The sequence below is a fragment of the Pseudorca crassidens genome, chromosome 1 (assembly GCF_039906515.1).
Source record: "Pseudorca crassidens isolate mPseCra1 chromosome 1, mPseCra1.hap1, whole genome shotgun sequence".
NCBI lineage: Eukaryota > Metazoa > Chordata > Mammalia > Artiodactyla > Delphinidae > Pseudorca > Pseudorca crassidens.
The window spans coordinates 178407769-178655633 of NC_090296.1; the positions used below are offsets into that span (position 1 = coordinate 178407769).

The window sequence follows — 247865 nt, forward strand, 5'->3', positions numbered from 1 at the left end:
TAAACTAAAACAACTCTGTTAATGGCAAAGAGCATTCATAACAATAATGATTACTATTTTTTTATTTTTATTTTTTTTGCGGTACGCGGGCCTCTCACTGTTGTGGCCTCTCCCGTTGCGGAGCACAGGCTACGGACGCGCAGGCTCAGCGGCCATGGCTCACGGGCCTAGCTGCTCCGCGGCATGTGGGATCCTCCCGGACAGGGGCACGAACCCGTGTCCCCTGCATCAGCAGGCGGACTCTCAACCACTGCACCACCAGGGAAGCCCTTAACAATAATGATTTTTAAAATTATTTTCAAACGCTTCTTTCAACTAACCTTTATAATCACTGCCTCCAAGTAGGAAAATAACCTTCTTCATTTTCACCTCCGTCTTCTGTCTCTTTAACCACATTAAGGAGGGAAATTGACAACAGATGCAGGGGAGGAAGGACAAACGTTGGGGGTGACTTACAAATGCATCAAATCAACCCAGATAACCAAAAATATAGAATCCAACTTTAAGTAACACATTGTTCATTTAATGAGCATCTATTGAGCACCTGCTATATGCGTACTTGCAAGATACTGAGGGAAATAGAAGGAAAAAAGTTTCCAGCCGACCTGAAACTGGAAATCTAGTTGAGAAGGAAGACGTATAAAGCAGTTTCATAACCTAACCCTAAGATTACTTCACCTAATTTCTCCTTCGTACATTGACTTAGTCATTCATCTCTTTGGTTATCAATGTTTATTAATGATTCAACAAATATTTAGCGATACCTTCACTTTAGACCAGACAGAAGTGAGCATCAGAGAGGGGAAGGGGAAGGTGACTGGGATACATTCTCGTTTTCCTTGCCCTTCCAGAAACCCCTTAGGAGATCACATTATAGTTTCTCATTTCGTGGAGGGACAAACCGGAAAAGTGATGGACTTGACTTCATGGAGATGGAAGCAAGTCAGAGCCAAGACTTCAGTCTTGTGTTTCACGTTAATGATGTTTATGGGACATTCCGCTGTTGTGTTTGCCAGCTGGTGCTTTGCCAGCTTGGTGCTTTAAAAGTTATTTTTCTACTAATACCTGGTATGTTTGGTCGAAATAGAAGATCATCGTAGAGAACCAGTGGAGCCCCTCCATCCTCCCTGAAGGGCCTGTTTTGGTCACTTTTCTGTGGTATCTTCATGAACTGAGATCTAAACAGCAAAGGGCCACAGGGGAGCTGAGATTCTCCCCCGGACAAAGGCCAGATCTTCTGGAAGCTTCCACCCCACGGATGCCTCCAACTCACTGAAAAAAGACGCATACAGGACCTCACCCCGATGTAGTAAAATAGGACCTGAAAGTACACTGACTTCTCTAATACTTTTTCGAAGAAAATCACATTGCCCTGGATAAATCTGAACACCGTGAACTTGTGTGAGATTTCAGTTTGCAAGTGTAATCAGCAGGCAGATGGGAACAGAATGAGCTAGGTATTTCCCCGTTCAGTTTATGCACGAGAACAGGTGATGGTAGAAAGGAAGAAATATCTGGATTGTCTCCGCATCTAAGTTCTGTAGCAGATTTGTCACAGACCACAAGTGCCGCATGACGGTTAGTTATTTACAAATCAGAAATGGGGCAAATGGAAAATGAGAAGAAACACCTGGTCAGGGAAGAGCGAACGTCACCTCCCTCGGGCAGATGTGGGGGGCTTTCGCTGGAAGCCCGTCCTGGTCTCTTCTTTCGTCCCATTCAAGTTTGAAGGTGGAAACCCTGGTCCAGGAAGAGTCTTCCCTCCTCCTCACACCCACCACTGATGTGACAAAGGGACAGGGCCACTTGCTTTGGGAACGAGTGTAGAACCCTCCGTGATGCTGTTCAGTGAGGCTGGGGCAGAGTTAAATTTATGTCCCATTTTGGAGTAGGCAGGACCAAAACAAGTACTGAATTTAGGAGGCAAAATAGGAGGACTAATCATTCTTGACAATCAAGGGATTGGTTACCCAGCTGGTGTATTAGCTAGGTTCCCTCTGTCTTCCCTGAATTGCTCTCTAACTTTATTTAAAATATTTTTTAATTATAAAAGTAATAGAGGGCTTCCCTGGTGGTGCAGTGGTTGAGAGTCCGCCTGCCAATGCAGGGGACATGGGTTTGTGCCCCGGTCCGGGAAGATCCCACATGCCGCGGAGCGGCTGGGCCCGTGAGCCATGGCCGCTGAGCCTGCGCATCCGGAGCCTGTGTTCCGTAACGGGAGAGGCCACAGCAGTGAGAGGCCCGCGTACCGCAAAAAAAAAAAAAAAAAAAAAAAAAAAAAAAGTAATAGATACTTCTTATAGAAAATTTGGAAAATCTAGAAGAACAAAAGGAAGAAAAATAAATTACTGATACTACACCCATGATATACCACCCAGAGAGAACTGTAATTAATATTTTGCTGTGTTTCTTTTTCATCCTTTCCCATGTGTACCCATTTGTTTGAATGATCATACATGGGTGTGATTATACAGTATAATTGTATAATATCATCATAGCATTGAATGCTTACTATGTGCCAGGTGATACTTTGAGAACTTTAGACATGTTAATTTACATAATCTTCCTGTTCTGTAAGGTTGTTACTATAATTATACCCATTTTACAGATGTGAAGACTGAGGGATAGGAAGAAAGTAAGTGATAGCTGGAGTGTCAGTACCCAGCAGCCTCACTGCAGACCACCATGCTGATATTTCTCTCAGAAAATTTCATTGTAATGAGAATGTAGCATTCCATTGCATTGGAATATATTTTAGTTTATATAGCCATTTACTTATTTTTGTATATTTATATGATTTATAGCTTTTACTATTATAAAATAATGATTTGGTGAACATCTTGGTCCAGACAGCTTTTTGCCCTACTTCAGATTATCTCTTAGAATTCCTAGATCGAGGGTAGGATATTTTTAATGTTGGTGATCTACTGGATTGCCTAAGTATTTCCCACCAGCTTGTGTGGAATCTCAGCCCTTCCTAGAGGACAGGCAGGAGACAGACTGCGCCACCCAAGTCACAGCCAACTGACTCTTCCTACCTTCAGCCGATCAGGTGACGGATGACACTCAGAGCTGAAACAGTCTTTTCTGTCTCTGCAGTCAGACCTTACATGCTGTTGTGCAGCCTGCTTGCTACTGTGTCCCCTGAGAGGCAGTGCTGCCCCTCACCCTCCCCATCCTCACGTAGGTGCACGAACCCCCTGTACCCGCCAGCAGTTTGGGGTGCTGGTACATGTATGTGCATTCCTCTGGAGGAGGGCCATTAGCATTTACCAGATTCTCAAAAGGCGAACCCCCAATTCCTGATATCAGGAATATGACATCATATCCCTAAATATATAATTGGTCATTTTATAATAAAGCTGACAAGTACCAAATGTTCACGAACACAAAAGGTAAGTTCCTCAGGCAAAACCCTGGAATCCGTGAAGGTCGTTTTCCTTGGAGCGGCTGCGTGGGAAGCAAGGCCAGGTCCCCGCCTCCCCTCCCTCCTGCTGGGGTCGAAGGGCAAACATTTATACACTGAAGTCACCATAGTAACACAATCTGTTTACAGTGTCATGGAAAAAATGGAGAAATTAGCCAAGTTACTTCATAAGCTGCAAAACTAAGTTAAAGTTCTGGAGATTTTGGGGGGAAGGGGTCTCACCTGAGCCAGTTTCCAGCTACCCTCTCTGTGCCAATGCATTTTAGAATTTTGCTTATTTTATTTTATTTATGTATTTATTTATTTTCCGGTATGCCGGCCTCTCACTGTTGTGGCCTCTCCCGTTGCGGAGCACAGGCTCCGGACGCGCAGGCTCAGCGGCCATGGCTCACGGGCCCAGCCGCTCCGCGGCATGTGGGATCCTCCCGGACCGGGGCACGAACCCGTGTCCCCTGCATCGGCAGGCGGACTCTCAACCACTGCGCCACCAGGGAAGCCCTGGGATTTTGTTTATTTTGATGACAGCAGGGTGTTCCCCACCATCTTAATAGAATTGAGAGAGTATCATGGTGGTAATTGGAGAATTACTAAGGAAATTACTTCCCAGGCCCTTTCCTACCTGTTTCAGACTTTTAACACAAGAGCTCCACGCAGGCACCTTTGGGACAGAACTGCTTGTTCCCCAGAGGTCAAAGTCAGCCCTCTTCTGCAGCGGGGTTGCTAGGGGAGCAGTTGAGGGGATAGCATCCTCACAGAAATCATGCTTAGGGACAGACCAGGGGCCTGGAGTCAGACAGAGGTGGCTCAGACCCCATAGCCCCCCTCGCAGATCTGGCGGCCTTAGGGGGTTACTTCCCCCGTGAGCCTTGGTGTCCTGGTTCCTTCCTCCTGGATCTCAGGAAGACCAAATCACACAGTCTGGCTCACCGTCGATATTTAATGAAAGTTATTCTCTTTGTGACTTCCCCTACCCTTTTTGTCATAGAATCTGATACACTGATAGCATATGAAAAGGGCTCTGAAAACAGTAAAGTCACATAAAATCCTGTTACTGTCGCACCTCACTCTTGGATGGAAGCGAAGCACGTGTGTTTGCTCTTCAGGTCATGATGCTGATCCAGACCCACCCGGTCCCCATCATCGCATGGTGAACGGCCTGGCCACTGCCGCCGGGTGTCAGCTGGTTGCCAGCTGTGACATTGCTGTGGCGAGTGACAAGTCCTCCTTTGCCATGCCGGGCGTGAACATCGGGCTCTTCTGCTCCACCCCCGAGGTGGCCTTGGGGAGAGCGGTGCCGAGAAAGGTAACTGAACTCCCTGCACCTCCTTGCTAACTGTGATCCTCCAGTGCCTGTGAGGGTGAGTTCCAGAACTTTCTTGTTGAAAGTACCGTTTGATTCAGGACATTCTGCCCAAAGCAGAGCTGGCTGAATGTACTAATGTCTCGTGTTGGGAGGTTATCCCAGTGGCTGTCAGTTTGTAAATCACTGCTTTTCATTCTTGCCTACCCCTCAATACAGCTGGTTAGGTTTTTAGATATGCTTTGTTTTCATAGAGGTGAACATTTTTTGCACTTATTTGAAATGCAATTTAGACACAGTTTTGTTGCATGGAAAGGTTGCCCATGAGCTATAATAGCATGGTGACATATGCCAGTATAAGAGGCTAGGACATTCTGTCGCTGGCTTCCTGTTTGCCAGCAATCTGTCTCATTCCAGAACGGACTGAAAATAGCTGATACACTGAGTGTGTCAGGTTTGCAGTGGTTGCAGGAATGTCCTGTACATGGTGTGTCGAATCTGCCCCAGAAGGAGCTGCATTGCCAGAGTTGTTCTGTTGTTGCTAGCCCGAGTGAAGTCCACTTTCTTCACAAACTTTCCTCCTTCCTATAACGTCATAAAGAATGTTTACTGAACAGCTCTTAAGTGGAAACCGGTGGTTTCCTTGTTTTCCTTGTAAGGAAAAATACATCCTTATTCTCAACTGGAAATCTGTTTTTAAAGGGGGTGCCAGAGTCGTAGCAAGTAGGGAATCTAAATTGCTTTCTAGAATATATTAACCATTTTAGCATCAACTAGGAAAATTAGCAGTTGCTCATATGCCGGAGGCACAAAAGCAATGAGCCCCAAGGGAAATCAAGCCACAGGACCAAGAGGTTCAGGGGAGCACACCTGCCTTTCATGAACCTCATTAGCTTTTACAGAAATGTGTGTTTCTGAGAAAATTCTGGTGACAGATACCTACAAACACATACACTTATGAAAACCAGCTGGACATGGGCTCCACGTTGGAAAAGGTGACCCTCAGAACACAACAGCTTGCTCCAGGGTCCTCAGACCCAGGGGGGTGTCTGGATCCCACCAGGATACACATTTACCTTAAATGTTACGTATTAATTCAACAAATACTTCTTCAGTCCCTGCTCGGTGCCAGCACATTAAATTAAAATGCATCACAAAGTTATCGTCAGAGCTCATGAACGAAGTATCTTGTAATTGTGCAAATCAAATCTCCAGGCCTTTTGCACATTAAAGGTGGTTGCTTGGCCAACCTGCTGCTGTTCAGCTTTGACACCTAACATTCTGGAAGGTTCCATGTTAAAGCATTTGAAAACTTTAAATCAGCCCTACTTTCCAGATAAGAATCTATTCTTTCTCAAAACAAACTTTAGGACTTCCCTGATGGCGCAGTGGTTAAGAATCTGCCTGCCAATGCAGGGGAGTGCGTTCAAGCCCTGGTCAGGGAAGATCCCACATGCCGCGGAGCAACTAAGCCCGTGTGCCATAACTACTGAGCCTGCGCTCTAGAGCCCGTGCTCCGCAGCAAGAGAAGCCTCCATAAAGAGAAGCCCGAGCACCACAACGAAGAGCAGTCCCCGCTCGCCGCAACTAGAGAAAGCCCACACACAGCAACGAAGACCCAACACAGACAAAAATTAAAAATAAATTCTCATTTAAAAAAAATATTAAAAACAAACTTTAAAAATCAAGGCTTATACTTGAGTCCCAGAAACTTACAAATTGATCATATGTGTCAAATTTTAAATTCGTTTTCGAGAAGAAAGAAGGAAAAAAATTTTTGTCAAAGACAGGCCTTAAATTCCCAGGAAGCCCAGTTCTCAGAACCATGTTGCATAAATCTCACCTGCGTGGCCCGCCCCAGGAGGAAAACTAGGGATTCACAAAAATCTAAAGCCGACCAAAACACACCTGCCTATCGTCAGTGCTTGGCTGCACCCACAGGGACGCATCCATACACGGGCCGCCACCTGCGTGGGTGACATGCCAGCGTTCCCGTGCACATCCGCCAGGAAGCAAAACTAGCAGGTGCCTTTGCAAAGTGGCCCAGTCGGGAAGCTCCGCCCCTTTCAACACGGCTGAGGCGGCAGGTGTGGGTCGCCAGTGCCCTCTGCTGGTCACCCTAGGGAACTGCCCAGCGTGCGGAGGACGCTGCCTTTTGTCCTGCAGAAACCGTGGCGAGGAGCTCTCGGGTTCCAGCCAGACTGAGCCTGGGCGTGAATCATTTATCACGTGTGCAAAGTGTCCCCCTCCCCCAGCTTGAGTTAAATATGCATCTTCGTTGCACGTATAGACGACCTGCCTGGTGCAGCTGCTCCCTCCCGCAGTCAGAGCTGGTCTCACCCATCCCCTAAAGCAGTGGGTACCACGGGCAGGGGGAGCACGTGAAAGACCAGAGCCCCGGCTTCCCAAACCAGTCAGGTCTCTGCGGGAACACTTGCTTCCTCCAGTTTACCCACAGTAACTCAGTGCATCTGCGGGATCTGAATTCCTAATTGATTAGATCAGAGTAGAACTTGCAAGATGGAGAGGATGTTAAGTGAAAGCCTTGCTACCCAGCCCGCGCGCGGATCACCAGAGAGCCTGGGAACCGGGGGTCTCAGGCTCCCCCCGACCCACCGCGTCAGAATCTGCATGTTAACGGTGACGCTGTGGCCACCACAGGCGTATGTTCAACAGCCCACCTCACGGAAGGGCTGGGGCCTCAGTGACTCACCGGAGGTCTCCCGGCTGCTGAAGTTAACCCATGATCCCCTGTCAGGTCCTTCCCTTCCGGTCCTGCCGAATCGCTGCCCTAATGCTGACGCACTACCAGCTAGTTCTTCTCCTACACGTGCCTTGAGGAACCCGAGACCCCTCTGCTTTAAATCATCAGGGGCCTTGATACCTAAAGCCAACACTGGAGATTCATACAAATTTACAGGAGGAAGCAGCCTGTTAATAACAGGCACTGCATTTACTAGGGGCCTCCTGGGTGCCCCGCACTGTAGTGTAAGTTTTACACAGCTTTCTCCAATCTTCACAATTCTGCAGGAGAATGGAAATCTTTACTCCCATTTTTTCAGATGAGGAAACAGACTCAGAGGGTTAAACTGCCCCCTTAAGTTTGTGTGGTTGGTAAGTGGGATTGGAACTTGGGGACATCAGACACCAGGGGTCAGCCTTGAAGGTCAGCCTTGGCTTCAAGTGCTTTTTGTTGCTTTTAATACAGATACTCTGGGAAGAGGAAGTATAAAATCACCACCTTGTTAGGGGGACCCTAACAAGGGTTGATAACAGAAAAGGGTGAGAGGAGGTATTTTCTTCTCTCATCTGAAGTTTCAGGGGAAACAGTAAGTAAAGATTGTGCTAATTCGCCATAAAATAGGCTTTCTTTTTCTCAGGGAATGCCACTCTATTATCTGATCCATGTGGGTACAACCCCTATAAATCAATGTGGTGCTAAATAGCATTACCCCACCAGGCCGGTAAGGACACTGATGCCAGAGAGGGCCATGAACTAGGCAGGACCAGGTAAGAAGCTGAAGGCAGGCCAGGAGCATGAGTGCCCGGGACAGGGGGTACGTGAGTGCCCGGGACAGGGGGGGACTCTCGTGTTCTCTTGCTCCTTCCCCAGATCGGACCCCCTGGCCTCTGCCCTTCACTGGGACTCGCTGGGAGTCTTCAGGGGTGTCTTACTTAGCAGCCCTGGATCAGCAGCACCGGTTTTTAGCTCCACATTCACACAGGCACTTCAGACACACTTTGCAGTGACAATGCTGTTCCTCTTCAACTATGAAATAGTCTCTGTAGCTCCTGCTGCCTCCAGCATGTCATCATGAAGTTTCCCAAATTGGACAACATTGGGATTTAGTCCTCTCCCCTAACTGCAGAGGAGAAAATGGGGCCAACATCGCCTTGTCCCTGGTGGCTAGTCCAGTCCACTGTGTGCTCCATCTGCACCTATGATGGCATCTGTACCCATCTTCTGGCCTCTCCTCTTCCACCAAAGCCCAATCCCCCAGTAATACGATCTAGTCTCATGATTCAAAAAACCACCTTAATCAGTGGTTCTAATCTGGGAGCAGTACTGGCGCCAGGGGCCGTTTGGCAGTGCATTGATTGTCACAAGTTGGGACAGGGGTACTGCTGCCCGGTTGATAGAGGCCAGGGATGCCACAAACATCCTACAATGCCCAAGACAGCCCCACACAACAAAAAAATTATCTGGTCCAAAACATACAATAGCCCTGAGGTTGAAAAACCATGACCTAAGTGCTGATGATACCGCAAGCTAGTCCAATGATCTATAACAAACCACCCTCAACTCAGTGGCTGCAAACAATAGTAATTTGTTTAGCTCGTGAATCTGCAACTTGGACAGGGTTCAGAGAGGAAGGCTTATCTCTGCACCACAGTGTCCGTGGCCTCAGCTGGGAAGGTTTGGAAGGGGAGCATGACAGCTGGGAGCGGTGGTCTGAGGGCCCGCCCGCTCCCACATCTGGCTGTTGAGGCTGCCTCTCAGCTGAGACCTCGGCTGGGCTGGTCAGGGGCACACACAGCACAGCCTCAGAGTGGCTCGGGCTTCCTCACGGCGTGGCAGCTGGGCTCCAAGCTGAACAGCCAGAGAGAAAGAACCAGTGGAAGCCGTGTCACCTTCTGGCCCGGCCTCTGCAGGACTGTGGCATCACCTCTCCTGTACTGTGTTTGCCTCCATCCATCCACTCCTTAAATCACTCACCAGTAAATATCCTGGAGGCTGCCTACTATGTGCAAGGTACTCTTCTCGTGCTGGCGATACAGAAATAAACAGAAGAGTAAAAAAAAAAGTCTCTGACCCTAGTGAAGCTTATGTGCCAACAAAGGAGATAATACAATAAACAAAATGAATGTGTAAGCTATATAGTAAATGGTGAAAGTGCAAAGGAAGACAATGCAGCCCGAAGGGGGGATGGTGCTGGGGTGTGAGCTGTGATTTCAATAGAGTGGTGACACGTGACCTGAAGGAGATGAGGAGGGTCCCCCCCTCTCCTGGGTGCTCATGGATCCCGTCCCTGGCAGGAGTCTGGGGATGGAAGACCTCAGAGTTGATGGGGACATGGTGTTTGAGGAGCAGGTAACTGGCCCGAGCGTCACGGTACAAAGTCTCTGCAGAGTGAAGCAGGGCAGGTGGGGCCTGGGCGGCGCTGGGTCGCAGGATGGCCGGTGCCTAAATAACGGCCCCTGTCCCCTCCCACAGGTGGCCTTGGAGGTGCTCTTCACCGGGGAGCCCGCTTCTGCGCGGGAGGCCCTGCTCCACGGGCTGCTGAGCAGGGTGGTGCCGGAGGACGAGACCACGCGGATGGCGAGGAAGGTGGCCTCGCGGGGCCGGCCCGTGCTGTCGCTGGGCAAAGCCGCCCTCCACGGGCAGCTGGCTCGGAACCTCAGGACCGCCTGCCACCCCACCTCCCAGACCATGGTGGACAACCTGGGCCTGCCGGATGCCCAGGAGGGGGTCAAGGCCTCCCTCCAGAAGAGGAAGCCCGTCTGGTCACACTGAGTGGCCTCATCAGAGGAACCGGGGGCCGTGAGCCCAGTGGGCAGCGCTCAGGGTTCCCCCCCATCGACCCCACCCGTGACCTTCCGACCCCCAGACACCACCGCTGCCTCGTGACTGTAGCAGAGCCAGCCTGCTTTTCCAGCATCAGTCACGTCTCAGTGCACGGGGTCTGGGTTACGAGTCAGCGCTCCCTGGGGAAGGGGTGACCTGGAGAGTCGGGTGCTAACGTGAGCGGAAGGGCTGTGAGCACACAAGAAAGCCCATGTGTGACGCTCCTTCCCAGGACCTTAGATGAGGGGATGCCCCCCCCTAGGGGAGAAGGTGAAGATAAAACTGAGGCGAGAAGGAAGGATTTCAGCCCGACTCTGTGACCGGAAAGGGCCCCCAAGGTGGAGGTGGTGCCGGTTGCCCACGACAGAAACACTGCAGATCTTCACGAGATGCTCTCCCCTCTGAAAATCTTCCTGATTCTACTGAGAAATAATCATGCCTCTGGCTTTGGGATAATCTTATGGGGTCTTTTAAAGATTACCTATTTAGAGAGACTGGTAATTTTAACTCCCCAACCAGACTGTAAGCTGGTTGAGAGAAGAAAATCAATGAACTCTCTTTGATGCCTGTGCTGATGGACGTCTGGTAGGTGCCGGGTGCTTCTGTAACGAAGGTCCCTGCCACCAGGATACTGGGAACCTGGACCCTGGGCTAAACCTGAGGATAAAAGCATCAGGGAGAGAAAGGAGGGACGCAGAACACACATTGTCCCCTCGAAGGATCACTTCCTCTGGAAGCATTTCCAAACTCTGCTCAGCTTCTGGTGAAGAATCCCGACTAGCCTCGAGCACTTGAGTTCCCCAAAGGTGGTTCAGGACCTAAACGTCTTACCTTCTGGCTTCTGGTCCACTTAGGCCCCGGAAATGGCCCAAACCTCGCCTCCGCCAGCTCACACCTGGGGCTGATCTTGTTTGTTAAGGCCAATTTTTTTTTACCTATGATTAGAGTGGCCGTAAATGTAATTCGTACCAAAGACAGAGACCCGTGAGGCTCTACCCGGTGGTTCTCATTCTGATCACGGGGGCAAGCAGCCCCTGGAAGGGAGGTCCCCTAGTGGGTTTCTATTGAGATTGGCCTTTTTTTTTTCTTTGCCAGAGTTTAGAAAGGTGAAAAAGAGTGTTTTCTTGGAGGGCTTCCCTGGTGGTGCAGTGGTTAAGAATCCACCTACCAGTGCAGGGGACACAGGTTTGAGCTCTGGTCGGGGAAGATCCTACATGCTGCGGAGCAACTAAGCCTGTGCACCACAACTGCTGAGCCTTCGCTCTAGAGCCTGTGAGCCACAACTACTAAAGCCCGCGTGCCACAACTACTGAAGCCCGCGCGCCTAGAGCCCGTGCTCCGCAAGAGAAGCCACTGCAATGAGAAGCCCGCGCACCGCAACGAAGAGCAGCCCCTGCTCGCCGCAACTAGAAAAAGCCTGCACGCAGCAACGAAGACCCAACGCAGACAAAAATAAATAAAATAAATGTAAAAAAGAATGTTTTCTTGGAAAGGAGGAGCTTGTTACTGAGAATGTTCCTCAGAAGAAGAAAGATCATCAGAGCCACCAGTCTCTGGAGCCCAATACACACCAGCACCCCCTGTACATCCTCATTCAGTCACCACCAGAATCCAGCAGAGCGGGGCCACCATCACCTCCAGCTTACAGATGGGTGGTGGAGACCGGGGAGAGGGAGGGTCCCAGATTCTGTCTGCTGATAAAGCCGTGGGTGCCCTCCATCCCCCCACCGCCGGCTGCCCACCTTGTCGGGGAGCCTGGGCTGGAGGGAGGCTGGCCTGAAGACCTGACCCCTGCCCCTCAGCTTTCCAGAACCCAGGGCTGGACTAAGCGCGCCCCCTGGAGGACTTTGCCGGTGCACTGGGGACGTGGGATTTGACTATTGGCAAATCACCAGTGGAGTTTTACTACGAATCTGATAAACAACTGTCTGAAATTTCATCCCAGGCTGTGAAGGACTGGCCATCATGAGCTGCTCAAAAATAATCCGCCGGTGGGGCCCCTGCGGGTTGCCCCCCGTGGGAGTTGCTGTGTGGCTGCTGATAGATCCCACAGTGAGGAGAGGGTGTTATAAACTCCGGGCTTCGGAGAAAGTTAGCGAAGCCTTCTCACACGTCCCAAGGAAAACCAAGTTGCCTTTCCAGTTTCTGGATGAGCGGCACCATAGCCTCCAACCAGGAAATCCTCTGGCCTCTAGGCTGGCTTCCCAACCTGTGAGCTGAGGTGCCTCAAGGACTCGCTATAAATCTTAATAATCGCCGGAGCAGAAAATAATCTAGAAGGAAAATCTGCTACCCAAACACCAGTGTCACATAATTCACCCCCACGGCAAATACAAATTGGGGGTGAATTTGCATCTCTGCTTCCTTCCACTGGGATATTGAATGAAAACGTTCTGATCACCACCACAGACGACTGCTTTTGGAAAGCCTCGTGTGTTCATCTTTCCCTCTGTACCATTTACTGCTCAGGGAGCTTTGCTGAGCTCAGCCCAGAAGATCCCACACCAGCAGATTCAGGGGCTAGAAAGTCAGCGAAAGGGGCCTTTGATTCTGCATGGCCTGGGGGAGACAGCATTCCCAAGGCCGGCCTCAGCCCCCCAAAAGAACAAACATGGCGCAAATAAATGACTAATTTTACACCAACAAATGGGGGGGCCTGCCAGGAGATTTATTGAGCCGAAACTCTTGCCAGGCAGCCCTCGGAAGGAGCTCTCTCTGCTCCCCGGTATGTGCATTGGCCACAGTTGAGCCAGCATCTATATGACTCTGAATCCCGTGCCTCTGACACCACACCGCAGTCCTCCCAATGTACCGAAAAGATCACAGTTCCAGCCTGGAGAGACGGACGACCAATGCACTCAAAGGAAACCAATCAGAAATGGCAGAGCCAAGGCAACGCAGCTTTGCTTACCGAGGGGATGCAGGAGAAGCACAGATTCAACCTCGAAGAACACCGAGTTCAAGTCCGAGGACTGCCACCATCTAGCTGTGTGACGGTGCAGGTGACGGAGCCTCTTTCAGCGCCCAGGTCCCCTTCTGGGACCCTCGTGTCCTCCCGGTTCTGACACTGCAGATTCTACAGCAATGGAAACTTGCTGTGAAACCTGAAACAGGTAGCTTTGCTCAGAGAAAATGCTCTTTTACAAAAGGAGAAGATGGGCCTCTTTCCCTAGAAGCGGTGAACAGTGAAAACACCTGATTACATTGGAGAGCGAGAAATCATTATGGAGCCTCGGAGCCTGGGGGCCACACCTGAACCTTTTAAAAACGTCCGGCTGGGAAGCACCTACAGAGTGAAATCGGCAATCATCCTAATTTTGTCTAGGGGCCCCCTTTCCTCTCTCCATCCTCTGAAAACCCACTGCACTAAGCTTTTAAATTGTTTTAAAATATTTGACTAATGAATGATTATTCTTTCCTGGCAGTCATCAAGAGGCCAGAGTTCAAATCAGCCTTATTGAAGCTCACCTGTTACCGTTAATAAACTTAATGAAATTTCAGTCTTGCAAGGGTTTTTCTTTCATGTTCTGGAGCCCAGAATGTATTTTTCAGGTCCCAAACAGAGGCCCGCCCCCCACCCACCCTGGAGAAGCTGGCAGGCCGTCGTGGGCCTGCAGGATGGGAGGGCCTGGCCCCCTCTGGCTCCCTGGGGGAGGGGAGGCCGCTGTCCCACAGGAAAGGGGGAGGGAAGGCTGGGGGCCGGGTGAGTCCAGTGTTGTGGGGTTTATGCTCCTCTGACGTCCTCGCTGATTTTCATAACGATGTTTCCTTCCAAGCTGCCTTTCCTGCCCGGGAATGTCTCAGCTCTGACCCAATTTGCAAGTATTTGTTCACAGATTTAAGAAATCTTTCCCTTTTCTGTTGTATGTTTTCAATATTTACCTTACCTAACTCTGTATTGAGATGGTACTGGCCACGTTTAGAAATTTCTAGGAATCTAGAAACAGGAAAAAATGTTGATCAAAGTGGAGTGTGATTTAAAGCTTATCAATGCTGCGACTGATGTCGTGGTTGCTCTGTGCCGGGCACTGTTTAAGCATTTTCTGGATGTTAATACATGAAGCCTCATAAAGTCTCTATGCACTAGGCTTCATGAACCCCATTCTACAGAGAAGAAACTAAAACACAAAGATACTGTGACTTGCCTGTCATCACACAGCCGGTAGGGGGCAGGGCTAGGTCTGAAATCCAGGGGGTCGGGTTCTGAGCACGGACTCTACCCCAGGCCACCCTGCTGCCCCTCTTACTGGCTTTGAGGTGACAGCGACATTCCATCACTTTGTAGACACTTCTGTTGTGCAGGAAGCACACTGAATTATTCTTTTTTTTTTTTTGCGGTACGCGGGCCTCTCACTGCTGTGGCCTCTCCCGTCGCCGAGCACAGGCTCCGGACGCGCAGGCCTAGCGGCCATGGCTCACGGGCCCAGCCGCTCCGCGGCATGTGGCATCTTCCCGGACCGGGGCACAAACCCGTGTCCCCTGCATCGGCAGGCAGACTCTCAACCACTGCGCCACCAGGGAAGCCCTGAATTATTCTTTTTAATCACACTCTAGTGTATCATGCTCCCTGCCCCCAAACAAGAGTGTGCGTTCCTACAGGGCCACATCAGTCCTCTGTTGTTTATTTCTCAGCTCCTGGACACTGCCCGGCACAGCATAGATCTCCCATGAGACTTTCCGGGTCCAGTTGAATGCAGCCAGGGTGCAGTTTCCCCACACGCCCTCACCCCGTCCTGGCTTGTGACACAGACATGAGAAATTTCTTAAAATTCTCAGACCACATTTTCTAAATCAGTTTTGCAACGTTGAATAGCTCAGCAAAACGTGAATTAAATCCATGTTTTCTCTGTAGGTCCATGGAAGTTGATGGTGTCTCTGTGTAGGTCGGTATTCAGGAGTTACTTTGGATGAAATCAGATCCAGGGTTCCAAAAAGCCCATTTTCTTTCTTTAAAGCACAGCTGAAGCATGTTTTGGCCTCCAAATGCTTACACTTCTGGTGATAGAACAGAGAGAAAATATATGGTTGGTTGGCAAGGTGAGAAGACAGCTAATAGATTTGCTCTTGACAGACTCTACTGAAATGGTTCATATGCCTATTTAAACCAAAATCGGCTCATTTGTTACTGCTGTCAAAGTTATTATTCTGATCCTTTGATAATTATCCCTTAAGTTACCCAGTCAGTCTGTCCAGTTTTCACACATGAAGTTTCTTCAAGGCCCTAGTCCCATATCAGCAACCCCACCCAGTCCCTAAAGGATGATGGAGAGTTGCCAGGGTCACTCACTGTGCCCCTCACCCCACCCAGCCCACCCACCCCAGGGACCCCTCACACCTGTCCTCCTGCCAGTCTAGTGGTGAACCACACACACACAAGTTACCATGTTCCTGTAAAAGCAGATTTAATTTCCTTTATTTCAGTTGCATGGATTTTTTTCCCCCAGGTCTATTTCCAAAGGAAACAGTTGAAAGGATTTTAAAACATCACTGCATGTATTTATTGAGTCTAAACTGCAGAGCGCTGTGCGAGGCATCATGCGATGGTTTTTTTAAGGCAATTCCGACTCTCCAGGAACTTAGTCTAGTAGATAAGTCATGACCACGTTAAAACTCAAATACAAAATAGCTGTCACGCACGGGAGGCAGGTAGTTGGGCTGCCTCTGTGCCCACGCCCTGTGACTTGCTGTGTGACGTGGGGGGCTAGTTGTCTAACCTCTTTGAGCCTCAGGTTCCTCATGGTTAGAAGGGGGATGATAGTGATACCTGGCTCCTAAGTGGTTCGAGGATTAACGGAGATGAGACTTGATGACCGCCCCCCCCATGTCCCCGTGACCCACCTCCATATCACGTGCAGCTGTGGTGGGCACTTTCCACAGATAACAGCTTCCCCCGTTATGAAATGAGCTGTGTTCCCTCAAAGTTCATATGTTGAACTACCCTTGTCCCCCAATGGGACTGTATCTGGAACTAGGGCCTATAAGGAGGTAGTAAGGTTAAATAAGGTCATAAGGATGGATCCCTAATCTAGAAGGATTAGTGTCCTTATAAGCAGAAGGAGAGACACAAGGGATATTTATGCACAGAGGAAAGGCTGTCCACAAGCCAAGGAAAGAGGCCTCGGGAGAAACCAAACCTGCCCACACCTTGACCTTGGACTTCCAGCCTCCAGAACTGGGAGAAAATACATTTGATTGTTTTGTTTTGTTTTTGGTTTTTTTGCGGTACGCGGGCCTCTCACTGCTGTGGCCTCTCCCGTTACAGACGGAGCACAGGCTCTGGACACGCAGGCTCAGCGACCATGGCTCACGGGCCCAGCCACTCCGCGGCATGTGGGATCCTCCCGGACCGGGGCACGAACCCGTGTCCCCTGCATCGGCAGGCGGACTCTCAACCACTGCGCCACCAGGGAAGCCCAATACATTTATTTTTAAGTCCTCCAGTCCTCCAGGTGTTCTGTTACAGCGAGCAGACTAAGACCCGCCCCCAAGCACTTTGTCTCTGCCTCTGTGGTGGTGCTGGCCCTCCAGTAACGGGCTCAGCCTTCAACACAAACCCCAAAGTGGCGGGGAGGTAAGGCCTCCAGGGACACCCCTCAACACAGCAGGTGGGGGGTGTGGATAACCGCCCCGGACCCTGGCCGTCGGAGGAAGAAGCTCTCAGGTGCGGGGCTGTGTCTTCTCAGGCGGGACCGGCAGGGCTGAGCTCACCATAGCGCTGACCTGCTCATTAACGCAAACTTCATCAGCTTTTCTCCTTCCTGCCTCACTTGGTCCCACGCCCTCACCTGTGCTTCCTAGGATGACCTTCCAAATAAACCGCCTTCACACGGGCCCTTGATTCGGGGTCCGCCTTTGGGGAACCCAAACTAAGTCAAGGGATAGATTCACATCAGTCACTCAGGGAACACCCCCCATCCCTCACAAAAAAGTGGAAACAAGATTTAGCCACGGAAGGCGCGTTACAGTGGGGCCATCCGACCGGTTGCTAAATGAAATAAGTATTGCAGGAACCAAGCGGAAGGGATCTCAGCGCCCAGTTACCTTACCAACTGTGACGTCACACAGACAAGGTCTAGCTGACTAAAAAGATAACAGACCTAGCCAGCCCTGGTACTCAACGCAGGATGTTCTGACCAGAAGCTGGGGTGCCCTTCCTGGTGACATCCCCTCGAGACTGTCAGGGTGAGCAGCCCCATAAACAATCCAAGCTTTCCGGAAGTTTCCTTAGCAACGTTCAGGAAAAAGGCTGAGCAAGTGCGTGGTCCCCTAACTCCCCTCCAGTGGCCCCTGGAGAAGGAATTTATGAGCTGCTGCATCTCTAGTCCCTTCCTTGGCATTTATTGGCTTTTTGATGAAGGTTAGAGCAATTTTTCTGTCAACAGCTTCTCATTAGGGGCCTGGTGATGTTCTCTGTGACCATTATTTTACTCGGCATCATGCCTGGTCACTGTGAGAAGAGGTTCCACTTAGAAAGCATCCGTCTTTGCAGCAGCAAAGAGCTCAGGTAATCCCACTGAAATATTCCTCCGGGTCGACAGCGCCCCGAGGCTTGTGTACTGAACTCAGACAACAAGCCATCCTTTCGTGAACCACTCAGCTTCTGGCGTGGTGCCTCCCCATCTCTTTTTAAAGACATATTTCAGGTTTAATTCTCTGTTTCTTTTAAAAATGAATTATGGAGAACTTGTTGGTGAAATAATCACTAGGACTTACTTCTCAGAGACCACAGGTTCTCACCACGAATGACAAGTCTGCCTTGGAAAAGCCTGGAACCAGCAGGTGTTGGAGGAAGGTGTCCAGTTCCCCTGATGGACTGTTTATCTCGCCCCTGAAATGCACTGTCTGCACACAGTGATGCTTTAGGAAAGCATCTGGAGACGTCTGAGGTTCCTGTCATTCATCCATACACCCTCCTCCGCCTTCCCTACCACCGTGAATCTAGCCTGGAATGGCTATTTTTCCAAAAAAGGGTTTTTTATTATGAACAATTTCAAACACAGGGAAAAGATGAGAGAATGTGGTAATAAACTACAATGTACTCGTGGCCCAGCTTCCACAGTCCTCAGTGTATAGTTTATCAATCTTGTGTCACCTGTCCCATCCCCACTCCACTCCGGTCCCCACCCAGACTCTTCTGAAGTGGATCCCAGAGTCATCTCCTCAGAACAGAAAGACACTGCTCTCACCCAGGAAATTCCAAGGGATTTGGGAGCTCTGTGTATGGAACCACGGTCAAGGAGCAAATATTAGGATAAAAGATGCTCCTGGTGCACTCATCACTCAGGAAGTGACAAGGGTCTCAGGAGCCCTGCGCCAGGACCTGGGGACAGAGACCAGCATATACATGTTCTCTTATCTCACAAGAACCCCTTGGATGTCTTTCCCTCCTGTTCCCAGGGATCATTTTCCAAAATAACTGCCTCCATGCAGACCTGGGGCTCAGGCTCTGCTTTCCAGGGGAAACCCAGGCTGAGATGCCAACCAGGGGAGGGGCCAAGGGAGTTCCAAGAATGCCAGCAAAGGGAGTCCCAGGGTGACCACCAGGCACCAGACCCTTGTTTAATTAGAATCTCTGGTTCTCAGCGCTTGAAGTTGCAGTTCCAAACTTCTCCAGCAGAGGGAAGTGGTAGCTTAGCTCTAGAGGGACATCTCCAAGGCCTAACTGTTGCCAGGTTACCTGGACTGGAAAATCACATTTGCTTTTTAGTCCTGAGAATAAAAGAAACATATTTAGCAGAGTCAATACTAGTAAAGTTAGTTAGATGTCAGTTCATCTGAGGCAGTGGAGAGGAAGAAGCTCATAAATATAATTGTTTGCTTTTCTTTTTTTTTTTAAATAATAGAGTCAGCTGACCTCAGAGTGTGCTATGAAGATTGCTCCCTGCTTTTTTATTCCTGGGCAGAACCATGTTTTCAAGCCTGCCTTGGGCTGTTAATATCAAAGGGCAGCGTTTACTGAGAGCTTTTTGGGCCCTGGGCTAAGAGCTTCTGTTCTAGACCCAGGCCCACCTTGGAGCAGAACTCAGCACCCTCCACTCTCCCCAAATAGATTCAACTCTCAGAAAGCATTAAAGGAAAATGGGGATATTCCTGAAGATGACCTGAGGAGACAAAGACAAGCCTCTTCCTAAGACTCTTCCTTTGACGTTTCTGTCCTTGACCCCAAAATTCCTCTGCCAGGTCTGGTGGGTAGAGAGGAAAATTCTTCTGTCTTCAGCTCCAGCTCACCCTGCACCCCTCACAAAACTATTACTCCTCCAGCACACCCCATCCCAAGACTCTTATCAAAGTACCCCCCACATCAAAGAAGTTTCTTGCTAACATGGAAGATTTTTCTCCATATTTTTACACCTTCATTCACCTCATTTTTATAGATGAGGATGCCGAGGGATTGTCCCCAAAATCATACAGCCAAAAAGTGATGTAAGCAGGACTTGGACTCCAGACAGAGAAGGAACATCTGTCAGGGCACATGATACTTTCACGGGCTTGGAAAAGTGTTTTCGTGTTCATTTCTTTTAAAATCAGAAGAATGTCATCATAAAATATAATTTAAAATTTTTTCATGGAGGAAGGAGCGCATCAAGGCAAAAGTGCCTGGGGTCCCGTAAAGTTATCCTGCACCCTGACATTGTGCTCCATTTTTGGTGAGGGTGTAGCTGACACACACCTGCTTGATACAGAGCCAGTCTTGGTCCAACATAAGACTGACTTCAATACTGGGGGAAAAATGTAAAAGTACAGGTCTTAGCTATTATGGGGTCAGTGGTATCATTTTCATGGATTCATTTATTCACTCAACAAACATTTCAAATGGCCTGCTACAAATGAAAAAGTTAAAATTTTAAATATTATTAAACTTTTGCTTTAAACACTATTCAATACATTAGTTCTAAGTTATGAAAAACAGAGATTTTTTTTTTATTTGACACTAAATCCTGAGGGACCGTGATCTCATTGGATATTTTTCCAACACTAGACTTGGGGATGGAGTGGGGAGTCATGATCCTTCACTCATTTCACTGCACCATCTCTGTGCCAACCAGAGGTGGGGTAATGTCTTAGTTTGCTTGGGCAGCCATGGACTGGGCAACTTAAACAACATAAATTAATTTTCTTACAGTTCTGGAGGCTGGAAGTCCAAGACCATGCCAGTCAAGGTGCCGGCATGGTCCCGTCCTGGTGAGGGCTCTTCTTCCTGACTTGCAGATGGCTGCCTTATCAGTGGGTCCTCACATGGCAGAGAGAGATCTCTGGTATCTCTTCCTCTTCTTATAAAGGCACCAGTCCCATCGGATCAGGGCTCCATCCTTATGACCTCGTTTAACCTCAATCACCACCTTGAAGGCCCCCATCTCCAATTCAGTCACATGAGGGGGTTGGGACTTCAACATATGAATTTGGGGGTGACAGTCCAGTCCACAGCTGGTGAGTTGGTCAAGCAATTTATAGCTGGTATATTTTTAGTATTTAATTGCAAGGCTGCTGTAAACAATCAAGGAGGAAGGGTGTAGTCCTTTGAGCATTCTTCCCCAAAACCTCACCTCTTCTCTGCTCCTTTGCTCCAATTAAAGCGGAATATAATGACATCATACCCTGATGGCAATCTCTTCTTTCATGGCTGGAGCTGGTGGGTAATAGGGGTTATTTCTGTTTGGGATGAGGTGGGATGTTTTGGGTTAGGTTTGGGTTTCTTCTTCTTTTCTACTCTGAGAATAAGAAAAGGCAGGATTCCTGCCTAGGCAGGGTGGCAAATTACTGTGGAAAGAAATTCTATCAGAATTGACCATTGCATTCGGCAGCTGACATTTTCCAGTAGTCTCTTTTTTCTGCTGAGCTCCACTTCCCCACAGTTGACTCTGGCTCTGAAGAGTCCATTTTAATGGATATACGAAAAAGAGAAATAAGATTTTCTGAAAATGTATTTAGTGGGGGCACAAAATTATACCATTAATTGCGTTTTGTTTGGTCTGATCTTACATTCCCTGAGCACATGGTCCTGCTTGGCTGAATGCCCCTCTTTCTACTTGCATAATAATTTCTTGACATTCAGATGATTCTCAGATGTTTAATCTTCCCTAACCACCCAATCTAGAGTCCTCTGGTCACGTCATCCACCACCTCCCTTTAATTCCCTTCTCAGCGCCTACAACTCTGATTTTCTTTCTTTTCTCTCTTTTCTTTTCCCTCCCTCTCTTGTTTTTTGCACGAGAATATAAGCTGCATGAGGGCAGGGACCCTGACTGTCTTCTTCATCTCTGTACCTCTCATTTCAAGGACATGCCTGGCATAAAGTAGGCACTCAACCATTATTTGTGGAATGCACAAATGAGGGAGTGAATGAATGAATAAGATCTCAGCAAGGAGGAGAAGGCTTTTTATCTTGGTTCAGCAGTTTCTAGCTTTGCTTGGAGAGCTCTTTACAACCACTGAGAGGATTGCAAAAGGAATCAAGGCCAAGGAGAAAGAATTCTTAACAGTGAAAGAGAGAGAATATAGAAGCAAAGAAGCAAGGATGAAGCATGGGAACTCAAGAATTCCCCTCAAAGGTGAAAAACCTGTACCATGAAAACCATAAGACACTGGTAAAAGAAACTGAAGATGGTACAAATAAATGGAAGGATATTCCATGCTCATGGATTAGAAGAACTAATATTGTTAATATGGCCATACTACCCAAAGCCACCTTGAGATTCAGTGCAATCCCTATCAAAATTCCAATGGCATTTTTCACAGAAATAGAACAAATAATCCTAAAATCTGTGTGGAACCACAAAAGACCCCGAATAGCCAAAGTAATCTTGAGAAAGAAGAACAAAGCTGGGGGCATCATGCTTCTTGATTTCAAACTATACTACAAGCTACAGCAATCAAAACAGGATGGTACTGGCATAAAAACAGACACTTAGATCAATGGAACAGAATAGAGAGCCCAGAAATAAATCCATGCATATATGGTCCATTTACAACAGAGGAGCCAACAATATACGATGGGGAGAAGACCGTCTCTTCAATAAATGGTGTTGGGAAAACTAGACTGCTATATGCAAAAGGTATTGGATTACAATATGTTTAAAGCTGGCATTATATAACATAATGCTGTATAACAAAGATAATGTTTTTTTATTAGAGAACTACTATGCAGTCACCCAAAAAAATTCTGTAGAAAGAGGCACTGCAGGAAATAAAAAGAAGTATACACAAGGGTCCTACTTGTTCGAGCTTCCAAGAGTGGACTTAAAGCTATCTTCACTTCGGTAGCTCAGATGCAATTGTCAATGATTGTCCTAATTTCCTCCTAGGGCCATGCATGTTAGAACCACCTGGAATGTTTCATGCCAGACCTGTTGAAGCAGAATCTCTGGGTTTGGAAGAATGCAGGTATTTGCAATTTTAACAAGTTCCTCTATTGATCCTTATACATTATATCAAGAGGAAGAGAGAAAGACCAAGTAGAAAATTTTCCGGTACAGAACACACAAGTTCACATTTAATAACCCTCCTCCACTCCTGTGTTTGTTTTGTCTAGTCCTAAAGTTGCTTTTATTAAGGGAGTTGAGATACTCGCCCATGAAGCTTATTTGTTTTTTAAATGCTGCTTTGATTTCTCAGTCGGGCTGGGTTTACATTGCCCTTGGCATCCTCCCAGAGAATTTTTGTGCCATTGAGAAAATGAGTCTGCTGCCCCCTTTACTTATCCCTTCCACTTTTTGAGCACGATGTCGTAGGAGGTCCCCAACTTTAGACATCTGAAACTCAGAGTCGCGTATAGAGGCACGAGTGTGGACCCTGGCTAGACTTCAAGAGCAACAGAAAAAAAGCAAAAGGAAAACTCCAGGGAGAGTGGACCTTCCCCAAGGGCACTGAGGATGCTGGCAGGCTGCCAAAGTCAATTTTATTAACAGTGGCAAACTAGCTGCAGTTCTTTCCAGATGATGTGTTGTATTAATGGCCATTACCTCCCTGCTTAAACTCCTGAACAGGCAGGGATTTGAAATGAGGATCTTGCAAGAAATGGACATACCTTGAAGATGAGGTCTATTCTTATAAGTAGTATAGAGCACCCCAAGTAAGATACGTGTATAAAGCCTCATTAATAACAACAGTAGGGACTTCCCTGGTGGCGCAGTGGTTAAGAATCCGCCTGACGATGCAGGAGACACGGGTTTGATCCCTGGTCCCACATGCCTCGGAGCAACTAAGCCAGTGCACCACAACTACTGAGCCCACACACTGCAACTACTGAGCCCATGCTCCACAAGAGAAGCCACCGCAATGAGAAGTCCGCGCACTGCAATGAAGAGTAGCCCCACGCACCACAACTAGAGAAAGCCCGCACGCAGCAACGAAGACCCAATACAGCCTAAAATAAATAAATTTATTTTAAAAAATTAAATAAAAAGTAATAAATAAATAAAGGTCATAGCGTTAAAAAAGAAAACAACAACAGTAGTTTAAGTTCTACTCAGTTCCAATGAGTTTTTGGTGTGTGTCAGAAGTTGTCAACCAATCAAGTACACAAGTTCCCACCTTCCCCCTAGAGAGAAAGTCAATAACAAGAGACACGCTGAGGGCCCACCTCCAGCTCTGCCAGCGCCTTCTGACTACTCAGCACTGCCCAGCAGGTCCCAAAGCACCAAAGAAGCTCCACTCTCACCTGCTTGACACTGGGCTTCTGCACATGATTTCAACTAATAAAACCATCCTGCTCCTTTAAATTTTCTAGTGAATGTTTGAAAACGATTGTGTATCACTCCCTAATGTAAAGAACTTGAGGTCGAAAAAGAGGAATTACCCACCCAAGAGTCAAGTAGCTGCATTAACGGCAGGTGTAGGACGTATTCATTTCTTCTCGCTGCTGTAACAAGCGACCACAAACTTAGAGGCTTAAAGCAACTCAAATATATGACCTCACTGTTCTGCAGGTCAGAAGTCCAAAATGGCTTTCACTGGACTAAGACCAGGGTGTCAGCAGGATAGTGTTGCTCCTGGAAGCTCTGGACAGAACCAGTCTCCTTGTCTTTCCCAACTTCTCCAGGCTGCCCACGTTCTCTGTCTCGTGACTCCCACCAGCAGTCACATCACCCCAACCCCTACTCCTGGCATTACATCTTCTCAGGCTCTGACCCACCCGCCTCCCTGTTATAAAGAGGTTTGTGATTACATTGGACCCACCTGATAGCCCAGGAATCTCTACCCACCTCACAATCCTGAACTTCATCACATATGCAGAGTCCCTTTTGCCACGTAAGGTAACATATTCACTGGTTTAGGACATGGACATTTGGGGGACCATTACTCTGCCTGCTACAGAGGACCAGAACCCAGGTTCCTTGACTCCCATGGCTCTCAGGCCCTCACTACCCCTTGGGCTCCTCAGAGTTCAAGGTCATCTCTGAGGTTCAGAGACAGAAGCTGGGTTGCACAGCAGCAGAGGATTTCCTCTTAAAGTGGCGGTTTACCATTGTGCACACCCCGTATACCCCTGCTACCCCATAACCACCCCCACATTACATCACGCCTCAGAAGGATGGGGCTGGCCCCTTAGGTTCAGGAAGCATCTTGGTGGCTCACTGAAAAGGGCTGGAGGTATAAAGATAGTGTTGCTGACTATCCTGGGGGTACCTCTCAGGAACCTGAGTGTGGTAGGATGAAGCACTCTGATATCTGCAAGGCCCTGGGAGCAACCCGAGGGCTGGTACAAATGCCCACCAGCCATGCTGATGAGAAGCTAGCAAAGAAGGGAATCAGGATGAGGAGAGTAGGGAAGAGAGAAGCAGGCTGAGCTGTGGTGTCAGTAGGTCTGGGTGAGGCCAGGACAAAGGAGCCTGTGCCCAGGGAACAACGAAGCGCTGGCCACCCAGCACTGCCAGCTGAGTCACCTCCACCGACCACTCAGAACGGTTGGCTGGAGAAGAAACAGAAGAGGACTCCGCCCGGAAAACATGCACCAGCAGTCCTGCCAGCCTCGTTGCCATGGAAACGATAAAATTCCAAAGGTGTTCCCACTTTTCTACCACCGCAGGCAGAGTCTGGGAAGGCTGGGGGCCTCAGAGAGGAGGAGCCGGGTGGGAGGAGAGTGACAGAGGGGTGTCAGCTATGACCAGGGAACCAAGCCCCATCCGCATCCCCAGTGCTGAGCAGACTAACAGGAACATCTGGAGCCAGAGGCGGGTTTTCCTTTCTCTCGGGAAAGCCAGCTGAGAATGCATCCATGGTAACTAGGGATGAGGGATGGAGAGTCTGCAAGTGAAGACAAAGCATCAGCTGCTCATCTAGAGAGGGATAATAATTAACCAGGAGGGTCCCCTTCGGTCCAATGACCCCAGGAGACAAGTGGCAGGGTCAGACGGTTGGCCTCACGTGTGTGTGACCTGGGCAGCCCCCCAGGGCCCCCACCCAGAAGGATCTCACGGTTGGGTTCAAGCTTGGCTGTCACCATCTTAAACTTATTCATCATTTTGAAACCGAACGGGACCCTGCGAGACTTTCCCCGGGGCAGACCCCTGTGTCCTCCACCTCTTGTTTGTAGAAAAGTTTTAGCCTCCTAGGCCTTCCCCAAGTTCCAGAGAGCAAATTTAATCAGAGAAGTGAGAAAATGCAGAAACAAGGGAAAGCAGTCGAGCAAGACAAAATAAAAATAGTTTAGCCATAAAACAAAGTCAAGGGCCCTTAGTTCCTCCTCAGGGGCTGCAGATAATATCCTGAGTCGTGTCCTTGAGTTGTTTTGCAGATACTGAAACCTCCACCAGGTGGAAACTGCTGACCAGGTAGACCCCAGACCGGTTGGAACCAGAAGGTTGATGATGTTAACTCCTGAAATACCACCCTGTTACGTCACCACCAACCAATCAGAAGGACGTACACAAGCTGGTCATGCACCTGGGGACCCTCTCCCTCACATTGCCCTTAAAATCCCTTCCCCTAAAGCCATCAGGGAGTTCGGGCCTTTTGAGCATGAGCTGCCTGGACTCCCTGCTTGGAGCCTGCAATAAACGCTGCGCTCTCCTTCCCCACAGCCCGGTGTCAGTGGGTTGGCTTTGCTGCGCGTCAGGCAAGCGGATCCAAGTTTAGTTCAGCAACAAGTTTTGAACAAGAGACCCCCTCATTTTCATCTTTCACTGGCCCCCTCAAACCATGTAGCTGGTCTCCGGGTGTACCACGCAGGATACGTTGTGTCTGTGTAGGACGAAGGGTGAAGAAGGAATAAAATGCTCAGCGTCTCATTTAAGAGGTAGATCTCTTATCTGTTCATTCAGTCAGACAAAATTCAGCAGAAAATTCTCTCCCACCCTCCTCCCAACCCCCGCACGAAGGTACACACATGTACAATCCCAGGCTTACCCCTCACACAACTGACCACACCAAACTGCAGTCCCCTGATGTCCAGGTGGGATCAGGCCAGCGTTTAGGGATGCTGAAGGGTATTTCATTGCTTTTCAGGGAACTAATCTAATGCTCTGATGATAGGCTCACACATTTCTGCCTGGGCTCAGAGGATCCAAGAGAAGAGCTGAACGTCAAAACGAGTTTGGACATTTGGAATTAAAGTTTTTTCACAGATTCAACCACCACCATCAGAATAAGATTTTAAAAACAAAGACGAAAGGAAGGTAAATTTTTTTTTAAAGGTGAAGAATAATTTCCTTATAAGATGGTTGTGAAATTTCATTAAACTGCACCTAGGATACTGCCTGTGTATGTAGAGGCTAAGTAAACAAATGTTAATTCCCTTATTCCCTTCAAAGCCCTTCTTTGTACACTCTTTCTTCTTTTCTTCCAATCTTGCTGAGTAAGTTACAGCCTTAAGCTGCCCCTGCCCGTGCCTCTCGGTTACCTAACGTGATGGGCTGCATCATAACAAAACTCCTATGCTGAAGACCTACCCTCAGTACCTCGGAATGTGACTGTATTTGGCGTTGAGCCTTTAAAGAGGTGGTTATGATAAAGTGAGGCTGTATAGGTGGGCCTTAATCCAACAGGACTGGCATCCTGACATAAGAGGAGATTAGGACACAGACAGGTACAGAGGGACGACCACGTGAGGGCACAGGGAGAAGACGGCCATCTACAAGCCAAGGAGAGAGGCCTCAGGAGAAGCCAACCCTGCCCACACCTTGATCTGGGACACTGAGTCTACAAATGTGAGAAGATAAAAGTCCATTGTTTAAGCCACCCAGCCTGTGGTACTTTGTTGTGGCAGCCTGAGCTGACTAATACACCTAACATCACCCGAGTTATGGTTCTTGGAGAGGAGCAAGCCTACACTGCCAAGAACGATGAAAACGCTCTTATCAGGCAACACCCTGAAGAAGGGAGCACTGCTCTTCAGGAATCTAGCTGGGTGCTTTCCACCAGGTATTCTCTGGGTGTCTTTTCTCCTGGGAGTTCATTGCCTCCTTGTAAATAGAAGCCACTGTCCCCTGAGGAGGGAAGTGGGGGGTGTATTTGGGGTCATCAGTCACTCATGCCAGCCCAACCTACCCAAATGTTCACATACTCCTGGGCCCTGTTCCAACCTCAAGAGAAGCCCTTTCTTGGTCTTACAAGCCCTGAGCAGCAACGCACACATGGAGCCAGTCTTCTGCCCAAGGACCAGGCTGAATGAGCCCCCAAATTCTGACTAAACTTCTGGTCTAATGGGCTTTACTTGTGTTCCCCAAGGAAGTTACAGACCAAGAGTTGGAAATGGAGGAGGTGTCTTAACATGTGGGTCTTTATCATTCCTGGCAAAATTATTTGGAGCCATGAAATCTGGATCAAGGCAGGAAAGTCCAGAAGACCTTATCACACCATTCCTAAAAACAAACACTTCCACTGAGTTTTCTCATTACCAACACTGTGTTAAGCACTTCACATACACTTTTTTCTCCCAAGCAAGATTTCAACACAAAGGAGCCAGCCTGCATTTAGAAAAGTACCAAGAGTAAGGCCTGTGTATTTAGGGTGTCAGGGAAAGAGCTTTTCCAGGGGAGCAAATGCTTTGTCTGTTACCATGTCCATTGCTTCTCCCTGGATTTGCTCCCATGTACCTGGATTCTCAGGTATTTAATGGCTCCTTTCTCCTGAGCTCTCTCCCAACATATCTTATTTAATAATAATATTAGTTCTTAATGTGTTTACTTATACCCTGTCTTGTTCTGAAAAGCACTTAAGGCAACGCATAGACAGATATACTGCATATGGCGACTAGCATTCATCGATTCAACATAAACAGAGCACTTCCTATATTCCAGGCACTGTGCTGGGTCCTGGAGAAACAGCATTCACGTTCCACCGGGCTCTCCTGGGTCTCTCCTGCACATGTGCATAGTTTCCCAGCCAGCAGGGATGTGTGGAGAGCCCATCTCAACCCTTTGGCTCTCCCATTCCAAGATTTTCTGTTAAATACGTAGCTGGTTCACCACTTACCCCAATCAGGAGCACATTCTCGAACTTGCAGAGATGTGAGTTTTCCCCATCTGTTTCCTGCCAAGTTCTCTGTTGCTGTCAGTGCTGTAGGTTTTCACCCTCTGCTCAAAATTTATTTGACCGCATTGGCAGTAAACTTGGTATTTTTTTCTGGTCAGCCCCTTGCTGATAAAACAGTGGACAAAACTGGGAAGAGGGCTGGGATGGAAACAGACCAGACAAAAAGGCTGCAGACCCGTTCTTGCCTGAAGCTCTATCCATTTTTCATGAGTAAATGCTTCTCAGTTTGTTATCTGCCTTTGGCCAATTTCCAAAGCACAGAAATGGTTGGTTCTGACAATATTGTCCAGTTTCATACTGTCTGGGGAGGAGAGGATTTACTGACCTTTTCATGTCAGGATAGCTGGAAGTTTGGCCTCTGAAGTTTGTTTTCTTTTTAATTTTTAATTTTGATGGGGCACTAATTTCCCAGTTTTCTGCTGTTTCCACTGTCCCTATGGCCCTACACTTGTTCTGCTTCATTACCTGCCTCACCCTTGAAGGCACTGAGCTTAGGAATTATGATCCACAGTGGTGACACCTAGACAATGTCCTTAAAGTGCAATGGAATGTACAAATAGTGCTCGGGCCTGTGTGCTAGATTCTCTGGAATATAAAAGCATTTGAGAGAAGGTCCTTGTCTTCAAAGCCCCGAAAATCCCGGGGGAGATGGGGAGCATGGATACAAAGAGATAACTAACAATGCAATGGCGGGAGTCCACGATAGGCACAGGGATGGACTTCCCTGGGAGTCCAGTGGTTAAGATTTTGTGCTTCCACTGCAGGGGGTGGGGGTTCCATCCCTGGTCGGGGAACTAAGATTCTGCATGCCGCATGGTGTGGCCAAAAAAAAGCACAGGGATGTCCTCTGTAGGCTGGGAAGGACAAGAAATGATTTCTCAGGTTTATGACATACAGACCCTTTATATGATTTGTCAGGTTTCTTGTCAATTACTAAATATTACTTTGGTACTTGGAATGAAATTGTTTTCATTGGAAGGAATAAACTAGTGTACCTTAATAAAGAGAGAAGAGTTTGGGAAGTGGAATACTAGGGAGTGCTAGATGTCACCTTGCTGCTGGTGGAACGTGGATAGTAAACAGAATACCACATCCCAGCTCTGCCACTCCCGTGCTGTGAGATTTGAGAAATTCATTTCTGCATCTGTGCAGTGAAGGAGGGGTGGGGAAGTGGTAACCATTTTTGGTTCAAATGCCCTGTGGTTCTAAGAGAGGAGAGAACCTTTTTCCTACAGTCTCTAGAGATATGATTATGTTTGTTCCCATGTATCACAAGGATTAGTCACTAGATTTGCCCAAAGCAATGATCCCCAGAATGGTTAAGCAGGGTTTCTGAATGTTTTAAAATTTATTTTAGTAAGAATATTTTGAAAACCTGATGAAGTTATGACATCTTTTCTAGGCGAAATAAACCACATCTTCCTAAATATACAAAACGTTGCCTAGAATCACAGGGAACTGACACCCTCAGGTTAAGGACTCTTGAGAGCAAACAACGAAAAAGAGCCCATGATGAGCTTCGAAGCCCTGGATTCAGCTCTGGCTGTTGTAGGCTTCTCATTGTTTTTAAAATAGTCAAAGAAAAACCAAAGTGAAGGTCTGAATTAAAAACTAACCTAGAGGGGGCTTCCCTGGTGGCACAGTGGTTGACAGTCCGCCTGCCGATGCAGGGGACACGCGTTCGTGCCCCGGTCCGGGAAGATCCCACATGCCGTGGAGCGGCTGGGCCCGTGAGCCAGGGCCGCCACAACAGTGAGAGGCCCGCATGCCGCAAAAAAAAAAAAAAAAAAAACTAACCTAGGAAGATCTGTTGTAGAAAATGAAAATTGTTCATCGCTGAGAAAGGCAGCCTAAAGAACAAGAAAATCTCCCTCTTCACAGAATCCCAGGCTGAAGGGAGGAATGAAAAATTAAAGGCATTAATATTTATCACAGTCAGAGAAGGAAAAACCGCAGGAAACAATGAGCAAGGCTGCAGCGGCAATTATAACCAAAGACAGGAAACTAAAACAGGAGGCTTATCTCATTAGTTAATTTCAATGCAACACTACAGAGGGGTATTTTGGCCGGATGCCTCAAAAGAACCCTTAATCCTTCCGCAGGAGTATTCAGAGATCATCCGGAGAGTTATTAATGCTCTCTCAACCTCTTCTCTTTGCCCTCTCCCTTTGGGAAAGTAGAGAAGGAATCTAGCTAGGTTAAGCGAGCATTTTTTTTTTTTGGCCACGCTGCGCCGCATGTGGGATCTTAGTTCCCCGACTAGGGATCAAACTCATGCCCTCCGCGGTGGAACCTTAGAGTCCTAACCACTGGACTGCCAGGGAAGTCCCTAAGTGAGCATTTTTAATTTCAACTCCTAGAACATTATATTGTGTTCATTTTGAAATCATCTTACAGAGAATCAGCCCACGGGCTAAGGTATAGATGTGTCTGACAGAAGAGAAGAAGCAGAGTCCAGGGGTCCAGCAGGGCTGTGGGTTTCAGACTCACTGCTGCTTCTGCTGCCCAGGGCTGCCTCCCAGGTCAGAGGTCAGAGGTTAGAGGTTATCAAACACCCAGGGCAGGGACTCCCACGTTCTGCAAAGTCACAGGCACCACTGTCATCATCTGCTTCCAGTACTCCGGCTGTATTTACAGGCTCCCTAGTCACTCAGGGAGAACGGCATCCTGCAGAAGGACAGAACCCACAGTGCAGAAGGACTCTGGGGGCAAAAATAAAATGCAATAACTTGTGCATTGTTCTCTTTCAGGTCAGTGCTTTTTTGCTATTTAGAAGTCTGCTGAGAGACACCCCTGGCAGTCCAGTGGTTAGGAGTCCCGGCTTCCACTCCAGGGGGTGCAGGTTCCATCCCTGGTCGGGGAACTAGTATCCCACAAGCTGCTCTGCACAGCCAAAAAAAAAAAAAAAAAAAGAAATAGAAGTCTGCTGAAGGGAGCAACATCAAAGCACCCCATGTCCTTAGTCTCTACAGACTGTTCTCCGCACCCAACAGCGATTTTTTGAATACTGAGTCAGATCCTAATATGCCTTCAAAATCCTCCAGACAGACCCCACCTCTCTCTGAAGGTAATCAGAGTCCCTGACATTGTATATGAGGCTGTGCTCCTGGCTGTCTTTCTGACACCCGCTACCCCAGTCCCTGCACTCCAGTCCACTGGCCTCCATGCTATGTCCAGAGCGCTCCAAGCCCACTCATACCTCAGGACCTCTGCACACACTGTTCCCATGTCTGGAGAGCTCCTTCTGAATCCCTCAGTATCTGCAAAGCTCACCCTCACTTCTTTCAGGTCTCTGCTCATATGTCACCTCATCAGAGAGGCCTTGCCAGCCATGCTGCCTAAAATAACAGCCCTTGTTCATCCTTCCCTTAACCTTCTTTACTTTTTCCATAGCACACATCATTACCTGGCATTCCTATAGATCCTCTGTGTTTTTAAATTGTATCCTTTTGAACGGGGATTTTTTTCTTGTTCCCCAACTATATCCCTAAGACCCAGAATGTGTCTGACAAATAACAGACATTCAATAAATATTTTTGAATGAATGCTATTGGTTAGTCTGCCTAGATGGGTGTATAATGGTATTAACTATTTTCTTTTTAATAGTGAAATATCATAATACAACAGTGCCTACAATGCGTATGTACTCTTTAAAGAATAAGTGCGCACCCATGTATTACCACAAAGTGTACCAATGATATATTCTGAGGTACCAAAATAGATCTTCGATCAAGTCCAAGTACTAAATTATTTCCCGTTATCAGTCAATTAGAACTCTCTTTGATGTAGACAGCAGAAAAGCTGACTCAAAGTGGCTTACACAATAAGGAAATTTATCATATAAAGTCTCATTTTAAAAATCCATAGGCAGATACATGCCCCCCCATGTTCATAGCAGCACTACTCACAATAGACAAGACATGGATCAACCTAAATGCCCATCGACAGATGAATGGATAAAGAAGATGTGGTACATATATACAATGGAATACTACTCAGACATAAAAAGGAACGAAATAATGCCATTTGCAGCAACGTGGATGGACCTAGAGATTATCATACTAAGTGAAGTAAGTCAGAAAGAGAAAGACAAATACCACATGATATCACTTATATGTGGAATCTAAAATAGACACAAATGAAGCTATCTACAAAGCAGAAACAAACAGACATAGAAAACAGACTTGTGGTTGCCAAAGGGGAGTGAGGTGGGGAGGGATAGACTGGGAGTTTGGGGTTAATAGATGCAAACTATTACATATAGAATGAATGGACAAAAAGGTTCTACTGCATAGAGCACAAGGAACTATATTCAATGTCCTGAGATAAACCATAATGGAAAAGAATATAAAAAAGAATGTATATATGTAACTGAGTCACTTTGCTGTACAGCAGAAATTAACACAACACTGTAAATCAACTATACTTCAATAAAATAAGTTTAAAAAAAAAGAAGTCAGGGACGATTGGAAAGGTGTAATGCAAGCTGGGATGGCATTCACAAATGTCCACTGTACCTTTTTTCACCAAAGAGTAGTTCAGAGCCGATTTTATCCAGCTATAGACATATTCTAGCAAGCTTCATATCTGCTCTCCCAGCCCACAGCAAGTGGACAGCACTCGAAGCAGATAGATTGACAAAAACAGGCAATGGCACCAAGTAGACACAAGATTCCTAAAAACATGATCATTCAGCCACAGGGCAAAAAGCCACAGCAGCTCAGTGATGACACCCTCATTACACCTCAGTGTGACAGGAATGGTATGATGACCCTGAGGAATAAAACCTTTAAGCTGTATCCAGTGGACAATGTTTAGGAAGATAAAAGGATGTTTAATGGATTTTGAAGAGATTCTATCAAAACGTTAACTATTACAATGAAGACACTCAAAGAAATGTTTCAGTTCTCCCAAATGATGCCAACTAAATGAATGGCTGTTAGCTATAATTATCAAAATTATAGTGAGATGAGAAGCCATACTTTCCACAATTTGGGGAAATTTCTACCTATTACAGACCTATTATTAAAAAGAAAATTATAACAATTTAATGAGCAAAATGAATGGGGTTTTTTTCATAAAAAGCAATAAGTAGTTCCCTCCAACCTCAAAAGTTAAAAAGGGGAACTTAAGTCTCAGGTCACTGTATTTCCCACTTCTAGTAAGTATGCTGGAGCTGCCAATTTAACAAATACTTACTGGGAACCTGAATATTTATTTCAACTTGAATGTTCCTGATGGTTTTTTGAGCAAGGAGGCAATGGCTAGCACAACCCACAGTTTTGCACATGGAAAATCAAGACTCTAAGTACTGAAATAACTCACTTTTGGGGGAGCATTGAGTCCACTCAACAGGAAAACTTCCAATATTGTCCCTGTGTTGGGCCATTGATTGTTTTAAGGTACTAAAGACAAAAACGAGGGGAATCAAGATCTGAGATTGAGTAAGACACAGGGCTCCGTCTGGGGACGCCACACTGAAGATTCTGCTCAATTTTTCAACTCAGTTTTGCATCCCATGGTCCATAATTTTTTTCTTTTCAATCTTTTCCTCTTTAACCAGGGAAGCCTTAAGAGCAGAAATGGTCAGCAGTCCCCAAAGTGATATAATCTGAGGGCTACCTAGGAAAGGCCTTTACTCCAAATGTTTTCTCCACCACTATTGTGAAATTCCACCAACGGAGAGCACTGGGGGAGGGACAGGTATTCTGCCAACTTCAGGGGTCCCCTAATATATTGCATATATTCCTGGGAGATATAACAAGACCCTGGCGGTCAAGGCCCTGACCAATGAGAAACAAGTTGGGCGGCTGGGCAAGGGGCAGGTGAGCGTGTGAGCTGAAGCTGGGAGCAGAGGTTAGATGAGCTGATTGCTATTGTCTTAACCCAGGCTGACCTACAACTGTCTGTACTTCACCCCCTGAGGCTTCCGCCCTAACCTAGAATAGTCCACTTTAGCTCTTGTCATTTCAGAGCAGTCCCTCAGGCTCCAGGCTGTGCCTCCCTCTCCTGGGCCTTGTGCCCCGCTCCCCTATAACAGTTATGCCTCAACACACCTTTAGCGGTCTGCTCAGGAGGTCTGCCCTGAGACAGTAGCACAGCCTGGGGGCTTCAACAGCAGACATTTATTGTCTTATTGTCCTGGAGGCTGAAGGCTGAGATCAAGGGGTGGGCAGGGTTGGTTTCTGCTGAGGCCTCTCTTGGCTTGTGGACGGCTGTCTTCTCCCCACATCTTCATGGGGTCTTCCCTCTGTGTCTGTGTTCGAATTTCCTCTTCTTATAAGGACAGCAGTCCTATTGGATTAGGGCCTACCTTAGTGACCTCATTTTAACTTACCCCTTTAGAGGGCTTATCTCCAAATACTGTCACATTCTGAGGTGTTGGGGGTTAAGATTTCAACATGTGAATTTGGGAGGTCGTAACTCAGCCCACAACAATACCTGACTTTTTTTTTTTTTTTTTTTAACAATACCTGACTTTGAAGAGTCCCCTCAAAGGCCCTTGACTCCCATCCTGAAACACTGCCCCTATATCCATTTCAAATTTATCAGAGCAGGTTTCCTAGATCCAGGATTTTCTAGTCTGAAGTTCTCCTGGAGAACATTAGGCAGGACACAGTGCCTTTAAATTGGGAGACCAACCCTGCAGGCAATTCACGGGTTTCTTTATTTGGTCAGAATTAGAAGTGGGTTCTGCAGGGGTATCTTGAATTTTACCCGCAAGATGACTTCTAGTCTGGATTGGGCATCTTTGGTGATGGACATCCTGTGACTTTCTGAGAAGCGGTAGACCCAGGTGAAGACTATCAATTAAAGCATTTCAGAATTAAAAGGAGAAATTGCACCACCATGGAAATAAAATCAAAAGTCCTTGTTCCCTCTGTTGGTTGAATCCTAGGGATTACGGAAATCCGACGCTGGCAGCATTAGCCCAGATCTTTGATGGGGGCCACCCCTCCGGCTCTATTTCACGTTTCGTTACCTGGGTTGCATACCTTTCAAAGAATGGCCTTTAGTCAGGGTTTGCAGCTCTTTGCCCCCCAGGCTGTAGGAATGGCATCACTCTGAGGCCCCTCATGAAAAGCAACTCCAGGTCTTTCAGCCCTTCCTTTCTGGGCTGTGTGACTCCACCGGATTCTGGGAAAGAGCCTCGCATCCGCCATCCTGACCCCACGCCTCATCCCACCACCCTCGCTGCTGGGCTGGTCTCAGAGTCCAGAGAGCAGGAGGTAAGTTCTATACGTAGTGACATCACTCAACAAATGGCAGTGTCCCCTCCACTTCCCAACTTCCGGAGCACCCAGGACCAGACAGCAGCCTGACACACCCTCCTTGAATCAGGACCTCACAAAATACTATCCAGGCAGCCTCGAGACGTTCACCGACACGGCCTCAATTAACCCAGGAAAGAAAGCTTCCCATGCTCTTTCCATTCTCCGCGAAAAAGGGAACGAGATCCCCTCGCCTGGGAATCCTTAAAAATAGGTGAGAGGTTCATCTGTTGTAGCTGGAGGATGCGTGAGGCCAAGTGGAATGTCTCCTGGAGCCTGGGGGATCCTCTGATCCAGAACCCAGCCGTGTGGTTTAAACAGCCCTGGTCACCTCCACAGGGAACCCCTGGGATGGACCATGAACCATCTCCTCTGTCGTGATTGCCCTGGACGCTGTGATCTTTCCCCTCCTCAGCACCGGCACTCTTACCGTTCAGCTATTCCAAGAACACTGACCATGCATTTTGTTTGTTATAGTGCACTCCCTGAAGACATGATGCTCTGAGAGGCTAGCGCTCTGGCCGTTCCCCAAGCTCCTGTGAGCCCTCATGAGGAGCAACACGCATCAGTGACACAGGGCTTAGCCCGTCTCTCTCTGCAACCTTCCACTGCATCCTCTCCTCACACTGGTTCCATCACACTTGCTGACGAGTGGCACTCAACCCTGCTGCCCTCTGAGCAGTCATCTTATTGCTCCCTTCCTTTGGCCGCCAACCTTCTGCCTCCGCCTCTTGACCCCTTGTCTCTTCCTTAACCCCCTTCAATTCGGTTTCCATCTACTCCAAATAAGCGTAATTTTCAAAATGGTGTGTTCCATGCGCCAGGGGCTCAGGGGGAAGAAGGCATGGGCCTGGCTCCTAAGAGATCAAAGATCTTCCGACCCACTGGTGGGTGCTCAGTTAGATGGGGGTAGAGACAACCACGCCGCCAGGCAGAATGTTTCAAGTGCTATAGAAAGAGAAAGAAAGATCGAGCTTCCTTAAACATACTAAAAATAGAGCTACCATATGATCCAGCAATCCCACTCCTGGACAAATATCTGGAAAAGATGGAGATTCTAATTAGAAAAGATACACACACCCCAGTGTTCACAGTAGCATTATGTACAATAGCCAAAACATGGAAACAACCTGTGTCCACTGACAGGTGAATGGATAAAGAAGATGTGATATATATACACAATGGAATATTACTCAGCCATAAAAAAGGATGAAATAATGCATTTGCAGCAACATGGATGGACCCAGAGATTATCATACTAAGTGAAGTAAGTCAGACAGAGAAAGACAAATATCATATGATATGACTTACATATGGAATCTAAAATATGATACAAATGAACTTATTTACAACACAGAAACAGACTCACAGACATAGAAAATAAACTGATGGTTACCAAAGAGGAAAGGGGGGCGAGGGATAAATTAGGAGGTTGGGATTAACATACACACACTACTATATATAAAATAGGTAAACAAGGACCTATTGTGTAGCATAGGGAACTGTGTTCAGTATCTTGTAATAACCTATAATGTAAAAGAATCTGAAAAAGAATATGTATACGCATACACACATATATATATATAACTGAATCAGTTTGCTGTACACCAGAAACTAACACAATATTGTAAATCAACTATACTTTGATTTAAAAAAAAAGAAATATAGGCGTGGCCGCGACTGTCTGTCGGGGCCCTGACCATTTGTCTGCTGCTGGGAGGGACAGAGTTTGCAGCCTTGGGGCCTCCACGTGTGCGCTCCCCAGGGCCTGTGCACCCAGGTGGACCCTCGGAGTTAGCAACCCGTGTTTTCAAAGGTAACCAACTGCCCACACACACAAAAATATTCCAAGCAAAAGCACCAACCTGTTTGCTGTGGTCCAAGAAGGGAGTTCTCTAATTTTCCTGCTTCACCCTTTCTGTATTGTCTACTTGTCTGTAGGGAGCATGGATGGCTGTTGTCATATCATGTAAGGCATTTTTAGAAAGTCAAGGAAACTTGGGGGAGTTCCCTGGCGGTCCAGTGGTTAGGATGCTGTGCTTCCACTGCAGGGGGCGCAGGTTCAGTCCCTGGGACTAAGATCATGCATGCATGAATGCATAACATAAATAAATAAACTCTTCCCCTTTAAAAATAAATAAATAAATAAATAAATAAAAGAAATATATATTTATGGCAAAAAAAAAAGAGAGAGAGAGAGAAAGGAGTAGGTGGAGATTTTGGGGGGACGTGCAAGCCACACTCAAGCTGAGCTTCAAAAGGACCAGCAAGATCTTTAAAGGTACAGAACGAGAGCAACTCTGGCAGATTAGGGTGCAGGTTCAGGAAGCATTCAGGCCACAGAGGCAGCAAGGGTCTGAGTGAGGAGGGAATCTGGGGGCCAAACAGAGGAATGCAGCGCTGAGGAGTCGGCTGAGCTTGGCGTGTGTGAGCAGGCCTCTGCTTGAGGGGCCTTTAGCGGGCAGCATTCACACATCACAAACTGGGGCTTCGCTCCAACTTGTCCACTTATTAGCAACAAAGGAATTGAGTCATTATTACAATAGATCCCCAGGTTCTGTTATGCCACGCCCCATGGTCCTGTCCCACTTGTGAAAAAACAAAAGGAGAGAGTTCAGTGGCCTCGTAGTGAGTAACTGACTTCAGCTTCTTAACAAGGGCAGGGTCAGAAGCCTCCATTCTGAGAGTGGGATTGACATCTATACACTAGTATGTATAAAATGGATAACTAATAAGAACCTGCTGTATAAAAAAATAAATAAAATTAAAAAAAAAAAAAAGAAGTCTCCATTCTGATCTCCCATGAAAGATGTATGGGCTTGTGCCCGAGTGAGCAAAGCCTGGGGAGAGGGGCGGGTCTCTGAAGTTCAGGGGCTGCTCCAGCAGGATTGGAGGAGCCCCGTGCCTTCCTACCTCCACCTGACATCCACGGTTTCCTCCCAGTCTGTCTCCTAAGAGAACTGGGTCATCACTTCACAATCTGGAATTGGCTACCAAGAAGGCTCTGTCCCCAGAGGACGGTATTCACTGGTGAAATGGAAGAGGCCTTCAGAGAGCAGACAGTGCCCAGGAGATAGTGATCAGACCCCAGGGCGGTGGTCAGCCCACACCTGGCACTGACATGCCACACAGACTTGGCTCCCGCGGGTGCTACAGTTCCAGTTACTAGATACTTTTTCACTTATTTAAAGATGTTCGGCCAATGCCACCCTACAGGTATGTCTTCGCTGGGCTAGAGGACAAAGGCTATCTATTTTAAAAATATATTTAAATAGCTTTTTATTTCCCTAATCCAATGTTTATGGCTTTCTTCAATTGTCTGAAAACTATTTTGCCAAAAATTACAGTGTGTTATTCTATTACCACCTTATTGTAATAATACCCTCCTTTTATAACCACTCCACCTGTTGGGCAGTGTCCCTGAATTTGCAAAGGCCTTTTACTGAAGAAAGCCACAGATGGGGGAGCAAGAACCATGTCCTTCTGCAGGTTCTCTTGGAGCCTCAGTTTCTCCTCCTGAAAATGGGATATATAATGTCATCTAGTTAACGAATTAGTATCCGAAAAATATTCTGAGATTGAGTGTGAGAACTGCTATAGGATCAGAGCTATGGATATAGCTTTTAAGCCACAGAAGTGGTCTTGTGTGTAATCTGAATATTCTTAACACACAAAAGGAGCTTACAATTTAAAGGCATCTTTTAGTAAATGCATTTATGAAATGAAAAATTATGTGGCCCTCTTAGAAATGTCTCAAACATTTGGAATTTCTTAACACAACATTTTAACGCAATGTTAAGTCAGAATGGCTTGTTATTTGTTCTGCCCTCTGTTGATTAGATCAGATGAATTTAGCTCTAGAGTCAGACCTCAATGGCTTCAACTATTCAATTTATGAATCTAAGCAGGCCTGTTCCTCTTCAGTGCTCATAAGCACTTCTTCCCAGGAGAGGAAGGGGAAGGGAAAGCCAATGAAAATTAATTAATTTTGCTATTTTTAGTGAATGTGGGAAATGGGCTGATGGGAGACAAAACTCAAAACCTATTATGGAGCTGCTTGGATATCAATTACCCCTGCTCCCCTCAAATGGCTGCTGGAAAATGGGCATATTCAGATACTCTGTTGGGCATAATTATTCTCCCACCATAATACAGGTTTTGCAGGGATGGGCCATCTGTCCTGCCTGGGAGAGTCAGCGTGAAGCAGACTGCATCCCTTCCCCAGCCAGCTCTGCCCCTCACCTGCAGGGTCTTGCATCTATTTTTGTCACCTCTGTCAGCCTGGCTAAGGGGTTCCAAATAAAACCGAAGGAAGACATGAAGGTGGCCAAAAAAATGAAGTCTGCGCAGCACGAGCCTGTAGCCTTACCTTTTTGTAGCTTCTGTGGTCTTGCCTGAATGAAGGGCTTTACTCTGTGTTGGAGGAGGTGATGCTTTAGGTAGGTTAGTCTTACCCGTGGAATTATTGTTTGGATTTCTTTGGTACATGGAAGCACAGAATCTTTTCACAAGTTAAAAGTACTAACTTTGCATTTGGCATTCAGTAATTCTTTATGGAACACTTTGGGGAAATGTTGTGGCACGTTCCATCGAAATAATGGATTTTTATGTAGTTCTCAACCTTTAGCTGAGACACAGCTTCTATTTTGTTGTCATCCCTGTAGCCCTCCCTCTCAGTAACTCCTCAGCTCACTCCACTCAGATGAACACTTTATAAGACAAGATTTCCACATTTCTCATGTTTATGACTATTCCTAAAACTCTCATAAAGTTTGTACTTTCCCCCAATACTAATTTAATAACCTTGAAAATAGTCAACAGTATGAGCACAAATTCCTTAATTGGCTTTACAGAGAGAAAATGCATGAAATAGTACTGCTACACCCGGTCAACACAGACTCAGGAACGGCAGCTCTGGTCAAAAGCAGAGAGCAGTGGATTAGAACAACCACTTTGTCACTTACTACACAAGTGAGATTGAGCAAAGTCACTGAACACGTCTGAACGTCAGTTTCATCTGTAAAATGGGAATAATCACCGTCAAGAGGATTAAATGTGTGTGAATATGTTTTGTCAACCATGAAATGGTATAAAGATGTAACGGTTGTTATTATTTATGCCCCTGAAATGTGAACAACAGGGGCTCCAGGCCTCTTTTTTTTTTTTTTTGGCCGTGCCATGCAGCTCGCGGGATCTTAGTTCCCGGGCCCCTGGCAGTGGAAGCGCAGAGTCCTAACCACTGGAAATTCCCTCCAGGCCTTGAAAAGAGCTTAAGAAAGAAGGTCGGGATCTGAGAGAGAAGATTATGAGCCCGAAAGGTGAGGGCCAAACACTTAGCATGAAAAACACATGTCACCGGTCCCATAAGGATGTTAACATGTATGAAGAACAGGCACCTGGTGCCCCAGGTCAAGTCTTGTTCGTGAAGATTCTATAATCCAGGCAACTCCCTGGCCTCCAACTTCCTGAGGTCACTGTTTCACTTAATATCAAAATGAAATGCAGTCATTAACAGCTGAATCTAGAATACTCTCATCTATTTCTCTAACATATCCAAGAACACATGGGTTTGCCTTCTCATCCACACTGTCACCGATTTCCCTGCTTTCCTCTGACTCCAAACCATTACTCCCAGCCCCGCTTTAACCGTCCTTGCTTTCCTGAAATCATGGGATATGACCCTTTCCGCTCCCCCAAAGCACTGCCGGCATTACATGGTTTGGGAGCAGCAGGGAGAATTACCACACGGTGTGCAAACACTTCAAATCCAACGTCAGACATCACTGCGCTCTCCAAGTCCCATCGCTTTTGACATAAAGAATGTTTTATATCCACATCTCTCCACAGGCCCTGGTTTTCTTCCATGTTTCTAGCTAGCCCTCCCCACCCCCATTCCTCTAGACTCTTCCATTTCCTTCTTCAGGATCCCGACCCCCTTCTTGAGATACCAGTGGATTACTCCTGTTTCTGTATCATGCAGAATGATTTAACATTTTTGTGTGTGTGTCTATACTTCTCCCAACTCAAGCATCCTAAGCAGACAGCCTCACTTTTCACAACCCAACAGGGATGATGGATGGATGAATGAATTTAAATTTAATGAGATGCCCAGCAGACAATTTAAAACCAGGTTCCTGACCACAGTGAGGGGAGGCACTCAGCTTGTTAAATGAAATGAATAATGCCCAGAGGTGAAGATTGTTCAGGTCATGGTCATAGAAGTCATATTTGAGAGCAGGGTGATGAATGTCTTTGCCCAAGGAGAGCAGAGTGAACTCTGCTATAAGACTCAACTTTGGGAATTAAATACTTCTATTTAATGGACAGTCCAAGCTCCTAGATGCCTGTAAGCTGGGACGAGAACTCAGAGAAGACAGCTTCAGAACAGTCGTGGGAATAGAACCCGGACAGCCAGGGTTTAGGAAGTGAATGGAGGTGGAATGAAGAAGGCAGTAAATGTATTTAGGCTGCTGCACTCTTGTTTTTTTTTTTTTTTTTTTTTTTTTTGCGGTACGCGGGCCTCTCACTGTTGTGGCCTCTCCCGTTGCTGAGCACAGGCCCCGGACACGCAGGCTCAGCAGCCATGGCCCATGGGCCCAGCCGCTCCGCGGCACGTGGGATCTTCCCGGACCGGGGCACGAACCCATGTCCCCTGCATTGGCAGGCGGACTCCAACCACTGCGCCACCAGGGAAGCCCTAGGCTGCTGCACTCTTACGTGGATCATTTACAAAGCTAGTAAGCATTTTAAGAAAAAGAACTCTATTCCTGTAACTGGTTTACAGAGGATTCTCACCTTGCTGGGGATGTAAGCACGGGATGGTTTCATTGCTGTCAGCAGCTGCTCTCTGCTGAATCCCCATTTCCCACCAGCGATCAGACTGGCCAGATTTAATAATCTGCCTAAGATTTTGGGTTATTAGACCAGTCTCACTTTTGTATTTAAGATTCAATTCTAATCATTCAACGACGACGACAAAGAAAATAGCAAGTGTTGATGAAGATGTGGAGAAATTGGAACCCGCATACAGGCGTTGCAGGTGGGTGCAGCCACTGTGGAAAACAGTATGGTGGGTCCTCAAAAAGGTAAACATGGAATCACCATACGATTCAGCAATTCTACCTCTGGGTATGCACCCAAAATCACTGAAAGCAGGGACTTGAACAGATTTTTGTGCACCCACATTCACTGCAGCATTATTCACAATAGCCAAAACATGGAAACAACATAAGGGTCCACCACAGAAGAATGGAATTAGAAAGCATGGTCTATACATAAAAAGGATTATTAGTGAACTATAAAAACGATGGAAATTCTAATACATATTATGACATGGATGAACCTGAAAACATACTAAGTGAAAGACGTCGTCGCAAAAGGACAGATGTTGTGTGATTCCATTTATATGAGGTCCACAGAGTCGTCGAAATCATAGAGACAGAAAGTAGAACGGTGGTGCCAGGGGTGTGGGCTGGGGAATGGGAGTGAGGATTTAATGGGGACAGAGGTTCAGTTTGGGATAATGGAAAAGTACTGCAGATGGATAATGCTGATGGTTGTACAACACTGTGAGTGCACTTAATAGCACTGAACCGTACACTTAAAAATGGTTAAAATGGTAAATTTTATGCTATGTATATTTTACCACAATTAAAAAAAAATTTTTTTAAAGGTTCAGTCCTAGGCATTCCATCTCAAACTCAGTCGCCTGGCCCATCGGCCCCCCAGCAGCTTGCTTGTTCTGCCCTTGGGGTAATGTATGTTCCCGCACATAGAGCCCCAAGAACTGGAGGGTCCCCTTCCACACGCTTGGACGGACTTGGAGAGTGGGGTGGGTGGAGCTGCCCCATCTTCCCGCAAGGCTCACTGAGCTTGCAGCCCTTCTAGCCCAAGGGAAGGGACTGCTCTGAAATCTCCAGCCTGGCAGGTCACAAGCCTTTCAAGTCTGTCCCCAAACCTCAATGGGAAGGACACACTGTGCCATGCTCCTCGGCTCCCAGAATGCTCACTGTGCCCTTCTTACCCCGCTCAGCTCCTCGTGGCCTGGGGGTAACTACGAGGTCACCCTAGCAAGAGTCTAATTCCCCGTTTTGCTGAACCCCAATCTTTATGAGTGATTGTCTTAGGACTCTCGCCCTGACTTGGCTGTGGGGATTAAAGGAACCCCTTCCCCTCTGTGGCAGGCAGAATTCTAAGCTGGCCCCCAAGATTCCAGCCCCCTAAGCGTGAGTGGAGCCTGCAGATAGGATGGGATGTCACCTCTGTGATTATGTCACATTATGTGGCAAAAGGGATTCTGTGGATGTAAAGTCCCTCATCAGGGACTTCCCCGGTGGTCCAGCGGTTAAGATTCCACACTCCCAGTGCAGGGGGCCCGGGTTTCAATCCCTGGTCAGGGAACTAGATCTCGCATGCCACAAGGAAGATCCCGCATGCCGCAACTAAGACACGCTGCAGCCTAAATAAATAAATAAATATTTTAAAACAATAAAATTAAGTCCCTAATCAGTTGACTTGGAGATGGTTAGAAAGGAGATTGTCCTGGGTGGATAGAAAGGGAACACAGCCCCGCTCCAGTCTCCTGTTACAGCCTCCCACCATGAATACTAACTGCATCTCCACAAAGCTTAGGACCTGCAAGCCTCTTCTTAGTTTGGAAATGGGACTGGGGGTGTAGCTGGCAGTACAGCCAGCTCAGAAGTGTTGACCATCAGGAAGTCCTGAGAAGCTGGTTAGTTCCCGGTGACTTCCTGAATGGGGAATGTAAGAGGTCCTCAGGGCAATTTTAGTACAAGAGGGAAAAAATATCCCACATTTTATTACTCCCAGTGAACGGAAGCATTCGGTGTGATTTCTTTTCCTATTGTGATTCTCTGTAGGAAGAGGTTTTTTTTTTTAATCCTATTTAACAATTTAGAAATTGAAATAAAACATTTTAAGCTTATCAAAGGATTGCCAGTTTCATTTTCCCCATCCTTTCCTCCACCAGTACTGCAACTTGGAAATACAGTTGAGACCCACTGTCTGAGCACCTGGTGGCATCCAGGTGGCACTGACGGGAACAGAGTTATTGAATCTGTAAGCTGGGGACAGACCTGGACTCCACGGTCCCACTAAGTGGTTAACGACCCTGCTCAGTGATTCCTCCGTCTCTCTGACTGTAACACTACGTACATTTTGCTCCCTCAAAATCAGGGAATTAACATCCTTAAGTTCAGGGTCACATCAAAGAAGAAGTTATGTCTTGGGTCACAACAGAACTGTATAAAAAAGAAAGTCAGCCCTCAAATGTAGAAATCTGGCATAATGAAATCTTTTACCTGAAATGGGTTTAGAAGAATTCAACTTAGCAGAAGGTAACACAAACTACAAATGTTAAGTATTCCAACGCACTGTACTCATCTCTCCTTCCAAATGTCTGTGACACAAACAGGACTGGGTCTCATTGGGTCCCAGCTCTTACCTAAGACCCACCTGAGGCCAGTTTCAGCCCATATTCAAATCTCCTGAGAATAAGGTTCACTCCAAAAGCACTCGTGAGGAGTGGAGGCCTTAGTGAAATTTGTGGGAAGACGGACAGGGTTAAAAGACACTTGCACAGAAAACTTCCCAAGGCTCTCCTGTCCCCGGCTCCCCAGACACCACAGGTTCCTGGAGCCATTTCCAAGACCCTGTCGGCTTTGCATCCTCCATCTGTAAACCGAAAGCTAGCCAGAGAACAGCGGAAGCGAAGCAAGTTATCCTCAGACAAATTTCAACCACCCCTGAGTCCTCAGGCTTATCTCTGGGGGGATACGGTTCACCTCACCATTGTTTTATTTACAGAATCACTTCTATTTCATCTAGGGATTAATAGATGGTTGGTGACTAACCAGTTTATCATTTGAGTCTTGTCTGCATCCCACCAAGCCCTCCTGGACCATAAATTCCCTGTAGATAGGGAACCTATCCATACTGTTCACTGTTGCATCTCCTGGACTTTACCCCTAGTAACACCTGGCACAGAAGAAACCACAAGCAATCTCTGGATGAAAAATGAATGGGCTCCATACATTCTCTCTTCCTGTTTGGACGTCAGTCACTTGGCAGGTCCTAAAGCGTGAATGAACAGCACTTCTTCCTCAGGGATCTTTTTAGAACCTAGCTTCTCTTTCAGACTCTTATCATTGAGTTCAGATAAAATTATTTACCATTTTCTTCCACGTTTGTTTCTTCTAACATGTAGTTCTCCTTCAGAATATCGACCTGGAATACAGACAAGGTAGCATGTTATCTACTTGCTTTCAGGAAGTATGGAACCACTTTATTATCATCTTTTAAAGTTTTCCTTGAAATTTGTCACCAAAAAACCTCCAGGCTGTAATTTCCTCATTTGTAGAATAATTATTTCCTTTTTTAAATCAAGAAATTTCACTAGCAAGTCATCCTTGAAATGCATCAATCTCCTTCTCTTCCCTCCTTCTATTATCTACCAAATATTTATGGAATGTTTGATATAAGCCAGACTCTATGCTATGCACATTGGCATTTATTGTATCAAAAATTTGTATTAGTCTGTATTGATTTATAACAGTAAATATAGAACCACAACAGAAAATTTGGGACATATACAATACTATAAATAAGAATCACATAATCACAGCCAGAAAGAGTAACTGTCATCCTTTTGATATATTTCCTTCTAGTTTTTGAATATATACATGCATTTTTCCATAGTTGAAGCAATAGTTTACACACAATTCTGTAATGTTCTTTTTTCCCCTTTAACAATATATTTAGGTATTTTCTTGTGTTCATGAAAAATACCTGATTTTTAATAGCTGCATAATAGTTCACTTAAACTTCCCCCTAATTTTGGATTTTTTGGTTGTTTCTAATTTTCTGACATTACGAAAAAGGAGACAGTGCACAAATATTTTCCCCTTTTCTGATTATTTCTGTTGAATCCCTAGATATGGAATTGTAGGCCAAAGTATATAAACATTTTTAAGGGTCTTGAAATATTTCACAAAATCACTTTCCAGTAAAGTTATATCAACTTACGCTCCCACTATAATATATAAAATTGCCCATTTCACTGCACTCCTGCCAGTACTGAATGTTAGAATTTTAAAATGTTTTTCTAATTTAATAGATGAAAATATTGCTTACTATTTTAATTTTTAATTTTTTCAATTACTGGGTAATCCAAACACTTTAAAATATAATTACATATACACACTAATCGTTTTTATTTTTTCTTTGAGGAAATTTTCTCATTGAGTTATTAGAGTTTTCTTATCAATGTGTGTGTACTCTTGTATTGAGGATAAAATGAACTGTCAGGGCTTCCCTGTTGGCGCAGTGGTTAAGAATCTGCCTGCCAATGCAGGGGACATGGGTTCGAGCCCTGGTCCGGGAAGATCCCACATGCCACAGAGCAACTAAGCCCGTGCACCACAACTACTGAGCCTGTGCTCTAGAGCCCGCGAACCACAACTACTGAGTCCACGTGCCACAACTACTGAAGCCTGCGTGCCTAGAGCCCGTGCTCCGCAACAAGAGAAGCCACCGCAATGAAGCCTGCGCACCGCAACGAAGAGTAGTCCCCACTCGCCGCAACTAGAGAAAGCCCGCACACAGCAACGAAGACCCAGTGCAGCCAAAAATAAATTAACAAATAAATTTTTTTTAAAAAATGAACTGTCAGATTTGTTCTGTTTTCTATTTTGTTCACAATATTTTTAGTTGTCACAATTTGTAAATTCTTATATAATCTAGTCTACTGGTCATTTCCTTTATGATTTTTTGATTTCTTTTCTTCCCCCATCTTGAGGCTACATAAATATTTGCCTAAATTTTCTCCTAGTTTTAAAGTTCTTTAATGTAGCTGAAATTTCTTTTAACACATAATGAAATGTATGAGCTCAACTTGATTTTTTTTTCCAAATTACTAGCTTTCTCAAGTCCATTTTATTGAGAATCTGTCCCTTTTTCATTTATTTTAGATGACTCCATCACATATTAAAATCTACAGTATATCAACACTGTCTTTTTCTGGGTTATCCTATTTTATTATCTATATCATTCAATATCTACTAATATTCTATTTTGATACTTTAAATTATTATTTTATACTGTTTAACTAACAAACAGGGAAATTTCCCATCTGTTTCTTCATTTTCATAATCTTCTTAACCCTTCTTATCTGCTACTTGTTCAAGTAAACTTTAAAATAATTTTGTTTTAGGCTCCCAAGGTAGGTGTTAATAGCTTCATTGTACAGTTGAGGAACTGAGTCTCAAAAAGAATAAATAGCTCAAGATTACACATATTCTAAGTGGAAGAGGCATAAAGCAAAATCATGTCTTTTGACATCTCCTCTTTCAGCTCTAAAATGCTGTAATTTTTAGTAAACTCAGGAAGCTTACTCGCTAACCACTTTCTCCTTTCCTGTCTACCTCCCTCTAGTGGTCATTATAAATATTGCAGTTTCTCAAGCCAATTTTACACAGTAATTATTTTTATACAACAAAAATTATGTTTAGCTTAAATTTTTAAAGTTTACTTTAAAATTTTTAACTTACACAGAGTTAATAAGAATAATTGTCTAATATTTTGAGCCATGTATCACCGGCATTTTCTTAGCAAAGAACAACCTCAGAAGAATTTAGTAAAAATTCGAGTGAAAAGAAAGTAAAATTTTGTCAATTTCATGGATTTTTAAAGTAGTAACAACAGCAGGTCCAAAGACCCTCCAGATGTTTCTTCGTTCTTTTCTCCATTGACGTTATCTAAGTACTTTTAGGAATAACAATCTTTAAATTCCCCCTCTAAGCCATTTCTTGTTTTCTTACCTCACTTTATGTCCTTTCTCACCTTCTAGTGCCTTTGAGTAGGTTCAGTTGGCACAGAGGTGCCTGGGCAGGGGTGCAGGGGGTACTGGAAGGCACCCTGAGCTCAGGTACTCACGCTGCGCTCTGGCCAGGTCTGCACCGGCCCCGCGGAAGGGCCACCTGTTCGCAATTCCCACAAAGATCAGGTACGAGCTAGCAGGGCTGGCCTCCTCCCCCTACCGCCTTGGTTGAAACCTCAGTCTCATTTTCTTCCCTGTTCATTTCCTGTCCGCCACACCCTCCCACCCTTTTTTTCTTTTTGTGCCTTTTTCTTTTCCCTTTCTTCCTTCCTAATCCCATCATACTTCAATTTCTTCTTCCCTATCTCCTCTTCACCTGGAAGAAAAGATACCGTGTAAAATTTAATTCGTACACACAAGATAATGTGTACATTAAAAATTTTAAAGCTAAAAAACTAAGCTACACATATGTTTATACATCATAAAAGCTTAACCAAGCGAAAAGAACACTACTAAAAAGGAAAAATAATTCTGGGAAGCACTTATGTCTTTTTTTCTTTATCTGAATTTGTGGAAAACAGGGGCTGCCTATGTTACTCTCGCCTGTGGCTATTTAATACTATTTAACTTTTACTAAGCCAATTCACGATACATGCATTAGTGTTTACATGGAACAAAATTTAAGAGAAAAAAGAACATGAACAGAAAGCTTAGGTCCATTATTCAATGAGGATTAAGGACTGACAGAATTGAGAATCTCTCCTGGATTTGGTTCAGAAAGAGGGGGATAATAATACTTGCCTAATTAACTAGTAAGTGCGGTAGATTAAAGTGCTTTGTAAACATTAATTAAAGATGCAGGGAGTTAGATGAGGCCAATATGTTATTAGTGAAAAAGTTTTCTTCCCTTTAATCAGGTATCTCCTCCTGGGGAGAGCAAAGAAATGATATAAGGAATTGGGGCTCAGCCCCGAGTGCCAACCAGTGACTCAGTCATCCTGTGCCACCAACCACTTCCTTAATTTTCTGTAAAATGGGGATAAGCACCAACAGCACTTTGCAATACGGGTTTTATGTCTGTCATTTGAGTATATAGCAAACACTATAATTAATAAAACCCTATAACTCTTGTTTTCTCCTTTCCTACAGAGTTGTCCCACCCCATGGAAACACCGGTAACATTAACTTCCACCAACTTACAGAAGCCTTCCACAACCAGCTATTAACCTCAGTGGATATTTCCATGGTGATAAAGAAGAAATGGCACCAAGGAATGGGGTCAAAACCTCTTGGATGAGCTTCCTCTCCTTTCTGAACCTCAGTTTTCCTCCTCTGTAAAATGGGGATAAGAAATTGGGGGTTCTAAGGATTGAATGAAATAATGTGTGTGTGTTAAATGCCTTGTCCAAGGGTAATAAGAATTCGATACGTGGTAGTTATTATTGTCATTAAATGTAAAATAACCTCTCAAAACTGACCGAGGAGCGGAAAAAAATGTCCCGTCTTATTCAGAGCTTCGAATGCAAATCCCTATTTCTCCTCCGAGTGTTTAACTCAGATATGGGGCTGGAGTTTCCTCAGATCGTCCCCAATTCAAACCTCGCACCAACACCGAGAGGCGGCTGCGGGGCAGCGCCGGCACGGGGGCCTGTCCCTTTAAATGCCCCGGGCGCGCGCCGTGTGAGTTTGGGGAGGGAGCAGCCGAGACCCCGACGGGAGCACGCACGAGCGCGCGTAAGCGAGCGCGCGGCGGGGCGGCCCTGGAAGGTCTGCGAGGCGCGCGCGGGCGGACAGGCGAACGGGCGGCGCTAGGGCTCGGCTCCCGCTTGCGGTCCGGGTGGGCTCCTGCGGGACTCCTGCGAGGTGAGTGCGGGCTTCTCGATCCCGGACAGGGTCGGAGGGCGGGAGGGCGTCCTGGCAGCCGATCCCCTTGTCCAGCACGTCGGTGAGTGGGGCGACGTTTGCAGCCGGTCGGGGGAGATCGGGGCTCTGGTGGGGTCCAGGGCGGGAAGGGCGAGCCCCTTTGCTAGTGAGTCGGCTGCCTGCGCTTCCCGCGCGTCCCTGCGGGTGCCCTCCCGGCGGGGATCTCTTCTGCTTGCTCTCCCGCTCCTCCGCATCGCGTCCCTTGGAAGTTAGGAAAGGCTCTGGCGCCGTCCGAGGGGCCGTCGTCGACCCGGTGGCCTCCCACCCGGGAAACCCGGGGCCTCATTCGGGATCACGGGGGTCCGCGTGCGTCCGGCTCGGGGTAGGTGGGGAGGACGCGAGGCTTTCCGACTCCGAGGCTGTCCTGGCGGCGGGCGAAGGTGGTCCATGGCACGATTCTTGCTTTACGCGCAGAGAGGTCCGGGTTGTCCCAACACCCCTGCCCTGTCCCCACCGCCCTCCCCGGAGCACCAATTGCCGCCGCAGCCGTCGAATTCCCAGGGCGCTGTGTCCCATCCCCCAAGGAGAGGAGGGCGGGAGCCTCATATTGGCAGGAGGTGGCCGAAGCCACCTGTTGAACTTGGGTCCTGCGCAAAGTGACCAGTAGATTTTCGTCCCCAACCCCGCTCCCCAACCCCTGACCCCCAACAGGTAACTGAATCACGCGGGAACGTGCAGGATCAGCCGGTGAGCAGGGGCGGGAGGGATTATAAAAAGAGAAGGCGATGTGATGCAAATAAAATAAACTCCAGAATTTCTCCAAAGCTTTGAAAGTTTCCCAGTATTGTTTTACGGAGTCTAAATTTAAGCACCTAGCCTTTTATATTTTTATATTTTATTTTTTTCTTAAACCGCAGGAACTAACATCAGAAAACATTTAACTCTTTGCCAGGACCTACTTGGTGCAAAGCGAAAACTTAGAGTAAAGGAAAATGATTTTTGTGTCTTTTCCCCCTAAACACAGTAGAACACTCAGGTCTGTTTCTGGAGACTGTAGAAAGAAGGTTTCTCTGGCTCCAATTTTCATGCAGAACAATTTTTTTTTAAATATATATTTCTGAAAGATATAGAAACACCAAATCAGATATAAGTGTAAATGTGAGGGAAATGCTCACAGGAGAACCTAAGTTTATTAAAGATGCTTTTCTACTTTTTTTTTTAAGCACTACATTCTTACTGCTCTAGCATGCACTGAAAAGTCTGCCCTCAAAGCTCAGTGTCTGAATGTTACAGATTGTTTTTCTAGGCGGAGGAGGTATTTTGGTTCATGAGGCCAATGTGGAAATATAAACAAATGCCCTGTTTACTTGGGATTGGGCGGGAAGGGTGGAAGTTGTCTAAAATCTCTCTTGCCAAAGTTGACAGTGTATGTATGGAATCTTGTGTATTTTCTTGCTCAGACCAGTAATAGCCATTTTTAAGGACGGGGTATATGCCTTGGTAACAGCACTTCAGAGCCTTTTTACATTTTGGGGGGGGAAAATTTTGGATGCTGATAATTTAAAAGTAACACATTTTCTCCATTACTAGAAATCAGAAAGCCAAAATCAGATAATTTAGAGAAGGCTGGAAAGAGGAGAGATGCTTTTAAGAAAACATGCGGGTGTTTGACACCACGATGGCTCCCTTTGTGGCGGAGGGCGGGATTTGCTTGTTTTCATGCAGGCCCTGCGTGTTCATTAATTCATTCAGCAGTGTTTTCAGGCCTGTTTGACCACCTACAATGTGCTGAGTGCTGAACTAGTCATGGGACATACAGACACATCTAGATAACAGCCACACGGCCCAAACAGATTAAAACTAGATCGAGTAAGCCTTCATCAGGAGCTGAAGATACACCTGGCCCTGGTTCCAAAGTTCTCAGACACCTTAGGAGCCTGTGGTTGGCACCCTGTGTTGATTGTCAAGATCATCTCAAGTAACTACAGGAGAGAGAGCTGAGCCTTGAAGCCTGGGGGGAGAGAGGGGAAAGGCTTGGGTGGAGCAGAACTGAGAACAGGGCATCCTCTGGAACAAGAGTTCAAGTGCGTCTTATCCGCCTGGTTGTGGATGGCCGCCAGTAGTGCCGTGGCATCCTAGAAGCATCCCAGAACCTGAGCCGCTGCCATCACTGGCGGAGGGCGGCTTTTTGTTTCAGTTTCCACTGCCCTCTCTGGTGGCAGTGTTGGTGGCTTCCCCGCTCCCTGTGTGTTCTCAGGAGGATGGGCTGGGCAGCTCTACCCCTGGGACGTTGCAGCCTTCCCCTCTTGAATCTGAGTGGGTCCAGCATCTGTTCACATTGACACAGTGGCGTCAGTACAGTGCAGTCACTGTAGCCACCTCTGTAGAGAACCACCCTGAAGCTGCACTTCTCAGTAACTCCGTTGTCCCCCTCCCAGACCCGCAGCATTAATCTTGAATCTTGTTTTGAGAAAGTAGGTGCTGGGTTTAAAATCCGTGCAGTCGGGATCGGTAGTAGAGGAATGTGTAGGGCAGAACATTCTGCCTTATTGGTTAGGGATGTGATTGTTCCTTACGAACTCGTATCTTCAGACTGGATATTTCCAAAGACCCTACCACTGGAAACACTTGGTTCTCTCTCTCTCTCTTTTTTTTTTTTTGTAGTAAAATACATACAACATTGAATTTATCATTTTAGGGTGTACAAATCAGTGGCATTAAGTATATTCACATTATATGTGTTTGAGAAGAATGTGTTTTCTTTCATTTTGTTCTGTAGAGGTCTACAGATATCCGTTAAATGAACCTTATTAATTGCATCATTCCTCACTAACTTTGCGTCTGCTCAACATGTCAGTAATTGAGAGAGGTATATGAAAGATCCCACTAGAATGGGATCTTTGTCCATATCTCCTTGTATTTGAGCTAAAAAATATTCTGAGACTATTTGTATAAACAGCTTTCTATTTTAATATCTAACAGTATGCATTTGTAAATTTATATTGTTAGACATGCAATGTCTAATAGGAATTGAATTTTTATCATAACATAGTTACTTTTATCACTAGTGAGGATTTTTGCCCTAAAGTCTATTTTGTCTGATGTAGTATAACCAGAAGTGATCTTTTAATTGTTGTTGTTGTTAATATTTGCTTGATATGTCTTTTCCCATTTTTAAAAATTTTCTTTCAAATATCTTTACTAAGGTATAATTGACATTCAATAAACTGCACATATTTAAAGTGTAAAAAAGTACATTCACAATGTTTTGCAACCATCACCATTATCCAGTTCCAGAGCTTTTTCATCACCCCAAAAGGAAACTCCATACCCATTAAACAGTCACTCCCTATTTCCCCTCTGCTCCAGCCTTGGCAACCACTAATCTGCTTTCTGTCTCTATGGATTTGCCTTTCTGGATATTTCATGTTAATAGAATCATACAACATATGTCTGGCTTCTTTCACTTATGATGCTCTCAAGATTTATCCATGTTGTAGCATGAATCAGTACTTCATTCTTTTTCATGGCTGAGTAATATTCCATTGTAGGAATGTATCACAGTTTGCTTATTCACTCATCAGCTCATGGACATTGGGTCATTTCCACCTTTTGGTTATTATGAGTAGTGAAGTTATGAGGAACCACCAAACTTTTTTCCACGGTAGCTGCACCATTTAACATTCCCACTAGCAATGTTGGAGGTTTCCAGTTTCTCCACATCCTCACCAACACTTGTTATTTTCCATGTTTTTGTTTTTATTGCCACCCCAATGGGCATGAAGTGGTGTCTCATTGAAGTGTTGATTTGCGTTTCCCTAATGACTAATAATGATGAGCATCTTTTTATGGGCTTGTTGCCCACTTCCAGATTTTCTTTGGAGACAGGTGTATTCAAGGACTTGATTCTCTTTTGTATTAGCTTTTATATCACCAGCATCTTGCATGTAAGTATAGTTATTTTTATAGGACTTGGTTTGTATAGTATGTACCTTCTCCAACCCGCATTCTATTGTTTTGGTTTTGTTTCTTTCTCTCTTTCCGGCTTCTGCTGCTCCTTCCAGGAGACCAGTTGTCTGACTAGTGCTTTTTTAGTATTTAATATTCTACCTATTTTAGTTATTGGTCCAAAGGCCTGGGCTGTTCGTCTCTTCATTCAGCAGTATTTGTAGGCTGTTGGGCCACCTGCCATGTGCTGATCACTGAGTCGTCATTGGAGATATAAACCTACTACTCCTCATACGCTTCTCTTTTGGATGTTTGCAGGTTACATTTTATTTTTTTAAACTAACTGATTCATAGAGCCTGGCATAGGGAAAAAGAGCAGTACTTAACTCTCTCCACCAGAGGTTTCAATACCAAATAGCCGTGTAACCATCGGGTTCACCACTTTACCTTTGTGGACCTCGGTTTCCTGGTCTGTAAAACTGGGGGCAGGACTAAATTACTTCTCAGGCCCTCTCAGACCTTGAAACTGGAGGTTATACATTCATGATTCACCACAGCTCTCCCTTACAAATGAGTGTGTGTAAAATAGTTTATTTTGTAAAACTTAAAGGAATTATCTTGTGTGGGGAAAAGAAAAAGATGCCTGTGCTCTTTTATACTAGACACGTGAGTTTGGTCAGGTGCTGTTTTCTAAAATGGCACATTTGACATTTTCTGTGAAGATTCAGAGGGTCTGAAGAGCTTTCGTGAACATTTAAGTTCCTTCCGTGCTGGGCACAACTGGGAATATAGAGGTCAATGAGTGTGGTCCCCACCTTCGAGAATCTTGTGATCTAGTAACAGAGATATAGGTGTCAAGTGGGAGTCTATCTCAGAGGCCCACAGGTCTTCAGGGAGCGGAGGATAGAGGTACCCTTTCTTTCAGGAGGACGTAATGGAACCGGGCCAAGAAGGGCAGGATAGTGGGATGTAAGAATGGTAGAACCGTGGCTTTGCTCATCATGCCGAAAAGTTTAGCCTTAGTTTGGGGGCATGAACCGCTGACGGGTCACGAGTGGCCTGTGTTCTGCTGTGGACGAGACATTTGTACACTGAGGCAATAATCCGAGTTGAGCGGAGGGTTGAGGGTTGAGGAAGGAAGGACAGAAAGATGAAGGAGATAAGACAGTACAGACAAGGGGATGGTGCTGAAAATGTCCAATGTTGCATAGAAGTTCTTGTGCAGAAAAAGTCCAGAAAAGCATTCTTCTGGAGTGGAAATCTGAAGCCTAAATCCAACTCTTTCTGACCTCAGTTTCCTCATATAACTTGTCCTCCACACGTACTAGAGAACCAATGAATTTGTGGTCTGAGCTCCTGCTGATACAGGCAGCTTCACTTCATCAGTCAGATTGTCTGTAAAGTGAGTGTGAGGTGAACCTGTTGTGTATTTTCCCCCCTATTCATTCCTTTGTGATTTCAGAGGTATCATCTGAGGAAAAGCATTTTAGTATCAATGTGTAATAAAGCCATACTGCAACCAAAATTGCATTTCAAGGAACACTTCGCTTTTTTACAATGTTAATTATCAATTCAGTTCTGAAACTGTTAGGTTAACCACAGAAAACTACCTATATTCAACTATTTTTGACCTACACCAATGGCAGCTTCATACAATTCAATTTACTAACTGCAGGCCAGGGGTCTGACCCTTCCCTTCTCAACCGCTAGAAGAATGTTGCCGGGAACTTGAAAATTCACATAAAAATACAGTGTGTTAAATACTGTATTTCCTACCGAATTCTCATGTCAGTCTTGTTTTTCTTTTCCAAAGTGGTGAGGAGCCGGACAGCTTCAGTAGCCAAGGGGTCTTTGTCAAATTTTGAGTAATTTGAGTAATTATCAAATTCCACTGTTGATTCATTTCAGGTGCTGAGCTTTCTCTCAGAGAGGCTGATAGGCCCTTGAAATGCTGACATCAGTATCATCTTAACTGTTGGTTAGCGTCATCCAGTTTTTTCAACAAACATTCGGTTGTCCACATTTCTTTTCTTTTTTTTTTTTCCAGTTTTTTTTGCAGTATGCGGGCCTCTCACTGTTGTGGCCTCTCCCGTTGCGGAGCACAGGCTCCGGACACGCAGGCTCAGCGGCCATGGCTCACGGGCCCAGCCGCTCTGCGGCATGTGGGATCTTCCCGGACCGGGGCACGAACCCGTGTCCCGTGCATTGGCAGGCAGACTCTCAACCACAATTTAACTATATTAAGTTGAAATATAGTTGCTTTACAAAGTTGTGTTAGTTTCAGGTGTACAGCAAAGTGATTCATATATATATATATATATATATATATATATATATATGTCTTTTTCAGATTCTTTTCCCTTATAGGTTATTATATAATACTGAGTAGAGATCACTGTGCTATACAGCAGGTGCTTGCTGATTATGTTTTATACTGGTTGTCCCCATTTCTTTTTTTTTTCTGGCCACGCCCCGCACCTTATGGAATCTTAGTTCCCTGACCCGCACCCCCTGCATTGGAAGCACGGGGTCTTAACCACTGGACCGCCAGGGAAGTCCCCCATTTCTTTAAAAAGTTCTGAAAGCCCCTTGACTCTACCCCTCTATTAAAACTGGAGTAGGAGTTTGCACCCAAGGGCCTGGATTTGCAGGGAGGGAGTTGAGTGCTTTGTTCCTGGGTTGCAGGTGTCCAGGAAGAGGAAGGAGAGAGCCTCTGGAGATGCACGGCTGGCAAAGAGATTGGGGAAGACTGGGTTCAAAGTCTGATGCAGTGGACTGACCCAGCAGGAGGTCTTGCGGGAGCTTTGCCCCACTCAGGTTTGGACTCAAATCTGTTCAGCCTGAGATAAGAAATGTAAATCAGATCTTGGCTTCCAGTCTAACCAGGTGTTGTAAATACCAGCGCAGGATGAACATGCTCTCGGTCAGCTTTATTTTTGCTGTGAGGAGGAATGAAAAACTCAGCTAAGAATTTTTTTGAGCTTCTCAGAAGAAAGAAAAAGCATTATAAAACAATAAGGTGTAATTGTTACGACAAGTAAGGAGGTCTACATTTTAGCGCCCCGGAGTAGGGCATAGTGCGTGCTCTGGTGACATTTGCTGAATAAATAAAGAGAAAGCACACAAGCTTGTTTAACGAAACAAGAGCAACTTAACCTGGGACTTTTCCTTTGATTTTTTTTTTTAAATTTGTTAAACAATCCAGAAATGCAGTATGCATACAGAATGTAAGTTTTTTTTAAATGAGCCAAAAATCAAAATTTGAAGTGTCTACCTTTGCAAACATTTCATCAGATGTAACTAGATTTTCCTCCTGTTGATGCTTTTCTGTTTGCTTCTTCCTGGGTTATTACTTTTTGTTATTAGTAACAAAACTCAAATCTGGTCAGGGTTTTTTCGGGTGAGGATTTACGTTGGGAAAATCTGATTTCCGAAGCTTCTGTTCAGTGGTAGTACACTGGTGGTGGGAGACGTCTTCCCTTGGGGCCTGTTAACCAGCCTACCTGGCTGAGGCCTCTGCTGTGAAAGTGTTTGCTTATGAGTAGGCGAATCAGTTACTTTCATGTGGCATGCTGCCTTAAGTAAATTAATTACTGCCTCCTATTAACAGTTGAAAATATTCACAATTGAGAAGATCTGAAACCAACCTTGTTTTTTACATTGTTCAGTAAGAGCTTTTCCAAAAAAAAAAAAAAAAAACCTCTAAATGAAAGCATGCTAATTCTTCTGGAGAAGTAAAACTACCAGCCTTTGAAGTGTTTGTCTTTAATACCCTCGAGTGCCAGTTAAGAGTTTAAGGTCCTAAGTTCTTACAGCAGACATTTTCAGAAGTAAGGGAAAAAACCATTCAGAGAAAAAAGCGAAGGAAAAGGAATGCTAAACCATTGACCATGTCAACCGTTTAAAACGCCAGACAAAATTAAGCCTCCGCCCCCAGCTTTCCCAGAAACAACCAGCCTCCACCTGAAAAAGATTTCCCTTTGATGTTCTGTGCTGGGATCCAGTTCTAGTTTGCTAGTTTGCTTAGTGAGTATTTTTTGGAAGCATTCTTTTCTTTCCAAGGCTTTTGTTTTCTGCACATGGAGAAAGAGCCCATACTAAAGAATAGTTACTACTTATTTATTTTACTTCAGCTGTTTATTTGTGTAGAGCCCATTTTAGAAGTTAATGTTGGTCATGGTTACATCTGTCGATGTACACGTGTGTGCATTCATCCTGATACTTATCACATGTTAATATCAGGAAGCATTACTGGCTTAGTGTGTCTGATGTTATTGGTGCCAAGTTTTTAACAGATCATTATTTGTGTTTAAAGTTACTCCCCTCCTGCTCCACATTTGCCCTTGATTGGAATATAAAGGTTGACTGAGAGTAATTTCTCATAAATTTCAAGGCTTTGGTCTCTGAATATGATAGAAGGATAAAGGACACTTACTGCAACAAGGTTAACATGTCTGAAACGACTCCTACGTGTTCAAACTTTTCTTCTACATCAAAGGTCTGTTTTAAGGATACTCTCATGGTTTTAGAGTTTTAAAATATAAATTTTGTGTTCATAGCAGCACTATTTACAATAGGCAAGACATGGAAGCAACCCAAGTGCCCATCAACAGATGACTGGATTAAAAAAACATGGTATATATGCAATGGAATATTACCCAGCCATAAGAAAGAATGAAATACTGCCATTTGACGTAGTGTGGATGGACACAGAGAGTATTTGCTTAGTGAAATAAGACAGAGAAAAACTAATACTATATGATATCACTTATACATGGAATCTAAAAAATAATACAAATGCATGTATATACAAAACAGAAACAGACTCACAGACATAGAAAACAAACATGATTACCAAAGGGGAGAGGGGGGAAGGCAAGGACAAATTAGAGGTATGGGATAAACAGATACAAACTACTACACATAAAATAGGTAAGCAACTAGGATATACTGTATAGCACAGGGAATTATAGCCATTATATTACAATAACCTATAATGGAATATAATCTGCAAAAAATACTGAATCACTATGCTGTACACCTGAAGCTAACACAATATTGCAAAGCAACTGTACTTCCATACAATTTTTTTTAAATAAATAAAACATAAATTTTGGTTAAGTAACAAATACTAAGTCAATATTTTGGGATGAATATTTTCCAAAATCCTGTGGCTATAGTTTTAAAAAAAGAGAGAGAGAGCTTTGCCTGCAAGTCTAGTCTAACTGAGGAAAAGGAATTACGAGCATAATGAAATCTGATGTGATGAGTTGTATCAGAGGGACAAAGGTGGCATCATGTGGTTAAAAAGTGGTGGAAAGTAAGCAGTACTGGAGGAGCCAGGCGAAGGGCAGCATTCTGAAGGAAGACTAGATGGGGTTTGCCATCGTTCATGAGCCAGGCTTTGAGGATGGAGAGGAGAGGGACGGGGAAGCAGTCCAAACGTGGCTCACACCCGAGCAGAGCATGAAGGAAACTCGGCTGGATAAAAGGGTTCCTATTGTGGCAATAAGTGTGAAGAGACAAGGTTAGGCCAGATTCCAGACACACTTTAAAGCCCTATGTTCTTACAGCTCCTTGGCAGGATTGGTTAGGAAAACAAAAACGGTGCCCACTTTGATAGGCCTGTGGTCCCAAAAGGAATCCAGGATTTCAGAAAGGTTAATTAGGTCTTTGCAATTCACTGGTGAATGTTGCACTGAATCTTTTTTTTTTAATTATTATTATTTTTAAAATTTTTATTTATTTATTTTTGGCTGCGTTGGGTCTTCGTTGCTGTGCGCGGGCTTTCTCTAGTTGCGGAAGAGGGGGCTACTCTTCATTGCAGTGCACGGGTTTCTCATTGAGGTGGCTTCTCTCGTGGAGCATGGGCTCTAGGCGCGAGGGCTTCAGTAGTTATGGCACGCGGGCCCAGTAGTTGTGGCTCACGGGCTCTAGAGTGCAGGCTCAGCAGTTGTGGTGCATGGGTTTAGTTGCTCCACGGCATATAGGATCTTCCCCGGCCAGGGCTCAAACCCCTGCATTGGCGGCAGGCGGATTCTTAACCACTGCGCCACCAGGGAAGCCCTGTTTTATTTTTAACAAAGTTTTTGAGGGCAGAAAACTTGGAAGAAAATGAACTACAGGACCCCAAACAACTTTTACCTGCCTACCAGGTCAGTTCTTTACATTTGGGTCTAAATGTGCATCTTTGGTACTGAGAGGGATGGGAGGGGCCAGAGACTGTCCTTTATGTGTGAAATGGGAGGTGGGACTGAGGGTTGTGTTGCATTATCAGGTGTGTTGTCATAACTAGAGCACAATCATTTCTATGGAGTTCATCTATAAATTATTTTTAGGGGGAGAAATGAAATGATTAATCTAAGAATTTTATTCAAGCCGTAATTAAGTTGAATAGTAGAAAAGAAAGAATATCAGGACTCCGTTTCCTTTTAACTTATGGATTAGGTTAATAAAACAGTATAAAAGAGTCTTGGCATCGATTACAGCTTCATTTTCTATGTAATTTCTCATTATAAAACTTTTTTTTTTTTTTTTTGCGGTACGCGGGCTTCTCACTGCTGTGGCCCCTCCCACTGCGGAGCACAGGCTCCGGAAGCACAGGCTCAGCGGCCATGGCTCACGGGCCTAGCCGCTCCACGGCATGTGGACCGGGGCACAAACCCGTGTCCCCTGAATCGGCAGGCGGACTCTCAACCGCTGCGCCAGCAGGGAAACCCTAAAACTCATTTTTGTTAATGCACATCACTCCCATAAAAACAGGAATGAGCAGAGAACTAGACAGAAAACTATAGAAGCTATAGAAAGCTATAAAAGTAGGACCCCTGTCTTCTTTGTTTGTGTAAATCAGAGCAAAATACATCAGTACATGTTCAGACAAACAAAGGTTGTCAAGAGCTGCCAGCATTAAGGCCAACAATGGCTATTTTGTGTTTTCTGATTATTTCATCTAAGATTGTGTACATTCCATGAAAAATGGCTTTCTTTACTTTCGCCCACTGCTTAACCATAGGAAAAGCCCATGAGTGGTAATGAGCTGTGATGACCCAGAAACAGTTCCCATGGGGAAGCTCCTTCATTTTTAATGTCCTTGAAGGTCAAGAAGAACATATCTTTTTGAAAGCGGCTTGGCCGTTAAATCATCATATTGGGATTTCTCAGGATATAGTCTTCAAGGTAATTTCTGTCCTAAGATTCTTTTTCTAGGTTTGGGAACAGATCTTCCCAACGTTCCTATGAATGGAGAATGAGATGATGAAAGAGTGGGATGTAGGTTTGCACATGGGTCTGGCCCTTGTGGATGGCCCAATATGGGAAGGGGGTGTTTTTAAAAAGCTCATTTCTTCTCCTTTCCCAGCTAAGCTGTGCTTCTGCTGACTGTACCGTAGCTGTGGTGGTTCATAGTGGTGTCTAGACAGGAGTCGGGGTCTCTAAGCCTGGATCATAGCCCACAGGGTTCAGAACCCTAAGACCCAACCTTTCTTTTCTTTTGTGAAGCGTTTGCCTTGGCTGTGAGTTGGAGCAGTTCTCTTTCTAAAGTGTAACGCAGACATGCTAAGCAAAATTAGTTCCACATCACTTGGTTAAGGAGGATCATTTTCCCCTTCATGTTCAGAACTGCAAAGACAATAATCACCCTTGTGATTTTGTTTAGCATGTCTGCAGGGAATCTAAGTCTCAGAAGACGCGATTCCCTTCCCCCCACCAAGTGGGACAAAGCTTAGTAGTTGAATGTAAGGGAACTTATCTATTTGTTCCAGTTTAGATTCTTAGGTAAATTGGATCTGGTCAACCTTTCCCTGGCTAACTTTGAGCTAAATTATGATCCAAGAAAAGTTTAAATTCAGGGTTTCTCCTTCCTAGTTAAGCCAGACCGCCTTCAGCGTTTCCCTCCTAAATTGCCCCAGGGTTTCTAGATTATGGGTGTCTCCTCTGCTTCTCTCTTTAAATCCAAACTCATCTGTCCTGTGTCATCTCCTGAGATCTGGACTTTTCACAGTTTCCCAGGTGATAAAATGATCTGATAAATCATTATTATTCAAACCTGCAGGAAATCTTCCTTATTGTTTTTCGGGCAGTAAGAGGTGTGTAAGAAAACAGTGTGGTGGAGCAGACCAGGTGTAGACTATAGTACAGTCGATGTGTGCCCCGCCCCCACCCACCCATCCGCACCACTGGGATGTGTCCCTGGTTATGGATGTAAAATACAGGGCTGTGTGTGCTTTAAATGTATACACATGGATTGTGCTAAGACTCTAATTATAACTTCACTCCATACATTTCAAGATCCATCCACACCATCGTCCAATTGATTGCTTCTGACTGATGAACAGTATTCCATTGTAAAATGTTTACCTTGTTTTTGCTTATTCTTGGAGTTCATCTTTTGTTAAATCTTTTCCCAAGTAATATAATGTATATATACATATATGCATCTTTATTTTATGCTATTTTTAATTAATTAATTAATTAATTATGGCTGCATTGGGTCTTCGTTGCTGCACGTGGGCTTTCTCTAGTTACGGTGAGCAGGGGCTACTCTTCGTTGCGGTGCGCGGGCTTCTCATTGCGGCGGCTTCTCTTGCTGCTGAGCACGGGCTTTAGGCACACGGGCTTCAGTAGTTGTGGCATGTGGGCTCAGTAGTTGTGGCTCCCGGGCTGTAGAGCACAGGCTCAGTAGTTGTGGCGCACAGGCTTAGTTGCTCTGCAGCATGTGGGATCTTCCTGGACCAGGGATCAAACCTGCGTCCCCTGCATTGGCAGGCAGATTCTTAACCACTGCACTACCATGAAAGTACAATTTTATGCTTTTTTTTTTTTTTTTTTTTTTTTTTTGCGGTACGCGGGCCTCTCACTGTTGTGGCCTCTTCTGTTGCGGAGCACAGGCTCCGGACATGCAGGCTTAGCGGCCATGGCTCACGGGCCCAGCCGCTCCGTGGCATGTGGGATCTTCCCGGACCGGGGTACAAACCCGTGTCCCCTGCATCGGCAGGCAGACTCTCAACCACTGCGCCACCAGGGAAGCCCTATGCTATTTTTAATGGTATCTTTTTTAGCTGTTGTTTGTGGCTAGTATATAGAAATTGATTTTTTTTTATATTGGCTTATCCCCAGTGACTTTGTTAAACTCTTACTGATTCTAATAATTTGACAGAATTTTGGAGTTTTCTACAAAGACTGTAATTATATGTGAATAATAACATCTTCCTTTTCAATCCCTATTCATTTTTTTTCTTGCCTTATATGTGGGTTATGACTTAATATACAATATAGAATAGAGGATGGGATGGTGGTAATGGGAGTGGTTTTAATATTTTGCCATCAAATATGATGTTTGCTATAATTTTTATGGATATCTTTTATTGGATTTAAAAAGTTCATAATTTGTGAAGTTTATTTTTAAATTATGCATAATATTAAATTCGTCCAATGCTTTTTGTCATCTATTGAAATGACTGTATGACTTTTCTCCTTTAATCAATTAATGTTGTACTGTATGTTGGAAAATCAACGTTATTCCAACCTTGCATTTTTGGGATTAAGTCATCTTGGTCATTATTTGCTTTCTAGATCCAGCTTACTAATAATTTTGTTTAGGACTTTTTGTATCTGTGTTCATGAATGACAGCAGCCTATAATTTTTTCTTCTTTATACATTCTTGGGTTTTGGCATCAAGGTTTTAATAGCCTCAAAATGAGATGAGTTTGTTTCTACTTTTTCTCTTCTCTGCAGAAGTTTGTGTAAACTTAGAGTTATTTGTTCCTTGAATGTTTCATAAAACTCTCTAGTAAAACTTTCTGGATGTGCTGTTTTCTTTGTTGTAAGATTTTTATATAATGATTTATTTTCTTTAATGATTATATTACTATTCAGATTTTTTCTTTTATTTGTGGTGTTAGTTTTAAGGAGATCTTCTCTTAGGAATTTGTCCATTTCATCTATCTTTTCAAATTTACTGGCATAAAATTGTTTATAATACCCCCTTTCAATACCTGTGGCATCTATACTTATGTTTCCCTTTTCATTCTGATATTGTTTGTCTATTTTTTCTTGATTAGTTCTGCCAAAACTTTGTCAATTTTATTAGCATTTTCAAAACAATAAATTTTGAAATTTAGTTCTCTATTGTGTGTTTTTCTATTTATCTAATTTCACATTCTTTTTTTTACCCTGTCTATTCTGTGTTTATTCTTTTGGTTTTTTTCCTAATTTAAACGTTACTTGCTTGCTTCATTAAATTCCAGCCTTGTTTTCTAACACTGTAAGCATTTAAGTGATGTTTTAGCTACATCCCACAGGTTTCGATATGCAGTATTTTTATTATCATGTAGTTCTAAATACTTTCTACTTTCTAATAATATTTCTAAGAGTTACTTAGAAATATAAATTCCTAACGACATGGATTCTTCTGATTATCTTTAGGTCATTGATTTCTAATTTAATTGCTTTGTAGTAAAATAATGTGTTTTCTGATACCACCAGTCTTCTGAAATTTGCTGAGACTTGATTTCTGGCCCAGGATGCCATCAGTTTCCATAAGTATTCTATGTGAACATGAAAAAATATGTATTAAGAAGTTGCTTCGGGCTCCCCTGGTGGCGCAGTGGTTGAGAGTCCGCCTGCCGATGCAGGGGACACGGGTTCATGCCGCGGTCCGGGAAGATCCCACATGCCGCAGAGCGGCTGGGCCCGTGAGCCATGGCCGCTGAGCCTGCGCGTCCGGAGCCTGTGCTCCACAACGGGAGAGGCCACAGCAGTGAGAGGCCCGCATACCGCAAAAAAAAAAAAAAAAAAAGAAAAAAAAGAAAAAGAAGTTGCTTCACTTAGTATGTTGTAAATGTCGCTTAGATCAAACTTGTTAATTGTGTTGTTTAAATCTTCTTTATTCCCAGTCTGCTGGATTTATCTATTGTTAAGAGTGGTGTGCAGAAATCTCCCACTATAATGGTGGGTTTATTAACTCATGTTATTTATATTTGAGGTACATGCAGGTAAATCGAAATTTTTATCATTTTGAAGTACTCCTCTTTGTTTCTAGTAATTCACTTTTCCCTTCTTTTCCTTTGTCTGATTTTACTGTAATGATTCCAGCTACTTCCTATCCATCCATTTCTCCCTCCCCACAGGCAGCCTTTGTTGCAATTTTTCTCATGTATCCTTCCAGAAAGATTCTAGGCACATCAAAGCATAAACAGAGATATTTTTCATTTTTTTCCCTATACACATGGAAGTATACGAGACTCTGTTCTGTCCTTTAGCTTTTTCCACACTCTAAAATGTGTCCCGGAGAACACTGAGCAGCCTCCTGCTTCTTTTAAATCGCTTGTCCTGATTGCTTTTAGCTTCCCCCCTGGTGCTGTCACCCTCCCAACTGTTGCCAGAGTCATCTTTCTAACCTATAAATGTGATGCTGCCTCTCTCCAGGGCTCCCCATCACCTGTGGGTGAAGTTCAAGATTCAAGTCCCTCTTCGCTTGGGTCCACTTTTCTGTGTGCCTCTATTTGCACTTTCTCCCTTTTCCAGCTCATTCTGTGTTGTGCTTTAGCTCATTTCAGGGCTTCACCCCAGCCACTCACGACTTTTCAAATAGGCCATGTGTTGCTTACTCTCCTTCTGTGTTTGGAATGCCCAGCATGGTTTGTTTAAACCTGAAATCTCAAACATCTCTTATTGCTGGCCTTTCTGAAAGTCTCTGAGCCCTCCTGGGGAGTATGGGCACCTTCCCCCTGCTCCCATGTGCCCTGTCTTGGCGCTGGACACGGTGATGCATCCGTCCTCCATTAGAGTTGGCGCCATGTGGCAGAATTACTTGTGGAACTTGATAAAAATGCACATGCTCAGCTGTTACCCCCACAGATGTATTCAGTAGATCTGGTTCTGACCCGTTGCTGGATTAACTTCCCCTGGGGAGGAGATGCCTCTTACCCATTGGTCTTTCTCTAGTACCTGGAATCTGCCCCATATGAAGTAGGAGAACAGTAAACATCAGAAGAACATGCCAAGACTAGAAAGGAATATAGGGTTCCAACTGAAGCAAGGACTGATTGATAGGACGAACTTTGATTCTGCAGCCTGTGGGGAGTGGGTTGAAGGTGATTGCTTTCAGGAGAGTGGTGACATCACAGTGGTGTTTCAAGATTAATCCAGCAGAAGAATACAGCAAAAGGATGGCCAAAATGGAAAAAGCAAGAACAGTCAGATGATGTGGTAAAAATGGTCCTGAACTCGGGAGGGGGACCAGAAAGGAAGTGGATCCAACTGACATTGGGCAGGAAAAATCAACAGGGCTGGGCAGCTGGTTGGTTGTGAGTGGCAGGGACAGGGAGGTGTCAAAGATGTCCCCAAAGCTGTTTGTGTGACGAGGCTGAAAGCCACTGTGCCTCAGGACGGGTCTTTGACAAGATGACTCATCTCTGGGGTTTGGTGAGTAGTGGAAGGACCTAGCTCCTTGGGCTGCTCTGCAGACCTGACTGTGGCCATCTGGAACTTTGACAGAGTGGGGTGATAGTGGGAGGAGGGCTGGATGCCTTCCATCCAGGCCATTCTAGGTCTTTCTGGAATGTACAGGGGAGGATGAAGAGGAGGAGCTTCCTTCCTCTCTGGCTCCAGTGCACTCACTTTGGAGGTTCACTTGCCCCACTAGCTCCACCAGTTCCACGAGAACCATCAACTTGGATGGCTGCTGCGCCCTGACCGGCCATGCTTGGCAGACAGAGATTTACCAAGACTGTAGATCACTTGTGACCTTCAACCTTACCAGAAAAGGCTGCTACTAGTAAATACCGAGCAACAAACACAGGAAGCCCAAGAGAATAAACAGAAACACGCACACGCGGCTCTAGTTTCCCTTTGTGGTGCTAGCCTGTGGCGCTCCCGCAGTGAGCCTGCTCTGCGCCCTCTGGGAGAAGTCGGTTTCTTCATCTATGGAGCCCTCTTAGTCTGACCCTGGCCTCCCTTTTCTAAAGTGCACTGTTAGCAAACACAGAAAGTGAGCCCTTGTTTGGGAAAGGAGACTAGATACTGTGGGGTGGTCATGACCTCACAGACTCACGGCTCTGGCCGCTCTGTCAGACGGATCTGCTCCTGCTTCTTTATCTCACGCTCTCCCCTTTCCAGTGCAGACCTTGCCCCCCGCTCAGAAATCCACGCCCCATAGTGGCTCACCCATGGAATTCTATATTTTTGGCTCCTGGGGAACTAGGACCAGGGAGCCCCTCGTTCTCAATTCCTTAAGAGATGAAAGAAGACTGACAGCTCGAGCCTGTGAAGGATATTGAACCAAGGTTTCCACTTTCTCCCCAACAGAATCTGCCTTCTGGAGAATTCTGATTAGCTTCCTCACCTTCTTTCAAGGGAATAATTTGTATAAGTCTAAACACTACAGTTTTACAGCATCAGAATAGCTTTTAAAACGCTAGTAGCACAGGAGAAAGGCGTGCTCTCGGATGGTATAGTCAGTTACCACCCTCCACCCCACGGAGGGTCCCATGTGCTGTCTCATTGCACAGATCCGGAGCCAAGTTCCAGGTCCTGCCCCACCGAGCACACGGTCCCCCAGGTCCCTCATTGGAGGTGAATCAGTACCTCGCTTCCCGTCTTTCCTCTGTTGTCAGGGGAAGATTCACTGCCCGCTCCCGCCCCCACCAGACGGCACCTATGGTGGTTTTAGCTCACGTGCCCCTCGGGATTCTTTAGGGGCTCGTAAGGCCACCTGGTGGTGCTTTCAGTGTAGGGAGGGGTGAGCATCTATTTCCTCACTTGCTGTAACATCAGGTCATATGTAATGGACAGGAGGCATATTCCCTTATTCCCTACTAGCCTTCTTTAGTCTTCTGGAAGGTTTTGTTGAACTCAGTTGTCTGTTGTTCAGGGGCTGAGCTGAATTTCCTGCTGGAACAGTCAGAGGACTGTATGAGACTAGGGCTCGGGGGGGACAGTTTCAGTGTCCTTGTTCCTGAAAGTGGGAACATGAACTTCCCAATGGTATTAACTGATGGGACCTTAGCATTTTATGTAGAAACTGCAGTAGTATCACGGCCTCCAAAGAGTCTGGAATTTCGGAGATGTCAACCAAACTTCCATTAGTAATTTGTTAGCTCTTGTCACTTTACCTCAACTCTGAACTGTAACGAGGCTGGAAAAGGAACCATGATGCTGTGGTGTCTGAGGCAGAAAAGAATAGAATTTATAAGCAGTACAGGGAAAGCCTGAGTCTGAGTGTGACGGAGCGTGAAAGTACAGACGCGAAGAGCAGAGGACGGCGCCAGAACATTATTTCATCAAATTTTCAGCACGAAAGAAATTTTTAGTACACCCATCTTTCCTTAAAAATAATTCTTACTGCTACTCAACCATAAAAAAGAATGAAATAATGTCATTTGCAGCAACATGGATGGACCTAGAAATGATCATACAGTCAGACAAAGACAAATATCATATGATATCACCTATATGTGGAATCTAATATATAAACTTATCTACGAAACAGAAATAGACTCACAGACGTAGAGAACAGACTTGTGGTTGCCAAGGAGGAGAAGGGTGGGGGAGGGATGGACTGGGAGCTTGGGGTTAGCAGATGGCAACTATTATATATAGGAGGGATAAACAAGGTCCTACTGTACAGCACGGGGAAATATTGATATATTCAATATCCTGTGATAGACCATAATGGAAATGAATATAAAATGAAATATATATGTATGTATAACTGAATCACTTTGCTTGTACAGCAGAACTTAACACAACATTGTAAATCAACTCTACTTCAATAAAAAATAAAATAAAAATAATTCTTACGTCTTCATAATGGAGAAGGAGATAGAGGAGAAATGGAAATGAGCATCACCAAACAAGTTGACTTCGGGGGTCCTGATCACCTTAGTCCTAACGGTCGAGGCTGTGGACCAGCCGACTGTATCTCGTGACGCCTGTTCGTCCTGGGGGAATGAGGCCTTCGCTGTCTGAGCTCACTAACCCTTGTCACCTTGTGCTTACTCCTCCAGAGGTGACCCACTACTTGGGCATGGGACACCGGCCCCTTCCCCACTTCCTGTGATTGAGCCAGCGGCTGGGGTTACTGTGGGGATGCCTGTCCATCACCAGAAGTCAGACTCTTGGGAGATGGACCCTGACTTGTTGCCCGGCTGCAGGCTCAGTGGCCTGAGCAGAGGGGGCAGTCTGGAGAGTCGAGCCAGCAGCTCTCGTTCCAGAAGTCTCACTCGGGTGAGTCCCTGTTTCTCCGGTGCTTTGTGTGCTTGAATGTTGGCTGATTTCGCCCCCCTATCAGGAGTATCTTACAACATCCTTTTGGGGTAACTAGCTTGACGTCTTGGAATACTCGCTCTCTGAAGCGGCATTTCAGTGTGAATCGTATTGAGTTTTGCACAAAATCCAGAGCCGTGATAACTTGGCTGCTACGACCCAGAGCACGCCGTGCCTGAAGGTGGCCACCAGCCCAGGCCAGGGCGCCTGCCTTTCAGGTCCAATGACTGGAAGAAGGGAAACACCTCACAGGATAACATCAAATTCACTTTAAAACAGATGTTTAAGTCCTTTGCAAATATAAATGCTTTCCTATCCCTTTCTCTCGGCATCCAGACCTTTACGTAAGTGTCAACAAGCTTTGGGAACTTTCACAAAAAGTCTGTAAAGTTAAGAGAAGATCTTTTGGCCCTCCCCACCCCTCAGGGTATTCACCTTTCAGGATGGAGACCTTCATATTCATAGAGGGAAGGACAGGAGAGAGTCCACCTTGGATCTCAATAAAAATGGTCCATTGTTCATCTCAGCCCATCTTCAATGGGAGCACAAATTTTCTAAAGATACACCAATCCGTAAAATTAACCCCAGCTATGCTGAACATAAGAAAGAAGTGTACAGAGGGCAGTTAATAGTAACAATAGAATTTTATAGGCTCCTACTTGCATATTTTCTTTTTTTCAATCACCATGGTAAGTATGTAACAAATATTATTTGATTCGCCAAAGGAAAAATATATTACAAATTACTCTCTGAATATCTGAGAATCTATAAATCCTTAAGAATAGAGAATTTGGGACTAATTTTTTAATTTAAAAACTGTATTTAAAGAATATGTTAAAAGAATAGGTAGAAAGACATACAGATTAATACTCCAGTCATTAGTGGAGTCTGTTCTCCAAAGCACAGTTAGGAAGCAGCTCTGCTCTGATGTAGAGGGTATTTCTAAAACATGGCGTGGATAACTTAGGAACCATAGTCTAAAGGGCTGCTCTGTGTGTGGGGGGGGGGGGGGCGGGAATAAAGTCGAGAATGGTCGTCAGATGACCTCGGTCTCTGAGGAAACGGGTATAGTGCGTTATGAGTCTGTGCTCGAATTATTTTCTTGCCTTTCACTTTCATTTTCTTATTGAACTTGAGGCAAATCTCTTAACATCCTTTGTACCATGGCCTCTTTTGATAGAAAGCTGAAGCAATACCTGTTCTCTGTCTCTTCCTGGGAGAGTCCATAACCCCAGGTGTGTCACGTGCGCTGAATTCTGGGCAGGAAAGTCGCTACTTTTCTATCTCCACTGTAGTCTTATACGGTCCGTTCTTCACGTGCACCAACTCATACCCACCCTCACCACATCCTCTGCGGTGGGTCAAACTCATACTCCAAAGACAGAAAGGACTTGATTGAGCTCGGCAAACCCGTCCATGGAGGACTGCCTTCCGTCTGTTCTATGTAGGTGATTTATCCCTTTGCTCAAATACTGAAGCACTGTTCTCGGAGGTGAGGACAGAGGCAGAGCTTGCAGTCTGGTGGCTGTGGTTCACCCTGACAGAATTGGCTGCAGATTTGCTTCCCAGGCAGCAGACTCTGAGATGGACAACGTTACAGCACAGGAGGCTTATTAGGGTTGTTCCTGGGCTCAACATCTGGAAGGAAAAGGAAGCAGGGTTTGGGCAGAGAGAGAAGCTGGGCTGTGAGGCAGACCCAACAGAGGCCTTAGCTGTTCCTCAGGAGGCCCTGGCGCTGCTGGGCCGAGAGTGGAGCCTGGATACCCACTCTGCCATCAGCCCTGGGATGAGGACATCCCTGGAGGGAGGCACGACCTTGACAAGACAGTTCCTTTCAGTTGGAGACAGTCCCCAAAGGGGACTGACAGCTGAGGGCCGCCTGCCAGCAGCATTCCCAACAGATGGGGGACCAGGTCCTTCATCCCCAGGGTGACCTGGGGGGCGCATCACACTCCCTACCACGAAGGTGTAGGAGAAAAGGAACAGAGCCTTTTAGAGGGACCGAAGGCACCAGAGCAGCTATAAGATGTCTGAACTAGAAGAAGCAAGACTGTGAAATGAATTCGGGGAGTTTACAAGAGACCACCCTACAAATACAGCTCTTCACAGAGTGTCTGTCTAGGCAGGTGGGGTGTCCATTCCATCACCTGGCAGATTTGGAGAATAGGCATCATTTTGACTCTTTGTCAGGATGTCAGACCCAGGAATTCATCTTCAGAGGCAAAAGCTCTTCTTTGAAAGGAGGTCTACTAAGTTTCAGCTCCGGAGTCACAAGGAGAAATGGTTTATTATAAAACTTTTTATCACGGACGTATTTTTTGGTAAGATATGAGAATTATCTTTAGGTTCAAAGACAGAAGAGACTATAAATCTCTTACGTTTGTAAATCTCAGGAGGTCAAGACGGGCGAGGTGAGCACAGCGTTATGCCTGTGAGCCGCCTGTGCTGGAAGGGCTTCGGGAGCCTTAGTGCTGCGCTAAGTGGGTTCCACAGTGGAGTCGAGTACAGATCAGAAGGACGTTCCCCAAGATGTTTATAATTTCCCTTAAGTCCTCCCAGAAATCCGTATGCATTTTGCAAGTTGCTTTATTTATTGATACTAATCGGTATCCTGAAAATTGGCTCAGGATAGTAATAAACACAGGATACTGGAGACATGCCCACGTTCAAATTCACATGTGCCTCCCTCTGGAACCTGGGAAAAGTAACTTAATCACTTTCTTCATTAGTTATTTTCTTCATTAGTTTAAAAGGGGGGTGGGGAGTGGGATAATAATTCTTTCTCAAGGGTTGCCCGTAGAGATGAAAGGCCCAGCATCTAATCAGTGCTTCCTAATTACTGGTACAAGCTCCTGTGAGTGCCCTGTTAGCCCCAGGTGGAGAATAACTCCACTCCATCCTGCCCCGTCATCCTGTTTGGATCTATGCTTTCCCATCTATCCATCTCTTATCAGTAGCCTTCTGAATTTCTTTCTTTGACCAGAAGGGAGTCTAAATTTGGGGAGGGTCTATATGTTTTTATTCTAAATCCTCAGTCTTTTTATGACTTGTCTCTAAAGAACGACAGTCAACTGTAGTATTTTCCCTACTCCCTGTTCTTTATTCCCTGACCTCATAAAAGGTTTGTCAGTGACAGTGTTTTTAGGCCTCCAGATTGTATGGGATTAAATGCACCCCTTGGAGGGCTCTTTACATAAAAGATAGTTCCAATTTATAGAAGTGTGTATTTCTTTTAAGCAACGGTTATTTTTAAAAAGAAGGTAAAACATTAATGCCTAAAGTTAAATGAGAGTATTGTAAAGTTTTTAAACACTAGTTGAAGTGTGGCCTGGAAGATGACAGATCTTTGCTTTTTAGAAACCTTTCTCCTGAGGCAGTACAAGTTAAAAATTAAAATAGCTGCTTAGGTAGGATTGTTGTGGCTATCCACATGGCCGCCGTCATGACCCAGGCTGTTCTAGGAGGATGAAGTATGTGAACTTTTTATCGCTCAAGAGGCTAGTTGTGGTTGTGTACGTGTATTGTTTTTCTTGTAAGGAATTCTTCCTCTGAACATTTTCTAGCAAAATGTATAGCTAGAACTAGAATAAACGGCCAGGACTTCCCTGGTGGTGCAGTGGTTAAGAATCCGCCTGCCAATGTAGGGGACATGGGTTCGATCCCTGGTCCGGGAAGATCCACATGCTGCAGAGCAACTAAGCCTGTGCGCCACAACTACTGAGCCTGTGCTCTAGAGCCCGTGAGCCACAGCTACTGAGTCCACACACCACAACTACTGAGCCCACATGCCGCAACTACTGAGCCTGCGTGCCTAGAGTCCGTGCTCCGCAACAAGAGACGCCACCGCAATAAGAAGCTGCGATGAAGAGTAGCCCCCGCTCACCGCAACTAGAGAAAGCCCACACGCAGCAATGAAGACCCAACACAGCCATAAATAAATAAATAAATAAATTTTTTTTAAAAAGAGCAAACTGGCCAAATCCTTGTATACTTGACTAAGAGGGTCTCTTTTTCCTTTGAACTGTAAGAAGGACACCTTCAGTACAGTACAGTTGGTAGTGTAGTTCTGGAACTTACCACCTCGAGAGGTGATGGGGATTCAAAATAAAAGGTTCAGGAAGGATTTAGAGACATTCATAAATGATAGCTCTTTAAGGGGACAAAGGAAGCTTTGGGTATAAGGTGACATATTCTTAAGCTCTTAAGGCCAATATCTCAGACACACATCTCATCAAACATCCGGGGTGCACTTCCAGGGACCAGTACTGCCTCATGCCAGGATCCTTAGGTTCTTCTTATGCACATGGTCTGAAGCCTGCTCTGCCCGGCAGGCACCCTGAAGCTTCCTCCAGAGAAGAATATGATTTAACTAGCTGAAAAGAGGGGATGCTCTTAATACCCACAGGAATTAAGGAATTTCATAATGTGTGTGCCACTTTGAAGGTGGATTGGAAACAGCCCAAGTCCCCAAGCATACTTCCTATTCATTTTTGTCTCTAACTTGGGCAAAACCAATGATCCAAATTCATTGTTTTTGGAGATTTGATATTCAGTGAACTGTCTTGAAACCCTGCCTGGTCCCTCAGCAGACAAATCTTATAGCCCTCAAGTCACATAATAAGCCTGTGATCAGACAGCGGTCGTCAGCTCCTGATCACCCCTTCCTTCTACAAAGCCTCTGAGGTCGTTTGGCCTCACCCGTCGGTCGTGGAAGAAGGTAAAGCAAGCGGGGGCGAAGCTGTCTCCATGTCTGGCTCCGCCTGAAGTCTAAGCAGGACACTAGGACTCTGACATGCTTGTCGCCAGACAGTTTCAAGGAGAAGACACAGAACAGAGGCGTGGGAAGGAGAAGCAGACTGGTCAGTAGTAACCACATTGTCCTTTCAGCTCTGGCTCCTTCCCCAGATTGAACCCAAAACTTCCTGGACAGAGCAGCTATTTTAAAACAAAGCTAAACTGCTTTGAGGAGAGTTCAATTCAGTAAACATGCAGTAAATGCCTCCCACATACCAGATTGGATAGGTGATGGAATAAAACTCGGTTTTAATCTTTTCAGGAACTCACAGTTTAGTGACACGACAGCCACGCGGAACTCTGGGACGTGTGACAAGCACGACGCCACGCGCTTAAGGCATTTCCCTCTCAGTCGGGACCGCTTTATGACGTTAACAGTTCAGGGAAGTTTAAGGCAGCCAGGGAGCCCAGCGTTGTCCTTCAAAGCCATGATTCTTTCCATCTGTAATCAAAACTGCTCGCATATCTCATCCCCCGCGGGCTTGTCTGTGTCTTTTTCCGGCCACAAGTAGAGGTTTACGTTAACCATAGTGAAAAATTACAACAGGGACTAGTTAGAAATAACCCTAATTAAGCCCTTGTAATGAAACCGTGGGAAAGGCCACATGCACTTATGGTCTTTCTTATGAGGTTGCCAAAGTAAAGCGTGGCATTCACAGGGGGGTCGGAAGCACAGAAGACACTGATTCCTCTTTTCTTCTCACTGCCCCTACGTTGTGTTTCAGCTCATGGGGGGCGTCTCTCATCACCTTGGGCTTTTAAGTCAATAAAGCCTTGCTCAAGTGTCAGGGAGATCATTTCGGTGTTTGTAGAAAGAGAATGTGACCATCAACTCACATTCTGCCTGAACAAATACCCAAGGCCGCCTACCTGGGAGAGTTGGGGGTTAAGACATCTTGATCATCTCAAGAAATTATTTTAGCCATCATAATCTTTCTTAAATTTTCTTTCTGGGCTTCCCTGGTGGCACAGTTGTTGAGAATCCGCCTGCCAATGCAGGGGACACGGGTTCGAGCCCTGGTCCAGGAAGATCCCACATGTCACGGAGCAACTAAGCCCATGCACCACAACTACTGAGCCTGTGCTCTAGAGCCGTGAGCCACAACTACTGAGCCCACGAGCCACAACTACTGAGCCTGCATGCTGCAACTACTGAAGCCCGTGTGCCTGGAGCCCGTGCTCCACAACAAGAAAGGCCACCACAATGAGAAGCCCGTGCACTGCAACGAAGAGTAGCCCCTGCTTGCCACAATTAGAGAAAGCCCGTGAGCAGCAACGAAGACGTAACACAGCCAAAAATAAATAAATAAAATAAATTTATTTAAAAAATTTTGTTTTCTTTCTTTCTTTCTTTTTATTTTTCGTTGAAGATACAGGTAAGTTCTGCTGGTTCTTTTTTTTTTTTCCTCCTTCACAAGGAGTTACCACTGTTGTCTTAATCTGCTGTCAAATCCAATTTCTTTGTTTAAAAGAAAAGCAAAACAAAAGGAAAAAAAGCCTAAGAACTGAATTAATTCAGTGGCTTTTTTAGGTGGGGGTTATTTTAGTGTGAGTGTTTTAAGCCTTCTCGACTGTTTTGTTCAGCCAAACAAACAAAGGTTTTTTCCTCTCTGCCATTTGCCTAAAAACTAATCTCCTGTCACACATTTGTACTCCCATAGGTATGTCTAGGATCACTGACTTTTATCACTGCTGGTCGCATTTGTTGTAAGAGTTGGTCACCCAGCCAGGACCATGTTCCTCTCAGAGCTCCACCGGGACTAGAGGGACAATTTTGCTGTCATCTTTGCAGGAGAGGATAGATGGCCCCAGTCTGGGACTCTGTCCTCCTCCTCACGGGAGACCTGTTCAGTGTGCATTCCAGTTACGGCAGTAGATTTGGCGTTTTGAATTTTCTGGTTTGAATACATTAGAAATTATTTCTTCACCATCATAATACATAGATTAGGGTAGAAATGCATGTGCTCCCAAGTTCTTGAAGCAAAACAGTGTTTCCCTGAGAGGCTTGTAGACACCACCTGCAGTCAGCATGGTAGGTGGGGTAGCACAGGGGAGGGATGGTTTTCTAGACCGTTCTTTTAGCATCAGGAGATTTGTAGCCTTAAAGAACTTCCCTTTATTCCACATCCCAAATTGGCTCATTAAAAACTTCATTGATACAAAGGAATTAAAAAAATTTTTTCTGCTGTCAGCCTACTACCTTCCAAATAATAGGGACAAATGTTCGTTCTCTTCCATTCACCCCTTTCCAAGAAAGCTGCTATGTTTTCTTATCCTCATTTCCTCTCTGCTTAGTTCTTTGGGAACTGAGTTAGCAATTCTCTCATCCAATAGCACCAGTGGTCAAGCAGGGGCCACCCCGGCCACAGTGCCAGCTCTCTTCCCTCCTCACATGGGGCCACTGGGCCACTGCCTTGCTTTTTTTTCTTAAATGTATTGTAACAGCGTTATTGAGATGTAATTCACATACCCTGTGGCTCACCCATTACAGTATGCCATTCAGTGGTTTTTAGTAGATTCACAGAGATGTGCAGCCATCATCACAACCAAATTTAGAATATCTTTATCACCCAAAAGAAACCTGTGCCCACTAGCAGTCACTCCCCGCTTCCCTCCAACTGCCCTAGGCCCTGGGCAACCTCTCATCTGCTTCCTGGCTCCATAGATGTGCCTGCGCTCGCTGCCTTGCCCTTCAGGCTCTGCCTCTTCCCCGAGGCCCACGTCTTCCTCTTTAACGTCCCTGCCTGAGAGAGGCAGCAGCAGCATCTCCTGGGAATAGAGGTGTAGACAGAACTCTCTCAGCCAAGGGCCACGTGCCCCTTTTCTGGCCCTGAATTCCTGGCTCACCAGCCCTTGGCACTGCAGCTTTTCTCTGTTTCTGCTTCCTTTCCTCTCCTAGGTACAGGCAGAGTCCGGGTTCATTTGGAGGGCAGCTTCTTGTTTGGGGAATTAGGCAACAGAGTCCACGGCGTGGTTAGCCCTGCCCCTTAGGTCAAGACTCAAGGCCAGGCTGATCACGAACAAGTCACCCAGCCTGTCCTCCAGCCTCTAACGCTCGAGAGACACCTTGGATAGTTGATGACGCAAGAATCTGAGTCTGCCAGGACCTGGGGCTCTGATCGCTGACCAGCCTGGTTAAAACTGATTTATGGGGATGTCCCTGGTGGAGCAGTGGTTAAGAATCCGTTGGCCAATGCAGGGGACACGGGTTCAAGCCCTTGTCTGGGAAGATCCCTCATGCCGCGGAGCAACTAAGCCTGTGCACCACAACTACTGAGCCTGTGGTCTAGAGCCTGCGTGCCACAACTACTGAGCCCGAGTGCCTAGAGCCCGTGCTCCACGACAAGAGGAGCCACCGCAGTGAGAAGCCCGCGCACCGCAACGAAGGGTAGAAGCCCGCGCTCGCCGCAACTAGAGAAAGCCCACGCACAGCAATGAAGACCCAATGCAGCCAAAAATAAATAAATAAATTTATTTAAAAAAAAGGGAAATAAGTAGAACAGAACAGAAAGCAAGCAGAGAACTGGTTCTGGCCTTGGCTGCTCTACAAAATAGTTGTGCGACCCTTGGAAAGTCATTACATTGCCTCTGCACCCGGTTTTCACACCTTCAGGTGAGGGAGCTGGACTGACTGATCTCCGCGTTGCATCTGTCAGCATGTGAGTCCTGTAGTTTGTCACACAACATAAAATGGTTGAATAGGAGCTTCCCTTTCTAAGCTTATTTTCCAAATGAAATATTATGTTGGGACTCCTTGCTTTGAGGTTGGATTGGACGTGCGGGGTTTATATACCCCATTCTCACTTTTGCCGCTCACTTAATTGGGAAATGGGAGTGTGTCTTAAGCTGACGGCGTGTTACAGGTCAGTTGCCTATTTAATTCTACTGTCTGTCTAACCAAAGAGAAATCATTATACCCAGCCAAAGTATCAATAGATTATCTAAAATCTTGGGAATAACCCTATTGAAACACTGAGTTGGGAAGGTCAAAGTAGGAGGAAAAGGGTAGAGAGCATTAATTTATTTCCCCAAGACGTTTACTTCAACAAATAGTTGGGGCTAAGACTTTTTTGGTTCCCGTTGTTACCATTATCACGTCACCCTAACAACATCCATGGTGGTTGTAATTATTAACTAGAGGAATCTTTGTCATGCTAAGAGCCCTATTCATTTTAGACTTGCAGGGTTTTTTGTCATGGTGGTGGTTGAATCACCAAGCTGAACTTCTCTGCATGGAGAGAAGAAAAATGCGAAATGTCTTAGGGTGACTCTGGGAGGAGCAGGGTTGGTGTGGTGTGTGCTGAATGATGGGCGTGGGGTAATCTAGCAAGACTCAGGCTAGATTAAGAGGAAAGAGGAGGAAAGAGGAGGCAGGATGCTCTGTGCCACCTGCCAACCCGCAATAAGTCTAGAAAAATCACAAAACGAGTAGCATCGCTGGATTTTTTATGAAAGTTTCGTGTGCTGGTGGCCAGAGGGCCAAGACAGACCTACATGGTGAGGAGGCAGCTGACACTGCGGTTACAGTGACTGCATCCTGGACACGAGACAAACTCTCAGCTCTGTGCAGAGTTCACAGATGCCTCAGACATGGTTCTTTCCTCTACATATAAAGTCCAGCAAAGGTGAAACGCATAGGTGATGAGCAACTACGGTAAAAAATAGAGTTTTATACGAAGAGTCAATTCTTCCTGTTAAATAACCCGCAACTCATCTGCTTCTCTCTGTTCCCATCACCATGGCTCTACTTTAGGTGACTTTTAACTTTTGTCTAAATTGTTTCCATATTCAGTTGTCCATACTGTTTCCTATTTTCCACACTATTGCCAATGTGATCTCTCCAAAATACGTATCTAACTACCCCTGGTCCCTTTTTGTTGAACTCTCGCCCACTTCTTTCAGATTATTGACAATCATTTCACCTCCAGAGTTTTTCCATATCAGAACCCCTGTCCCAAAAGTGTGAATTGACACCCATACTATGTTTCCCTAACTGGCCATAGTCACCTTGTTATAGCCACTTTGTCTACTTTCTTGTCTGAAGCCCTCATTAGATGAACTAAACCAGACAGCAAGAACATTATTTACACCCTCGTATATACATTGCCCGATGCTTACTAGATGCTCAGATATTTGAATGCATGATTCAGTGGGTGCTATGGGGGTAGGCTGGAGGTGTGGTGACATTTAAATTGGACCAGGAAGGACAGGTGAGATGTGGCTGTCCAGTCATGGGCATTGCTGACAGAGAAACAGGTCTAGGAAATAGCAAGTGATTTGATTTGATTATAGGGCAAGAATTAGCAAACCCCACTCTGTGGACTAAATGTGGCCCCCCGCTTGTTTTTGTAAATAAAGTTTTATTGTAACAAAGCTAATAAGCTCATTCATTTACATATCACCTGTAACTTTCACACTGTGTTGACAGAGTTGAATAGTTGCCACCATTAAGACTGCAAAGCCCCAAATATTTACTATCTGGCCCTTTACAGAAAAAGTTTACCAGCCCTGCTATAGAGTATAAAGGGGAGAGGAGTAGGAGTGACATTTAAAAGGTAAGTAGGGTGGCCCCCGCTCGCCGCAACTAGAGAAAGCCTGTGCACAGCAACGAGGACCCAACACAGCCAAAAGTAAGTAAGTAAATAAATAAATTTAAAAGGTAGGTAGGGCCAGATCCTGGAGTTCTCAGAATTAAGTGTAAACCCATTAGTCATATATTCTGTAGACATGAAGGACTTATAAGATTTTAACCCTGGTTCTTTTGTTAAAACCTATTCCTCTCTTCTTTGGTTCAGTGCTCAATAAAAAGTATTAAATAAGGAACGCCTGGTGCCCATTTTCCCCTGTAGTATCCTGCTACTCTTCTAATGTGCCTTCACATGGATCCTCTTATTAGAGGGGAAAATTGAAGTTCTTAAGGGCTACACAACTGCTAGATATGTAAACTGATAAACTTACAGAGATCTAGTTAATACAAAACTCTTACAATTTGAACTGGAGACAATTTTTCCTTAAAATCACTCTGTTCCCACCCCCAGCCCCACCCAATCTCAAAAGAAGTGGAACAGAAAGATATGCCATGAACTAAAATCTAAGGGCACACTGTTTCCTAAGTTCAAACTTAAAAAAGGAAATCCATACAAAATCTGATTATAATGAAAGGAAAATTATAATCTGTCTTGTGGATATATATGCAAAAATTCTAAACAAAATGTTAGCAAATCAGATTCAGTGTTGTATAAAAAGGCTAATAACATCACAACCAAGTTGGACTTATTCGAAGAATGTAAGGTTGGTTTAATAGTTGAAAATCAATCACCATACTTCAGTACATTAACAGAATAAATGAGAAAATTGTGACAACTAAAATTGTCTCCAGACATTGCCAAATGCCCCAGGGAGGGTAAAATCATCCCCAGCTGAGAACCACTGCAATAAATGAAGAAAAAGCCTTTGACAGAGTTCAAAACCCATTCATTATTTTAAAGACAAACACACTTAGCAAACTAGGAATAGAAGACAGCTTTCTTAATCTGATGAAGATCATCTTTTAAAAACCTACAGCAAACACTGTACTTAATGGTGGAATATTGAAAGCTTTCTCCCCAACATTGGGAACAAGATGAAGATGCCACTTCTGTTCAGCTAACTGGAGGACCCTGGTGGTACGATAAGGCAGAATGAAGAAAATGAAAGGCATGAGGAATGGAAAGGAGGAAATAAAAACCTCTCATTTATAGACACCACTGTTTATGTAGAAAACTGAAAAGCACCTAAGATAAACTGTTAGTACTGTGCAGCAAATTTGTTACATTTGCTTATTTCAAGATCAGTATATCTTGTATTTCTATAGACCAGAAACATTTAGAAAATGTTCAAAGTGATGCCATTTCTAATAGCATCGCAAAACATCAAATACCTAAGAGGAGAGAGAACAAAATCTGTAAAATCTCTACACTGGAAATTACAAGATATTATTGAGAGAAAATAAAGAACCGGATCAAAGCATATCAAACGTTAGTTCATCAGTATTACCCAGAGGGTCTGTTGAAAGAGATTGAAGGCCCAACCCCTTAAAGTTTCTGATTCAGTAGATCTGAGATGGGGCCCAAGAATTTGTATTTCTAACAAGTTCGTGGGTGCTGCTGCCACTGCTGGGTGAAGGACCACACTTTAAGAGCCACTAATCTAAATTAGATTAGCCACCATACGGATAGAAAAAATATTGTGAGACATCAGTTCTACTCAATTTGAAGAACTTCCATGAAGTCCAATCAAAATCCCAGCATGGGTGTGTGTGTATATTTATGTGTATATGGAAATTGATCAGCTGATACTGGAAATAAAAAGGGCCAGCACAGACTTAACAGCAAAACAGGAGGGCTTCAAACTCGGGACACACTATAATGTTATAATTAAAACAGTGTTTTATCATTGTACAAACAGACAAGTAGACAAATGAACAGAAAAGAGAACCTAGAAACAGATGGACTCATGACCTGTCACCTGATTTACAACCAAGGGGACCTGCAGTGGGGAAACGATAGTCTTTTTTTTTTTTTTTTTTTTATTTGGCTGCATTGGGTCTTCGTTGCTGCGCACGGGCTTTTCTCTAGTTGCGGCGAGCAGGGGCTACTCTTTGTTGCAGTGCGCGGGCTTCTCATTGCGGTGGCTTCTCTTGTGGAGCATGGGCTCTAGGCGCGTGGGCTTCAGTAGTTGTGGCACGTGGGCTCAGTAGTTGTGCTTCGTGGGCTCTAGAGTGCAGGCTCAGTAGTTGTGGCGTACAGGCTTAGCTGCTCTGAGGCATGTGGGATCTTCCTGGACCAGGGCTCGAACCTGTCTCCCCTGCATCGACAGGCAGATTCTTAACCACAGTGCCACCAGGGAAGTCCAGAAACGATAGTCTTTTCAAGCAGTTTTGCCGGAACAGTTGGGTATCAGTGTAGGAAACAGTGAATTGTGACCTCACACCATACACAAAAGTTCTTTCCGATGAATTGTAGCACAAATATGGAAGTTTAAAAACAACCATGCTTTTAGAATAAATAAAAGCAGGTGAACGTCTTCATGACCATGGAGTAGGTAGTGGTGTCTTAAATAGGACACAAAAAGCTCTGAAGAAAAGACTGATACATTGTACTACACTAAAATTAAGGACTAGTCACCAGAAGACCCCCATTAACAGAGAGAAAAAGCAAGCCACTGGGTAGGAAAAACTATTTGCAATAAATACACCCACAAAGGATTTGTATCAAGTATGCATAAAAGAACTCCTACAAATTATTTCTTTAAAGACAACTTGATAGAAAAATAGGCAAAAGACTTGAACAGGCACTTCATAAGAGGATCTCCAAACAGCCAATTAAGTATCATGAGGAAAAAAATCTCAACACTGCTGTCTTCTTGGGAATGTACTGAATATCAAAAGGAGATGCTACCACATGCAGGGCCATGCACTAACCAGTGTGTGTTGGTCCAGCCGCTTGGGAGAACTGTTAGGCTATGTCTACCAAAGCAGACACGTATCTTATGACCCAGCAGTTGTATATAGGTACATATTGCTTCTCTTCCCAGCAGTGTTCTGTTCTGCTACCTAAGCCATGCGGTAGGTATCTCTCCCCAGCAATATTCTGTTATTCCTATTTACTGAACCCATGCCATGGACAGTCCCCTTTTCCTGAGTGGACTTCCTTCAGGATTCAGCTAACATGGCCAAGCTAGTTTGAGAAATTTGCATGTGTTCTTGTGCTAATCATCCCCCAAACAAGTATATACTGTGCCTGAAACTAAAGACAAGTCTCTAAACCTCTGGACACTGCAGGCTCTGTGATGGGCCTGGACAGGTGGGCATTTGAAGACGTCTCAGATCACGGTATGAAGTGCATTATTCTATACCACATGGACCAACTCATAGTCACCTTTGCTTCCACTATATTTTTTCCTGTTGTTTTATCAAAATTTATTTTCATCGTACAGACTCAAATACTTTTATAAGGTTTATAAAAAGCATTAGTCTTACTTGTACCCCTCCCCCCATTTCCGACTCACTGGAGGCAACGACTTTTAACTCATTCCTGTTTGTTATTTACCTTCATTTTCCCCCACTATTGACATTTTATCCTTTCAGTACTTTTTGTATTTGTGGATATATGAAGTATGCATATATTGATATTTAAATCAAGGCAACTCTTGCTTATCTGCATTTTTTTTCACTTAACATTATATTCTTTTGAAAACACCATTTAAAATGGCTGTATAATATCCCATCTGTGAATGTGCCCTGATTTGTTCAAACATACCTTTATTGTTGGACATTTTAGGTGGTTTCTCATTTTCTTGCTACCATAAATACTGATATAATTAGTATACCTGTGGGTGTGGGGGGGTGTTGCTATAGAGGAATTGACTCACAGATACATGCTTTGTCTCATAACTTTAGTTTTTCCTGTGGTTGATAATTGCTTTGGTTTTATTTGCTTTCTTTGTTCATGTTCTGTGTGGCCCCATGGCTTGCTCTGAACTAGGTTGGTTGTTCACTGCACAGCTGACATCCTGGGGACAGCACTGTTATCCTGGGGTTCCTCCGCTTTCTCTCATTCTCTCCTATATTCTGGCTCCCAGGTTTTTCTTCTTGGCTCCTCCCTTGTCTAGGGGAACAGCCCTACCTCCACCCCGCTGCAGTAGCTTCCTGAGAAAGGCACGCATGGGAGATCTGCTGGTTAGACCTTGTGTGTCTTAAAAATTATTGGGACTTCCCTGGTGGTGCAGTGGTTAAGAATCCACCTGCCAATAATGCAGGGGACACAAGTTCGAGCCCTGGTCCAGGAAGATCCCAATGCCGCAGAGCAACTGAGCCCGTGCACCACAACTACTGAAGCCTGCGCGCCTAGAGCCCGTGCTCCGCAACAAGAGAAACCACCGTAACGAGAAAACCGCACACTGCGACGAAGAGTAGGCCCCACTCTCCACAACTAGAGAAAGCAGCAACGAGGACCCAACGTAGACAAAAATTAATTAATTAATTAATTGAAAAAAAAACCCACCATTATTCTACTCTAACTTTAACTTGATTATGTACGAATTCTAGCCCTGAATTCATCTGGAATTTTAAAGGAATCACAACATCGTCTTCTGGCTTCTAAAGCTGCTGCTGAGAAGTCTGTTGCTGTTCTGACTCCTGATGTTTTGTTATGTGACCCGTTTTCCACTCTGGAAAGCTTTTAGTATCTCGCCTCGTCTCCCATGGCTGAAATTTCAATGGATGGGCCTTGGCATAGGTCTGTTTTATTCCTGTTCATCAGGTTATTCTCACGACCCTTTGATCTGGAAACGCACATCCTTCTGTTTAAGGACATTTCCTTGAATAATTTTACTTGTTTACTTTGATCATTTCTTCCCCTCTATTTTTCCTCATTCCTCTTTCTGGAACACATTATTCAGATGTTGGCCCTCCCACTCGTATTCTCTAGTTTTCTGTTTAAAAAAATTTTTTTGACTTTTTGTTGTACTTTTCCGGTTTCTCTACTTTATCTCTAGGTTTCTATTTCATTTTTTTCTGTCATAGTTTTAATTTCTAAGAGCTCTTTTCTGTCTTCTAGTTTTTTAAAATAGCATCAGATTCTTGTTTATGGTTTCAGCCTCTCCTCTGATCCCTCTGAGGATGTTCATGATCATCTTTTTGGAATTTTCACCATTCTGCATAGTTTGTTTCTTGCAAGTTGCCTTTTTTTCCTTCTTATCTTGTTTTGATGTGTCTTTCATGTTAAAGGTTTTTCTCAGCTGCTTGGTGATCATTAGCTATATGAACACACTTAAGAGCAGAATGTTAAGAAACTGATTAAGAATTCTGTGCTGGGGTTTGTTGACGGTGATTTCACTGGTAGAGTGATCTTGCTGAGCTGTTTCCCTGGGGAGCCCAAGGTGTCCACCTCTTAGCTCTTGGACCATTCACTTCCCCAGAGAAGACCCTTCCAATCCTCTGTCCAGAGGGTCAGTGTGATTCCCTGACTCCCAGTTTTCAGAACGGTTCTTTACCATGAACTTGGCTTGATGCCCCCCGGCTTTACCTTCTTTAAGAATAAACATCTAGTTTTCTGCCTGGGTGACCTGATTGCTTCTGAAAGAGACTCTCGTCCAGTTCTGCTCTTTTCAATGTCATCTTAGGCACACTTCCAGAACTGCCCAGCACCTCCCCGACGCTGTGCTGAGCCTCGTGAGGGCTCTCCACCACAGCAGGTTGATTCCGGCCCCACCCCCAGCTGCTGACTAAGATTCACCTTTCTTGGATTCTCTGAGTCAGTCACCACCTGTCCTTCTGCTGTCTACCTTCCCAAATGTTGTTGCTATCACCTCATTTCCTATATTTGTTTTTGTGACGTGTATCTTTAAAAACAGATAAAGCCCATTTTTGTTTTAGTGAGGTTTCTGGAGGGAGAGGAGATAAATATGTGAGTTCACTCCACTGTCTTTAACTAAAGATCCCCCCATTGCTATTACGGGGAAACCAAGCACATCTGTTAGCAGTAAGTTGAAAAGACCTCTTCCAAGGAGGTACTGAAGAATTGCTTTCTTGTCATTGACTCCTGAGGAACAAAAGTGTCTAAGATCCGTAATCCGCTACACCTTTTGGACAAACTTCTTTCTCATGCAAGTCGAATGGTGAGGGACACACAGGCAGAGGTGCGCCAGCAGGGTTGCCTGGATGGTGCACTCTCCCCAGACGGGAAATTGGAGGATGCCATGAATTCCACCCCAGGCTCTGTATTGATCCCTACATTGTTGTGGGGTGTTTTCCCTTCAGTGAAACCACTGTTGCTTTCATTCCTCATGTCCAAACCTTTTGTACAGGATGATGAGAGCCTGAAGTACCTCACACATGAGGAAAAGGACGTCCTCCTGTTTTTTGAAGAGACGATTGATTCCCTGGAAGACGACTTTGAGGAACAGGTGCTGTGTGATGGTGATGCTCAGTGCCACTCTCCGCGGTCTCTGGAAGAGAGCACTTCTGGTCCCTCCGAGCCAGAGGACGTAGTGGACTTAGTGCAGCTGGGCCCTGGAGCCGGGGAACCCAAGAGCCTTCAGGATGTGACGGAGGCAGCAGGTGAGGACCAGAGAACAGGTCCCCCACCTCTGACGTGGCTTGTCGTGTGGTACAAGACACAGAGGCCCTCCTTTCTGTCGTGTTCTCTGTGTTTCCAGCCAGTATAGTAGTTCGTGGGGCTGATCAGATTTTTGTAGGGTAGAAGCATCCTCTTGGTGGTCTGATTGTCCAACTAAATAGGTGCTTTCATGGCATATTAGGATGAAAACACATGGAAGGGAAATTTCAAAAGGGCAAGAATAAAGAATGAGACTAATTGGGCAAACAAACATTGCATACATGGATAAAAGAAAAAAGAAAACTGGAAATGGCTTCAGGAAACAATCCCATTCTACAAAGAAAATATACAAAGGACTTGTACTTTAGCCTTTGAGGTTCAATCTCAATTCTTGTGCAAGGTTATACCCCTATTCCAAGGTGGGAGTGTTTGAACTGAAAAGTCAGCTGGTTCAGGAAAACAAAAATGATCAGAACAAAAATTCAGCTCAGCATCTGCTTTGTAAAGTTTGCTTGATTCAGGGTGGCATCAGAGGAGACGTATGCTTTTTGCCCCTTGAGTTCTGTGATAGAACCAGAGGGACATGGACAAGGAGAAAACGTTCTTCCAATTTTTTTTTTCCTGATTGGAAATGTGGACAAGGGGATAAGAATTGGAAAAGATGAGGGAAAAATAGGATGGAAAATATCTTTGCTCTGTTGACTACAAAATACTTCCATTTGTCACAAGCCTCTAGAAATATATCCCCACCCCTTTATTTTTTGTAAACAAGGCTGTGTATTACACAGAATTTCATGTACTATTGGTTATATGTTCCAAATATGGGGCTGAGTTTGCAGCCATCTCTTCAAAGAACAGACTTAATATGAACTTCCCCTTTTTATCACTTCTTCTTTGAAGTTTAGTTTCTAAAATTAATTTGAACCACTGATCCCTTAAAAATGTCACATCATATAATTGTGCCTAGGAAAACATTTCTTTGAAAGTAAGCCACTTGCCCATCAGTTCTCTAACATGATGTTTTCATAACAACTTTAAGTGCCCACTCTGTGGCAGGCATCGTGTGAGATTCTGAGGATATAAAGATAAATATAATACATAGCTCCCAATTTTGCAGCAGACACGGGTGTATAAATACTCGTGCAGAAAAGTGTTAGGTGATCTGTGATCACGTATGTTAGGATATAGTAAAGAATCATAGGCTGGTGTATTAAACTGTACTGGAGGCTGTCAGGAAACATTTCTGTTTCTAGAGGAAAGTGAAACATCCAATTATCCTTCATCTAGAGAGACCTGAGGGAGGGGATGGTGGGTACCACAAACTTCCCAGCCTCCATTTCCCCTCTGTAAAATCCCCCATAAGGTAAGCTGTTGTTTCCTCCTGTTACATGTCTCAGGATGATGGCTCCTTAGAAACTTGCATTCATCATATGCTTCCCAGGTACTGACTGTTTCTGGCTTGCACATCTTTCACCACTGCTAATTCATTCTTTCTCATCAGGTGATTATGAGAATCATATACTATGTTCTCTTTCGCTAGTCCAGGGAATAGGGTAGAGGGAGTTTAGCTTACAAGAGGTACCGTTGAAATTGGTATTGAATCCCTTTGAGACCTTTGTAAATTCAGTGAAAAGGAAACGTGATGCATTTATTTCTGCATATGGTGGTAGCTTATGAGGATCCTTGCTACTTTTCAGGGGCTGGTGCTGTTGGAAAGGAAGACACTGCTGTCCTCAGGAAAGAGGATGCTGAGAAGTCTCCCCCTCCAGACCCCCCAGGTCCCGAGGCCCTGCCCCTGCCGCCTCCCAGCCCTGTCCCCGCAGCAGCCCCGGCCCACCCCGGGAGAGAGCCCCCTCCTACTCCAGCAGAGCACCCCAAACTGGCCCGCTCGGTCCCCACTCCGCTCGTCCTCGCCCAGAAGATGTCTGAGAAGCTGGCAGGGAACGAAGGGCTCTCGCCCACATCCCCGTCCAAAGAGGGCAGGCCTGCAGGATGGAGGACGCTGACTTCCGTGGCCCCTCGACACGGAGACCACTCGCTGTGGCACAGACACGCCGCACAGCCGGCGCCCAAGATCCATCGCTTCCCGAGCAACATCAGCGTGACCAACAGCGCGGGGAAGGACTTCAATAAGACCATCTCCAAGGCCGCGGTCAACGTGCAGGAGCGCAAAGCCCAGGTCCTGGCCAACATCAATGGGGTCTCCTTCCTCTCCGTGGGGGAAACGGAGGACCGGGCCCAGAGGAGCGAGCCCACCGAGCAGAGGAGAAGCATCTCCCCGGAACAGAGCCAGCCGGCCCCGGCCCGGGAGGCTGTTCCCGCGCGGGCAGGGGCGCACGGCGGCCAGCAGTCCAGAGGCGTGCAGACGGAACAGCCCTTACCGATGGCCAACGGCTTCCAGAGCCTCCACGACATCCTCAAGAGCCATCCCGGGCCCTTTGTCTCTACAGGGAAGACGGTCACCTTCCGTCCGGACCCGGCCCTCCCCAGCAAACTTGCACCCCGGCAGCCGGACTGCGGCCAGGACGCCAGGAAGCGGTCGGGCTCGCTCCCCCGGGCTGTGGGGTTCAGACCCCAGGGCATCACTGTCCAGTTCTCGGGCCGGGGCTCCACGGAGGAGGCCCGTCGGGAGGCCCTGCGGAAGCTCGGCCTCCTGAAGGAGAACTTGTGACGGAAAGTGGGCGGCGCTGGGGGAGTTAGGGTGACCAGGTACGTGTGGCCGAACGTGGATGTGCACATGCGCACAGCACAGACCAAAGCCCGGACTGCGGAACCCCGTGGAGGACCAGCGATGGGGGCCCGGGAGTCAGCCGACTGTCTACCCCGCTCTGGCCCGCATCCGAGCTGGGACATCCTTCCGAACGAGAGCATCCCGCACCACATCTTCCCGTTTCCAAGAGCTCGGAGAATAACCTTGAACACCTACAGGTTTCAATGATTTGTAAATGCCATATGTTTTTTGGATCTAGGAGGAGGGGGATTGGGTCTGAATTTTCTGTTATTGAGTCTCTAATCTAAACTTTTATCCGAAGTGCATGACACGAAAGCCAGTTTAGATCTCTCATACTCGTTTCTCTAAGAAAGGGACCATCCCCTCCTTTCCAAGAAAATAAAGACGTGCTTGTTCAATTTTCATAGTGTCTTAAAATACTGTTTTGGTTTTTTGTTTGTTTTTGAAAGGTGAAAGACAGTATGTTAGCCTAAATATGCCTTTGTTTCTTCTAATTTGGTTTGCCCAGATTTTTTTTTAATTGAAAATTGAAGCCTTTAGAGTATGATTTACTGTAACGTTGAGTTATGGGAGTGGAATGGAAAGGCTGAGTTTGGAAAAGGTGGTAGTTTTAAGAAAGTAAGTCTCATCAGACTACAGAGTCTGTGTTACTGGGAGATATATATACGAGCGTGTACTGTGTATATACATGTACATAATATGTGTTTATAGGTACATATATGTTATATACAGATATAGATGATGTGCACACATACATTCATTATTACATATATATATAAACTTCTTAAAACCCTATTACATAACTACAGGATGCAAGCACTTCCTATTCTTTTGATACACAAGCCATCTCAGTATTGAGATAATGACATAGAAATTGTTACTTCCTAATAAGGAAGTCTTTTAAGGACACATCTCCATAACTTTTCGTTGAACCAAAGTACTTTTTCCTCAACGTGTTCTGTTCCCAATTAAATAGTCCAAATAAGCTTCCAACTAAGCAAGAGAGTTCCTTTGTTAGTGAAGTATGCTTTTAAAGATGTCATTTATCACCTAATTTTAATTTATCACCTAATTTTAGTTTTGCATGTTCCAAGGTGGCTGGTAAACAGAAGGAAACAAAAGATTCTTAACATCCCCCATGTTCTGTGAGCAAGATCTCAGGATTAATTTAAAAGGGAAAAAACAGCGAACTAAGTTACACAGCATGAAAAGAACTGGTTTTGTCCCAGACAATGTCTTACATGCTGAGTTGTAGCCACAAGCATTATTATCAAAACTATTTCAGGCTGGAGTCTAAAACCTCTTAAAATAGACCCGGAAGGACCACACTTGAAAGTCACACCCTTTTGTTGTATGTCTCAGCCACTGTCACAGAATCTGTTTCTTTCCTGTTGAGTATTATTTAAACTCAAACTCCTAAATGTGCTGTGAAGGACGTTTTTCATAGTATTAATTTGCCTTGTAAGTTACATAAAATGATTGTAATGTTTTCCTTAGAACGACAGTATTTAGTGTCTCGCCCAGGTCTTGTCCTCCTGAAATAATCTCATAGATTCTTGATGGTCTTCATTTAAATGGGTGCTTTGATTTTACAGGTTCTTAAAAATAGTCTTTATTTTACTCCTGTTTATGTTGGATTTGTTTAAAGGATTCTTGGGCCCTGTTATTTCCTTTTTATATAGCGAGATGCCATGTTACACAGTGTTTAAAAATAGAGGATCTTGATATGGCTAACATTTTAAATATCCCTTGTATTTGAGGATTCTTTCTTTTTTTCTTATCCTATGACTTCGTTGTGATTAAGGTGAACTTGACTATATGTTAGTACATTTGTTCTCATAATGGCATTTTTGAAAAATAAATTTAGAGATCTATCTTAAGTATAAGCAACTTTGTTTTTGCATTTTATACTTATTCTCAGGTATTTTCTTTTAAATGGTTATATCCTTTCCTTCTGTTTATTCATAATCTTTTCTACCTACTTATTCATAATTATACTGACTGTTACTCTGGCCATTTCTTGTGCCCAAAACCCTAGTAATTAAAGCCATATATTTTGTACAAGGTTCAAATTATAGCTGCTAACGAACTAACCTATTTTTGTATGTATCACCTTAACAAAAAAAATTCATTTTCTGAGGGGCATTTGTTTCCTTGCAATAACTCTGTGATAGGACGTTCTTAAAGGGTCATCTTCAAGGGAATCTTAAGGACCATATTTCAAAGCAAACTTGTAACGAAAAGGAAAGATGAATCTTAAGTGCTCAGTTTGTTTTTTTTTTTCAAGTGATGCTTGTAAATCAGTCCATTTTAGCCTCCGTTAAGATAAAGATGAAACTCTTTACCTTAATACTTAAAATCAGGAAAAAAAATTCTCCTCTGCTTTTAGGCAGGTATGTTCAAATGGCCAAACCACAGTCTCATCTGCAAAGGGTAATGCCCTGCAGTTACCAGGGTAACAGAGTCTGGTCCAGTGCCCTCCTCCTACTCTATTTGGCTAGCGTGCGTGCTTATCTTCACAAAATTGGTAGAAATGTTGATCTTTGCTTTTCTCTCCCCAGGGTCATTCTCCTCTTATAAGGCTTGTGGGGGAGAAAAGGCAGACGTGCGGGTGTCCCTCCAGCATCTCTGAGTCTCTCAAGAGTCTCTCAAGACGCAGAGGGCTCCCCCAGAGCTGCATTCTTGCTCTCTTCCCCCCACCCCCTGACTTCAACAATACAGGATTCTTTACTCAGAGTTCCTGATGGGTAGCTCCCAGTGTGGGCTCCCCATTTGAAAGAAGTTTTCGCGAAGAGCTTCATGGAGTTGATAAGTCAGGCCTTATGGAACCCTGAGGATTGACTGACCTTTTTATTTGTTAAAAAAAAAAAAAAAAAAAAAATCAGAACTGTATTCTCTGAAATAATGCCATTTGCAGCAACATGGATGGACTTAGAGATTATGATACTAAGTAAGTCAGACAAAGACATATACCATATGATATCACTTATATGTGGAATCTGAAATATGAAACAAATGAATTCATCTATGAAACAGAAACAGACTCACAGAGAACAGATTTGTGGTTGCCCAGGGGGAGGTGGGGTAGGGGAGGGATGGATTGGGAGTTTGCAATTAGCAGATGCAAACTAGTATATAAGGAATGGATAAACACCAAGATCCTACTGTACAGCACAGGGAACTATATTCAACATCCTGTAATAAACCATAATGGAAAAGAAAAATACAAAGAATGGTATTCTTTTTTTACTGAATTCCCACAGCTCTGGCTGTGAGGAATTTGACCTTTCAGGGGATTTGATGGTTATGTTTTTTATGCAGATGATCTAAGAAATCAGTTCTTTCTGTTTATTCAAGAGGAATGAAGAGAGGAAAACAAGATAAATATGAAAACAATTTACTCTTATCAAGAAACTTTTTCTGAAACGTTTGTCACCAAGTCAACACGTCCTCTGAAGGAGCACAGGTAGTTTTTCAGTGTTTTCTTCCCCCCCACCTGTGATCCAGGAGGAAGGAGAGGCGCGTGGGGAATGCTCACCTGTGAGAGGTTTGTGTTTTCATTGAAATGACAAGTCACCAAACAGGTTTTGTTTCTTCTCTTCACAACAAGGCTCTTTTTCCCTGCTTCAAAGTATGGGGAACAAGTTCCCATATCCTTTCCTTATCTACTCGCTGGAAAGGCCCTGCTTTCAATATCTGAGAAAAGAGAAGGCAGGGCTGTCAGCTGCCGAGGCCTGGGAAAGTCGGAGCCCTGCCTGGACCCTGCCAGGGAGCGCCCCGTGCCTCCTGCTTGCTGACCACGTCCTCTCCGGTGCCTGCTGGCCCTCCCCGGCCAGAAGCACCCTCTTCTCTAGAAGAAAAAAAACGCTGTCGGGGAACAAATCCACCTGTTTGCATGAGAAAAGGCTGGGCGACAGGATGATGGCCAAAGGGCATCTCCCATCCCGCTCTTTTCAGCATAAAAACCTTTGTGAGTGATGGTTGCAGTCCTTCTAAAATGTCTCTTGACTCAAAAAAATATAATAAAACTCTTTCCTACACATTCCAAATTCGTAAGACTTCAGAAACGCCAGTCACTGCCGTCACCAGCAGGCTCCCTCTCCCTCCTGCTTACTGTCCTAGTGGGCACACGGATGACCCCCGGAGCCCAGGGAGGCTGCCCCACCAGGTACAAACCTGGCTCTTAATGATGTACTTCAGCCTCGCGTCTTATCCTCTAAGCTGCGTGAGCGTCCTATTCAACAACAAGGTAAGAGAGGGGTAACGTGGTGGTTTCCAGAAACAACCTGCAGGGCCTTAACGCCAGACAAACCCAGTATTCTCTGACCTGGGTGGGGAGAACCATAAGTCGCCCTAAGGAGCGGGGGGTGCCCAGGGAATCCTGCGATCCTGGGATGCCCTCTGCCTCCTGATTCCGTGGCAACCCCCTGGATCTGTCTGCCATAGGCCCCCACCAGCCCTCCTGCTTTGGGGGGCACACTAGGGTCTAGGAAGCCGCCCTGTCTCCTGGTTGAGTTCAGGGTAGGTTGCTGATTCTCACTGCTTCTTCAGGATCCTCGAGGCCAGCTCTTTTCCCAGCTGAGCAGGACTTCTGAAGTTCAGGGAACGTTTTGTAAACCCACCCTCATTTTGAGGAGCTCCCGGGTTTACGTTCTGGGTGTGGGAGCCCCTAGCTCGGTGGCTTAGGCTCAGGATTCTGTGATGCGCCCCCCCCCTGACGTCTGCCCCACTGCCCGCCCCCAGTAAAGGCGGCCACTGCGATGGCCCGACCAGGGCCAGAGGTAAGAATTGACATTTGGAAGCTGAGGTTAATGGAACTTAGTCATTGATAAACAGGTCACATTTCATAAACTTCAACCTCCGAGTATTTGTGCGTGAAGCAGAGCTGCCAAGGGCAGTAGTAACCTAAGTTCTGGAAATGCCTTTAAGAGGTGGGGCTGAGTCAACAGGGACTCCGTGTGTCCAGGGAGCTGGCAGCTCTGAGCACGTGTGTGCCCGAGGGTTTCTCAGTGGCTGGCTGGCTTCTGCCCTTGGCATACTCTGACGCTTTTGTGCGGCTAGACTCCCTTTGAGTATTGGGACATGCCTAAGAGGCTTGCCCTTGTTACTAAAGATGCTTTCGGGCCTCTGTGGCCTTTAAAGATATTACATAATTCCTCATGGAACCACATCCCTGACAAGTCGCCGTGATGGCTGTGCTACAAGCGTCTCTTCGGCTTCTAACTAGTTCTACTGTGCAACCGTTTCCTGGACCGTTTATTCAGTGTCTAAGCATTTTGAATTTGGGAGAAATAACCTCTGTCTTGTGAAGACAAGTTCAAACAGCAGGAAGGTGCAGGGAGGACTGTCCACGCAGGTAACGTGGTAGCAGCCGAGGTGCCTCACCTTCCCTGGGCTTGGTTTCTAAACCCAGAGCTCGGGCCACACGTGACCGTGCTCTTCCCAGCTCACGGTCCATGTGTTTGTGAAACTCTGTAAAGCTCTTTGTTTTGTCAGTGCCATCTTAATGGCCAAATGAACTGAATGAAAGTGCTTATAAATGCACAAGTTACCCGAAACTCGTTTTCTTTTTTTGTGAAGCTTTGGAGGTGTCCCAAGTGGTACTGAATGTGACAGACACTGCGGGAGGTGCTAAATATCATCACTTAGTCCTCGTGACCACGGGCCCCTCTCCCCTTCACAAGGGCCTTGTGGGGGCCACGGGGGCCACCCTAGTTGTGCGGGCGGCAAACCCCCTGCTTCCCGCACCTTCTGTGAAGCCACCCAAGCTGTGCCGGCCAACGCCGTCCACATGCCCAGCCCCCACCTTCCCTTCTCCCGAACACCATCCTCTTTCGCTCCTTCAGCGATTCTCCCCTCACTCCCTAGCCTGCCCTCGTGTGCCTGGCTCTCACGATGCTCATCCTGATTTGTACTCTCATTACGTTTCAGCCCATAGGGCCGGGGCTTGTCTCTGGGGATGAGAGGAGAGCTAGGTAAAGCCTGTGTTGTTTGGAAGTCAGGCTTGGCGGAAAGAGCATGCCAGTGGGCTGCGCAGGATGGAAAGAGGAAAGTAAGGCAGGTGGTGTCCCTGGGCCTCCCGGCCTCCCTGCCAGCCGGGCAGGGGTGCCTTGAATCACCACGTGTGACCTCTGCCCTGGGGGATCAAGTTCAAAGCAGGTCCTTTGGCTGCATCCCTCCTCCTTCTCCCTCCCTCGGGACTTGGTTCTGGAGCCCAGAATTGCCAGGGGTGGTTTCCAACACCCCCAGGCGCAAGACTCCCACGCACACGCACACGGTTGAGTGAGTTCACTGGTGAAACTGCCCATCTGCTCCCTGGCAGTCCTTTGAAGTCATGCTTGTTACTGAAAAGGCAACCAGGCTTCAGGGCAAGTCCAGGACCTGGCTCCACTGGGCTCTGGACAGGGCGGCTGCCCACACCGGCCTTGGCCTCGCCCCCCACAAGAGGCCACCAGCTCAGAGTGGGGAAGCGTCGGTGCCGCTGGGGTTGGACTATTTCACCACCGTAAATTCCCAGCCACACTGCAGTTGGGACACAGCTGCAGCACGAACTGGTGGTCTCTCTCCAATCGTGTCATAAGTTATGACACTTCTGCCAATACTTGTAAATGGCATTCTTGAAGTTTTTGTCTACATTTTACTGGGATGTGCCTGCTCTCAGAGAATTGAGCGTCTCCTTGCCTTGGGAGGGTCTACACTTCATCTAATAATGTTGCTATTGTTTATTTTTTTGTCAATTTCTTCTAGGAATAAATCCTTTTAGTGACAGTTTGGGCCAGATTTTATAATTGCTCAATTCGATCTTTTAAACCAAAAGTTTTTCTCATCTCAATCATCCACCTCACAGAGTCTTGATTCCTAAAGACCATTGGCTGTTTCTAGAAATCAGATCCACCTTCAAAGGTATATTTTGCTCTAAGTATACCATTCAGATTCCACACTGACTCCAGCCATGTTTTACAAGGGGCAGAGACAGCTGACAGGGCTAAGTGTGTAAAACCCACAAATAGAAGGGACTAGAGAGCCCGTGAGAGTGACCCTAGAAGCTGAGATCTGTCACAGTAGATAGTTCTGTGTGGCCACTGAGATCACACCACGAGAGATTTCCACTCAACACGGGGAATTCATAGCATTAGGAGCCGACTGAAAACGGAAAGAGTGGTTGGTTCACAGAAGTATGAGCGCCCACCTCCGCGGAGGTGTGCAGACATGGGGCAAGTGCCTTGCAGAGGAAAGCGACCAGAACTGCACTCAGCAGCACTCCTTCCAATTCTGAGATTTCATGACGGATTCACATAGAGCAGGCTTTGTCATTATCCTGACCTGACCCAGCCCTGCAATTGCTGTAAGACTTAACCTCCCTCTCTGAGCCTCACTTTCTTCATCGGAGAAAATGGGGTGAACCGTAATTACCTCATAGGGTTGTTGTAAGGAGTGAATGAGACCACATATGTTAAGTACCACACACCACCATCATCACCATCATCATCATCACAATCGTCATCATCACTATCGTCATCACCATCATCACTATCGTCATCATCATCACCATCACCATCATCACCATCACTATCATCATCACCATCACCACCATCACTATTGCTATCATCATCATCACCATCACCATCATCACCATCACCATCACTATCATCATCACCATCATCACTATCATCATCATCATAATCACCATCATCATCACCATCACTACCACCATCACTATCATCATCACCATCATCACTATCATCATCACCATCACCATCACTATCATCATCACCATCACCATCATCATCACCACCATCACCATCACTATCGCTATCATCATCATCATCATCACCACCATCACCATCACTATCGCTATCATCATCATCATCACCATCACCATCACCATCACTATCATCATCACCATCACTATCATCATCACCATCATCACCATCAAAACCACCACCACAAAGGCGGAACGGGAATTCCTATAGAGCTTCCAGAATGGCTCTGATCAAGCCCAGCAGCATGGAGGGGTGAGCAGGTCCTGGCCTCACAGTCTGGTTCAGAATCTACCATTCACTATGGTCCCATTCCTACATGCAATCCAGTGGTTACTTCAGTAAAGGAGCTAGTTTTAGATTTAAATTCCACTGCCTATTGAGAAACAGGGTTTTGCCACTTTCTAAAAATAGGTCTCCAGTTTATTTTCCTTCTCCAGGGCTGGGCAGGTCTGGCTTCCTGCTTAGATACACATGGGAGGACTCTCCATGCAAGCTCACACTTTTCCACGTCTTCTCTCCTCTACCCGCAGAGCTCCTCTCAGAGCTGGACTCCCCGACCGCCCCCGGGGCCTCCTCCCAGAGGAGGAAGTGCCCGGCCCAGCCCAGCACGTGAAAGGCTCCAGGGAATACTGGGGGATTGTGTGGCCAGGGCCCCTTGGCTGCCACAAGGCTGCCGAGGAGGAAGTGCTTTTTCTGAGTTGCTGGGCTGGCTGGGCCCTCGGACTTTCCGTCCTGCCCAGCACACTCCCAGCCAGTCCCCAAGGAAGGCAGTGGCCTGCCTCGCCAGCCAGAGCTTCCAGAGAAGCCTCCACAAGGCAGGTGGAATGATCCAGGCCCCAATTAAACCTGCCTCAGGTCAGGAGGCTCCCAGGGGGTCCCCCTCTTCCTCTGCAGCATCACCTCCACCCTCCTCCATGTTCTAGGTGGATGGGCCCAGTAGCTCTTCCTCAAGCAGCTCTCAGCCCATATTGCTCCCAGTCAGTCTCCTTCCAGAATGGAATGGTAGACCCTCTCTCCCTCCCAGAAATGTCCTCCTGGGGCCTTCCCCTGCAAACTCAGCCCCTGCTTCCTCCAGCCAGACCCATCACTACCTTCTCAGGACTCCTAAGGCGGTGGGGATCTTCGGATGCCACCTGGTACCTCTAAGTGAGGGCAGCGTTCCACAGAAAGACCTGGGCTTACGATTCAACCGCAGCTCTCACCAGCTGTATGCACTTAAGGTACTCAGGTAAGAGATTTTGAAAGACTAAATGATATAATGGGTGTGCAAAACGTCCAAAAACTGTAAGAGCAGTATAGTCTACGGCAGTGATTCTCAAAGTGTGGTCCCCTGACTGGCAGAATCAACATCACCAGGAAATATGTTAGAAAGGCAAATTAGCAGAGTCACCTCAGATCTACTGAATGAGGAACTCTGGAGGTGGGACCCAGGAGTCCGGTTTGAACAATGCTTCCATGTGATTCAGAGGCCTGGGCTAATACACAGAAAACAGGCTCCGTCTTCTAAGTGCACAGATGGGGGAGTGAGCAGAGATGCAGAAGAGGTGCTGGACTGTGATATCATGGAGGGTAGGGACCATCCCCAGTGCCTAGTGTGGCATCTGGCACATGGTGGGTGTTCACTTAACAGCTCTCACACTGAACAGGTGTTTGAACATTAAAAGACCGGAGGAGTTCTGAAGTCTTCCAGTGAGTATATGTTACTTTCAAATTTTAGAAAGCAGGTAAACCTGTTTGAGGGAGAGAGACAGAAAGAATAGTAGACTTGGGCCACTCTCTTGGTCCTGCCCAGGGCAGCCACGGGGGAGATGAGCCACAGGAACCCTCACCTAGACGAGGGGCCAGGCCACACTTCCTGCATCCTTGCCACGCGGCTTTGGGGTCTCCCTTGACTGTATCAAGTAGTTACATGTTGGTCGTGATCACCGTCCATTGATTCATCCTACGAGTATTTGAGCACCTACTACATGCTGTCCCAGGGGCTGAGGAGACAGCCGTGAGCAGGGCACGCCTGGTACCATCTTCCCCAGCTGGCAGTCCAGGGAGGAGACAGACAAGTAAGCAAGGTAACTGCAAGAAGGCAGTATTGTAAAGTGGAAATCCAGGGGCCAGGGGCAGAGGAGAGGGCAGCAGTCAGGGAAGGTGGCCAAGCTGAGACCTGAAGGGCACGCAGGGCTCACGGGACTACAAGGGGAGCAGTGGTCTAGGCCAAGGGCACTGCCAGTGCAAAGACCCAGAGGCAAGTTGGGACTAAAGCAGTTAGGTGGGGAGGGCACTGTGAGGGGCTGTGGGTCTCCACAGTGACTGGGATGAAACCTCGTGTGAGGCGGGGCCTCAGAGCAGGGGAGGCAGTCCCTGCCCATGTGGCCTTGTGGTCTAGCAGTCATTCAACAAACACAGGGCACCTTTCCAGGCACTGGGGACACAACCGCACAGAAACAAAGCACAACACACACCCTGCTCCTGAGGAGACAGAAACCACACAAAGCCAAGGACGGTGCTTGGGAGAGAGGTAAGCACAAGGCATGGGCGGAACGCCTAACAAGGAGGATGGGTAGGGCCGAGGAATGTGAAGGCGCTGTCATCACCAGGCAGGAACGCACTCAGCCCTCACATCATCCCAGCCACTCAGGGCTCTGTCTTCAACCAGATGGTTCCAGAATCCCGCTTTGCAGTCAAAGAAAGAGGAAATTGCCAAGCCCTCACAGGAGGAACAAGACAAAAAGAGTACTATACTCTGCTATGCTAATACTCCCCTCTAGGGCACGTATTCTACTACACTACCTATACTATACATAGGACGCTATGCTGTAATAATACCATACTAATACTAAACGTATTCTATTATACTATACATGTTATATTATACACGCTCACTCTACTATCTAAATAGCCTGATGACTGACCACGATCCACACTTAATAAATGTTTGTGGAAGCTGACGCCTCTCCAGCTATCAACAGGGAGCCCTGTTTCTTCTGCTTGGCCTTCAGGGGCTGTGAGATAAGAAGAAATATATATATTGGTTTCTGCCCCCAATTCCTGGCACAGAGTTCCTAAAACACTTGGGATTTCCCAGGTGATGGCAGTGTCCTTTGTTCCAGTGAGGTGGCTCTGGGTGGGCGCCTGGATGGGGCCAGTCACCAGAAGGACCCAGCCACGATTAGAAGCTTGGCATTTCCAGCCCCGCCCTGCAACCCGCCACCCCCCATTCTCCAGGGAGCGGAGAGGGGCTGGAAACGGAGTTAATAATCGATCATGCCTACGTGAGAAGCCTCCACAAAATCCCACTGGGCGGCTGGTGAGTTTCCAAGCAGATGAGCACAACCACATACTGGGAGGGTGACACACCCCAACTCCACGGGGACAGAAGCTCATGCACTCGGGACCCTCCCAGACCTCACCCTCCGTGTCTCCTTATCAGACTGTTCATCTGTATCCTTTATCATAAAATAAACTGGTAGAGGAAGTGTTCCCCTGAGTTCTGTGAGCTGTTCTAGTAACTAATCTAATCCAAGGGGGAAGAGGTCATGGGAACCTCCAGTCTGTAGCCAAATCAGACAGAAGTCGTGGGTAACCTGGGGACCTACTCCTTCTGATTGGCATCTATAGAGGAGAGGGGGGCCTCATGGGACTGAGCCCTTACCCTGTGGGATCTGACACCCTCTCCAGGTAGACGGTGTCAGAATTGAGTTAAATTGCAGGACACCCAGCTGGCGTCACAGAGAATTGCCTGGCGGGGGAACCCCCCTGCCACATCTGGTTTCAGAAGTGCTGAGTGTGGTAGCAGCGTGCAAGTAAAGAGGGGAACAAAGGACGAAAGAAATGAGGTTTTTCCCAATACAGGGCCCAAGTTCTATGCCCTGAGAAAGCCACTTTTAAAGCTCGTTCTCTCTCCATCCAAGTACCAGATCTGTCCAGATAATTCAGAGGGTAGTGGTAAATCACAGGCCGGGGACAGGTGCTTTGGGTGAAACATCAGCCAGGCTAATGACAGTTAATGGAGACTGAAGCCCGGACACCAGCCATACAGGCTGATCCTCTAATGAACAAGCAGGCCTGGTGGGCGTGCCTGTTGGGCTGGCGGCTGCCTCTGGGGGCCTCACTGTGAGTGGGTCCCAACCAGTCATCCTCTGAAACAGGACTTTGAACCTCAGATTCACACTATTTCTGAAAAAGCGTTTGGGAGGGGAGAAATGCCTTGCAGGGGGTGGGAACAGTATGTATAGTGAAAATGAAAATGGCGCTTGGCCCAGCCCTGCCACTAACAAGCTATTCAACCCGGCCCGAGTCACCTCCCACATCTCCATTTCCTCATTGTATTAGTCAGGATAGATTAGGCTGTGCTGTGGTAACAAATAAACCCCATGATCTCAGTGGCTTAACAAAAGTTTCTTTACTCAAAGTCACTTTGTGGGCCAGGCATCCCTCCTTGTCACATGGCTACAAAGTCAGGAACACTTGGTCTCCAGGGGCCCCGGGCAGGGAAGGAAGAGACATCTGGAGGGTCTTGTCTGAAAGTGGCTGACATCCCTCCGCCGCATCACCGACTGGACTCATCACGGGCCGCACCCCACTGTGGAGGCCAGGAATGCAGCCCCTCCCGAGGAGGGGAAGCGCACAGAGGGTGCCTTCACTGCTCAACCAGTAAATCCACGGATTCAGTCACCACATTTTGGGAGGGGCCCCTAATATGTGCCAGGCATTGCCTCGAGTGTGGAGCTACAGATTTCCCTGTCCTTGTGAAGTTCAGAAGGCAAGACGCACAGAAGGAGGCAGCGCTACAGTCCCACACAGGTTACTGTGGGGTGAGCAAAGAGGCACCTGGCCCAGCCTGGGCAAGGGGTGGGCAGCCGGTGCAGGCGAGGGTTCCAGGCCAACTCTGAAAAACCGTGTTTGCTGACATATACATATTTGTGTCTGTTACAAATTTAAGTGATGTAAAGGATGTATTAGCACATGATTTACAAATAATGCTTAAAATACACAACACAGGCTCACCTCGGAGATATCGCGGGTTCGGTTCCGGACCCCCGAAAATAAAGCGCATGTGCCAATAAAGTGAGTCACACGATATTTTCGGTTTCCAAAAAATATAGCACATATAAAAGTTATGTTTACACTATAATGTAATCTACTAAGTGTGCAATAGTGTTATGTCTTTAAAAAAATGCACATACCTTAATTAAAAAATACTGTATTGCTAGAAAGTGCTAACCATTATCTGAGCCTTCAGTGAGTCGTAATCCTGCTGCAATAGTGACACTAAAGATCACTGATCGCAGGCCACCAGAACAGATACAATAATAATGAAAACGCTTGGAATACCGCAAGAATTACCAAAATGTGACACAGAGACAGGAAGTGAGCAAATGCTGTTGGAAAAATGGCACCGATAGACTTGCTCGAGGCAGGGTTGCCCCAAACCTTTATTCTGTAAAAAATGCAGTATCTGCAAAGCACAATAAAATGAGGTCTGCCTGTACCCCACACTGTGAAGTCCACACAGGCAGATGGTTCTCACAGGACGCACCCACTGATTTTTGCCAAGCCCTTGCATTCAACCATGGTTCGACAAATGGAATTGCATCCCCATCAGCTCTCTCCCCAATAAATTTATGGTCCTCAAATCTGATATGTGATCTGGTAAACAACTTCTCACTTTCATATGAATTATATTTATTAAACTGAAACCTTTTTTGATCTGAGTAACTTCTTGGCTGAATCAGATAACTGTTCTCAAATGCTGGGAAACACTCCCTCCGTTTTCTGTGTTATTCAAAAATGTCATGGCTACGGACACAGTAAGCTTTTCTTTTTTAATTAATTAATTGATTGATTTATTCATTATTTATTTATTTCTGGCTGCACAGGGTCTTAGTTGCGGCATGCAGGATCTTCGTTCTGGCATGCGGGATTTTAGTTGCAGCATGTGGACTCTTAGTTGCAGCATGTGGACTCTTAGTTGCAGCATGCGGACTTCTTAGTTGTGGCATGCAAACTCTTAGTTGCAGCATGCATGCGGGATCTAGTTTCCTGACCAGAAATCTAACCCAGGCCCCCTGCATTGGGAGCGTGGAGTCTTACCCACTGGACCACCAGGGAAGTCCCTGGACACAATAAGCTTTTAAGTTTAATCTGCATTGTTAACATTTTCCTTCTTATATCACCTTCTGAAGTATCGACAACCAACAAAACAATAATTCCAGCCCTGGTGTATAGCACTGGCCAATGTGGATGGTGTAATTACTCCCACTGTGGACAATCTCCAGCTACCACCCTGACGTCATTGAAGACACAGTCGGGAAGAAATGAAGGAATCACTGAGCCTGTGGTATTCCCACCAAACAGACAAAGTGGACATAAATATCATCAAAAGCATAGAGAACAGTAATGTAATCAGGGACTGATGAATTTAGAGTATTTATTACCTTGTTTAATTGTAAATTCATATCATTTCACTTTAAGGTGATGACAGGTGAGGACTTCCCTGGTGGCACAGTGGTTAAGAATCCACCTGCATTGGCAGGGGACACGGGTTTGGTCCCTGGTCCGGGAAGATCCCACATGCCGTGGAGCAACTAAGCCCGTGTGCCACAACTACTGAGCCTGTGCTCTAGAGCCCACAAGCCACAACTACCGAGCCCACGTGCCACAACTATTGAAGCACGCGCACCTAGAGCTTGTGCTCCGCAACGAGAGAAGCCACTGTGGTGAGAAGCCCGCGCACCACAACGAAGAGTAGCCCCCACTCGCTGCAACTAGAGAAAGCCTGTGCACAGCAACAAAGACCCAACACAGCCATAAATAAATAAATTAATTAAAAAAAAAAAAGGATGATGACAGGTGACCTGAAAATCTAACAGTCAGTCCAGTCAACCAGGAGAAGCTGGCTGTGGCCCACGACCAGGAGCAGGTCAGGGAAGACAGGAGGTCTGCCTGAGCTGAGTGAAAGCAAGTGTTGCTGGTATTCCAGGAGTAAAAGGAAGGAAGACCATGCAGGCCTGGGAAGGGCATCAGTTGGGTCAGGGTGGTATGAGGTGACGGCACTGGGGCAGGGTGACTCCATAGCCTCACCCACTGGAACCATCCCCTTTTATTTTCAAAAGCGTCTCATGTGGGATGAAAATGATAACAGGTGAAGACCTGTAGCCCTTTTGGTCCCCATGTAACTGAGCAGGACCTTCTGGGCCCTTCCTGGGACAGACACCCCCATCACCACCACCACCATTCCTCTCGTTTGTAGAAAAACTTTAGCCTCCTAGGGCTTCCCCAAGTTCCAAAGAATAAATTTAATCAGAGAAGTGAGAAAATGCAGAAATAGAGGAAAAGAGTCAAGCAAGACAAAATAATAATAGTTTAGCCAACGTCAAGGACCTTTAGTTCTTCCTCAAGGGCTATAGATAATATTCTGAGCCTTATCCTTTGAGTAATTTTACAGATACTGAAACCTCCACCAGGTGGAAGAAGTTAAATGTATGCTGCCTACAAGCACATAGACCTCAGACCAGATAGAACCAGAAGGTTGATGATGGTGACTCCTGATAACCTCACCACCAACCACTCAGAAGAACATCCACGAGTTGATCACATCCTCTCCCTCACCCTGTCTTCAAAAACTGCTCCCTGAAAGCCGTCAGGGAGTTCGGGCCTTTTGAGCATGAGCTGCCTGGACTCCCTGCTTGGAGCCTGCAATAAACGCTGCACTCTCCTTCCCCACAACCCGGTGTCAGTAGGTTGGCTTTGCTGCGGATGGGTGATCAGACCCAAGTTTGGTTTGGTAGCACTCAGAACCTCGGTTTGGAGCAGGAGTCAGCAAGGAAGGGCTGGTGGGCAGAGAAGCCAGACTGGAGGAGGAAGCAGGAGGGAAGGAGATGGTGGTGGGGAGAGTGGAGGGCACATGCTGGGGGGCTAGGATGACAAGGGAAGGTGCGGGGCTGGCACCCAGAGACAGTTTCTGTTCGGGAGGGGCTGAGCCCTGAGGCCCCGGGGCTGGGCAGGCCGGCCCCCCCCAGGGGAACCCGAGCCCGCGTGCCTGTTACTCACTCTTGGTCTCACCAAGCCAGCTGAGAAAGAAGAAGGGTAAATGCAGGTGAAATTCAAGTGTTTGACCCCAAGGTTTCTGACAACAAGGCAGAGGTGAGCAGGACCAGGGGCAAAAGGGGTGAAATGCCCCACATGGTCGATCTCCCATAGGCAGCTTGGAATTCCCAGGGCAGTGACTCTGAGGCTGCGTTTGCGTTTTTTTCCACAAGCCAGTTCATGTCCACCTCACTTTCTTCCCAGCCAGCAACCCTCCCAAGTGCCAAAAACGCTAACCCCTCCCAGGCCCTGCCGTGCTCTCATTTTCTCCTCCGTGGAACAGGGGATGGCGGGCCCTTCCCTGAGCACAGAGCCAGGAGGCAGCACAGAGCCCAGGCTGCAGCCTCCTGCCCCCCACTCCCTACTACACGCCAGCAGTGAGCCCTGCGTGTGGCAGGATGAGGCCAAACTGCTCTCTGGGTGAGCAGTGCAGGACAGATGGTTCCAGAATCGAAATGCTCTGAAACCTTAAGAGTCTTTCAAACCTTCTCTCAATAAGGCAAAGAAGTTAGGGAACAATATTTGGCCTTGAAGCAAAAGGGGAGGATCAAGGGCTCTTCAGGCTTTGGGACATGTGACTTGTGACTTTCATGGCAGCGTTTTATAAAGAGAGCTTAATGGATGGATAATACATTGGAGTGCTGTTTGGGGACTCTCTCTGTGCCCCTCTCTGTGTAGACAGATGATAGAGTAGATAGGTAGATAGATAGAGAGACAGATAGATAGATAGTTGTGACAGATGATGGATGGATGGGATGGATAGATAGACAGGCGGAGTTCACAGATAGATAGATAGATAGATAAGCAGGCAGACAGAGTTCATAGACAGATAGATAGATAGTTGTGATGGATGATGGATGAATGCGATGGTTAGACAGAGTTCATAAACAGATAGATAGATAGATAGATAGACAGATAGACAGGCAGACAGAGTTCATATATATGGACGAACTTATTTAATCCTCACGTCAGCCCCGTGGGGTGAGGCAGGTACCACTGGAGCACAGCTAGGTAACTTCCAGAATCCCTCAGCTGGTAACTGTCAGAGCTGAGATTCGAGCCCAGGCAGGGTTGTTCTTCATGACACTGACTGCTTTCCCGCCCAGTGTCCTGCGCTGGTCTTTTCTCACCCCCTGGGACTCATAGGAGCTGGAAGTCGTGGTGCATGTAGCCTTGGACCCAGGGCGGGCCAGGTGGCGGGGCCCACAGCTTAGACAATCTGGGGGCCCCTCTTTAAGGCAAAGAATACGAAATGGTGATGACTAATCGCACAGGCTTTGAAAGCGGCCATGCCCGGGAGGGGTCCTGGGTTTTCAGCTCTGTTGGCCTCGTGTAAACGGACCTCTGCCCTGGTGACCTCTGGGGCTGTCGGTCTCCGATTATCTGTGCGAGAGATTCTGGGATTCTTTCTGTCACTGGCACATTGTGTGTCTCTCTTCTGGGAAAGAGAAATGATAGTCCAGGAGAGGAAACCACACGGGGGTCTGAGGGAAACCCCCCAATCACCCGGCACCCCCTCAGCCCACTGCTGAGAGGAGCACCGGAATCCGGGACCCTGGGTGGGGCCCCGTGTGTGGGCCGCTCTGAGCCATGCAGGCCCGAAGCTGCTGGCACCGGCCCGCTTTCAAAAAGCACGAATAGCCAAGGGGAAGATGTGGAAAATTTCCTGCCAGACCTGAAGGTGGTGGGATCATTGAAATGTAACCCTCTCAAGGTCACGCGTGTGGCTTGAAGCCCAGAAGGAGGAAAGGACCAGGTTCTCTCCTGAAGGCTGTAAACGACTCTTCCTGTGAAGAGGAACAGACGAGGTCACAGGTGATCCAAGCCAGAAAGCCTCAGTCCCCAGGGAGTCCATGTGAGGGGTCATCTTTGGTTTCTAAGTCTCAGAAATCGTCACCCCGGCTAGAATGTTCTGTGCTACCAAAGGCTCTCCCTTCCCTCACAATGTCATCCAAGAGCCACAGGGTGGGGCTGAACAAGGCTAGGCGTCTGTGCGGGTAGGGGGCACAAGGCTGGCAAGGAGGAGGGCCACTGTGGGGTAGGTGATCCAGCGCAGGGCCTCAGAGCCTGGGGGAAGTCAGAGAGGGGGTGGAAGCCTCAGGGGGGAGCAGTGTTATGATGAGAGGCTGGTCACATAGTGAGAGTGACCGAGGAGGTAGCTATGTTAAGGACAGTGGGAGCCAGCTCTCTCCCCATCTGAGAAGGTGCTGAGAAAACCAGAAGGAACCTTTTGGTGTCAGGTCGGAATCGGAGATACTGGTGTGCCCTTGAGGTATTCAAGTGACGACAGAAGCAGGAATAAACACAGATGTAACTGCGTGCAGATGCACGTGTGTTTACACACACAAAGGTTCCTGAGCTCAGTCCATGGACACTGCAGTATCCGCGAGTCCACATGGCGCCCAGGCACCATTGGGAAAGAAAGAATGACTCATGACACTTGTTAGAGATGGGAGGTGAGCCACTCGCTCCTACAGTGGGAGATGATCAGACTCAACTCCACCTCCAACGAGGACCAGTGGGAGCTTATATCCCAGGAGCAGGGTGGGAGTCAGAGGACGGAACATCACTAAGGGGAAATGTCAGGGGTGTTCAGGCTACAACAGCTCAACACAACTCTTGCTGAAGCCAGGCTGGGTGATAGGAAACCAGGTTAGGGATGAGGAATTTGATCACATAGTGAGCGTGGCTAGATACCAAGGGGGGCTATTTAGGTAAACTGACCTGGCACGGTTCTTGCTCACACTGGATTCTCCAAGCACAAAGAGGGAAGCCCAAAGTCGAGCCCAGAGCAGAGGGCTCAGAGGAGCATGATGTAAGTTAGACCAAGGAGAGTCTTTGTCACCATTCATTCTTCACTAAAAAGCGTCAGGGCTCCTGGGAGGAATGGCCAGTTCCAGAGCTTGGGACTGGAAACCACAAGATGCGCCTAGAACATATGCTTGTGCCAGAAAGTGAGGAAGTGAGTGCTCAAAGAACGATGGGGACATGTCAAAAAGACACAGAGGTCGGCTTGAACGGGCTCCCATGGACAAGATCTCGGATGATTTGAGCATCAGGATAAATAATGATAATAATGAGTCATAACCCACCAGATGAAATAGGAAACCACAAGTCCACGTGTATGTTAACTGATTAATTACATTAATGAGTTATATTTACCTGTTATTAACCATAATTATTTGATGAGTAACTGGTTAGGTTACATAGTTTCGAAGTATTTCCCCACAAAACACTTAACAATTAGAAACGAAAACTAACATCAGTGGAGAAGCTCGGCAGACAGACCTTAATCAGGGGTCGGTTCCATCAGTGATGGAACAAATGGAAAATCGTGCAGCGATGAGAACAGGTACCACACTTCCGTTCCTACCAAGATTTAGACGCTGAATCTAAGCATGAGGCAACACCAGAAAACTCAAACTGAGGGACATTCTATAAACAACTGAGTCTGTGATGCTCAAAAGCATTGAGATCACGTAAATCAATCAAAGACTGAGGAACGCCTCCCAGGCAAGGAAATCAAAGAGATGCGACCACTAAATGGGAAACAGGATCCTGTACTGGACCTTTTGGTACAGTGGACATTACTGGGAAGACTGAATGGTAGGAACGGGACAGACTGACTTCTTCATTTGATGGTAGTGGTGGAGGAGAATGTCCTTGTGTGTAGAAAATACACACCAAAGTATTCAGGGGTATGGCCATCATGTCAACAGTTTATTCCCTAATGCTTCTGGAAAAATATCTATACCGTACTTGCCACTTTTCTGTAAAAGTGTGAGGTTGTTTCTAATGAATCAGTCTCACAGAACTGCAGGTCTCAGAGATGGCAGGGAACTCAAGAGATCAGACAGTCTGGTCCCTCACCCGGGGGCTGGAAGGGTTTCTTGCCCCCGTTTCACAGACAAGATGGTTGCGACAGAGCAGGTAGTGCGATGGGCCTTTGGTCGCTCATTCCATGAGTGGGGCTGGAGGAAGAGACAGTGGGGAGAACAGCGCGGGGCGGCCACCCCGCACCTTTCCATGGAGCCCCACTTCCACTCTGACCCTGCATTGCACCCTGGAGTCCTTTTCTGACCAGGAAATTGCCACATGGAAAGCAGAAAAGAAAAAAATAATAGGAGTTAGGCGTGCACTTGATGGTCAGGGCTCAACCCAGACGGCTGGGGAAACTTCCGCCCATTTTCAAGGTCCTCCCAGCAAGAAGAGCTCCCGCTGCAGCCCATGGGGGAGGGCTCAGGGGAGAAGGAATCCCTCAGGAAAAGCCTGCTCCGGGAGACAGGTGGATATTACCTACGAAAGGACAATGAGACAAAGACGTTTATTTCAGGGGAGGCGTCTCTGGAAGAAGCAGGCATGGAGACAGGAGACACACGAGCTGTCTGACGGAGGCTGCCCGCGCCGCTCTGGCCCTTGACCATGAGAGACCGTCCTGTCTGTGCCTGGAGGGGTCAGGCCCCACGAGACCGACTTTCCCTCACTGCACCCGGCCCAGACGGAGCTGGACGCCAGAGTGCCGGGCTTGTCCTTCAGAAGGAGAAACAAGAAAAGCTGCTAAGGTCTCGTGGCTGGGATGTGAGAGCACAGGTGGGCTGGCTCCAGAAACACAGATGTGACACCAGGCTGGAGATTCTTACAGCATTTTCCCCTAAAGTCAAACTACTTGAGACATCAAATCAAAGAGGGCAGTCATCTTTAGAAAAGACAATCTGCCTTAAGCTTGAATAGAGGTTTCCCAGGCAGATGCCTGGGGACAGCGGGGATACTGCCCTCGGAGGCCAGGCTGAGGGGACAGCTGCACACATGCCTGGCAGCTGCATCCCTGCCTTTGTTTTTCGGCTGAGCCACTCGGAGCATCCTTCTGTACGAGGGAGGCGCCATGTGGCCTCAGACACTGGGCATTCAGGACCCCTTTGGCAGAGGCCAGAGGCGTGGCAACTCGGAGTCCTGTGTTTAAAAGCCCTGTGGCCTGGAAGGCAGTACAGCACGGCAGTGAACTATACGGGCTCTGGAGTCAGAACTCCTAGACTCCAGTTCCGGCTCCAGCGTTTATGAGCTTGGGCCTGTGGGGGGGTTACCTGGTGTCTCTCTGTCTGGGTTTCCCATCTATAAAACGGAGATCACCATGCCTATGGGATGCGACGGGACAGCCACGGTGGGCTGGTCCTTGTGAGCACCAGCCACCCCTATTCCTCCACCTCTCAGGGCCTCCGCTTCCCCATGCGTGTAGGTGAGGAAACTGTTCCCACGCTGAGCAAGGGACACTGACGGTGAATGTCTTGCATCTCTAGAAGGTTCTCTGTGTACGCGTGTTCTCCTTCGTTTCTGTACTCTGCTTTCCTGGGTCTGGCTTCTCTACATATAGGAGGGAGACAAATGATTATCCCCAATTGCCCCCCCAGAGAATTCACACAAACTCTCAATCCAGAGATGGGCCTGTGAGGGCCTTACTGGCCTGTGGGGCTTTCCTGCCCTTTATGCTGTGTTGTGGCCAATTGTGACCCATGTGACTGACAGAACGCAGCCAAGGACAGAGGGAGGTGGGAAGGGTGCCTGGTGCACGCTAGAATCAAAGGGTTTGGGTGGGGAGCAATAGCCCGGGAAGCCCTTCGGGCATCACGAGGAATGTCATCACCATCAGTCCTGGAGCCCACGGGTGCCGAGGGGCACTGAACGGAGGCACGCTGGGACACCAGGGGATTTCAGGAGGAAAGAGAGGGAATTCCAAAGGGTGACGCCAGTGCCCCCAAGGGCGAGGTCCATCCTTGCCCGGGTTCCAGGAAGCAGTCCTTAACAAAACACTACCGTGTCTATTTCCTCATTCACCCATCTCACCATCAGCGTGATTCATCTCATTCCTCCAGCATCCACTGACTGATTATAATATTGAGAATCTTCAGAGCAATCTCATTGCAGCAAAAGTCATCAGAGAGCAAATATAAACTTTGGAAAACGAAGCAGATTCTCGCAAAAGTCAGCTGCTGTGGCTTTGACTTTGAGACAGCTGCACTCTAGGGAACTTTCCCCCTCTAGAGATGCGGGGCGTATGTGAGGCAGATGGTAGAGGCATAAGGAGGACAGGGTCCGGGCTGCTGCAGAGCCGAGAGCCTTCACGCAGCCCCCCAACTCTCCCTGTCCAGCTCTTCTGTGTGACTTCCTGGTAGTGGCCCTCTTTCCCAATTTCCAAGCTTTCTCCTTTTTCTTTCATATTCTCAAGTCCACCTTCGTGCTCCTTGTACTTTTATTTTGTCTTTGTAGCCTGTGCTCTCCAAGGTTTCATGAACAGTTTTCACCTGTGATTGCTCAGAGCTTTACACCTGGTGCAGTCAGGTTTGTACTTCTTAAAACTTTTAAACCTTTAAGTAAACACGTGCTCAGAAACACAGGGCAATCCGGCGGATGCCCTTAAAGCTCTGTGTAAGGGTAACATGGGTTTTACACTTACACGAAGTCTAAACTTCATCTCAAAAATATTCTTTAAATGTACAGAGAAGCATGTAAGTCTTGTAGAGCAAGACTTACCAACCTGTCGACAAGATGGTAAATGACCGGGAGGGGCTGTCTTGTCATCACGGGATGTTCCCACAGTCCATGGCTAGAGTAATCAGGTGGGAACTATGCTCCTCTGAGCCTTGAGGAAACAAATTTAACTACTGCATATGGAAAGTAGACTCTGTTTTGTCTTTAAAATCCAGGCAAATTTTTCCTACTCTATAACACACCTATGTTTACTTTCATAGATAATTGTTTTCTCATCGTCGAATAAAATGGATGTTCCAGGGAGGTGCAGCGGCTTATCCTCTGGCTTTGTCTGCCCCCCTGGAGCATCACCAGGTATCCCCAGAGATTCATGATCCCAGTTTCAGAAGCCCAAGCCTGAGGCCATGTGGAGCTTTTTAAAAGGACGAGAGAAAGGGGGGTGGCAGAGCATTGAAGGGCTGCCAGTCATTTACACTGTAGTCTAAATGCACTCTGCTTTCCAGAGGAGAAGTTTCAAGGTCAGGAAGGAGGAGAAAGGAAGAGAGGCCCAGGATGTGTAAGGGCAGCAGAAGGTACAAAGAGGAGGGAGGAAAGCTGGGATTAGCAAAGTCAGCCTTCACCTCTACGTCTGGCACAGGGCCAGCCCTGATCCTCTGACATCAGTGAGCAAGCATTTGTAGCATTTGTCACACACCTGCTGGCCCCAGAACATTCCATTCTGAGCCCCTGGTCAGGAGAGGGCTGCATGGAAGCCCCAGGGAGACCAAGACCCACTGGGACCTGGCTGGGAGCTCAGGCCACAGTATTGATCAGCCTGGGAGATCCTTTCAATCTCCAGGCACCTCTGGCTCCACATTAATTCTCAGCTTCTGGGCTGCCCAGGGCCCTGCCCTTGGGGAGCAGGAGGCCCTGATACGGGGTGGCCGGACCCACCCAAAAGGTGACTTCCAGGCCAGGCTAGAAATTCACACTTAGGGCCCAGAGGATGGGTTGCCGGAATGTTCCCTGCGCTGTCTTCACTTCCGGCTGCTGCACTGGCTGCCAGCTACACACCCAGTTCTCGGGAGTCTCAGGAAGGGGCTCAGACTGAGATTAGAGCAGCCTGTCCCGTGCATCGCTGGGACCCCAGAAGCCCTTTCAGCTGAGGATGACTTTGGGCCTGTTGGGAAGGAAGGGGGTCTCCCTGACACCCCTTGGCTGAGTTTGTGACGGGAGAGGGCACGGAGTCCACTTATTCGAGCTGAGTTTGTTGTTTAGGGCCAACAAGGGTCCCTCGGAGGTAAGACTGTGCCGTACAGTTTGAGCCTGGACACCCTCACGTCCGAACACAGACTTGCTGTCTTCACTGCCGAGTAAGCAGCGGGCATCTCGGCCTCGGGCGTGATTCCACCTCAGGTGGGCTGCGCTCTGACCAATACCCAGCAGGAGCTCCCATGCTAAGGTCTGGACGTGGGTCACCTTAATTCCTCCTTGTGACAAACTTGTGCAGTAGTTCCTTTATTATCTCCGCTGAAGGATGAGGAAGCTGAAGGTTAGAGAGGCCAAGGTCCAAGGTCACAGAGCCAGAAAGTGACCGGGCAACACTGGGCACAAAACCCATCTTCTGCCATCTGCTGTCCCCCACCCCAGTGCCCTGCAGGTGGGATGAGGATGCTCCGGGGACACACAGGCTGGTGAGGCTACATCCCCACGTCCGAGGTCAGCTGGCCAGGTCAGGGGCACCATGCAAATATCCTGTCCCCAGCTGGGTAGATGTAGGTCAACAGTTTACAAGAGCTCATCAGAAGGGGTTACAGCCTCCAGCCCAGCAGCCCTGAGATATAAGTGACACACAGAACAGGACCTGAGGGCCGAGGCGAGGTCACACCCTGCTCGTAGAGGCACCCTGACCCCAGTTAAAGGAGAGCCCTAGGATGGGAACAGATTCTGCCGCTTCAGCAGGAAGCAGGGCCTTCCTCCATCCACAGAGGCCCCTCTGGTCTTAAATGCACTCATTTCTTTAGTAAACCAGGTGCCAGGGAACGAGGGCTATGTGCCCACTGACCGCTCTTCTCAAATCAACAGTCTCCACCCAGGGCTGCCTCCCAGTGCTGTGGGGCCGAGTGTTTGAAGTCGGAACTGAACCAAAACCTGGGTGCCACCATCACCGGACGTGACACTCCCTCCCTCATTCCCCACCCCTGCCCACTAAGGGTGGGCACGGCCAAAATAAAGCCAGCCAACCCCACCAGGCCCGGCGGTTGCTCTGCTGGCCGGCAGGTCCATAGAGGACGTGGCGGGGGGTGGAGCATGGGGCGCCACAGAGCATGGCTTTCTCCCAATGCAGTGACAGGTACCAAGAGGTGTGTGTTCTAAAAGTCTTGGAACCTCTTTATAGAGAAGATGTGGTTTAGCTGTGGCTGCACAGGCTTGGGGGCGAGCGGGGACCTCAGCAGCAGACAGCAGCCCCCTCCTCCCCAACTCCACCCCACCACAGATGCCCTTCCTGACTCTTCTTCTCCAGGGGGCTACGGCTTTACCACACGGAGCCAGAAAACACTGCGCACAGGTCACAATAAGGCTGTACTAAGAGCAGGCCTCTCCAGAGACCGTGTTCTCCCACCGCAAGTCAGGAGTGACAGTGCTCAGAGAGGCAAATGCTCTTTTTGTTACCCGACAGGGCAGGTCTCAGAATTCCATATTTTCCTAAAAATGGCACTTGTGGGTCTGAAAGGGATTGCCCAAATTCATTTTTCAATGAAGACATCATTTTCTCAAAAAAAAAAAAAAAAAAAAAAGCCTTTTGGGTCTGGGTCAGTACAGAACGTTGTTATCAAGGGTGGGTTGTGGAGAGATTAAGAGAGAGAGAGGGAACTGACACAGAGCAAGCAGGCCAGGAGAGCAGAGGGCGGACAGGGAGAGGATGATGGGCCTCTCAGCTGGGCTGCGGCCGCTCCTCCCCTCCCCCAGCCCCAGCCTCAGCCTCAGCCCCTGACCTTGAGCCCAGCCGGCTTCCCACAGCTCCTGTCACTCTGGCCTGACCTTGCCCACCCAAATGCTGGCCCCGTCTGCAAACACAAACAAGGCCACTTATCTGCATTGCCTAACCAAGGTAAACAGCCCTGCAAGGGCCCAGGCCCTGCCCTCACCCCCAAGGTCGGGCTGCTGGGCCAAAGGTATGCAGAGGGTGATTTTTTTCGGTGACTATTTCCTCCTGGCAAGACTTTCGGATTCATGTGGTTCCTGTTGAGTAGTTCCCTAATTGTCATCAAAGAATCCTAAGTCTAGGAGGAGGTTGAAGCAGTTATAAGTCCATCCCCCTGCCCCTCTGCCCACCTTTCCGCCACTTTCAGAGGAAGAAGCCCCATAACTGCCACTGGCCATACTTGGCAGTGACTCCCCACTTTTTCAAACAGGAAGCCTTTCTGAGGTCCGAGCTAAATCCTTCTGGTTTTGGGTGGGCCTATTCCCCTCTGCTCCTGTCTCACATAAACAGAGGGCTGGTACCGGAGGGCACGCCTCCGCAGGCCTCACCACACACCCTCAACAGCTAGAAGACACTGTCCCTTCCCCCACACATCCGGAAGATGATGGGCCTGACTTCCGGTCCTGGCTATGCTGCCAGCCAACTGTGTGACCTTAAGCAAACCACTTAACCTCTCTGAGCCTCAGTGTCCTCATCGGTTAAAATGAGGGGGCTGGACCAGAGGGTCTCTTAGGCTCTCTTACAAATGATTTATGTCCCCTTAAATTCATGTGTTGAGGCCCCAAATAACCCCCAATGTGACCTTATTTGAAGATAGGGCCTTGAAGGAGGTAACCAAGGTGAAATGAGGTTGTTAGCATGGGGCCCTGATCCAACAGGGCTGGGATCCCTATAAGAAGAGGAAGAGACACTAGAGCACCCTTTCTCATTCCCACAAATGCACACAGGAAAGTCCGTGAGAGGTTGGCTGACTGCAAGCCGAGGAGAGAGGCCTCACCAGGGCCCAGCCCCGCCGACATCTTGACCCTAGACTTCCAGCCTCCAGAACTGTGAGAAACAAGTGTCTGTGGGACTCGGTTATGGCAGCCCAGGCAGACAGGCCCTTCCCCTCTGCCATCCTGGAGTCAGTAAGATGGCTGCAACCCCAGTGGGAAACTCAGCAACTCCCAGTCCCTGACTCTGGGGGTTACGGGGGCTCTGTCTTCGATGTCATCTCTGGCAGTGAGTTTCTGCTTCCACAGCGTTCTTTCAGGAGTAGATCTTTGCCATCTTTCACCTGCCCCCAGACACCACCCCAATCTCTTTGCTAGTAAAGGCCTCCAGACCTCAGAGGGCTCCTCAGGGCCCATGAGGAGCTGAAGGGATGGGGTATCAGAGAGAGAGGGGGAGAGAGAGAGAGTGCGTGTGTGTGTGTGTGTGTCTGTGTAGGGGTGGTGACTTCATTTGGCAGTATCCCTCTCCTGGTGTCTTTTCTATCCCTCATCCCCACCTCCAGGTCACCTCTATGCCGAGCACTACTGCCATGTCTGTCTGGTGACCTCCTTCCCAACCTTGCTGATTGCGTCTTTTGGCCCAAAGAGGCAACCAAGGCCTTTGGCTAACAGACACCCATCCTCTGGTTACGATCTTAAGTAACACTCCCTTGGTCCACAGCCGGCCACAGTGCTCTAAAGCCAGGCCTCTGGCTCCCGCAGCCCTGAGACCTCTCTGTGAAACTGAGCAGGACCCTGTGGAGCCCTCCTGGGTACAAAAACCCCTCCATGTCCCCGTTTCTTGTTTGTAGAAAAAGGCTTTAGTCTCCTAGGCCTTCCCTGAGTTCCAAAGAGCAAACTCAAGCAGTTACTAATTAGGGAAGTGAGGGAATGCAGAAACAAAGGAAAAGCAGATAAGCAAGAAAAGTAATGACAAGAGTTCAGCTATGAAACAGAGTCCTAGTTCCTCCTCAAGGGATACACATAACAATCTGATGCACATCTTCAAGTTGTTCTGCAGAAACTAAGACACACCCAGCCCCCCCCCCCAACATGCAGACCCCATACTGGCTGGAATCAGAAGGTTGATGATTAAGATTCCTGAACCATCACTCTGTTACCCCACCACCAACCAATCAGAAGAAAGTCCACGAGCCGCAACCCTCACCCCAAACGTCACCTTTAAAACCCCTCCCCTGAAAGCCATCAGGGAGTTCAGGTCTTCTGAGCGTGAGCTGCCTGTTCTCCATGTTTGGAGTCTTGACATAAAGGCTGTACTTTCCTTCACCACAACCCAGTGGTGAAGACTGGCTCTGCTGCACCCCAGGCAAGTGGACTCCAGTTCAGTTTGGTGCCATCTGGAGCACCTCTCGCACCCCTGGAGCCTGAGCAGCCACTGCAGCATCTCCCCGCCTCCTGCAGGCCCCATTTAGCACCCTCTCCTCTACCCCATCACAGCGACACCCCCAGCACCCCCTCTTCTGCCTCCTGGTGGAGGTCGTGGTCAGCTCCCCACATCACCAGAGCCCCGGGTGGTTCCCATTGGGCTGGCCCTTCCATTTCCCTCTCCTGCTCGGTGGGTTACAGCTCTGGGCTCTGGAGAGCAGCCGACTTGGCTTCATCCAGGCCCCATTAGCTGGGTGACCTCAGGCAAGCCACCAACCTCTTCAAGCCTTGTTTCCTTGTCCTTACCGAGGGGACCCCTCCCAGAGCTACTGGCCTGTGTAAAGAAAGCTCTGAGCACGGTGCCTGGGAACATAAGCATCCACAGACTCCAGTCACGGTTACGGCCTCCGAGAGTGGGCCCTGTGCTGTGGCTGACCACACCCTACCAATTGGGAGACAATCCTCAGAGAGGTGGGGAGACACAGCCTGACCTTGGGTACCTGCCTAAGCTGGTTCTTCAACCTTCCGATCAGTTCTGAGAGCCATCTCAGAACTAGTCCCATCATAACCAAAGCTAGTCCCTATTATTTGGTGGCCAGGTACCCCACTGCACCTCTGGAGCCTCCGCCGGCTGAACACCACACCCCATCAGCCCCAGGCTCACAGCCGTGAAACACAAGCACCACATGCTGCCCACCTCCGGCTTTTGCTTGAGTGGCTCCCTCTAACCGGGAGAGTCCAACTGGACTCTTCTTTATCCAAGTAACTCCCACTGCTCTTCAAAAGCTGTCAAGGGTCCCCTCCTCATGAAGCCCCTCACCCACCCACTTCTTCTGTGCTCCCATAGCACCTGCACACATAACACAGGTTCATCAATCCCACTGGGCTCTGGGATCCCTGCAGGGGAAAACTGGGCCTTCTCCATCCTTCCCCAGGGTCTGGAGAATAATATGCGTCTAACAAATGTAAGCAGATGGCAGACAGATGTTGGGTAGATGCGTAGATGGGTGGATAGATGGACGGGTGGGTGGGTGGATGGATACATGGGCGTATGACAAATCACTGTCCCTCTAGTTGCCCCCGCTCCATCTCTCCACTGAGTAATTTCCGGGCTAATCTTCCTAACAGCCAGCTTGGTTCATTTCATGACCCAAATACCTTCAGAGGTTGTGCACTGCCTGCCAAATACAGTTCAAACTCCTCAGCCTGGAATCTGGCCCCCACCTACTTTTCCAGTTCTGCTCTCCTTCCCTCCCACTGTTCTCCAGCCAAATCATATCAGACGTTCTCTACACTCTTGTGACTCAGGGTGACCCTCTGACCCGCGCATCAGCCTCACCTGAGAGCTTGTCAGAACTCTCAAGTCTTTTCCCAGACCCACGGAATCAGAATCGGAATTTTCACAAGCCCTCAGGCGAGTCATGCGCATATGAGAGTTTTCAGCTCTAGGGTGTCCCCAAAGCTGCTGCCAGTCATCTGTCAAAATTCTTTACATCATTTAGGGTTCAGCTTGCCTATGCCCCCCCTACTGGTAACAACCCCCATCCCACTTGCCCTAACCACACCTCCCAACACACACACACACACACACACACACAGTTTCCTTTCTCCGAAAGACCATAGCACTTGTTTATGCCTCTCCCGTTCCAGGGATCACATTGTTTCTAAAGTATAAGCATTTGAGACTCATCCCTCTGTTGTAAATTATAAGTGTCTGGTGAATAAGGACCTTGCTAGTCTATTTCATCCCATGCCACGACTCAAAAGATGCCTTGCACCTAGCAGGTATCAGACAAATGCATTAAATAAGTGAATGGATTAATGAAGGTCAGGTTCCTAATAGGGGAAGAAGGTCCACAGGATCCCCACTGGGGCAAGAGTTTCAGGTGCTTGGTCCTACCTTTCTTCCCTGGAACATTTGGGAGCCTCTCAGTTTGCCTGCCCCTGCCCCCCTGGAGTGACGGGGAGTGAGATGCAGCCTGTGAGGGCACAGGACCCTTAGAGGCCGTCTGGCTGTCTCATTCCCGGGCGTGGTGGGGAGGGAGAGGAGGTCGACCTTGTCAGGGAAGCATAGCTAAGCCTGCAACAGCATCAGCAGTGCTGAGTCCGTCCTCTTCAGCTGTCAGTTTCCGTACTGGAATGTCGGGACAAACTCACAGACTTCCTGACCTCGGTGAGCTCATCTTCCTCCCAACCCGTCTCCTCGGGAAGCAGATGTCCTCACCCACCCCCCACCCCCCCTTCTCAGGACTCTGGTACTTGGCCAGTATGTGGTGCTCTCTGTATTATATTACACAGTTAAAAACAGAATGCTTTCTCCTAAGACGAGGCAAGGATGTCCGCTCCCACCACTTCTACTGGTTACTGTATCGGAGATTCTAGACAGTGCAATCAGGTAAGAAAAAGAAAACACATCCAGATTGGAAAGCAAGAAGTCAAACTGTATTTGCAGATGACATGATCCTGTATAAGGAAAATCCTAAGGAATCCACTAAACAGCTACTAGAACTAATTGGGTCAAACAACATCACAGGATACCAGACCAGTGTAAAAAAAATAGACTGCGTTTCTAGATATTAGCAATAAACAATCTGAAAATGGTATTACGAAAACAATTCTATTCACAGTAGCTCAAAAATAATAATGCCAATTCCTATGGAAATCCCAGCAAGATATTTTTGTAGACAGAGACAAGCTTATTCTAAAATTTATATGCAGAGGAACTAGATCAGCTAACAAGCTTGACAAAGAATAAAGTGGGTGGAAATCACTCTACCTGATATCAAGGCTTACCACAGAGCTCACCAAACAGTAATACAGTGTGGTATTAGTGAAGCGACAGACCCAGAGATCAATGGAACAGAAGAGAGAACCCAGAAATAGACCCACGCGGTAGGTTCTGTGGTTTTCTTGACAAAGGTGCAAAAGCTACCCAATAGAGAATGACAGCCTCTCCAACAAACGGCACTGGAGCAATTGATCATGCATAGGCTAAAAAAAATCCTAAACCTCACACCTTACACCAAAATTAACTCAAAATGGATCATGGACCTAATGTAAAACATACAACAATTAAACTTTTAGGAAAGAAGGACAACATAAAATCTTTGATATCTAGGGCTAGACAAAGAGTAATCAGACATGATAACAAAAGAATCATTTATGGAAAAAAAAGATAAGTTGGACTTCATCAAAATTTGAAACTTTTGCTGAGCAAAAGACCCCTTTAAAAGGATGGAAGGCATGCTACAGATTGGGAAAAATTATTTGGAAACCACATATCTGACTTATATCTGGAATCTGTAAAAGAATTTAAAGAATTCTCAAAACTCGAAAACACAAATGCAATAAATACACAAACGTTTGGCCCTGCTTCTAATTAAATTAGAAAGGCAGAAGACATGAACAGACATTTCACCAAAGAGGATCTATGAATGGCAAACAAGCACATAAAAAGGTGCTTACCATCATTAACCATTAGGGAAACGCAAATCGTAACAAGGAGATACCAGTACACACTGATTATAGCAGGTAAAATAAAAAAAAAAACAAACAGTGATAAGACCAAATGCTGGCAGCAGTGTGGAGCAACTGGATCTCCCCTACATTGCTGGTGGGAACAGACAATCGTATAGTCACTCCAGAAAATAGTTCGGCAGTTGTTTGTTAAAAAACTAAACATGCACTTACCACATGATCCAGCAATTATACTCTTAGGCATTTATCCCAGAGAAGTGAAAACTTACATCCATACAAAAACCTATACACATGCTAAATTATACACTTAAAAATGGTTACAGTGGTAAATTTTATGTGTATTTTACCAAAATTTTTTAAAAACTTGTACAGAAGTATTCATAGAAGATTTATTCAGAATAGCCTCAAACTGGGAACAACCCAAATGTCCTTCAGTGGGTAAGTGGTTAAACTCTGGGACATCCATACACTGGGGTACCATTCATCAATAAGAAGGAACCACATGCACTGACTTGGATGGATCTCAAGGGCATCATAAATCCATCATCGATCCATACTGTGCAGTTTCATTTACATAACACTCTCAAAATGACAAAACTATACAGATGAAACCAGGTTAGTTATTTCCAGGTGTGATGACTAATTTTATGTGTCACCTTGACTGGGCTACAGGATGCCCAGGTTGTTGGTGTGACATTATTTCTGGGTGTGTCTGTGAGGGTGTCTCCAGAAGAGATGAACATTTGAATCAGTGGACTGAGTAAAGATCCTCCTCACGCATGTGGGTGGGCATCTGCCAGTCCACTGAGGTCGTGAAGAGAACAGGGTGGATGAAGGGGCGCCTGCTCTCTCTGCTCGAGCTGGGACGTCCATCTTCTCTTGACCCCAGACATGGGTGCCCCTGGTTCTCGCCTTCTGACTCAAGAGTGAGTCTCAGGGCTTCAGACTTGGGATGAACTGAAGAACTGACTTTCCTGCTTCTCCAGTTTGCAGATGGCAGACCGTGAGATATCTTGGCCTCCATAATTACATGAGCCTACTCCTATTATAAAATATCCCCATATTCATCTCTTTTTATCCTTTTGGTTCTGTTTCTCTGAAGAACACTAATACACCAGGGGTCAAGGAGTAGCACACAGGAAGGAGTTCCTTTGTGGTGCTGGAACATTTCTGTATCTTGATGGTGGTGGAGTTACACAAATCTACACATGGAATCCCATTCTGTAGAAACACACACACACACACGTGCATGTGTAAAAACTTGTGGAAACTGAATGAGGTCTATAGTCTAGTTACCAGTATTGAACCAATGTCGGTTTCCTGGTTTTGATATTGTACTATCATCATATAAGATGTCACCCCTGGGGGAAGCTGGACCCAGGGTTTGCAGGGCTCGACTATTTTTGCAACCTCTGGTGAGTCTGTAATTATTTCTAGATAAAAAGTTTTTAAAAAGTAAAATGGGATTAGGGATTCTGTAGTTATTTTAGAATTCCTCTCCCCGTAACACCCAGGGTGACCTGGCTTTCATGCACTGGCTCTCTGTGCTTGTTTGCAGGTTAGAGCAGCAGGCACGGAACACCATGGGAGCTGGTGCAGAAACCCCAGTGGACCATGGAAGACACCAAAGTCACACGTTGCTGGCTCTAGGGACCTAAATACACAGATCTTCTCTCCCACCCTCCGCCACTCCCGAGGGAGTGACCAGATGGCTTCCTCCTGAGGGGGGCCGTGTGGGCCAATGGCGCCTCCCAGTTCCTACAGCAGGGGGTGGTAAAGAGGAGGGAAAGAGAGGCCCCGGGTGGGTGAGGTCTGCCTGGTGCTGAGGCTTCGGGAAGCTGGGGGTTTGCAGAAGGAGGCCCGGGCCTCTGGGAGGGCCAAGGGGAGGCTGCGGCCGGGCAGTCCCAGCCTGACCTGGGTGTGCAGCCACCAGCCCGGGTGCCTTGGGTCTCTCTCTAGAGTCTCTCAGAAACAATGCAAAGCAAACAAACAAAAGTCAGATTTAAAAAAAAAAAAGGAAAGGAAAATCCAGGTCAGGCAGAACAGAGAGACAACCGTTTACAGTCGGCCCCGTCCCACCAGTGTGCACGGGGCCGGTGGGAGGGTCCCCTTGCTCCTCACCCGGCCCAGGCCCAGGGCCTGCGCTCCAAAAGCACAGCTGGACAGCACTCCTGGAGAAGAGGCCCCGGGGCCCCCCTCCACTTGCCCAGGGCAACGTCACGGTCTCAGCTCTCTGGCCGAGACCTTTGCCTGCCCACCTGCAGACGAGGAAGTCTCCAGAAACCAGGTGCATTTGGCAGTGGCCGTTTTCCCTGGCAGCCTGTGAAAACATCATGCAAACCCTCGAAGGGAGACGGGTGGGAGCCTGCCGGCAGCTCCCGCTCCGTGAATGACAGCACCTGGGGACGGGCTGCACCCACTCCCTCCGTCCCTCCCTCCCAGGCCCCACCACCACAACCGTGCAGGCCAGGACATCCTACCCTCTCCCACATCTACCCATCATGCAGCCCTCTCCCCTCTACTTGGGAAATCTGCCCCCTCTTTCTGCCACCACCCCATCGTCTCTTGGCCAGGCCCTGGCCATACCCTGCTCCCAGGTCCCCCCAGTTCTACTTTAGCCCCTACAATCTGACCTCCACTCAGCAGCCAGATGATCCCGTACAGTCAGAGCAAATCAATCGTATCACACCCAGAAGAAAATCCACGTGTCCCTCTGGCTTACAAGTCCTCTCTGGTACGGGCCCTGCCTCTCAAAGCTCTGCGTCCACCTCTCACTGGTTTTTCCTTCCATTCCTCAAGCAGGCCATGCTCGTCCCTCCCTCTCTGACCTCTTGTCTGGAATGTGTATCTTCCAGGGGCTGATCCTTGCCATCTGGGGGGGTCAATCTCGAGGGGCCACCAGTCACGGCACCTCTCCCTGCACAGCACTTGGGCTGCAGTCGGGTCTCAGGAAAGCAGAGCCTGGGAAGGAGGTTAGAGCACGCGATGTTCATTAGGGAGCATGCTTGGGACCAACTGCCGTGGAGGGGAGCCGGCAACACGGGCAGAGGGGCAAGGCGGCTGTGATGTGGGCTTATCGACAGCTGGACTGGCCCTTGGGTTGTCCTGACTTGGGCCGAGGATGCCAGGCCTTCCTGTTCCTGCTGCCATCAGCCCTTTCACGTGGGCTTCCGCAGGCCCCCTCCTGCGCCTACAGCTAAGCCCATCCCAGAAAAGGGCCTTCGGCATTGCAGTATCCATCTCAGCTTCTCTCATTTTGATATTTTTCTTAATTTTTCATTCCTATGTGTCTCTCCCTCCAAGAACGGAAACTCCATAGAAGCAGGATTTGCCTTGTGTGTCACGGGGACGTCAGCCTAAGCACGTGGTAGGTGTTGAGTGAATGCTTTACATTCACGACCACCCTGGAAAATTCATCATTTGATTGTCATTGCACAAATGACATCAGTGAGGCTTCGGTTAAGAAACTTACCCAAGAAGTGGCAGGAGCAGAACCCCGGGTCGCTCTGTGTGGCTCCCCCGCCAGCGCCCCCCACCTCACCAGAATCAAGGCAGGGGCAGCGCCATGATGGCCCCGGGCCGACATGGGAGGCTGCACATTCTGTGCGTGGCTTAGAACAAGATTATAAATTACTGGGGGATTTGGGCCATTCCTTACAATCCTTCCTAGGCTCGGTGTTCAGTCAGTGGCCCCCATGTACACAGAAGTCATAGTGAACCAGCCCTAAGTGCCCTTCTGCTACACACACAAGCAGGTGGTCAACCTGATTAAGCTGAGGACAACTCTGCTTTCTCTTTGCAAATCCGCTGCCTGTTCTGCTCTGTCTGCTTCTTCTCCATTGCCGATGCCCCCTCAGAGAAGCCTGGCAAAAAATCCCACCTTCGAGCACGGAAGTCCTGTTGCAGACATGGCAGGGGAGGTGTTTGGGAACGTGGCCACACACACTTCCTGAGGTGGAGCAGATTCCCTGAGAATTCCCATAGTTCGGGGGAAGCACATGTTGAGCACCGCACAGGGTCCCCCAGTCCTAGCCTGGTACTCCTATCAAGGGGCTCTGCATGCCTCTTGCAGAACAGTCACTGAGCACCACCCTCCAATTAACCTCATCCCCCTGCCAGGGGCAGGTGGGCAGGCAGAGGTCCCTTTGATGAAGCTCAAGGAAAGCATCTAAATTAAATCAGGGATGAGGGGACAGCAAGGTTTCCTAGAGGAGGCGAAGCTTGAACTACATCTTGGAAGGCCAGTAGCACAGCCAGGCAGTAAGGAGAGGACATTTCTGGCAAAGGAAACGGCATATGCAAAGGTGTCATAGTAACACTAGCCACCATCAGATGGACCCTTCCTATATGCCACGTGATGAGCTAAGCACTTTACAGATACCATCACTTAATTTCACGGAATTTTTCACATTTCTTGTCTGTCTCCTCTACTAGAACATCAGTCCCATGGGGGCAGTGATTCTTTCCCCACCTCTGTATCCCCAGTGCCTGGTATACAGAATGGGGTCAATCAATCTTTCCCTTCTCATGGTCACCAAGTATTCATCTAAATGTTTAAATCCATGAATCTAATCAGACTGACTATACAGTATCAATAGGAAACCAAAGACAGGGTAATAGCATGAGCACCTGTACACCATACACACACACACTCAGCAGAATTTGAAATGCTTTCCCCAATAACTATAAAACTAGAACCGCTTCCAAGGAAACAAACATTTGAGTAATAATCCAACAATTTCCAAAGTTACTCCTCCGGAAAGAAGAATTTCTACTGAGATAACAGAAGATGGCTGACTGTCCCTTGTACTTTGTCCAAAGGTTTAAAAAAAAAATTGCATTTAAATAAGAATGCCAAAAACATGATTTTACTTATATAGCATGCTAAATATTTTAAAATTGATTCCACCTCCATTCTGTTTTCATTCAAAACAAGTCTAGGGACGAGCACTAGACAGAGGTGGGGCAGCTATACCCTGGTGCCAGCCACACAGAGGGAATGAGATGTTTTAATGAGAGGTTGTACAGATAAAACATTTGGAGTTCTTTAAAATCCAAACTTTAGAAATAAATGTATAGCTATGTGGAAAACCTCATGTTTAAAATCTGAGAACCCCAATTATGGATAACTGAGTGTAGGAAGCGCCCGCCCCCCCAGGTAATTCTTAAGGCTCCTGCTTGAGCGGCTATGGTTTCACAGAACCTGCCTCCTTGACCACAGATCCAAGGATGGACCAGCAGATCTGTGGGTATGCAGACTTGGCTGCACTGTCCATCAAGTTGTTTCTGTAGCTGCAAGATTTAAAACTCAGGAGCTGTTGGCAGCCAAGTTTACAATGAGTGTTATGGACTGAATAGTGTGCCCCGCCTCAAAATTCATAGGTTGAAGGCCCAAGCCCCCATGTAACTGTATTTGAAGATGGAGCCTTTAAGGAGGTAACTAAGGTTAAATGGGGTCAGAAGGGTGGGGCCCTAACCCAATAAGACTGGTGTCCTTATGAGGAAGAGACACCAGGGATGCAGAATAAAGGCCACGTGAGGGTGCCGGCTACAAGCCAAAGAACAGAACCCTCACCAGAAGCCGTGCTTGGGCTTCCAGCCTCCACAACTGTGAGGAATAAGTGTCTGCTGTTTAAGCTGCTGCTTTGTGGTATGTTGTTATGGCACACCTGAGCAGACTACAAGGAGCAGAAAGCACACACACCGGAGGATTCTGGTTGCATTTAGGTATCTTTAAAGCCCAACAATATTCTCATGTTGGTTTCAAACTTTAGGATCCTTACAATAATCTCCTGTGAGTTTAAGTGAATTCAAATTGGGTCTCTTTCATTTGCAACTAAATGAAAGAGCTTCTGAATAGCTGGAGGTTTACCCCCCATCCCGGTCCAAGCACACAAAATTTTAAAACCATTTTAGAAGGGAACCTGAGATACATTTCATCTCTGCCTTTTATAAGAAGATATTTTGTCTTAAAAAAAAATTATCCCAGGTTTTCCATTATGAGTATTCCAAAGATATTCTATGATATGGCTGGAGTTATTAGGAAATCTGAGGTCTACACCTCTCTTTGCTGTTGGCCTCACCACTCTGGGCCTATTTCCTTTCTACAACAAGTTATTTCTGCTAATCACAAAAATTCTGATACCGCCAATGACTGATCTCACTACGCTGAAAGTTAAGTCACCGCACTGCTCAGGATGACTCCCCATCTGCAAAATGAGTGTTTCTTCCAGGACTAACATTCTACGTGTTCCAGGATTACTACCTAACCAGGTCTCTCGGGGTCCTGTGCCATGCTCTCCCCTTTGGTATTGCCGCGTCCTGCTTATGTGGTTTGCCTTTTCTAGTCTGGCTCCTTGTTGGGCTCTTTCAGCTGCTGTGTGCTATCTGTCCAGCCCCCGAGTCTCACACAGGTCAGGTACTCTATGGGGTATGAGCTCACAGGGCCTGGGCGGCTCTCGTAGGCAAGTGCAGAGACTCACTGGGAAAGTGACCCCTGGGCTGCCTAGAGGCCTTCTCAGCTTATTTGTTCCCCCAAAAGGCATCAAAGGATCAAAGGGAGAAGTCTGACAGCAAACATCAGGTTTTTTCACATCTTTGCTTACCTTTGGTGGATCACAAGGTGGGGGAAAGAGGCCAAAAGACTGACCAGCTATGAGAATCAGTTTTCTCCAAAATCCAGCAGGCTTTCCCCCTTATTTATGTTTTTAAATATAAGCAAGCTCCTTGGTGGTTAAAACAGAACCTATCTTACGTGTCACTAATCTTTTGGTCACCAGTAACCGATCTCTGCTACAGAAATCTAACGGAATAAAGCGCAGTGCTGCACCCCATCTTATTTGGTCTACTTCCTTTATGGTTACACCTGCTAGTGACCTTGTTTATTCCAGATGAAAGATGAAAAGTGAATGAAGGTGAATTATCACAGCTGATTTTCAGATATTCTCTGCCTTGTGCATGATACACAACAGAATTACCCCTGGTTCCCTCTAACAATTTAAACTTGGAAACAATATAAACATGACAAAACTTGGAAACCATTCTCCTCAACACCGAATAGCAAGAAATAGGACACAGGTCAGCAAGGAAGATGGCGATGAGGTTGGAAAATAGGGTTAAGAGAATTAAGTCGAGTTTTGAAACTTCCTTCATGCCTTCTGGATTTGTCTCAGCCAGCCTTGGAATAAACACCTGGAAAGAAATTGAAAACGACGGTTCTCGCAATTCTCTTCTGAACCACCTGCCTTACAGAGGCGTTTATCAGCCCTGCGGCACACACGTGGGTAAGATCATAAACACCACCCCAGGCTAGACTGCGCTGTACCAGCATTTTCCATCATAACCAGCTTCAAGCCTGTTCTAAAAATGTTTATTCTATTGGACTCCACTGGCTACTTTTTGTACTGACCCCAAAGGTAACTAACTCAGGAACCCAGGAAAACAATGCAAGTAACAGATGCTAAAGGGAGAGCAACAATACTAGTGAAATGCTAAAGAAATCATCTCTGAGACTATTTTATAAAGAATAGTGATGACCGTGGAAGATACTGATTTACCCATTTAATAGGTTTCCAAAACCCAAACCAAATAAAACACAACCACACCAAATCTAAATTACAACACTTTATTGCAGCATCGGCAAAGGTCAGATTTCTGAAGCTGGTGAAGATCGGGCAGCATTTCCATGTGAAATGTTACAACTTTACAAGTTTTGTTTCTTATTTAATTCTACATGCAGAAACTGAAACATGGTAAAAGAAAAAATGCAAAATAGCTAGAAAAAAAGATGTAATCAAGTTGTAGCATACAGATGTGCTCTTCAACTAAATTTACTATGCCTATCGGAAAGCAAACGAAAGACAACTATCCTAATAAATTAACAGATTGCCAGAAACAGACTAAGAATGCTCATTTCTACTTAGTGGGGGGAAAACAAAACAAAACAAAAGAAAAACAAAAGCAAAATAAAAGCTCTACTGTTTCCATACTTTGTTTAGAGACAGAGGCTGTAAACCCATGAAGGTCAACAAAATCTCCGGATCCCCTTCTCGCTGTCCTTCGTCCATCTTCTGTGACATCTGCCTGGTACGCTGTCTGTTTTCAATGATACTTACAATGGGCTCAACTATCCCTGTTCTTAGGCTGGTGTCAGACTCCCCTAAGCCATCTGGGTACATGCTTTGTACACTAATCGTCTTCACATTTTCTTTTTACCCTAGTAGGCAATGTTACATTACTGACTCTGATGGGTAAAACTGATTTTTCTCCCTCATCCCTTGTTCCTCTTGAAACAAATTCCTAAACAAAAGCCTTCCTGGTGGATTATCTGGTATTTGGATATCTTTCATCATTTTGTTGTCCTGCATGTAAGTTTTCACTAGAAGATTTTACTGCTTGCTCTATACTTTGCTACTATAGTCCTGGAGCCCCCAAGTGTATCTTCTTCCAACTTGGGATGTTCAATTCAGAGACACTGTAACTCAAATCAAGTTTAAACTCAAGTTCATTTCCCCCATACCATTACCATTACAATCGTTTCTTCTTCGGCTCAATCATCTCACTGACGCTCTTCTTGGTGTAACTGCTCAGGAATCAAGTCAACCATCTCATTTCTTGACTGCATTCTCAAGAGAAGATGAACCCTCGCGTGATTTCCATTACAAAAGGCCTTTTCTGCCTTATCTGGAAGCGTCGGCTTGTTCCGGTGTTGGCAGAGGCTGCTGTTTCTGCCTCATGGCCCCAGCCTGTCCCAGGTTTAGATTCGCAACTCTCTAGACCGACATGCTGAGATGTGTCCACTGCTCTCATTCAATTGCTGGAGGACTCCACTATCCACAACATCAGATACAGGACCTAATGAAATGACACGTGCTGCTGGATCAACGTCTCCTAGAGGCACAAACAGGGCAATGTTAAAGAACCAGGACTGAGGACGACCCTCCAGCAAGAAAAGGCCCCTAAAAAAGGCCCCAGCCACTATTCTCTGATGTCTGCAGACAAGTCAGTGCTTTTTAAAGAGCACACAAACTCCTACTGAACTAAGAAACAACAGGGGGCGGAGGGGCACTAAAAAGAGCAATTCTGATGCTGATCAGAAGGGGGTGGTCCCAGTAGCTCTCCTGTTAACTACTTTCTAAGATGCTGAAAATTCATGGTTTGTGTCATGGCTGAACGGTGTACCCTCCAAATTCACATGTTGAAGTCTAACCGCAGTACCTCAGAATGTGACCTTATTTGAAGACAGGGTCACTGCAGATATAATTTGTTAAGATGAGGCCAGACTGGTGTAGGATGGGCCCCTGATCCAGTGTGACTGTGTCCTCGTAACAGGAGGAAACCCAGACACAAACATCCTGGGAGAACGCCACGTGACGATGAAGACATGGGTCAGACGGTGCTGTGGAAGCCTGGGGATGCCAAAGATTGCTGGCAAAGCACAGAAGCCAGGAGGGAGCCTGGAGCGGATTCTCCTCTCAGCCTCAGAAGGAACCAACCCGGCCCTGACCCTGGATTTCGGCCTCCAGAAGTGTGAGGCAAACCGTTCTGTTGTTTAAGTCACAAAGTTTATCATGCTTTCTTTTGACAGCTCTAGCAAACTCATACAGGTTGTCTCTCACAAGGCAAGTTGCATTAGCAAGAAACTTTCAAAGAATAAAATGCAAATACGGAAAAGTCTATCTTCAGCTGGATACATCCGTTAAGTCGTGCAGAACTGAACTGAATGGGAAAAGGTCAGTAGAAGTATTCTCTGAGAGAAAGAAACAGTCTCTCCCCTGATGTCAAGACAAAGCAATGGTCTAAAACAGAATACTTTAGATAAACGCAATGAATGACAGGAAAAGCGTTCACAGTCTTTGATAAATAAGACACACTTATTATAACCCCTTGCTACTCAGAGTGTGGTCCACACTCCAGCAGCTTTGACATCGCCTGGGAGCTTGTTAGAAACTAATCAGAACCAGCAGTTTAACAAGAGTCAGGATGGTTAAAATAGGTATTTTAAAGTTTGAGGAGCGCTGGTATAATCCACACAAATTTATAGCATATAAACCATATTAGTATTAACACTTGCCAAAGATGCTGAGTTTCACAGTTTATTCAACACTCACAGGGTAGAAAGCAACCCTGTCCTGCACTACAGAACACCTTGGTAATTGTATTACTTAGAGTGCTACTGCCATTTTAACTCATTATAAGCAAATGCTTACTCCTTCTTAGAGCATTCCTGCCCAGGGAGAAGGACTGAAATTTTAACTTACAGCCCTATTTCAATCCTGATTATAAAATATAAAAATCATTATAATTAATGTCTGGGAGCCTTATCAAAATCTACAAGTAATAAAAACTTAAAACTGCTTTAATAACCAGTTTCCAAGTAAATTTCCCTTTATCTGACATATAATGTCAACAATTTAGTATCTTTTTAAAAAAAGTACTAGCCAAGTTAAAAGTCAAATTGAAAACAGTTTCTCAGACCTCACTCACAGAACCCCCCTCTGCCTCTTCCTACAGGACTTCAGCACGCAGACACCCAAGGACCACGGCTCTAGTCGCACAGGTTCCTATTGAGTCTGGCCCAGCGTTAAAAATAGAAGAAAATAAAGAGGAGCCAAACTACCAAAAGACACCACCCATCACCTAACGTTCTTCCACGTGACTACATTTCTTCACTTAAGTTTAAAAAATAGCAAAGAACATTTGGTACTTGAAAGGCTTCAAAAACTCACTTTTACACATTTGCTTGTTCCTCTACAATGTTCATCTGAACCTGCATTTTAAGAGCACTGGCTTTGAGAAGACTATAAAACCATAAGACTTTACAGAGGGCCATTTTCAAGAGTGTTGGACAAGTTAGGATTTCTTTTTCCCAAGTCATTATTTGAGGAAGAGATTTAAAATAGGTAAAGCCAAGTAGCTCAAGAGGTGGGAGTCTCACAAAATCAGGAAAACAAAAGGGAATGAGGGTGCTAGGGAGCATAACACAGGGAGAAAGTTTGTTAAATGACTAAGCATAGATTTTTTTTGAAGTCCCTCTGTCCATTCAACAAATATTTACTGGGCATCTACTATGTGCCAGGCACCAAGAGATATAACGGAAAGCAAGACAAGGCTTCATGTCTGCCCTGAGTCTTCAATCTCCTGGGGGATGGAGACAAGCTAGCAGGTGACGAAGCACAACAAGGTCTGGGAAAGCACAGTGAGTCAGGGCAGCAAGGTCAGGCTCCCGAGTTTCAAGGGGAGACCTGACGGAGGAGCAGGAGTCATCCGGGGAAGAGCCCAAAAGGGTTCCAAACAGAGGGAGGCAAAAAAGGGCAAAACTAGAAGAGCTAAAAGGCCAGCTGGGTGGAAGTAGGGGAAAAAATAGCAAGAGGTAAAGCCAGTAAGGGGAGTGCACCCCCATCATGCAGGGTTGTGTTAACCAACTGAAGAGCTGGGACTTTTATCCCACAAGCCACGAGGAGCCACTGAAGGGTTTAAGCACAAGAGCTCACTCCTGGTCAGACGGCAGGTTTGCACTTGAGAAAGAACACTGTGGGGAGAGCAGAGAGGATGCATTGGAAGGGGTTGAAATTGGAGACTGAGAAGCATATCTGGAGGCTGCAGGCAGTAATCCAGATGCGAGGTGACAGTAGCTTGATCTAGGATCTCCATGGCGGAGATGGAATAAACAGGGCCAGTGTGAGAAAGCCATTTACCAGTAGAATCAGGGTATTTGTTAATTAACTACACAGAGAGACTGATGCAGAGAAGAGTCAAAAACAAAACCTCCTTTTCTAGTTTGGACAACTGCGAGGGCAGAGCTTCCGTTCACTGGGCTAGAGAACAGAGGAGGGGAGAGGATGGGGCGGGGATACGCTGAAGTTGAAGTTCCCGGGAGACGTCTAGGTGGTTGTTCAGAAGACAGCAGGTGCACGGTCAGAAACCAGAGTGGAGGCTTGGGCTGGAGACCTGGCTGGTAATGGAGCCACAGGAGGGGACACCTGCGAGAGCGCTCGGCGTAAGTGAGGAGGGGCCAAGGACCAGCCTGAGGGGCACGGGTGTTTCCAGGAGGAGGCAAGGCCACCCCGGAGTCAGGAGACAAGCAGAGGAGGCAGACAGTGAAGAAGACCAGAAAGGGCAGCAGAGCCGCAGAGGTCACGGGAAGAGAGTGTGCTGACAGAAGAGGGGGGCCCATGTGCAGAGCGCTCCAAGACAGCCACCCAGATGGCTGAACGGAGCACTGAGGCGGCCGGGCCAAGGCCAAGGTGTCAGGGAAGGGGCAGGGAGGCAGATGCACAGTGAGTGCGAGGTGAGAGAGAGCCAGCGTGGCCAGTTCCAAGTCTGGCTGCCTACAGGGCTGGAGGGAGGGAAGGAAATCAGAAAGGTAACAAAGAACTTTGAAAAACGACTGAGTAACTGGTAGCAAACTAAGAAAGGCACATCTCTGTGTTCATATACACAACTACAGCAGCATGTTTAAGCTGATACACCTGCTTTCCCATATTTTATTCCACACTCCTTGAGAAATGCTTGGTGCTTAGACTCTCCATCAATGATTTTTTAAATAAATACATGACTAGGGAAGAATTAGCTGTCAAGTACCTGGACCTGGTTTCTCAACTGGACTATAACCCTTAGAGTAAAGGCTCTGTCTTCTACTTCTGAATTTTCCATAGTGCAGGACTGAACCCATGGAAGGTGCTGGATGAAATGTAAGCTGAGGGGAGCAAATCCTACTGCAAATAGTAATTATGTAGCAAATGTCACATTTATTGATTCTGTAAAGTCACCCAAACATTGAAAAATTAGGAAACGATGCTACTGTTACAATACCTAAACTGAGAAAGGATTAGGGATTAATAGAAACAATGCTGTTCAGAGATGTCAGGCTGCAATATGGCCGGTGAAGTTGATGAAAAATGTCAAGATAAGAAAGAGGAAGCAGACATTACCAAGAACACAATGGTATATATTTAAAGCTACTCTAAGAAAATGTAAAAGGAGAAAACTAAAATTTCCATGGCCTCTTTCTTAACTTAGCCGGTTCCACGTCTTAGCACAATAAGAGGTATTATTAAAGGACTTTAATGAAGGTTGGGTAATTTAAAATAACCTAATATCTTATGCCTATTGTACATCATTTGTAACGTACATTTCTAAAAAAAAAAAATTACACTCAATAGCTGTTAAAAAACAGATCCCTAAACTGTCAATGACAAACCAATTTCCTAAATTGCAATTTGATTAGAGTTGTCTGAACATATAGTTCAAAGAAAAATGTTACCAGGAACACGAATATACTTAGTGAGTGAAGACACAGGCTGGAACATCTGTGCTTTCTCCAATGCTACTACTCTCCTCAGTGGACCATTTCTCTACCCCAGCACTCTTTTCTACACCTGCTCGCCTGTCTCCAACAACAAGGTGACAACATTTGAGGGCTGCTGTAGAGCCTCAGTCTAAATACCCCAAGGAAGACCAGTAAGAGCACAAAGCCTATGTCACTTTTGATAATAACCCAAACACAAGACAGAAAACAAAGTTGATAGGTACGGGTCTTTAGATCAGATCCCAGCAAAACTTTCAACAACTTTAAAAACAAGATGAGTGAGGTCTTAGGCAATATCTTCTATATGAAATACCTTCCAGAGTTTTAATTATTTCACATTAAGCAACTCAAGTTTAAGAAGAACTGGCATAGATCCCAGCAGGATATTTTATAATTTAAAAACAAACAAACAAAATACCTCAAAACAAACTCAATCTGCATGACTGAAAGTCTAGTAACAGGTTTTGAGTTTTTGTAAACACTATGATTACATAACACTGGCTTGAGAGATTCTAACAAAAAGCCTGTGACTTCTCTCAAACTAATCTGTAACTAGTCCTCAAAAGAGGAAACTAAAAAATCCGAAGAAGCCCACTCAGAAAAAGTGAAAGCCAAGATTGGTGTGGCTGAAATTAAGATTAAAAAACAAACAAACAATTTTATAAATAGGTTTTCTTTACTCAAATATCTACAATTCAAACACTTTTCTATTTTGCTAGTCATTGGGCCTTGATCATTAGGTATAATCCAGAACTATCTAATTTGCTCACATGGACACCATGAAAAATAGCTAAGGCAGAAATAAGAGAGACCGTCCTACCTCCCACCAGTCTTAAAGATTAGATCTGCATTAGGCGCTCCCTTTGGATGTTGGTAACGAGGCCGCCGCTCCCGATTGGTGTTTGCTGGAGCCGGCCGCTGGGCAAGAGACTGCAGCATTTCTGGAATTAGGAGCAAAACAGAAAAGGCATTTAACGTTGGTAAATGTACTCCCAAGAAGCAAATAAAACCCTACGGAGATCAAGTTTATTAGTCCTGTCAGGTAGCTGACTAAAGAAAAATAACCATTATATGGACTAAAATGATTAATAAGTACAAGAAGAGCAATCAAGAGAGGAGACATGCTCTTGAGTATCATTTAACATCCAAAGCTCCCTTTACAGTCAATGTGGCCACGACGTTAAGTGTCCTGAGGCAGTGAAACAGCGTAAGAAGCAGTTTAGTACAACAGCTATCAGCACGGTGTTTGGAGCCAGATAATATTAGCTCAAATCCCAGCTCTGCCACATACTAGCTATGCGACTTTTGGTTCAGTTTCCCTAAATGTAAAATGGGAATAATAATAAGCACTTATCTCATAGAACTGTTGTGAGGATTAAGTGATTTGATAAAGTACATAAGTGTCCGGCCACAGTAAGCACTTACACTGAGTGTTATCTACCATTATTTATTATTAAGAACATTGGGTATCAACTGAACTGGAAGAGAAGATTCTAGAAGTGGGATTTAAAGATAGAAACCTGGGACTTCCCTGGCGGTGCAGTGGTTAAGACTCCACGCTTCCACTGTAGGAGGCACGGGTTTGATCCCTGGTCGGGGAACTAAGACCCCACATGCCACGAAGCGTGGCCAAAAAAAAAAAATTAATTGATAACAAAAAAAGATAGAAAACCAACTATTTATTTATACAACAATCTCTTGCACAAAAAGCAGTCGGTGAGTATAGCACTATACAGACAGCCATGTTATGGCTCTAAAATCTGGATGCCAGGGGAATGACAAAAGGCTGATTTATGAAGTGTCAGTGGACTCTATATGTAAAGTTCCAGTTAATCCAAGTGTGCTGGGTATGTCTCTATAAAACTGGAATCCTAACTGGATGCCCGCAAATCTGAAGGAATAGAGGGTCCTCGAGACCAGGATTCTCAAGTAGACAAAAGAAATGACATTTGTTGAATAATAATTTGCTCACAGTTGACTGGCAGCATGAGGCAATTAAAACTTGGTACTACATCACTTGCAAACATAGCTCTAACAGTATAGAACCTAACTGAATTATGGGGGAAGCAAAATATGACGAAAATTACATTAGTGTTACTTTACAAAATAAGTGAGAGAAAAATGAAGACAGAATGGAATATAAAAAACAATCAACTTCTCAGGCTAAATATATACAAACATGACATGAAAAGGTGCAGAATAAAAGCTTTGATGTTCTGTACTTTAAAAGCTCAAATTTCCACTTCCATCCTGAAAAAGATTTGATACCTTGATAATCTTCTTGTTCTTGCCGTTCATTGATATCTAGTGTGAGCTTTTTCATTCTCATCCTCTCTTCCTGTTCTGCCTGTTGCTGGTTCCAATGATTTGCAGCAAGTTGGGAAGACATGGGTACATTAAGGATCTTAAACTGAGAAAAAAAAATAATAAAGAAATCACAAATGGCTTGAGAAAATCAAAGAAAAAAAGATTTCAAATAAATTAGTAAGTAGAATTAAATGAGTTTAGAAAAATAATAATCTTTCCTTCCTTAATAAGTCAATAAAGACAGCATCATCTAAGAACGTAAACAGACAACAGTGTTACTCTACTAGAGACAAACCCATTAGGGCTGGATGGGAAGTGAAAGGCCATCAAGTTCAACCTCCATCAAGTTCAACCTTTTCTGCACCCTGTTTGGGAGCACACATCTAAGCAACAGGGGATCATTTTCCACTGTACAGACCCTATTACATATGGCTAACTATCAGAAAAGGTTTTATACAGAAAGCTGTAATCTGCACCCTTTTCATTTCTACCCTCTGGAATCAGTTCTGCCCTCCTGAACTATACAGTCTAGTCCGCGTTCAGGCTTAACAGACCTTCATATTCCAAAGATAGCTGTGACACCGGAAAAGAGAAAAAGTTAATCAACTGACCAATAAGATCTATTTCTCTATTATGGGGGAGAGTTCTTATCTACGGAATGGTTTGTTTTTAGCAGGATGTCCCTGTTTCAGGACTGTTAACAAGGACTAAACTATAATAAATATATTGTGCATTTGTTTAAAACAATCAAAAAGTTCTTTAAAACATTACATAATGGCTCTATTACATTAAAACTTTTGCTTTAATGATCAAAACATTTTATTTCATTATTCTAATTCATAGACATTTAGATATAGAAAGAAACTATCAACAGTATTATTCTTTCTTTTCAACTACTTACTTCATTGGTGCAAATTTTTCTTTTCCTACTGACTACAGAAGAAAGTTATTTCTGGGCACAAATCTGGTGCACAAAGAGATCTTTCACTTAAAAACTAAAGGTTCCTATAAAGCTACACATTTCACATTTCTAAAAAAACCATTGCACCAGAAGGGCCAATACCCAAAAGCCAAATAAAGAAATAAAAATCAGAACAAAATATACTTTCTTTTTCAGACCACAAAATAACAGTGATGTTTCTTCAAATAATGTTCCTAAAATTGAACATTTTCCAAAATTCCAAATAATGTTTATGAGTTGAAAATTTACTTAATAACCAAGTACTCTGAGCTCTCATTTCATATTTGCTAACATTTTAAAAATAAAGTTCAATAAAAATGTTTCCTTAAACAAAATTTCACATTTTAAGAAATAAGGACTTCACTCCTCATTCTGAAGCTATATAGGTTACACACTATATAATCTATCCACTTTGAACCAAAAATATTTCTTCTAAAACACAGACATATGGTCCTATGTTGACCCATACAATTTAGAATTCAGGACAGCTGAAATGAATTTACCTTTCAAAGCTCCAAAGTTTCTGAAGGTAGGTTTTAATTTTATGCCTACACGTTCTGAAAAGATCAAATGGGGTGTGCAAATTCACAGGTATACTGAATTTTCATGTGTGCCTCAGAAAAGGGAGCAACGAATGAAGAAAACTGATTATTTACTGTTGTGTAATTTGATCTTCACAGAAAGATATTCCTAAGGCTCCTTTTAAATAAGAAAAATCAAGGCTCAAGAAGTGTGCCAATGTAGTACAAATGTTCAGGAGCTGTACGGGAATAGGAACCAAGGCCTACCGAACTGATGTTGCCACGTACTGCCCTTCACAATTAAAAAAAAAAACACAACTTCCTTTTTGTGCCAAGAAATCTGGTGATGAGGGGAGAGCGAGGGAGTGGAAAGGGGAAGCTGAGAGGTTTTAAAGAAAAAGAAAATGAATCAGACCTAAAATGTGGTGACTGAAATAGAAAAGTCTACTCAGAGTACTAAGTCATTCCTAGAAAAGAAAAGAAAAGCAAAAACTCTGGGCTTTGAAAATCCTGGTAACCATGGTGAACTAGCAGTTCCAAGTGCTGAGAAGAGCAATTTTACAAAGATCTCACTCCAACACCAAGTTTAGGGTCTTGATCAAAAACAAACCCTTATTTTTCTAGGGACTGGGTGGAGGATGAGGGAAAGGGGAAATGTGAGGGCTCATCTCTGGCCTGAGGGTGAGAAAGGCGGGGAAATTTCCTAAAAACTTGATAACCCTAGAACCTGCGACGGAGGAAAGTCCTATTGACTAGAAAGGAATTAGGAAGACAGTGTCTGAAAAAGATACAGCAGTGCTCGGAATCGAAGTCAAAGTTAACTATTTAAACATGACTCATGATGGAAACCCTGTTCCCAGCCCTCCATTCTGTGATCCTAACTGGTATTCAGTTTTCATATCTCAAGATTTATTTGCAGTATAGCAAAATAATGGTATACTGTACAACTTTGATCTTTTGAGTAACAAGAAATTACCTGACCAAAGCAGAGATAAAAAATTAAGGTAGGCATCATCTCCTGGAGGCTGTGCTAGGAGGGAGGAAACAGAACATCCCTGCCCTCACAGAGAACACCTCATTCCAGGTCTTCTCCGGTCACCCCCGCAGCAGCTGTCTCCCTCTCGTAGCCTCCTCCCCACCCGGTCTCTTCTATCCTCTTATCTTGCTTTATCTTCCAACACAGCACTGTCTCCAACCTGACATTACTTCTTTATTGCTGCCTCTCAATACTGGAATGAAAGCTCCCAAGAGAGGAGGGACTTGGTTGACTCCTGCATTTCTGCACATGGAACAGTACCTGGTATGTGGCAAGTCAACAATAAGTATCTGTTAAATTACTATTTAAATGAATGGGGGAGCCAGGTGCTGAACTTGTCTGTGATAAGCTGTGGTAGCCACTGTATTTCATAGACACTTCCATTAATTATAAGATGTACCATTATTTTACATACCACTAAAACAGAAAAAAATGCTGTCAATTATCCCAAGAGTGCACCAACTCTAAGAGGTGGCTTGCCTTCAGAAATATTAAAGTGTGGAATTTTTTTTTACAGAACTGGTAATATATGATGTATCCTAGAGTTGTGTCTGAGAGCCAGGCTCTATTTTCTTCAGGGCACTTTTCACTATCTGCAAATATATTATGCTGTCTCTCTCCCTCATCTGGGTTGTGCATTCACGAGGCCAGGGGCTGCATCTTGTTCATCACTGTAGCCTCACACTTAGGATGTATTTGGCACATAGTAGACAATATTTGATGAGTGAATGTATGAATCAAAGTGATAGCTTAGTAGTTGGGGAAATGATTTTGAGGGCCATCTGTGCGATAAGGGAAAGAAGGAAGAGGTAATTTAAGGAGAATGGAGGAGAAGGATTAGGGGTCAGAAAACAATGATTTTTGTTTTTTTCCCAAGAGAAATCTTGGCAAGTGAGCATTTTCTTGAGATTATCTGCCCTCACCCTCCTTTCCTTTCCCACCCTGAGCTTACACATGAAACCCTTCTACTGAAAGTCAAGGTATTTATATCTTCTAACAAATACATATGATTTAAATTTTATTTTATTTATCTGGCTGCGTCGGGTCTTCTTTGCGGCACGCAGGATCTTCGTTGCGGCATGCAGGATCTTTCGTTGTGGCACGCAGGATCTTCGTTGCGGCACGCAGGATCTTCTTTGCGGCACGCAGGATCTTCGTTGAGGCACGCAGGATCTTCGTTGCGGCATGCAGGATCTTCGTTGCGGCACGCAGGATCTTCGTTGCGGCATGCAGGATCTTTCGTTGTGGCACACAGGCTTCTCTCTAGTCGTGGCATACGGATTTTTTCTCTTCTCTAGTTGTGGCGCACAGGCTCCAGGGCTCGTGGGCTCTGTAGTTGTGGCGTGTGGGCTCCAGAGCACATGGGCTCTGTAGTTTGCAGCACGCAGGCTCTCTAGTTGAGGCGCTCGGGCTTAGTTGCTCCGCAGCATGTGGGATCTTAGTTCCCCGACCAGGGATCGAACACGCGTCCCCTGCACTGCAAGGCAGATTCTTTACCTCTGGACCACCAGGGAAGTCCCTATCACTGAATACTTTAAATGTTTCCAGTCTTTCCCCTTGTAAGCAAAAGATAATTTAGAACCTATAAAACAAAGTTACTGCTTACACTTGATAACTAACAACCAACTGTGAATACAGGGTGGACAGATTCTTACCTGCTGTTTATTGCCTTTTCTGGTTAACATGACAAATGGCATCGTATCTGCAGACTCTGTCTCTCCCTCCCCACCACCGAGTGGGGGCCCTTTCCTCAGCTGGCTTTTGAGATGCAAGGGAATGGCAACATCAAGTTGGTGCACTTTAACAGATTCGCCACTTCGTTGCTTAAAGACAGAAATGAAAAAATGTAAATAACCCAATACATTGCAAACAATTCCTTCAGTGCTATATTTCTTAGAGCAAACACTAGGGCCAAGTCGTCTTTCTGAAACCACAGAGCCATCCCCCACCTCCAAACCCTTACACACGCCCTGGAAGAACCATATGATTTGGCTCCTATTGATGGCTCTAGCCTCTCCCAAGCTCAAACAATGCTGTAGGTTCTACTGTTTCCCTGTTCCTTGAGTGCACTTGTCCTCTCATTCACACTCATGGCACACATGTTCCTCTGTAGTTATCATAGGCCATAACTGCCTGCTTATCCATGAGACGTCCCACCTGACTGATGGGGTTCATCACTGAACCCTTTCCCTGGCATTCTGTGGTGGTGCTTTACACACAGCAGGTGCCCAATTAATATTTAAGAGTGAATGGAATCAATTAATGTTCAGATTAACTTCTTGCTTATTAATATCAATTACTTTTAGCATTCACACTGGATTTATCAACCAATTATTTAAACAAACCTTCACCAATGCCTTACATGTTAGGCTTGGAGATACGAATATTAAAAAGATAGTCTCTACCCTCAAAGAGCTCATAAACTTGTTAAGTAAGAGAGAGAAATAAATTAATTACGATTCATCTGGGTTGTATATAACGTGTGTTGGGGATGGAGTGACCACACAGGCCTAGCTAGAGTGGGTGGGTGCTGAGATTTCACAAAAGGTCGAACGAAAATGGGACATTTGAGAACATTAAGACTTCACATGACTTCTTCCAAGCAGATGGTAAAAGAGCAGTTTGGGGGATATGGAGGGAATTTAGGCAGGGGAAGAATAGGTGCAAAAGCAAGGATGTGAAACAGCAGGTGCATTTAGGGAACTGCAAATAATTTTCTAAGTCTGATGAATGGAGCACGAATGAGAAAAGAGCGGAACATGACTCTTCAAAGCTAAGAAGGTAATGCCGAAAGGCCATAAAGGTGTTAAAACTGCTTAACTGCTATGTAAATAGTCTCTTGATATAGGTGCCATATATGCAAGAGACTTGCAAATCAAGCAAAATGGTAATAAAGGTGTAAGGTTTTATTGTTTTGTTTTTTTGCGGTACGCGGGCCTCTCACTGCTGTGGCCTCTCCCGTTGCGGAGCACAGGCTCCGGATGCGCAGGCTCGGCGGCCACGGCTCATGGGCCCAGCCGCTCTGTGGCATGTGGGATCTTCCCGGACCGGGGCACGAACCCGTGTCCCCTGCATCGGCAGGTGGACTCTCAACCACTGCGCCACCAGGGAAGCCTGGTTTTATTGTTTTGATTTTTAAGTTCCAATTTCTTACAATTTGCTTAAAGTTCTCCCAGGTTCATAAGATTTATCAAGACTTTTTATCAATACTTAAAATTTGAAAGAATCATGTTAGATGAATCTTGATTTGTAAATTATCTTTCTTTCCTGATTACAAAATTAACATGCTCTTTTCATAAACTATTTCAATACAAAAATATATTACCGGGCTTCCCTGGTGGCGCAGTGGTTAAGAATCCACCTGCCAGGCAGGGGAAAATGGGTTCGAGCCCTGGTCTGGGAAGATCGCACATGCCGCAGAGCAAATAAGCCTGTGCACCACAACTACAGAGCCTGCGCTCTAGAGCCCGCAAGCCACAGCTACTGAGCCTGCGTGCCGAAACTACTGAAGCCCGCGCGCCTACAGCCAGTGCTCCACAACAAGAGAAGCCACTGCAATGAGAAGCCCACGCACCGCAACGAAGAGTAGCCCCCACTCACTGCAACTAAAGAAAGCCTGTGCACAGCAAAGACCCAACGCAGCGAAAAATAAATTAATTAATTAAAAAAAATATATATATATTACCAAGTGCGTCCATACCAATCCCTCCAGTTACCTCCCTCAGCCCGACTCCTATTAACAATGGGTCATGTCCTTCCAGATTTTTTTCTTGCATATATATACATATATAAACATACACTATATACACATATAAACAGGAGCAACCATGATGCATATTATTCTATACTAAACATACATGTTTTTCTTCTTTTTGATTCAATATCTTGGGCATCTAGTTGAATATATACAGAGCTAATTATAGGGGTGTGTCTTATTTATTTTATTGGTCCTCTATTGATAGACAGCTTAGACTTTTTTTTCTATTACAATGTCACATCTTTGTGACATTATATTTAACTTCATGCACTTGAGAGACTATTATTAAGGGTACATTTTTAGATCAAATGGCATGCCCATCTGACAGGTTTACCAAATTTTCTCTAAAAAACAATGGACTCATTTACCCTTACCACATATAGATGTTTGCCCACACTTAACACAATAGATACAGTCACTTTTTAAATCTTAATATCTGATGATCTGATAAAAAGGCCCTTCTTAGTTTGCTTATCTTTTGATTGTCAGTGAGCTTTAGCACGATTTTGCATATTCTTTTCAACAACAACAAAATGAGTCATTCATCTTTTCTCATTAGTTTGTATGATCTCTTTGGTATAGTAGAGATACTGACTTGTGTTGTGTCGGCTATAGACTCCCCCGCCCCACCCCCGCCCCGGTTTGTTATTTCTTAAAGGTTTTTATGGCATTCTGTGCTGGAAAGTAATGCAACAAATGGTTGATAAGAGACTACACCACTCACTACCCTTTCACCTTAAGCAAGATTTTGGCTTTCCAAGCCTATTTCTTTAAGTGAAACATGGGAATATGAACAGCATCAACAGCACTGTATGAAGAATAAATGTAAAGTCTTAATCCAGTGTTCAACAGTCTTCACAATGATTAAGATTTTTTGAGAGATTTGCAATTAATTCTGGTGTGGAAATAAAACAGAAATCCAGCTTTATTTTTATTGACCATTTGTTGAATACACCATTTTCCCTCAACTGATGTGAAATGTTAACTTCATCATGATTAAACTGCCATGTTCTGAGGTCTATTCTGGACTCTCCTCTGTTTGATTAATCTATCTATTCCTGCAACAACCTATAACTCTATGTATATCTTGTATCTCAACTCACCCTTCATTTTCTACAAGTCTCCTAGCTTTTCTCTTTGTTCTTACAGATGCTTTTAGGAATAATTTTGTTAAGTTCACGCTGCATTCATGTCCCTGTTCTTCTCTCCCCCAACCCCCACCCCATCCCCAAATGCCCCCCATGGGACAGAATTAGGACTGCATGAAATTTAAGGATCTGATTCATGAAGAGTCAATGTCTTCACGATACTGCATCTTCCTATGATTTTTAGCAAAAGAAAGACATCTGTACAACTGTTTGTTTGGGGTATTTGATAATGATTTAAAATCAGTGCCTAACAGAGGATGAAGTTTTCTCCAGTACATAAACACAAATGCAAAAATGTGAATTCAAAGTTTCCTCCTCTCTGATCACATCCTCACATCCTTCCAGATCACTTCTTCAAGAGTGCTCAATAAGCAATGATCACTGGACCACATCAAAAGCTCCCATTCCTCTGACTTCCTCAGCTTTTCTACCTTATTTCTAAATGTTGGGCTCCTCAGGGAGGAGGAGGGAGCTGAACCTGAACCTGCTCCTCTTCTGTCTCCACACTCTACATCTGGGTGAGTCAGTTATTGCCATGGCTTTAAATATGCTCTAACAACCGCTCCATTTGTGTTTCTCTTCTGATTTCCAGACATTCCCACCGACACCTCACAGGCTCCTCAAACTTAACAAGTGGAACTTGGGCTCACTCTCCCGTTTCCTGTCAGAGACCAGCCAGTGGCCTCAAAGCTAAAAGAGTTGAGTGTCGTCTTTGACTCCTTGGGCCCCACACACCGCTTATCTAATCAAGCACCAAATAAATCCAGTTCACTCTACCTCCTAAACAGTTTTCAAATCCAGACTTCTGTCCGTGTGCCCTGCCACTCCCCTAGACAGATGGCCATCATCTCTCACCTGAGTTACCACCACAGCCTTCTAACCACCCCCCTGGTTAGTCTCCCTGCTTTCAGTCCTATCCCAGTCTGAACCAGCTCCTTAAAGGACCAGGCCACTCCCAATTACCTGTTCTCATGCTGTGATCCACCCACAGACCGTGTTCTATTAATACTGGCCTTTTTTAAGTTTTTCAAACACAAGTTCTTTTCTGCTTCAGGACCTCTGACACACTGTTTTCACGTTACCCTAATTTTTCACCCAGATGACTCCTCTGTACCTGTCTTGTCTAAAAGTCATGCTCTCAGAGACGCCTTCTCTGATCATCTTATCTAAAGAAGGCCCTTCCTTTACTCTCTACCAAAGCGTCCTTTTAGTTCCTTAGCACTTATAATTTGAAATTACATATTTGTGGTTAAGTATCTACCTCCCCCATAAAAGTACATTCCCTGAGAGCAGGAACCAGGTCTGTTTTTATTTACTACTTTATACTAAGCCTGAACAGTGGTAGTCACACAGTAGGCCCAATAAATACTTGCTAGACGAATGAATGAGTAAATCGCTACTGACTCATGTAAGATAGGAAAAACTTCTTTAAGGAGTAAACTGTTTACTACCTCGTCAAAGGGATTATAATGATTATGTTTTATTTGATGATATGTGCTCCTAAATGACATGAATATGAGGTTTGTTTCATAAAGTAAGAGTTTTCTAGATGTATGAAGAAATCTTAATATATGTAGGAAGAAGCAAATTGGCCTGTACTGCTAATTTATACATTATCATAGCTTCTGACCTTACTATCATCAATGAAAGTAAAATCCAGTATTTCTTCTCTAAAGGATTATTCCATCGGCATCTACTCCATAACATCCTCTATCTTAAAAATAACCCTCCTCTTTTAACTCTGACCTTCTCTAGCTACATCCCCATTTCTTTTCCCTTTCTAGAAAACGTCTCAAGTCAGCTCTACCTGTATCCAGTATTTTCACTTCCTCCTTTTCCGTTTCCCACTGAGCCCACACTCCATGGGGCTTTCACCTACCATTCCAACAAAAGCCCTCTTCTTAAGTCACCAAAGGTTAAAACAATAGCTATATATAGGGCTGAAGTAAACAGTCCATGGGATTTTCCCTCTAACTACAGAAAAACATAATTACCTAAATCACTGGGAAGATGGAGCTTTTTATAAAATCTAGTATCTTAATATCATGAATACATTAAATAATGAACATTTCTTTAAATATCAAATGACCAATTTCCTCTAGATATTTATATACAAGTTATTCAAATTATAAATCAAAGTTAAGAATTTACTAAATTAAATTTCCCCAAATATTTATCTTCTGCAGTTTGACTCCTAAACAAACTGCAAGTGAAGTGTTTTAGAAATAGAGATATGACTTCAGAGAGAAAAGGCGGAGGGTGATACAATGAAGTCACTCTGTTCCAAGTATTATTACATTTTTTCCATCTATTTTCAAAGAAATGTGACAAATCAGGATGTGGGATGCCAGAAGTATTGGCAGCTTCAAACTGTCTAACTTAGAAAGAGCTGCTGCAGAAGTAAATGTTTAGGTAGGAAACACAATCAAATGTGCTGCAGTATTTTGTATTGAATACTTTGGATAAGAGCAACAGTTAATACCTGAAGATTTTCTAGCATCATTTTATCCAGAGCTTGAATGAAGTCCTCATCTTCTACACAAGGTACATGTTTGAGTCCACCTCCTTTAATCATTACCTCCTTATAAAAACAGAATAGAAGAATTCAGACCAGAAATTCTAACTGTAATGTTTTGTATGGCAGAACCTTTTGTATTGATAACTTTTTCAACATAACTCAAGGAATGAGTGAGCAATATAACATTATTATATATTCAAAGAACTTGTTAATAAAGAAAAGTATTTAGATAGGAAAACAACTTAAAAATGAATTTCCAAAGAAACATTATTTCAATTATCACAAAAAACTAAAACTTCAGTGGCTAAAATTGAAATACTATGAAAATAATGCACAATTTCAAAAAGTGAATTTTCAGCCATACGTACAGTATTTTCTTCATCAGTTTCATTCTCCTTATTTGAATCCGTGAGGTAATCTGTATTCTCTTCCTCTTCTTCCTCCCCTTCATCGTCATCATTATCAGAACCCTCCTGAAATTAACATTTGTAGAAGATTAAAACATTTTGAAAAACATTACTACTTTTACATGCCTTAAAAAGATGTTAAAATTTCTGTATAATTGTTTATTATTCTCTGGTTTCAGCCTTTTATGCAGTCTGCCTAGAATGGTAGGGCGAAGTCAGCTGGCAACATGTACTACATACCAGTAGCTGAAAACCCATTTCACATTTTCCACTGATCTAGTAATACAAAGATCCTTTGTTGAAACTCTTCCTTGAATTCCACAAGGAAGGAGTTTCCTGAACCTTTTGTTATTTTTCTCCTCCCTAACTTGAGACTGATTTTCTCATAGTAGTTCTTTAATACCCATCTAACTCTGCAATGAAAACTGACAATTCAAATTTAACATTGTTACCATTTGAAAGCAATGACACTACATTTTATAAAGCACCTCACTGTATAAAGCACCTCAGTTTAGAAAGTGCTCTCACAGCATTTTGTTTGCTCTACCTAATTCTGAAGAAGAATGGATAAGCTTTATGGTCCTCATTTTTATATGTGAAAAAACTAAGGCTCAGAAAAGTTAAGTGGCTTGCCCAAGGACACGTGCTTTATTTATTAAGCATAGGAGATAGACATTCTGACTCCCCTTGCTGGTGGCTTTCAAGTACTACATCTCTCCATCCTCTCCTGTCAGTACCCCCAGCATCCTTTTCTCTCAGCCAAAATTCCTTTCAAACGGAAGATTGGGCAGAACTCCAGTGAATTTTCAAAGAGGCACAAAAAAACCAAAACTATAACCATAACCAAAACCAAAAAAACCCCAACCACACAGGGGCAGCATTCCATCTGAGTATCCTTCCAACACAATTCACTCCCACTCTGTTCCATAAAAGTTTTTTTTTAAAAGACTACACTAAACCCAGCTGCTTCTCGTTGTGCCAAGAGAAATAAAGTGAATGAGAAATAATTCCTAAGAGAAAACAAATGATTTAAATTTGTTATAACACTTCTAGTATACACAGAAATTGATTTTAAAAATCCAAACAGTGCATTATTACTTACATAGAGACATTTGAAAACTTTTAGAATTTCTGAAGTGGAAATAGTTGAGGAAAATACAGAAAGGCATTAACTTTTTTTTCAAATGCATTAACCTCTTTTGACATAATTCTATAATTCAAATTTAAATTTGCAATAGAAATGCTCTTAAATTGGCCCTTGGAAAAAATTAATCATTTCTTAACACTTGAAAGATGCTTCCTATTCAAAAACTAAGCTAAAACGCATTAACTCTTTTCTTTCACCATTTTTTATATTGCTCAGGCAAAATAAAACGGATTAACTTTTGAAATTAAAATGCTGAACAAGAAATCTCCCTGTCCTAATCCCATGGTCATAATAACCTGTGAGGTGAGGAAGTCAACAGACCACATGAGCTGGTAAGGAAAGCAGGTGGTCAGCACAGCACAAGTCAAACTGTCCAAGTTCAAATGCTGGCTTGCTAGGACCTGGGGCAAATAATTAACGTATCTGTGCCTTATTTATCACCTAATTCATAGGGTGCCAAGAGAAATGGTAATATGAACACAATGACCATGCTCAATAAATATTATTGCTATTACAATAATAAATCTTGTACTTTCTCTAAAATGCTGCAGAAAATTAGAATTTTAGCAGCAGAACATTTACTTCATCTTTAAAGTTACTTTTAATTTACCCAGCTGATACTGAGAAGAAAATATTCTGGTTGTTACGTGCTAAGAATAACTTCAAAAGGCCATATGGAGCTTGGAAGAGTTGTGGACCAAGCTGGAAAAGAAGAGTACAACTTTCCTGAAGAGTTCCACTCCAGCCCTGTTCTTTCTCAGTCGAGGCAAATATTTACAGAATATCCTACATTGTTCTTACTACTTTATAATCGACCCATCTTCTCTCTTTAAAAATGTGGGCTTCCCTGGTGGCGCAGTGGTTGAGAGTCCGCCTGCCGATGCAGGGGACACGGGTTCGTGTCTCGGTCCGGGAAGATCCCACATGCCGCGGAGCGGCTGGGCCCGTGAGCCATGGCCGCTGAGCCTGCGCGTCCGGAGCCTGTGCTCCGCAACGGGAGAGGCCACAACAGTGAGAGGCCCGCATACCACAAAAAAAAAAAAAAAAAAAAAAAAGTTCTCCTCCCTATGTTTGGAGGGTACTGGTGGGAAAGGATGGTCTCGGGTGGGAGAACAAACAATTCCAACTCCATTTCCTTAAAGTAAACCAACGATTCCTTTCAATTCTCCTCCCAGACAAGGCTCATGAGTCATCCTATTGAACATTTTGTTTTTCCACTTAGGAAACACACATATATTATGTATAATGTCCACTTTGCAACTGGAAAAGAAATAGTTAAAATGATACAATTTTAAAAATTATAAAGTTCACTTCTGAAAAGGAGAAAATGCGTTTAGAGGAGAAAATATAATACAACTATTCAAATGAGAAATTTATAGGAAAATGAGCCACTCTTTAATGTCATATTTACTGAGGATGTTTAATTTATTAGATTCTTTATCTAATTAGTGCAGTAGCAAAATGCAAAGACAGCCATAAGATTAGTCTAAAAACACAAAATGGAAATACTCTCTCATTTCCTTTTGTTGTTATAAAGTGCTTAATAAGCCAATTTAAATTATATAATTGAATGTTTCTACGACAAACTCATTTTTTAAAAAAGCAATATAGGGACTTCCCTGGTGGCGCAGTGGTTAAGAATCTGCCTGCCAGTGCAGGGACACGGGTTCGAGCCCTGGTCTGGGAAGATCCCACGTGCCGCAGAGCAACTAAGCCCTGTGTCACAACTACTGAGCCCGTGTGCCACAACTACTGAAGCCCACATGCCTACAGCCCATGCTCCACAAGAGAAGCCACTGTAATGAGAAGCCCACACACTGCAACAAAGAGTAGCCCTCGCTCGCCACAACTAGAGAAAGCCTGCATGTAGCAACGAAGATGCAACAAGGCCAAGAATTAATTAATTAATTATTTTTCTTTTTTAAAAAAAGGAATATAACAATGTCCATCTCTTACATAGAAATCAATTATAGAAACATATTCCAGTTCTAAATTTTTATCAATTTATTTATATCTACTTTAGGGGAGTGGTCAGGTTGGAAAGAGAAAGTGCTGGCAATACTGTATTGTATATTTGAAATTTGCTAAGAGTAAATCTTAAAAGTTCTCATCACACACAGAAAAGAAACATTTGTAACTATATGAGGTGATGGATGTTAACTAAGCTTATTACAGTAATCATTTCTCTCTCTCTCTCTCTCTCTATATATATATATATCAAATCATTATGTTATATGTACACCTTAAACTAATACAATGTTATAGCAATTATATCTCAATAAAACGGGGGGAAAAAGTGGTAGCAAAATAACAACACAAAGGTGTATTTCTACTGCCCATAAATGCTAACCAATTATAAAAACCATACATTATTATTTATGCTGCCTTTTACACAATAATTCATTTTTAACTAACAGCAAAGCTACTTGCTATGCAGTCAAATCATACGAAATGTTCATTAATAGCTACAGACCTTCAGGGCTAAAAAAAAAAAAAAAAGACAGGGATTTCTACTTCTAACTATAGAAAATCTTAATTACCTTAAATTATTGGTCATTTTTCAAAATTAATTAATTTATTTATTTTTGGCTGTGTTGGGGCTTCATTGCTGCACGTGGACTTTCACTAGTTGCAGTGAGCGTTATGGTGCACAGGCTTCTCATTGCAGTGGCGTCCCTTGTTGCAGAGCACAGGCTCTAGGCACGTGGGCTTCAGTAGTTGTGGCATGCGGGCTCAGCAGTTCTGGCTCGCGGGCTCTAGAGCACGGGCTCAGCAGTTCCGGCTCGCGGGCTCTAGAGCACAGGCTCAGTAGTTGGGGCGCATGGGCTTAGTTGCTCCTCGGCATGTGGGATCTTCCTGGACCAGGGCTCAAACCCATGTCCCCTGCACTGGCAGGCGGATTCTTAACCACTGCGCCACTAGGGAAGTCCCTATGGGTCATTTTTCTTTCACACTAAATGAAGCTTTTTAAAAATCCAGTTTATGAATCTCTCTTATGAATGCCTTAAATAATTTACATTCCTTTATACATTAAACAACCCATATCCTCTAAACATTTGTATTCTATTTACTCAAGTAAATCAAAACTTAAAAATTTAATAAATCAAATTTCCACAAAACATTTAAATATTGATTATAAATTTAAACTTTTAAAATATTTAATTAAAATCACACTTCTAAATTATCACACTCTCCTAAATGCTTTTAGAACCCAAGAGTCACAAAGAAACCATACACATGATATCATAATTATAAGCTTACAAAGTGAAAAAGTGCTAATTCCATGGTTTAAATTTTATATTCATCAGTATTTTATTGTTATTCTTATTCATCCTGCTTTTCATTTTCTTAACTTTCTAATTTAAATATATATTAATGTAGACAGAATAGCATAAGGAACCCTTACCCATTACACAACTGAACAATTATTAACTAATGGTCAGGTTATAGCTTCTTGTATATCCCTAACTCATTGCCCAGTCTACTTCCAGGTTATGAAGCAAACCCCAGATACTCTATTGTTTTAGGTGGAATTTTTAAAACTTAAGCAGCTTTAGAAGAAAAAAGGAACGAATTAAGACTATTAGGTTGAATTATATGTGAAAATGACATTTTGGTAGGTCCGAAATGGTAGAACAGTCATTTCATATGGTTTGTCCTAACAGAGTTGTAAAAACAAAAGGGCACGCTGATGATTATGGTACATGATGATTTTCAGATTTCCTATACTATCAGATCTGGGAAAAAGCAAAGTTATTAACATCTAGTCCATAATTTTTTCATAAAATCTATAGGTTAAAAAGTCCACACTCAAAAGTGAGATTAAGGGTACTTCCTGGTGACCCAGTGGTTAAGACTCTGTGCTCCCACCACAGGGGGCACAGGTTCAATCCCTGGTTGGGGAACTTAGATCTCACATGCTGCACGGTGTGGCCAAAAAAACAAAAGTGAGATTAAGATGCATAGCAGATCGGGACTTTCCCAGTGGCGCAGTGGTTAAGAATCTGTCTGCCAATGCAGGGGACACGGGTTCGAGCCCTGGTCCAGGAAGATCCCACATGCCACGGAGCAACTAAGCCCGTGCGCCACAACTACTGGGCCTGCGCCCTAGAGCCCGCAAGCCACAACTACTGAAGCCCGTGTGCCTAGAGCCCATGCTCCACAACAAGAGAAGCCACCGCAACGAGAAGCCCGCGCACCGCAACAAAGAGTAGCCCCCGCTCGCTGCAACTAGAGAAAACCTGCGCACAGCAACAAAGACCCAACGCAGCCATAATTAAATAAATAAAATTTTTTAAAAAGAAACATAGCAGATCAAACAATTTTTTGTCTTCAAATTGCTTATTAAATAAAAATCCTAACCATAATGATGGATACATGTCATTATACTTTTACCTAAACCCATACAAAGTACAACACCAAGAGTCAACTGTAATGTAAATAATGGACTTAGGGTGATCACGATGTGTTGCTATAAGGTTCATCAGTTGTAACAAATGTACCACTTTGGTGGGGGATGTTGACAATGGGGGAAGGTTGTGTGAGTAGGTACGAGCAGGTGACATATGGGAAATCTCTGTATCTTCCCCTTAATTTTGCTGTGAACTTAAAACTGCTCTAAAAAAATGGTAATTTTTTAAAATCCTATGATCAGTATTTTCTTACTTGTAAAAAAAAAAACTCTTAATTAATCCAGCAGTTTTATAATAGACATATACTACTAGTTACATGTACTCTAATAAAACTAAAGAGGAGATCTTATTTTATACATTAAAGAAAATATTGGCTCATATAATCAAAATACTCTTACAAATGTACCTATTTTGCTATAAATAAAAGTCATCACCTCTTCCTCTGGCTCATTCACTTCACTTTCATTTCCAGATTGTTCCTCTGTTTCAGCTCCTCCTTCTTCTTCTTCTTCATCCTCTTCAAGATTTTCTCCTTCTGTCATAGAATCTTTTGAGTCTTTGTCATTTACTAGGCCTTGAAGTGAGGAGAAAGTAGAAAAAGACATAAAAAAAAAAGATAAAGGCAAGTTTTCGACAGTGAGTATTACACCACTTAAAGTATGTATTAAGATAATTCAATAGCCATGTTCTCAGAATAAAATAAGAACAGAATTTAAAACTATTTTGAGAACCATTTAAAAAACTTAATTAGATCTTTATTTCAACAAAGGAGCACTGATACATTTCTTAACCACTAGCCAAAAAAAAAAATTTTTTTTTCCCTTTCTCAGAGCTTCAAACTGTTTATCTCAGTCTCAGATGAACAAAGGCAAACAGTAGCAGCACATAAGGTGCAGCTTCAGCCACATACAATGCAACCTTGGTCACACTTTTTATCAAATGATATTTCAAGAATCTCTAAAAACTCAATGATATAATAAAATTGCATCGCTTTAATGGAGAAGTCACATTTGACTATCAATTTGAATGTCTGCAAATTAAGACTGAGGGAAAGAGGCAAAGCTATATGGTGACACATCTAACAGCTGTGTCACCAAAGAGCTTGTTTTTTCCTTCAGTAACAGCGTGTTCCTCCAAAGGGAATTCCCTGGCTTGAATCTCCTTCCTCCTCCTCATGTTCATCCACATTTTGCTGCCTAGTCAATTCTTTTTTATTGTCATTTGAGTTCCAAACTACTCTCTACTTTCAAGATGCACATACCATGGTCTCATCTGATCCGACTTTTCCCCACGCTCCCTAGTCCTAATCAAGCCTTTTCCTGTAGTTGGGGTAGATTCTTCTGTGTCACAAAGTACACTACCTTGCGTTCGTGATCATCAAATTGCTTCTCCATAGAGAATATCGTTCAATATGCACTTTCAAATCCTATACATTCTTCAAATTCAGTCTAAGTTTCACTTCCTGCATAAACTCACTGAGTACTACTTTTCCTCCTACTTACTCTAAAGCACTTGGAGAACTGATCACAGCACTTTACATTTAAAGATACACCATGTAATGGTTTTTCTAATGATTTCAATACATGTTACATCAGATTATAAGAGCCTTGAGAACAAAAATCTTTTTTTATATATTCAAAACTCATTAGAGGCCATATATTGATAAATACACAGTAGGTGTTTAGTAAATACTTGTTTATTCACAGAATCTTAGACAATTAGAGCAGACAGAAACTTTAGTGACGATGTGATTTAACCCTTTCATTTTATGAGGTATACTGAAGCCCAGAAAGTTTGAATAACTAACACAACCAACAAAAACAAAAAATTACTCCAGTGTCTTAAGTCTAACCAATTAAGAACTGACAAAAACACAGATGTACAGAGTGATGAAAGTAGGTACATTCAAGTTTGGAAATTTAAAAAAAAAAAAATTGAGAAAAGATGGATAAAGCTCAGAGAGATCTGTTTTAAAAGAAAAATAATACTGAGGGGAAAAACTGCTATGTCAGATTGAGATACCATTAACTTACTATTTTATTTATTTATTTATTTATTTGGAATTTCAGAAGCAATATATTGGGCTTTTATGTTATCAAAGGCAAAAAATTAAAAGTCAGGACTATATAAATCTAAGCACTCTCAATAAAAATATCACAGTGCTGATAAACTCACATAGCCTAATATACCATTATACCTTTTTTATAGCCACTTTAAAATACGTGTCACGGGAAGAACTCTAATGGATAAGTAGCTTTGTTTTGATAGCTAATCTAATTTGTAAGGAAAATCCTACTATTTCTAACATATTTTCATTTGCATTGCAAGTTAGTTTCAAAAGCAGTTTATAAATATATTTTGCATTTGCTAAGCTGTATAATAAACCGTTCAGTTGCTGACCTCTAGGACACTGTCAATCTAAAATAAACAATGCAGATAAAAATGTACAAAGGACATACGGTTAATAAAACGTAAAATCTAGACAGTAAAATATTTAAAATGTGGGTCAGAATTAAGTGTACTTGGGGACCAAAATCAAATACTGTTCTCTTGAATTTGAGCTGCTTGGTGCCTCAGTTTTCCTGCTCATAACAGACAGAGTAATAATTGTGATACTCCCTTTCAAATGGTTTTCATTTGTATTTCTCTGCTCACTAGACATGCTGAGCATTTTCCCCACATACTTAATATGTCAGAAAGAGCAGTCTTTGAATTCTGGCTCGATTGTTAACCTAGTATTTTGATTTGGGCTTTACACAACTCACTTGTCAAATATGAACAACATTACCTTCCACTTTAATTTTGGCAAACTGGAAGTACTCAATAAAAATACCAACTCTTCCCTGCCCTCCCTCATTTGATTATGTTATGTTCATCTATCTGTTGTGTATCAATTTGCCTGTGTTCTTTATGTAAGTGATAATAACCTGGCACAGAAACTATTTTCACTTCAATCTTAGTTATTTCTTTCATCGCACAAAAGTTTTAAACACCCAAATCTGCCAACATATGTGTGCTTTCTTGCATCATTTTAAAATTTAGGAAAATTACCACCTCTCCAAATATCTGATGATCAGATCTATTTTTAACTTTTAGAAAATAAATATTTAACTCCTCAATCCATCTGGAGTTTGATGACATAAGATGTGGCTTTATATCAATTTTCCCCCTAAATGCTCACCTGTTGTTCTTATCCTACTTTTAAGATTCCTATTTCGTCATACACTAAATTGTTTTGTATTTAATTGGGGCAACTTCTGGGCTTTTATTTTATTCTACTGATTTTATTTTTAATTTATGAAATACACTCTTCTGTTTTATAAGTAATTTATTCATATGACTTTTCTTTTTTCACTTTTATTCTTCCCATTTCTGTTCCTTTTATAGTATTATAATATAATCTAGAACTTCCAAACCAGAATTAAATTACATTGCCTATTACCATTTTGGTTTTGTTCTTAAAGTGTGTCTTACTAGAGAATGAACTTGAGGAAATGGGGAGGGGGAAGGGTAAGCTATGACAAAGTGAGAGAGTGGCATGGACATATATACACTACCAAACATAAAATAGATAGCTAGTGGGAAGCAGCCACATAGCACAGGGAGATCAGCTCCATGCTTTGTGACCACCGAGAGGGGTGGGATAGGGAGGGTGGGAGGGAGGGAGATGCAAGAGGGAAGAGATATGGGAACATATGTATATGTATAACTGATTCACTTTGTTATAAAGCAGAAACTAACACACCATTGTAAAGCAATTATACTCCAATGAAGATGTTAAAAAAAAAAAAGGTGTGTCTTAGAGCCAATAATTCTCTCTATCCTGAGAAAACCAAGATACACACAAAAGTAACATAATAATGTTATTTACAGGGGTGCAAGATTAGAAATAATGTGTCAAACAACAGAATTAACATATTAATACAAAGGAAAATAGCCAGTTTTGTAAAAAATTAAATATTTAGAAAAGTATTTCATGTCAGGAAGAAATTTCATAATATATTAGAAAAAAATTTCAGTTATAGAACTGCAAACACGTGAATATTTTTTAAATATAAGAATATATATCAAAATGTTAATATTTTGATGATTCTCCGTGCATATGAAATATCAGTGATTTCTGTCTTCTTGGCATTTTTCAAAATTTCTGCCATGAACACTTCATTACTTTTAATAATATTAAAATGGTTTTTAAAATATAAGAAAATGCTAACTATTAAGTTAGCATTGGGTAGCTATAAGATTGAAATGATAATGAATTTGCAAGTGCTTGAAAACAAAAAACTACCAAAAGCAAGATGCTATATTATCTTATGGTTTACCAACAAGAAACAGATTTAATATAGATTTATTCATGTATATCTTCTCTATGATATTTAGACTCTAAAACAGAAGGAAAATGGGACGACTTGGGAGCATATTGATTCTAGTTGCCACCATCCTTAGAGTTGCACTGGCAAATGGTGACCTATTTTTTTCCTTTCCGTATTCTAAACAAGGACAGACTCCTCAAAAGAAGCCCGAAGTCCTTTAATTTAACTCTTTGCTCGATAAAGGATAAAGCATACTGCTTTCTTTACTGCTACCAAACTGGGTATCCAACTAGTATTTCCTCATGCCCACTATACAGAGAGAGCCATTCATGAAAGTCTTTGGGAAACAAGGCTAAGACGATTTCAAAGCATATAAAATAAATGAAATAAGTACGTAGATAAATAAACACTCTACTTGAAACGATCATTTTATACAATTAGAAATCTGAAAAGGAAAAGAAAGTAGATAACTTGGGACAAAGTTCAAAGAACAAAAAGAATCACATACGCCTTTATGGGTTGAGAATTAGGAAAAGTGAATAGTTGCATAATCAGTAGCACCTTTCAAATAACGCTCAAATAGATAACAGCAATCGAATTCTCCAAAACAGGATTTACCTTGGAGAAAGAAACCCTATTAATATGCTGGATGTAATATGAAAAAATAGTCTTAAAGGAAAAGGATCACCAATGCCTTTGCCATGAAAAGTGGTTTTTCAGATATGCAACATAGTAAATGTATACAATTAGTATAACTGGTCAAGGTAAGGGTCTCCTAATAAATAATCTACTAATAAAATACTAGCTTCATAGGCTGAAACTATATGTCACTTTGAAATGACTACAATACAACATGCTAAGAACTATCAGCAAGCATACCAGACTGGTAAGGCCCCACCCTGTTCCAGTTATTTCCACTGGCAAGGCTAGTCGGCTCCTACAGTCCTTTAGGGGAGCCATTCAAATGCTACCTCTTCTTCCAGAACAATCGCAGAAGAATACTGAGAAAGTAAAGTGACCAATCCTCCTGTAGCACGTTTCTCACATGTTCTCTAGTCTTTAGAAACAGAGACAACTCCCCCAGTGACTAGGATCTAAAATTTGGTAGGATAGTTTCAAACTTCTAACTGGCACTCCCCTTATATAGTGTCAAGCCTGCACTGTCTTAGGAAATAGTGTTATTGAAAATATATACTGTATATGAGATGCTTTAATCAAAAGTAGGTTTTAAATTAGCAACCAAAAATTCTAAAATTAAGAGAGGCTGACAGGATTATATTTTTTCCATCATTATTATTTGCTTCAAGTTTTACATGACTGTTTTCCTCCAATTTGGGATTATTTAATGAAATCAAGAAATAAGTCAGCCAGGTCTTACCTAACACTATTATATAACACTCAACATCAAAAAACAGAAAGTATACAAAAGTAAACGCTAACTGAAAACATTATAAAGCAAATTCTAGAAACGATCTGCCAAATACCATCTTTATTTTCTCTCTGTAATTAATTGCTTACCTAGTTTTATTAAGAATTCTTGTTCCAAGTCGTGTACCTGCCTGATGGATTCTTCCAGAGAATTACAGAGTTTGATCTTTGGTCTTAGCAGTTCTAGTGTGTCACTGATCATGTAATCTATGTCAATAGGAAATGGATGGTCTTTTGTCCAAACCTCCAAACTTTTCTTCCACCAAACATAACGCTGATAACAAATGAAAAATAAATTTAGCTATAAGAAATTAATAACAAAATATTTAAAATAATCTGTATCGTGACATCACCTAGTTATAACAACTAAAGAGTTGTACAAGACACCTACCATTTTTATTAATGGTCAACAGCAATGATCCTAACACATTTATTTCCCTCCATGTATATAGTTCCTAAGCCATCTGGTGACTTTAATTTAAATATATTTTTTATTGTAACTGTCATAATCTTTTTTTAAAGGCAAGGAAAAATTATAAATAAATAAAACAGCAAATAAATTTTCAGGTACTGAAACCAGGCAGAAACTCCACTCCCAAATCCCAAATAGGGCTTAAATATTTAATTTTACAAAAACAACCAAATTCAAGGCAACGGTTTTGATAAATTATAATTATTTTCTCTATTCTACCTGCTTTGATTTTTTTTAAAGAGTCAAAGTATTTGAAGATAGGGTTTTTGAATATATAAAAATCAGTAATCAACAAGCATTTATTGAACATCTACTGTGTATATGGCACCATTTAGATATTTTCCCTCGTCTCCTGGCTTGGCTCCTTCATTCTATTTTGTACTTGTAATTCTCAAGTTTAACTAAAAAGCACAACCCATGAATTTACTTGTATATAAACAGGTGTTCCTCTGGGTGTTTAATCTTCCTGTCCAGTTTCTTCTAGGTCTTCGCTACTCAAAGTGTGAGAACTCAGCTTATTAGACATACAGAATCTGAGACGTCCCCTACCCTAGGCCAACTGAATCACAGTGTGCATCTTAACAATATAGCCAGGTGATGTGTGTACACACTGAAGTTTAGAAGCACTGCTGCAAGTGAGCCTTTCTATCTGCCTTCCAATATGTAACTGGACACTGTGTTACAGGCAGCACACACTGGCTGCATCTCCCAGGCCTCACTCACTTCTTACTCCCGTGCCCTAAGTATATCCCTGATACACATTCCTGCTATTAATCAATGTGGAAAATACTTTTGTCTCTTTCTACTCCTGAATATTTCTGAGTGGCTCTTTTCTCTCTGCCAGTGATGTTAGAGTGAGTGCAAATAATAACACTCTTCTGAAAGGGATCCTGCTTTGGACACTGATAGGGATCACTGATATTCTGCAGCAAAACTTTGGTTTTAAATACAGGCAGTCCAACTTAAGGCATTTCTTACATGGAACAGAGAATCTGAGTCTCAAATCTTCAACACACCTTCCCCATTTTTGGCTCATCAATTCAGAAAACAAGAGAGTAACAAGTTACCCTCTAATGCAAAGATAAAGTAATAGGAGAAAGTTACAAACAGCTCTTCCCCAAGAGTAGTTACCCCCACTTAACATCAGCTACTATGTGGATGTATTTTTGACACCTCAAATTTGTAGTTTTAAATTTATTTTCTTTGTCAATGGGTAAACAAAAACAACATAACAGCTTAGATAGAAAGGAATGATCAAATAGAACTGAATGGTACCATTGGTACTTTATTTCAGTAACGTCTGGAGAATTCGATAGTGAGCTATTCCCCCTAATCAGTACTTATAACATTGTATTTGATGGGAAATAATGATTAGGTTCCAGACAACCAAGCTACAGCTAACTTCTGGAACATGAACTGTATAGAAGCTGCAGAACTGTCTCTGTATTTGTATCTGAATTTAATGTATACTGTACTTGCTCTAAATCACCAGTTTACATAAATAACTTAAGATATGGAAAGCACAACCCAAGAGTTTAGCAATGAATGAACAAATATTTCTTTCAATGTTAATGATGGGTTTTTTTTTAAATTTAGAAACAAGAATTTTAGATATAAAACCAGAACACAGATGAGTGAGAATATTATCAAATGCATAAATATTACAAGTAATTTGATTCATGAATTACGTACCAAATACAAAATAATCCATACTACACCAAATTTATAAACTTATTAAACTTACTAAACCAAACTTATTAAACTTACTAAACCAAATTTATAAAAGCACCAAAATAATTCCCAAAATTAATGATCAATCATCAATTATAAAACTTAAAATGTAATCAGAATATTTATGATAGAATTCATCATATATATATTTTTAAAATTTTTCTTTCTTTTTTTTGGCCATGCCGTGTGGCATGCAGGATCTTAGTTCCCTGACCAGGGATCGAACCTGTGCCCCCTGCAGGAAGCACAGAGTCTTAACCACTGGACCGCCAGGGAAATCCCCATCATGTTATTTTAAAACGTCTAAAGCTAAGCATACTTGCAAGAAGAATAAATCTCACCTAACTATGAATATATCTTATACATCATATATGAATGCTACAGGGTTTCTTCTCTAATATTTTTATAACACAAGCAATGCATTAAATGATGCCAAACTGCTTATTTCAATTTATGTACCTGAAAATACACAAGGAAGCAATCGAGTTTTCGTTTACTAGAACCTCTGTCAAAGTACTGGCCACAGGTATCCAAAATAGTGCACACTAGTCTAATCCTGAAAAGGTGCTCGGGAGGGTCCAGTGAACTTGGAGAGCCATCAGGGTTAACACCAAATGAAGTAAAAGAATAAAGAGTTCTAAAAATAACAGCGGATTCCACCATTCGGTAATTATAAAGTTCCCCTAAGAACTTGGCACTGCTGATACGTCTCTGATTAAATTTAGGTTGATTAACCTAAAGGGGGAAGAAAAAAAAAAGCAGATTTCCATTAAAGAATAGCAATGTGTTTGAGAAGAGGTAAAATTCCCCTATGTCACTTGACAACATCACTCACTGAACAGAGAATAAATAATGGGTTCTTTTCTAATCGGTAGTCACTTCTGGGCGTCCTTTATCTCTCTCTAAGAAATGTCTACCTTTAAAATGTTTTAATAAAAAGAACATGTTAAGTATTAAATTTAATATTAAGCTATTGTTAAATGAATTAATAGTTTATGAAACAGTTAAAATGTAATTCTCCCTATCAGCCCTCTGTAACTTATTTTCTCTGAAATCCGTGAATTAAGGAAACAACAAGCATATAGAAAGAGGGAAATTCTTACAGAAATTCTTATCAAATGATTACCAATTCTCCTAATTAATAAATTTATGAATTCCTATAACGTGAATGCCAATAGTAACCAGGAAATAATAAAAATTTACTATACTCTTCTAAAATAAGCTTAACTGGACTTGAAGAAAAGGCAAAAAATACTTCAGCATTAGCCTGAGAGAAGACTAGGAAATCTAACACAACAGGGTTTATTAAGAAATCATTATCTTCAAAAAAGTAATAGTAAATGACACCATATGGGGAAAAGAGGGTTTTCAAATCCTTATTTTTCAATAATAGGACTTAAAGGCTGTCTAAATTGTCCACAGATTCCAATTTGCTGCAGGTCTTTGTTACCTCCATTCCTAATCGAATATCTTCTAAAACTCCATCCACAACATGGATTCCAACATCCTCCTGGTAGAGCACTAGTCCTGCTAAGAGGTTGGCTACACAATGAATGCTGTTATATTTCACATTCCAGATGTTTATCATACAACAAATCACATAGTCTTTCACTTCTTGGTCCTGCCAAGGCAACTTTCGCATCTGTCTCAAAACCTAAATGAAGAGAATTTTGTTTAAATTACTAAGATAAGCACTAAGTAGTCCAAAATACCCTATAATACAAATATTTTATTATGATTGTACAGTCACAGAACTTTTGAAACGGAAAATGCTCTAGAGATTCTCTATCAGCCTCTTCAACTTTAGAGATAGGAAAAATAAGATTTTTCTAATTATTGGTAAAATTTATTCACATTTTCCCTTTATCTTTCCATAATGCCCTTAAATTTCCTAGAGTTTCCAGGACTTCAATCAAGCTAACAGTATACACTCATACTCAGGTCACTGAAAGAAATACCCAAGATTTAACAAAAATAATGTTTTCTTTTGTGCATCATTTGATGTAAATAACCTCAGACACTTCTTTTTATAAATGAAAAATTTCCAATAAGGAAATAAACCCAAGGTCAACTGGTTAAAAGATCCCTTAAGATGGAGGACACAGGACTTCCCTGGTGGTCCAGTGGTTAAGACTCTGCCTTCCAGTGCATGGGGTACAGGTTCGATCACTGGACAGGGAGCTAAGATCCCACATGCCTCGAGGCCAGAAAACCAAAACATAAAACAGAAGCAATATTGTAACAAATTCAATAAAGACTTAAAAAAAAAAATGGTCCACATCAAAAAAATCTTAAAAAAAAAAAAAAGATGGAGGACACAACATCAAGACTGACATCACACAGTTTCCTTGCATGTAAAGGGGGGATGATAGGCACTTACTCCATAAGTCTGGTCTAAGGGTTAGACAAGTTAAAGTGCGTGAAGTACGTAGGAATGTGTCTGGCGCATTACAAGCACCCCATAAAAGTTAGCTATTGCTTTCAAAATCTCTACTGGTAATGAGATAATCAGCAGAGCTCTAGTCATCATCAAGTTCTTTCCATTTTTATTCTGAAAGAAAATGGATACTGTAGGCAGAATGTAAAGTAGTCCTTTCATCTCTACTCTATATCCACAATCCACCTTTCAAGCACTACATATGTTCTCATATCAGCTTCAATGGAAATGTTAATGTCATCTCAAATGCATAAGCATTCCATACTTTACAAACTTTTAGCCAATTCTAAAACAGCTTTCAAATCCTGTTGTCTTAAACAACTACTGTCTCTGGATCCCTGAAGGTGGCTTCAATTTTCAAAGTTGCGCTCATTCGTCATCACCTTCTACCCTGCCCACCCATGACACATGTATTATTCCATGCCTCTTATCCTCCCCATAGGTTTCCTCTGTCCAGAAGTTAATTTGCTTCAATTTTTTTTCCTGAAAAGAAAAAAGTTCCATACCATGTTGTTTCAACTTGTAGAGTTGACCAAAAAATGTTTACTCAACATGTCTCACTTAAAAGTGAAGGTTCTAACAAGGTAACTACAATAATTAAGGTAACAGGCCGGTGGTTCTTAACCTTTTCTGGAAATTGACCCCTACTGAGAATCTAAAGAAAGCTATAGACCCTCTTCCGGAAAAATACAGACAGGCCCAGAGATTCAATATCATTAAGTTCCAGAGGATCATGGGCCTCTTAAAGCCTACTTAAGGTTAAGAACCCCTGTACTGAAAGCAAAATATTTAAAGGCAAATTCATTACAGACATCAGAGACAAAGTAATAGTTTCAAATATACACACAGCATCAACATCAAATTTAGAAGAATTACCATTTTAATTAGAATAAGAAGTTACTATCATAAAAGGAAAATAAAACATATGTCCCATACATTATGTATCATCGTATGAATTCCTTATTATGATGACTTGTATGGAATCAATCATAATGGAACTTGGGATTTAATCCTACCTCTCCTAAACTCCACTGCTGGGACTTTAACAATTCTGCTTCAATTTCTCCATTTACAAAATGTGAATAATGCAAACTACTTACATTTCCTATCTATACTTTGTGGGGCACTGAAGCAATTGATAAACAAGCTGATCTAGGAAAACTGAAATATATGTCCCTGACCTAAAACAATTTGGTGCAGGGCTAGAAGGAAAGTGCACTGCAATCAGAACTATTATCATCAGGACGAAAAAGAATTAATTTGGTTGAATGTTATATAAGCTTAGCACTACCACAAATCTCAAGTTGACTACTGTTCTATGATTTCATTAAGATTTACCTTCTCAGTGGTAACCTTGGAGAGATCCTTGTACAAAAGTTTCCGGACATATTCCTGGAGAGGAGGACGTTTCTTTTTCACTGTTTTTTCAGCTGGAGGTGGGTTGCAGTAGTAATATGCATTCTCCACCATTGTGACATATCTTGCATCGAGATGCATCGCTTGTTTCTTTCTCATCATTTGTTCCTAAAATAAAAAGTCTAGTCAAAATACTTTCATTCTAAGGTTTCTTTCTTCCCAACTAAAGTTCTACTCTCAGTGATAAGATTTCAAGATAAAGGGCTAGAAAAGGGAGAAAACAATTACTAGGTATTTCTAAGAGCATGCAAGCATACTAATTGTTATATCACTAATCATGTTTTTAGAACAAATTAGTCCATAACTGCTTGGTCTTATGCCTTGTCCAATAAAATACTCAAGAGAACTCTGCTACAAATATAACTTGACTTATAACTCTGCCAAACTATATGAACTCTACGTAAAACAAGGCTTATATACAAGTGACTGAAATTAAGGACCAACAATATAAATAAAGGGGTGAATGCCTCTGGCTGTTCCACACACAACAGCTGAGAATAACCTTATTCTGAGAGCTTGTGCCATCCAATGTTGTACTAAGTAAATCTGACATGTCTCTACAGACAAGGAAACTAAAAGCCCCCAGTTTCACAACTTGTTCAGAGCCCTCAGCATCAGCTCCAGGAGGTGATTAAAAGCAGTCAATCATCGTCTACTTCAGGATCCTCAACCTCAGCACTACGGACGTTTTGGACTGGATAGTCTTTGTCTGGGTGTGTGGGGGGAGGGTGTTCTGTGCAGCAACCTTCACCTCTACCCACCAGATGCCAGTTGAGAACCAAAGACTGATCAGCTGAAGATCTTCAAACAGTACTCCTAGTTCTAAAAACAGCACCACACTAAGTATTAAGATTACTGAATTTATTCAGCCATTTGACATTTTACTTGGCACTTACTATGTGCCAGGCACTACGCTAGGTACTGAAGTCACCAGTGAACAAGACGGACATGGCTCCTACCTTCATGAAGCCTAAGAGTTGGCATAGGAAGACAGAATAAACAAGCCAACAAATAAACTAGCAACCTTTTAAATACTAATTGTGAATAGTATTATGAAGGAAAATAACAAGGCCCTAAGATGGAGAGTAATGAGAGCCCACTTTAGTCAAGGTGGGCTAGGGATGGCCTCTCTGCAAAAGTGACATTTGAGTTGTGCTCTGAAGGACGACAAAAGGTTGAGAAGAGACACAGAGAGAGCACCTGAGGCAGACGCAACAGCAAGACGAGAGGCAATGAGGAGAGAAGGATCAGTTACAGGAACTACATGAAGGCCAGCGTGGCGCCAGCATGGAATGGCGTGAGATCAGTTCTAAGGAGTGAGGAGAGGCGCAGTGAGACCAGATTCTGCAGACCGACCGTAGTAACAATGCTGGATTTGAAGCCTGTAGAGGGAAAGCACTGAAGAGCTTCAAGCAGGTGTCTGGACTGGGGTGGCAGGTGGTGGCGGGTGGAGGCAAGACTTCAGGCTTTGGAAAGAAGGCTGTGTCTGCAAGCTCAGGGAGGGCAGGGGCTGCAGCATGTTCACTGATGTAAACCCAGCATCTAAAACAGTGCCTGGCCTAGCACATGGGAGGCTTGCAATTAATGTTTACTAATATACAAAGTAATGAATGAATTTTTTAAAACACATTCAAATCTTTCCCATGGTCTGCCTTTCTATACACGTAAAACCATTGTATACTGGGGGAAATTCTGCTCTTTCATAAGTTCAATTATGGGTATACCAAGTTTCACAATTGTTTCTCTTGTCTATGAACCTGCTAAAGTATACACGTTGTAGCCTAGCTCCTCTCCTGACATCTATTTTATAATTTGTAAATGCTTATTAAATGTTGACTCTTCCAGACAGAGAGAACAGTTCCATGTTTAACAGAGCTAGAGATAATGACCTCACCCTGTAAGTTCTTTGAACAAAACATAACGCAACACTTAACTTTTCATTTGTACATACAGAACAGTTTTAAATCAAGACTAGTTTCAACCTGTTATGTAGACCACTTTAGAACCTTCTCCCCCAACACACATACCAAACTACTTTCTTTTTTCTTTTTTGATGTGGACCAATTTTAAAGTCGTTAATGAATTTGTTACAATGTTGCTTCTGTTTTATGTTTTGGTTGTTTTTGGCCTCCAGGCATGTGGGATCTTAGCTCCCCCACCAGGGATGGAACCCACACCCCCTGCATAGGAAGGAGAAGTCTCAAGCACTGGACCACCCGGAGAAGTCCCCACACCAAACTACTTTTAACATCAGCCAAGAATAATTTTAAATGCAAACCAGTTAAAAGGTTATGTGTGTTCCCAAACAAATACGGGTACATTTTAGATCATCCCGCAAGCATTTGCGCTTCAAACCAAACCCTCCTCCTCCTCACTCCTCCTCCTCCCTCATCTCTGTGACTGGCACCATCACCCACTCAGATGCTCATGCTGGAATACGGGGTCTTATCTGAGGGCGCTTCCCCTTCCTCGTCCCTAGTATCTCACCATCACATCTCATCAGTTCTGCTTCCTAAAATTCTTCATACAGCCAATTATTATTCCCCACTCCCCCATCCTTACCATTTCTTCATTGTTTTCCCCGTAGGTTTTGAAAACAGCCGTTTCACTGTTTTGTCTACCTCTGGCCTCAGCCACCTCAGTTATCTCCTCCACACCGACCTTCCTAAAACCATAAATCTGATCATACCTATCCTCCCTGCTTAACATCCTTCAATAGCTACTCTCTACCACAGGGGGAAAACCCTCGTTCCTTAGCACAGTGCTCATACTCGGGGCTGTGCCTACGTCTCCAGTCTTACCTGCAGCCTCTTGACTCAGTGTGTCTCTCTTCTCTGCCTCTGAGACTCAGGTGAGTCTCTAAAATAAACACCATTTTTTCCAGGAAACCTTTCCTGACATACCAAGACTAGATTAAGCGCCTCTTCTATCTATACACATAATACCCTATGCTAACCCACAGTATTATATTGCATCCCCCTCCCTGTGTTCCAACCGTCCATCTGTCTGGGTTATTAGACTACAAATTCCATGAGGGCAGCAACTATCTTTTTCACTTTTATATCCCAAGGGTCTGACAGAAGAGTCAGACTCAATAAACACTGGGAAGCTGTTAGGGAAGATGTCTCCTGACTCATTCAGTCTGGTTTAAGTACTCCCTCCATGAGCCCATAAAATCCTCTGCATACCTCTCTCTGTTAAAGCACTTAAAATGCTACACTGGAATTAGCACTAGATATGGACCACTTTGAGGATGGCAACTATGTTTCATTTCTTTGTACTAACCACCCCCAACCAGCCATAACATCCCTGCAGAACTGAGTTCAGTGCCTAACACATAGGAGGAGCCCCAAAAGCATTATATGATAAACAAGGCTCCTATCCAGAAAGCAAGACAATCAATGATAAAGGCTAGCTGCTTTCGCTACAAGAGGGAGAAAGATCCGCTGAGCGAAGAAAACCAGTCGGGCAGGAAGAACTCTGGTTTCCATCAATGGCATAAGTATCCACACCACCACAACTAGTAAACTTTCCCTAGCAAAAAGTAAACATAGAGGGTTCAATATTACAAATAAAATATAGACATTTTTAAAACCTAAGCTTTCTTGGCATCTCTATTACATTTTCATATGCAGGTCTCATTTAACCTTACCAGCTTGAGCCAAAGAGGAGGAAGATTTTTTTCTGTGTTACAATAAAAATTTGAACTTGGAATGACTATTATATGAATAAGCCTAGAGAGAATGTGGAAATAAACTCCAGGTGATGGCCTTCACATTAGTATTTTTGTTCACTAGAAATAAATTCCCATGTTTTTTTCATTTTAAATATTGCCAGAGAAATATTCAAGCTTACAACTAGATTCTAAAAAAATAACACACCTAGAGAAAAAGACACAATCAACACGTCCCTAAAAGCAACACTGATGTAATGACAGTCTATTCCTGGGGAGTCCTAAACCAGGGCTAACACTGACACCCTCCCCCACCACACTCTCTCCCTTGCAAAGGCTGCAGTCGAATGCATGGGTATTACCAATAAGCATACTAACTTAATTGCTTAATAAACTTGATGGCCATGCTGGCATCCTAATTAACTTAAGAAATATCTTCTCCCCCCATGTTAATTTTTCAAGCTTATGTTTTATGTTTTCCAATTTAAAAAATTTAAGCTTTATAATTTATGTGCTTATGGCACAGTAAAGATGTATCAAGAACATCCACAAAGAGGGCTCTAACACAATAGTATTTAGAGTACCTGCTCCTCTGCATCACTTGTAAAAAGTTATCTGGGGCTGAATTTAATCCCCCTTTACAATAGTGTGAACTCACTGGCAGTCAAATGAGAAAAATTCCTACAGCTCTCCAGGAACGGCTGGAGTTCTAGTTTAGGTAGAAGTGTTTAAATGGCAGAGCAAGATAAAAGGCACTGGTCAAAATTTTTAACTCCTGGAGTAAATCAAGAACCTCAACCTCTTGCTAGGATCCTCAAGCCCTTACCAAAAGTACACTGGTCCTCAGGTGAGATTCTGGAGATCTGAAAAGAAATCTTCCACATGTTTCTAGTAGGGTACATGCCATTTCAATATGGTGATGGGAAAAGTCTGATAGAAGCATCTGTAAAAATAATAATGATGAAAAACCACAAAGACAACAATTCAATCCTATTAGAGAAAGAAAACATTATACACCTAATGTGTGCAACAAGTTTTAAAATGTCACTGTAAAAAGAAGAAAAGCTAAACACAATATTGTAAATCAACTAAAAAAAAATAACCTAGTCCACTTTAGATGCCAAGCTTCATCACTGGGTATCTTTGTGTTAGGCCATAAAATTTTATCTAAAAACTTCAGGATATTTAATGTCATTCCTTTTAGATAGATATATGAAAACTAATCTATCAAAGCCCATTTTATATTTATCAGGAGATGCTATATATTTAAGCAAATGCCACATACATAGCTAATATTTTCTAAATAGCTTTTTGGTTTTGGTTTATATGACATTTACCTTTAAACTTCTTACAACAAAAGCCTTACTGTATGAAATTTACAAACACATTACCACATTTTACTATTTATCCCCCCAATATTTTTCTGTGCATACTTTCTAAGCCAAAAAAGATTTACACATATCATTTAATAATTTGGTTTTTTTGGGCTAACATGAGTATTTTTCCACGTCTTTATTATCCTTCTATGGCATGATTTAAAGGGTGCATAGTACTTATAATATGAACTATACTAAAACTTAACTGATTCTTATTTATGGGACATCCAAATTGTTTACAATTTTTTGCTACTATAAACAATGGTGTGACAAACATTCTTGCAGATAAATTTGCGCACGTTTATGATTATTTCCTTAAAACAAATGTACAGAAATGAACCTGTGTCAAATAAATGTATATTCTTCCTATATACATCAGTAATTAATACAAAGAAATATACTAATATGTCTAAGTTGTTCATGGCATGATTCCTTTCAATGACAGCGTTGAAAAAACTTTCAAACCTCTCTTAAAATGCTGTCCAAAGTTCCCCAAATGTACTTTGTAGTCTCCTGAAATGCTCCAAGTAGGTTTAGGAGACTTAACCCCTTGAATATTTACAATGATTATTAATATTTTAAATACTCTTAAGAAATCATGCAGTAAAGAAACGTGTTTAACTCAGGGTTTTCCAAATGTATTTGAACCCATGAGACCCATTTTGTGTGACATACCTAGTGATATCTCAAAGAAATTAACTTGATTAAAAATTTGTTATTGTTAGTAATGACCAATTCCAAATGTAGAAGAATTATTTCATCTATGTTGCATCAGCTTTACCACACATAACTAGTTAGTTACTAATGAATTTCTACCTTAATTCTATTGTGGACAAAAAAACATAATCTGAATAATTTCAATTTTTTTGAACTTGCTGAGACTTTCTTTTTGGTTGATTTTGGTGAATCATCCATGTGCATTTGAAGAGATTATAAATTCTGATCCTGTTGGGTATAGTGTCAATTAGATTAAGGTTGTTCAATCCTGAATATACTTACTAATGTTGTCTGCCTATGCTTTCAGCTACTAAAAGGTGTTTTCAAGTCTCTCACTGTAATTATGGATTTATTTCTCTTTCCTTGTCGATTTTTTGCTTTATGTATTCTAAAAATACAGTACTGGATGCATACTGATTCAGGAAGGTAACACACTTTCCTATTAAAAGGACCTCATCATCATTATGAACTATGCTTCTTTATTTCTAATATGCTTCATGCCTTAAAGCCTACTTTGTCTGATAATAATAAAACCAGGTGCTTTTATTTATTTATTTATTTTTAGTGCTTCCATGGTATATTTCCCCCATCTTTTTATTTTAGGCTTCCTGGTGTTAATATTTAAGGGTATCTTCCTTGCAGTCAGCATATAATGTTGTTTTAATCAAGTCTTATATTCTTAAGGCTTTTACTTAATGTACTTTGTCCTTCTACATTTCATGTAATTACTGTTATAGTTCTATTTGTGTCTACCATCTTATTATTTGTTCTCTATTTTGCTCATCTGTTTATTGTTCCTTTTTACTCCTCTTTTGTCTTCCTATAGATTAATCAAATATTTCTTAATTACATCACTTCCCAGCACTTACAAACTGAAGCATTAAAACTTTAGATGTGTCTATTAAAAAATATTTCAAATGATTCACTACTAACCTTCAAACAATGCAGTGTATCATTTTTTGTGAACATCTTAAACTTAGTGAGTTCTCCAATAAAACGAACAGTTTTGTTCTTTGTTTCAATATTGATCTGGTCCTTTTTTCGTACCTACAAATTAAGAGAAGAGACATTGCTTAAATAATTAACACTTTGAAATCTGTGATAAGAATTGTTATTTTAATAAGACTGAATTCACTCTAGATATTTTAAATAAATTTGGGTATAATTTCTTGCTATATTCAAATTATCTTAAGTTAAAGCAAAATAAGCTCTGTGGAACACCAGTGCCAGGACATGCTTTGCAAAACTGTTTCAAACAATTTGGGGAAACAATGCATTTCACCAGCCTTAAGAGGTTCTCATATAAAGAAACATGTTTAACTTAATTCAATGTTTCTCAAATTTATTTGGCAACATAAACCCCTCTTTTGAAATGGTAACAACGACTAGTTTGTTAAATTAATATTATAAGGAATACATTTTAGGAAATGCTGCTTTAAAAATAATAAACACCAAGAGCTCACTTAAGCAAAAATATTAAGGCTCAGTTAGTATATTATAATTATGAACTATATACATTTTTTATTGTAAATTCATTAGTACAATGAAATTTCCAATACAATCACTATTTTTTATCAACAGTCACAGTCGCATATCAAAGTTCAAATCCTTTGCAAATATAAGCCCTCTACTTAGGCACACATTTCAAGCAATATTGAACATAACAAAATCTTATTACAACAGTACCATGTGAACAGACACGTCACGATAAATGTAATTGGATTTAACCTCAGAATTACAATTTCACCAGAAAACCAAACCTGTAGTCTAGAAGCCTTTTCTATGAACAACAATAACAATAATATGGTAGTGCTTTGAACTAGTTTAGTGTTCCTTATTTTTTCAGAGTACTATCCTATCTTATTTGTTCCACATAACAACACTCTGAGAAAGGAGCAAAAGCTGTATAATTCTGATTTAATAGTTAAAACAACAACAGTAGGAGAACGCAAAGCTGTCAAATGACCTGACCAAGGATCAGTACCAAAACCCCAGACTCTAAACTCATACTTGAGAATTCCACTGCTCTATCAGGTGCTGGGATTCAAAGTAAGTCCAAACCTCACCCGCATCTGGACAATTAGTAACAATCTTTTACGTAAGTATTAAACTTCTACATAGACAGCCTACACTTAATGGAATTTATCATCTTCCTTTTTAAGGACCTACTTTCTATAGCAAACAAAGGTAGGTGCTCACTTTTTAGATCTTCAGTAATAATTTTTGAACAAAACCATGTTTACTCACTTAAAAAATCAGAGGAAATTAGAAACTCACTCTAACTATATTTAATCTAAGGCATCAATAAAACTGCAACTAAAAATAAAATCACAAAAACTCAACTTACAGAACTTTAATCACATCATTCAAGCATACAAAATAGCTTTGAGATTAGAGACAAATAGAAAAAAACTAGAACTAGATTCTAGTTTAATTAGTCTATTAAACAAACTAATATTGAATAAATTTGACTATTTATTCTAGCCTTGTAATTTAGCCTTCATAAAGGTGTTTTCACAAATAGGTGTTTGATAAGTACTGCATACTGAAAGCTCCTCTTGGAACGTCCCTGGTGGCGCAGTGGTTAAGAATCCGCCTGCTAGGGCTTCCCTGGTGGCGCAGTGGTTGAGAGCCCGCCTGTCGATGCAGGGGACATGGGTTCGTGCCCCGGTCCGGGAAGATCCCACATGCCACGGAGCGGCTGGGCCCGTGAGCCATGGCCACTGAGCTTGTGCGTCCGGAGACTGTGCTCCGCAACGGGAGAGGCCACAACAGTGAGAGGCCCGTGTACCGCAAAAAAAAAAAAAAAGAATCCGCCTGCCAATGTAGGGGCCACGGGTTCGAGCCCTGGTCAGTGAAGATCCCATATGCTGCGGAACAACTAAGACCATGCGCCACAACTACTGAAGCCCGCACGCCTACAGCCTGTGCTCCACAACAAAAGAAGCCACCGCGATGAGAAGCCCGCGCACCACAATGAAGAGTAGACCCCGCTTGCTGCAACTAGAGAAAGCCTGCGTGCAGCAACGAAGATCCAAGGCAGCCAAAAATAAATAAATAAATTTATATATTTTAAAAAAAGCTCCTCTTATTAATTTATCTTATTTTGTGAACTCTGAGGCAAGTTTAGTCTACACTCTAGATTAAGAGGGTAGACTCTGGACCAGATTTGCTAGGTTTAATTCCCAGCTTTATCACTTACTGTTACTTAAACTCTGTGCCTCAATTTCCTCATCTATAAAATGGAACTAATGAAAGTAACCTATATCATACGGTTGTGAGTCTTCATTAAGTGAAATGATACAAAGCACAATCAATAGTAACTGGGACCACGAAGAGTTCACTAAGTATTAGCCATTATTAATATTATCCACATTTGTACATTGTATCACTAATACATTGACACAAAATCAATATTCACTGAGTGAACAAATTAATGAAAATGCTTAATGTTTATATACATATTGTAGTGACGTGAAAGAGTAAAAGGTCTACAGTCACAACACCTGAGATCCTGTGGTCATTTCATGCCATTTGGGGTGGGGGTAGGGGTATATAATCTTGGACAATTCATATAAAACTCCCTGAACCTACTGGCTCACTTGGTAAAATAAGGATAAAAATAAGGATGATGATGATGGGGCAGTAATGATGATAACTATACTTCACTTGATACTAAGCAATTAATGTCTAGGACAAAAGAGTATACAAACTTTAAAATGATGCTTGAGAAGTGTTTTAAATGATGCTGTAAAATACTTCTGAGTGAGAAATAAAAGTGGGAAATTGTACATAAAATATAAAAGCATCCATAAAAAAACTACAGAAGAAAAAAAGTAAAGAAAATATACTAAAATATTAACAAGGTTTGCTTTAAGTGATGAAATTACGAGGTTCCCCCTCCTTTCTTTCTTCTTTATATATTTTCTAAATCACCCACAATGAGCATGTGTTTCTTTTACAGTTAAAGAAATGTAGAAGTAGAAAAAGGATAAAGAAGCATTTCAAAAATGATATACTGAAGCTGAATCTTTAGAGGGAGTAGGGCTGGGAAATACATATACATGTTTTTAACAGTCTCCCTGGGTGATTCTGGATGCACAAGCTCTTAACAACTGTGCTGTGGAGATCATACAATTTAAGTATTACTGAGCATCACAATTTACAAAAACACATAACATAGTGTATCATTCACAACTATTCCTAAATATTATTGAGGTTAAGGAGGTACAATCTAACTAACATGACAAGATTGTAGAATTTTTAAATGAAGTATTAGAAATCAATTATCTCACTCCCTCATTTTCAGATGAAAAAACTGAAGGCTTTTCAAAAGACTGTGACATAAAAAACAGACTAACTTATTCTGACTCCTCATTTAATATTTTCCAATCTCATGTGTTGACTCTTTATGATCAAATAGTATGTCAATCACTTCTGCAAAAGTAAATACAGATGAATTAACAATGTAAAATTTTCTGTATATTTTTAGTTCAATAATGTCTCAGATTTTACTTACATAATCAAATTTAGCAAAAATGCTGCTTACAACTCATTTATTAATAACAGCTGGAATTGAGATTACTCAAATAACTAAATTCATATACATTAATAAAAACTCTTCAAATATGTCAAGATACAAAAGTAAGAATTTCCAAGGCCTCTCATTCATTATTCCCCTGGAGGAAGAACCCTTTGTCCCAAACCAGCCCCTCTATAACTTCACCCAAATATTATATTTTCTGTCCTCCATAATTTGCTCATTTTGTTTTACATAAACATTCAATCATTCAACTAATTTTTTGGAAAATCCACTATACTCTAAACACTAAGTAGGCACTGGGTTTATAAATAAGTAAATTTGCCTTCAAAGAAACTTATTTATTTTATTCTAGGGACTACTGATCTCCAAAGTAGGGAGGGCAAGACTCTTCATCTACTGGGGTGTGGGGAAAAAGAAATGTTGAAACATCTATTTATGTTTTTGTTTTTTATCTCATACTTTTAAAGTTATTTTTGTATGTTTTATGATATACATGAAATATCTGGTAGAATTACAAATGCATATAATTTATAAATAAATATGCCTATACTGGGATATGTGGTCAACTTACTTTACCAACAGAGAGGCTTGATCAAAAAAGTTAGAAGACCACTGATTTCAAAAATGTCAATCAGTGAGGGTGATATGGCTACATTTAAATAAAAGTTGTCTTCTCCATTATTAAAGAAGTAGGCCTTGCTAAAAATGTGGAGGACACAGAAAACTAGAAAGGAAAAAAATTTCGTATAACCCCACTATCCAAAGACAGCCACTGGTAGCATACTGATATACAATTTTTTCTAGTCTTTACTTGCCAAGAATTTTAACATAACTATAAATTTATTATGTGTAAGATTTTAGAGCTTGCTTTTTTTCCCCTTAAAAAAAGCACTTTCGTAGAGAATGGACTTGAGGACACGGGGAGGGGGAAGGGTAAGCTGGGACGAAGTGAGACAGTGGCATGGACATATATACACTACCAAATGTAAAACAGATAGCTAGTGGGAAGCAGCTGCAAAGCACAGGGAGAGCAGCTCGTTGCTTTCTGACCACCTAGAGGGGTGGGATAGAAAGGATAGGGGGGAGACGCAAGAGGGAGGAGATATGGGGTTATATGTGTATGTGTAGCTGATTCTCTTTGTTATAAAGCAGAAAGTAACACACCATTGTAAAGCAATTATACTCCAATAAAAATGTTTAAAAAAAAGCACTTTATGATTTGAAAACTTTTTGGTAAATAAGACTTTCTAATGGTTCTATATCATTTCAGCATTGTGATTATATGACCATTTTCTTAATCCATTTTTGGACTTCTAGATTATTTTCCCTTTTTTCCCTATTACAATTCATGATGTGAATAAAGCTTTTGGGGGTACTTAGGATTGTTTACTTGGGACAGATTCCCAGAGTTGTCCACTATATGAATGCCTCTAAGGATCTTGAAACATACTGCCAAATTCCTTCTCCAAATTCCAATCTCAAGTATATGTGATGGTTTCTCATTGTTATTACCTTCACTAACCTGTTAGTCAAATTAGCAAATCCGTTGCTTTAACTAGAATTTCTTTGACTACCAGGTGAGATTTCATACTGTTTTGCTAACCAGCGTTATTTCTCAGGTGAGGTTCTTAAGCACGGGACAACTAGGATCAATTGTGACAATATGTTGGAGCGGGATAGAAGCCAGAGATGGGAAACCTGGTGAAACAGCTATTCTCCTAATTCACGCTACAGAGACTGAAAGACAGCGGCACTGGGAATGAAGGAGAGACGCTAGCCTTGAGGAGGTGTTTTAGCAGATATATCAATAGAATTTGACAAATTTGGCTCCCGAATGTCAGAGGGGCGAAAGTAGATGTAGTTCCCTCAGTGAGTAGATAAAATATATTGCAAATTTATAGGGAGAATATAGAATCCGGTATAAGAAAGTGAAGGATAAAGGCATTTTTGAGAAGAAAATGAGTTTTATGGATGTATTTAGCTAAAAGTACATGAGAACTTATTAAGCACCAGGAGAGAGGTTCTGGCAAGAGATATATACGTGAGGCTGCTGGGAAACAGATGCCACCTGAACCCCAGGTAAACTGTGTTCCATCATAAAGGAGGGTGAAGGAAGTAAGTCTGGGGAAGGAACACCAACATATAAACTCAGCTGGAAAACAGAGCAAAGGATATTGAGGAGAGTAGTCATAAGCGAGAAGCAGGAGAGAGTGGTGGTAGAGAAGAGGTAATTATTATTATAATGACATCTGTGTGATAAGCTTTATATGAATTATCTCATTTAATCAGTAAGAACAACCTCATTTAAAAAGATACAAATTGGGACTTCCCTGGTGGTGCAGTGAAGAAGAAGAATCCGCCTGCCAATGCAGGGGACACAGGTTCAAGCCCTGATCCAGGAAGATCCCACATGCCACACAGCAACTAAGCTCATGTGCCACAACTACTGAGCCTGCACTCTAGAGCCTGCGAGCCACAACTACTGAGCCCACGTGCCACAACTACTGAAGCCCTCGCGCCTAGAGCCCGTGCTCTGCAACGAGAAGCCACTGCAATGAGAAGCCCACGCACCGCAACCAAGAGTAGCCCTCGCTTGCCGTAACTAGAGAAAGCCCACGCGCAGCAACGAAGACCCAACGCAGCCAAAAATAAATAAATAAATAAATTTATTAAAATACAAATTATCCCACTTAACAAGCAAGGAAATCGAGGCATGGAGCACTTAAGTAACTTGGCCAAAGTTACAATGCTAGTATGTGGTAGAGTCAGAATGAGTTTCCTAAAAGGCAGGAGAGTCCAGCAATTCAGAATCTGCAGGGACATCAACTAGGATGAGGCGATTAGGAGGACACTGGTGGTTTCTGCCAGGGCGCTATGATGGTAAAACAAAGGGTAAACGTCAGAAGTGCAAGAGACACGTATACTCTACAACATCAAACAAGAAGGAAATGAAAGAGGACGGGGGGAGAGGTGCAGTTGAGGAAAGTTTTCCTGTTTTTATTTTAAGGATGGGAGAGTGCTGAGCACATTTTTTGCCTGATAAAAAGTCAATGGCAAAGTCTGCAGATTTGAGGGTGGGAAAGGCTAGACCCTGGAGGAAGCAGAGGTGATCGATGACATCAAGTGCCCTCTCTTCTCTCCCCTGAGAATAGCAGTTCCCAAATATACTCTGGAATCCTGATACTCTTCTAGTTGTAATGAAACCTTACAACAATAACAAAAATGCCAATTCCCTCAACTCTCACCCCAATTTTCAAAGATGGGATGGGAAGTACACATGAACAGAATTTTCTTAATTTTAGGTTTCTCACCAAAAGCACTAATTATGCTTGGTCCAGCAACTCATGGTTTGTTTGACTGTGGTTTGGTGGAGGGATGTACGCATGTAACTCATACAATGCAGTCATACTGCCTGCTAGTAAAACAGTGTCTTGTCTGTATCTGTATGATGGGATTAAAATACCAACAATATGACTTCAGACGCATCTGCCCCCGAACTAGCAGCATGTAAACACTGTGTCTTTTGAGTGACTGTATATTCAGCCCCTTCCAGGAGGCTCACAGTGCTCATTACCCTATTAAAGCTTTGAGAATTCTTACCATAAAACAAAAGCAAAACGGTTTAACTTTCTGGATTTCAGTGTTTCCAAACTTCTCTAGACATAGAAACCTGTCCTTGATTAATATTATCTATGAAAGTCTGAAACACACTTCAGCAAAAAAGCTGGCCCAGAAAAATCTTACCCACAAATCTCATACTAACAAATTAACACCCATGGCAAGAAGCCTTTAGAGACCATCCCACCCCTCACACAGACTTTTGCTTCCTCTGGACTCAAGGCACTGACTCTCCAACAATTCATTTGGCAATTAAACATGCACTTCCTTACAATATCAAATTTATTTAGGGTTTAAATTTTTATTTCACTCTTGCTTTTATCAGCATTTAGGCCTTATCTTCCCAATTACATCATGAGATTCCTGACCTCAGGAATTATGTCTGTTCTGGTGCTCAGCCATACTACCGATTTGTGTATAGCCAGTGCAATGAAATGCAAATTGAGCAGAGCAAACATTTATCTGCATTCCAAGCAACTTGCTATATAAAGCTAAATTTTACAAACACAATTTTTCCATGGGCATACATGAACACTTGCATTTCATGTCTTTTCAAATTCTACCAATGTTCACTTTCAGTCATCGCTAAGGTATCCTTTTACTCCTTTCAAGCCTGTATCCACAAGATGGTGGGGTAACATGGGTTTGGGAGAACCACTCATAGGCATTCTATTAAGAATCTTTCTTCAAGCTAAGGATTCTTAAGGCAAGAATCAATAAAAACATGGTCTATGACAGCATTCACTGAGATCAGAGCATTTACGCAACTTCGTGTGCCCCAAACGTTGGACCCCCAACACCTGAACAGGCATCCTACAGGCACTGTGTGCCCTGACTTGTCATGGCCAATCTTATGTTTCTTCGGGGAACACCAATGAGGCCTGCTGGCTCTCTTGACCTTGGAGAATGTTTTTACTTTACAAAAGCAAGAAGTGCAGACCCTACAATGGGAAAACAAGGTAGCAGCAACAGCTCATCTCCAAATTGGAATAGCATTTATCAATTTCAAGCTTTGCTGAGTAGATTTACATTTAAAAAATTTAGAAGTCCATACATTCTGAACTGTTATACCACTATCAAGTTTCAAAATGTGCTTACCAATAAAATAATCATATTTTTAAACTAAAGAATCCTCACTCATAAGTGTGTGTATATATATATATATAACAAAATAAATGCTTAAATACATACATGAAATCTGAAATCCCCCCTCAGCATGGAACAAAGATCCTCTGCTACATCAGACATGCAGGGATGCAATGTAGCAACCAATCTTGCATAAAATGGTAGCAAATCCAACCTGCAAAAGTTACATGTGATATGTGTAAAAGGAAAGGCACACCAGAAATAACTCATTTTAAAATTTAAACTTTCTCAGATATATTCACACATTAAATGATTATAAAAACTAATAATAATCATACAGACATGCCTATGTATTGCCATTATAATGAAGTATTTGGAAATTCAATTTGCCTTGTGAAAGTTTATTAATAATATGGTATTTTCCATTCAGTACATTTACTGCACATTTGCAATTTCCATCGAGTACTCAATTTTGATAAAATATGAAATACCAAGCAAAGAAAACATGGCTTAAAGTTTTAATCACATAATTACTGAGTAAATAAACAAAGATAACAAACAGTATAAAACAATCCTTTTAAACAATTTCCTTCATTTATCCATGGATAAGTTATTTCAAAGCTTCAATGTAAAGTAAAAGGGTAACCAATAACCAAAAGGGTATCTAAGAAGTCAAAAAAAATAATAATCACAAAACCCACACACTAACTTATTCTACCCATTATAGAACCCACTCAGATTCTCCCACGGGGCTTCTCGACTCTTACTCAGGACAATAAACACAAATCTGCATTTCCTCATGCTGCTGTGCCCTTTCATCATCAGAGCACTTTCTCATCAAATTTGGATGCAACTCCAGATTCCAGGACTCCAGGCAGCCACTACTAATCAGAATCAACACACAAGCTAAAAATTTATTTTCCATTCCTGCCACAGACATTATTTTATAAAACTTGATTATCCAATGATTCAACACTCAGCAGACCAGACTCTGAAGATGAGAAGCTGTGAGGAACTAATAAAAGCAGCTGCACTGACAGCAGCAAGTAATGGGAGCTGACAGGGAGGAAGGAAGCAAAAAACTAGAAAAATTCAAAGCAAGAGCTCAAAAACTACAACAACCCGCAGCCATTTAGAACAGACAAATAATTCTACAAGTCTTACATATCCCTGAATATATCATTATACTACAGAACATGAAAATGGTGTGATCACCAGAGAAAACTCTGCCTACCATGAAAGGCTGAGAATTAGACCTGGAAAATTCAGAAGGGACATAGTGAAGGAAGGAAGAATGGACAGAAATTTGAAAGGTGGAGTCAAGGAGAGGAAAGTGCTCAAATTCATGCCTAAGAGCCTCAAAAATTTTGTATTCCTCTTTGACCATTATAATTTCCTTTAAAACTTATCACGTATTTTTCTTCCCAAGGTGCCAGGCCCTGTCCTAGGCATCCAATCTCCATTATTTATCTTGTTGATACTGATAACCACCCCATCAGGTAGACATTATAATCACCATTTCAGAAATAAGACTACAGAGGTTGAGAGAAGTCAAGAATGTGGTGGCTCTGTAAAAGTACCTCAAAAAATTTTAAATGCATTATACCCTTCTTTAAAGAAATGAGAAGTACAGTCCGTTATGTAAAGAGCTGAATCAAAACATTTAGTGTTAAGCCTTATTTTAAATGTTTCTTTAAATTATTTTAAAAGTTTTATCAATTGAAGGTTAAGTTCTTGTCACACAGAAAATGCACACATGTGGGTCACATTACTCCTTGTTGATGTTACAAAAAAGAGGTATCCTGTAAGACACTCTCACAAATATGTAATAATTTTCTTAACGTCTGCTAGTGTGGGGAAAAAAAAAGCCTAGGGCAACTGCACACGTAATTTTCATGCATAATAGATGGATTCATACTAATACCAAATTTACTTTCTAAACTTTCAAACTTTAGTTAGAATATTATATTTTAATATATTATTATATTTTAGTTGGAACGTTAGCTTTTTCATATCCACTTTAGCAAAAAATACTTTTTTTCTCAGTTCATGATCAATTACAAATATAGGACTTTAAACCTATGCCCCAGGTTCTACCGCTCCCAACTGCCACAACTACAGGTCAGAAAAATAAGACTCAAGAGTTGAGGTCATGGGATAACAAAGAGTAATGCACTGGGAGTCGAGAGGCTCAGGCTCTAATTCTCTCAAACAGCACTTCTGTGACCTCATGAATTGACCTGACCTCATCTCCTACTATCCTGTCCAGTCTCACCGGACCCCCAGTAATCCTCAGAGCCTCAGCACTGGCTCTTCTCAGTAGCTGGAGTCTGCTTTCCCCAAATATCTCTGCCACTTACTCCCTCACAAAGGTCAAGTCTTAGTTCCAGTGACATCCCCTCCATGAGACCCATTCTGAATACACCATTGAAACTGCAAATCCATCCCACCCCCCAGCCCCTTACCCTGCACTATTATTTTTTAAATAGAGTTTATCACCTTCTAACGTATATAATTTACTTACTTGTTCATAGGTGCTTGATAGATATTTCTTACTGTCAGCTTTTATTCTAAACTATTCTTCATATTAATGAAATATCATCCAATTTTTATAAGAATAATATTAAATTTGATCAACTTTTATATTTTATCAAACAAGCACTAGTTTATCAAATATCTTTTTTTTAATTTATTTATTTATTTATTTTTGGCCGAGTTGGGTCTTTGTTTCTGCGTGCGGGCTTCCCCTAGTTGCAGTGAATGGGGGCTACTCTTTGTTGTGGTGCATGGGCTCTAGGCACGCAGGCTTCAGTAGTTGTGGCACGTGGGCTCAGTAGTTGTGGCTGGCGGGCTCTAGAGTGCAGGCTCAGTAGTTGTGGCACACGGGCTTAGCTGCTGCTCAGCATGTGGGATCTTCCAGGACCAGGGCTCGAATCTGTGTCCCCTGCATTGGCAGGCGGATTCTTAACCACTGCGCCACCAGGGAAGCCCTATCAAATATCTTTTATGCAGTCAATGGGAGAATCATATAGTTTATTTTCCCTACTGGTGTTACATATATTAATAAGTTTCCTGGGCTTCCCTGGTGGCACAGTTGTTGAGAGTCCACCTGCCGATGCAGGGAACACGGGTTCGTGCCCCGGTCCGGGAAGATCCCACATGCTGCAGAGCGGCTGGGCCCGTGAGCCATGGCCTCTGAGCCTGCGTGTCCGGAGCCTGTGCTCCGCAACGGGAGAGGCCACAACAGTGAGAGGCCCGCGTACCGCAAAAAAATAAAAATAAAAAATAAGTTTCCTGTTTAAAGTAGCTTTTCATTCCTAAGATCAATCCTCTTTGATCATGCTGGATGTTTGTTTTTAATATACTATTAAATATAATTTGTTAATATTTTACTTAGAATTTTTATATCGACATTAAAAAGTGAGACCGGTCCACACTTTTAACATCCTCGCTCTTTTTTTTGTTAAGATTTTGCCTATTTCTTCATATTATGAAATGGGAAGTTCTCCTTCCTATGCTCTGGAAAAAACGATACAGCAAAGAAATTACTCTGATAATTTTTTACATTTTCTTCCATAATCACTGGTCTATTTAATTTTGTCTTGATTGAATCAAGTTTGAAAATGTGTATTTTTTCCAAAAAAATTACTTGTTTCACTGAGGTTTTCAAGTGGTTTTTTTAAACTTCTAGTATATCATCTGGCTTATTCTTAAACTTTTTAATGTTTTCTTTATATTTTCTAAATGGTTCTCTACCTGGATTTTTTTTTTAAGAATTAGCTTCTGAGTTTACAAAATTAATATTAATCTTGATTGTCTTTTTCAATGTATTTTTCAACAAAATTTGAGATTATAGGGCTTCCCTGGTGGCGCACTGGTTGAGACTCTGCCTGCCGATGCAGGGGACATGGGTTCGTGCCCCGGTCCGGGAAGATCCCACATGCCACGGAGCGGCTGGGCCCGTGAGCCATGGCCGCTGAGCCTGTGCGCCCAGAGACTGTGCTCCGCAGCGGGAGAGGCCACAGCAATAAGAGGCCCGCGTACCGCAAAAAAAAAAAAAAAAAATTGAGATTATAACACGTAGAAGCAAAAAATTTTAATCAAACTATGTCATTTCCTTTTTTCTTCTTTTCCTGGTCAAGTCACCTATACTTCGCTTCATTTTTTTTATTCTTCCAATTGGCTCAATCTATTGATACTTCAAAGCTTTTTCCCAGCCCCCAAAGAAAGGTGGATAGAGCCACCCATTTTAAAGTAAAGCAGCCTGTGTTATCCATGCAGAGTAACATCAGTAAACTAAGAACACAGGTCAGCACTTTCAGCTTCAACAGGAATTTAAAAATTAGGTTAAGGATCCCCTAGAAGATCTTAACTCTTTTAATTAAGCCTTTCTAAGTAGTTAGTAATCCTAGTTTTTGTTTCTTTCAGAACTGGTCATATGGAAGTAAAGCCAGATATTCTGTTTTCCCAGAATCCTCTACTAATAAACTCACCAAATCCTTCTCAAACTAAGAAATTCCTAAAATTCCTTTTTCCACTATACTTTTTACAATTAAATGGATCGTTGATATTAAATGTCATCCTGCCCCACTTAAATCTTCCAAGTTCTGTGAATGTTCATTCCTTACTTCACAAAGTAAGATCCCCTATGATGCAAATAATATAAGAAATTACATATTTTTTCAATGTTAGTCCTATTTAAGTATGTTTTTCTGTCTTTTCCACCTTCCTACAAATGCAAGCCCAAATGGAATGGAGTGCTAAATGCTATATCAATCACATGAAAGTTATAAAACACTTTAATCAACATAAAAAGCAAATTTCTGTGTTAAATTTTAAGCTAGATATATATATTATTTTATTTGACTTTTCTAAAAGTGAACTAGAAAATAAACTTAGACCCTTCCTCTGAAAACTGAATTTTATAATCTTCTGAGAGTGATAATTATTTTTACCAACAATTAATGAGTGAACCATTTAAAAAGAGTGTTTTTTTCTTAAATAATAATAAAACCTTGCTTATACTTTCAAGGTCTCCTAAATCACACATTTAAGTATCCTACAAGCAGTTAATGATCATCAACTAAGTAAACATCCAGTTACTAACTACAAGTAAGAACAGGAAAGCAGGATAGCATACTTTTGTTCCTGAGGGGGGAAAAAAAGGAATCTTAAAGGCTTTTATTTCGTAATCAATCAGCTTTCAAAAAAAAGTCCAGCTTTTTTCTGTCTCTTTAAAATCTAAAGAATTTAACTGTTGAAAGCTATTAATTATATCTGTGCTCAAAAATGTCTAGAAAAAAATTAATGTGAAAGAACACTGTTACTGTTCAATTAAAGAATACAAAGGTTTTTCTTCATAGGAAACACCAAAGCAGATGACGATTCAAAAAAGAGAAAATATAATAAACAAAAGACTGGGATCATTTACTCTGAAACTGATAACCAAATGCTCCGATGACTTTTTCCACAATATTCACATTCCCAATTCAACAGTGCCATCAAGTGGTGCAACATGCTAACAGATTTCCCAAAACTCAGTTTCTCATTTTTTAGCAAGGGGAGGTCAAATTATAAAGACTCTCACAAAAACTCCAGCAAATGCTCCTAAAAGCTGGATCAGGAAAAGCTGTCCAAGACTTAAGTGAAGCACTTTACCTCTGAAGAATATTCTGTTTATATTAATGTAAAGAGATTCTGAACATACATCCATCTGCTAAAACACGGCAAAATCCATATGGCTTCAAAGTCACTAAAACCAATACCAGGTCCATCTATATTCAAAACAAGGAACTAAGAGATGCTTACGTACGCTCCCTGATTCTGGCTGACTTTACACCTGAAAGTTTGCTTAGGTGAGGGAACCTCTGGAGGGGCTAGGAATGTTCTCTATCTTGATCTAGGTGTGGATATACACATATACTTAAGATGTAAGCACTTTATGTCATATGATCCAGCAATCCCACTGCCGGGCATACACCCAGACAAAACTATAATTTGAAAAGATACATGCATCCCTATGTTCATAGCAGCTTGTACAATAGCCAAGACATGGAAACAACCTAAATGTCCATGGACAGATGAATGGATAAAGAAGATGTGGTACATATATACAGTGGAATACTACTCGGCCATCTGTAGCAACATGGATGGACCTAGAGATTATCATACTAAGCGAAGTAAGTCAGACAGAGAAAGACAAATACCATATGGTATCATATGTGGAATCTAAACTACAACACAAATGAATACATCTATGAAACAAAACATAAACAGGCTCACAGACGTAGAGAACAGACCTGTGGTTGCCAAAGGTGAGGTCAGGTTGGGGAGGGAAGGGTTGGGCACTTGGGATTAGCAGATGCAAACTAGTATATATGGGATGGATAAACAACAAGGCCCTACTGTATAGTACAGGGAAATATCAATATCCTGTGATAAACCAGAATGGAAAATATGAAAAAGAATATATACATGTATAACTGAGTCACTTGGCTGTACAGCAGAAATTAACATTGTAAATCAACTATACTTCAATAAAATTTTTTTTAAAAGATGTAAGCACTTTATGTGAAATTTCATGTGTGGACAGTTATACTACAAATTAACTGTAGGATGATATATAAATATATAATTAAGGAGGTTTCTAGTAGATTTCATTTCTGTGGATTCCTTCAAATTAACAGGCTAAGAGATATAATGCCAGCCTTTTGAGATTTTTTTTTAACCACTGTTTATTTAATGAAGGAAGAACACAACTGAAAGTTAAAACAGTGCTCCACATCAGACATTTAAGAACTGTAAAAATGGAATAAATCAATTTTTAAAACTTTTGTGCTGCAAATGATACCAAGAAAGTGAAAGACAACTCACAGAATGAAAGAAACCATCTGCAAATTATATCTGATAAGAGACGTGCACAAAGTATATATAAAGAACTCATACAACAATAATAAAAAGACAAATAATACAACTTAAAAGGAGGTAAAGGATTTGAACAGAACATTTTCCAAAGAAGACATACAAATGGCCAATGAGCACATGAAAAAATGCTCAAAATAATTAGCCATTAGAGAAATGCAAATCAAAACCACAATGAGATAAGATTCCACTACACACTAAGATGGCTATAATCAAAACGGGGACAACAACAACTGTTGGTAAGGATATGGAAAAACTGGAACCTTCACACATTGCTGTTGGGAATGTAAAATGCAGCCACTGCGAAAAATAGTTTAGTGGTTACTAAAAATGTTAAACATAGTTACCCTAAAACACAGCAATTCCACTCATAGGTATATACTCAAGAGAACTGAAAACAAAGACCACACAAAAACTTGTACACAAAGAGTCACAACGGCATATTCATAATAGCTAAAAAGTGGAAACAACTCAAATGTCCGTCAACTGACAAATGGGTAAACAAAATGTGGTATATATCTATACAATGAAATATTATTCAGCCTTTAAAAAGAAGGAAATTTTAATACATGCTATGATATGGATCAATCTTGAAAACCTACTAAGCGAAAGAAGTCAGGCACAAAAGGCCACATATTTTATGATTTCATTTACAGGAAATACCCAGAATAGTAACCCCATAGAGACTGAAAGTAGATTAGTGGTTTCTTAGGACAGGAGAGAGAGTGGGCAGGGAGGGAATGGAACTGCCTGCTAATAGATATAAGGTTTCTTTTAGGGGGACAAAAATGTTTTCAAATTTTATTGTTGTGATAGTTGAATATATTTAAAACACTGAACTGTATACTTCAAATGGGTGAACTGTATGGTTATGTGAATTATATTCCAATAAACCCTGTTTTTTTTGTTTTTGCTTTTTTTAAAGAAAAGAACTGTAAAAACCTTAAAGAGTTATCTAGTTTAGTGCTTCCTAAACCAAACTATACAAACTAGGTAAGACAGCTTAAATTCTCTACCACATATACACACATATAAAACCTTCGGGTCCTCACAGTCACAGGCACTCAAGTAACTATAAAATGATTCATTCTGGTTTTTATAGTCGGCTCAGGCTGGAGGGGCTAAATGGATAAAGGAGGGAATCCTGGCCATAGAGAAGAATAAAGACATTCACTAGGATCCATGTCCTTTGGGAGGAGGGGAGGGAGATGCCACACAAAGAGAGAGGCGCCCCTTTTTCCAAAAATGTTTGTGGAATGTTCATGAAAACTGACTACATAATAGGACACAAGAAAATTTTTAAAAATTCCATAAAGCACAAGTAACACAGTATTCTCTAATCACAGTGCAATAAAAATATGATTAACCAGAAAACAAAACAAAAAAGTCCCACTACCTGGAAATTTCAAAACTCTCTCAAATATCTCCTTAGGTAACAATGTAAAAACAAACTGAAATTGGAGAATTTCCAGAAAACATAAAAATAGAAATCACCACATGTCAGAACTAAGAGATACAGCTAAAACCAGGGTCAGAGGACAGCAATATATAATATAAATGCCAAAAAAGGAACAAAATGAATTAAAGAAACCAAAAAAGAAGAAAATAAAGATAAAATCCAAAAATAATGAGTAAGAAAACAGTAAAACAGTAGAATAAATACATAGATAATCTAGAGGCTGGGTTTTGTGTGTGTGTGTGTGTGTGTGTGTGTGTGTGTATGTGTGTGAAAAAAAACTAAAATGAATAAACCACTAGCTAATATAATGAAGAGGAGGAAGAAGAAAGGAAAGGTATTATACAAATACAGGGCTGTTTGTAATGGCAAAGACTGGAAGTCCAAAGTGGTTAAATACAGTACATTCATAAAAAGAAACACTGCAGCTTTAAAAAGAACAATAGAAATCTTTATGTATAGACCTGAAAAGATTTCCAAGATATACTGTTAAGTGAAAAGAGTAAAGTTCAGAACAATAGGTATAAGAAGTTGCCCTTGTGTAAAAAAGCAGGAAATATAAGAATGTTCGCATGTTCTTGCACATGCAAAAGAAACTTTGGAAAGATGCAAGAATCAAGACAGCGGTTTCCTACTGGGAGGAGTAGGAATTGGGTAGATGGGGAGACAAGGATAGGAAAGATAATTTTCAGCACAATGTTCTATATACTTCAGTGTTCTGAGTCCTGTGAGTGCATTACTTATTTTTTAAATAAAATTTTAAATTTGCATATGACCAATATTAATTCACCAAATATTTTCAAGCCCTTACTGTGTATCAAACACTACAGCTGATGTTGCAGATGTTCAAAATGAAAAGATCTAGTCCTCTTTTAAAGGGCCCATATTTTTACAGTTTCATAGGGGTACAGGCGCAAACCAACACTGACCCAATATGCCTAATGTAACGTGCCGAATTCTTTGTATGTATGAAGACATTAAGTCGAAAGTCTATTAAAGAGCACCTATATATACGTTAGGGAAATAAAGATGGTTGTTCAGAGACGATAACTCTTACGCTAAGAGTTCAAGACTGGAGATTTTTTGGTGGAAAAATACAGGATATCCCAGATAGAGTAGAAAGCAGAGGCTTGGAAGCAGAGAACAAAGGGTATTCAAGAAATCGTTACAGATCAGGATTTTCCAAGAGTGGCTAGAATGACGACTGAAGAAGCTGAAAAGGGGCTAGATGAGTAAGGGCATTGTAAATACCAGGTTACATAAGTTTATCACCTTCTGTCTGTGCGGCATTGTGCTCAGTGCTGAGGATAAAGAAGTAAACATGGCCTCCCTCCTGCAGCTTAGTCTAGACAACAATGTCCAGGGAAACCAAGAAACAGGTTTTTTCAGTAGTTCTGATGCGTGACCTTTCCTGTCTCTGGTTCTGTTGCCTCTATCAGAAATGCTTTCTACGTTCCCTCTCCTCATCCATCCCTCACCTAGCTCATTCCATTCTCAGGTCTTGGATTAAATGACCCTTGTTCCAGGCAGCCTTCTCTTACTGCCGAGACTAAGTCAATCAGTTCCCCGTGTTACGTACTTCAAAACATGCTGGGATTCTTCCTGTCAACTGCACTTAGAATTCTCTTTCTTCCTCTCGAAACTGTAAGCTGCATGAATACGAGTTGAATCTGTCTTGTTCACCACTGTATCTCCAGCACTAATCACAGTATAGAGTAGACCCTTAGTTAATGAATAAATTTTAGAAGATAATTTAACCTTTCCTGATCACTCAGGCTGAATATAAGAAACCTAAATTATTATATTTATATATTTCAGGTATATAAGACTATGTGGTCTCTTCCTCATAGCTCCAAAAGGATATACATTTTAAGTACTTGTATCTTTATTTTTTTCTCTCCTCTCAAACCATAATTGTCACTTCCTACTACTTTCAAGTCTGTTTCTAGCAGATTCCAACTACTTCTAATTTGCAGCCAACTGCTGAGCTAAGCAGATAAATCCAGTTATAAAGGATGTAACTGGCATAAAACCAAGTAATAGTATATAGTTTTTCAGGAGTTTTCTCTAGGGTGAGGGAGTGGGAAGGAATGGGGATAAAGGGAGACAAGATGCTCTCTTATAAGTAAACTATTTAATATTACTGCATAACTTCTTTTGTTAACAAAGCCTTTTATTTTTGCTAAATTTGGTTCATTCTATGCTAGAAGTCCAGATAATTGTTACTACGTTTCTTCATTCAAATAAACAGTTGAAAAGAAAACTATGAAAGTAAACACTCCACTGTATAGGTAAAGAAAAGAATCACTTTAAAAAACTGGTCCAAAATATTAAGGAAAAAAATTTTGGAGTTTGAAATTTTGAGTTTGAAAGTAAAATGTGTCTCACAATCAAAGGCTTAAAAGTAACTGGCAATATTCTTTTCTTTCTTAGTTGTACATGAAATAATGATGCACCTCATAACTGATGGCACCTCAGATTTGATGAAATGCAGTACATAATTTTACATAATAAAAATAATTCATCTATGATTTTCTCAATTAGATAATTCTGAATTATCTACTCACTATATTAGCACATTCCATCTCCCTTGTCCCACTAAAATGAAAAAACAAATGCTCATTAATGCTGCTGACAAGGAGATAAAAACCAATATAAAGGAAAAAAGTAGTGATTTGGTTTCACTGCGAAATGTTACCATTTAAGAGACCAATGAATGAACCAAATTAAAATTTTGCTTAAGAAATCTTTAGTGAAATCCCTCAGAATCCGTATCTTCTGGGGAAAGTATATATCTTAGCTATGATGTATGTAATCATGATAATAGCTAACAAAATCCTTTAATTATTCACTGTTGAATAAACAGAAATGGATCTCCTCCAGGTTCCTAAGGTCAACAATCTATGACCTGTTGTGGTCCTAAAATATGCGGGTGAAGTAGGGGTTTTAATTTAGTGTAAGTTAGAGCATTAGAATTGTCTACCAGCATTATTCATAATTTCTTGAATTACCAGCAACATAATCACTAATGTGACTTCCAAGTCCAAACTAGCATAATTACAAAAAAAAACTTGAAATTTTTCATTTAAACACAACTCTTAAAAATTAGATACAATCAATTTAGTCTGATCTTTCTATAAAATAAAAACTCTCCAAAAAAAGATATACCATTTATTATTTTTTCTCCTCAGAGGCAAAAGTGTAAACAAGTTGCTTCTAGCAATGATTAAGTTACTTAAGTTCTTATAATTCTTAAATTTTTTCTCTCAAAATAACAAGAAAGCATCAGAAGAAATATTCCCACTAGAGCTCATGAACAAAAATCAATGAGAAATAAGTTCTAGAAAATATGCTAACAACAATGATAATAAGTTCTGTTGACAAGGGATATTTTCTAAGAGATAAATAAACAAGAACTTAGACCTTACAATCATCATTGCAGGGTAAAAACACTAAGAAATTACTTTTTTTTTTTTTTTTTAACCTACCTTTGTCTGGGAACTATAAAGAGCGCCCGGACCAGCTTCTTCCTGTTTGCTTTTGTGTTCATGTTCATGCAAAAATCCATTGCTGCCTATAGGAGAAAAAGCAAACTTTTTTCTTAAAAAAATCTCCATTTAGCTACTGAAAGCAGAAACTCTGCATGCTACAATGATTTCTAATAGTTCCTAAACAGTTCACAAAGGTTTTAAGACACTAGTATTATAAGCATATCCCAAACTTTAAAGATCACTAAGCTTAAACTCCTCTCTCCTTATATATCTCAAAATATATGTTTCATAAACTTTTTAATTGCAACCTAGTGTTAGAAACAGAACTTCAAGTGAGTAGATTGAAGACCCACCATGACATGTTTGGCAAATAACTATATGAAATGTACAATCCATGCTTTTGATCTCATAAATCAATGTTAATACCAGGAAAGTTTTCTGGTAAAATGTACAAAGTAACAAGAAGCCAGGAACCAAGAAAATTACTAATGCTAAGGATAACCAAAAAAGAATAAAGACCAACTACGTATGAGACATAGACACAGATTATCCCTAGAAACGTGTAAGAGTAAGTGCTTCAACAATGAGTAAAAATGTTTACTGTCAACAGTCAGATCTGGTAACAAACTAAAGAAACCACATCATAGGACTACAATAAATACCCATAATTATTATTTAGTATAGCAATCCACTATTCTATATTTTAATAACGAAAATGTGTTCAACATTTCATCAATATGTCTAACATCTAATATAAGTGTAGAAGAAAAGCTACAAGAAGTGTATGTTCCGGGAAGCCATTAGAAAACAAAACTATGAGTAGTTGGTATTTTTTAAATATAGGTATATATATTTTTTAAACATTATCAAAGATTTTCAATATACATGGTTTAAGAAAATAACAAGTTTAAGTTATACTTTAAAAAGAAAAAAACTATTATCAAATATCCTTTTGGGTACCTCAAGTATTTTCCTTCCATAGGTTCGCATGATTATTTTATCATTAATCCCAATCTTTAGGTAGATTTGAGGATCAGGTAACAAAGATCCTCAGACTTCCCTACAAAGGGGTTCAACTCTTCAACAATACACTCACTGAAACACCTCCCATTTGATTAAAACTTTTGCTGAAAAAAATGACACAACTAATGGTGATTAGATTCAAACCCAGGAAACTAACTCACATTGAAAGTATTCACCAAGATTGAAACTGTCACTATTAGTCAAAAGTAAAACCAATGTAAATTTTTCCTTCTGCTTGTAAAGGGAGTATAATATATTTTATTAAAGTTTCTATTGTATAACATTAAAGCTTCTTACAGCTAATTAGAATAACAAAGAGAAAAGCTGAAAATATACTAAAGTTCCTTCAAGTAATTCACCCATATGAAACACTGAAAAATTCTGGACTAGTATAATAAAAATCCCAAAGGTCATGTACTCAGAAAAGAAAACTGGTTAACACTGGAAAACTTCACACACACACACACACATACACACACACACACACACCCCTCAAATCAACATTTTTTGAAAAATATACAGAAAAAATTTTAATGGCTAATAATGGCCTATGTTTCAACATAAATTAGGAAACAAAAAAATAAGATGTACTTCAATAACTATTTTAGAACATTATCCTTTAACAGGCAATGAACACTTTTCCTACCACAATAATCAAAGGCCAGTTAGATGGAAAAAAACTACAATGCTCAAAACTCTGCAAAGATTAGGAGTTCGTAAACACGTAAATGCCTGGTACACACAGTGGTGGCTCAATAAATACGTAGAATAAATGAATAAAAGACTACATGAAAACTGCCAGAATTAATAAATTTGAGGAAATTAAAAAGAAAAAAAAAGCTTCACATGTATATTAATTCTTAGATTTAACCAGCCCTGCCCTTTGGGGAGAAATGAAAGCAAAGGAATCACTGGTGTGGTGTCTGTCTGCCCAGGTTACAAGTGCTGCCTGACAACTCAACAAGCAGTTTTTGAAAACTTGTTTCAAAACGTTGTAAGTAAATGAAAGACAGTTCAACAATCATTTTTTATTTTTTTAAGTAAAAATAAACTCTTCTGAACATCAAATGCATGCAGAAATAAGCATCACAATGAATGACATTACCTGCAGAAGTCACCTAAAAGAAATCTTCACTTCAGGTCATATATTGTTACATAAGTATTGAATTCAAAAGACTTCTTAGATTTTTCTATTTTCCAACTACTTTTCCCTCTTAAGCCATTTGGAACTCTGCCAATATAGATGGAAAAAATTCCTTTCATGAGGAAGCTGACTCCCAGGAGGAACCTACTGGGGTCCAACAGGGCAGGGTAACCTCCTATTTTCCATCTGAACCTCCAAGAGCTAACCCAGAAGTTAATATATGGTCATTACTGAGCTGGGCACTGCAGGATACTTTCCAATACAGATTCACATGAGATCTTCCCACTCAACTTTCAGGATAGCACTCAAAACGGCTGCAAGGGTGTGGCAGGCATGTCAAGGTATCTCTCATCCTGCTGATATCCAGTGAATATATGAAAATTTAGCTGGGGAAAAATTCAATCATATCCCAACCTTAGGAAAATAAGCAGTTGTTTAAAAGGTAGTCTCTGCTATATTCTACAGATGAAAGAAAAAAGAGACTATCTCTTCAGAAAACAGAAATAAATGTTGTAATTACTAAGTTTTTGAAAACTGTACATTGACCTAATTACTCCAAGAGGTGATTAGCCAATTTTGAATTTTTTTCAAGCCTATTTGATTATATGAATAGTTACTGAAACACATCTAAATTATTTGTAGAAGAGCTAAACAAGCTGAAAGTCAAAAAACAACTTGATGTCTGTAGTACTCTATAGGGAACCCTCAATACATTATGGGGAGAAAAAAGGATAAAAGATTACATTACACCTTGACTTAAAAATGATTTAAAGCAATGATTTTCAAACTTTGGGTCTCAAGAGTGTTCTACACTCTTAAAAATTATTAAGGACCTGAAAGAACTTTGTTTTTGTGGGTTAATATGTTTATCAGCAGTTACTGTTTTTAGAAGTTAAAACTGAGAAATTTTCAAAATATTAATTCACATAAAAATACCAATAAATCTATTAGTTGTTAACATTTTTTGGAAATTTTTTTTTAATGAAAAAAAAATTTAGTGACAGAAGAGTGGTATTCTTCTAGAAGATACCTTAGATTCTCATATCTATAGATTCTCGTATCTATTTCTGCACTCAATCTGTTGTGACTTGTTGTTTTGGATGAAGTATATGAAGAAACTCCAGGGACTTCTCTGGTGGTGCAGTGGTTAAGAATCCACTTGCCAATGCAGGGGACACGGGTTCGAGCCCTGGTCCAGGAGGATCCCACATGTGGTGGAGCAGCTAAGCCCGTGCACCACAACTACTGAGCCCACATGCTGCAACTACTGAAGCCCGAGCACCTGGAGCCCGTGCTCTGCAACAAGCCCACATGCCACAACTAGAGAAAGCCTGTATGCAGCAACAGAGACCCAATGCAGCCAAAAATAAATAAATAAGTTTATTAAAAAAAAAAAAAAAGAAACTCCAGTTTCACACATATATGTAGCTGGAAAGGGAGGCATATTTTAATATTGTTTTCAGTAATTATAGATATTCTTTGATACTTCACCAAAACTTGACAAGTGGTAGTTTCTTAAACATCAGTTGCAATGTGAAATCTGAAACTGTATCAATCAACTTCTCATGCTCTGCTAGATTAAAATCCATTGGTCTATCTTGCACTGAGTGAATTTTTAATATCCAATCAAGATTTTGTTGACCTTATGTACTGGTAATTCAGAACAATGGTTCACTGAGCTATGCAGATCTTCCAAACACTTACACAGTATTTTTAAATTACATTATTTGACATCACCACTCATCTTATCAGAAAAGTCTCACCAATAAAGCCTCTTCAGAAAAGAACTGGGAAGATGTCAAGCTTATGGTGGTGAACAGAAGTTTTCCAAAATTCTAATTTTTGCTGGAAAGTCAAATTTATCCACTGGCAATAAATACTTTTAGTTGTTTCCCTTGAAGTGAGAGGCTCACCTGTTCATGTTAGAAAAATGTCTGCTAAACACCCACGTCTGAATAACCACAGTTTGTCCATCAGTTCTTTCAAGTAAAAACAGTATTCTATGTAAAAAGCAACTAGTTTAGCTTGCAACTCAATCACACAAATGATTGAGGCAACCTTTCCTCGAGGCAACTTAGAGATAGTATATGTGCTTTACACGTCCTTCTTATTTTATCAAGTTAAAAGGAAGTGTACTTGGGCTTGCCTGGTGGCGCAGTGATTGAGAGTCCGCCTGCCGATGCAGGGAACACGGGTTCGTGCCCCGGTCCGGGAAGATCCCACATGCCGCGGAGCGGCTAGGCCCGTGAGCCATGGCCGCTAAGCCTGTGCGTCCGGAGCCTGTGCTCCGCAGCGGGAGAGGCCACAATGGTGAGAGGCCCGCGTACCGCACAAAAAAAAAAAGAAAAAAGGAAGTGTACTCGAAGACTGAAATGAAACAAAATTACTCCAATTTTAATGGATTCATCTAAGTGAAAGTAGCATTGTTCTTTTAATTGCAAATGCACGGCAGTGGCTACTAGTACAGTCTGCTACCCATGCAGCTTGATTCGTGTTAAAATGCCAGCAGCTTTACCCATCACCACTTTTGCAAATGTCAAAAACAGTGAAAAAGTGGGGGAAAAAAATCCTAGTATTAGTATGGAAAGAGTTTTGACCTTACAGACCCCTGAAAGTGCCTCAGAAGACACCAGGAATCTACAGAGCATACTTTAAGAACTTCTGGTCTAACACAGTATTTCCCACACTGAGGAATCCCTATGTGAAGGGGAGAGGTATCAAGCTAACAGGATTCTAGAGACAGTTCCACCCCCAAACACAACATCTACAAATTGGCTACCACTGTATGTGTTTATTTTGAATTCCCATATTAGATTCCATTTGAAGAAATGGTTCATTCTACAGCCACAACAGTCCAAAAACCATAGATGTTCCTAATTCAAGCTATCCTACAAGGTCTACATGCTTGAGTAAAGTCACACAGAGGCAATCATACCTTGTCTATCAGATCACGGTTGACACAGTTGGGCAATTGCTGGAGAAAAGCATCTACTATGAGCTTGAGATGAGATCCAGTGCTGGCTTCTTCATCCTCTTGTTCTAACATGAAATTCGTTTTTAAACAGGTTTAAAAATATATATACATAGACAATATAAGAATAAAAACATCCAGTAAGAAGTTATCTGGGGCATAGATAATCTAGAGCACTTTTCTTACTCATGAAAAAATGAAGCATTTTTTGAGATATTACCCTAGAAAGTGTGGGTATCTTTAGAATCATAACCCTAAATCACTACTGTCTTTCAGATATCAACTATAAAAAGGCAAACTTTTACATGATAAGTCATAAGTTGCATGTAGTTTTATAGTAGATCTGCTATTTTCATCTGTCATGCATCCCTTCTCCCATGTCTTCAATTAACAGTACGATCATCACTTGCCCTCGAAGGCAATCCATGGGATTCTGATGGGGAAGGGTGCTGCCCAAGCACAGACACCACCACTCCTCTCGGCCACAGGCAAGCATGACACAGGACTAGCCAAGTCCTTCCATGAGGCTTATACACAGACAGTGAGAGACAAGCCCCTTTTCTTCTGATGTCACTAACTGGTTTGAGCCAAGGGTAGCCTCCAGCCATGCCTCACTCCCTTCATGACATGGATAAACAGAATCTGCAGTAGGAAACAATGAAGCCCATAGAGAGACAGGCAATACTGACAGAAGGTATCTTTCTAATAAAAAATCCTAACTAATAAAGAAACTTGATGGGAAGTATTCAGGAAATAATTAACAATGTGATAATTTTATTACTAAATATAAAACATTACTCAATTATAAAGATAAAATTACCACAGATGAACTGATATACTAATTGTCTTTTTAACTCTCAACTTTCAAATACACTTATGTTAAGACTGTAAACATTATATCAGCATTAGAATACATTAAGGACAATGCTAGCAAGTAGAGAAGTGTAAGAAATATATATTAACATTCAGATTATCACTAAAGTTTGTAGTCACATAATATAGGACATGTAGTATTTCTGTTCCAAATCAAATTCCAAAAAAGTGATAGCCTAGAAACAACAGGAAAACAAGGAATAAAAGAGTAAAGACCCATATTCTCAGGCGAGGGCTTTGTGTAGAAACACTAATCAAAACTTGGGAATTCCCCAGCAGTCCAGCATTTAGGACTCCGTGCTCTCACTGCTGAGGGACCATGTTCAATCGCTGGTCAGGGAACTAACATCCCACAAGTTGCAGAGCGTGGCCAAAAATAAATAAAATAAAACAGACGTTTAAAAAAAAAAAACAACTAGTCAAAAATTAAAATTTTTGGCAAAAGTGTTTACCTTGCTCATCAAGAAGTTTCTTTGTAAGATCTTCACCTTCATCTCCACCCTCTAGCTCCAAAGTGTCATCATTAATCTCTAGGTTCTCCAACTCAAGCTCCAAATCGTCAGGACTTGATACCTCCTTATTATCCTTAGGTTCCTTTGCCTCTGTTTGAAATCAAAGAATCAGTACCTCTGAATTAAAAGTCATAGTGAAATCCTGCTGCAAAAACTACAAAGACTCACAAAATCTGCATCGTTTGTCTTAGAATCTACATTTATACCTGGCAAGAAATTTGACATATTCAGATTTTTTAAAATACATTATGTTCACTGAGAACAAAGACCATAACTTCTTTGATTCTGTATGCCATCTGTTCACTGAAGAAATGAACAGATGGATGGATTGATGAATTGATGAATGGAGACATACATGGCATGAGGATCTGTGGTAAAGATGAGGGGAAGATAAAGCTGATTAGATAAAGTGAACTCAAATTAATTAAGATGTCCATATTATTCTGTCATTCATTTAATCTAGTGACTCAATGTTCGTATTACAAAACTAGTAAATAAAAAAAAATTTACAAATATTATTTTGAAACTAATCTTTATAGCACTTCAATATAAAAAAATTTGTCCTCCAGCACTTACCTTTGTAATCATCCTTGTTGGACTCTTTACTCTGACAACTTTTTTCATTATCTTTAAACAAGATGGCTGGAACAAAAGCTTTCAAATCAATGAGGTTCTCATAAAAATTCCGAGCATCTTCATCCTCCCATATACCACCTTCCAAGTCATATTCTCCAGGTTTACCAGGTGTAAATATATCAATTCCAGGCCCATGCTCTACAATAAAGTAAATCACAAGGAATTAAAACCAATAAACCTTGAATGCTTTGATTAACAGATGCTTCTTCAATCCACAAGCACTCTGAACTGTTCATGTAACAATCTTTACCAGAAAATCACAAACTGTGTTTTAAGTAAAGCTGTAAACCAGGACAGACAAGAGTAAAGCATAGGATAAAGATGCTTTTCTCTTAAATGTTTTAAGCAACTGATATGAGATTACGTAGCTATTTGATATATTACGCCCACCTTCATAAAACTTAAAACCAATATAAGAAATATAGAAGCCTGGTCATTCCTAAACATCCAGCTTAAAGTCCCACCTCCCCTATGAAGCATTGTTTTAAGACTTGCAACCCTCTGTACAATTTATATCATAATTATCATCACAAGTTTATGGTTTATCTTACCATAAACCCTTAAGAAGTAACACTCCTTTTGGTATCTTACCATAAACCCTTAAGAAGCAACCCTCCTTTCGGCATTTACTTGGTATAAGACAGATTGCCATAAATGGTCAATTGATAAATAACTGGAAAGGAAGGGAAGGAATGATGAGGAAATATATAGATATTTCAGTACAGAGTGGAAAACCATGTATAACACACACACACACACACACACACACACACACAGAGTCTACCTTACATACAACTATACTTTCTTAAACTCAGAACATTAAAAGTAACTAATTTCCTACTTCATGATCATGAGACCATTCATGATTTTATCTATCCTCACTGTACATCTCTCCAAACTAGAGAATGATCCTGCAGATTAAAATTCACCCTGAGGGGTTCCTTGGTGGTGCAGGGGTTAAGAATCCTCCTGCCAATGCAGGAGACAAGGGTTCGAGCCCTGGTCCAGGAAGATCCCACGTGCCGCAGAGCAACTAAGTCTGTGCGCCACAACTACTGAGCCTGCGCTCTAAAGCCCGCGTGCCACAACTACTGAAACCCGTGCACCTAGAGCCCATGCTCCGCAACAAGAGAAGCCACCGCAATGAGAAGCCCGTGCACCGCAAGGAAGAGTAGTCCCCGCTCGCTGCAACTAGAGAAAAGCCCACGAACAGCAACGAACACCCAATGCAGCCCAAAATTAAGCAATTAATTAATTATTTTTTTAAAAAAGAATCTAACAGAGCAGAAACCAGAATTAAAAACAAAAACAAAACAAAACAAAAAAATCCTGAGAGGGACTTCCCTGGTGGCGCAGTGGTTAAGAATCTGCCTGCCGAATTCCCTGGTGGTCCAGTGGTTAAGACTCTGTGCTCTCAATGCAGGGGGCAGGGGTTTGATCCCTGGCTGGGGAACTAAAATCCTGCATGATGCAGAGCATGACCCCCCAAAAATAAAAAAATTAAAAAAAAAAACTAAAAGGATGTTTTGGGGCTTCCCTGGTGGCACAGTGGTTGAGAGTCCGCCTGCCGATGCAGGGGACACGGGTTCGTGCCCCGGTCTGGGAAGATCCCACATGCCACGGAGCGGCTGGGCCCGGGGGCCATGGCCGCTGAGCCTGCGCGTCCAGAGCCTGCGCGTCCGGAGCCTGTGCTCTGCAACGGGAGAGGCCACAACAGTGAGAGGCCCGAGTACCGCAAAAAAAAAAAGAATCTGCCTGCCAATGCAGGAGACACGGGTTCGAGCCTTGGTCCGGGAAGATCCCACATGCTGCGGAGCAACTAAGCCTGTGCACCACAACTACTAAGCCTGCGCTCTGGAGCCTGCGAGCCACAACTACTGAGCCCACGTGCCACAACTACTGAAGCCCACATGCCTAGAGCCCATGCTCCGCAACAAGAGAAGCCACCGCAACGAGAAGCCCCTGCACCGCAACTAAGAGTAGCTCCCGCTCCCCACAACCAGAAAGCCCACGTGTAGCAACAAAGACCCAACGCAGCCAAAAATAAATAAATAAATAAATTTATTTATTTTAAATAAAAAATTAAAATGATGACAGAACTTTGTCAACTTTGTTACACAGTATTTACATTTACATTGTATTAGGTATTATATGTAATCTACATGATGATTTAAAGTATATGGGAGGACGTGTGCAGATTATATGCAAATACTAAGTCATTTTATATGAGGGACTTGAGCATCATTGGAGGTCCTGGAACCAATCCCCTGCAGATACCAAGGAAGGACCATAAATGTATTCACAGTATACAACGGGTATTTTCTTATTGAGGATGTAAAATACAAAACACCTTCTTGTATTATAAAAGGACACTTTACAAATATTTCACTCTTAGATTTTTAAGTAAATAGGATTTTCAGATAGTTTTAAGATTAATAATGTATTAACATTTATCTACCGAAAGTAATTTTTCAAGTAGTTTTTGTGGTATGTTAGAATAGTATATTAGCAGCCTTAACAAAAAGGAAGTCTAAAACACCTTAGAAATAATATGGAAAGTAACTCATCTTACAAAATGATAAACAATTTACTTTATAAAACTGCAAAGTAGGCTTTAGTTCTGAGTAACAATTTAATATAATATACCATGCAAAACAACTAAATTACCTTGGTTGTTTGGCCTGGGGCAACCCAACACTGGAGCCTACCTGGGCTCTTTGGTGGGGCTAATGGCAGACTCTGGGATGGCTCACACCAACGAGTACCTCCCAGAACTTCTGCTGCCAGTGTCCTAGTCCCCACGGTGAGCCACAGCCACCCCCCACCTCTGCAAGAGACCCTCCAACACTAGCAGGCGTGTGGATGAAACGCTCTTGGTGCTGCAACCAGGAGTCAGTGCTGTGCCTCTGACATGGGAGAGCCTACTTCAGGACACTGGTCCACAAGAGACCTCTCAGCGCCATGTAATATCAAACGGTGAAAATCTCCCAGAGATCTCCATCTCAACACCAACACCCAGCTTCACTCAACGACCAGGAAGCTACAGTGCTGGACACCCTATGCCAAACAACTAGCAAGACAGGAACACAACCCCACCCATTAGCAGAGAGGCTGCCTAAAATCATAAGGCCACAGACACCCCAAAACACACCACCAGACGTGGACCTGCCCAACAGAAAGACAAGATCCAGCCTCATCCACCAGAACACAGGCACTAGTCCCCTCCACCAGGAAGCTTACACAACCCACTGAACCAACCTTAGCGACTGGGGTCAGACACCAAAAACAACGGGAACTATGAACCTGCAGCCTGCAAAAAGGAGACCCCAAACACAGTAAGATAAGCAAAATGAGAAGACAGAAAACCACACAGCAGATGAAGGAGCAAGATAAAAACCCAACAGACCTAACAAATGAAGAGGAAATAGGCAGTCTACCTGAAAAAGAATTCAGAATAATGATAGTAAAGATGATCCAAAATCTTGGAAATAGAATAGAGAAAATGCAAGAAACATTTAACAAGGACCTAGAAGTACTAAAGAGGAAACAAGCAACGATAAACACTACAATAAATAAAATTAAAAATATTCTAAAAGGGATCAATAGCAGAATAACTGAGTCAGAAGAACGGATAAGTGACTGTCCTCAGTCTCAGAGGACAGTCTCAGAGACCTCTGGGACAACATTAAACGCACCAATATTTGAATTATAGGTGTCCCAGAAGAAGAAGAGAAAAAAAAAGGGACTGAGAAAATATTTGAAGAGATTATAGTTGAAAACTTCCCTAATATGGGAAAGGAAATAGTTAATCAAGTCCAGGAAGCACAGAGAGTCCCATACAAGATAAATCCAAGGAGAAACACACCAAGACACATATTAGTCACTCAAAAATTAAATACAAAGAAAACATATTATAAGCAGCAAGGGAAAAATACCACACAAGGGAATCCCCATAAGGTTAACAGCTGATCTTTCAGCAGAAATTCTGCAAGCCAGAAGGGAGTGGCAGGACATATTTAAAGTGATGAAGGAGAAAAACCTACAACCAAGATTACTCTACCCAGCAAGGATCTCATTCACATTTGATGGAGAAATTAAAACCTTTACAGACAAGCAAAAGCTGAGAGAGTTCAGCACCACCAAACCAGCTTTACAACAAATGTTAAAGGAACTTCTCTAGGCAAGAAACACAAAAGAAGGAAAAGACCTACAATAACAAACCCAAAACAATTAAGAAAATGGGAACAGGAACATACATATCGATAATTATCTTAAATGTAAATGGATTAAATGCTCCCACCAAAAGACATACACTGGGTGAACGGATACAAAAACAAGACCCATATATATGCTGTCTACAAGAGACCCACTTCAGACCTAGGGACACATACAGACTGAAAGTGAGGGGACGGAAAAAGATATTCCATGCAAATGGAAATCAAAAGAAAGCTGGAGTAGCAATTCTCATATTAGACAAAATAGACTTTAAAATAAAGACTATTACAAGAGACAAAGAAGGACACTACATAATGATTAAGGGATCAATCCAAGAAGAAGATATAACAATTGTAAATATTTACGCAACCAACATAGGAGCACCTCAATACATAAGGCAAATACTAATAGCCATAACAGGGGAAATCGACAGTAACACAATCATAGTAGGGGACATTAACACCCCACTTTCACCAATGGACAGATCATCCAAAATGAAAATAAATAAGGAAACACAAGCTTTAAATGATACATTAAACAAGATGCACTTAATTGATATTTATAGGACATTCCATCCAAAAACAACAGAATACACATTTTTCTCAAGTGCTCATGGAACATTCTCCAGGATAGATCATACCTTGGGTCACAAATCAAGCCTTGGAAAATTTAAGAAAATTGAAATTGTATCAAGTATCTTTTCCGACCACAACACTATGAGACTAGATATCAATTACAGGAAAAGATCTGTAAAAAATACAAACACATGGAGGCTAAACAATGCACTACTTAATAACGAAGTGATCACTGAAGAAATCAAAGAGGAAATCAAAAAATACCTAGAAACAAATGACAATTGAGACACAACGACCCAAAACCTATGGGATGCAGCAAAAGAATTCAAAGAGGGAAGTTTATAGCAATACAATCCTACCTTAAGAAACAGGAAACATCTCGAATAAACAACCTAACCTTGCACCTAAAGCAATTAGAGAAAGAAGAACCAAAAAACCCCAAAGTTAGCAGAAGGAAAGAAATCATAAAGATCAGATCAGAAATAAATGAAAAATAAATGAAGGAAACGATAGCAAAGATCAATAAAACTAAAAGCTGGTTCTTTGAGAAGATAAACAAAATTGATAAACCATTAGCCAGACTCATCAAGAAAAAAAGGGAGAAGACGCAAATCAATAGAATTAGAAATGAAAAAGGAGAAGTAACAACTGACACTGCAGAAATACAAAAGATCATGAGAGATTACTACAAGCAACTCTATGCCAACAAAATGGACAATCTGGAAGAAATGGACAAATTCTTAGAAAAGCACAACCTGCCAAGACTGAATCAGGAAGAAACAGAAAATATGAACAGACCAATCACAAGCACTGAAATTGAAACTGTGATTAAAAATCTTCCAACAAACAAAAGCCCAGGACCAGATGGCTTCACAGGCGAATTCTATCAAACATTTAGAGAAGAGCTAACACCTATCCTTCTCAAACTCTTCCAAAATATAGCAGAGGGAGGAACACTCCCAAACTCATTCTACGAGGCCACCATCACCCTGATACCAAAACCAGACAAAGATGTCACAAAGAAAGAAAACTACAGGCCAATATCACTGATGAACATAGATGCAAAAATGCTCAACAAAATACTAGCAAAGAGAATCCAACAGCACATTAAAAGGATCATACACCATGATCAAGTGGGGTTTATTCCAGGAACGCAAGGATTCTTCAATACACGCAAATCAATCAACGTGATAAACCATATTAACAAAGTGAAGGAGAAAAACCATATGATCATCTCAATAGATGCAGAGAAAGCTTTCGACAAAATTCAACACCGATTTATGATAAAAACTCTGCAGAAAGTAGGCATAGAGGGAACTTTCCTCAACATAATAAAGGCCATATATGACAAACCCACAGCCAACATCATCCTCAATGGTGAAAAACTGAAACCACTTCCACTAAGATCAGGAACAAGACAAGGCTGCCCACTCCCAGCACTCTTCTTTTTTTTTTTTTTTTTTTGCAGTACGCAGGCCTCTCACTGTTGCGGCCTCTCCCATTGCAGAGCACAGGCTCCAGACGCGCAGGCTCAGCAGCCATGGCTCACGGGCCCAGCTGCTCATCGCCACGTGGGATCTTCCCAGACCGGGACACGAAACTGTGTCTCCTGCATCGGCAGGCGGACTCTCAACCACTGCGCCACCAGGGAAGCCACTCTTATTCAACATAGTTTTGGAAGTTTTAGCCACAGCAATCAGAGAAGAAAAGGAAAAAAAAGGAATCCAAATCGGAAAAGAAGAAGTAAAGCTGTCACTGTTTGCAGATGACACGATAGTATACATAGAGAATCCTAAAGATGCTACCAGAAAACTACTAGAGCTAATCAATGAATTTGGTAAAGTTGCAGGATACAAAATTAATCCACAGAAATCCCTGGCATTCCTATACACTAATGATGAAAAATCTGAAAGTGAAATTAAGAAAACACTCCCATTTACCATTGCAACAAAAAGAATAAAATATCTAGCAATAAACCTACCTAAGGAGACAAAAGACCTGTATGCAGAAAATTATAAGACACTGATGAAAGAAATTAAAGGCGATACAAATAGATGGAGAGATATACCATGTTCTTGGATTGGAAGAATCAACATTGTGAAAATGACTCTACTACCCAAAGCAATCTACAGATTCAATGCAATCCCTATCAAACTACCACTCGCATTTTTCACAGAACTAGAACAAAAAGTTTCACAATTTGTATGGAAACACAGAAGACCCCGAATAGCCAAAGCAATCTTGAGAATGAAAAACGGAGCTGGAGGAATCAGGCCCCCTGACTTCAGACTATACTACAAAGCTACAGTAATCAAGACAGTATGGTACTGGCACATAAACAGAAATATAGATCAATGGAACAGGATAGAAAACTCAGAGATAAACCCACGCACATATGGTCACCTTATCTTTGATAAAGGAGGCAGGAAGGTACAGTGGAGAAAGGACAGCCTCTTCAATAAGTGATTAAGATCACTTATAAGAGATTAGATCACTCCCTAACACCATACACAAAAATAAGCTCAAAATGGATCAAAGACCTAAATGTAAGGCCAGAAACTATAAAACTCTTAGAGGAAAACATAGGCAGAACACTCTATGACATAAATCACAGCAAGATCCTTTTTGACCCACCTCCTAGAGAAATGGAAATTAAAAACAAAAATAAACAAATGGGACCTAATGAAATTTCAAAGCTTTTGCACAGCAAAGGAAACCATAAACAAGACCATAAGACAACCCTCAGAATGGGAGACAATATTTGCAAATGAAGCAACTGACAAAGGATTAATCTCCAAAATTTACAAGCAGCTCATGCAGCTCAATAACAAAAAAACAAACAACCCAATCCAAAAATGGGCAGAAGATCTAAATAGACATTTCTCCAAAGAAGATATACAGAGTGCCAACAAACACATGAAAGAATGCTCAACATCATTAATCATTAGAGAAATGCAAATCAAAACTACAATGAGATTATCATCTCACACCAGTCAGAATGGCCATCATCAAAAAATCTAGAAACAATAAATGCTGGAGAGGGTGTGGAGAAAAGGGAACACTCTTGCACTGCTGGTGGGAATGTGAATTGGTACAGCCACTATGGAGAACAGTATGGAGGTTCCTTAGAAAACTACAAATAGAACTACCATATGACCCAGCCATCCCACTACTGGGCATATACCCTGAGAAAACCATAATTCAAAAAGAGTCATGTACCAAAATGTTCATTGCAGCTCTATTTACAATACCCAGGAGATGGAAGCAACCTAAGTGTCCATCATCGGATGAATGGATAAAGAAGATGTTGCACATATATACAATAGAATATTACTCAGCCATAAAAAGAAACGAAATTGAGTTATTCGTAGTGAGGTGGATGGACCTAGAGTCTGTCATACAGAGTGAAGTAAGTCAGAAAGAGAAAGACAAATACCGTATACTAACACATATATATGGAATCTAAGGAAAAAAAAAATGTCATGAAGAACCTAGGGGTAAGATGGGAATAAAGACACAGACCTACTAGAGAATGGACTTGAAGATATGGGGAGGGGGAAGGGTAAGCTGTGACAAAGTGAGAGAGTGGCATGGACATATATACACTACCAAACGTAAAATAGATAGCTAGTGGGAAGTAGCTGCATAGCACAGGGAGATCAGCTCGGTGCTTTGTGACCACCTAGAGGGGTGGGATAGGGAGGGTGGGAGGGACGGAGACGCAAGAGGGAAGAGATATGGGAACATATGTATATGTATAACTGATTCACTTTGTTATAAAGCAGAAACTAACACACCATTGTAAAGCAATTATACTCAAATAAAGATGTTAAAAATAAGTAAGTAAAATAAAGTAGAATCTCAGCCTTAAAAAAAAAAAACAAAAAACTAAATTACAAATAAAAATAAGCACAGAAATATTAGTATCGCAAATGTCCAATTCACTTTATTACCTATCCAAGAAATAAAGTACATCTTTCCAAGTATGGTTTAAGACAGGCCCCTGTTAGACACAATCTAAGGATATCTATTACAAAAGAACCTGAAGGGACTTCCCTGGTGGGGCAGTGGTTAAGAATCCCCCTGCCAATGCAGGGGACTCAGGTTCGAGACCTAGTCCGGGAAGATCCCACATGCCACGGAGCAACTAAGCTCGTGCACCACAACTACTGAGCCTGTGCTCTAGGGTCTGTGAGCCACAACTACTTAGCCCATGCGCTGCAACTACTGAAGGCTGCGCACCTAGAGCCCGTGCTCCACAACAAGAGAAGCCAACGCGATGAGAAGCCTACGCACCACAATGAAGAGTAGCCTCTGCTCACTGCAACTAGAGAAAGCCCATGCACAGCAACGAAGACCCAACACAGCCAAAAATTAAATAAGTAAATTTATTATTAAAAAAGAAAAGAGGGCTTCCCTGGTGGCGCAGTGGTTGAGAGTCCGCCTGCCAATGCAGGGGACACGGGTCCACGCCCCGGTCCGGGAAGATCCCACATGCTGCGGAGCGGCTAGGCCAGTGAGCCGTGGCCGCTGAGCCTGCGTGTCCAGAGCCTGTGCCCCACAACGGGAGAGGCCACAACAGTGAGAGGCCCGCATACCGCAAAAAAGAAAAGAACCTGAAGAAATTTATTGTATCATATGAATTAATTATTATTCTCTAAGTGCAAAGCCTTTTCCATTCAGAGAAGCATTTCAAGTGGATTTTCAATGTTCTTATTAGGTCTTAATACTACTTCTTCATTTAAAAAATTTTAAAGACTTTTCAAAACATCCATTTTAAATATTACACATCTGAGAAGACTAAAGATATAAGTGATTATTGTCTACTAAAAAAAATCACAATGTTTGTTTTTAAGGATATCTTACCTTCTGGTGTTGGTTTGTCTTGAGGAAGATCTGGCATATTTTCATCCAAAAGGTCTGCTAAGGATTGAGAATTTGCCAGCAGCTTCTGATAAGACATAGCAAATTCCTCATACTGTTTATGTCTATCTTCGCTCAGCTCCCCTTTAGAATGTAGAATACGCCTATAAACAAATGATGAAATAATCTGATAATCTTATCAAAATAGATGGGATCATGTATTATTACATTGGGAATGTTCCATAAAATTTGACTTTATCACACAAGCTTATTAACACAATCTTCTTTAACAACTTATTTTTAATACTTAACTTTCATGACGTATCTGAAATTAAAACTTGTACAGCAAATTCACCTAAACAATTAAAGTTTTTTAAACAATTAAATCTTCACATTGGTTCTTCAGAAAACATGAAGTGTGATTAACAATTATGCTTGCAGAAGTATAAAATTCAACAGTATACCACTAATTTTTAGTATTTTGTTACAGCCATATTCCCATCAGACATACAAGTTGGTTTTCAAAAACAGCATGTTATAGAAAGAATCAGTATCTTTAAACTTTCACAATGATTTGATTCGAGATTATCTTGAAAAAGCCTACATCTTCCTTGTAGTCAATTCTTAAGCTACTGTGCAAGCACTCGTTATTTATCCATTTAACAAATATTAACTGAGCAAACCCACTTAATCAAGGCCAGGCCGCCCTGAGGAGCAGAGGACGCAAGTACTCCTACACTCTGCAAACAGTTCACTAATAAGCCACCCATAATTAGAAATGTAAAACTAACGAAAATTTTCAAATTGTATAAAGTAAAAATTTTACTGTAGTAGTTTAGATGGTTGAAATGTCTATAGCTGGACCCAATTTTTCTACAACTAAATATTTATGTAGTAGTGTAACATCTGAAATTTATAAACCTTAATACAAATACAATATGGATTTCAAAAATCAATTATAAATTGTAAATTAAGTCATTTTCAAAAGTAATATTTAAAAGTATTTTTTATTCCTTGTTTTTAGTTTCCTTATGAACAGTGAAGAAAATGAGAGAGTTCTGTGTGTGTTATCTCCTTAAAGTTATAGAAAATGAAGTAGAAAATCCATCCCTACACTTATTTATCCCTGCTTATTTGAAACAATTTCCAAAGTTTCCCATCTTATCCCATTCTTATCCACAGAAACTTTTGTTTAAATGCTACAATATTCCAAATATCAACATTTTCTATTTTTAGGAATAGTAGTTCCCATTTACAAGCACAAGATAGATCAATACAAAGATCAATTATTATTCATTAAATCTAATTCTTTTTTTCCCCAAATCTGGCCTATTAGGATCGAAAGTGAGAACTTTTCACTCATTTTCTTGTGATTTAAATACACATCAGACAATATCGTTCTACAAATAGATAAGTAAAATGCCAAGATAGTTTAACCATAATAATCCAGGCTAAAAAGTATTCCTCTAACAACACTGTCATTAAGGAAGTTTCTTTCTCTCTTCAAACATATATTTCAGACTAACTTTACAGGCAAAAACAAAGTTTCTTTCAGTAAGCTTTATGAATGAATTTTTTTAAAGCAAAAACCCAGGCATTTAAAAATATTCAAGCCATGAAAGAAATGACTGACAATACTTTAAATGAGCTTGTTAGAACTTTTAATTAGAAGTCATGTCATTTTTGAAGTTAAAAAAGCCATTAAAATTAAATAATTTGAATAATAATACTCAAAGGCAGGCTACTCTAAAATGTTCTACAATTATTAGGAAAAATGTTAATTAATAAAAACTTGAGTTTATTCAGAAACAAATTATGTTAAAAGGGATAATAGTTCCAAGGGATTTCAAAACCTCTAATGACAACTAAGATGCAAAATTATTTCAGCTTGAAACGAAATTGGAAAATATCTCAAAATACCATGAACCTGGAACTTTATTTCTCTAACAAGCTGACATTCTGGTCATCTGAAGAACATACACCCAGCTTAGGTTATACAATATTCACTAAGGATTTATGACATACAAGCTGTAGCAAGGTGGTGACTATTTTATCAGAACAGAAAATGAATTCTTTTTTCCAGTATCAACTTCACTTTCAAAGTTTTGCCTGGGACTTTGCATGGGTAAATTAAAAATGACTGAATTCTATGAGGGGTCCCTTTGTATGCATTCAGTTCCTTTCCATTTCTCCTGGAACCAGTTAAAACTTTGAAGCTTCAGAGATATTCCTCGTCCTCCCAAAACCTCAATTCCACAATTAAACTTTTAACAGTACTAATTTACCTAACTATGTAATTAATACGTGTTTAGGTTATTGTCTAATGAGAATAGTGGGGAGGGCGGTTAGATTTTGGTTGACTGGTTTTCTAATCGAATCTTATACTACGCACTCAGAAAGCAGTACAGGATACCAATGAAATGGCATTAGAAGAGTTCTGTTATACACAAAACTTATATAGTCATATGTATTTTTTCCTTGACCATTTATTTAATATACATTTCCTAAACATCTGACAAATCCTATAGCATGTAATAAGACTATAGACTTCAAGCAAAGAAAGAACTCATCACAGGTACCTGAAAATTCAAAATCCCTAGTCATTTAGAGGTTCTAATGAAATTTAAATGAAACAGTTTCTAGTTAATGTACTATATAAGTCAGTTTTTTTAAGTTTATGAAGTCCATATGGAAGTTTTTCAGTTTGATTAAATTTTAGACCTGTATGAGGGAACTAAATATACACAGCACCTTTGACCAGAGTACCTTTTCTGTACATCAGTATAAATCTCACCAAAATTTCTTATGTAAATTCCATGGGAATTTATCACTAAGCAAAATCAAGCTAAAGATATGATTCATATCACTTTAATTACAATCTCTTCAGAAACACATCTATTACACAAAGCTGCTTTGAAGCCATTATTCTGAGACTGTCATAAACCAGAGGTCAGCAAACTTTTACTGCAAAGCGCCAGATAATAATTATTTTAAGCTTTGCAGACCATATGGTCTTTGTTGCGACTACTCAACTCTGCTGATATAGCACAAAAGCAGCCACAGACAATATGTAAACAAACGAGTGTGACTATGTTCCAATAAAACTTTATTTATGGACACTGAAGTCTGAACATCACATAGATTTACTATTTCACAAAATGTTCTTCTTTTGATTTTTTTGAACCATGTAAAAAAGTAAAGACCATTCTTAGCTCACCGGCTGTACAAAAACGAGTGGTGGGCCTAATCTGGCCTGGAGGCCATAGTTTGCCAATCCCTGTCATAACTGGAGATAACTGAGTATCACTGTTAAATATATTATAAACAAGTTCATTCTCTCTCCTGGTATCACGGAACAATAGGGAGGAAATAGTACCATAAAGATATGAAAAGTAAGCAATGAAAACAAAACTAATTCCAAGTCTTATTCACTGTAATAAAAAAAATAAGAAAGTAGACCTCCTTCACCCAAAATATGAGATATCACTATCTGGGAGGACCCCCTAAGGTATATCAATCCTTGATTTCTGGAGTGTTTTTTATATTATATTTAATATTAATTTAACTTAATATTGTAAAACTGACAGAAAATTTCAAATAGTCCATTCTGGAATCTAGCATTATATCTCATAAATAAGAAAAGCCACAGATGCCTCAAAAAATTCTAGTATTGAGACATTCGATTTTCTTTTTTTCCATTTTTTTCATTTTTATTGTTACTGCCTGACTTTCTTGCTATTTCTTTTATTTTGTAGAGTGTTTATTCTGTTGTTTTGTATTGTTTTTAAAAATGAATTTTTAAAATAACCCATGAAAGTTTAAGAAGTTTAACATACAAATTTTCAAAATCATAAAAAGGCACAAAGAGAAATTCTCATTCAAAAACCTTTCTGAAGGATTGAGCAGGCAATATACTATTAATGGTGAACTAACATTTATTGAATACTTACAATGTGCCAGATACTGTTATTAAATGCTTTTACACATATGAGTTCACTGCATTGCTCACATGTACCTCAGAGGTAGAGTGCTATTGTTATCCCATTTTACAGAAGAGAAAACCAAAGCACAGAGATGTGAGGTAACTTGCCCAAAGTTACAGAATGAGTAAATGACATCTAAAACTTGAACCCAAGCAGTCTGGCTCCAAAGTCCATTCTCGTAACTACTGGATTATACTGCCTCTCAAATAAAATTTAAATTATCCACTTGGTACCTTGTTTTGAATTAGGATGTCTCTCAAATGCATATCAAAGGCAAGCCTTCCCACATTGAGGTTCTTGTTTTATATTCTCTTTTGGGTCCTTCTTTTGTTTGGATTTGACTTTGTTAAGTCCTGAGTAGCTAATGAGTTTACTAGACACCTTAGGACTTCCCTGGTGGCGCAGTGGTTAAGAATCTGCCTGCCAATGCAAGGGACACAGGTTCAAGCCCTGGTCTGGGAAGATTCCACATGCCACAGAGCAACTAAGTCCATGCGCCACAACTACTGAGCCTGAGCTCTAGAGCCCACAAGCCACAACTACTGGGCCACGGGCCACAACTACTGAAGCCTGCGCACCTAGAGTTTGTGCTCCGCAACAAGAGAAGCCACCATAATGAGAGGCCCGCGCACCACAACCAAGAGTAGCCCCCGCTCACCGCAACTAAAGAAAGCCCGCGCACAGCAACGAAGACCCAACACAGCCAAAAACAGAAAAACAAAAAAAACAAAGAAGAGTAGCCCCTGCTCGCCACGACTAGAGAAAGTCCACGCACAGCAACAAAGACCCAAATGCAGACAAAAATAAATAATTAATTTTAAAAATATATAACATTAAAAATAATAATAAAAAAATAAGTACTAAATGCAGATGACAATGAGTACTATGGAAGATGTGAAAAATACAGAGTGAAAAGGTAGGGAAGAACCTGATTCTATCATTTGCTATCCAAGTCACATTGGGCAAGCTCTTTAATCCCTAAATCGGATCTATCACCTTCAAAATACAGGTATTTCTTTCAAGGGTACTGTGAGGATCAACTGAAATCATACATCTGATGCACTATATCAATGTAAAACAGTATTTTCATGAAAAAAAAAATGCCAGAGCTCACTGCAGAAAAAGCAAGAACTTCAAGGCCAAGTATTATTTTGATCTTCTATTAGCCAAGTTAAAAAAGAAAAAAATCTTGAAAAGACCACAGAAAATCCATTTTAGCTTTGTTCTTATGCAGTCATGCAAAACAACATAGAACACATGGCCAAATCTTGAAAAAATAACCATGAAGCAGACCCATGAAAAACTACTAGGTTTCACTTTTCATCTCCTTTAGCGCTCTATCAAATTCTCATGAGAACTTAAATTTTCTTGTGGTTTCATTTTAGAATTTGGTTACAGATGTTGTACAATCTTATATGAAAAGAGACTAGAGCTATAGTTAAGCATAACTGTACCCAAAGATTTATTAACCAACTATGTCAAAGTCTTTGACTCAGAATTAGAAATTATCTGGAAGGAGGTAATAATTTTGAAGCATTTATAAAATTGTTAAAGCCTCTGTAAGTCTAAAGCACAGTGATATAACATTTTAATAGTGCTTAAACATTACTACACAATTTATTAAACAATCTCCCTGTAAAGGCAAGGTACAACTTATCTGGAAAGAATGTGAAAGGTAAAAGCAACACTATTTAAATTCAGGTTGATGTGTTTTCAGATTTCAACACTGTTAAAGTAATGCCTCATGAATTTGCAATAATAAAAGAAACCTCTGGCGAGGGCGGGTGATAAATTGGGAGACTGGGATTGACATATATACATTAATATGTATAAAATGGATAACTAATAAGAACCTGCTGTATAAAAAAGTAAAATAAAATTCAAAAAAAAAAAAAAGAAACCTCCCTGGTTTTATTAACACGGGAAAAGCCTACATTCTACCTACATTTTTCTTCCTTACTAAACTTTAAATCATTTACTGCTGTTGGACTGAGCATGCAATCATGAAGGTCATAATTCACCAGTACTGAAAAGAGAAACATACCCCCACTCCCACCAATTAATAAGGGAAAAAAAAGAAATTAAGACACTTGAGAATTATTCAAGCAAGAATTCTGACTTAATATCTGAATTCACGATTTCACTATACTGCTAGAAATGAACTGTTACACAATTAACATCAAGTTACATCTAATAAAATTAAATCATTTATTTACCCAATTTTTATTAAATGCCAAAAAAATACTAGATTATGTTACCTTAATGAGAATAATACCTCAAAGTACAAAGCATTTCAAGTATAAAGAGCACTGAACATAAAAAAAAAAAACTTAGCAAGAAGTAAAGCTATTAATTCTAAATTGGCAAATATTACTAAATGATCTTTTAAATGTGTAAATATTAATTCCCCAGATCAATCACTTAACCAAATGCATTTTAAAAATAAGATTTGTACTTAAAGTATGAAAAGCTTATAAATTCAAATTTATTAGAATTCACCCAACGCTAGGGTCAATTGTATTGCTAGCTGACAACTGTAAATCCCTCAGGGGGCTAGAAACAGAAGTAGCTATCTAAAATCTATCAGCCGAGATGACAGCTGAGATTCGATAGGTCTTATTCAGTCACCGTCTTCATTCATTCATTACAGTGTTTTTAAGAAAACACCAGAGATTTTATTATTCTATTTTTTTTAATTGGTTAAATCAATTTTTAAGTAAAGACTTTAATGAGTACAGACTAACACTTCACAACCCCTAAGCACAGTGCCATCTCCCAAGTTAATTAAAATGACCAAGAGCATTTATAATCCATAGACTGAAAATACAGTCACTTTTTTAAAACCATCATTATGAGTTATTAAATAAAGGCTTAAAGTATTTCAACTATGTACGAGCATTAAATACTCACTAGCTTGGCACTTAGATTTCTAGCATTATCATGCCTAAGAGAAACCTTACTGGGAAAAAACGATTGCCTATGATTTATTCCTATGATACAGAAAAACTTCAAAACACCTACTGGACAATGATTGGGAGCGAGAAGCTTTTGGAAACTGGTCATTTTAACTGTAACGTACCCTCTTAGAAGTAAGGAGACTAACATTAGGCCAAGTAGGGAATCTGCACTAACCAATTCCTCATGTCTTCTTTGCTCAGTCAAGCATTTAAATCCTCACTACAGAGGCTGCTCAAGTTGAAGCTATCCTAAGGCATGAGTGACTTATTAAGCTATATGCCAATTATTTTCTACATTGTGATTAAGATTCTCACATTCCCCCAAATTACTGCATCTAATTGGACAGTCCCTGTGATAAAATAACTGCTACCATGCTAAGGTCAATTTACACTTAGTAAATAACCTCCTCTAATAACCAACCATAGTTAATAGTTCTGTATTAAAATGAGTAAGTTTCTAGGAAAAGGCCATAAAGCTGTGCTCTCAACACAAGATCCTGTTCAAAATTTTCTTGAGTGACTTTAATAACAAAAAAAAAGGTCTCCTTATCTAATCTAAATGTGACCAATGCATAAGTACAATTAATAATATACACATCATTGGGACTTCCCTGGAGATCCAGTGGTTAGAACTCAGTGCTTTCACTGCCATGGCCTGGGTTCAATTCCTTGTTGGGGAACTAAGATCCCACAAGCTGCGCAGTGCAGCAAACACACACACACACACATCATCATCATCGATTATCATTAGGCTAACATAATATGCCAAAAGTATCTAAATAAAGTTTCAAAGAGGTAAGTCTGTATTAGGTATAAAAAAATGATTTCACTAGTTCGAGGTGAAGAACTGGCTGGGCAGCAGTTCCTCTGAGAAATTAGTCTTTAGGTGTAACAAAAAGTCAAGACTGACAAGGCAGCTATAAAAACTAATGGAATTGTAGGTCACAAGCAGATAAGAAGGCATCCAAAACAAACGTCCTAAGGATAGTGAAGTGTCTGGAAATCATGTAGCATACTAAGGGAACCAGAGGTATTTAGCCTGGAGAAGATGAAAGGGAAACATCTTGGCAGTCTGCAAATATTTGAGATATCCTGGTGTAAAAGAAGAGACATGTCACATGCCAGTGCTTCTCAAACTATCTGCCATAAAGGAATAATTTTCTTTCCAATCACAGCACAGCTATAAAACACAGTGACAGTATCATGGCAATGGAGAATTGCTATCAAAATGTCTAAATGGTTAGTCTCAGTTTCTCAGCTTAATTCATTGTGAACAGGTAAACAGTTCATGGACCCCCACTTGGAGTAGCTTTATTCCATCTGTATCAGAAAAAAGAAGTAAATCAAAGGGAACCATTACATGGGGCGTTAAACATCAGCTTGAATTCCTAGCAAATAGGTATGTCCAACAGTGGAATGGCTCAGAGCACTGAGCTCGAGAAGTTTTCAGAAGGATAATTTATGTCAGATAATCTATAAAATGGATTCCATTTTGCATTGGAAGGATGACCAGATTAAATCATTACAGACTCTCTACCCTATAAGCTTCTGTGAGGCCAATCAAAAACACACACACAAAACCCTTAAAGTAGCCAATAAAAAGTAATCAAAACATACTTTCAAAATCAGCTGTGATGTATTAGGTAGGACACACGAGAAATGGAAAAAGAGTAGAAAACTTGGGGAAAAAAAGAAAGAAAAAAAACCAAAAAACTTTGGGGCTTCCCTGGTGGCGCTGTGGTTCAAATCCGCCTGCCAATGCAGGGGACAAAGGTTCGATCCCGGGTCCAAGAAGATCCCATATGCCGCGGTGCAACTAAGCCCATGCTCCACAACTACTGAACCTGCACTCTAGAGCCCGCGTGCCACAACTATTGAGCCCATGTGCCACAACTACTGAAGTACACGTTCCTAGAGCCTGTGCTCCACAACAAGAGAAGCCATGGCAATGAGAAGACCGCGCACTGCAACTAAGAGTAGCCCCCACTCGCCGCAACTAGAAAAAGCCGCAGCCAAAAATAAAATAAATAAATTTTAAAAAAGAAACGGGGCTTCCCTGGTGGCGCAGTGGTTGAGAGTCCGCCTGCCGATGCAGGGGACACGGGTTCGTGCCCCCGTCCGGGAAGATCCCACATGCCGCGGATCGGCTGGGCCCGTGAGCCATGGCCGCTGAGCCTGCGCATCCGGAGCCTGTGCTCCGCAACGGGGGAGGCCACAACAGTGAGAGGCCCAAGTAAGTACCGCAAAAAAAAAAAAAAAAAAAGAGAAGTCACCACAATGAGAAGCCCGTGCACCGCAACAAAGAGTAGCCCCTGCTCGCCGCAATTAGAGAAAGCCCGTGCGCAGCAACGAAGACCCAACACAGCCATAAATTAATTAATTAATTAATTATTTTAAAAAACCAGCCCTTGCTATTCAAAAGCAAAAAAACGAGGATGCTTTTTTTTAAGAAACATTAAGGAGCACCGCTGCCATCTTAAATTCTCACCTCTTAGTGATCTTCAGCCACCAAGGATTTTTCCATATAGTCTCTGCACCTATCTTACCCCTGACCTAACTGAACTACCGGCATACACTATTGCAGTCTTTTCTGGTTGAGTCAATCACCTTCTAGTGGTAACTACTTAAACCAGTCAGTCCTCTCCAACTACAGGCTTATAGGAATAAGTGTTCTCCCCGCGACACGCACTTTAAATAGTTATAGAGTATCCAACCAAAGGCTACTGCTGTTGCCTCCTTTCTGTACCCCTTCAGCACTCCTCCAAATCCAACCCTCCATAAAGTTGACCTAATACCCACCAACTGCACCTACTTCTAGCTTGTTGATGCCTTCTAGGTACAGATGCTACACAGTAGTCTACAGTATCTTGTAACTGTCAAAGGTGGCCTAAATCAGGCACACACATTCCTTTAGAATTCTGAATGGATGTCCCCAGGAGAAAGACTCCCATAAATGCATAGTTGCACTTGAAGAATTTTTTCACAGCTACTTTGGTACACTATTTTCCAAATTTCTAATCTAAAGTATCACTGATAATGAATGACTTGTTTTCTTAAAAAGCGAGTATCAACAGTGACATCAATAAACTTAAAATACAAAACAATGAAAGCAAACTTGTTATAGAGAGGGAACAGCGAAACACACAGAAAAATAGCAGATAAGTTAAAGTGACAGAAAAAGAAAACTTATCCCTCAACATTACGGAGTTTTTTAAATCACAGGAAGAAAACAGATCCACAAAGTAAAAATCACCACATACTTGCCGGATTTCTTTCAAAATCAGAAACAAAAATCTATCGAAGACTCACATTTAAACATGAGTACTTAGATTGTTACACTGTGAAATTTTCCTGGAATGTTAAGAAATCACCTGCAATGAGCCCTTTTCCAAAAGTTCTTTCAGTGGCATGAAGACTTTAAAATTTTTTAAGTATGAGCTCCAAAATAAATTCTCATTTCTGAGAAACATTTGAAAATCACCTGTTTTGTCTCTCAGTATTCTGTAGCTCCCTGTGGTCCCTTTTCAGGTGTTTGGTCAAAGACGTAAAGTATTCTTTTAAAAGATTCTGGAAAGGTTGCTGTTTCTCTGGACTAATTATCTCACTAGGAGGAAAACTCAAATTAAACTTCTCTGCAGCACTCTTTACTTTCCTTGGTACAAGTCCAGCAATATCATCTCCACAATGTCGACAAAAACTAATCACCACAGAAACATGGGTATGGGATTCCCGATCAGCATTAATAATATTTTTTAGCTGTTCATAGATTACGGAAAGACCTTCCTTGTCAGTGAAAATCCCAACTATTGTCAATTCTGCAATGAAACGCAAATCAGTTCTTAACTTGGTAATGTTAGGTGTTTTCTCTTCTTTCCTTGCTTCAAAATGTTTTTTCCAAACCTGAAGAAGTGATGGGGCAAAGTCGGCGTAACGCTGGTGAAAGAGAGAGCATAAGTGCACAGCACAATTCACATCAGATATTTTTAGCTTTGCTTCCACAATAGAAGCTACAGCCTCTGCAATGTACTTGCTTAAATTTAGGCCATTAAAATCATGGGACAAGGAGTCTCTCTGTTGTTCCGTAATAGTTTTTAGTTTCTTGACAAAAGCGGTATTTTTCTTCAAACTTGAGTCTAGTCGGCTAAAGAAATTTTCCTCTGGTCGGTTGTCTGGAGCATTTTGGTTTCTGCTGCGAAGTTCCTTCCTTAACTGATGTCGTTCCCAAGCCTCCTGATGAAGCTGAAGGGATTCCTCTTTCTCTCTATATAAAAAAACAAACAAACACGTAAGTAAAATACCCTGTATATTTTGAAGCATCACTGATGAATCCTATAAGAGTGAAAGCCAATGAAAAGGTGATCAGAAAAGCAACAGAATCCAAGAGGAACAAAAGATGCAAGAGGCCCTTTCACTACTAAAGACATCTGATTAATGACTTAAGATAATGAGAACCCATTCTACTGATAACACCAAAAGTGGCAGAGCGGAGGATTCTGAATAACTAGATTAAAAATCATTCTGCCAACTGGCAAGCTAAATGGATAAAACACTTTTATTTGTCAACTCTAACTCAATAAAGCTGAAAAAAAAATAAATGGATAAAACACATGATGCTTAATATGAAAAAACAAAGTAATACGTTTGAGAAAGATAACCTAAAACAACTAAAAGCATTGGGAAAACAGAAGAACAAAAAATGTCCACAAAGAATATTTTAATTAAAGAATAAACATTATAAAAGAATGCATTAAAATGTTTTGAAATGTTACGTACCATTTCTCCATACTTCAACATTAAACAAACCTTTATTAATAAAAGTACTTGCTAGGTTTAGGTCTTAAAATTCAAGTGTAATTAAGAAAGTTTGTATAGGAACCAGGACTATAGGATAAAAGCACTTTAATAAAAGGTTAACAGACTCAGTGTATCCTGAAAAGAATAATTAAAAACAAATCTACCTATGTTTCCACTAAAAAGATGGGACATGTTTAAACTGTAGAAGCAGTAAAATAACTTGGGCAGGAGTGGGAGAGTGGAGACAATCTGACTTTGAGGTTTCTGAGATACCAAAATATGTAGCTTTAAAATATAAATTTCTAATAAAATAGATTTTCATCTTTCTGAGATAACCATCCCTGAGCTACCCTATAATTCTATGATTTTTCCACTAACAGCCACAATATGTTAACAGAGAGTTGCATCTACCACTGGGAACAGGGACATGTGAGTATCTCTTGGAAGCCTCCCAGCCACACAGAAACGCAAGATTAGCAGTGAGAGTACACGTTAAGAAAGCATAACTCATTACGTGTATGCACTCAAGAACTCCATTACCATCTTTATTAGAAACACTTTGATATATAATTAATATATATACATACATACACACACACACACACACACACTTAAGGTATTTATTTATATTTATAAACTTACAGGTGAAATAATGTGATGCTTTAAAATACTCTAAAGGAAAAAAATGTGAATTGTTGATGCTGCGTAGATGGGGAGGGGTGGTAGATCATTTCATTCTACTTTTTGCACCCTTGAATTTTTCCCAGTAAGAAGTTGGGGTTTTGGTTGCTGTTGTTTTTTTAAGCTCTTTGTATAGGAGGGGTGAGAGAACAAAACTTACAGTGAAATTAAATATCCTTGTGAATTGTTTTTTTAAAACTAAAATAGAAAATAAGCAAGAAACTCTCAAGAATCATGGTTCTGAATATTCCAAAACAGGTCACTACTACTGCTTTTCAGACCCAAGGCTCCAGTTCCTCATTAAAAACAGAGGTACAAAAGAGCTTTGGTAAGAAAGTAGGTAGCTGAGCTGTTCTAGAGATTCATGAAAATTCATGTTTGCAAACAGCTTTTTAAATTATATATATGAAGGGAGGAGCTCATGCACCATTCAACAACTGTCATTTCTGCTACATCCTGGTAGTCTTCCCATGAGGACTACCTCGTTTTTCACCAGTTCATTATATCACTTGCACAGATTTACATGGTTAAAAATAGATTTAGATAAAGATAAGAATGGGAGGCATTATGGAATTGTACTTAAGGACAAAAGTTTTAAAGTCAGCCCAGCATAGGTTCAAATCCCAGCTGTTCTACTACTTACTGTGACCTTAGGCAAGTCATTTAACCTCTTGAAGCTTCATTTTATTAATCCGTAAAACGAGGATCACAGAGCTTACTTCATTAGACTGCCTTGAAGACATGTACTGATACAATCGTAGTGCCTGGCATATAATAAGAACTCAACAAATAGCAGTCATTTAGAACTAAAAATTTTCGGGAATTCCCTGGCAACCCAGTGGTTAGGGCTTGGCACTGTCACTGCCAGGAGCCGGGCTGGATCCCTGGTCAGGGAACTAAGATCCTGCAAGCCGCATGGCACGGCCAAAAAGAAAAAAACAAACTAAAGATTTTCAACTTAGAAAGATGGCATAAGGTACCATGAAAAAAAGCTTTTTTAAAAAACAAAAACAGCCCAGATTGCCCCACACCTCAAAAAACACTTATTAAAGATCACTATTATTTAATTTAAAGAATGAAAGCACTGTAAGCATGCCGCTCGTCAGTAAAACTAACAGAACAAGTAAATTAAGATACTCCCAACTCTCAAGAAACTGCACCCTGGAAGTTTTATTTCAAATAATCACTGTTTTTCCAAAACATTCCAATCTTCCCATTCCTGCACATCAATAGTCAGAATAAACGTTCTTACTTCAACTGGGCAGCCTCTTCTTCCTGCTGACGTTTTGCCTGCTCTTCTTGCTTCTTTCTCTCTTCTTCATGTTTCTTTTTTTCTTCTTCCTCTTTTTTCTTTAATTCTTCCTCTGCCTTCACCTTTTCTTCTTCTTTTTTCTTGCGTTCCTTGTCTTCTTTTTTTCTCTTATCTTCTTCCAGTTTCTTCTTCTTATCTTCAGGGACCTTAATAACCTCCTTCTTGGCGGTAAGCTTGATCTCCTCTTTTGGTTTCTCCCTGCTGCTCACTGGCCGCCTTTCACTGCAGTCTTTTTCCTTGCTGTTTAGTAAAGATTCTTTTTCTTCCATACTTGCTGGCTTTTTACGCTCAGCTGGCATTATGTTACCCAGGACAATCTGTAAGAGTAAAAGAATGTCAGCATTGTAGACGCAGTGACGTTTTTTAGTGACGTGACACTATTTTGTTAAGCAGAACATATTAATGCAACTTGGCAATTGTGAGAGATTAAATAAAATGCATGCAAAACGAATACTATTTCAGTGATAAAATTCCATATTCTATGATTATTAGTTATGCCTATGTCTAAGTATTTTTTTTTCTTTTTACTTTTTATTAAGGAAATAAACACAAACAGAAGTGGAGAGCACAACATAAGGAACTCCATGTAACCATTCCCTAGATTCAACCACTGTCAACTTCAAAACAACATATTTAATAATAAATACTTCAGTATGTAACTGAGAACATTCTGAATCAGTTTTACACCCCCCATTTCACAGCCATTAAGAAATGCTGGTGACACTACTTCATACAATATTCAATACAAGTATCTAAGTGGGAGCATAAATGAGCTCTTGCCTCCTATGAAGACTCATAAATTTCACCTCATTGCTCTAACCTTATCGAACTTTCAAATACAAAAACTGTTAACTATCCCAAACTGGACTAGACCTTTCATCTCTTTATTAGTATTAGTCAAAATTAGTTTATAAATAAACATAATAATGATTATAAAAAAACTGTATATTCTCTTCTACATCGGCCAATACAAGGGCCACCAGCCCAGGGTTTCTCAGCCTCAGGACATCTTGGGCAAGACAATTCTCTGGATGGGAGGAGGGAGACGCTGTTCTGTGCACTGCACAAAGTTTAAACGCAGCATCCCTGCCTTCTATCCAGTAGATGCCAGTAGTATCTCCCCAGTTTTAAAAACCAAAAATTACTCTGGACATCACCAAATGTCCCCTGGGAGGAAAATCACCACCAGTTGAAAACCACTGCACTAGCCACATGTGGCTACTTACATTGTAAATTAATTAAAATTAAACAGAATTTGAAATTCAGTTCTCCAGTCACTATCCATATATCAAGTGCTCAACTCTACATGTGGCTAGTGGGTACGGACAGTGCAGATACAGAACATTTTCATCATCACAGAAGATTCTTTTGGAGAGCACTGGTCTATAGTACAGGTTCCATACAGTTAACTGTAAATAAACTCTGGAACAAAAAATGTATTCCCCAGCAAAATTCATGATTTTCTTTTCTAAAAATACATCTCTACTTAGAACTTAATGTCCTCATATAATTTCTTTTATGGACAGTACTTCATGTTTTAATTCCTAAATCATCTGAAAGTTGTACCCAAGATAATCAAAATACTTTCCATTTAAGAAGTATAGAATGACTTTACCTAGTTTTTTTTTTTACAAGCTAAAGACAAACACAGTACTCTTTAAGTATTTTCAAATATAGGTTTTAAATTACATCAATAAAAACTAGGTTAGCAAAGAAAACATTTGCAATAATATTTTATAGACACAAAGCATTTATTTCAGCCCTCTAATAAAATATTACCACAGAAAGACAATCTAAGCCGACAGAAGCACTTTCAGTAATTTTTGGAGGCACATGCCATAGTCTGTACCTTCTCTCAGCCACCTCTTCCTTTCCCTTTTTCTGTTTTTACTCTTATTCTCCTCCACTTCCATGTTCTATGCATTTTTTTGGACAATGACACCCAAAGGCTTTAGTTAACACCATTGGTAGAACTTGAACAAAAAAAGGCTGTTAATCCTGTTCAAACAATCATTAAAATATATAAGAGCATAACTACATATTTATGTGGTAAGATACTGTTAGTATTTATATTATCTGGGAAGTGTAGTTATCAATTTCTCATGCAGCTTCAATTAAATAACCACCTTTGCCGCAAAGCAAGCAAACTTTCAAAAGATTGAATACTAATAGCTACTACTCACTGGTACCAGAGTAAACATCTTACATACATTATCTCATTTGATACTAAAATCTTTATGAGGTGGGTATTACTTTCCCTATTTTATAAATGAGTAAATGGAGACCTGACCAGGTAACCTGACCAAGGCCGCCACAGCTAGTGACAGAACTGGAATCTGAACTCATACTCTTAACTCAAGTTATGAAGAACCTTTAGAATATGAAACTGTCAGCTGGAAAACTTGACAACAGATACTGACTACAACAAATCAGAATTACGTATCTCAGAGTAGAAAGAGTCCCTGATAATGGCTATGCATTTTTCACATGATGTTTCAACTTCTGGCATATTCTCTGCTAAAATATATGGGGACAGGTATTTCCTAGGTAACAAGATAATCTTACTTAGGAATATTTGTAATTCTATGCAAAAAATAATAATAATGATTATACAGAATTTGTATTTTGTTGTGAAGCAGCAACAAGCAACATTTCAGCTGATACGAGGAAGTGTAGTTCTCAGGATATAAAAAAGAATGGCATCAAATTTTATAATTAATATCTCATCTATGAAGATGAAATTAGATATTAAGTTCTGTTAAAACATTAAGAAATTCACTCGGAATCTGACAAATTTATAAAGGATCATCATTTATTAGCACAAGAGTCTCCCAGACTTTTGTGACTCTCCACAGTACTCAATTATTCAATAGATTTTTAAGTGCCTTCTACATCAAACTGTAGTAGTCATTCATGAATAAAATTCTGCTCTAAAGCATGGCAAAACAGATTCTCAGTAAGACCCTTAAGTCTTGGGAGTGGTATCTCCTTTGAATCATTTCATCCCTGTATCACAAACATATACCCAAAGTACACTTGGAACTAAATTTCAGTGAACAAAAAATACGATGGAAACCTAAAGGTTCATGTAAAGGCAGTAATGCAATATGTGAAAGTAATATGAGCTTTAAAGTCAGTCAGACTTTTAAGTTTGCGTCCCAACTCTGCAAACTGCTAGCTATGGCAACTGGGCAATGTAACTTCTCTGAGTCTACTCATCAATAAAATGGAACTATTGCTACCTCTCTGGAATTACAAACTTCTTAAATTTCTAAACCAGTAGCAGCATGAGGGAGGCATTCAACAAATGTTTATTCTCTTTCACAGAGAACACTGAAAAGTTCATCCTAAAATGAGAGATTTTTCAAGTTAGGAGTACTAGATTTTACCTCCTCCAATTCTCAATCTTTACGTTGAGTGACCTGCCTTAGATTACACAACTAGTTTAGTGGCTGGGTTGAAACTCTGTGTCCAGTGCTCTTTTCCACTATATGCCCTGACTCTAAGATTTAGAAAGACAAATAAAAGATACGAACAACATGATTCAGATCAGTATGCATTTGTACCACATCAAGTTTCAAAAACTGAACTGTGTTAAATTATATTTAATGAAACGCTCGAATTTCTTTAAATTATTTTAATAAACTCATGCTTTAATAAACACCTATTTTACCTAAAATGTTTCACAAATTTTTCAAATAAAAACTAAAACTTTTAAATAGATTCTATCTCAAAATAAGGTAAAAATTAGTGACCTTTTAATTGGATATGATTAGCTCTTACAAGCTATTTTACTGAGTATAATTACATTCACACAGTCCTTAAAAGGAAGCCATGCTTTAAAACCACCTTCCTAGCTCCCAAAATAGTGTCTTGGCCTTTGGGCTGTATATTTTGCTTGGTTTTCTAAATATACTCTGAACTTCCAGAAGAAAGTAAAAACTACTTTACTGGCAAAACAGGTATTAGCAATGGCGTGTACGGGGAGAGTGCAGAGAAAGGGGGGTGTTTCCCTTTCAAAGATATTCCTTCGCAAACTACCATATGGACGATGTATGAAATCACAAAGAGACTGCTCTGAAAATACTCCAGAGTAAAAGAATGCTGTTTTTTCTTTTCATTCTCGGTTATTCATTCAAAATGTTCTAAGGGCAGAACCGCACAGGGGCATTACCTCCCAGTCTTCGACTTTAAAGAACGTCCTCAGTATAAAGGACTCTTTCAAAGCTTTTACAAATTTCACCAGAGTTCAAAAACGATTTTCTCGAGGAGTTGTACAGTCCTCATGAACAACGCAACAACTCTGCTAAAGGAGCAAAGCGAGTAATAGTTTTCCTCAGGTCTGAGGCATCACTGCGTACAAGCCCCAAGGGAGCAACAGAACTGACGGTTCGGTCCAGAGTGTCCCCTCAAGCCTGAAAGCTGGCTCTGCTTGGCCAACCTGGAGACCAAATACCCTACGATCGTCCGGTTACTTCAACAGGGCCAACAAGAGAAGACCAGGAGGCCCGGCATGAAGGCAAAGTGAGGAATCACCAGCCCACGGGACTAAAAAACAAAGTACACCCACTAATGCCTGCCCCAATACACCCAAACCCCTTCCCCTACACCCTCGTCTCCCACAACCCCCTGCTCTTGCTCCACACGCCTCTGCCCGACACGCTTCCCCACCACAGCTCCCCTTCCCACGCGGGTCCACGGTCACCTTAGCGCACCATCCCTGCCCCAACCCGAACTTCGCACCCCACACTCCCTCACCGACGGAGCCGACACGCTCCGGCCGGTCTCCCCGCTCCACATCCTCCCACACACGCACCCTCCCCACTTCCTCGCCCTCGCTTCCCTCCCGGCTCCCCGAGCGCTTTCCCCAACCTCCCCTCGCTCTCCTCCACACCCCCAAACGGCTGCAGCCCGTCACGGCGGGCTCCCCGCCTCCGGCCCCGAGGCCCGGCCCGGGCATGTGGGGCAGGCACCCCCTCAACCGCACCTCCTGCCTGCCCCGGGCCAGGGGCTTCCGCGTTGATGGGAGCCTCCGGAGGAGAGGGGTGTGAGGACGACGCCGGACCCGCGGTCCGGCTCCTGCTCGCCACCCCCGGAGCGCTGGGGTGCGGAGGCGCCTCTTGGGTCCCCCAGGGAGTACGAGTCCAGGCCGGTGCCCCCCAGCCCCGCTTCCTCCCGATCGTTGGAGCGGAGGGGAAGGAGGTTCCCCGGGACTCACCTCGAGCCTGTTGTCAACATTAGCCCCGGGTTTCCCAGCACCAACTCCAGCGCTCGGGCTCTCCCCTCCCCTCCCCCAACCTAGCTCGCAGCCGAGGGCCCGCCTTCCCTCAGCTCCCCCTCCTCCCTCCGCCCGCCGGCCCTCCCGCCCGCCACTCACCAGCGCGGCCGGGCTGCGAGTGGGGGCGGGGCGGAGGGAGGTGGAAAGGAAGCAGCTTTCCGTGCGATTGCCAGATCGAAAACAGCCCGGTGCTTCCTTCCGCCGGCATCCCCACGCGCTTAGCTTAGCTCCGGGGTGGAGGATCGCGAGTAAATACTCAGAAAGGTGCCACACACATAGCGACTGCTTCAAATTGCCCTCTCAATGACAGGAGCGAATTTTTCAGACAGGCAGTCCTCAGGGCAGCCACAACCAGCACCTCTGGCCAGGACCTCAAGGGAGGGGAGGAATGTTCCGAGGACCGGAGGCAGGAAGTGGATTGGTCGCCAGGAAAGGGAAAGCGCCTGAATTGGAGGTGCGCAAGCGCAGGCACTGAGGTTGGGGGGGTGGGGAAGGGGAGGAAAGCGAGAAGGGGGCGGGGCGGAGCTAACAGGAGGTGAGGAAGGGTGGTGGCACAGTAAGCGAGTTACGGAGCGCCATTAAGGACAAATTTAGCCACGTGATTCTCATGGGAGTTTCCTGGAGCTAACGTAAGGAAGAGGTCTAAGAAGGGAAAGTTTGATTGGACTAATTCCTGGGGTGAAGTTAAAGATTTAGGAAGTTGAAAACTGGAGAGACTAAAGAATATGGCTGGTGAGGAAGGTACAAAGTGGTAAGGAACGGGTCTAGATTTAAGAAAGTCCCGTGGGGGAATTTCCAGAAGCAGTTTTAGGTGTTCGACCTAAAAGTACCCCAGAGTGAAGAAGAACCAGAGCTTTTTTCATACAGATCTTAGAAAGTACCCTGTTCTAGCAAACAACTTCTTAAAATTACAGTGGAATGACCTCCTGGAATTATTGAATGAGATCACCAGCTTAAAAAATTGGCCAGTGTTGCCATTTCTTCTGAAATGTGAGACCAAGTCAACTTTAAAAAATGGCTCAGCTTATCTAAACAACTTATTATCTAAACAACGTATTTTCTTTTAAATTGATGAACTCGTGCATCTGGCCTCCGATTTTTATCAAAACGGTGCTAGGGTTTGCCAACAGAATCTGACTGGGTGTTAAGTACAGGCCGGCTTTGACTGGTCAGGAGCCAAAGGAACAAAGGTGCAGAACTGGTCTTGATTCTTGCTTGATGTGCGGCGCCCCGCCCACAAAATAAGCTACTAGCAACCTCAAATCCTTGACGCAGGTCTAGGTTCACGTGTGTTCAGCTTTTGCCCTTTGCCTCTATTTACTGTTTTTTACTTACCATTTATTCTTTTTTTTTTAATTGTTGAGGTATAATTGATTTACAATGTTATATAAGATTCGGGTGTACAACATAGTGATTCAAAATTTTTAAAGATTGTATTCTATTAATAATTATTACAAAATGTTGGCCGTATTCCCTGTACTGTACAATATATCCTTGTAACTTATTTATTGTACATAGAATTTATACCTCTTAATCCTTTACCCCTACCTTGCCCCTCCCCCTGGCCCCCCTTGCCCTACTGGTAACCACTAGTTTGTTCTCTGTATCTGTGAGTCTGTTTCTCTTTTGTTGTATTCACTAGTTTGTTTTCTTTTTTAGATTCCACATACAAGTGATAACCTACAGTATTTGTCCTTCTCTGTCTGACTTATTTCACTAAGCATAAAGCCTTCCAAGTCCATTGTGTTTTTGCAAATGGCAAAATTTCGTTCTTTTTTTATGGCTGAGTAGTATTCCATTGTATGTATATACCACATCTTTCTCCATTCATCTGTTGGTGGCAACCAATTAGGTTGCTTCCACTTACCATTTATTCTTAGCACACAAGTTGTGCTTCCAAACTGACTGTTGATGCGTCCTGTACTTAGAAAAAAAAAACTACCAACAGGCCCATCATTTAAAGGGTAGTGAAAGAGAAAGACAACTACTGCTATTTTGTACCATTGATAAACAACTATGAGAGAAGTATCCGAAAACACCATACTAGCAATAGCCACCAAGTCCTCATCAAAATTTTCTTTTTCTCATTTTGTCTGATTACCTTAAAAAGATTCACCTATGCTGCTGATAAATAAATTCTTCTTCTCAATCCTTTGCCTTTCATTAGGTGTTAAAAAGAAATCAGGGGCTTCCCTGGTGGCGCAGTGGTTGGGAGTCCGCCTGCCAATGCAGGAGACGCGGGTTCGTGCCCCGGTCCGGGAAGATCCCACATGCCGCGGAGTGGCTGGGCCCGTGAACCATGGCCTCTGAGCCTGCGCGTCCGGAGCCTGTGCTCTGCAACGGGAAAGGCCACAACAGTGAGAGGCCCGCGTACCGCAAAAAGAAAAAAAAAAAAAAAGAAATCAGGTGTTAAAAAGAAATCATGTGAATACAGGGATCAAAAAAGGAGAGCATTTTATCAAGCATTTGCTATTTTACATTTGTTATTTTAATAATCACAATAATCCTGTAGGTAAGTGTAGAAACTGAGTCACAGAAATATTAAGTAATTTATTCAAGATCACAAAGCTAGTAAATATATTATCTACTATCATACTGAACACTAACGCCACTAGAGAAAGCCCACATGCAGCAGTGAAGACCCAACGCAGCCAAAAGTAAATAAAATAAATAAATTTATTTTAAAAAATAAACCGAAGTGTATTTAAGCAAGTGTAAGTATAAAGTATATGGAACATGATACTAGTTAGCAAACCATATTGAAATTTCTCATGAAACTGTAAGGTTGAAAATCAGTTTACTAACACTGGCTTCTATTTCACCAAAATAAAAGTGAAGCAATGTGAGGTTACTCTTTTTTTCTTTTAGCTTTTGATAAACATGGTCAGTCAAAAAAGCAAATTAGATCTTATAAAGGGCTTAAAATACTGCATAGCAAATAGTGAAAGTCAAATAAATGAAGTTATAATCAAATGCACAAGATAGACAGTAAACAAAAAAAATAGAATAAATGCTACAAAGGAAATAACAGGGAAAGGACTTCCCTGTTGGTCCAATGGGTAAGACTCCGTGTTCCCAGTGCAGGGGGCCTCGGTTCAATCCCTGGTCAGGGAACTAGATCATGCATGCAGGCCGCAACTAAGAAGCCCATATGCCACAACTAAAAATCCCATGTGCTTCAACTAAGACCTGGCATGGCAAAAATAAATAAATAATAAATCAATAAATATTAAAAAAAATAATAGAAATATAATGGTGAGGAACTGGAGAGAGAGAATAAGGTGGCTTCTGTTACAGTGGTCAGGAAAGGCTTCTTTAATGATGCAAAGTTCAGGCTAAAACATGAAGAATTAGATGATCTGAGTTATCCAAATACAGATATCAATGGGCAGTTGGAGCTCAGAGAAGTGTACTGGCACAGAGATGATAATTTGAGCACCATCAACATAGCTAATATTTAAAGTCATAAGAAAGGGGGAATCCCCTGGTGGTCCAGTGGTTAGGACTCCATGCCTTCACTGCAGGGGGCACAGGTTTCATCCTTGGTCAGGGAACTAAGATCCGGCATGCCATGCGGTGTGGCCAGTAAATAAATAAAGTCATAAGAAAGAACGAGATCAAAGAAAATGTAATAAGAGCAGAAGGTCCAGGACAAAGCCCTGAAAAACTTCCAAATATAGAGGTTAGGTCCCTAAAAAGGTGACTGGGTGAGGAGAGAGGAAAGCTGGAGGGTATAGTGTTGTAAAAGCCAAAAAAAGAGATGCTCCAGGAAAGGAAAAGTGGTTAACTGTCTCAAGTGTTACTGAGAGAACAGGTAACATCAAGACAGAAAAGAGCTCACTGGATTGACACCATGGGGCTCAATATTGACTTTGTCGGAGGCAGTTCAGTGAAGTAGGGGGGACGGATTGGAATAGTTCAAGACTAAGCTGGAGATGGAAAAAGTGAAGACAGGTATTTGAGACATTTTATTGTGAAGAGCGATAGAAAACTATAACTGGGAGAATGTGAAGTCAGGGAGGATTTTGTTTTTGTATCTTTTATATTGTTTTTGTATTTTTTAACGAAAGGTATAGGGAATGTATACTAATGGGAATGATCCAACAGGGAGGGAAATATTGGGGATGCAAGAGAGAGAAAAAAAAGATAACAAAGGAGCGAAATCTTTGTGATGGAAAGGAATGGTATCCAAAGTACAAGTGGAGGGACTTCCCTGGTGGTCCAGTGGTTAAGATTCCGCACTTCCACTTCCAGGTTTGATCCCAGGTCGGGGAACTAAGGTGTCACGTGGTGAGGCCAGAAATTGTTTTAAAAATAAAGTACAAGTGGAAAGAGTGCCTTTGATAGAAGTAGGGGCATTTCTGCATGATACTAAGAGAAGACAAAGACGATGGATACATGTACAGATAGGCTTGTAGGTTTAGGGGGTGGTCCATGAAGGACTTCCTTGACCATCCCATTTTCTCAATGAAATTTGAGGCAGGCTCATCAGCTAAGAGTAGGTTGAGGGAGACATTGTGGGAGGTTTAAAAAGAGGAGAAAATAGTGTTTCAGACCCAAGTTCGTGTGCCTGACACACAGTGAGACCAAACAGAAACGTCAAGTTTGGAGCAGAGAAAGTTTTATCACAAGGGCTGAGCAAGGAGAACAGGATGCTCCTGCTAAAAAAGTTCAAACTCCCCAATGGTGTTTGGCACAGAGTTTGTTTGTTTTCTTTTTTTGGCCGCACAGAGCAGCTTGCGAGATTTTAGTTCCCTGACCAGCGATGGAAGCCGGGCCCCCAGCAGTGGAAACACGGAGTCCTAACCACTGGACCACCAGGGAATTCCGTCAGGGAAGAGTTTTTATAGGCAAAATTTGGGGGGAGGGCTGCAGGGTGTGTGGCAATCCTCTGACTTGGTGATGGTGAGGTAACAGGGTGGTGTTCCAGGAATCTGCCTTCTGGTTCCAACCAGCCGTGTTTACACTCAGCCTGAAGTTACCATCCTCCAGCTGGGTGGGGGCCTTAGTTCCTGTAGAAGAACTCAGGTATTTATATCAGGTTGTTGTGTATATCCCTTGAGAAGAAACCAGGCCCCTGCCCCTGTGGCTGCACTATCGTTTCTTTCCTGCCTTTCCTTTGTTTCTGCATTCCCTTACTCCCTGAATTAGTAACTGTTTAAATCTGCCCTTTGGGACTTGGGGGAAGGTCTAAAAGTCTTTTGTACCTGGGAGGGCCCTACAAAGTGTGAAAGCAATGGAGATTGCCTGCAGAGCCAGTTGAGGTTTGTGGTCGTGAATTTAAAGTAAAACCATCCAGCCTACATATGCCAATTTCTCCAGAAGAGATGGACAATTAGATTTAATCAGGGTTGTGGCTTTTTTTTTTCCCCATGAGAGTAATGAAAGAGAAAGAGACAGCTACTGGAATTTGGGTGTTTGCAAAAGAATGATTATAAAGAGGGATCTTGGGATCTAAGCTGGGTGCAGAGGGAGGTTAAGGGAGAGGAGGTATGTGCGTCACTGTGGATGAGGTTAACGGATTGACAGGAGTACAGGTTGCAAAGAAAACAGTAACAAAAGAGCTTGGCTTCGGTGAATTAATGGGGACAGACAAGGACATAAGAAAGTGGTTCAGAAGAATTGCGGTAGCAGGAGGCGTAGACAGAAGAAGCAAGCCCAAAGGGGCCAAGGCTCTTGAAAGAACGGAAGAGAACTGGTTTGGAAGCCACAAAGGGAAGCAAGAAACGTGCATCTCTGAAGCCAGACGACATGAGTCCAAATTCTAGGCCCAACATTTACTAGCTATTTGAAATTCACAGCTTTTTATTCTTGAAAATTGTGATAGCGGTACTTTTTTCTAGGGTTTTGTGAACAGTTATTGAGGTGATTTAAATAAAAGCACTTAACACAGTGTTCATAGTTTATGCTCTATAAGTGTTAGCTGTTACTAAATCATTTTGGAAACAATAAGCACTATCATCTAAATGGCTTTGCAATTTGAGTAAATAGTGCTTCAGTGGCCCTTTCTTTGCCCTCCCACTGGTGTGAAACCAGTGCACCTGGGAGTTTTTACTCCAGCATTACTTATCCTGCTAAGACAGTGAACTCTAAAATGAAGATTTAAAAGAAAGGAGAAAAGTCAAATCACCACGCTGCACATTTTACTTTTCTTACAATTTTGTCAATTATACCTCAGTAAAACTGAGAAAAAACAAAAAAGAGAAAAAAGGAATTGTGTTCTCAGCTATCATAATGAATAATGACAGAGGTTTGTAAATATCACCTCTAATTCTGGTTTCACTTCTATTTGTCCAGCAGAATAACCATTTTCAGTATTCTTTAGGAGAACTAATGGGTAAGTGGTGAGAAAGCTAACCCTTTGTCATCTACTTGATCTCAGTTCTTTAATTCCTTATATTTCTAAGTCTTTGCAGTGGGATAACTGTGATGAAATATACCACATATACTTCAAAACTAAAATGTCCAAAACTGAACTTAATATTGGCCTCCAATCCCATCTACTTCTTTTTCTATTTTTATTCTTTCAGCTAGTGGTGCTAAAGAGGATCAGACAGGCCACCCCCAAAATGTGTCTTCATCATAAGGATTATTTTGAGCGGAAGGCAATTGAGAATCAACAGATGCAGGAAGAGTTCTCTAGGACTTTCCTTATCTGCCTAAATGCAAGACATGGATTTCCCTTTGTGAAAGTGTCTACCCCCAACCTCAACCCCAGCATCAAGAAGAAAATGACTCTTATCACCGGAAATGTAGAGACAACATCCAGATGGGTTCGCATAAACAGATCTTACTGAAATAATCCTTATCTTCCATTAGTTCCCCCATATATTTCCTGGTGATGTCCCACAATTTGTCATCCCTTGAAACCCAAGTCCCCTTTCCTTTGTTAGGATGGTACCTAAGCCCCGAGTCTAACTGCTTCTTTGTGTTTCACTTTTCTGCGAACTCTTATGCACATAAATATAAGTGAAAATTGTATGCCTTTTCTCCTGTTAATCAGTCTTTCCTTAGTTTAATCTGCACACTCCCAATTAAAGAACATAAGAGGATAGAGGAAAAGTTATTCCTCCCCAATCGTTTTTTTTTTTAATTTTTTTTGATGTGGATCATTTTTTTTGTCTTTATTCAATTTGTTACAATATTGCTTCTGTTTTATGTTTTGTTTTTTTGGCCGTGAGGCATGTGGGATCTTAGCTCCTCGACCAGGGATCAAACCTGCACCCCCTGCACTGGAAGGCAAAGTCTTAACAACTGGACCGCCAGGGAAGTCCCCGCAATAGTTTCTTAGTCCCAACTCACCGTCTCTTATCCAAATGCAATCAGTATGTCGTAAAAGATCTTGCCTGGGTCCTCCTCTGTATCCCCACTGACATAGCCTTAGTTCAGGCCCACAGCAACTCAAACCCACACCATTGGCAACCATCTCTTCTTCTCCCTAATTGCTTCCAATCTTGCCCCCTCCTGACCTTAGAGAGCATTGTTTCAAACACAAATCTAATTGTTTAACTCCCGTGCAAAACACCTTTTAATGGCAATAATCTCCGAACTTCTTTGGTCATACAACCCTATGGGGAGAGGAGGAGGGCATATACTCCCAACCCATGTCTATTTACTTAGATATAAACTGTGTATATATGTAATACTACACAAATTTATACATTATACTACATACCCCAAAGTAGAAGAAATTTAAAAAAACAAGTTCTAATATTTTGGCCTCGATGGATCATCTTGCACAGCCCCTAGTGCCAAGCCACCTTAGAAGCCACTCGCTTACAAGGTGAAATTCAGTCTTAAGCAGGAGCCTTTAATACAATGGCTCTTGCCTGTATATCTAGTCTCATTTCCTGCTGATCCCCCACAGGTCTGAGTTCTAGCCATAGTTAATAACCTGCATGTACTGGACGCCCTCTTCCCTTGGTGCACATATTATGAATTTGCCTAGAATGCTTTTTCTCCCATGACTGTTTTCAGACTGGTCGCTCAAGCATTATTTCCTCAGGGAAGCCATTTCTTATCACCACCCCCCCACATATATCAGATTATGTCTCTCTCCCTACCTGGGTTCCCATAGCAGCCTCTGAACAACTCAATTGCAACACTCACGATATTATATTGAAGTAATTTGTTTATATTTGTTTTCCTATTAAGACTGTGAGCTCCTTGAGGCTACGATTGGTAGCTTATTAGTCTTTGTGTCCTGGGACCACAACCACATTTTTTTTTTTCACAGTCACATTTTGATAGAAGAATTAAAAGTGATGAATATGAAAGGGATTAGAGTATACCACCTCAAAATATGCCACTTTGGCATATGGATTATTTTGAGCTGAAGTCCATTGGGAATCAACAGATGCAGAAAGAAAACTTCTTGGAGCTCTTTATCCGACTAAAAGCAGAAACTTCTGAGGAATGAGGACTGCCATAAATACCCTCCCTGGGAGATTTATGGACCTGAAGAAGATGGAAAGCCAACACCAAGGTGAGTCTGCATAAACAAACTTTATTCAAATAACCCTTATATAGGTTATTTATATAGGTAATATGTCTTAAAGGGGTTCCATTGGTTATCCCATATATTTGCCTTCCAACAATTTTCTGCCCCTAGAAGTCCACACACACACCCCTTTTTTTGTCTAGTCACCCTTTGTTAAAATGGTATATAAGCTTCTGAGTCTAACTGTTTCATTAGATTTTCACTTCTTTTCTGTGTAGCCCCATGCATGCAAAATTAAAAACATCAATTAAATGTATATACCTTTTCCCCCTGTTCATCTGTCTGTTGTCAGTTTAATTCACACACCCCAGGTATTAAATCTAAAAGGGTAGAGGGGAAAAATTTTCCTTTCTTACAAACACTTTCTTGGAAGAGAGTGAAAAACCTGTGTACTTATGCAGGAATGTGTAGGATTAAACTAAAGTGAAAGAACAGACTATTTTAAAGACTGGAATTTCATTTTTATTTACCAAGCAATATACCAACTCTTAACAGTCCAAATATAGGATTACATGTCCCTTTTTGTGATTTCCATTAAAGGTAATTCAAGTTTTTAACACTGGGTGATTGAATGGATGAATGGAGAGAAATAAACAGATAACTCTTTCTTAATGTGTATTAGGCATTAATCCATCCAATGATTCTTTTTGAGAGACACTGTTTTTCTTGTTTTTATAAATGGGGAAACTAGGGCTTAACATAGTTTAATAATGTGCCCAGGATGACAGAGCTACTAAATGGAACCTCAATTCTGGACTATCTGATCCCAAAGTTCACAGTCTTATGTAATATTTCCTCTTATTCTAGGGTGCTTTCTCCACCTTATACAACTGAATACCATACACATGTTCATACAAATGTCCCTTTTTACACAATCAGAATATAGAATAAGAAAATACATAATTTTATAATCTAGTCCTAACAAGACCGACCAATACATATAATGATATAAAAAAAAAAATCTCTGCCTGTGTCAGACATACCAATGAAAGTGCAAAGGGAAGAGCACTGGGTCTGGTTTTACAGCCCCACTAATGTCCATGGAATGCAGTGAACTAGGGCAAGTGGTTTGTAACCTGTGACTCAGATGCTTCACTTAAAAAATGAGTACATTAGAACTTATGATCCCTAACTTCATTATTTTAATTTAATTTTGGCATCACACTTTGTCATGGCTTCCAAGTGTTTAAGTATTCAGAAGAAAAGTGGTTGCCTTCATAACCCAGGACAGTATTGTCACATTGAGAAATATAGCTGGAGAGAATAAAGGTATTACTCAGAGAGTCCTCTGGCATCACCTCACTCCTTGTGTCAGTTGCTAAGGGAAAGTAAAGCAGTGAGCGTCATTTCTAGCTTATTTGTCTTCTGGAATGTTCTACACTGCAGACATGATACTATATACTTTATACTTCCCTACCTTTTCCCCATGGAAGCTGTAGAAACAGCCATTCCATTGTGTTTTACCCTTTTTCATCCAACTTAAGGAAAGACTCATTTAAACAGGGATGTCGGGGGTGGGGGGGGGATAAATTGGGAGATTGGGATTGACATATCCACACTACTGTATATAAAAATAGATACCTAATAAGAACCTACTGTAGAGCACAGGGAACTCTACTCAATATTCTATAATGACCTATATGGGAATAGAATATAAAAAAGAGTGGATTTATGTGTATGTATAAACTGACTCACTTTGCTGTACAGCAGAAACTAACACATCATTATAAATCATCTATACTCCAATAAAAAATTAATTAAAAAAATAAAATAAACAGAGATGTCATGGGAATTCCCTGGCAGTCCAGTGGTTAGGACTCTGTGCTTCCACTGCAGAGGGCACAGGTTCGATCCCTGGTCAGAGAACTAAGATCCTGCAAGCCGTGCGTGGAACGGCCCAAAAAAAAAAAAAACTTAAAAAAAAATAAAATAAAATAAACAGGATGTCACTTTGTATTAATGGTCTCATACCCAACATTTAATATCAATTTAAGAAGAAGAATAAGCTAATAACCATAGTTGTAATCCTTTGGGCAGGGTGTCATAGCATCCCATGGAAGAGTTACATGAGAGTTCATGATTGATAGGCCAAGAGGATGAACACTGCATATACTTCAGTCAAACCTTTCTAGAAATGGTCATGTGGGTATGGTAGGTGACCTCTAAAATGGTCCTCAAGGGCTTCCCTGGTGGCGCAGTGGTTAAAAATCCGCCTGCTAATGCGGGGGACACAGGTTCGAGCCCTGGTCCGGGAAGATCGCACATACCGCAGAGCAACTAAGTCTGTGTGCCACAAGTACTGAGTCTGTGCTCTAGAGCCCATGAGCCACAACTACTGAGCCTGCGTGCTGCAACTACTGAAGCCCACTTGCCTAGAGCCCATGCTCCACAAGAGAAGCCACTGCAATGAGAACCCCGTACACTGCAACAAAGAGTAGGCCCCGCTCTCCACAACTAGAGAAAAGCCTGTGCACAGCAATGAAGACCCAATGCAGCCAAAAATAAAATAAATAAAAATTTGAAAAAAAAAGAATTTCCTTCCTTAAAAAAATTAAATAAGTAAATAAATAAATAAATAAAATGGTCCTCAGGGATCCCTTCCTCCTGGTATTTACGCCCTTGTGTAAAGCTCTCCTCTTGAGTGTAGGCTGGATTTAGTGACTAACTTCTAGTGAATATAATACAGCAGAGGTGATGGGGTGTTAATACCAATATTAGTTTACAGAAATGCTGTGGTTCATCTCCACATACCTCTCCCTGAGGACAATTGACTGCCATGTTGTAAGCTACTCTTGGAGAGGCCCACAGGGCAGAGAATTGAGGGAGGCTTCTGGCCAATGGCCAGTGAGGAACTCAGTCCTGCCAACAAACAAATGAATGGAATGAAAGTTGATTCTCCCCTGCTTGAGCTTTCACATGAGATCATAATCTCAGCCTGCAGCCTGACTGCAACCTTGTGAGATGCCTTGAGCCTGAGGCCCTGAGCTAAGCTGTGTCTGGATTACTGACCTACAAAAACTGTGAGGTAATATATGTTTGTCACTTCAAGCCATTAAGTTGTGAGGTAACGTGTTATACAACAATAGATAACTAGTAGATGATAATCATTATTATAACATTACGTGTTGTTTTTGGTTTTTTTTTTTGGCTGTACTGCATGTGGGATCTTAGTTCCCTGACCAGGGACCAAACCCATGCCCCCTGCAGTGGAAGCGCAGAGTCCTAACCACTGCACGGCCAGGGAATTCCCTACATTACATGTTTTATACATATAGTTAAACAAATATATTTTATAAGTATGACATATTTCAGACTTTAAATCTGGCCTATAGTCTTCTTCTTCATAAACACTTTTTTTTTAACCCCATTTGACTTCAACAGATTCCTGAATTAACCACACAGTTTGTTTTCATTCATTCATTCATCCATGCATACACCTATTTTTTAAAAAATATTTATTTATTTGGCTGCACCTGGTCTTAGTTGTGGCACGTGGGATCTTTAGCTGCGGCATGCAGGATCTAGTTCCCTGACCAAGGATCGAACCTGGGCCCCTTGCATTGGGAGTGCGGAGGCTTACCACTGGACCACTAAGGAAGTTCCACATCTAATTTTTTTGAGACTTTATTTTTTAGAGCAGTTTTAACTTCACAGCAAATTGAGACGATAAAAACTTTTCTCATATACTGCCTTCTTCCCACATATGCACAACCTCCCCCATTATCAACATCCCCACCAGGGTGGTGCATTTGTTATAGTTGATTAACCTATGTTGATATGCCATCATCACCCAAAGTCCATGGTTTACATTAGGGTTCACTCTGGGTTCTGTACTCTCACACGTAACCATCTTTGTAGTATATCATACAGAGTACTTTCCCTGCCTTAAAAATCCTCTGTGCTCTGCCTCTTCATCCCTCCCTCCCCTCAACCCCTGGCAACCACTGATCTTTTTATTGTCTCCAGTTTGCCTGTTCCAGAATGCCATATAGTTGGAATCATACATTATGTGACCCTTTCAGACTGGCTTCTTCCACTTTGCAATATGCATTTATGTTTCCTCCATGGCTTTTCATGGCTTGATAACTCACTCGTTTTAGTGCTGAATAATATTCCATTGTCTGGAGGTACCACACTTTATTTATCCATTCATCTACTGAAGGACATCCGGATTGTGTACAAGTTTAGCAGTTATGAACAAAGCTGCTATAAACATCCACGTGCTGGTGTTTGAGTAGGCCTAAAGTTTCAACTCATTTGGGAAAATACCAAGGTGTATGATTTCTGGATCATATGTAAGAGTATCTTTAGTTTTGTAAGAAACTTCCAAACTGACTTTCAAAGTGGTTGTACCATCTTGCGTCCCCACCAACAATGTATGAGAGTTCCTGATGCTCCAAATCCTTGTCAGCATTTGGTATTGTCAGTATTTTACGTTTTGGCCATTCTTATAGGTGTGTAGTGGTGTCTCATTTTTTTTTCTTACTATATCACTGGTTTGTTATAAAAGGATATAACTCAGGAACAGCCAGATGGAAGAGATGCCTAGGGCAGGGTACCGTAAAGGACCAGGAGCTTCCGTGATCTCCATCTTCCCCCACATCTCCATGTGGTCACCAACCTCTCATTGTTGTTTTAATTTGTATTTCTCAAATGACATATGATATGGAGTATTTTTTCATGTGTTTATTTGCCATCTGTATATCTTCTTTGGTGAGGTAACTGTTAGGGTCTTTGGCCCATTTTACAAATCAGGTTGTTTGTTTTCTTATTGTTAAGGTTAAGAGTTCTTTGTATATTTTGGATACCAATCCTTTATCAGATACGTCTCTTTTTTTGAAAGACAAATGCCATATGATATCACTTATATGTGGAATCTAAAATGTGACACAAATGAATTTATTTACAAAACAGAAAAAGACTCACAGACAAAGAGAACAGACTTGTGGTTGCCAAGGGGGAGGGGTGGGGGAGGGATGGATTGGGAGTTTGAGATTAGCAGATGCAAACTATTATATACAGAATGGGTAAACAACAAGGTCTTACTGTCCAGCACAGGGAATTATATTCAATATCTTGTGATAAACTATAATGGAAAAGAATGTGAAAAAGAATATATATATATATATATATATATGTATAACTGAATCACTTTGCTGTATGGTAGAAATTAACACAACATTGTAAATCAACTATACTTCAATAAAATAAATTTAAAAAAAGGTATGTCTCTTTTTTAAGACTTTATATTTTTAGAGCAGTTTAAGGTTCACAGCAAAATTGAGGGGAAGGTACAGAATTTCCTAATGTACTCCATGGCCCTACACGTGCACAGCAGCCTCCCCCATTATCAACATCCCCCACCTGAGTTAGACATTTGCTATGGCTGATGAGCCTACATTGACACATCATAATCACCCGAAGTCCATAGTTTACATTAAAGCTAACCTGTGGTGCTGTACATTCTGTGGGTTTGAACAGATGTATAATGACATTTATCCATCATTATGGTCAGATACATCTTTTGCAAATATTTCCTTCCATCTGTGTCTTGTCTTCTCATTCTCTGGACAGTGTCATGCATCCAATTTTGAAAGTGTTACTATGTATCAATCACTGTTTTGGAAATAAAGTAGAAAAATGAATAAAGCACTATTTCTGGCCTCAAGAAAGACAGGCAGAAACTGATAATGACAAAATTGCATGAAAGCCCCACTATTATTCTAGGCCATTTCATTGTCCATGTAGAAGACTCTATCCTGTATCCTAACCTCATTGGACCTTAACTTTAGCTCTGACAATTTTAACTTCCACCTCACTTCAGCATTATATATAACTCTATCTTCTCAATCACTTTCTTACTCTAATAATAATAATAATAATAATAGTGGTAGCTACCACTTATTGATCATCTACTATGTTCTAGTCATGGACTTTATGTGTTTTACACAAATACTTAAATATTTTACAGGTAAGTATATGGATTAAGAGTTAAAGGAATCTGCCTAAGGCTTATGTAGTAAAGGGGATCAGGGCATGCCACCCCAAACATGCCACTTTGGCATATTAATTATTTTAAGCTGAAGGGAATTGAGAAACAAATTTCCCTTTGTAAAGATGACATAGAGTCCCATTTGTAAAGATGACATAAACTTCCCGACTCCCATACCAGTAAGAGGAGAATGATTCTTACCACCAGAGAGGAATTGAATCTGCATAACAAACCGTACCAAATATCCCTTATATACCACACTTTTCATAGTCACCCTTCACAACGTACCATTCCTAGGAGCACAAATCCCTTTTCCTTTGCCTAGTCACTTCTCCATAATATATCACTCTTTGTTAAAACGGTATATGAGGCCCCAAGTCTAGTCACTCCTCTGGGTTTTCATTCTTTTCTGTGAAGCCCCCATGTACAAAAAGTATTAACACCAATAAGGAAATATATGCCTTTTCTCATGTTATTATATCTTTTCTCAGTTTAATTCACAGTCCCCCAGAAGCAGATCATGAGTAGATAGAGAATAAGTTTTCTCCTCTCCTACAGTAGTAAGTGGCAGGGCCTGGATTCAAATCCAGATCTCTCTGGCCCAGAGCTCGTATTTTTTTCTGCTAGGCCACGCTGTTCTTTATCCTTTGACAACACATTCTGGCAGGAAAGCATTATACAATTTTATACTGGCACCCAAGCCTAAGGGTGAGTTATTGTCCGCAGTTTAAGAACTGATGAGTAGAAATTGAAGATTGTAATTTAAAATATGTTATTTTAGGGGCTTCCCTGGTGGAGCAGTGGTTAAGAATCCGCCTGCCAATGCAAGGGACATGGGTTCGAGCCCTGGTCTGGGAAGATCCCACATGCCGTGGAACAACTAAGCCCGTGTGCCACAACTACTGAGCCTGCTCTCTAGAGCCCACGAACCACAACTACGAAGCCTGCGTGCCACAACTACTGAGCCCACGCTCCTAGAACCCGTGCTCCGCAACAGAGAAGCCACCGCAATGAGAATCCCGCGCACCGCAACTAGAGAAAGCCCGTGAGCAGCAACTAAGACCCAACGCAGCCAAAAATAAATAAATAAATATTTAAAAATAAATAAAATAAAATGTTATTTTATTATAAGCTCTGTTAAGAATGAATATTTTAGAAGGACAGATCTCTAAAATGAATAGTGTTCTTTATAATACAACAAGTGTCATAGCAATAAGGAAGAGAATGGATAGTATTAAACCTTAGGCCTGAAAAATTGGTTAGTATTAATCTCAGGCCTAACAAACAGGATTTAGGTCCTATCTCTGCTGCTTATTAGTTGTGTGTGCCTGGGGTCTGTCTGACCTCAACTCTGCAAAATAAAGATACTATCCACTTTAAAGAGTTTTCGGAGTTCTAGACACATGTGTTTAATCATGTGCCAGATACCTGTACTCAGGAGTCTCATAAACATCCAATGTCCAAAACGGAATTAATCCTGCCTCACAGGCTTCTGCTTGTCCAGTGCACCTTTATCCGTTAGTGGCACCACCAACCATAGAGTGGCTCAACTCAGAAGCCAGGAGGTCTTCATCTCCCCACCTCCCCTTAGTTTTCATATCCAATCCCTTTATCCTATATTCTTCTTCTTTCATTAATTCATGTACTCAACATTTTTTACTCAGTACCTACTATTAAATTACTGGGTGTTCAACAGTAAATTAGGTGCTGGGGATAGAACAACGCTGTAGACAGACATAATCCCACACTCTAGTCATTTACAATTTAGTGGGAGGGCCACCCACAAAGGAGTCATATCATACGTTTAAGTTACACAAATTTAATCAATTATTTAATTATGTTTGAGAGGGTAGAGAAAGAGTCATTGAAATATGCTAAGTGGGCAAAAATTTAGATAACTATAATTATGACATATCTGGTACTCAGGAAACACTTAACAAAATTGTACTAATATAATAAGGAAATTTGTGGAGTACTATGAGGGCATAGAGTAGAACTAAATAAGCCAAGCAGGCCAGGAACACTTTCTTTTTTTTTTCAGGAAGTAAATCCAAGCCCAGTGGAGAAGGAGGGTAGGAATCATCCAGGTGTATGTGTTGTTGTGGGACGGGAGGAAGAAGAGCCTTCCTGGAAGAGAGCATAGCTTGTGTGAAAATCCTCAAGTAGGAAAAGTATGGATGTTTGAGGAACTGAAAATAGTATCGCTGGTGCACATCGAGAACCACAGGAAGTGTGGATCTAATTAAGGGTGGAAGAAGAGGCAGGCAGACACACCATAGCAGACTAGGGGTTGCAAACACAAGTGGCTATAGGTCCCAGCAAGCAGACCACATAAAGGTAAGAGTGATGGCGTCTGAAAACGGGCACCCATACGCCCCATCTAGAGAGGCCAGCCACCGCTCAGCTCATGCTGATCCCTATGGAGGACAGTGGGTGCAGTGTGGCCAAATCTTTCTGCTTTCTAAGAAAAACCACGAATCTGGACTTGAATATGCAATCTTCCACGTTTTTAATAAAAGCATCCAATTAAAAAAAATTAAGACACTCTGATGGCAAACAAAGCATATATCAGCCATTTATTTATTTTATTTTTGGCGGTGCCACACAGCTTGTGTGATCTTATTTCCCCAACCAGGGTCTGAACCCTCTCCCTCGGCGGTGAAAGCACCGAGTCCTGACCACTGCACCGACAAGGAATTCCCCATATCATCAGTTTAGATGGGACTTGTGGGTCACCAGTTTGCAAAATGATCATATTTTAATATATCATGGAGTTTAGTATATCATGAGTTCATAATGACACACAAGAGGGAAAATGTCGGGTAAGCAGTATTCCACATATGTGGATCCTGGGTCCAGAAGAGAGATTATGATGGTGATTTGTATTTGGTGTCATTTCTCTTTTATTGCTAATTAAAGTCCTGAGTGTGAATGAGATTACAAAGGAAAAAGGGTTTGTGTGTGAAAGTCTGGCACATTGAAGTTTCTGGCTGGAAAATGGGAAGATGAGAGTTTTAAAAAATGAGTCTAGGGATTTCTCTGGTGGTCCAGTGGGTAAGACTCCATGCTCCCAATGCAGGGGGCCCAGGTTCGATCCCTGGTCCGGGGAACTAGATACCACATGCCGTCATAACTAAAAGATCCTGCAGGCCGCAACTAAGACCCAGCGCAGCCAAAATATGTACATAAATATTTCTAAAATAAATAAATGAATAAAAAATGAGTCAAGGTTTGTGATCTATAAAGAACTCTTTAGTCGTAATAAGACATTCAGACTTTATCCAAAGAAGAACAGAGGACTTCTCTGGTGGCACAGTGGTTAAGAATCCACCTGCCAATGCAGGGAACAAGGGTTCAATCCCTGGTCTGGGAAGATCTCACATGCCGTGGAGCAACTAAGCTCCTGAGCCACAACTACTGAGCCTGTGCTCTAGAGCCCGTGAGCCACAATTACTGAGCCCATGCTCCACAACAAGAGAAGCCACCACAATGAGAAGCCCACACAACAACAACAAAGAGTAGCCCCTGCTCGCGGCAACTAGAGAAAGTCCACGCACAGCAACAAAGACCCAACACAGCCAAAAATAAATAAATAAATATATTAAAAAAAAAAAAAGAAACAAAGAAGAACAGAGAGTCATGAAAAGGTTTCAGGCAATAGTGATGTGAATCTGTTATTAATTTATAAAAATAACTCTGACTCAGTGTGAGAGGAGCACAGCAAAGCAAGGAAAGACCCAAGACAAGAAGACAATTTAGGAAGCTACTGTGGAACTCCTGGAGAGGGGTGCTGATGGCCCAGACAGGCAACAGGTGGAGAGTGAACATATTTGAGAACGATTTTGCATGTATTTAAGATCCAGAGCTGGGATCTGTATCATCTTTATTCCCAGTTGCTTCCAACTTTTGTGCAAATTTCCCTGCTGATTTGAATCCATGCATTAGGGATGTGCCACACCTTCTGCCCCTTCTCTGCATCATCTGTCAACTTCCTAGTCACTTCTCTTAATTCACTGAAAACTTTAACCTACGACTAGGAGTCTTCCTCTACTCCGAGTCCTGCCATTTCCACGGAGATATTAATGTCCTTATGGCAACTCGTCTAAAAACCTGTTGTCCCAGTTCCTTGATCTTCTCATCTCTGATGACACTCTTCCCCACCTCCACTTTAGCCAACAAGCTGGTCATTATCAAAATTTACATCACTGCTACAATGATCACTTCAAACATTCTGTTTTCTGTCTACAACCTTCTGTTCCAGATGTGATTCTCAAGCACCCCCAGTTTACCTAGTCTTCAACCTCATTGGAACTGCCAACCCACTGGCACCTTTCTTTTGTCAACAGCCCATTCTTATACTTGATAGCATTTTAAAAATGGTAGCCTAGAGCCCATGTTTTATTATTTCAATCGTCCACTAACCAATATCTTAAATGTCTTTGCCTCTTGACCTTTCTATCACATCTGCCTGGAAAAACTTCAGCCCTGAATGAATCCAGTTATCATCCTTCTGAATTTCTCAGTAACAAGGCAGGAGAAAAATTACAAAACAGCAGAAATTGGTATCTCTGTATATTCATGGCCACCAACCTCAACCGGGTGAACTTCAAAACTTTAAAGATACGGGCTTCCCTCGTGGCGCAGTGGTTGAGAGTCTGCCGGTGCAGGGGACGTGGGTTCGTGTCCCGGTCCGGGAAGATCCCACGTGCCGGGGAGCAGGCTGGGCCCGTGAGCCATGGCCGCTGAGCCTGCGCGTCCGGAGCCTGTGCTCTGCAACGGGAGAGGCCACAACAGTGAGAGGCCCGTGTACCACAAAAAACAAACAAACAAACAAACAAACAAAAAATATATATCTTAGGAATTGTTCCAATTCAAGGCATAATGAGCTGCTTCATTCTTTTTTATGACTCTATAGTAGTCTGTTGTAAGGAAGTAGTATAACTTATTTAATCTCTTATTTTTTGATATTTAGGATACTCACAATCTTTTAAAATTTAAGTTATAGACAATACAACAGTGAATATTCTTGTACACACATAATTGTGTTCGAGTGTGTGTATGAAAGTTTATCTTAGACTTTCAAATTCCTAGAAGCGGAATCACTGGGTTAAATGAAATGTGCATTTCTAATTTTGTAAGATATTGACAGTTTTCCCTCTATTGAGTTTGTACCATTTTACATTTCCACTAGCAATATATGAGTGCCTATTTCTCATATATTTACCAAAACAGAAAACTTTTGAAACATTATGAACTTTGCCAATCCACATCGAGAATTCTTATCCAAGGTCCACAGGCCCCAAGAAATTTATTCCAGAGACTTCCCTGGCAGTCCAGTGGTTAGGACTCTGTGCTTCCACTGCAGGGGGCACGGGTTGGATCCCTGGTAGGGGAACTAAGATCCTGCATGTCGCGCGGCCAAAAAAAAGAAAGAAAAGGAAAGAAACTGATTCCAATTTTTGCCTTCCACTCAAAGTCCCAACTTCAAATGTCAGTCAGTGAGACCACCAGTTCACCTACATGAGAATCCCCACTCCAACTATGCACGCTTTTACCCCTGGTACATTCAGTCCCCTGATCCAATCAACTTTTCAACATAAGCCTCCCTTCAACTTCTCCAGCCTGGACTGCATGGCTCAGTGCTATGAATTCTCCCTTGCCCCATCTCTCCATCATACCTGCCTGGCAAAAATCCATCCTTAGTTAAATACAACTCCTGCCTACCCTGCACCTGCAAAAGGAGCTGAACATATCTGGAGAAAAACTCACAATCACTCTGTCTTGTCTGAGTCAAGTCCGTAACCACAAGCCTCAGTGGGCTCTTGGCAACCCCCAAATCATGACATTTCTGGGTCTGTTCACTTTCCCATCCCACTGCTTCATACCTTTTTATCCCTTTCAGTCCTCCCATGTCTTTTCACTCCCACTTTCTGCTGTTCATCTTGCTTAATATTTCACCAAAAAAAGTTGAAGCAGAAAAGAACTTCATCATCGTTCCATGATTAAATCTATCAGCCTACCGAAACAGATAACGCTTATGCTCTGCCTTTCCTCCCTTTTATATTCTATGAAGTGCCCTTGCTCCTGTCCAAGGCTAACCTTGTCACTGTGGGAGATTGGAGATTCCCTCCTCTGGGATATAAAGGGACACTGATCTCGTAATTACTTCCTTCTTTTTTATTGAAAGCTCTTTTAATCACGCAGTTATCCTGTATCTACCTTTCCACTCCCATCTCTCAATACACACCCAATTCGCCGGCCTCTTGGAATCACTTGCAACGCCTTGCAGCCTCTCCCAGGCTTCTGTGCTCATGCTTGCCCCTCTCCTTGGTGTGCCCCTCACCTTGCACATTTACCTTACTCCACATGAAATCTTCCACGTCCACTTTCTCTTCACTCCTATTCTATCGCTTTCGTACAGGCTCCTTCTCCCCTATTTTATTCTTTCTCCCTCAGTGTTTCTTACAAAAATGCAAATGGAGGGGGGATGTTGATTTTCTGGTTACTTCCTATGACCTTTCCTTCAAACCAAGTCCCTTGGTTTGAGTCCCAGCCACTTTTCATGCACCCTGTCCCTAATTTTTCCTTTCTGTAGGAGACTGCATCGTGTGTGTGAGGATGTGCTCTGGGGCTTCCAGGAGAGTGGTGGTGGGTGATCA

General features: G+C 42.4%; 2 protein-coding genes across 4 annotated transcripts; one reads left to right on the plus strand and one right to left on the minus strand.

The window, feature by feature from the left end:
• Window positions 1–14898: 14898 nt before the first annotated feature.
• UPF2 (UPF2 regulator of nonsense mediated mRNA decay) lies at window positions 14899–226778 on the minus strand. Of its 3 annotated transcripts, XM_067701233.1 has the most exons (23): window positions 226655–226778; window positions 221377–221753; window positions 218131–218910; window positions 207713–207873; window positions 197997–198194; window positions 197361–197510; window positions 196000–196103; window positions 190895–190980; window positions 179135–179243; window positions 170716–170829; window positions 168516–168632; window positions 163939–164124; window positions 161614–161817; window positions 160623–160898; window positions 158051–158234; window positions 152654–152793; window positions 146622–146726; window positions 146218–146316; window positions 140486–140653; window positions 136274–136415; window positions 134826–134946; window positions 46226–46280; window positions 14899–15288 (listed from the first exon to the last, which is right to left on the minus strand). In XM_067701233.1, the coding sequence occupies exons 2-22, from the start codon at window positions 221733–221735 to the stop codon at window positions 46268–46270; spliced, it is 3816 nt and encodes a 1271-aa protein (XP_067557334.1). In that variant the 5' UTR covers window positions 221736–221753; window positions 226655–226778; the 3' UTR covers window positions 14899–15288; window positions 46226–46267. The 3 variants fall into 3 exon arrangements, with proteins under 3 accessions (XP_067557334.1, XP_067557344.1, XP_067557352.1); XM_067701243.1 differs by lacking the exons at window positions 14899–15288; window positions 46226–46280 and adding an exon at window positions 128307–129585; XM_067701251.1 differs by lacking the exons at window positions 14899–15288; window positions 46226–46280 and having other exon boundaries at window positions 134822–134946.
• PROSER2 (proline and serine rich 2) lies at window positions 50614–91444 on the plus strand. Its single transcript, XM_067701326.1, has 4 exons — window positions 50614–50733; window positions 69688–69907; window positions 86588–86840; window positions 88536–91444. The coding sequence occupies exons 2-4, from the start codon at window positions 69770–69772 to the stop codon at window positions 89507–89509; spliced, it is 1365 nt and encodes a 454-aa protein (XP_067557427.1). The 5' UTR covers window positions 50614–50733; window positions 69688–69769; the 3' UTR covers window positions 89510–91444.
• Window positions 226779–247865: the final 21087 nt, after the last annotated feature.

What these genes read in the sequence shown, in the direction of transcription:
- UPF2 (XM_067701233.1), bottom strand. Translation starts at nt 221,735, where the DNA reads ATGCCAGCTGAGCGTAAAAAGCCAGCAAGTATGGAAGAAAAAGAATCT. An exon ending in CCAAGGTTACCACTGAGAAG is followed by an intron (nt 161,818 to 163,938) that starts GTAAATCTTAAT and finishes CTCTTCATTTAG; the next exon opens with GTTTTGAGACAGATGCGAAA. An exon ending in GCTTCCTTGTGTATTTTCAG is followed by an intron (nt 158,235 to 160,622) that starts GTACATAAATTG and finishes ATTTGTTATCAG; the next exon opens with CGTTATGTTTGGTGGAAGAA.
- PROSER2 (XM_067701326.1), top strand. Translation starts at nt 69,770, where the DNA reads ATGCCTGTCCATCACCAGAAGTCAGACTCTTGGGAGATGGACCCTGAC. An exon ending in GTTCCAGAAGTCTCACTCGG is followed by an intron (nt 69,908 to 86,587) that starts GTGAGTCCCTGT and finishes CCTTTTGTACAG; the next exon opens with GATGATGAGAGCCTGAAGTA. An exon ending in GGATGTGACGGAGGCAGCAG is followed by an intron (nt 86,841 to 88,535) that starts GTGAGGACCAGA and finishes GCTACTTTTCAG; the next exon opens with GGGCTGGTGCTGTTGGAAAG.